General features: G+C 35.7%; 32 protein-coding genes, 3 non-coding genes and 1 pseudogene across 75 annotated transcripts; 13 read left to right on the plus strand and 23 right to left on the minus strand.

Annotated features, from left to right (window-relative positions):
* Positions 1–30,065: 30,065 nt before the first annotated feature.
* Positions 30,066–30,139, minus strand: TRNAV-CAC. Its single transcript has one exon. It is a non-coding gene; the product is annotated as a tRNA-Val (tRNA).
* Positions 30,140–31,300: 1,161 nt separating this feature from the next.
* Positions 31,301–36,046, minus strand: LOC110615632 (FT-interacting protein 3). Of its 2 annotated transcripts, XM_021757627.2 has the most exons (3): positions 35,983–36,041; positions 35,724–35,879; positions 31,301–34,755 (listed from the first exon to the last, which is right to left on the minus strand). In XM_021757627.2, the coding sequence occupies exon 3, from the start codon at positions 34,668–34,670 to the stop codon at positions 31,608–31,610; it is 3,063 nt and encodes a 1,020-aa protein (XP_021613319.1). In that variant the 5' UTR covers positions 34,671–34,755; positions 35,724–35,879; positions 35,983–36,041; the 3' UTR covers positions 31,301–31,607. The 2 variants fall into 2 exon arrangements, with proteins under 2 accessions (XP_021613319.1, XP_021613311.1); XM_021757619.2 differs by having other exon boundaries at positions 35,724–36,046.
* Positions 36,047–38,574: 2,528 nt separating this feature from the next.
* Positions 38,575–39,390, plus strand: LOC110615645 (actin-depolymerizing factor). Its single transcript, XM_021757640.2, has 2 exons — positions 38,575–38,974; positions 39,072–39,390. The coding sequence occupies exons 1-2, from the start codon at positions 38,727–38,729 to the stop codon at positions 39,220–39,222; spliced, it is 399 nt and encodes a 132-aa protein (XP_021613332.2). The 5' UTR covers positions 38,575–38,726; the 3' UTR covers positions 39,223–39,390.
* A 115-nt stretch (positions 39,391–39,505) lies between these two features.
* On the minus strand, positions 39,506–41,619 carry LOC110611064 (annotated as a pseudogene).
* Positions 41,620–42,978: 1,359 nt separating this feature from the next.
* Positions 42,979–46,116, minus strand: LOC110621768 (O-glucosyltransferase rumi). The gene is made up of 6 exons (XM_021766065.2): positions 45,803–46,116; positions 44,340–44,857; positions 44,045–44,237; positions 43,892–43,956; positions 43,595–43,805; positions 42,979–43,499 (listed from the first exon to the last, which is right to left on the minus strand). The coding sequence occupies exons 1-6, from the start codon at positions 46,085–46,087 to the stop codon at positions 43,116–43,118; spliced, it is 1,656 nt and encodes a 551-aa protein (XP_021621757.1). The 5' UTR covers positions 46,088–46,116; the 3' UTR covers positions 42,979–43,115.
* Positions 46,117–51,525: 5,409 nt separating this feature from the next.
* Positions 51,526–55,165, minus strand: LOC110618772 (tRNA-specific adenosine deaminase TAD1). 12 transcript variants are annotated; one of them, XM_043949477.1, is made up of 11 exons: positions 54,852–55,165; positions 54,573–54,693; positions 54,145–54,335; positions 53,876–54,010; positions 53,644–53,757; positions 53,188–53,357; positions 53,032–53,108; positions 52,829–52,948; positions 52,629–52,716; positions 52,048–52,156; positions 51,526–51,768 (listed from the first exon to the last, which is right to left on the minus strand). In XM_043949477.1, the coding sequence occupies exons 1-10, from the start codon at positions 55,000–55,002 to the stop codon at positions 52,049–52,051; spliced, it is 1,275 nt and encodes a 424-aa protein (XP_043805412.1). In that variant the 5' UTR covers positions 55,003–55,165; the 3' UTR covers positions 51,526–51,768; position 52,048. The 12 variants fall into 12 exon arrangements, 7 of the variants coding, with proteins under 7 accessions (XP_043805412.1, XP_043805405.1, XP_043805410.1 ...); XM_043949470.1 differs by having other exon boundaries at positions 51,526–51,823; XM_043949475.1 differs by having other exon boundaries at positions 52,040–52,156.
* Positions 55,166–56,883: 1,718 nt separating this feature from the next.
* LOC110615662 (remorin) lies at positions 56,884–60,574 on the plus strand. Its single transcript, XM_021757663.2, has 5 exons — positions 56,884–57,151; positions 59,009–59,059; positions 59,353–59,440; positions 59,909–59,990; positions 60,197–60,574. The coding sequence occupies exons 1-5, from the start codon at positions 56,983–56,985 to the stop codon at positions 60,389–60,391; spliced, it is 585 nt and encodes a 194-aa protein (XP_021613355.1). The 5' UTR covers positions 56,884–56,982; the 3' UTR covers positions 60,392–60,574.
* Positions 60,575–60,707: 133 nt separating this feature from the next.
* Positions 60,708–64,611, minus strand: LOC110615653 (transcription factor MYB17-like). Of its 2 annotated transcripts, none has more exons than XM_021757652.2 (3): positions 62,415–64,611; positions 61,964–62,093; positions 60,708–61,760 (listed from the first exon to the last, which is right to left on the minus strand). In XM_021757652.2, exons 1-3 carry the CDS (start codon positions 62,545–62,547, stop codon positions 61,106–61,108), a joined length of 918 nt encoding a protein of 305 aa, XP_021613344.1. In that variant the 5' UTR covers positions 62,548–64,611; the 3' UTR covers positions 60,708–61,105. The 2 variants fall into 2 exon arrangements, with proteins under 2 accessions (XP_021613344.1, XP_043805424.1); XM_043949489.1 differs by having other exon boundaries at positions 62,405–62,558.
* A 154-nt stretch (positions 64,612–64,765) lies between these two features.
* On the minus strand, positions 64,766–70,067 carry LOC110615673 (DEAD-box ATP-dependent RNA helicase 8). Of its 2 annotated transcripts, XM_021757676.2 has the most exons (10): positions 69,222–70,066; positions 68,616–68,676; positions 68,279–68,513; positions 67,710–67,948; positions 67,214–67,465; positions 66,951–67,131; positions 66,372–66,460; positions 66,215–66,288; positions 65,975–66,113; positions 64,766–65,143 (listed from the first exon to the last, which is right to left on the minus strand). In XM_021757676.2, exons 1-9 carry the CDS (start codon positions 69,470–69,472, stop codon positions 66,035–66,037), a joined length of 1,461 nt encoding a protein of 486 aa, XP_021613368.1. In that variant the 5' UTR covers positions 69,473–70,066; the 3' UTR covers positions 64,766–65,143; positions 65,975–66,034. The 2 variants fall into 2 exon arrangements, with proteins under 2 accessions (XP_021613368.1, XP_043805423.1); XM_043949488.1 differs by lacking the exons at positions 64,766–65,143; positions 65,975–66,113; positions 66,215–66,288; positions 66,372–66,460 and adding an exon at positions 66,467–66,507 and having other exon boundaries at positions 69,222–70,067.
* Positions 70,068–73,074: 3,007 nt separating this feature from the next.
* Positions 73,075–80,899, plus strand: LOC110615680. Of its 3 annotated transcripts, none has more exons than XM_021757697.2 (14): positions 73,075–73,433; positions 73,588–73,650; positions 73,740–73,941; positions 74,432–74,506; positions 74,626–74,727; positions 74,919–74,959; positions 75,162–75,275; positions 78,342–78,456; positions 78,555–78,745; positions 78,831–78,947; positions 79,180–79,265; positions 79,443–79,676; positions 79,757–79,796; positions 80,138–80,899. In XM_021757697.2, the coding sequence occupies exons 2-14, from the start codon at positions 73,597–73,599 to the stop codon at positions 80,696–80,698; spliced, it is 1,932 nt and encodes a 643-aa protein (XP_021613389.1). In that variant the 5' UTR covers positions 73,075–73,433; positions 73,588–73,596; the 3' UTR covers positions 80,699–80,899. The 3 variants fall into 3 exon arrangements, with proteins under 3 accessions (XP_021613389.1, XP_021613381.1, XP_021613397.1); XM_021757689.2 differs by having other exon boundaries at positions 73,075–73,426; XM_021757705.2 differs by lacking the exons at positions 73,075–73,433; positions 73,588–73,650 and having other exon boundaries at positions 73,765–73,904.
* Positions 80,900–85,389: 4,490 nt separating this feature from the next.
* LOC110611075 (LIM domain-containing protein PLIM2b) lies at positions 85,390–86,957 on the plus strand. The gene is given in 4 exon segments (XM_043950603.1): positions 85,390–85,892; positions 86,007–86,132; positions 86,353–86,445; positions 86,525–86,957. Coding segments are annotated over 4 exon segments (630 nt in total). The 5' UTR covers positions 85,390–85,757; the 3' UTR covers positions 86,801–86,957.
* Positions 86,958–90,671: 3,714 nt separating this feature from the next.
* On the minus strand, positions 90,672–94,056 carry LOC110619427 (phosphomannomutase). 3 transcript variants are annotated; one of them, XM_021762869.2, is made up of 12 exons: positions 93,920–94,055; positions 93,437–93,531; positions 93,195–93,239; positions 93,022–93,088; positions 92,867–92,943; positions 92,696–92,731; positions 92,360–92,415; positions 92,171–92,270; positions 91,963–92,058; positions 91,780–91,869; positions 91,376–91,427; positions 90,672–90,863 (listed from the first exon to the last, which is right to left on the minus strand). In XM_021762869.2, the coding sequence occupies exons 2-12, from the start codon at positions 93,503–93,505 to the stop codon at positions 90,805–90,807; spliced, it is 747 nt and encodes a 248-aa protein (XP_021618561.1). In that variant the 5' UTR covers positions 93,506–93,531; positions 93,920–94,055; the 3' UTR covers positions 90,672–90,804. The 3 variants fall into 3 exon arrangements, with proteins under 3 accessions (XP_021618561.1, XP_021618570.1, XP_043805437.1); XM_021762878.2 differs by lacking the exon at positions 93,920–94,055 and adding an exon at positions 93,761–93,896; XM_043949502.1 differs by lacking the exon at positions 92,696–92,731 and having other exon boundaries at positions 93,920–94,056.
* A 919-nt stretch (positions 94,057–94,975) lies between these two features.
* Positions 94,976–97,332, minus strand: LOC110617266 ((+)-neomenthol dehydrogenase). The gene is made up of 5 exons (XM_021759945.2): positions 97,182–97,332; positions 96,825–97,071; positions 96,442–96,507; positions 95,873–96,049; positions 94,976–95,552 (listed from the first exon to the last, which is right to left on the minus strand). Exons 1-5 carry the CDS (start codon positions 97,199–97,201, stop codon positions 95,175–95,177), a joined length of 888 nt encoding a protein of 295 aa, XP_021615637.1. The 5' UTR covers positions 97,202–97,332; the 3' UTR covers positions 94,976–95,174.
* Positions 97,333–99,809: 2,477 nt separating this feature from the next.
* On the minus strand, positions 99,810–107,277 carry LOC110615698 (NAD-dependent malic enzyme 2, mitochondrial). Of its 2 annotated transcripts, XM_021757735.2 has the most exons (19): positions 106,848–107,277; positions 106,210–106,306; positions 105,977–106,095; positions 105,723–105,890; positions 104,872–105,000; positions 104,399–104,459; positions 104,161–104,264; positions 103,989–104,072; positions 103,790–103,896; positions 103,589–103,691; positions 103,143–103,250; positions 102,912–102,977; positions 102,332–102,404; positions 102,156–102,242; positions 101,759–101,813; positions 101,600–101,671; positions 100,936–100,998; positions 100,296–100,410; positions 99,810–100,198 (listed from the first exon to the last, which is right to left on the minus strand). In XM_021757735.2, the coding sequence occupies exons 1-19, from the start codon at positions 106,974–106,976 to the stop codon at positions 100,127–100,129; spliced, it is 1,812 nt and encodes a 603-aa protein (XP_021613427.1). In that variant the 5' UTR covers positions 106,977–107,277; the 3' UTR covers positions 99,810–100,126. The 2 variants fall into 2 exon arrangements, with proteins under 2 accessions (XP_021613427.1, XP_043805457.1); XM_043949522.1 differs by lacking the exon at positions 105,977–106,095.
* Positions 107,278–109,421: 2,144 nt separating this feature from the next.
* On the minus strand, positions 109,422–112,007 carry LOC110615711. 2 transcript variants are annotated; one of them, XM_021757755.2, is made up of 3 exons: positions 111,849–112,007; positions 111,428–111,666; positions 109,422–109,649 (listed from the first exon to the last, which is right to left on the minus strand). In XM_021757755.2, the coding sequence occupies exons 2-3, from the start codon at positions 111,611–111,613 to the stop codon at positions 109,563–109,565; spliced, it is 273 nt and encodes a 90-aa protein (XP_021613447.1). In that variant the 5' UTR covers positions 111,614–111,666; positions 111,849–112,007; the 3' UTR covers positions 109,422–109,562. The 2 variants fall into 2 exon arrangements, with proteins under 2 accessions (XP_021613447.1, XP_021613456.1); XM_021757764.2 differs by having other exon boundaries at positions 111,839–111,972.
* A 468-nt stretch (positions 112,008–112,475) lies between these two features.
* Positions 112,476–115,287, minus strand: LOC110615704 (methionine adenosyltransferase 2 subunit beta). Its single transcript, XM_021757742.2, has 6 exons — positions 114,922–115,287; positions 114,575–114,734; positions 113,841–114,028; positions 113,588–113,711; positions 113,165–113,295; positions 112,476–112,729 (listed from the first exon to the last, which is right to left on the minus strand). The coding sequence occupies exons 1-6, from the start codon at positions 115,150–115,152 to the stop codon at positions 112,607–112,609; spliced, it is 957 nt and encodes a 318-aa protein (XP_021613434.1). The 5' UTR covers positions 115,153–115,287; the 3' UTR covers positions 112,476–112,606.
* Positions 115,288–115,563: 276 nt separating this feature from the next.
* LOC110615725 (pentatricopeptide repeat-containing protein At3g42630) lies at positions 115,564–117,891 on the plus strand. Of its 3 annotated transcripts, XM_021757784.2 has the most exons (3): positions 115,564–115,658; positions 115,886–116,164; positions 116,351–117,891. In XM_021757784.2, exons 2-3 carry the CDS (start codon positions 116,033–116,035, stop codon positions 117,506–117,508), a joined length of 1,290 nt encoding a protein of 429 aa, XP_021613476.1. In that variant the 5' UTR covers positions 115,564–115,658; positions 115,886–116,032; the 3' UTR covers positions 117,509–117,891. The 3 variants fall into 3 exon arrangements, with proteins under 3 accessions (XP_021613476.1, XP_021613485.1, XP_021613467.1); XM_021757793.2 differs by having other exon boundaries at positions 115,572–116,164; positions 116,346–117,891; XM_021757775.2 differs by having other exon boundaries at positions 115,573–116,164.
* A 132-nt stretch (positions 117,892–118,023) lies between these two features.
* Positions 118,024–125,370, minus strand: LOC110615740. 4 transcript variants are annotated; one of them, XM_043949541.1, is made up of 8 exons: positions 125,129–125,370; positions 124,913–124,989; positions 124,272–124,607; positions 123,967–124,060; positions 123,384–123,505; positions 123,124–123,273; positions 122,277–122,375; positions 118,024–118,414 (listed from the first exon to the last, which is right to left on the minus strand). In XM_043949541.1, exons 3-8 carry the CDS (start codon positions 124,590–124,592, stop codon positions 118,358–118,360), a joined length of 843 nt encoding a protein of 280 aa, XP_043805476.1. In that variant the 5' UTR covers positions 124,593–124,607; positions 124,913–124,989; positions 125,129–125,370; the 3' UTR covers positions 118,024–118,357. The 4 variants fall into 4 exon arrangements, with proteins under 4 accessions (XP_043805476.1, XP_043805480.1, XP_043805472.1 ...); XM_043949545.1 differs by having other exon boundaries at positions 124,913–125,018; XM_043949537.1 differs by lacking the exon at positions 124,913–124,989 and having other exon boundaries at positions 125,129–125,367.
* Positions 125,371–126,124: 754 nt separating this feature from the next.
* LOC110618506 (cell division protein FtsY homolog, chloroplastic) lies at positions 126,125–129,435 on the minus strand. 7 transcript variants are annotated; one of them, XM_043949563.1, is made up of 12 exons: positions 129,054–129,434; positions 128,838–128,942; positions 128,637–128,710; positions 128,494–128,551; positions 128,248–128,286; positions 127,792–127,912; positions 127,604–127,680; positions 127,436–127,518; positions 127,006–127,074; positions 126,736–126,798; positions 126,513–126,656; positions 126,125–126,348 (listed from the first exon to the last, which is right to left on the minus strand). In XM_043949563.1, the coding sequence occupies exons 1-8, from the start codon at positions 129,345–129,347 to the stop codon at positions 127,495–127,497; spliced, it is 792 nt and encodes a 263-aa protein (XP_043805498.1). In that variant the 5' UTR covers positions 129,348–129,434; the 3' UTR covers positions 126,125–126,348; positions 126,513–126,656; positions 126,736–126,798; positions 127,006–127,074; positions 127,436–127,494. The 7 variants fall into 7 exon arrangements, with proteins under 7 accessions (XP_043805498.1, XP_043805491.1, XP_043805489.1 ...); XM_043949556.1 differs by lacking the exon at positions 127,604–127,680 and having other exon boundaries at positions 126,736–126,803; positions 129,054–129,435; XM_043949554.1 differs by lacking the exon at positions 127,604–127,680 and having other exon boundaries at positions 126,513–126,648.
* Positions 129,436–134,387: 4,952 nt separating this feature from the next.
* On the plus strand, positions 134,388–135,331 carry LOC110622676 (BON1-associated protein 2). Its single transcript, XM_021767273.2, has one exon. The coding sequence runs from the start codon at positions 134,461–134,463 to the stop codon at positions 135,013–135,015; it is 555 nt and encodes a 184-aa protein (XP_021622965.1). The 5' UTR covers positions 134,388–134,460; the 3' UTR covers positions 135,016–135,331.
* A 6,017-nt stretch (positions 135,332–141,348) lies between these two features.
* Positions 141,349–142,120, plus strand: LOC110628695 (BON1-associated protein 2). Its single transcript, XM_021775492.2, has one exon. The coding sequence runs from the start codon at positions 141,530–141,532 to the stop codon at positions 142,082–142,084; it is 555 nt and encodes a 184-aa protein (XP_021631184.1). The 5' UTR covers positions 141,349–141,529; the 3' UTR covers positions 142,085–142,120.
* An 867-nt stretch (positions 142,121–142,987) lies between these two features.
* On the plus strand, positions 142,988–143,058 carry TRNAG-GCC. Its single transcript has one exon. It is a non-coding gene; the product is annotated as a tRNA-Gly (tRNA).
* Positions 143,059–143,066: 8 nt separating this feature from the next.
* On the plus strand, positions 143,067–143,152 carry LOC122721878. The gene has a single exon (XR_006348659.1). It is a non-coding gene; the product is annotated as a small nucleolar RNA snoR114 (small nucleolar RNA).
* Positions 143,153–143,999: 847 nt separating this feature from the next.
* On the minus strand, positions 144,000–147,941 carry LOC110615746 (E3 ubiquitin-protein ligase At1g63170). Its single transcript, XM_021757819.2, has 5 exons — positions 146,842–147,941; positions 146,263–146,382; positions 146,039–146,171; positions 144,983–145,147; positions 144,000–144,583 (listed from the first exon to the last, which is right to left on the minus strand). The coding sequence occupies exons 1-5, from the start codon at positions 147,408–147,410 to the stop codon at positions 144,407–144,409; spliced, it is 1,164 nt and encodes a 387-aa protein (XP_021613511.1). The 5' UTR covers positions 147,411–147,941; the 3' UTR covers positions 144,000–144,406.
* A 5,362-nt stretch (positions 147,942–153,303) lies between these two features.
* On the minus strand, positions 153,304–159,062 carry LOC110615749 (shaggy-related protein kinase epsilon). The gene is made up of 13 exons (XM_021757833.2): positions 158,602–159,062; positions 156,992–157,246; positions 156,718–156,810; positions 156,077–156,136; positions 155,695–155,970; positions 155,484–155,558; positions 155,165–155,221; positions 154,929–155,069; positions 154,507–154,557; positions 154,316–154,411; positions 154,147–154,230; positions 153,913–154,015; positions 153,304–153,838 (listed from the first exon to the last, which is right to left on the minus strand). The coding sequence occupies exons 1-13, from the start codon at positions 158,662–158,664 to the stop codon at positions 153,768–153,770; spliced, it is 1,425 nt and encodes a 474-aa protein (XP_021613525.1). The 5' UTR covers positions 158,665–159,062; the 3' UTR covers positions 153,304–153,767.
* A 3,914-nt stretch (positions 159,063–162,976) lies between these two features.
* On the plus strand, positions 162,977–171,252 carry LOC110622436 (RNA cytidine acetyltransferase 1). 3 transcript variants are annotated; one of them, XM_043949583.1, is made up of 28 exons: positions 162,977–163,213; positions 163,332–163,443; positions 163,547–163,638; positions 164,134–164,305; positions 164,398–164,520; positions 165,003–165,170; positions 165,358–165,462; positions 165,555–165,688; positions 165,772–165,865; positions 166,131–166,229; positions 166,380–166,516; positions 166,658–166,755; positions 167,176–167,299; positions 167,390–167,477; positions 167,575–167,674; positions 167,750–167,802; positions 167,994–168,170; positions 168,250–168,287; positions 168,400–168,493; positions 168,819–168,998; positions 169,109–169,205; positions 169,294–169,363; positions 169,440–169,578; positions 169,935–170,063; positions 170,236–170,361; positions 170,477–170,542; positions 170,615–170,945; positions 171,054–171,252. In XM_043949583.1, exons 2-27 carry the CDS (start codon positions 163,339–163,341, stop codon positions 170,882–170,884), a joined length of 3,078 nt encoding a protein of 1,025 aa, XP_043805518.1. In that variant the 5' UTR covers positions 162,977–163,213; positions 163,332–163,338; the 3' UTR covers positions 170,885–170,945; positions 171,054–171,252. The 3 variants fall into 3 exon arrangements, with proteins under 3 accessions (XP_043805518.1, XP_021622625.1, XP_043805522.1); XM_043949587.1 differs by having other exon boundaries at positions 162,978–163,213; positions 170,618–170,945; XM_021766933.2 differs by lacking the exon at positions 171,054–171,252 and having other exon boundaries at positions 170,615–171,047.
* A 3,519-nt stretch (positions 171,253–174,771) lies between these two features.
* Positions 174,772–180,729, minus strand: LOC110615756 (homeobox-leucine zipper protein ANTHOCYANINLESS 2). The gene is made up of 9 exons (XM_021757846.2): positions 179,704–180,729; positions 179,381–179,598; positions 179,184–179,301; positions 178,408–179,088; positions 178,155–178,256; positions 177,816–178,028; positions 176,505–176,679; positions 176,052–176,419; positions 174,772–175,574 (listed from the first exon to the last, which is right to left on the minus strand). The coding sequence occupies exons 1-9, from the start codon at positions 179,878–179,880 to the stop codon at positions 175,170–175,172; spliced, it is 2,457 nt and encodes an 818-aa protein (XP_021613538.1). The 5' UTR covers positions 179,881–180,729; the 3' UTR covers positions 174,772–175,169.
* Positions 180,730–184,034: 3,305 nt separating this feature from the next.
* LOC110615765 (probable pectin methyltransferase QUA3) lies at positions 184,035–188,281 on the minus strand. Its single transcript, XM_021757855.2, has 7 exons — positions 187,558–188,281; positions 187,076–187,279; positions 186,787–186,997; positions 186,440–186,701; positions 185,862–186,236; positions 185,233–185,328; positions 184,035–184,507 (listed from the first exon to the last, which is right to left on the minus strand). The coding sequence occupies exons 1-7, from the start codon at positions 187,981–187,983 to the stop codon at positions 184,297–184,299; spliced, it is 1,785 nt and encodes a 594-aa protein (XP_021613547.1). The 5' UTR covers positions 187,984–188,281; the 3' UTR covers positions 184,035–184,296.
* A 5,128-nt stretch (positions 188,282–193,409) lies between these two features.
* On the plus strand, positions 193,410–197,354 carry LOC110617903 (plant UBX domain-containing protein 9). Of its 2 annotated transcripts, XM_021760908.2 has the most exons (11): positions 193,410–193,647; positions 194,403–194,464; positions 194,634–195,039; positions 195,142–195,219; positions 195,297–195,407; positions 195,633–195,686; positions 195,802–196,005; positions 196,089–196,205; positions 196,593–196,736; positions 196,821–196,877; positions 196,984–197,354. In XM_021760908.2, exons 1-11 carry the CDS (start codon positions 193,564–193,566, stop codon positions 197,089–197,091), a joined length of 1,425 nt encoding a protein of 474 aa, XP_021616600.1. In that variant the 5' UTR covers positions 193,410–193,563; the 3' UTR covers positions 197,092–197,354. The 2 variants fall into 2 exon arrangements, with proteins under 2 accessions (XP_021616600.1, XP_021616606.1); XM_021760914.2 differs by lacking the exon at positions 194,403–194,464 and having other exon boundaries at positions 193,433–193,647.
* Positions 197,355–197,902: 548 nt separating this feature from the next.
* Positions 197,903–202,509, minus strand: LOC110617302 (probable methyltransferase PMT15). The gene is made up of 6 exons (XM_021760018.2): positions 201,640–202,509; positions 200,323–200,533; positions 199,939–200,236; positions 199,108–199,500; positions 198,654–198,731; positions 197,903–198,453 (listed from the first exon to the last, which is right to left on the minus strand). The coding sequence occupies exons 1-6, from the start codon at positions 202,294–202,296 to the stop codon at positions 198,204–198,206; spliced, it is 1,887 nt and encodes a 628-aa protein (XP_021615710.1). The 5' UTR covers positions 202,297–202,509; the 3' UTR covers positions 197,903–198,203.
* Positions 202,510–206,813: 4,304 nt separating this feature from the next.
* On the plus strand, positions 206,814–208,311 carry LOC110615822 (F-box protein PP2-A13). The gene is made up of 3 exons (XM_021757973.2): positions 206,814–207,405; positions 207,491–207,609; positions 207,733–208,311. Exons 1-3 carry the CDS (start codon positions 207,082–207,084, stop codon positions 208,160–208,162), a joined length of 873 nt encoding a protein of 290 aa, XP_021613665.1. The 5' UTR covers positions 206,814–207,081; the 3' UTR covers positions 208,163–208,311.
* Positions 208,312–209,335: 1,024 nt separating this feature from the next.
* Positions 209,336–212,933, plus strand: LOC110615809 (F-box protein At4g00755). Of its 3 annotated transcripts, none has more exons than XM_021757959.2 (6): positions 209,336–209,489; positions 210,153–210,403; positions 211,046–211,446; positions 211,594–211,746; positions 212,181–212,299; positions 212,430–212,933. In XM_021757959.2, the coding sequence occupies exons 2-6, from the start codon at positions 210,277–210,279 to the stop codon at positions 212,695–212,697; spliced, it is 1,068 nt and encodes a 355-aa protein (XP_021613651.1). In that variant the 5' UTR covers positions 209,336–209,489; positions 210,153–210,276; the 3' UTR covers positions 212,698–212,933. The 3 variants fall into 3 exon arrangements, with proteins under 3 accessions (XP_021613651.1, XP_021613632.1, XP_021613642.1); XM_021757940.2 differs by having other exon boundaries at positions 209,337–209,489; positions 211,046–211,462; positions 211,583–211,746; XM_021757950.2 differs by having other exon boundaries at positions 209,349–209,489; positions 210,257–210,403; positions 211,046–211,462; positions 211,583–211,746.
* Positions 212,934–213,587: 654 nt separating this feature from the next.
* On the minus strand, positions 213,588–216,758 carry LOC110615828 (peroxisomal membrane protein 11C). The gene is made up of 8 exons (XM_021757985.2): positions 216,475–216,758; positions 215,362–215,572; positions 214,927–215,001; positions 214,761–214,835; positions 214,601–214,681; positions 214,261–214,335; positions 213,972–214,145; positions 213,588–213,833 (listed from the first exon to the last, which is right to left on the minus strand). The coding sequence occupies exons 2-8, from the start codon at positions 215,551–215,553 to the stop codon at positions 213,798–213,800; spliced, it is 708 nt and encodes a 235-aa protein (XP_021613677.1). The 5' UTR covers positions 215,554–215,572; positions 216,475–216,758; the 3' UTR covers positions 213,588–213,797.
* On the minus strand, positions 216,560–221,350 carry LOC110615781 (vacuolar protein 8). Of its 5 annotated transcripts, none has more exons than XM_021757906.2 (5): positions 221,169–221,350; positions 220,710–220,983; positions 220,387–220,510; positions 217,537–219,487; positions 216,560–216,907 (listed from the first exon to the last, which is right to left on the minus strand). In XM_021757906.2, exon 4 carries the CDS (start codon positions 219,480–219,482, stop codon positions 217,800–217,802), a length of 1,683 nt encoding a protein of 560 aa, XP_021613598.1. In that variant the 5' UTR covers positions 219,483–219,487; positions 220,387–220,510; positions 220,710–220,983; positions 221,169–221,350; the 3' UTR covers positions 216,560–216,907; positions 217,537–217,799. The 5 variants fall into 5 exon arrangements, with proteins under 5 accessions (XP_021613598.1, XP_021613580.1, XP_021613571.1 ...); XM_021757888.2 differs by having other exon boundaries at positions 217,537–219,528; positions 220,710–220,979; positions 221,169–221,340; XM_021757879.2 differs by having other exon boundaries at positions 217,537–219,528; positions 221,169–221,340.
* Positions 221,351–230,437: 9,087 nt separating this feature from the next.
* LOC122721766 (60S ribosomal protein L11-like) lies at positions 230,438–231,195 on the minus strand. Its single transcript, XM_043950575.1, has 4 exons — positions 231,142–231,195; positions 230,932–231,039; positions 230,772–230,814; positions 230,438–230,674 (listed from the first exon to the last, which is right to left on the minus strand). The coding sequence occupies exons 1-4, from the start codon at positions 231,142–231,144 to the stop codon at positions 230,475–230,477; spliced, it is 354 nt and encodes a 117-aa protein (XP_043806510.1). The 5' UTR covers positions 231,145–231,195; the 3' UTR covers positions 230,438–230,474.
* Positions 231,196–242,147: 10,952 nt separating this feature from the next.
* On the minus strand, positions 242,148–244,289 carry LOC110617439 (RING-H2 finger protein ATL7). The gene is made up of 3 exons (XM_021760201.2): positions 243,727–244,289; positions 243,136–243,233; positions 242,148–242,666 (listed from the first exon to the last, which is right to left on the minus strand). Exons 1-3 carry the CDS (start codon positions 243,883–243,885, stop codon positions 242,318–242,320), a joined length of 606 nt encoding a protein of 201 aa, XP_021615893.1. The 5' UTR covers positions 243,886–244,289; the 3' UTR covers positions 242,148–242,317.
* Positions 244,290–245,645: the final 1,356 nt, after the last annotated feature.

The following is a 245,645-nucleotide window of genomic DNA, read 5'->3' on the forward strand; positions in this document are numbered from 1 at the left end:
ACCCTACCATTCTGCATCAACACACAACCCAAGCCTACTCTGGATGCATCACAGAACACTGTGAAGTCCTCATTGCTGGTTGGCAGAGCTAACACTGGTGCTGAAGTCAACCTCTCCTTGAGCTCCTCAAAGCTTTCTTCACACCGATCGGTCCACTCGAACCTCTGATTCTTTCTGGTCAATCTGGTTAAAGGAGCTGCAATCTTAGAGAAGTCCTGTACGAACCTCCTGTAATAACCAGCCAAACCCAAGAAACTTCTGATCTCTGTCACTGTAGTGGGTCTAGGCCAGTTAGTCACAGCCTCTACCTTCTTGGGGTCTACCTCTATTCCATTCTCTGACACTACATGCCCCAAGAAAGAGATGCTCCTCAACCAGAACTCACACTTGGAGAACTTGGCATACAAGCCATGTTCTCTCAAGGTCTGCAGAATTATCCTCAGATGATGGGCATGCTCCTCTGCATTCCTGGAATACACTAGGATATCATCTATGAAGACAATAACGAAGTGATCCAGGTATGGTCTGAATACTCTGTTCATGAGGTCCATGAATGCTGCAGGGGCGTTAGTTAACCCAAACGGCATTACAAGGAACTCATAGTGCCCATATCTGGTCCTGAATGCTGTCTTTGGTACGTCCTCTTCCCTTATCCTCAGCTGATGGTACCCTGATCTCAGATCTATCTTGGAGAAACAACCCGCTCCTGCTAGTTGGTCGAATAGATCGTCGATCCTTGGCAATGGGTACTTATTCTTGATGGTGACTTTGTTCAACTGCCTGTAGTCGATACAAAGCCTGAGGGATCCATCCTTTTTCTTCACAAAGAGTACTGGAGCACCCCAAGGTGAGGTACTTGGTCGGATGAAACCCTTGTCTACCAGTTCCTGCAACTGTTCTTTCAACTCTTTCATCTCAGCTGGTGCCATCCTGTAGGGAGGGATAGAGATAGGCCTAGTTCCAGGCATCAGCTCTATTTCAAACTCTATCTCCCTTGCAGGTGGTAGTCCTGGAAGCTCGTCTGGGAAAACATCTAAAAACTCATTGACCACTGGCACTGAGGCGGGCTCTCTAACCTGACTGTCCAACTCCCTCACATGAGCTAGAAACCCCTGACATCCCCTCCTAAGCAACCTACGAGCCTGAAGAGCTGAGATTAGACCTCTAGGTGTACCCCTCTTGTCTCCTCTGAAGACGACCTCTGACCCATCCCGATCTCTGAATCTGACTACCTTGTCTCTACAGTCCAAGGTAGCACCATGGGTCGATAACCAATCCATCCCTAGAATGACGTCAAAATCTGTCAAATCTAGAACCACAAGGTCGGCGGAAAGGCATCTTCCCTCTATGAAAACTGGACTACATTGGCAGACTGCCTCTGCCACTGACGGGTCACACTTGGGTCCACTGACCCATAGGGGACACTCTAACCCAGAGACCATCAATCCTAACCTCTGAACGGCTCTCGGTGCAATAAAAGAGTGAGATGCACCCGGGTCCATTAATGCATACACATCAGAACACCCAATGATGAGATTACCTGACACCACGGTGTTGGACGTGTTAGCCTCCTGCTGCGTCATGGTGAAGATCCTGGCTGGAGCTGATGGACCTTCACCTCTGAACCCTGCTGAAGAAGAGGCTGACCCTCTCCCTCTGCCTCTGCCACTGGCCTGGGTAGCAGTTGGAGCTACTGGTTGTGCCACACTTCCTGAAGCTGTCTGCTGTGTCTGTGCCATAGGAACTGTTTTAGGGCATTGCCATGACATATGCCCCTCTTGCCCGCATCTGTAGCAGGTCGTCGTCCCATACCGGCATAAACCCTTGTGTGGCCTACCACACTTCGCACAAGCTGCATTATCTGCCCCAGAACTAGAACCACTGCCAAATCCCAGACTAGACTTGACCTTGTTCCAGAACTTATTCTTCTTACCCTTGGGCTTACCCCATCTCTTACTGCCTGAAGCTGCTGCACTCAAGGTAGAGGGATCTAACCTTCCCCCACCCGGAGTTTTAGAATCAGAAGCTTGTGCCACTGTCTGTTTGACTGTCCCCTGAACGATGGCACTGGCCTCCATTCTCCTAGCCATGTCTACTATGGCGTGAAAACTCTCTCTATCTGCTGACTGTACCAAGGAGGAATACCTGGGATGGAGCTTCATGATATACCTCCTCGACTTCTTCTGGTCTGTGCTAAGGTCTTGCCCAGCAAATGGCAGCAACTCCATAAACCTGTCAGTATATTCGTCTACACTCATGTCATCAGTTTGCCTCAACTGCTCGAATTCTATCATCTTCAATTCCCTTGAACTATCAGGAAAAGCCCATCCTGCAAATTCATTAGCGAACTCCTCCCATGATAGGCTATCCACCCTCGGCTTCACATAGTTTTTGAACCACTCACGGGCCTTTTTGCATTTCAAGGTGAAACCAGCCATCTGAATGGCTCTACTATCATCAGCCCCAATCTCCTCTGTGATCATCTTGACCTTCTCCAAATATACAAACGGGTCATCACCTGACTCAAACTGGGGAGTACCCAACTTCATGTAATCTGTCATTTTAGCCTTACTTCCCCCAGATGAGCTAGGCTGAGGTATCTGGGTATCTGGGCATGTAGGTGCTGGTGGTGGTGGAGGTACAGCATCCCCAGGGGTAGGGTTTGCTGGATTTGGATAGTATGGTGGAGGTGGGTACATTGGGTACTGTGGATATGGTGGGTAGTATGGTGGGTATGGCATCTGCGTGGGGTAAGGGTTAAAACTAGGGTAATCCGATGTACCTCCCATCGAATACCCGGGATTTTGGGTGTAGGGCGGATAGTGAGGTGGCTGAACAAATCCCGAGGCCTGTGTGCCTCCTTGGGATTCTCCCATACCCTCTTCTGACATACTGACGCCCAAACTGCCATCCCTCCTTTGATCAACATCCATCTGATCCCCCATATCCTCTGACATACCTCCCTGTACTGTTCCTCTGACTGATCTGCTTCTTCCCAGATCTAAAGACCTTCTAGGGTCTCTCACTGCTCGGTCCCTGTTGGACCTACTTGACATTGCCCTAGGCAATGTTGAAGGACGGGCATCAGTGCCCTCGTCCTGAGGTGGCATTCCAGTCAATCGCGCAGATCGACGGGTTCCTCTCATCCTGTTTTCTGAAAACAGCACATATAGCGCAAACATTAGCATCATATGGTTCATGTGAGCACACATGAACCCGCATCACATATCATAGCATATCATTAATGCACATGCATATTATCATGGCATTTCACATCATCATGCAAGACAGGACTCTACATCCTATCCTAGAGGACATGACTTTTTCCTATTGTGCTTGACCTTCTATAACCTCTATGAGCCCGACACTCTAGGTCCGACCATATGAACCTAGGGCTCTGATACCACTCTGTAACGCCCCGGAAATCCGGACCGCTACCGGCGCTAGGATTCAGGTCGGCTTAAGGCCGCCGGAACCCGTAGCAAGCCTACATACATCCTGTTTACCTGTTTAATCCCATACATGATCAACAAACATACATAAGAATTAAAAACTTTTCTTTTTCTTCGTACACCAAACTCAACCTGTGCATGCACTGTGTTCATCATATACATAAACATTAATCCCTCTGTGGGATTTCATCAAAGCCTCAATGGCAATATATATACTGTGTTGAGTTGGTTCACACATACATCATAAAATAAGATCATGTACATACCAAGGGATTTACATATACTATGGTCAAGCACAACTCTATCCTCAATAACATAGTTACATAAACATAACTGTTTCAAACTTTACATTACATTCTTATCATTTGTCATGTCCACATACTCTAGCTATTACATACATATGACTTTTCTCTTCTTTTCTTCTCTATCAATCCCGTACCTGCAAACCTGGGGGTTAGGGGAGAGGGGTGAGCTAAAAGCCCAGTGAGCAGAAACTAAAAACATTTTATTAAAGTTCATGCTTTCATGAAATGCATCATATCACAGACAATTCACATCAAGGGTGAATCTGTCACCAATTAGTCTCAACATAGTCTCGTGCCAGGCCGTAGCATGGGGTCCTGGTCTTCCTGTCATATCATATATTAAGTCTCGTGCCAGGCCGTAGCATGGGGTCCTGGTCTTCCTGTCATATCATATATTAAGTCTCGTGCCAGGCCGTAGCATGGGGTCCTGGTCTTCCTGTCATATCATATATTAAGTCTCGTGCCAGGCCGTAGCATGGGGTCCTGGTCTTCCTGTCATAACATATATTAAGTCTCGTGCCAGGCCGTAGCATGGGGTCCTGGTCTTCCTGTCATAACATATATTAAGTCTCGTGGACTAATTGGATCATACAGCATTCACCCACAACCACAAAATAAAATGCAATGCGACATATTCGTGAACTAATGCAATCTGCCTATTACATGTCATCATGATGCATGAAACATGCTCAAAACATTTAATTGCTTGATTTAAAACATTAAGCTTGTTTCCACTCACCTCTGGCTAGCTCTGACCAGACACTGAAGCAGCTCACTCACTGCTGGGGTCCTCGGTTCCTCGGGTCCGAACCTACACAGGTGGACTCCAATGAGGGACCAAACATATACAAACATAACACTAATATATCCCCCAAAAACCCCCTAAAACATCATGAAAACATCACAGAAAATATGCATGAAATGGCTGAACAGGGCACCTTCGGCGGCACCTTCGGCGGCCGAAAGTCCTGGACAGAGACGAAACTCAGCTAGGTTCGGCGGCACCTTCGGCGGCCGAAAGTGCCAGACAGAGACGAAAGTCTCTTTTCGGGGGCACCTTCGGCAGCCGAAAGCTGCCTCCACAAGAGGGGTTCGGCGGCCGAAACTCCCTTCGGCTGCCGAACCTGGTTTCTGCCAAACGGCAGAAACTTGGTTCAAATGAACCTCCTGCCTCCCAAAACCATAAATCATGCATATTTCTCAACCAAAACACACATACAAGTTCCTAGGGGTCTCAAACATGCATATACCCCATCTACAACACTTCATTCATACACAATCAAGCTACATTGCTCAAAATCACAACATAAACCCATAAACCTACACATGAACTAAACATGCCTTTAATCCCATGAATCTTGCATGAAACTTATTTAAAACATTACAAGAGTTCAAGATCGACTCTTACCTCTTGAAGATCGAGAGTAGAGGCGATCTAACTTGGAGTTGGGAGAAATCTAGCTCCTTGGGCCTCCAAGCTCAAAACTTGCTCAAAACTCGATTCAAAAGCTCAAAAACTTCAAAGCAAGATGAAACCTTGTTAAAACCATGAAAGATCTAGAGGAAACACTCAAGATCGAGGGAGGAACGGTGGAGACTCACCTTGGCCGACAATGGGAGAGAAAAAGCTCGCCCGTGCGGACCAAGGGGACCCTTTTATATGTGGCTGGCCAGGCCACGTTCGGGGGCCGAATGTGCCTCCGTATCCATGCAATGTTCGGCGGCCGAACATGAGGTTCGGCGGCCGAACCTTGACTTCCCTCACTCATGCTTTCGGGGGCCTAACGTGCCTCCAAAACGCATGCATGTTCGGCGGCCGAACTTGACTTTCGGCGGCCGAACCTGGGTTTTCCTCCAAAGCTATTTTCATGTAAAAACTCATTTAATTCACACTTAAAATCATTTAAAACATAAAAACACTTCATAAAAACATGACTTTACCCTTCTAGAGGTCTCCGACATCCGAGATTCCACCGGACGGTAGGAATTCCGATACCGGAGTCTAGCCGGGTATTACAGCTGGTTTTTTGTCTGCTTACTGTCTGATTTGAGCTGTGATTTGAGCAGATTTTCTGGTATTCTGGGCAAATCGCTGGGCAAATCACTCACTTCCAGCAAGTTACAGCAGTCTGCTGTTTTCTTTGTTTCAGTGATGTTGCTGTCCACTTCTTCTCTCCTGCAAAGACCTTCATAGAGTAAGTTTTCTTGATCAAAATCAAAAATTTCTTGACTTAAATCATCAATTATATCAAGGCCATAAACAGGAGAAACATCATTGGGGAATTTCATGGCATCATAAACATTAAATTTTATAATTTCCCCTTCAAACTCCATGGTCAATGTGCCATCATGCACATCAATTTTTGTTCTTGCTGTGCTCAAGAATGGTCTCCCAAGTAAGATATCAGAGGTGATGTTGCCCTTGTCCTCCTCCATGTCAATCACATAAAAATCAGCTGGGAAGACTAGTTGGTCCACTTGCACCAACACATCTTCAAGCACTCCTTTGGGGTAGACAATGGATCGATCAGCCAATTGGATCATAATGCTGGTGCCCTTGAGTGTACCTGCATTCAACAAGTTAAAAATAGAAAGAGGCATGACATTTATTGAAGCTCCAAGGTCACACATGGCCTTCTTTATTCCCACATTGCCTATTTTGCATGAAACCGCAAACATTCCTCTATCTTTGCATTTGACTGGTAGTTTTCTTTGGATGACAGCTGAAACACACTCCCCCACACTTACCTTTTCATGTTTAGCAAGTTTCCTCCTATTGGTGCATAGCTCTTTGAGAAATTTAGCATACCTTGGTATTTGTTTGATAGCATCAAGTAGAGGTATGTTGATTTCTACCTTGCGAAGTGTCTCCAATATCTCTTTTTCCTCTTTCTCCTTTTGGGACCTTGCAAATCTCTTTGGGAAGGGAGGAGGTACCTTGAATTTCTCCATAGGTTGCTGTTTCTGCCTTTGACTTGATTCTGCCTGGTCTGTTGATTTGGGCAAATCACTTTCTGCCTTCTCTGGAGAATTGGTCAAATCACTGCTGGACAGCTTAGTTTGCCCAGCGATCGGGTCAGTTCCTATGAGTGAACTGGGCAAATCACTGCCCTGATCACTTTCTGGCAGGATTTCTTTCATGCCCTGTTTTTGCAATTTTTCAGCCCTATTGTCTTGCAACTCCTTTCCACTCCTCAATGTGATGGCACTAGCATTTTGCCTTGGATTTATCTCAGTTTGGGAGAGTAGACAACAACTTACCTGTGCTAGCAATCTAGTTGTGCTGGATTCTCCAGGGGGCTGGTTTGTTTCAGAAATTTCAGCAGATTTTGGTTCAGTTGGGGCACTTCCAGCAGTTGCTGGTTTATGGACAGCAGCAGGGGATGTACCAGGAACTTCGGCTGGTGCTGATTTGCGGGCAGCAGTGGTTGTGGCAGTTTGACAGCAGTTGCTGTCTCTATTTTCAGCAACTTGGACAGCAGCAAATTCTGTAATTTCTGGTGTAATTTTGGCAGTTTCAGCAAGTGCAGCAACTTCTGGTTCAGTGGGGGCAATTTCTGAGGTTGCTGATTCTTGGACAGCAGGTGCTGTTTTTGCAGCAGGAGCTTCGGTTGGTGCTGATTTTTGGACAGCAGCAGGTTCTGCAGTGGTGATTTGTGCCGCAGATTCAGCAGCTTGGTCTGTTTCTTCGTCATCGTCCCATAGATCTTGAAGCTCTTCCTCTCTTCTTAATATGTATGCGTCCACTGAGCTGACCGCTTGATCCACTTGCTGTTGGAGAATTTTCCCAGAAATTTTCAATTTTCTCACCATCTCTTCAAGTTCCATATGGGAGTTTTGAGGTGTTGCTTGGGCTTGATAGTTTTGGTAGTAGTCAGCCCTTGCATAGCCATAATTTGGATCGTCCCCCCAACATGGATTGTATTGCAGATCTCTTTGGTAGTCATGGTAGTGGTCTGTCCTTGTATAGCCATAGCTCATATTGTCTCCCCAACTTGTATTGTATGTGTCAAGGTAGGGATTATGTCTTGGCTGTCCATAAAATCCTGTATGTGCTTGTTGAAGTTGTTGGGCTTGTCAAGCTTGACCATAATTTCTCACCATAGAGGTTAGTTCAGAAATTTGAGAAGAGAGAAAAGACATACTTACCGTAGCCATGCTTGTAAATCAGCCCTGGTCATAAAAGAAAAATACGTTAGTTAGATCAATTCCCCGGCAGCGGCGCCAATTTTTGATAAGCGGTTGTCGAAACCGTCAAAAATAAACCTATTAAACAATCAACAATAAACTTGTAGATAGTGGCAATAGGGTCGAACCACAGGGAATTGACACTAAAGATCTTCCTAATAATAACCAAGATGAGTAAATAACAAATAGTTAAAAGAGGGGGGGTTTGAGTTGATGAATTAAAACTAAATAGCAAAAGAAAGCAATAATTTAAAGATGAGTAAATCAATAAGAGAAAAGCTTCTAGTTGAAGTATGGATCTTATTTCAGATTGTTTAGAATTGATCATTGATTCTTTAACACTCCTATTTATTCCAATAAATTAGTTTTGGATGTGGAAGACGCTTCTCACAATCCAAATTCCTCCTTAGTTCTAGTTTGATTAGGAAACGTTCGCTAATCAAACACTAGTTAACAAGTTGCCAAGAAACGTCCTTGGGGCATTATAGCATCGAACAACTGTTAACTGCATTAAGACTTAGAGAAACCTAATTCTAACCTTGCCAACCGCGTGGTCAAGTTTAGATCATGCAACTTGATTAAATGTGAGTTTAAACAATTTAAGCAATTACGGACCTAAATCATTCAAACAATTTATCACTTTAGCAATTTAAAAGCAATGGGCCCTTATTGATTCTAAAAGCAAAGTAATAATTATGGAAAAGATCAGATTGCATAAATATTGAAATAAACAAGAGTTCAACAATGGAGTATTAAATCTCCCAATTCATCACAAAATCTGAAATTCACCAACTTCAACTAGAAAGGAAAGTGTTTTAGCCACTCATGGTGGACTAAATACACAAAAAGATGAAAAGAAAAGAAAAAGGAAGATGCTGGAGAGTTTCTGGCGAGTTGAGTTGCTGATCAGAAGATAAGATTGCTGGCTTGGAGGCTCTCCTTTTATAGTTGCAGAATTTTATTCATCTAGGGTTTCAAAATCCCTTTTTGATTTGATCTTGGACTCCTCTTTTGATGTTGAATTTGATTGTAATTGGAATTCCTTGGGTGAGAGACTCTTTTGTGGCTCTTGGTCTTGTGTTGGAAGTGATTGGATTGGATTTGGACTTCTGAAAAATCGAATTTCTGTTTTCTGTCCATTTTCCCGCTCTGCTGTAAGTTTCTGCTGTCAAAGTGATTTGCCATGTGATTTGGGCGAGCAGTGGGCAAATCACTGGGCAAATCACTGCCTCTGTGAGTCAGTCCTCTATGTCTCTGCGAGTGATTTGGCCAGTGATCTTCGAGTGTCTGGGGCAAATCACTGGGCAAATCACTGCTGCTTGTTGCCTCCGGGTTTCTGCTTTAGCTTGATCGGGGCAGTGATTGGAGCAGATTCTTGGGCAAATCACTGGGCAAATCATCCTTTTGTGAATTTTCTGCACTTTTTCTTCCATTTTCCAGTTTCTTCCTTTTCTGTAAAAACAAGATAAAAACCATAAATTAAACTGAAAAATATGTAAATAAGCAATAATAATTATGATACAAATGTGGCTAAATTATGCTTGATCAAACCCTATCACTCTGCATCAAAACACAGCCCAATCCCACTCGAGATGCATCACAGAACACTGTGAAATCCTCGTCACGAACAGGCAGAGCTAACACTGGTGCTGATGTCAATCTCCTCTTGAGCTCCTCAAAGCTCTCTTCACACTGGTCTGACCAGACAAACGTCTGGTTTTTCTGAGTCAGTTTGGTCATAGGAGCAGCTATCTTCGAGAAGTCCTGAACGAACCTCCTGTAGTAACCTGCCAGTCCCAAAAAGCTTTTAATCTCAGGCACTGTAGTGGGTCTGGGCCAGTTAGCTACAACCTCTATCTTCTTGGGGTCTACCTCAATCCCTTCTGTTGATACCACGTGTCCCAAGAAGGAAATGCTCCTCAACCAAAACTCACACTTAGAGAACTTGGCATACAAACCATGCTCTCTCAGTGTCTGCAGAACTATCCTCAGATGTTGGGCATGCTCCTCTGCATCTCTGGAATACACTAAGATATCGTCAATGAACACAATAACAAAGTGATCCAGATACTCGCTGAAAACTCTGTTCATGAGATCCATGAATGCTGCAGGGGCGTTAGTCAACCCGAACGGCATCACTAAGAACTCATAATGCCCATATCTGGTCCTGAAAGCTGTATTTGGCACATCTGCCTCTCTAACTCTCAACTGATGATACCCAGATCTCAGATCTATTTTAGAGAAACAACCTGCTCTAGCTAGCTGGTCGAATAGATCATCAATCCGAGGTAAATGATACCTATTCTTGGTAGTGACCTTGTTCAACTGTCTGTAGTCGATACAAAGTCTGAGGGATCCATCCTTCTTTCTGACAAAGAGCATTGGAGCACCCCAAGGTGAGGTACTAGGGCGGATGAAACCCTTATCTACCAGATCCTGCAACTGTTCTTTCAACTCCTTTAACTCTGCTGGCGCCATCCTGTAGGGAGGAATAGAGATAGGTCTAGTACCAGGCAGCAATTCAATTTCAAACTCTATCTCCCTACCAGGTGGTAGTCCTGGTAAGTCGTCTGGGAACACATCTGGAAAGTCTCGAACTACTGGTACTGCGGCTGGTTCCCTAACTTGACTATCTAGCTCCCTCACATGAGCTAGAAACCCCTGACAACCCCTCCTAAGCAAACGACGAGCCTGAAGGGCTGAAATCAAACCTCTGGGTGTACTCCTCCTGTCTCCTCTGAAGACACACTCTGACCCATCCTGGTCTCTGAGACTCACTACCTTCTCTCTACAGTCCAAGGTCGCACCATATGCAGATAACCAATCCATCCCTAGAATGACATCAAAATCTGTCAAGTCTAGAACCACAAGGTCAGCTGGAAGGCATCTACCCTCTATGAACACTGGACTGAAACGACAGACTGACACTGCCACTGATGGGTCTGATAGAGCATAAATTAGTCCATTTTATATTAATATTATTGATAAATATTTACATGATTTCTGCCTAATTTATTGCTTTTAATATTATTTTGCAGAAAATAATGTAAAAGGACAATTTGGAGAAAATCCCCCTAAAACTGCCTTATTGGAGCAAAGAATGAGGAAAGGATTTTGAAGCTTAAATATTCAAGTTTCTGGGCTCACTTATGGATCAGCCCATTCCCGCACTTGGGCCCGCTCCGTTCTTACACATAGAACACAGCCCACTTCGCATGGACCGCGCATGACCCGCCTCAACGCCTCAGCCCATTCCCGCTTGCACGTGGACCAGCGCGCTTCACCAAACAGTGTACGTGGGCCCCGCCAAAGTGCAACGCTTCAATCTTCATTCAACGCCAATTCCACCTTTCGCATGGCCCACACACAGCACGTGGACCTGCCCGCGCACAAGACCCGCGCTTCACAATTCGCCCCGCACGCCCCGCCTTCAACCCGCGCTCCACACTCCAGCGCACTTTGGACGACCCACACACAGCACGTGGATCCAGCCCACGTTCCTTCTCCAGCACATGGGCACACTTCCGCTTATGGCCAGCCACTCCTCCAGCATGGGCCCGCCACTACTAGCTCCCTCAAATCTCTCTTCACAAGGACCGCATCACTTCCTCATCCTCACGCGCCCATACTCCAGCTTCACGTGGATACTCGCACACTCGATCCACTCCCAGGCCAGCAATTTTCCTAAACAGAGCTCCCCTCTGCACTTATAAATAAGAGACTTCAGAGACTTGAAAAACCACAATTCAAATTCCAATTTGCAATTCGGCGAGTTCGGCGCAGAAGGCAGAAATCGTCCTCTTCGGTTCTTTTCTTTTCCTTTTAATTTTCTGTTTTTAATTTAGCCAATGAGTGGCTAATTTTCTTCATCTAGTTGAATATTGGTTGAAACTTTAGTTGGTTAATGGGTTGTGAGACTTGATCAAATATTATTCAATTTTTGGGAATTCAATATTCATGCAATTTAATATTTAATTTTCTTATTATTTTGTTATTGAGATCTACGTTGATTTTTATTGCAAAATAATTATTTGTTAATTTGAATAATTTAAGTCCGTAATTGCTTGGGTTATTCTTACATGAGAACACTTGGGATAAAACCCAAGGAAATTGCATGATCTAGCATTATCTCCATACGTTTGGGTAGCTAGGATTGGGTCTCTCTATTTCTTAATGCAATTGACAATTGTTTTGATGCCTAAGGTCCAAGGACGTTCCTTGGCAATTTGTTAATTAGTAATTAATTAGAGGACGTTCCCTAATTAACTTAATAATAAGGAGAGATAATGGTGGTGAGAAGCGTCTTCCATCTCCATAACTAATCTATTGGGTCAACCCAAAAGAGCAAAATGTCTGTGATCAACCCCAACAACTAAAGTGGATCCAATATTTCAACTAGAGCTTTCTCATTATTAATTACTTTTTATTTAATTATTTGCTTTCTATTATTATTCTCATTATTAGTTACTACAATCAATCTCAAAACCCCCCAATTTACTTTTACTGCAATTTATTTTTATTCAGCTTTCAGTTTATCTCATTTGATCCCACTTTCAGTCTTTTATCTCATCTTTAATTTATTATTGTTTCAGTTAATTTTATTGGTCTTGTTGAGAAAAATAAATAGGTAATCAATTCTCTGTGGATTCGATCCTTTCACCACTATCTGCAGTTGTAAAATTGTTGATAACCAGAAAGGTTATTTTTGACTGGCCTCGACAACCGCTCTGTCAGGGTCACACTTGGGTCCACTGACCCAGAGAGGATACTCTAACTCAGATATGATCAAACCCAATCTCTCTATGGCTCTCGCAGCAATAAAGGAATGAGAAGCACCGGGGTCCATCAAAGCATACACATCTGAACACCCAATGATGAGATTACTTGATACCACTGTGTTCAACGTGTTAGCCTCCTCCTGTGTCACAGTGAAAATCCGTGCTGGGGCTACCGGATTTCCCCCTCGGGAACCTACTGCTGAAGTAGAGGCTACCCCTCTCCCTCTACCTCTGCCACTACTCTGAGGCATGACTGGAGCTGCAGGCTGTACTACTGGCTGTACCACACTACCTGAACTCATCTGCTGGGATGGTGCAAAAGTCACCTGAGGACATTCCCGAGCAAAATGCCCTTCCTGTCCACATCTATAGCAAGCTGAAGATCCCAACTGACAAGCTCCCTTGTGTGGTCTCCCACATCTCCTACATACTGGACTGCTTGCGCCCGAGCTTGAGCCACTACCTATTCTCAGACCAGACTTGACTTTATTCCAGAACTTATTCTTTGTTCCTTTTGCTTTTTCCCATCTTTTGCTACCTGAAATTGCTGCATTGGGGGCCTTAGAACCCGAAGCCTGTGCCTTTGACTGTCTCTGAATATTGGCACTTGCTTCCATTTTCCTGGCTGCGTCCACTATAGTGTGGAAACTCTCCTTTTCTACTGGAAGAATCAAGGAAGAATACCTGGGATGCAATCTCATAGTATATCTCTTTGCCTTCTTTTGATCAGTATCATAGGCTTGACCCACATACTGAAGCAAATCCAGGAACTTATCTGTAAACTCATCAACACTCATCTCGTCTGTCTGTCTCAACTACTCAAATTCGATTACTTTCATCTCCCTGGAGCTATCAGGAAAAGCCCACCTTGCAAACTCATTGGCGAACTCTCCCCATGACATACTGTCCATCCTGGGCTCCATATAGTTCTTGAACCATTCTCGAGCTTTCTTACACTTTAGTGTAAACCCCGCCATTTCTATGGCTCTGCTATCATCTGCTCCCAACTCATTAGTGATCATCTTCACAGTTCTAAGGTACTCAAATGGATCATCTCCTGGATTGAATTTAGGAGCATCCAATTTCAAGTACTCTGTCATTTGCACCTTACCTCCCCCAGATGAACTAGGCTGATGTCTTTGGACAACAGGAGCTACTGGTTCTGGTTGTGGTGGTGGAGGTACTGGTTCATGTAGCTCTGGGTGTGCTGCACTTGGATGGGTAGGGGAAGGTGGATACATAGGATATGGTGGGTAATAATGAGGATAAGGCATATATGGCATGTAAGTAGGATATGGGGCAAAACTAGAGTACTCCGACATACCTCCCATCGGATACCCTGGGTCCTGAGAAAAGGATGGATAGTCAAAACCTGAGGCCTGAGCGCCTCCCTGCGACTCTCCCTTACCTTCTTCAGATCTGCCCACACTCATGCTTTCATCTATCGACTGGTCAATCTCCATAGCCTCCCTCACTTCCTCTGATCTTCCTCCTCTAACTGTACCTCTTCTGCTCTCGTCTACAGACCTTCTAGGGTCTATTGACGTACCTTCCCTGCAAGATCTCTGAGACCTTGCCCTTGGCAATGCAGGAGGACGAGCAGCTGTTCTCTCACTCTCTGGTGGGACTCCAGTCAATCGAGCTGATCGACGAGTTCCTCGCATTTTAACTCTGAAAAACACTAGAAAACAACACATAACATAGCATATCAGCATATATTTAACTCATATATCTCAATCATGCACATGCATATCATGGCATTTCATAGCATCAAATAGACAGGACTCAACATCCTATCCTAGTGGACATGATTCCCTATTGTGCTTGACTTCCTCTAACCTTTATGAGCCCGACACTCTCTCTATAGGTCCGATCATGTGAACCTAGGGCTCTGATACCAAATCTGTAACGACCCCAAAATGGACCATCACCGGCGCTAGGATTCAGATCGGCTTAAGGCCGCCAGAACCCGTAGCAAGCCTGCTATACTCTCTGTACACCTGTAAACTCTCATACATGGTCATACATTTTCTGTGAAAATAAAAACTTTTCTCTGGACCAAGACTTAACCTGTGCATGCACTATCTCTGTACTCTGTTCCCCTGACTAGAGCTTGCTCTAGATGGGTTCATTCATACCTGTTAAGCCTGGTTTTTCACATATGCTGTAAAACAGTTATATAAACAGACCATGTATACAAAAGATTTACAACACAAAAATAACTAAGTCAAGCACAAGTCTAACTTTATACACAACTGTTACATCTCTTTAATATTACATGTCCACAATATTCTAGTACAAAACTCTTCTCTCTTTCTGTACTCTGCTGGACTTCCCCTGTATACTGTACACTGAACCTGCAAGACTGGGGTTAAGGGAGTGGGATGAGCTCTATAGCCCAGTGAGTAGAACAGTAAAACAAGTCGTAAACACATGATCTTATGGAATGCATCATATCACAGACAATCCACATCAAGGGTCAACCTGTCACCACATAATCCCAGTAACTGTGCCGTGCCAGGCCATAGAATGGGGTCCTGGTCTTCCTGTCCTGTATATGTATACGTGTATATAACACCTGTACTTACCATTTGCCAGGGCGTCGACTGGGCACCTAGTCTTTCCTATACCTGCCAGGCCGTAGAATGGGGTCCTGGACTTTCCTATACCTGCCAGGCCGTAGAATGGGGTCCTGGACTTTCCTATACCTGCCAGGCCGTAGAATGGGGTCCTGGACTTCCTGTCTGGAACTATTGGATCATTCAGCATTCACCCACATCAACAAATAAATATGCAATGCAACAGCTTTGTGGATTCTAATGCACTCACCCTAATGCATAAGCATGATGCATGAAATATGCTAAAAGCATTCAATGTCTCAATTAAAATGAGTATTAAGTTTAGTTCCACTCACATCTGGCTATCTGGACTGACTCTGCAGGCTCTGCACACTCTGGAGCAGTACTCACTGCTGCTCTCTCTGGTTCCTCTGGTCTGTGCCTACATAGATGGACTCAAATGAGGGACCAAACAAGCTTATGAACAACTCTATTAAACTCCCCAAGAATCCCCTTAAACTCACTCACACATCCATGCAAAGCATGCAAAGGAAGGCTGGACAGGACACTTTCAGCGGCAGGTTCGGCGGCCAAAAGTCCTCTCCAAAGCCGAAACTCAAGCACCTTCGGCGGCCGAATCTCTACTTTCGGCAGCCGAACCCTTTCGGGGGCAAGTTTCGGGGGCTGAAAGGCACTCCAGAGATGAAAGTCTGTAACCTTCGGGGGCATCTTCGGCGGCCGAAACTCCCCTCCAGAGCCGAAAATCCAAAGGCTCGGGGGCAAGCTTAGGCATCCGAAGCCACCTCCTCAGCACCTTCGGCGGCCGAACCATTCTTCGGCGGCCGAAGCTAGGTTCATCAGCAAGGCAGAAACTTGATCTGCCTCTCGCCAAAATGCACCAATCTTCCTCAAACTCAACCACCTCAATTCCTCAACATGCATACACCCAAAGTATATGCTCAAAGGGGTCAAAAACTACCTAAAAACCCCAACAAACAGCAAAGCATAACACATAAACAAGCTTTTCTCACAAAATCATCAAAAACTCTCTTTTTACCCTAAGCATGCAACTCTCTCCCAAAACCTCATAAAACCTTCATAAATCATAAAAACAAGTTCAGGATCTTCACTTACCTCTTGAAACCAAGAAGATGAACGATCCCAACATGGAGTTTTGAAGCAACTCTCCTTCAAACTCTCCAAACTTCAAAACTTTGTGTTTTTAGCTCAAAACCTTCAAAATAACATAAAACTCAATCAAACCTGTGCAAGATTTGATGAAAATATGAAAGAGACTGAAGAAAGACAGGGTCTCACCTCTGGAAATGAAAAGATAAGCTCATTCTTATCCGTTCAACCGACTGAGGGCCTTTTATAGGTGGCTGGCCAGACCACCTTCGGCGGCCACACGTGAAACCGAAAGCCATGCATGTTCGGCGGCCGAATGTCACCTTCGGCGGCCGAACCTGGCTTTTCTGCCTTGGTTCTTTTCTTTCAAACACTTAGTTCCATTTAACTTGAAAACATGAAAACATACTTCATGACGTTTGTAATACCCGGCTAGACTCCGGTATCGGAATTCCTATCGTCCGGTGGAATCCCGGATGTCGAAAACCTCTAGAAGGGTAAAAGTATGTTTTTATGATATGTTTTCATATTTTTAATAATTTTAAGTATGTTTTTAAATGAGTTTTTGCATGAAAAGTCTTTAGAGGAAAACCCAGGTTCGGCCGCCGAAAGTCAAGTTCGGCCGCCGAACATGGCATGCATGCGGAGGCACATTCGGCCCCCGAACGTGGCCTGGCCAGCCACCTATAAAAGGGTCCCTTAGGTCCGCACGGGCGAGCTTTTTCTCCCCCGTTGTCGGCCAAGGTGAGTCTCCGCCACCTCTCCCTCGATCTTGAGTGTTTTCCTTAGATCTTCTATGGTTTTCACGGGTTTTAACTTCTGTTTTGAAGATCTGTGAGTAAAGAGCAAGTTTTGGGTACTTGGAGGTTCAAAGAGCTCAATCTCTCCATCTCCAAGCTAGGATCGCCTTTCCTCTCGTTTCTTCAAGAGGTAAGCTCGGATCCACCCTTGTTATGTGTTTGAAACAAGCATTAAGTTGTTTTATGGGTAGAGATGCATGTTTAAGCCTGTTGATGAATTTATGGGTTTTAATGTTTTGATGAACAATGTATGTTGGTTTGTGTTGTCCTTGTGTGTTGTAGTTGGGGTTTAAGTTAGTTTGAGGCCCCTAGGAACCATTGTATGTATTTTTGCATGTTTTGGTTGAGTTTATGCATGATTTGAGAGTTGGGAGGCAAATGTGCATAGAGGAGCCAAAGTTTCTGCCCTTTGGCAGAAACCAGGTTCGGCAGCCGAAGGAGCTTTCGGCCGCCGAACATGGCTGGTGAGGCAGGCCTTTCGGCTGCCGAAGTTGCCCCCGAAAAGAGACTTTCGTCTCTGTCTGGGACTTTCGGCCGCCGAAGGTGCCGCCGAACATGCATGAGTTTCGCCTCTGTCTGGGAGTTCGGCCGCCGAAGGTGCCGCCGAACCTGCCTGACTTTCGGCTCTGGAGGGACTTTCGGCCGCCGAACCTGCCGCCGAAAGTGCCCTGTTCAGCCATTTCTTGCATGTTTTTATGTGTTGATTTCATGATGTTATAGGGGGTTTTTGGGGAGTATATTAGAGTTATGTTTATGTATGTTTGGTCCCTCATTGGAGTCCACCTGTGTAGGTTCGGACCCGAGGAACCGAGGACCCCAGCAGTGAGCCAGCTGCTACAGAGTTTGTCAGAGCTAGCCAGAGGTGAGTGGAATAAACCTTAAGTTTTAAAATAAATGAATTATGAAATTTGAGCATGATCCATGCATCATGAATGCCATGAGATATAGTAGGTTGTTTGCATTAGTATTTCACGAATATGTTGCATTGCATTTATGATGTTGATGTGGATTGGTCATTGGATGATCCTTAGTCCTCATATGATATGATGATGCTACGGCATGAGATATGGTATGGAAGTCCAGGTTGTACCCATTCTACGTCCCTGGCACGATGTAAGAGGAAGTCCAGGTTGTACCCATTCTACGTCCCTGGCACAGTTGGACTGCATGATATGTTATGTTAAGGGAAAGACCGGTTGTACCCATTCTACGTCCCGGCACAGTTGGACTATGTAGAGGACTATTGGTGACAATACCATCCGAGATGTGATTTGTTGTGATGTGTTGCATTACATAATGGCATGAAATTTTAATATATGTTTTCTCTATTCTGCTCACTGGGCTTTGTAGCTCACCCCTCTCCCCTAACCTCAGATGTGCAGGTACAGGGTAGACCAGGAGGTTAGCCAGAGATATGAAGTGTTTATGTAATAGTTAGTTGTGGACATGACAGTTGTATTATTATTTAATGTAAGAGATTTCAGTATGTTATAGTTATGTTATGTGTATTGATATTGAGGATTAGATATTGTGCTTGACATTATGTATTGAGGTATCCCTTTTATTACGTGATCAAAATGTTTTATAATGTTATGGAAGCCAACTCATCTTATGATGTATTTGCCCTTTGAGGCATTGTTGAGGTCCCACAGAGGGATCCTAATTATGATTATGACTGTGTACAGTATATGTTCAGGTTGAGTTGGATGTTTGAAAGAAAAGTTTTAAATTTTATGTATTTTCTTGATCATGTATGGGATTAAACAGGTTTCCAGGATGTATGTTTGGCTTGCTACGGGTCCCGGCGGCCTTAAGTCGACCCGGATCCTAGCGCCGGTAGCGGTCCGATTTTCGGGTCGTTACAGAATGGTATCAGAGCCCTAGGTTCATAGGATCGGACCTAGAGTGTCGGGCTCATAGAGGTTATAGAAGGTCAAGCACAATAGGAAAGGTCATGTCCACTAGGATAGGATGTGGAGTCCTGTTTTACATGATGATGTGAAATGCCATGATTATATACATGTGCATTGATGCTATGATATGCTATGATATGTTTATGTGATGAGGATTCATGTGTGCCCACATGAACCATATGATGCTAATGTTTGCTTGTTCTGAGCTGTTTTTCAGAGAATAGGATGAGAGGAACTCGTCGATCTGCACGATTGACTGGAGTGCCACCAGAGGATGAGGGCACGAGCGCCCGTCCCCCTACATTGCCTAGGGCAATGTCTTGTAGAGCCAACAGAGAAAGAGTGTCAAGGGACCCTAGAAGGTCTTTTGATGCTAGCAGAAGGGGGACAGATAGAGGAGGAAGCTCTTCAGATGTGAGGGAGGTTATGGAAGAGGATCAGAGGAGGGATGGGAACCTGGATGTGAGCATGCAGGAAGAAGGGACAGGGGAGTCTCAGGGAGGCATTCAGGCCTCGGGGTATGGTTTTCCACCCCACTATCCACCCTTCCCACAGGGTTCAGGGTATCCGATGGGGGGTACATCGGATTACTCCAGCTTTAACCCCTACCCTACCTACATGCCCTATCCACCTTTCTATCCACCTTACACACAGTACCCAGCTTATCCACCCTCACCTTTCTATCCAAATCCGGCAAACCCCACCTCGGGGAATGCTGCACCTCCACCTCCACCACCTACAGAACCAACAGCCCCAGTTACTCAACCTCCTAGACCTAGCTCGGTCGATGGGAGCAAGGTAAAGATGACAGATTACCTCAAGCTAGATGCTCCCAAATATAAGTCAGGGGATGACCCCTTTGAGTATCTGAGAGTAGTGAAGACAATAATTGATGAGCTAGGGGCAAGTGACAGCAGGGCCATTCAGATGGCAGGGTTCACTTTAAAGTGCAAGAAGGCACGGGAATGGTTTAAATGTTATGTGGACCCGAGACTAGACGGTATGACATGGGAAGAATTTGCGAATGAGTTCGCTGGATGGGCTTTTCCAGACAGTTCTAGAGAACTGAAAATGATTGAGTTTGAGCAACTGAGGCAGTTAGAGCACATGAGTGTAGAGGAGTTCACGGATAAATTCTTGGAGCTATTGCCTTTTTCAGGGCAAGCTCTAGATTCAGATACGAAGAAAGCCAAGAAATATGTTATGAAGCTGCATTCCAGGTACTCCTCGTTAGTTCAGTCAGCTGAGAGAGAAAGTTTCCACACTGTGGTGGATATGGCTCGAAGAATGGAGGCAAGTGCTATAGTTGAGGGGTCAGTGAGGCAGTCAGTGACCCAGTCTTCAGGGGTTAAGACCCCAAGCAGAGGAGGACCAGGTTTCTCTTCTCAGAGCTCAGGAAAGAAGAGGTGGGATAACACCACCAGGAAGCCGAAGAAGAATAAGTTTTGGAACAAGTTGAAATCCGGTCTGGGATTTGGCGGTGGCTCGAGCTCAGGCTCAGATGGTACAGAATGCCAGAGATGTGGAAGACCACACAGGGGAGTGTGTCGAGCTGGGACTAACACATGTTTCAGATGTGGACAGGAGGGACACATGGCTCGGGATTGTCCTAGAGCGCCTTTCATGGGCCAGCCCCAGCAGACAGCTTCTGGTAGTGTGGCACAGCCAGCAGTTCCAGCCACGACTCAGGGCAGTGGCAGAGGTAGAGGGAGAGGGGCAGCCTCTTCTTCTGGTTCCCGAGGTGAAGGTCCGTCAGCTCCAGCCAGGATCTTCACCATGACTCAGCAGGAGGCTAACACATCCAACACCGTGGTGTCAGGTAATCTCGTCATTGGGTGTTCTGATGTGTATGCATTAATGGACCCAGGTGCATCTCATTCATTTATTGCTCCGAGAGCCGTTGAGAGGTTGGGTCTGATAGTCTCTGGGTTAGAGTGTCCCCTATGGGTCAGTGGACCCAAGTGTGACCCGTCAGTGGCAGTGTCAGTCTGCCAGTACAGTCCAGTTTTTGTTGAGGGAAGATGCCTCTCCGCCGACCTTGTGGTTCTAGATTTGACAGACTTTGACGTCATTCTAGGGATGGATTGGCTATCTACCCATGGTGCTACCTTGGACTGCAGGGACAAGGTAGTCAGGTTCAGAGATCAGAACGGGTCAGAGGTCGTCTTCAGAGGAGACAAGAGGGGCACGCCTAGAGGTTTGATATCAGCTCTTCAGGCTCGTAGGTTGCTTAGGAAGGGATGTCAGGGGTACTTAGCTCATGTGAGAGAACTAGACAGTCAGGTCAGGGAGCCGGGCTCGGTGCCAGTTGTCAGAGAGTTTCAGGATGTCTTTCCTAATGAGCTTCCAGGATTACCACCTGCTAGGGAGATAGAGTTCGAGATAGAGTTGGTGCCTGGAACTAGGCCGATCTCTATCCCTCCCTACAGGATGGCCCCAGCCGAGTTAAAGGAGTTGAAGGAACAGTTGCAAAAGCTGGTAGAAAAGGGTTTCATCCGACAGAGTACCTCACCTTGGGGTGCTCCGGTCTTGTTTGTGAGGAAGAAGGATGGATCCCTTAGACTTTGTATCGACTACAGGCAGTTGAACAAAGTCACTACCAAGAATAGGTACCCATTGCCTAGGATCGACGATCTATTCGACCAGTTAGCCGGAGCAGGTTGTTTCTCTAAGATAGATCTGAGATCGGGGTACCATCAGCTAAGGATAAGGGATGAAGATGTGCCAAAGACGGCTTTCAGGACCAGATATGGGCATTTTGAGTTCCTTGTGATGCCGTTCGGGTTAACTAACGCCCCTGCAGCATTCATGGATCTCATGAACAGAGTGTTTAGCCAATACCTGGATCACTTTGTTATTGTCTTCATAGATGATATCTTAGTGTATTCTAGGAACGCAGAGGAGCATGCCCATCATCTGAGGTTGGTTCTGCAGACTTTGAGGGAACATGGCTTGTATGCCAAGTTCTCTAAATGTGAGTTCTGGCTGAGGAGCATTTCGTTCTTGGGGCATGTAGTGTCAGAGAATGGTATTGAGGTAGATCCCAAGAAGACAGAAACTGTAGCTAACTGGCCTAGACCCACTTCAGTGACAGAGATCAGGAGTTTCTTGGGTTTGGCAGGTTACTACAGGAGGTTCGTTCAGGACTTCTCAAAGATAGCGGCTCCTCTGACCAGACTAACCAGGAAGAATCAGAAGTTTCTGTGGACCGACCAGTGCGAAGAGAGTTTTGAAGAGCTTAAGAAGAGGTTGACTTCAGCACCAGTTTTAGCTCTGCCATCTAGTGAGGAGGACTTTACAGTCTTTTGTGATGCGTCCCGTGTGGGACTGGGTTGTGTACTGATGCAGAATGAGAGGGTAATCGCTTATGCTTCTAGGCAGCTGAAGAAGCATGAGTTGAATTACCCCACACATGACCTAGAGATGGCAGCAGTAATCTTTGCACTCAAGATGTGGAGGCACTACCTCTATGGGGTAAAATGTGAGATCTTTACAGATCATAAGAGCCTGCAGTACATCTTGAGTCAAAGAGATTTGAATTTGAGACAGAGAAGATGGGTAGAACTGCTGAGTGACTACGATTGTAAAATTCAGTACCATCCGGGTAAGGCGAATGTTGTGGCAGACGCCTTAAGCCGGAAGTCACTAGGCAGTTTATCCCACATATCGGCAGAGAGGAGGCCAGTGGTGAAGGAGTTTTACAAGCTTATTGAGGAAGGTCTACAGATGGAGTTGTCTGGTACAGGTGCCTTGGTGGCCCAGATGAGAGTGGCACCCGTGTTTCTGGAGCAGGTGGCTCAGAAACAGCATGAGGACCCGGAGTTAGTAGAGATTGCCAGGACTGTTCAGTCAGGCAATAATAGTGAGTTCAGATTCGACAGTAAGGGGATCCTCCGCTATGGGAGCCGACTATGTGTACCAGATGACATAGGGCTAAAAGGAGACATTATGAGAGAGGCACATAATGCAAGATACAGCATTCACCCCGGAGCCACCAAGATGTATCAAGATCTAAAGAAGGTTTATTGGTGGCCAGCTATGAAGAAGGAAGTGGCACAGTTCGTGTCAGCCTGCGAAGTGTGTCAGAGGGTGAAGCTGGAACATCAGAAGCCGGCTGGAATGCTTAACCCGCTACCTATTCCAGAATGGAAATGGGAAAATATAGCTATGGACTTCGTAGTGGGGTTACCGGCGACGTCCAACAGATTAGACTCCATATGGGTGATTGTGGACAGACTCACCAAATCTGCTCACTTCATTCCTGTCAGGAGTGGCTACTCTGTGGACAAGTTGGCGCAGGTGTATGTGGACGAGATCGTCAGGTTGCATGGGGTTCCTGTTTCGATAGTGTCAGATAGAGGGCCCCAGTTCACCTCCAGGTTTTGGCGGAGTCTGCAGAATGCCATGGGTACTAGATTAGATTTCAGTACTGCCTTCCACCCCCAGACTGATGGACAGTCAGAAAGGACCATCCAGACTATTGAAGATATGCTCAGAATGTGTGTGCTGGACTTTGGCGGTTCTTGGAGGCAGCATCTACCTTTGGTGGAGTTTGCCTACAACAACAGCCATCATGCTAGCATCGGGATGGCTCCATATGAAGCTTTGTATGGGAGGAAGTGCAGATCACCTGTTTGCTGGGAGGAAGTTGGAGAAAAGGCCTTGGCAGGGCCTGAGTTAGTAGAGATCACCAGCAGGGTGGTACCCATAATCAGAGAGAGAATCAAGACTGCTCAGAGCAGACAGAAGAGCTATGCAGACGTCCGCAGAAGACAGTTAGAGTTTCAGGACGGGGATCTGGTATTGCTTAAGGTGTCTCCAATGAAGGGAGTGGTTCGCTTCGGGAAGAAAGGTAAGCTGGCTCCACGGTACATCGGACCCTTTGCAGTCCTGCAAAGGATTGGGAATGTATCGTACAAGCTGGATTTACCTGCTTCAATGGAAAGAATCCATCCGGTTTTCCATGTTTCTATGTTGAGGAAGTTTGTGTCGGATCCGAGTAAAGTTCTTAGTGAGCCTGATGTGGAGGTCCAAGAGGATCTCACCTATGTTGAACAGCCAGTACGGATCATAGACACCCAGATCAGAAAGCTAAGAAACAAGGAAATCCCGATGGTGAAAGTCCTATGGAACCACCACAATATGGAAGAGTGCACTTGGGAGACACGGGAGTCCATGCTCCAGCAATATCCCCATCTCTTTTAAGGTTAGATCTCTATGTGTTTATGTGCTATGTATGTATGTTATGTCTTATGCCATGCTATGTGTGCTAGTTGAGGTACATTCGGGGACGAATGTTCTTAAGGGGGGGAGAATGTAATACCCGGCTAGACTCCGGTATCGGAATTCCTACCGTCCGGTGGAATCCCGGATGTCGGAAACCTCTAGAAGGGTAAAAGTATGTTTTTATGATATGTTTTCATATTTTTAATAATTTTAAGTATGTTTTTAAATGAGTTTTTGCATGAAAAGTCTTTAGAGGAAAACCCAGGTTCGGCCGCCGAAAGTCAAGTTCGGCCGCCGAACATGGCATGCATGCGGAGGCACATTCGGCCCCCGAACGTGGCCTGGCCAGCCACCTATAAAAGGGTCCCTTAGGTCCGCACGGGCGAGCTTTTTCTCCCCCGTTGTCGGCCAAGGTGAGTCTCCGCCACCTCTCCCTCGATCTTGAGTGTTTTCCTTAGATCTTCTATGGTTTTCACGGGTTTTAACTTCTGTTTTGAAGATCTGTGAGTAAAGAGCAAGTTTTGGGTACTTGGAGGTTCAAAGAGCTCAATCTCTCCATCTCCAAGCTAGGATCGCCTTTCCTCTCGTTTCTTCAAGAGGTAAGCTCGGATCCACCCTTGTTATGTGTTTGAAACAAGCATTAAGTTGTTTTATGGGTAGAGATGCATGTTTAAGCCTGTTGATGAATTTATGGGTTTTAATGTTTTGATGAACAATGTATGTTGGTTTGTGTTGTCCTTATGTGTTGTAGTTGGGGTTTAAGTTAGTTTGAGGCCCCTAGGAACCATTGTATGTATTTTTGCATGTTTTGGTTGAGTTTATGCATGATTTGAGAGTTGGGAGGCAAATGTGCATACAGGAGCCAAAGTTTCTGCCCTTTGGCAGAAACCAGGTTCGGCAGCCGAAGGAGCTTTCGGCCGCCGAACATGGCTGGTGAGGCAGGCCTTTCGGCTGCCGAAGTTGCCCCCGAAAAGAGACTTTCGTCTCTGTCTGGGACTTTCGGCCGCCGAAGGTGCCGCCGAACATGCATGAGTTTCGCCTCTGTCTGGGAGTTCGGCCGCCGAAGGTGCCGCCGAACCTGCCTGACTTTCGGCTCTGGAGGGACTTTCGGCCGCCGAACCTGCCGCCGAAAGTGCCCTGTTCAGCCATTTCTTGCATGTTTTTATGTGTTGATTTCATGATGTTATAGGGGGTTTTTGGGGAGTATATTAGAGTTATGTTTATGTATGTTTGGTCCCTTATTGGAGTCCACCTGTGTAGGTTCGGACCCGAGGAACCGAGGACCCCAGCAGTGAGCCAGCTGCTACAGAGTTTGTCAGAGCTAGCCAGAGGTGAGTGGAATAAACCTTAAGTTTTAAAATAAATGAATTATGAAATTTGAGCATGATCCATGCATCATGAATGCCATGAGATATAGTAGGTTGTTTGCATTAGTATTTCACGAATATGTTGCATTGCATTTATGATGTTGATGTGGATTGGTCATTGGATGATCCTTAGTCCTCATATGATATGATGATGCTACGGCATGAGATATGGTATGGAAGTCCAGGTTGTACCCATTCTACGTCCCTGGCACGATGTAAGAGGAAGTCCAGGTTGTACCCATTCTACGTCCCTGGCACAGTTGGACTGCATGATATGTTATGTTAAGGGAAAGACCGGTTGTACCCATTCTACGTCCCGGCACAGTTGGACTATGTAGAGGACTATTGGTGACAATACCATCCGAGATGTGATTTGTTGTGATGTGTTGCATTACATAATGGCATGAAATTTTAATATATGTTTTCTCTATTCTGCTCACTGGGCTTTGTAGCTCACCCCTCTCCCCTAACCTCAGATGTGCAGGTACAGGGTAGACCAGGAGGTTAGCCAGAGATATGAAGTGTTTATGTAATAGTTAGTTGTGGACATGACAGTTGTATTATTATTTAATGTAAGAGATTTCAGTATGTTATAGTTATGTTATGTGTATTGATATTGAGGATTAGATATTGTGCTTGACATTATGTATTGAGGTATCCCTTTTATTACGTGATCAAAATGTTTTATAATGTTATGGAAGCCAACTCATCTTATGATGTATTTGCCCTTTGAGGCATTGTTGAGGTCCCACAGAGGGATCCTAATTATGATTATGACTGTGTACAGTATATGTTCAGGTTGAGTTGGATGTTTGAAAGAAAAGTTTTAAATTTTATGTATTTTCTTGATCATGTATGGGATTAAACAGGTTTCCAGGATGTATGTTTGGCTTGCTACGGGTCCCGGCGGCCTTAAGTCGACCCGGATCCTAGCGCCGGTAGCGGTCCGATTTTCAGGTCGTTACAACGTTAGAAAAACATAAATCCTACCCGTCTAGCGAATTCCGACATCCTGGATTCCACCGGACGACAAGAATTCCGATGCCGGACTTGAGCCGGGTATTACAACTCTCTTATTAATTATTCCAGCATTTATAAGGGGGTCAATTTTGAGATCCCAATTATTACCACGCGGCTCTAAGAAAGTTCTATCAAAACATCATTTTCTTGCCTTTTCCCATTTTAAACTTGTGCTTTTGCTTTCATTCGTTGCTCTACCTCTTGCGCTGCTTCTACTATCTTGCTCTTTCTCTTCTCCATAATCTTCGATTTTCTGATTCGGGTGCGTCTTACTCTTCTCATGGCTTCTACTAGGATTTCTGAGGTAGTCGATCTGGTGTTTTCTGTCACTCCTTCTTTCTCGCATTAGTTTTCTCGTGACCTTGTTGGCACCATAATCTTTAAAATTAGGGCTCTCTTGTCTAATTGGTACATAGTTCTCCCTAACCCACCGTCGGAAGGTCTGATAAATACCCAGCAAGGGTGTAATTTAGTCTTTTTTGCAAAACAGCATGAGTTTGGACTTACTTTTTCGTTTACCCCTTTTTTCATTGAGGTCTTCCAGCACTTTAGAGTGACCCCTCGAATGTTATCCTCCAACTCTATCTTGTTTATGTGCTGTTTTGAGTCTATTTGCTTATGTTGAGATTTTGCCCCTTCCCTCAAGTTGTTCTACACCTTCTTCCGTTTGGTTAGATCTAACTATGGGTTTTATTATTTTGGTCCCTGAACTGGATTACCAATATTTACGGGGTATAAGGATTTTATTAAAGGTTGGGCAGAATAGTTTGTTGTCATCGAGCTGAAGGAGAGCTTGAGAATTAACTAAGACATTGACTTCTCCTGGGGGGAGATTCTTTAGGGCTATAACGAATTCCCTAGGTTAACCCTAGTAGATCAAATATGTCTTCTTCGACTGACCTCTATAAGGAATAAATATGACGTCGATAAGTGCATATACATGTATAACTTACGGGACTGCCAAGAAGCTGGTACCTTTTGATTTTTTCCCATTTATATTCTTCTTTTGTTATTTTGAGCTCTGATCAAATTGATTTTTTCTTTTCAGCTTCCAACATGCCAATGGTACCATTAAGCTATCTAAGAACTTCACCTTATCCAGGGAGAGTATAAAAGAGACTTTGGCCGCTTTGAAGGGTAACAAGTCTGCCGCCGATATAACCCAAGAGGTTTTCTAGGCCGCAACTCCCGCATTGTCAGCTCGTCCGTTTGCTCGTACCCTCACACCTTCTTTGGCTTTGGTGCTAGTATCGGGGGGTTCTCGTTCTGTGGTCTCCAAGATGTCAGTCCCACCAAGTCGCCAGCCTCTTCTAAGGCTCCCCTACTCCAAAGAAAATCCCCAAGGAGCCCATCATAGTTAGTGAGTCAACGGATAGTAGTTTGGAGGAGGGCACCAAGTCTCCTCTTTGGACGTTTCCCCCATCAGGGCTGTGGAGCCTATCGCCATGGAGGGCCGGGTTGCTAAGCGCACTAGGATTTCAGAGCCTACGGAGACAGTTCCTTCCTCTCCTATTGATAAGGGAAAGAAGGTGATGGAGAACCTATCTTCTACCCCAGATAACGACCTGCTAAATGTTGTCGAGGTCAATACTAAATCGATATTGGCCTCTGTGGCTGAGATGCTGTGCAGCAAAATGTTCGGGAGGAACTCCAAATGCTTCTGACCCCATTTTCTAGCTCTTGTCAGCCACCTAGTCTGTGCTACTGATCGAATGTAATTTCAATATATTTTTCATACTGTTCTTAGCATTGATTTGAGTATTTTTCTAACTAGTTTTATATTTTTTAGTTATATTTTATAGAAAAGCAAAAGAGAAGTAGATTTGATAAAAAAAATTTATTAAAAAGTGTTGAAATTGACTTGACCAGTGACTTGGGCAAACCTACCAGATGATCATACTTCACAGAAGTCAGGAATTACTTAGACACGCGAGCTGAGTTAACTATATTTAGATGGTGGATTTGACTAGCGATTTGCCCAAACCACTGGACAAATCAACAGTCTACATAGAACCTGACAGTGAGCAAAAAAAATTCAAATTTAAAAATAAAAAGACTAGGTCTCCTTAATAAAAGTCGCGATGCCCACTCAATTTTTCCTCCTTTTAAGTGGTACGATATCCTCCTCAAATTAAAGAGTTCTCTCTTTGTAAGAAACATATTAAAACAAGAATTCCTAATTTAAAACAAAAAATAATTTCTATTCTCAAAAGAATTTTATTAGAGTTGAGAACCTATTTAAACCCATCTCATTGGACAGCCGCATCATCCATTCTTCATCTTCAATTCTCTTTTCTTTTATTTTTTTGTATTTTCTTTCAAGCTATGAGTGACTAAAATCTTTATTTTTAGTTGGAGTTAGATTAAAATTTCAGTTTATATATGAATAATGAGATTTAAACATAATTGAGGAGTTTCAAAACACTACTACACATATTTACTGGTCTGATGAGGTCGGAAAAATAGATATTTACTGGTCTGATACTTGAGATCGGAGAAATGAATATCTACTGGTATGATATTTGAGGAGTCTCAATACACTACTACACATATCTATAATATAAAATTTTCACATGTTTTACAATTTAATGATTGATACATGTATCATATATTTATAACATATGTTATCCTACGTTATAACATAGGTATATTACCTATTGTGCTCCTATCTATTTGTATATATATATATATAACATAATATACATGCAATTAACTTTAATTTATTGATACTAAATCTTCGTACTTGTAAAATCTCATTTAATTAAAACTAATTTTATTTAAAATAAAAGTATTATATAAATACATACAATTTTTTTATTAGATAAGCGAAAATTAAGCAAAGTAAATAATCACAAGAAATTTAAAGTCACATATATAAAGTTTCAAATAGTATTTTTTTTTCAATTATTTTTATAAATAAAGTGTTTCAGTAAAATAATTCAATTGGATTAAGTCATGAAAAAATATGGATCTAAGTTGGGGCTACTGCAATATCAAACTTTTTTTTTCGGATACTGTAATGTTTTTTCTTTGGTCAAAACGATACTGCAATGTCAAAATAGGCTTATAATAACTTGAAAAAGAATACATATTTGTATTTATTAAGAATATTTAATTTAATATATTTTTATTTTATTTAAATTAATTTAAAATATTTCACTTTTGACTAATTTGATTCAATGAAATGGCTATTTCCATTGTGTAAGCAAGGTTGGTTTATAATTGAAACTTAATTTAGTTAAAAAAAAATCATCACAATTTAAGCTCAACCTAGGGCAAATTTAAAAGGAAATATATATCTGAGGAAGCATAGATTTAAGAAAAAGAGGATGTCTGAGCCCGGGTTCGAACCGGGGACCTCTAGTGTGTGAGACTAGCGTGATAACCAACTACACCACCCAGACAATTGCGCTGTGATAGACATTTTAAAATATATTGCAGAAATAATAACTTTGTTGACAACCGCATTCTTACCGACATTCCAAAATTTTTGTTGTATATAATACTTAAATTTTTTATTCAAAGAAAAAACTTAAATTTTAACTCGTAACACCCTTCTAATTAACTTAAAAAATAATAAAATCCTATTTTTTTTAATAAAAAGTTTTCTTTTATAATGTTTCCATTCATTCTTTCTCCTATAATTTATTATTTCTTTAATTGCATCTAACTTTATTTCTTTTATAATATTTCCATTCATTCGGATTGCTGTGCAGATGGCAAGCTTTACATCACTTACAAATGTTCACCACCAGTGAGTAGCCACACAAAAGCAAAACTAACGGTAAACAGTTTTGTACCAGGTGGTAACGGCGGTGCTCCATCGGAGTCCATTCAGACAATGAGCTGGTGGTAGCACTTTCCACAGGATGGTTTAACAAAAAGAGCAGGTGCTTGAAACATACAATTATCCATGGAAATGAAAAGAGCGTAAAGGCAAAAGTGGTAGATGAATGTGACTCGAGCATGGGATGTGATTCAGGATATGATTACCAACCTCCTTGTCCTAACAACATTGTCGATGCTTCTAAAGCTGTGTGGAATGCCTTGGGAGTGTCTGATCCTGTCAGAGAAATGGATATTTACTGATATGATGCTTGAGGGGTCTCTATACACTACCATACACATCTATAATATAAAATAAACATGTGAAAATTTGTTTTTTTATTGTCAAAAAATCAGTCATGATGTTCATCTTTCTCAATCATTTATTATTTCTTCAGTTTTTAATTATATTTTTTTACCTTTAAACATATTTAACTTTTGAACTCTTTTCGATCTGTCAAACCAAATTCTTTAAATCCAGCGATTCTTATTATCAACCTTTAAACTAAATCATTTTAAACCCAACATTGGTGCAGGAATTTTCCCTTCAACATCAATTTCACATATATAAGAAGCAGCTGATGAAATTTCCCTCCAGATGGATGATGGAATTTCAGATGATCAATAAGAAGCAGCTAATTCCACAAAGACAAGCAGAAGGTCATGCTAGCCTGAAGAACTGCGAAATTGATACACAGCATACAAATATCAAGTTTTAAGTCCAACCTGCTAATTGAACATGGTAAAAAACTACAGAGAATTTAGTATGAAAATTAAGTTCAGTCAAGTGTCAACATAATACCATGCTTCTGCAGACTGCAGAGGACCATGAAAGCAACTCATCTAGCAATGACACGACACTGGCTTGTCTATTATACGCCTTGTTGTGATACCAAATTTCTATTACTAACTTCTCATGTACATATTTCCATGAAAGAAGACATCAAACAAAATAAGAAGACACAAAGCTTTACAAACATCACCAAACAAAACCAGAATCTGACTCACAGGTGACATAAGCTTTGCCAGAGAACTCTGATTACCGATTCACAACATACTATCTGTCCTCGATGGCAGACGACGAAAGAAATTAATTGGTGCTGATGGTGTCCTATGCCTAAACCTGGGATGCCTCATAAAGTAAAACCCAGCCACAAGAGCAAGCACCTGAAATGGTGTTGAATACAAGACAACGGCAGCCACTAGACATAATGTCACAAATATTGTTGTAGCACGAGGATCCCGCCAACTTAATAGTGATTGAATTCTCTCACCTTGGGTAGCCACATCACCCACCACAGTCTGGATCCTCCCAGCCACACTCCTTAGCCGATCATACCTCATCCGGACTATCTCTGCGCTCCTTGTTGTTGGAAATGTATCAAATTCCTCATCAAGCTCATCAGGATGTACTGCATCAGCACAAGAAATTCTCGTATTCATGTGTGGGGGGTATCTTGGTCGGAAACGATAATTCCAGAGGCCTATTAAAAACATATAGAGAAATACTGTTGGCAGAATCAGTTCTGGAAAACACACAAGCATCACAAAGAGGAGGTGTACTAAAACGGCGGTGATTGGATTTTTCCACATGCAAACTTCTCCAAACCATTTTCCAACAGCAAATAATCCAGAGAACACAGACATCAGCCTGAAAAAGTTTGCCTTGCTCCTCCTCATGCTCCAGAGATGAGAGTCTACATCGGACATGTATTCAACAACTTCTTTCCTAAGAGGAGGTTCTGCTCGACTAAGCCGAGCTGCCACTATGTTGACAGCTTGGTGCCGTAGCATGTCCTGCTGCATCACAGTCAATGGCCTTACATAATGCATCTTTGGCAAAAGGGGCCGTGTGTACTGAAACATCATGTCCACCATTGATGTGTATGAAAATCGTATGGCCAGATGTAATTCACCCATCTTCTTGACTCCGGAAGGATGAAGCACTAGTAGCGGATAAGAGTGTGTATAAACACAGCCAGTTTCAAGAGTAGAGAGTCGTATCCGAACCTTACCAATTTTTGTATCCCTATAACCATTTGAACCACCAACATGGTTGTTATCGAAAACTCCCACAGTAAGGACTGTTGCAGTATCATACACCTCCCAGGTGTATTGTTCATTGTACTTAGGGCTGAGGCTGTTGATTATGGTTCGAGTCCTAATCCACTTGTGGCCATACTTCGCTACACAATATGTATCTGACGTACCTTTTCCATCCCTTGTTTTCATCGGGTGAAGTCCATCAGCACTTAGAACACCAAGCTCCAACACACCTATTGATGGCTTCCACAACTGCTTTGCTGTTGGTCGAAGATCACTACTGTAATGAGTTGACTCATCAAGCACATGGTACCCTCCATCAAGGACAACTCGAAGATGGATTCTGCTGGAGTACTTATCTTTCTTAGCCTGCTTCTCATCCATGGCAGCTGAAATGGACTTTTCCAGGTTGAACCATCGGCTACGAATAATTCGATCATCAGCACGCTTCTCAACAGAGATTAATGGTATAACAACCTTGCCAATAGTCTCATCTTTGTTGGGGCCAATGCGATCTTCAACCGAAAGGACCAAATGATCTTCAAAGGGTTCAGCAGCAACAAACATTAAATCCTCATTCCATACTAGGTTCATTGTCCGTGTTTGGACCATCTTTGTCTTTAAGACCTGGTTACCTATCTGTACCTTAACATAAGCATCTGGAAACCGATTCTTCTCAGAAATAACCAGGTCTTGAGCCTCAATTACATTGACACGAACATACCATAATCTTGGAGAATGATAAACTTTGGAGCGTATATGTGCAGAGATAGCGGAGGAACTATCAGTTGGAGTTACTGCATCAGAGTGCCAAGCATCAGGAAATGCCTCATCAGCTTGAGTACCATACCAGACAGCGAGCATCAACTCCCCTTTTACTTTATCTCCTTTCTTGTCTTCAAGCCTATACCATTCGGGTGCCAATGGACTATCAGGCGGTACCCGTGTTGGAATCTCATTCATATCAAATCTTACGATCCCAACGAAGTCATCTTTCACTAGATCCTTATCCTTGACCACAACTTCCAGCACTGATGATTGAATTGTGTCCCTTGCGAAGGCAAACACTTCATTCCATTCGGGGTTTTGCTTCTTTTCGAAGTGTTTTGTTATTCCTTTGTAATTCCCAACTTTTATTTCAACATATGGATCAAGGCTCCCTGTCACATCCTTTGTGGGAAGATCACGAGCTTTGACAACTCGTACAAAAAGGCACCTCATCTGTTCAACAAGATCATAAGTGCTGGCCGTCCTATCCCCGCGTATAACTCGACCTCCAACAATTTGCCCGCCTCCGAGGAAAGGATTAGTCTCTTTTAGTGCATAATCAGCAGGCTGTGATGACGAATCAGAGAACATGCGAACAATTCTTGGAGCCTGAGGTGATCTCATCTCATGAATCCCATAATTCATTGTTTGCTGGGGGCCTGATGCTGGGACAGATTGCTGCACCGGTGGCTGTGGCTGTGGTTGTGACTGAGTTTGAGGCTGAGGCTGGCTAGAGTTTGGAAGATGATGAAATGTATGCCTTGTCTCAGACCTTTCACTGGAGAACAGTTGTGGGACTGGATTTGGTATCTGCTGTTCCGGTGCTTGAGCCTGGGTTGAACGTGTCTCTGTAAACAAAGAGGAGTCCATCGCAGGAAGTGGGTTTGATGATCTTATTGAAGGATTATCAGTAACAAATACTTTCAAGCCAAGCTCTCCTTTGACACGAGAAAAAATACTTCGTTTTTCCACAGGGTAATGCAAAACAACAGCATCAGAGTAGGGGACAAACGACGTCCCAGTGAGGCGAACCTTTCCAAGAAAAGATTTGGAGTTGTTTTCTTTATTATGGTTGTATATGTAGGCTTCAAGAGTGAGGTTGGATAGCTTGTTTGGATCAGATATGTTGAAGTAGAAATGCTCATTCCAAACAGGACTCAGATCTTTTTCTTTAGTAGTGGTGCGAAATTTCTGATGATCAAAATGAAGCTCCACAAAGGCATTGGCTGAGCCCTGCCCATCTTTGGGCATAAGGTCGTGTGCACTCACAACCTCCACTCCTAGCTTCAGATTACTCATCGAAAATTTTTATCCAGATACACGAAGGAGCGTTGAAGGACAATGATAATTAGCTTGCAGAAATTGGCAGGACAGAAATAAATACCTGAAATGGAAGAAATTAAAAGATCAACGATGATAAATGACACCACAAACTAGAACTTGCAGGTAAATTCCAACACTGCAATGTTTCCAACTACTTGACAATAGAGAGCTTTGAATTACAACTAATACATTAAATTTATTTCAGCAGAAACTAAAAAGAAACATGATATAGCATCAACGACAGCCAAAAGAAAATCAATCACAATTTCGAGCACATTTAAAGAACAAGCAGATGCTTAGCAGTTCCACAGAGAACTTCTGAAGTTACAATCTAGATAAAACTACAAAATAGTAGCAAGACAGTAATGGAATATTTGATGTGTGCTATAAATTCTTCATTTTTGTTATTATCACTTAAACCCTGTAAGAGTGAATTCCCATAAATTTAATTTGAAGAAGTTTTGATAAGTTCAACGAAAAAAAAGGACTTCCCCAATTCCCAGCATATAAAAAAGTAAAAATAGAAAGAAAGAAAAGGCAAAACAAAGGCATATTCTTTTTGCTCTACTAGATTCCACAGATGATGCAGCAGTTCAGTTTGATTTTCTTTCTCATATTCTCAATAGCAAAAAGGGAGGACATGAATATTTTGGAATCAACCCATTGCTTTTGAAGATTTTCACAGCCACCAAACAGATTTATCACAAGAAAAAATAAATAAATAATAAAGAGCCTTCATTTAAAAGGGCAGCTGATCTCATCTTAAATTTACGTCAGAGGCAACATAAGCTACTACTTGTTCCCCTTTTTTTCCCAGGTAACGAAATTAAAAAGAAAAAAAAAAATTCTTTCCAAACAAACAGAAACAATCACGAGGCATGCAGCCTTAGTACCAAAACCAGAATTTCTCAAATCCATCCAAGATCAGGGGGATGATCACCTCTCCCCCAAACGGCCTCAAAAAAATTTAAAGAAAAATAAAATTCCAGTATTAAACATGAAACAACCCATGAACAGAATCAAACTCACCAGTATATAGACTTGGAAGAGTTGAGGTGAGGAGGTGTAGTAGATGGTGTTAAGGTCGTAAAAATAGAGTCTTAAAAGAAGAGGGAGAGAAAGATGAAAGAGGGGAAAATGAAAGTTGAGAATTGTGGATGGTTTCTGCGATGATTCCCAGTAAAACTGCAAAGAAAAAGACAGAGACGTCTGAGACGAGCTAAAATGAATTGCTGTTCATTGACGAAGAAAGGAAACAAAAAAGCAGAGGGATATAAAGAGAGTCTACCCTCTCTGAAGTCTCCCCTGTGCCAGACCTGCCATTCATTTCTGTTTTGTTTTCTTGCTCCACCAGCACCACCCTCATTCGCTAGACAAATATAAATATTATTATTATTATTAAAAAAAAAAAACACGGTGTGTTCGTGTTCATTGATGATTGGTCACCAAGCTTACTCAGTTTTAACTGCTCCACGCGCTTACTGCTGGTTGTTGCGGTCGTCTCAGTCAATTACGAATTGTCAATTACGAATTTATTTTTCATTGAACGCTACTGTTTTTTTTTTTTAATATTTACTATATTTTAAATTTTTTTAAATTTATTTTTCTATATTTTAATTATCAACTGATAAATAGTAAATACCACTTGCTCTAACAGTAACGTCTCTTTTGCAAGGTTGTTACCAGTTTGAAAGTTCAAAATTTATGATTATCACTTTGATTTTTCAAAATGGGTTTAGTTTTGAAATTGCTAATTTTTCAAAAAATAATTTTTGGATTTAGATGTTAAATTTATAATTTTTTTTTTGTTTAATACTAATTATACTTTGAATTTTTAATTTCAAAAAATTTAAAAATCAAAACTCATCTATTAATAGTTTTATATACTGTATTTGAAATTCAAATCAAATTTATGTAATTCATAATTGAAATAAATTAGAATTCAACTAAGCAAATTTTATTTTTTTTTCATAAATTGTGAAAAATAAAAAAAATCTCAATAATCAAATTTAAGATCAACTGTGTTAAATATTTAATTGAGCGATGTTTAATTATTTTTTATTTTTAAGTTTTTAATTGAATGTAATTATTTGACAGAGGAGGAAGTTGGAAAGCTCCGTTCCGCGAAGGAGAAGAGTAAAGACAAAAGTGGGCCCCGGGCCACGTAGGTATTTAGGTTTGGAGCCAATCCCTACCACCATATATGGGATTGTGCTTTCAAACTTGAAACGTCGAAGTCCCAACCAATATTAATTAAAAAAAAAATTAAAAACGTGTTTTATTTATTTATTTTTAACTCATACAAATTTAATCAATCAGTTATAAAATTTTAATATTATTTATTTTAAATAAAATAAAAAAATTATTATTTAATTTCTATAACATGCTAAATTTTATTAATCAATCTTTTAATTTTAAGAATTATGTTAAAACATTTTTTATTTTTTAAAAAGTTTATTAATTAATATTTTCATTAATTTTTTATTAAATATTTTATTATTTAATCACTAAAATTTTAAAAAATTTATTAATTAATTTTTTAAATTTTTAAAAAATTTATTAATTAATCTTTTATTTTAAATTTTTTAATAATATTTAATTGTTAAAATAAAAAAATTAATTAATAAATTTTTTAAAATATTAAAAAAATATTTTAATATATTTTTTAAAATTAAAAGAATAATTAATATGTTTGATCATATTATAAAAATCGAAAATAGTTTTTTTTTTTTTTTGAACTGGACCGAAAATAGTTGAATGTATGTGTTAGAATCGTTTTGAAAATAATATTTAATAAAATGAAAAATTAAGTCCAAGTAATGGTAATTGGTGTGTTGAATGTGTAGGATCAGCATTTTCCACTTCAAGGAATATATACTTTACTACTCTCATGCCCCACAGGCACCACCATCACACCAAATTGAAAATGCCAAATCCTTTTTTTTTTTTTTTTTGTCTTTTTGTAATTTAAATATCTTCATCATAAACCCATCTCAATACTTATGTGGAAATTAATGATGTATGCTTTATTTTATTTAATTCGCATATTCTTTATCAAGGTGGTAGAGTAGAAGAAGACATTAGAATAGTTTAGTCACTATTTTTAAAAAAATGGAAAAAAATTAAAAAATTATTTAAGGGTCCATCAAAATCCATCATATATGCAATGATAAAGCTAATAGACAACTAATATTTTGGTATTATATATGAAGGTGAGATTTGGAGATCAGGTTAATTATCTGTGTTAACATCACACAATAATTTGACAATTTTTTTGTTAGATTAACTAATTACATATGATTTTCTGACTTGATTTGATGATTAAACTCATATTATTCACATGGATTTGTATATTTAAAATCTTAAATTAGAAAAAAAAAATGTTAATTTTAAGCGCAAAAATTTCAACAGCCAAATTAAGGAAACTTTTAATTACCATTAAAAATTGGAGATAATGAATATTTATCTATATACTGCCATATAACGTGGCAACTTTAAAGTATGTTGTGGACGTGATCAGCTCAAGGAAGCAGAAGCCAATGCCAACCCTTATTTTTCCCCCACAAAAATCTCACTATCTTTGCCTTTCTTTTTTTTTTTTTTCTCATGCTTTATCAAAACCAGGGAAGATCTCTTTTTCTCTCCTCTTTCTTTCTCTCATCTTTTCTATTCTCTTTGTTCTTTTCCTTCTACCTAATTTCAGGACAACATGGTATGTTCTCTCTCTCAGTTCTTTCCTTTTTTTCCCAATAAATTATGTTATGTCAAATGAACAACACATTAACAAAGTTTCAGATCTAATGGAATTTTATGTATTACATTCATGAAACCCATGTTTATTTCCCTGTCTAATTTTCCTCTGATTACATGCAATTGAATTTTGAATATAAATCTTTATTCATTTGATTCTTATTTTATTGTTCATTTAAATACAATTCAATAAATCATGAATGTATAAAATGTTATTTAGATCCAACAGATGAAAGTTATATAAAATTTGGGATATGGTGATAGGCAAATTCGGCATCTGGCATGGCAGTGAGTGACGAGTGCAAGCTTAAGTTCTTGGAACTTAAAGCAAAGAGGAACCATCGATTCATTGTCTTCAAGATCAATGAGGAAAACCAACAGGTGAAGGTAGAAACGCTTGGGAGCCCCCAAGCATCTTATGATGATTTCACTAAGTCCTTGCCTCCTAATGAGTGTCGTTATGCTGTTTTTGATTTTGAGTTCACAACTGATGAGAATTGCCAGAAAAGCAAGATTTTCTTCTTTGCATGGTAAGCGATTCTACATATATTAATCTTTCTTTTTTTTTTTCCTAATGAATTTGAATATAATGACAATCACGTTAATTTTAATTCGTCATGCATGCAGGGCTCCTGACACATCCAAGGTGAGGAACAAGATGCTGTATGCAAGCTCCAAGGACAGATTCAAGAGGGAATTGGATGGTATTCAAGTCGAGCTGCAAGCAACTGATCCTAGTGAGATGAGCTTGGATATTGTCAAAGGTCGAGCTCTCTGAATTCAGAAAAATCACACCCATTATCTCTTCGCTTCATTTTTTAACTGTTGCTTATGATTGTTTCATCTTTTTGAGTTTGAATTATTACCGGAACGTACGTAATTACTGTATTTCATCCTTTTTCTTTCATTTCCTCTATGAATTTTTGTATGCATGTTTTATGTTTGTAGCCTCATCAATAGCGTCATGCTCAAACTAAATTATTATTCTTACTATTATTATTAATCAGATTCTGTTGGAAACGTTTATGAGAAGAACTATAAGATAAGCCTAATGTTATCCGCTACTTCAGGATAAAGGATTTCTTGTTCAGATTTTCCTCATATTCATTCTGCCACATGGCTACTTGTCTCATGATATTTTCATTCCTCTCAAAGAGGACTTCAAGAGCTGCAGGTTCGAAAAGGGGAGGCATGGTGCATGGAAGTCTTTCGCTAGGAAACTTTACCATTGACTCCACCATGAACTTTCTCTGTAAACCTTTCTCTAAACATGCCAGTGATTCTGAGCAAATCTCAACACCTCCTGCAGGTATTTCAGGTTTGAATTTCAAGAGATTTGCATATTCTCTCAACAAATGGAACATGTATGCATACACGTGTTCCATTTTCACATTCTCCTTAACATATCTGCTTCCTGCCTTTCCAATAGCTTTTGCCTGCAATTCAAAGATCAATATTGGAAAACCTTATCCTGGACTCAAGAAACATACAGGTGGATCCCGAAACATTTAACTGGTTTTAATCCCTGTGGTTGTAGTATACCTTGTGAGGGTGAGTATTGCACCATTCCACCGCAAACTTGATATCTCTGCACTTGTTTTCTTTTCTAATGGGCCAAAAGTGCTGCATGGGCACCAAATTAACTTCTCATGAAGAAATCGAAGTAATCAGGTTTCATCAGCAGGGTCATGGAATCGCATGATAGTATATACTTGAAACTCACAGACCATGCCTTTCCTTCTACATAGATTTTGTATCTTCACCAACCAATAACTTAAGAGTTAAATCCCATCAGCAAGCAAAAACCAATATACGTAAGAGAAAAATCGTTACTTTATACCTATGGGTGCATTGATCTTCTAAATTTGAATGTTGAAATCCTTGCAGCATTTCTTTATCCCAGTTCTGCAAAAACACAATACATGGAATTGATCCAGACTCACAAGTGTTGTCCAAATTAATATACAAGAGAAGACGTATGACTCAGAAAATAAACTAGCCTGTGAATATATGTGAGCATTCCAATCTTGCTTGTTTGAGACATTGCATCTCAAAAGATCGTTCCTGTTTGGTGTTATATAAGCGTTCCCTTTCCAGTAGGCATAGGGTTCTCTATCCTTCCACTTCTTCCTCTTGCTGCCTTCAATCAGTAGCCCTGCCATATCTTCCCATGGTTTTATGTTGATCTCAGCCCTACCACCGCAACATATATTTGAATTTTTATTTTACTAAAGTTTACGCATACCGACCGCAATCAATGAATTAAGTAAAAATTATAACAATTTTGATAAAACTTCTCATAATGAATGAGTACACATCAGTTCATAATTAATGTGGAGACTAAAGAGATAAGAATACTCTTTCAAAAAAAGAGAAAGACATTACCAACCCCAGAAGGACCAATCACGGGAGGTGTCGTGGCATTGGGTCCCTGATTGTCACGTTTTGCAAATGCTGGTATGTCGTCACAGTTCTAGGTCAGGTATCCTTCCAGGGTACAACCTCAGAAGCTGCAAAAAACTCCATAGTGTAAACAAGTCTCTTGTTTGATAAGATTTTTTTATCTCTCTCCACATATGCCTTGCCCTTGACAATAACTAGTCTAAATTGTGCAAATTCTTTAGCTCTTTCTATCATGTCCCTCGAGATTCCTGTACTCTTCCATGGCCGGAGATCTTCGTGGATCCACCGGAAGTACTCCGGACATGTAGCTTCTGAAGTTTCATGAGATTTAAATGCCGCCGGATAATTGCCCTTGCATGTTTTCGCTAAGGTTTCATTGGAGCAATTCAAAGGAAATCCAATTGAATTTTTCGTGCCTTTTGTGACAAGGAACTGAAATTGAAACATACAAGGAGATTAAAGACAAATTTAAAATTTTTTAAAACTAAAATAACTAAAATCATAATAAAATTAGAATAATTAAATTTTTAAAAAATTTACTAGTTCACCTCTATTTTGAAATTTTTTTAATTAAAATGTCTTTATATTTTATAAAATCAAAATTATTTTAATTTTTATCAGAAAGATTAAATAGTATAAATTTTTAATTTGCTATATAGAGAGATCTTACAACATTAATCCTGAAAATGAAGGCACCAAAGCGGAGAACGAAGAAGAAAAAGTTGAAGCCCATCTCTGAGGGCTCCATAAGCTGTTTAGAGATGATCTCCATGGTTGGAGGAAGAGTTGATAAGATTTAGGTATGCCTTTGCCATTCATGTTTACAGAAATAATAACAGAAAATATAGGGTTTGTTTCTCAAGTATCACAATTCTTGCACCTTTCCTTTATATTATTGCTAAATAGTTATGGTAGGTTACAGCTATAAAGTTTCATTCCTTATTATGTCTTAAAGAAATTATGAGAGGTAAAAATTCTATAATTATAACATTTTAATAAATGTTATTTATTTAATTTATAATGATATTATTAACTTTTTATAAATTATTGCAAATTAATACTTATTATTTAAATTAATTATAAAAAATATAGCATCATTTTTTAAATAAAAAATATTGCGTTATGTTTAAATCGAATAAATCTGAGAGGTTTCAAATTGTATTCCACCGATCCATTTCAAAAGAAAATTATAACATAATTTTTCGATAATAATCATTATTTTGTATTTAAAAAATCTAACCCATATAAATACAAAACTTAAACTTTTTGATTTTTGCAGAAATAAAAAATCATAATTAAACAAATGGTTAATATTTTAAATTAAATTTAATAATGAAAATTAATTTGGAATCAATTGAAACGAAATTATTAAAATTTGAAAGTTACACAACTAAAATTCAGTTGTAAACTTTTTTTAGTTTTAATCAAACGTCTCAATTTTATTAATTTAATTCTTAAATCTTCACATTAATTTTAATATAACAATTTACTTGGATGCACACCATGGAATTCTCAATAATGACTGGGAGATAATGAATGAAAATTAAAAAAAAAAGTCCAAACATTTATTATAAATTACATTTATAGTTAAATTTTAAATCTTCAATAATAAAACCATATATTTTTTATTTGTTACAATTATAATTAAAATATTAAACTGAATTTGAAATAGTTAATAATAAGTTATAATTAATATGATATAATCTTTAAATTAATCTTTTATTAGTTAAATATATTAGCAGTCCGTCAAGTCTGGAACTTTGCGCCATTTGTCGGAGAATTGTACATTGAAAAAATTTATACTTTTCTCCCCAAGTTTGCACCATGTAATCCTTGATTTTTATCTCCACAAGATCTCATTTCTATGATTCCACATTCTCAACTCAGATTTGAGATGCTGCACCAGTTGATTTTCTGAGTTGTGAAGAGATCTAACCTCATCCACACTTTCCCAATTAACAAAAGAAGAATTTAGGAGGATAAGATGCTGTCTAGCTACATGTCCAAAGATCTCCTTGTCCATATCTTTAATTTCTGCCTCAAAATTTCAAGCACTTCACAGGAAATATTTAAAATTTTACATAGTTGAAAAAAAAAATAGTTGTAATCAAATAAATTAAATAAGTGCCTCACTCAAAACCAAATCATTATTATTATTATTTGAAATTTTTAAATCTTTTACTTTTTAATGTACAAGAAGTTTACATACTTCAAAAGTTTAGGATAAAAAACTATAAGATGAGCCTAATATCATCAGCCTCTTCAAGCTTAATGATTACGAGATCCTGATGATTCCGTCTTGTTCGAACTTTCCCAGTATTCATTTTGCCACCTTACTACTTGTCTTGTGATATTTTCATTCCTCTCAAAGAGGGCTTCAATGGCTGCAGGTTCCAAAGGAGGAGGCATGTTACATGGAAGTGTATCACTTGGAAAATTTACCATTGAGTCCACCATGAACTTTCTTCGTAAACCTTCCTCTGGACATGCCATTGATTCCGAGCAAATCTCAACACCACCTGCCGGAATTTCAGGTTTGAACTTCAAGAGCTTTGCATACTCTCTCAACAAATGAAACATGTATGCATACACGTATTCCACTTTCAGATTTTTCTCAATAAATCTGCTTCCTGCCTTTCCAATGGCTTGTGCCTGTAATCAAATATACAATATAATGCCTAGCTAGATGAAATATATATATATATGAAAATAACAATTGGGTTCAGTCCTTGTGAGTTGTAGCATACCTTATGAGGATGACTATTGCCCCATTCCACAGCAAACTTGATATCTCTGCACTTGTTTTCTTGACTAATGGGCCAATAGTGCTGCATTGGCACCAAGCTTCTCATGAAGAAATCATAGTAATCAGGTTTTATAAGCAGGGTCATGGAATCGCATGAGAGTATATACTTGCCACTCACTGACCATGCCCTTCCTTCTACATAAATTTTGTATCTTCACAAATAAAAAACTTCAATATATTAAATCTCATCGGCAAGCAAAAATAAAAAATAAAAATTGAGAAAAATCATTATGAATACCTATGGATGCATTGGTCTTCTAATCTTGAATGTTTAAATCCTTGCTCTATTTCTTTATCCCAGTTCTGGAGATGCACAATATATGGAGCTTACATGCATGTTTAACATATTCAGATTTATTACAAGGAAAGACAGAGAGACAAGGGAAGTAACCTGTGCATAGATTCGAGCATTCCAGTCATGCTTGTCTGAGACATTGCAAGTCATAAGGTCTTCTCTGTTTGGTGATACATCTGGGTTCCCTTTCCAGTAAGCGTAGGGTACCCTATCCTTCCACTTCTTTTTCTTCGTCCCTTCTACAAGTAACTTTAACATATCTTCCCATGGTTTTATACTGAGCTCAGCCCTACAACAACAGCGTGTACGTGAATCGAGTAAGGCTAAAGAAGATGATGCTCATATTTCCTTTGAAAAAAAGAAAGAAAAAGGAAGAAAAGCAAGACATTACCAACCCCAAAAGGACCAATCAGGGAAGATGATACTCAAGTGGTCTGCATGTCCACAGTACTGAAATAATGGAGGAGGCGACGTCGCATTAGGTCCCTGGTAGTCATTTTTTACAACCCTAGGCATGTCACCGCACCCAAACATGAGTTCTAGGTCAGGAATCCTACCAGGGTACAACCTCAGAAGCTGCAAAAAACCCCATAAAGTAAACATGTCTCTTGTTTGAAACGATTTAAAATATGTCTCCACATATGCCTTGCCCTTCACAATAACTAGTCTAAAATTTGCCATGTCTTTAGCTCTTTCTATCATGTCCCTTGAGATTCCTGCACTCCTCCATGGTTGGAGATCTTCGTGGATCCATTGGAAGTAATCCGGACATGTGGAGTTTGAAGATTCATGAGCTTCAAATGTCATCGGATAGTTGACATTGCATGTTTTTGTTAAGCTTTCATTGGTGCAAGTCAGAGGGAACCCAGTTGAATGTTTGAGACTTTTTGTAGTGAGGATGTTAAAATACTGAAAATGAGACAAATAAAGAGATTAAACTGAAATTTAATTTGAAAAAGTAGAATTAAAATGGTGTCAGATAGAAGAAAATTGTGTAAATTATGACAACCTGTTGAATAATATGAACAAATGAGTTGCTTGGTTTTGAAAGTGAATTCATTTTATTAAATATTTGTGTATCATAATCTATTTTACTGAAAAGTATTTTAATATTTATTTATTCTCAACGTTAAAAATCACCTTACAAATTGATTTAAATTATTTTTAATAGTCTCATAATTTTCCTTTTTATTTATTATAATTAATATATAAATTGAATATTGTAATCTCTATTTAATTTTATATTATTTTTAATATAATTTCTCAATTGTTATTTTTTTAATAAATATTTAAAATATCTCTTAATATTTAATAAAATTTAATGTGAATATAATTAAAAAATATTTTAATAAAGTGGACAAATATTATTTATGTAATATGATAAATAGTCAAAATTGATAATGATGTTTAAGGAAATGGGATAAGAATTGAAAGAAGCAAAAGGCTTTAGAATTCTACATATCCTATTAAATATTTGTGTTTGAAATAGTCTAAAGCTGATCTTATTATGTGGCTATGCAATAAGTGTGATGACATTTTGAAAAAGAAAATGAAGAAAAAGAGGTTGGCAAAGGACACATGACGCAACTTCCAATTGCAACTAGAACTAGGAGAAAATATTCTACTCTTTCAAAATTCTTTGCATTAAAATATTTTTTTTTTTTGAAAAAAAAAAAAGAAGAAGAAGAACATATCCTTGGCGAATCTCTATATATCCATTTTCCGATGTAAACAGAAATTGGGATTGAAAGGAAACTCTCGTGAGATCGATCTTTATTCTTTAACACGACAACAAGAGCCTCGTATTTGTTTACGAGACGTGGAAATTATATTCATATAGAAAAGAAAACTTACAGGATCAATCCTGAAAATAAAGGCACCAACAACGAGGACGATGAAGAAAACCAAGGCAGAAGCCCATTTCTTGGCAGCACGATACGCAGTAGAGAAGTAGTCAGTTTGAAGTTGATCACCATGCAAAGAGGAGGAGTTGGCTTTATCTGCCATTGACATGTAATTTAGGAAATAGCAAGAGAAAATAAAAGTTGGTTTTTCAGGTTTTTGGACAAACGGGGTTTGTGGAGAATCACAAATCTTGCACCTTATATTATTAAATACAGTGATTCTCCGGAGAGTCATCTCATGGTGGGTTAGTGTAAATCACTACGCTGGTTGGTAGGTAGGCAGGTTCACATAAAATACCTTTTATTTATTTATTAATTAGAAGAAAGAATTCTATTATTATTAAAATTCTTTTATTGGAAAAATATTTTATGGTATAAATATCTTCACATATCAATTTCATTTAATTTCATTCCACGTATATAGATTTTTTTAAGTCAATTCTGAGGTGTAAATTTTAATTTTATTTGTATGCTTTAATTATTTACTATATATACCAATTTATTCAAATATATTAAATATTATTTTAAAAAACCGTTATTTTAAATTGAATTTCAATTATATATATATATATATATATATATATATATATATATATATATATATATATATATATATATATATATAATTGTTATTAATATTTTAAAGAGTAAATTATATTTTAGTCCCTTAATTTTAAAATAATTAACAGATTGATTCTTATATTTTTAAAATCGAACACTTAAGTTTTTGTATAATCAGTCCGTCTAGATGTTTCTCCATTTATTTTTACTGTTAAAAGTGTAGAAATGTTTTTATTATTCTTTTTAAATTGATAAACTACACTTAAATACTTAATATAATTAATAGATAGTTCATGTATTTTAAAAATTATACACTTAAATCTCTAATGGTTAGTTTATTCTCATCTATTATAATTTAAATATTTTGATTCTTTATTTTTTATTTTAAAAAAAATCTAAATTTTTATTAATTTTTATTTATAATATCTCATTTAACTAATTTTTAATACTTTTTATTTTTCAAATTCCATTCATTAAAATATTTCAATATTTATAATTTCAAAAATTTTTAAAAATACTTAAAATTTCAGCTATTTTTAAGTGTTGCCAAATAATTTTTAAATAAACTGTAAACTTTTATAACGAATATTTTAGAAATATATTGTACTTTAAAAAAATTGATCATCCATTAGTTTTAAACAAATATCTATAACTGTAATTTTAGATGAATTAAATATAAAATAATTTAAAGATTTAGTTTTAAAAATATAAGGGTTGATCCATCAATTATGTTAAAATTTAGAAATTAAAATATAATTTATACAATATAAAATTTTCACCTTTATTGAAAATAATTTAAGTGTTTATAAAAATATTTTAAGTATTTAAAATATTTATTCTCTTTTTAATTGGTTAACTAATGAAATTAGGGATGAAAGTAATTCAATTCAGACGAATTAATTATATAAAAATCTAAATGTTTAATTTTAAAAATATAGTAATCGATTTATTAATTATATATCTTAAAATTTAAGAATTAAGATGTAATTTACTTTATTTTTTGAAAGATATATATGAATCTTGATATATTTAATTACTTGAATAACCAAATAAATAATTAAATACATAGATTAAATTGTGTCTCACTCAAAACTAATTATTATTAAATTTGGAAAACTTTAGTTCTTCATGTGTAAGGTATTGTTCAAGAAAAACAAGCAATAACAATAGAAACAGAAAAAACCCAATCAAATTGAAATCAGACCTCTTGATCAGACAATGAATTCCAATCCCTCTTTCCACGGCAATGGATTTTAGTTATTGTGATCTCTAATACATAATTCAAATTACAGTTGAAACCTATCTTTATATTTAAAAGGTATCGAATTTATAAGGGATGTTCATACTTTTTACTATTCTCACTCCAACTAAATAAATAATAAGAATTAAAATTGAAAACATGCTATTTTTAAACTTTCAAGAAATATATCCAACATATCTAAATATAAAATAAATAAATAAAATTAAAGTTTTTATAGTTTCTAAAAATATTATATAAATAAAATAAAATTACTACTTAATTTAAAATTAATTAGTTAATTTATTGATTTTAAAAAATATTTTAAAACATCTATAATATTTTAAAAAATCTATTAATTAGTCCATTAGTTATTTTTACTTTTAAGTATTTTATTATTTAATTTTTATAATTTTAAAAAATTTATTAATTAGTCTCTCAAATTTATAAAAAAAATAACTAATTAATCCTTCGGTTTTAAAAATATTTTAAAATTTTTTATAATACTGAACGGCTAAAATTAATAAAATAACTAGTAGATTTTTTAAAATATAAAAAATATTTTAATATATCTTTTAAAATCGTTAATTTTTTTTATATTATAAAAATTAGATAATATTTTTTTCTATTTATATTCAATTAAACAGGTAGCATATAGTGGATTAATATATATATATTAATTCGATAATTCAATTTAAAAATGAAATTAATAAATTAATTTTTGATAAAATTGGTAAATTTATTATAAGTTAATAATAAAATTTACTATAAATGAACAAAATTTCATTCTTATTAAATTAGTTTTTATGAGTATTTATGGGCATCAGTTTCATTTGATATCATTCCATATATATATATATTTCCTTTTACGTATTTTAAATTTGAATAGTAATCAAAGTAAGTAAATAAATATATATATATTGATTATATCAAATTAAATATAATTTCTAGTATTAAATTTGTCTCCTCTCTCTCTCTCTCATACTTAAATAATGGTGGATTTCATTTTTGTATTAATTAAAAAGAAAATATTAAATTTTTATTCGACCATGTTAATAAAAATGAATTTACTATAATATTTAAATTTAAATCTTATCTAAAAAAATAAGAAAATATTTATTTATTTTTGGTAACTTGTTAAGATAAATTAAGAATTACTTTATTAATCAAATAAAATATAATTTTATTAATTTCTCCCATATAGTAACTCTTCTTGACAAGAAAGTTACCAAAAATAAATAAATATATTGAGATTAATTTTTTTTTAATATATTATTGATGCTTAATTTGCATATTTTATTATTATTATTAAATACAGGAGAGGGTGACATAGAGTGGGGCTAAATCACCACTATGGTAGTGTATATCTTATTTAATTAATTATAATAGTCCATAACAATACAAGTCAAAGTAGAAATAATTAAGGTCAAATACAATATTATTTATTTATTTTTGGAGTTAGATTCTATTAAACTCTAATGGATTTAGCTTTTTTTACCAAGAAACTGTTCTGTGGGAGATCATATGGATCATCAACTTCCTGTGGATGCCACTTGGTTGTGCCTCTTAAGGATCACAGAGGTGGTGGGCCGATGGAATTTCGGCCCTGAAAATCCTTTGACTTGACCAAAGGCCTGTCATCACAGTCAAACATGAGCTCTAAGTTCAGCAATCTCCCAGGCTACCACCTGAGAAGCTGCAATACATAGTATCCCACAAAGTAAACGCATAAGCTATACAAATTTGGATGTAGCAAGTAAATTTATCTAATATTTTTAATCTATGATTAAATTACTCCATTTTAATATAAAAATTAATTATAAATTATAAATTTTTTATTATTTTAATTATAATATAAACAATTATGAGGGCATGCAATGACGGAGTCATGAGCTTCCCTTTGATAGGGCACCGGCTGTGCCGCTGCGGCACCTTCATTTCCTCACAGTATTTTCCGGTCGCCGGTACGGCACGTATCCCTTGCCGTACTTTCCTTCCGCTCCGAGGGCATGGAATCACATGCTCATATAGCCCATCCTTCTGCATAAATCCCAGTATCCGTGAACTTTTTTTAATACCACTGAAATTTCTCCTTATCAATTTGAAAAATAATTTAAAAAAAAAAACGTATTTAGATTGTCAGCAGTGTATTTGAGATCTTTAATCAGTTACTCCCAACTTCTTCTTGTTTCATAATTTTTATTTATTTATTTTATTTTATTGTATATATTGAAAAATATAATTTTTATTAAATTTTTAATTATATTTATTTTAAATATATTAAATTTTATTAAATATTAAAAAATATTTTAAAAATAAAATAAAATAAAATTATAATAATCAATTTATATATTATTATAATTGAGAAAAAAAATATAAAAAAATTATAAAATGAAGAGAATTTTACTCAGTGCCATGGAGGATTCGTCTCTGATGAGTATTGTTAGAATCCACTAAGGAGACGTTTGGCTGCGCATTTCTAAATGGAAAAAGCTAGTTTAATGTGTAAAAGAGTATTTAAACACTAATCAAAATCAACAGAACGAAATCAAATTTAGTATCTAAAATCGAATGGGCTAAATTGATTGAAAGTAGGTTTTGTCTTGTTCGGCAGCTGATTTATAAAGCACCACTCGTGTCCTCTGCTGCTTGAAGATATTTTATTATTATTTTTTTAATAAAACAATTTATTTTGCAATGTATGGATGTTTCTTCCTCAATATCCCTCATGAATAAGATCTTATCTATTGCATTAAAAAATATTATTAACGTTTTTTTTCCTCCAATCAGTCGTTTTAGACCTTCACAAGAAACTTAGATCCAAGCCATAGTACTTTTCAAAAGTAGTAACAATGTTATAATTAAAAAGAATACTCTCGAATATGAGAAAAATAAAATAGAGAATCAAAAGAAAAAATTATAAAGAATACTATATAAAAAGAGAAAAAAAATAGAGAATTAAAAAAATAAAAAGCAGTATAGTAGAAAACTTCGTCCGAGTTTATCATTATTTTTGTTTGAATCTTTTATTATTTTTTTAAATGTTTTTATTTTTTTTCTACTCGTTTTCAAACGAGAGTAGTTTAATTTTTTTTGTTTGTTACTAACATTCTTTTCGAAATTCCTCGCTATGAACAGTTGCATTAGTGATTTTTTTTTTTCTTTTGTTTGTTGTTTGTTTTGTGTATTTTTATATTCTCAAACTTGATCTTGTGAGAAATTTAATGTTTGTTGGATCTTATTAAAATTTCGACTGATACTTCTAGTTTGAAGAATAGCTGTTTGCGTGATATTGGTGTTTCCAGTATCACATCGATACGTTCAACGGTCACACTCCCGTCGATCATTATTAGCTGAACTCTGTGATGTTTCCTCCCTCGATCGCCGCTGTCGATGAATAACTCCTAATATTGAAAGTCTGTAGCTTACTTGTGTGTGTTGCATATTCATTGCTTCTATTCTTGTTGCTTCTGCTCTTGCGTGTTTGCGATGATGTTTTATGCGATCGGTGCCACTTTGGTAGCGTTAATGCATGTCGCCCACTGTTGTTTTTTTGTGTGGTTCTTTTTTGTGAGTTTGCTTGCTTGTTCCGGTCTCAGTTCCGGTGTAGAGAATTGTGCCAACGAGTAAATGCTTATCGGTGGACTCGCGGTGCTGTTGGTAGCTGACGCATGTGGTTGAATCGTTCGGTTTTGTTTTTGGTTTGTGTGTTTGGATTTTAATTTTTTTATTTGATTTTCCTTTTAGTTTAAATTTTTATTTTCTGTAGCCCTCTATGGGCCTTGCATAAATGCAACCTATTTAGCATTGATAAAAAAAAAAAAAAAAAAAAAAAAAAAAAAAAAAAAAAAAAAAAAAAAAAAAAAACACACAACTTGGATCCATCATTTTTTTATTAAAGTAATATAAAGTTCTTGACATTTTGTCATTATACCCTAAAAACAATTTAAATTAAACACACAACAAATAGCTTATTTACACTTTCTATTTTGTTATCAAAGTTTTGTCATCAAGGCTTTTCAAATCAGCAATAACAGAATTTAACAGTGATCTATGCCGCCGCAGCAGCTCCAAAAACAGCCTTACACTTCACGGAGTATATAGTGATCGTTATTCGTCTGCCCATACAAGCAGAAGCATTGATGTAAATCCTTCTGGATCTCAAAGATAAACCTGAAGATTTTCAGTTAGCAACAATTTATTGCCAGTGAATGCTTGCCGCATCAAGGCAATGATAACCACGTGTTTTAATTGTTAAAGACACGATAATAAGTCTGTTAGGACCATACTAAGTTCATACTTCAATGTAATCAGCCGATGACTAAAATACAAATGGGTGATACATGGTGATGTTGCATAGAAAACACCAAAATTCCAAGAATCACATACCTTCCTACCTCAAAATGGAGAGAAGGCCTCCAAGTTCAATGGTTTCACTGGCCAATTGTTAAAAGGTTGCTTTCCTTTAAAAGTTTTTGAAGTTAAACTGTAGGCTTCAACACCATTCTGCAGGAAATTTACCAAATTATATCAGTAAAAAAACTTTATAAGCACCTATAATTAGCACCATGGTTAGTAAAGAAAAAGCTAGCAAATCAAAATTTTCCAACATGCATGCATCACCTAAAAAGATGCTTCCCAAACAGTTCCAGAAGGGAGCTGCTGAAGTATCATTATATCCCAGATTGCACTAGCAACATTAACTAAAATTTTGTATCATTGTTTTGCCCCAGAAAATAAATTCAGCATTTCCAACTCAATTCTAAATAAAACCAGAAGACTACATTATGCTGCCTGATTCTGTAAAACAATTAGAAGATATTCTCCATAGTCATCACATGTGAATGAAGAATTAGTGCATATCAAACCAAATGTTTATCAAATTAAATAATAACATCAAAATGATAGGTAAATAAGTATTTCACTTTCTTAATTTATATTCTCATTCAGATCATAAAAGAATCCATCAGTACATAACCTTGAGTCCTCGATAAGAAATCCCTTTAGTTGGGCTCTTATGTTCTAAGTCCTGCCTTAGTGTCAAGAAAATCAGTAATAATCGTTTTCTGAAACCAGAAAGACAGATTTTATTATGGTAATAATGATCAAAGGAAAAAAAAAGGCATTTAGTTGCAAGTGCTACAGATGAAATTTCTTGGAGCATACTTGTCAGCTTACTTGCACAGAGATGACTCAGAAGAGGGAGAAAGTGCTCCTTTAGCAGAGGTCCCTTGTTTTCTTCCTGTGGTCCCAAGAACAACTTCATGCAAGCCAGACTTATTCCAACATATGGAATACCTATGGATAAAATCATACAGAATGCTATGACAAGAGAACAGGAACAAAATGATTGTGCAATGTGAACAGCACAAAAAATTCACCCGCATGTTAAAGTGGCCAGAGCAGTATCAGCATGCTGAAATTCTTTGGGTGGTACAGATGCTGGACAAAATAGTGGCTGCAAGAGGCATTAAAGAAAAACATATCAGGATTCCGCTCCTTTCCCTACTATTGAAGATACTATGCACTTCACAGACCTTGTTTATTTGAAAGGGGGCAATCAAATTATTTGATAATGGTAAGATTCGATCATACAAAGATCTTTGCAAGTGGCGCTCCAAAGGAATATGTTGAAAACTGCTAGGCAATTTTCCAACAGTGATGGAAGAAAGATAAACAGGATGAACAAAGTAGGAAAGTAGAGCTCCTGAAATAACAGAATGGAAACCTCTTATTAAATTAAGGCAAACATAGTTCCTACTAATTTCCATAGTATATTTACTGAAGACAAAATGACAGCCAAACTGCCACATTGTAGTGCATGTCTATGCAAGCTTAGCACGAGTAAAAAAAAAAGTACAGCAAATGCCACGCACATGATGATTGAATATGCTCTTCATTTCAGTAACATAACTATGCCATTATATTACAAGCACATATATCTTAGAATAAATTAGAATATATTACTTATATAAGAACAAAGAAAAACCTACCTTGAACTCCAAGAACATTCCAACGAGCGATCTTGTCAGAGCAGCTAACTGACACTGTAGTGTCACCTCGACCAGGCTTCCTCTGAACCATGCCACTGAGTTGAGAATCATTAGCTGAAAATGTACAGACTAACAGTAAAAAAGTTCTGAATATTGCTGATGTTAAGACTTCTTAAGTAATGAATGATAAGAAAAGTGTAGTAGGTCTATATTCCAGTTAAAACCCTTTTACCATTATTCTCCTCCAGAGCCCCTAAAAGCTCACTTATGGAACCATTAAGCTTGGCCATTGGCAATGGTGAAGCCTCTTCTCTTTGGAAGGTGTTTCTCGATGACAATAAGGGTGAATTTACAGAAGCATCTCCACCTATAAAAACCAATCAAAAGATAATAAAGTCACAAACATTGTCCATATGAAGATATAAAGTAAAATCTAATTATGGAAGACAGGATTCATTTACTTCTAAATAAAACAAAACAATATTAAAAAAAAAAAATTACATGGCAACTGCGAGATGTACAGATGCAATTGCCAACCCGCTCTCAGTTTGAATTTTCCTTGATTAGAACCATCTTGATCCAAGTGGAAAAGGCAGTTTCTGAAGTCATCACTTTGCAATTGTCTGCTCCCATTATCATTTCCAAGCTTATTTAAAATATTGGAGAGACGTTGAAGCTCTGAATAGAAGAACCTAGTTTAATTTCAAAACAAATGCACATACAGGAACTTAGAGAGGAGGCAATAATAACTTCATCTAAAATCTTGAAAGGCCATATCAGCTCAGTTCCAACAATGAAACACAATGCTCAATTCCAAATATAACTTTAATTCCAGAATTAAATATACTAACAAGCAAAACAGAGTATCACTTTATCTAACACAATGCTCTTAAACAACAAAGATAAACAAAAAATAGAAGATTTTTAACCTCAGTAAAGCTCTTCTCGCAATAATCTCAGCGTGTGAATCATTAACAATGTCACCCTGCGTGCTCAATTGCGAGCGTCCAATGCATTTTGTTCCCGTTCCTAAGGAAACAACTTCTAAATCTGAAACGGAAGCAACAGTAATCAAAATTACACCTTTACAACACTTTTCATTGAGCATTTGGATCAAATCCATGAGTAAACACCAACTTTCGAATTATGCGAAAGCAAAAGCTCCAAAGAAGTAAGGAAAAAAGAGGAATTAGTTTAGGTATAGAGACCTTGAGAAGGAGAGGAAATGAGAAACGAGGCCAAGACAGTGACTTCGCGTCCCTGAGGCTTTCCTTTCTTGGGAAGAGAATTGTACAGCGAGATCACCTTCTCCGAAACCTTCTCCCCCCAATCTTTCTCTGCGGAGCAACCTGAATCCATTGCTTCAGTTCAAGAAATTCTCTGGGAAACGGCACTTCGGACTCCACCACTCTTCCATCCTCCCTTCGGCGTGCCGGCGCCCTCGTTTTTCTTTCGTCATTTGCAAACGACGTCGCTTCACTCAAGCGTCATCATTCTAATTTTTTTTTTTCTCTTTTTCTTTTTTTCCTCTGAAGAATGTAATTGAAACATCAATCATCGTTAATAAATAATGATGACTGGTTTACTACATGAAAAAAAAGAAAGATTAAACCTACTCTACACGAATTTAAAATGTAAATTTATCATAAAATCTATATAAAAATTATTAATTTTTATTTTTTACTAAATTGAGTTTAATGGTTTATTTGATTAACAGTTTAATGTAACTTATTGCTGTATTTGTTGATATTATCTAATAATTGTTAATAGTATTGGATTCGTATTGAGCGCTTAACTAAATTTTATTTAACTACTGGTGCAGAATAATGAATAAAAGTATATGTTATATAATTTATTTTACTATTAAAATAAATATATAATAATTAATTTATTATATTATTTAAATAAAAATATAAATTGTATACCATATATAAATTTTATTATTGACATAAATAAATAAAGCTTAAAGTGTGTATGCATACAAACGATTTTAATTTCATAATATTTTGTAAAATACAATAATTCAGAAAAATATGAAGCAGTCCTTAGAAATGAAATGTGCATCTGTTACTTCAAACGTCTAATCCAAAAACCCTTTAAGCAAAACCGGCCCATGATCATAATAGAAGGAAGCTGGTGAAATAAGCAACAAAAAGAAGGTACTGAAAGAAATCATTTGTGTATTGTTAAAGCGTAATCAGCGTCCGAGGTCATTAGCTTTGCCATGACTTTTCTCATTAATTAGAATCAATGCCGTTAAATAATATTTAAAATTATTTCTTTTAAATATATTAACCAAATAAAAATACACAATTTTAAAATACTAAAAAAAATCTACATAACAGCTATTATCAATAAAAGAAGCTTTATTATGATTTGCCAGTGGGGCAGCAATTTGCTTAACCGAAGAATCCTCCAAATGACAGCCAAAAACTGTCCAATAATGTGGCTCCACAACTCCGATGCTTACCGGCCCACGTATCACTTAATTCCAGCTCTGCAACGCTTTAAATAATATCATAAATGACACTTGTACTCCATCTCTCACCCATATTTTCAAATTATAGAATAATAATATTTATTAATTTTAAAATGAATATTTATTATTTTAATTATAATAGTTGTATTTTTAATTCATATAAAAAGTGTTAACTTTATCTTTACTATTAGTTTTAATAATGAAGTTTCATTACGTAGTATTATCTGTATTATTTTATTTTGATGGTAAATACGAATATTTTATAAACAAAGGCATTACACCACCAAATGTTTTAATTCAAACAAATTTATTTTAGGAGTTTAACAGAAAAAAAAATTAAAACTAAAATTATCAATTCTATAATTCGTGTAAATTTCATTCCATATGATGGATATCGCTGGGATTGATGAGCAGTGGTTTTAGCAAAGACCACGACAAAAGTGACTGTCCCTACCGGAGCTTCACAGTTAGTCAAGTTAATCTTTAGTGGACCCATACATACAGCAGTCGTTTTGTCTTGGCCACTTCTACAACGTCGTTTCAAAGGCCAACAGTACTTCTTTAGGAAGTGCTCATACGTGGGCATTATTTATCCGTTTTACCTGTCGGCATTAACACAATTATACCACGCATCGTACGCGCATCCTTCTCCAAATCACCGCTCACATTCACCGCTAGATCAACCCTTCTCTGACCACTAATTAAACTAACGGAGATCTATTGGTCCTTATAAAGCAACCCCATGCCGTTACGATACACGTTACCTGACGCTTATTAAATATCCCCTCACCTCATTTGCAACGTTGCCATATTACACTACGAGATTTCTACTGAGCTGTGTGTGTCTAGAGAGAGCAGACATGGCAGAACAGGAAGCGAAGAAGCTAGAAGCCGAATCGCCAGTCACACCAACTCCACCACCTGCACCGGAACCGGTGGAATTTAAACAAGACGCGGTACAGGAGAAACCTATTGTTGCACCTCCTGAACAGAAGCCTGAGGAATCCAAAGCTCTCGCTGTAATTGATAGTAAGCTGGCTCGCACTCTCTCTCTCTCTCTCTCTCTGAAACTATCTGTGCTTATTGGAATTAGTTTTTTATTTTTAATGTTTTGGAGACAAATAAACGAGAATATCTTGGCTACAATCATGCGATCTTCATTTTCCTCTGTTTTTCTTTTGACAAATCGAAATTCACGATGAAGAAATTTAATTTGCTTCCCTTTCTTTCATTTTCCCCTTTTTCTGACTTTGGATCATCATCTGATCATGGTTCTTAATGGATTTAGAACGGATGGCCTTTTCTTTCAACGGTTTCTGATTTCTTGATTATAGATGAATGTGTTAGAATCTCACATAAAACATGAAAATTAGCATGATTTTTTTACGTCGTTTCATTTTCGATCAACTTTTACATTGAATTAAATAAACTCCAATATCTTCGCTCTATTGTTTCATTTTTAAAGGAGAATTTTCGTTCTGATAATAATTTGGCTGTGGAGTTTCCTTAATTCACTTTTAAGACGTTTACGAGCTACAGATTATATAGCCTTGCAGGAAGTACGCTCCTTTTGTTAAATATTTTTTTTTTTTCACAAATGAAAGTTGTTTACCGTATTCGTCTCTGTTTCTTTATATTTTTTTAAAAATTTTTTTGAGAATCTGTTTATATGTATAGAATTTTTTTTTTCTTTATATTTAATCTAGGAGGACAGGATTATAAACTTTATTAAAGCAGAAAAGCTTGATAAACACTTGCAATTAAAGAAATATGTATATACAATAATTCCCATCATAATTTTAAAGGATGATAGCTCATCTTTCTTTTTCTGTGGAAATATTGCCCCCCTTTAATAATGGCAACCGATATAAGGATTTTTATATCTTAGTGAAATATGTCCCTACTAAGCACAACGGCATCCAAAGCAGGAGTATTGGCCCCTCCGTCATTCATATCTCAAGTTTTTTTTTTTTTTTAAATTTTATTTAATTTTATTTTTTTTCGAACATATCCCAAGCCGAGTAAAGCTTGATAGTGACATGCAACATTTTTGTTTTCTTTTTGGGTTCTATAAAGACACGTATCATGATAGCTTTATTTTATTTATTTATTTTGGTGCGAAATTGCGAATTTGGTGGGGCAAAATAATTTATTTCAATGCAAAGGAAAAGGGAAAAGAAAAAAGAAAAAAGAAATAGCAATAAAGAGCCTACACCAGCAGATTCAGATAGAAGTTACTGTAACATATCTGAGGGGAAATTATCAAAGTGAAAGGTTGAAATTAGCAAAATATTAGCTTACGCTATGTTCGGCTATACTGATGTAATGATTGTTAATTATTTTAATAGTGTATACCTGCTCTACTCAGATAGTGGTTAATCAAACATTACAATCCACTCCTTCAACCACTAATTATTGCCGAATAGAGTTTTAAAAAGTTCACCTTTCATGCATATGTATATACATTTCTTCAAATCTATATGCTTTTAAGTTTACTTTTTGTACACCTTTTTCAATGAAAACACAAGAAAAATCTTATTTTCCATGAGGCGATGATGATCAAGGAAACGCAAGGCCGCTGTATACTGTAGCTGTTTGTTAACCTAAAATATATAAATTAATGAGGAAAAACTTTTTCATATGACTTGGATGTCTTGTTTAATCCTTTTTGAGGCATAATTGGGGTGTTAAAAGTTTTAACGAGTTCATGGATCAGCAGATCTAAAATGCTGTCCTTTTATTAGTGTTTTTATACACCTGATTATCCTTTATAATATATGCTTAGATTAGATTGGAATTGAAAAAAAACTTGGCGCTAACGTACCACATTGTTGATAAGGGACATCATTAATTTATAAGCTGCTTCAATTATCTTTTGTCTTCCAGAGGTCCCAGAATCGGCTCCAAAGAAGCTCTCAGGGGGATCACATGACAGAGGTAAATTTTGTAAATTGGTAATTGTTTTCCCATTTAAATAAGATGGTATTTATGAAGAATGAAGTATTCTATTTATTTTTATTTTGTTGGCTAAGCAGGTATATGTATACCCAGTTTTACTCTTTTTTGCTGGCATTTTAATTTTGTAAATTGACTGAACGCTTGTCACATTAGGGCTAACATTTTATTGAGATTCAGTGTAGAGCATGCATGATGAAGTTGTTCATTTTCCATCGCATGCCAAAATAATGTGTTCCTTAAGGAGTAACGTATGATCATCTTGTATTTTCCAGACGTTGCTCTTGCAGAGGTTGAAAAGGAAAAGAGAAATTCCTTTATCAAGGCATGGGAAGATAGCGAGAAAACTAAAGCAGAGAATAAGTAAGTAGCTATCTGATCCATCCCTTTTTCCCCCTCTGTCCAGCAACTGATATGTGGCTAAATTACACTATAAGTCAAACTATTATCTTAAACATCTGAACATTAATGTTGTGATTGCAAAACTAATTGGCAATTAACACCACATATAAAACTGGACTTTTCTCTTCGTAACCTGTTATGTTCACTGGTTAACATGGTATCATTCCTTCTACAATAGCCAAGGCTATAACTAATTCATTCTTTGGTAATCAGCAGTGAAATGGAAGGAATCAGTACGTGCTTATATAAAACTTGTCTAATCTTGATAGATATAGGCTTTCATATCTTGATTATTACATCAATTGTAGCAGTGATAATTAGATGCATGTTGACTAGCATGATTATTTGTTTTTATATATTATTTTGGCTTGAATTTGCATGATAATCTGATCATCGAGAACTTAGCTTATGCTTAATACTGCTGAACAGGGCGCAGAAAAAGCTCTCTGCTGTTGCTGCTTGGGAGAACAGCAAGAAGGCATCATTGGAAGCTCAACTGAGAAAGATTGAGGTAATCCCCTGTAATTAATGTTCTATGGCAATGATTTATCTCCGTATTACTGCAGCTATTTTTATGCTTAGTTTATCAAGGAATCAACAATTTATATGCCATTTCTCTTTCCACCCCTATATATTCTTTGCAAAAATTAATGGAACATGCAAACTTTTTATTTCAACACTTTAGATTCAATACTAAAAAGTTGAGGAAATTGGCAGGAAAAATTAGAGAAACAAAAGGCAGAATATGCTGAGAAAATGAAAAACAAAGTAGCTTTGGTTCACAAACAGGCTGAAGAAAAGAGGGCAATGGTTGAAGCCCAACGAGGAGAAGAAATCCTAAAGGCAGAGGAAATGGCTGCGAAATACCGTGCAACAGGGCAAACTCCAAAGAAATTTCTTGGTTGCTTCTAAGGTTGCACATTTTGAGCTTTGTCCGAAAGGAGTAAATGGAACGAATGGGTGATCTTTTTCTCCATTTTTTTTTGCTTTTTAAATATTATCATATGTAACTCTATGTTTTCATTTTTCTATGCCGAGTGTGTATGTATATAAGTTTCACTTTATTTCATAATTTTGTTACAATTTGCGTGGAAATTCAATTTTCTTGAGTATTAAAAGAAAGTTTATATAGCAATAGCATAATTGTGCAAGATAATGACTGAACTTAAAAAGAAAGCATTCTTAATCTCTAATTAACAAAGCAACACAACATCATGAACAACTGGTATGGTTAAATACTGAGAAAGCATTAGAAATTCACTTGAAGTTCATGCTCTACAGATAACATTCAGACAAGCCTTTAATGAACAGGTAGCATAGTCCCATGTTTACCCTTTGACGATTGTAGTATTACATAGCATATTTGGATAACTAAGTCTGAAAATGTTAGGTCCAAATAATATATTTCTATAAATAATTAGCAGGGCTCCAATAAATAAAAATAGGAAATGTTAACATCATTACACCCTCTAACCCTAATCGGCCGAAGAATCATGACTATATTAACTGACCACTTAGCTTTATAAGCTCCTTTTTCTTTTACAGTAGCTTCATAGCTTTTAGTACTCAAAAGATTTTGTAGCTCAAAATTCAAGCAAAAGAGGCTTCTAACTACACAGCAAGATCTCATAACTGCATTGCCGAATAAGTGGTGAAGCTATCAACATTTTCTTCCAAGAAACTCATGTCATTGTTAATGGGGAAATCCAACAGAAGTTGTAGTGTTGAGTCCGAAGAATCTTCCAACTCAATAGAGCTTGATGAATCAGACCCAGCATTGTAAGATTTGCAGCTCTTGCACTCCATGTCTTCATTTTGATTGCTTGCCGTAGTAGAGTAACCTGCTAAGTTGGGGCTAATATCAGCAGTGACAGCTGAAAATGAACAACATTTGGTGGAAGAAGATGCCTGAGAAGCTGATGCAGGGCTTTGGCAGGTAGTTTTGTCTTCTTGATTGAACTTTCTAAATGATTCTCCAACTTCAGAGTTCCACATCCGCAGAAAATAATCACTATCAGTTTTCCCCGGTGTTGGTCGATTGAAGAGTGAGGACTCTCTCGAAAGCCGAGCCTCAGCTTCAAGTCTAGCACTCTCCCACTGTGCCATATGCCGAGTAGCAGGGGATGCGGGTGCTTTTATGGTTGGTCCACAGGAAGTAAAGGGCTCATGAGTTTGGGGGTCAAGTCCCATGCAAAGAAGACGTTTCTTCAGATGGGTGTTCCACAAGTTCTTTATCTCATTATCTGTTCTGCCTGGTAGTTGAGAGGCAATGGCAGCCCACCTGAATGCATTTAAATTTTCAAAAGCAAGAACATTTGATAGTTGATTTTGTTGTCATAAAAGATTGACAAACTGCGGAAACATGAACTAAACAGAGCAACAAAACCAAAGATGATGAATTAATCAATCAAGAGACTATACATAATCCAACAAGATGATGAATTACACTGTAGTTATGCAACTCATCTCACAGCAAGCTCTTACCTGTTTCCAAGAATACCATGAAGCTGAATGACAAGTTTCTCTTCTTCCAGAGTAAAGGGACCTCGTTTTATATCTGGCCTAAGATAATTGGTCCATCTGAGCCGGCAACTCTTACCACAGCGAAGAAGACCTGTTAAAAAGATTTACATGTACAGTTCTGTCTGTGCAAGCAAAGCAACAGAAACACCATTTTGGCTTACATTATGCTAACCCACTAAACAGAAAGTTGAAATCTCTTTGAGAAAGCATAACCCAGTGAAGAAATATAATTGGCACATGATTTTACCATCAAAATCCAATCCCCTGAACCTCACACATCACTACTCAAATAAGTGAACAATATACTCTGTCAAAGCAAGTAAAGTTGCAGCTTCTCTAATCTCTAAGCAACAAACAAATGGATACGCACTTTTGCTTCCAAAATCTAAAGCAGTGACTAACCACTAAATACCTGCGAGCTTGGGGAGAGATCGCCAGCTTCCATAGCCATTTTTCTTGATATAACTGACAAGAGTCTCATCCTCTTCAGGCGTCCATGGTCCCTTCTTCAATCCTTTCTTGTCACAACATGGTGTCCTTCCCATCTTTTCCTTTATTTGAAGCTTAGAAAACAGAGCAAATGTTAAAATGTATCACTCTGGTCGCCAAAGGGCGGAAAAAAAGATGATGAGAAGTAAACAACTCGTTTAAAGAGTAAAGAAGCGGCAGCTGTGAATGAAAGAGCTGTGAAGTGAATCAACAGCCCTGAGAGAGAAAGAGAGAGAGAGAGAGAGAGAGAGCTTTAAATGCTTGTTTGATCTTATCTAGGGTAATCGAAAGTGGGAATTTATTGAGGGTGTAAGAAAGGACGACGAGCGAGTTTCAAGCTGGCAATGCAATAAATATAGGGTTTATTATGCAAGTGTATGTATTTACATATGTGCATGAAAACTACAGGCATCGAAGAGGGTTTAATCATCATTGAGCGAAGAAACCTGTACAAATAGTAAAGTAGGATTAATGGGGTTTCTTTTTTTTGACGTTTTTCATCTTACAGAACTTGCAAGAGAGAGAGAGAAAGAGAGAATAAATGCATTAAAGATGAAAGCGAGAGCATTAATGGCGGATTCTTGTACGGACGCACCATTATATATATACATATATATATGAAACACTCCTGTTTCTAATGTAATACTCCATCAAATATAGGTATATGTTTCACCGTTGTTTGGTCAATGAGAAAATTGGAAGAAAGGAAAGGAAAGGAAAGGACAAGAAGACCAAATGATCGATGCTCGGGTTTGGCTGGTCGATTTGTCTAAGTTTGAAGTTTCTATGTTGTACGTACACAAAATTTACGGGTAGTAAGTAAGTTCTGACAATCACTTAGTTACACGTTAGTGCCTGTTGTAATCCACAAAATAGTAAATACAATAAAATCGAACAAGATTTCCAGCAATAATTGCCCCTTTTTTTTCCTTGTATTTTTCAGAAAACATATGGATAAAAAAAGGGATTTGATCTTTCAAAAAAAAAAAAAAAAAGAGAAGGAAAGAAAAAAAGTCTTTTCTAATGTGTGTGTGTGCATGAACATATGCTCGCTTTGTCAATTATAGCTTCAACATAAGAAGCATTTTAAAAATTCAAACCCTTAACTATGTTTGGGGAGTATAAGTCAATAATTATATAATGGAACAAAATTTGTAAATTTAAGTGTATAATAAATTATAATTTTAGTTTAAATATTTAATAAATTAATATGAAATAGTAAAGGTATAAAATATATACTATTTAATATCTAAATTATTAATGTTAAAATAAAATATGTAGGGCTGAATCCGCACGGCAGGACTGAGATCTGTGAAAAATTATAAAAAGAAAGGAAGAAAAGAGGAGCACGAAGATGATGGGTGAAGCCGTGAAGGATTTAGTTATGGGGTCCGAGATTTTTTTTTATTATTACTATTTATTTTGTGGAAGGGGTCCTAGTCCTAGACGGGACCCTTGTTCTTCTCATTTATGATTTGGTCGACCAGTAAGAAGCAGATAGGAAGTTACATGCAGACTCAGGGTTACAGGTTCCAGCTCCACATGTCCTTTTGCATTCAATTAATAGCTCGCGTTTCGCTTTTTTTTTTTTTTCCCTCAACTTAAATAAAATTTAAGTACTTGTTTGGACTCATCAGCTATGCACGTAAGCTCAAAGGAGTATTTATCGAAAAAATTAAAAATTAATTACATAGATATCTAAGTTAGGTGATCCAATTGAAATCGGGGTAGAATAGCGAGGAAGGAAATCGACTGGAAAAACATAAAACTCCTATATAATTTAACAAGGATCTGTGATGCTGTTACTGACGTAGTCAGGGGAATAGTCGAAGTGATATACTGCCTATTGCTTTCGTTCTTATAAGCTCTTATTAGCTCCCTTCCCACGTAAGGAAAAGTCTTAAATAAGCCCTCATGACAACTAATACTATAAATGAAAGCCCATATTCACTTTCAAGAAGTCTGTCAACATTGCCTCTTCGTAGCGGTCAATTTACATTACAGAAATGAAAGTTGCACAAATCAGCTTACTGCGTGTATAAACATATAAAATTTAAAATTGAATAATATGTTAATATATTTAAAATCAGTTGCCACAAAAGCATACAGGAATCAGTTAACGCATCATCATAGCTCTGAGCTCACCATGAACATTGAAACAAAAAAATTCTTTTCTCAGAAAAACACATGGATAAGAAAACTGTCCTACCTGAGAAGAAATATATCATCGGACACCAGGAAAAATCACATGACAAGCAAGCAACAGAATCAACGAGGATTAAGTACTTTTCAGTCACGACTTTATTAATGGATTGGTAGGAAGAGAAAGGGGGATGACCATCTTTTCCCACAAAGTACAGCCTTGGATTCAAGGGTGATAACACTAAGCTCATAGTACCAAACCAGTCCGTTATGGAAAGATCAAACACAACACAGAACTGGACCCAGCATATCTATCTGGGATTTATAAAACATTAAAACTCTAAACCTATATTCCTGTTAACGTTTCAGGCTATTAAAATCCAGAAACCAACACAAGCATTCCAGGGTTAAAAGCATACACCAATCCAAGTCTTCACTAACAATACTTAAATTCTTACAAGTCGCCATCAATTGAGAGCTAGGTACCATCTCCAGCTGACAGCTTGGACCCTATTCAACAAGTAAAGAACATACCATTATAAGCCGCACCATATCATAATCCAAATTTATCATGCATCAAGCCAACATTTACTAACATAACACACCAATATGAAATTGGCTTACAATTAAGAATGCCATGTTTATTTCATGATCTAGCATGAAATACCATGATACTTGAGCAATACAATCACTAGTTGCCGTAGACAATGTCATTTAACGTTGTTTTTCAATTCAAAACAGAAAATATTAAGATGTAAATAACATTTTAAATTAATGTGAAAAGGAAAACGAAAACATCCAAATGCCGTAGACAATGTCATTTAACGTTGTGTTTCAATTCAAAACAGAATATTAACATGTTGGGAGTGCTTGGCAAGTCCTACAAACCAAAATTTATTTGACCAATTCCCATATTTGGAAAGTTAAAATTTACTAACCTTCATATATTTATTTGAATTCTCTCATCTCAACTCATATGAGCAAAATTTTTTGAATAGAATCAAGTTGAATTCAGACCTGTGAGTCGTTCCAAATAAGGCGATTTTGATTGACATCCATCCAGAATCTATGTGACGGTTACTGAGATTAACAGAAAGGCGAGGGAGGGAAAATAGAGAGAAAGAAGGAGGGGAGGGAGGGAGAGAGAGAGAGAGGGAGGGAAAGTAGTAGATTGTATTGATTTTCTTGGATGCCTCAATTGGCTAATACTGCCACATACAGAAAGACATTTAGGAATAACTGTTCCCGCAGAAAACAATCTACAACTACTTTTTCTTACATCTAGTTCTCTTATATGTAACAATACCAATCTGCAATGTGCATCCTGTTGCAATTACTCACCATTTCTAGCCCTTGTTGCTACTACCACTGTTGAATAACGGGCAAGATATCTACCACTGGTTACCGACAATATATTGCCTGATCAATATGTGGAGGAATTTGCTTAATTTCAGTCCCAAGCTCTTGCTCAATCCTGTACCTATTAGAAAATAATTAGGCATTATAAGGGACAATCAGAACCATATTATCAGCAAAAAATTACACAGATGGCTGAGAGAATGGACAGGGAAAATAACCCACAAGTTAAAGCGATCCTCATAGGTGATCAAATTCACAGCCAAACCAAGGTGTCCAAACCTCCCTGATCGACCAACCTGCAAGTGAAACAAACATCAATAAGAATGCAAGATGTGTTTTCATAAAAAAAAATGATCAGAAGATACTGTATTCAACATACCCTGTGAAGATACGTTTCAGAATTCTTGGGGAAATCAAAATTAATAACTACGTTCACTGCTTGGATGTCTATACCCCTGGTAAACAAATCTGCAGCAAGCAGTAGTAACATTAGGATATTATATCCCATGCATCTTCTACTACCATTTCACAGAAATATAATTACAACACTTCATCTTGGACGTTGAAGTAACTACTCTACAAATTAGTTAAATGTCAACCAATAATATAATAAAAAAACCAAACAGCATAAGATGAAGATATGCGGCAATCACTGACAGTGTGTACATGTCAAAGCATCCTCAATATACTATTCTGAACCTGCACAGTATTTGATTCTTCACCACCTCCCTTACTCACTCACCTTCCTCCTCACCTAGCAATACAACTATAATAACCCACAGAACCTCAATTTGCCTATTATTTCTATTCCTCACTTTCTGGCAAAAACTTGACAAAATAGGTACTAAATTATTAGGGACAATTATGATCTTTACCTGAAAATTTGTTGTATATAAGTACATAGTGAAGCATTAAAATGATGTACCATAAGTTAAAAAAAAAAAAAGCAGTAACATACCAGTACAAACAAGATTCCTGCATGCACCATTGCGGAAGTCATGAAACACTCTGTTGCGGTGATCTTGCAACATCTTTGCATGGATATAAAAACAAGAATATCCAAGCTCTGTGATCTTCTTGGCCAAAAGTTCCACCCGATTCACAGAGTTGCAGAATATGATTGATTGGTTTATTTGAAGCTGCATGAATCACACACGTATCATATCCAGAAATGGGGGGAAAAAAGAAAAGCATACATTGGTAGCATAGTTGAGACCAAACCTTAGAGAAAAGAGTGTTTAGACAGTGAACTTTCTGTCGTTCTTCAACAAAGGCATAATATTGTGTAATACCCTTGAGAGTAAGCTCATCCATAAGATTGATAATATAAGGCTTTTGTAAATATCTATCCTTGAAATCCTTAACAGTAACAGGAAATGTGGCAGAAAACATCAAAATCTGACGATTTGGAGGAAGAAAGCGGATCAGCTGCTCTATTGAGGGTTGAAATTCCGGAGACAAAAGCTTGTCAGCCTGAAAAACAAATACATACAAGATCAACTGCTTGCAACTAGAAAAATAAATTCAAGGATATATTAGTTACAATAAGAAAAAAATTAATCACCACAGACAAAAATTATGTAAAAAAAAAAAAAAAAAAAAAAAAAGATAAAAGGAAAAAAAAGGATGGAAGCAAAAGATTAAATAGCTAACCATCCTATACATCGCTCTCTGAGAAATTAAAAAAATAAAGAACTGTAGTCAAGTTGGTACCTACCTCATCCATAACAAGCATTGAACAATCTTTCAAAACACAAACACCCTTCTTTGCGAGATCTAGTATCCTTCCAGGAGTCCCAACAAGCAAATGCACCGGTTGGTATAGACGCATGATGTCATCTTTTAGACTTGTACCTCCTGTGGTGACCATTACTTGAATTTTCAAGTGCTTCCCAAGCTCCTTGCAAACTTGTGATGTCTGAAGAGCCAACTCTCTAGTGGGAACAAGTATAACAACTGCATGCAAATGAATAGTCCAAGTCAGAAAAAACTAGCAGTAGGCATTAGTCTGATTTAATCCCTGAAAGACTTCTTTAGTAATTATCCCATTCTCATGCAGCAAAGAGATTCATATATTCATCTACTGGAACCAAAGCAATAAAAACAACTCAAGGCATCCCATGAAATCCCTAAATATACCCAATCAAGAAAGGAAGTAATCTAATTTGGATAGTTTAAAAAGTTACTCTAGACTGATTGCACAACTAAAGCACCATAATAGCAATGAATGCAGTATGTTCAAAGGTATATAATATGTGTGATCATAGAGAAGGTGAATGATCTAACCTTGAATAAAATTGTTATCTTGGTCAATTTTTTCTAAAGCAGGAATACAAAAGGCTGCTGTTTTCCCAGTTCCATTTTTAGCTCTAGCAAGAATATCACTGCCTGTAAGAGCAATTGGTATGCTTTCTTCCTGTATAGGGGAGGGTCTTTCAAACCCCTTCTCATAGATTCCCATAAGCAATTCACGTTTCAGAAAGTAGTCCTCAAATTCATTTCCTTTTGTGGCTGTCACATCCTAAACAATGGAGATAAAAAGGCACATTACAACTCATAAGCATTTAGAAAAGGACAACAGTACCATTACCAGTAGAACCAGAAATATAATCAAGAACCATACTTCTGTTTTGTAGCGTGTATCAGGTGGAGGTATCTTCAGCCTGGCCTTCCAATCTTGTGAACTAATGGAAAAAAAAAAAAAAAAGAAGATTAAAGCTATGACACTAGCGTAAGGATGTCGTGAATACACGTCTAGAAGGTTAAATTGAGCATGGAAGATTTGCTTTTATATACAAATCAAAACACCTTGAAGAACTTGTAAACAAGAAACCCAATCTAAGATCCCTACAACCACAAACACACATTAAAGTCTCAACCGCATTCTTCAGCATGCAATTCACCCTTTTTCCCTTACATTTCCCAATGTTGAATAGCCCCATAAAATTCAACTACCATAAGTTCCTTTCAGTTTCCAGCACAAATAACACCAACCGCGCAATTACTAGATCACCAAACATTACCCGAAACAAAAAATATACAAAGAGACAGACACGCGTTTAGGTTCATGCCGCTTAAGCAGTTCAGAAAAATATCCGCAACACATCAAAAGACACCCACCAAGTACAAGTTCAAAGAAACACGCAATGCATAGAAGGACACTCACGAATACAAAGACGAATATTTGAAATGAGATACATAATATATTTGAGTTAATGGGTAAGCGGACCTAGAGTCAACGGCCTCAGACTGAACGGTCTTTTCAACCTCGTCAACGCTGGAATCTGCAGGAGGTAACTGGGTCCTCCTCAACCACTGCTGCTGCTGTTGTTGTTGAAACTGCTGGTGATTCTGCATCGAATTCCTCTGCACATACTGCTGCTGCGGAACCCTCGACTGAAAACTGGGGTTCGCGTTCATACCTGCGCCTCTACCGGCACCGATCCCTGGCGTATACCGCCCTCTATTATAATTGTTCATCAACAACAACCCTAGCTATAACTACCTAGCCGATTCAAACCTAAAATCTGCGCAAAAATCTACCGAAAGATAAACAAGAAAAGAACTATGACCGTGAATAGTTACAAAATCAATGGGACTAAAAAGCTTTAGGGTTTGATAAAGAATGAAAACAAAAATTTATCAAAAGGTCAAGTCTATCGAAGGAAAATTTATACAAACAGGAGGACGAAAATTGAAATCTAGGGTTTCTCAACGGGTAGAACCGCAAATAAAAAGAAAGCAGAAGCGCTGAGAAAGATGAGCGTCACGGATAGGGTTTTGATGCTTTGGGAGGGAGAAGGAGGTGAGATCGTGAATTAGGAGCAAAATCGAGAAGAAAAATTCAGCGGATCTGAAGTGAAAGCGAGAAATGGAGCGATTTCCGGTGGAAAAGATAGCAAAATGGAAGAGTTTGGTGGTGCTTTATGAAGCTAGAAGAAGAGAGAAGAGGACGTTCGTTGATTCATGGCGTTTGGGTTGGATGAGTTAGCAGTGAGCGGGTCAGGATTTGTTTGTGGAAACGCCAAAAGTGACGAAGTAACCGTCCCTAGGGCATCAATCGATATGTTTGTTATTTGCATTTGGATACCGTTTCTTCTTTTATATTGCGTATCTTGCCGTCTCTCTTTTGTAATATTTATTTATTTACCATAAGTAGGGGTTGAGCACTATTCGGTTATAATCGATCGAACCGAATCGAATTAAAAATTTAGTTTGATTTTATTTTTAATTTGGTTTGATTCAGATTTAATTTTTTGAAAAATCGGTGATTTCGGTTTGGTTCGATTTTAAATTCAAAAATTTCGATTAGACCGAACCGAACCGAAATCACTAAACTACGTCGTTTTGAAATGTACCCTTATATTTGCCCTAAATCTAAAAGCCTGAGTCACGCTACCAATCTCCATTCCACGCCGCCTCACATCACAGATCACACATGCCTGTGCCTTTCTCTGAGCATTGAGCTCCACCACTTTCAGCAGTTCCACAGTCCACCGTCCGACCTCCACTCTCCTCCCGACATCGACGATTAACTGTCGCGGCTAACTTGGGTCATCGATCTTCACTACGTTGCGGATGCGCGAATTAGCAACGTTGACGACTCCTCACCTCACTGTCGCTCTCTGGTCTCTCTCTCCACGGAATCGTCGGCGTCGGTCGTCACTCTCCACGGAATCGTCGGCCATCGCTCTCCAGTCTATCGGCTCTCTGCACCGTCAACAACTTGGTTGCCCTCGGTCTTCCTCGGTCCTCCTCGGTCCTCGGTCCTCCTCCGTCTTCCTCCATCCTCCGTCCTCTGTCCCCGTCCTCGTCCTCAGTCCTCAGTATTGATTTTTTATTTGTAAAAATTAAAATTAAAATATTTTAATTGGATTTTAGAATGAATGTGAAAAAAAAAAGGTTTAAAAATCGAATTGAACTGACCGAACCGAACTGAATCAAATCGATTCGGTTATTCCTCTTATTCGGTTCGGTTCAATTTGTATAAAATTCTGCAATTCGGTTTTCGGTTATTTCGGTTCGGTTCGATTTTGAATCGAACCGACCGAATGCTCACCTTTAACCATAAGGGAGTTTTCTATTATTATTTCAAAAAAAAAAAAAACCTTATTTTAAATAATTAAACTAACTTTTGTTTAAAAAATAAAAATTAAAACAATTATAGATATATTTATAAGCAGGTGTGAGAATTATTTGATTTAAATTAAAAAAATTAATTAAATTAAATTATTTAAAAATTTAATTTAATTTAATTTTTTATTTATTTTAATTTAATTTAATTTTTATTTTTTAAAAATTTTAATTATTTCTATTCATTTGATTTTAGTAAAATAAATTAAATCGATTAATAATAATAATATATTATTTTTATAATATAAAGAGAGTATATTATAATTAAAATTAAAATATTTTAATAAAATTTTAAAATATTAAAATTAAAATGTAAAAGTAAAAAAAATATTAAAAATTTAATACATTAAACTGAATTTAACGAAATTAAATTAAACTAATTTAATTTAAATTAATTTTTATTAAAATTGATTCAATTTAATTTTTATAAATATTAAATTTTAATTTTTAATTTTTAATTTATTCAATTTAATACAATTTTAAATGAAATATACTATTTTTACATAATATCTTCTCATTTTGAAAATAAATAAATAATAAGGATATGGCCTTCCATGATCGTACATATACACACGTGGGGTTTTTTCATAAATTTTAAACACTAAATTTATATTTATTATGATGCAATTTTCTTTTGTATTTTATTATTTTTTATTTTCTATCCGTTCGGCCCCTCAAATTTTTGGTATTCATCAAGATTGCCCCCAAGATAACCGGATTCGAACATGCATCGACATTTTTCGTTCATAATCAAGAACTGTGTACTGAGTAGTTGCCTGCCAAGCAAGTTGCCTATTTAATGTTACTCTGCAGGATTTTGTCAGGGAGAAATGTTCTGATAATACATAAACTCAATAGAGGAAAACAATACATGATATCCCATCAGGTGAGTGATGCCAAAGCATCTATGATACAAATCGCAGTGTCTTAAGAGTTCTTTGTAACAAAAAAATTTAAACTTCCCAGCTCTCTACAGAGGAAAGAGGTATGTTACAAGCTGCCGTCTTCAGCACCAACATAATCTTTGTATGTTTCTGAGGATGACGCCAACTCCACTCTTAGATTCTCAAACTTCTCCTTCAATTTCATGGCATCTAAAGCAGAAAGAATCTGCTCCTTGATCTCAGCTTCTATTTTTTCTACGTTCCGAGAACTTGAACCTTTGGTTATCTCTGACTTCAGCTCCTCAACTTTGTTACTAAGGCCTGCTGCATTCACCGATCTTTCAATTTCCTCTGGTATTTCTTTATTAACGATTTCTATTTTCTCTCGTAGAGCAGGTGGTGGAGTTGCCACATTTCTCTTAGCTACTCCAACAATCTCCAAGCCAGATGACTTCAGAACTTCAAGGAGCTCTTTCTTAGCCTTTTCTGCTTCCTCCACCAACTCCTTATCTAATGGTTCCCCTTTAGACAACTTTGCTTCAGCATTCTTCAAAAATTCCATCTTTGCTTTTACCTCCTCTGGAACTTTCTGGTTAATGTTGGGATCAATATCATCTGGCCACGGATAATCATGCTTCTTTCCCTTCTTAACTTTTGCAATGACACGACATCTGCTTCCAGTTCCCGTCCTGTAACCACGTACCGTTCTGAGAAAACTGCTAGCGAAAAGGGCCTTGCTGTAATATGCATTTGACCCCAATTCAAATGAGAACCCATCTTCGCTTCCTTTGCCTCTTCCACAGTTCCCAGCAACAAGTGATAAGGTAGCCATCTCAGCTATTTACCTCGAAATCTACAAATTCAGGTACGGAATTTCTTTATCCAACCAGATCTTTCTTCCTGTTTCCTGCTTTCTACTCAGGTATGAAATTGAGCTTACCCCAAGAAAATTTATAGCAGAGATCTCTCCCTCTCTTAATTGCCTTGACTACTTGGCCGTACAAAAACGCGCTGCGGTTCGATTGGATGAGACTTCTAGCAAGTTGGGGGAGCCGTCGCGAATAGAAATCACTTTATCTGCGTGTGCTCTCTTCGAATGCCAGTTGTATGAAAGTATTGGCATGTATCTCTCACGCGCTGAATGAGCAGATTGGATAGACACTACTACCATCTAGAAGATGGACAAGTCATCACACAAGCTATTAACAAGGATAACCGCCAACTTAATCGGGACCCACCACCATCCTTCCATCTGTTGGGTTCGGTTCGGTCTGGGTATACGAAGCGGCCCGAATCTTTAGCGAGGCTCGAGTCCAGCCCAGAACATAAATTCAGCGACATAGTATTTTTGACCTTTTGCAACCTTGCATAGACGCGAGCAGCAGCAGCAGCAGCAGCAGCAACAGTGAGAGGAAAGGTGAGAGGTGAAAATTTGAGATCAACCTTCGTCTTCTGCAATTTTTCTCGACACTTCTTCTTTCGGAGTCCAGAGCAGGATGTTGTTTTATAGTACTTCTTGATTCATAATATCAATCTTCATGCAATTTCTTTTATCACTTCAAGATACTGTTTCTCCAGGGATTAAAGATGTCAACGGAATATAAAGATTGGAATGAAGTTCACAATTGTGTGATCAAATTGGTTAGCTTATGGGCCTTATCAATGTTTTGTTGTTATTATAATTGTAGATAAGAAAACAGCAAGCTGAGTATTTAGATTTTGAATTGCAGAGAGAGAATCCTCGAAGACGAAAGGAGAAGGTTTACATTGGCTGTGGGGCTGGTTTTGGAGGTGACAGACCATTGGCGGCACTTAAGTTGCTTCAAAGAGTTAAGGAGCTTAACTATCTTGTGCTTGAATGCTTGGCTGAGCGCACCCTTGCTGATCGTTATCAGGTTATGTTGTCCGGTGGTGATGGCTATGATTCTCGCAGTATGTTTTCTTTGATTGCTTACGATTCTTTGCTACAACTCTCTGCTCTTCCTAGGTTTTGATAGGGGCATTCTAATTAGAATTTAGTGGGCAATTGATTAGTAGTTGCAAATTAGTCCAACCTCTTTATTGAAATGTGTTCGAAATTGCGCAGGCTTATTGCTGCATTGTAAGGCCTTGTTTGCATTGAGTGTTGCTTCTTCCATTATTAGTGTAGATAGTTTATCTATCTATTTACTATTTTGTCATGCTTTCTTTCTAAAAAGTTGTTGTCTCTATCTATTTACTCATAGTTTCTTTCTGAAAGGGCTCTTTCTTCACTCTTGAATTTTGATTTTTAAAACAGACCATGGCATTATACATGTGATTGTTATACTATTTTCATTATCTTTTCCTCTTTGTGTTTTGAAGATTATATTTTAATACTTATCTTCTAATTTCTCTCTCTCTCTCTCTCTCTCCCTCTCTCTCTCGTTCTTTTAAATAACAGTCGCAGATTGGATGAGACTGCTTCTCCCTTTGGCTGTAGAGAAGGGAACTTGCATAATAACTAACATGGGTGCAAGTAAGCTCCTAAAATTTGAATCATGATGTAATATTCAATTTGCAAGTTCTTTTGTTGTTGATCTTTTCATTGTGGGTGTTTTCATATTATCTAAATATTTTCTTCTCAATTCTGGCAAGTGGATGCACTTGGCGCTCAAGAGAGCGTTCTAGAAGTTGCCAGAAATCTGGGGCTTAGTGTTTCTGTCGCTGTGGCTCATGAGATCTTTTCCAACAAATCAGGTATCTTTGCTACCATAAAAATGAATCATGTAAATTAATAGGGGATTGTGGATGCCAATCTTTATTATTAACTTTGAAAAGGTCATTAATATATTTGAATCAAGTATTTTGTACATATTTTTGGTCTTCATGCTCTGCATTTGTGTTATAAGTCAATCCTGCAACTTAAAGCCAAAATTTTTCACATCCAGGTTCGGGATCTCCACGTGTGAAATCAAATTTTGCAGAAGGTGTATGAATCTGGTTCTCTTGCTTGTGCTTCCTGTTTGTATTCAGACTGCAATTTTTTTTTTAAAAAAAAAGAATTGCTAATTATAAAATTTCAATTTGTTACTCTAGCAGACATTAAATTTAATCCAGAACATGTTATTTTTACTCTATTTTCTTGCTTGTGGGTGTAAGGTTAACACATTCTTTTGTTCTAATTTCTGAAGGGTGCTAGTACATATCTGGGAGCAGCACCTATTGTTGAATGTCTGGAAAAGTATCAACCTAATGTTATAATTACTTCACGAATTGCTGATGCTGCCTTGTTCTTAGCACCAATGGTATGCAATCACTTTCTTTCTTTTCACATCCCCTTGAAACCTTAACTTTTGATTTTTTTTTTTTCATTAATGCAGTATATAACTGTTACATATTCTATAGATCTAAGCTTGCAATCTGTGCAACAGCCTTCGTAACCTTGCTTTGATACCAAATTGTTAGAAGTCTGATGTATTAGCTCAGAATAATGGAAGAGAATGAGTTGAGAAGTAGTAGAAGAAGAAGAATAGGGATGAGAAATAAGATCAGAATTGGAAGAGAGAGCGAGAGAGAGAGGGAGAGAAATGAGAGGGAAAAGTAGTTATTTAGTAATTTGATACCAACCAGCTTAACAATGCAGTCCTATATACCCAAGTCTCGAGCTGTCACTTAACAGAATGCATATTTACAATTTCCCCCCAAAACCCTGTAACAGACTCTAACAAATTCTTTCCCAATTACTTCTTATTTCTTCTAGAATATGTAACAACTAGTCGTTTGCCTGCACGTTGTGCGGATATTAAAATTTTTTATATTATTATTTTATAAAATAATACTTTTTTCGTATAAATTCACTCTGCCTACTAAGAAAAACAAAACATTTTCTCTAAATTTTTAAACTTAAAATAGTAATCAAGCACAAATCCATGCACATATCAAATTCAATTGCTACAAAAAAAATGAAAATTTTAATAGTAATTATCATATATTATATTATTAATATTCAATAATAAATTCTATTTAAGGAACTATATTCTTAGGAAAATAAAGTTTACTAATCTCCAATGGCGGTGGATGACAGTGGCAGTAGTGGTGGTAGCGGAGGAAGAGAATCATTTGTTTTATCACAATACTCTTCAAGTATGTCAATTTCTTTAGTGGTAGATTCTAGTATATCAATTATGTTAGGCGAACATTACTTTGTAATAGGACGAATGGCTTCACAATAGCCATGATATAAATATATTTCACTATTGAGAAAGAATAGGATGATTTCTTCAAAACATTTAGATGCCTCATCATCCAGGTTCAATCTAGCCAACAGGATTGAGTTGGCTATTGAAAATTGTGCAACCATGCGTTCTATGCTAGATGCTAAGGAAATAATAAGAAAGAAAAGTTTTAAAATATGAGCTATTTGAAAATGAAAGAGAGAGAGCTGTGTGAAGGCATAAATGGAATAGAGATTGTGTTGATGGGTTTTATATAGAATGGATACTAAAAGTTACATTTTTATAGAAAGCGAAGAGACTAAAATTATTACAATCATTAATATAATAAATTGTAGTAATTTAGATTTAATAACTTAGTTGTTTAATATTTGTAACACTTTATTTAGAGTATTAGAATCACAATTTTACTTTTTATTATAATTTAACTATTTAGATTTATTAACTTTTTATAGTTATTTGAATTGAATAAAATTTTAGTTTGATAATATTTTATACAATTAGTTTTAATAATTCTTTAATTATTTTATATTTTTATCACAATTAATAATTTTTTATAATAATTTTTATCGATTGTATGTATTTATTCTATATAATTATTCACATCATATAGAGCATTTGTAATTAAATTATATTAGTTATGATTTTATAAAATTGTCAAATATATAAACAACAATATTGTGAGATAGTAAAAACTTTTTATATGGTTTTTTGTTATAGAATTATTGTTATATGGTAAAAATACTTTTTTCTATTGTCCAAACAATTTTTTATATGATGTTTATTCAATTTTTATAAATATATTTTTAACATTCTATTTATTATTAAAATAAAAAATACAATAAAGTTTTTTAATAATAAAAATATAATAAAATTTTTATTGCAATATTAATAATATAATATATTAAAAATAGTAGGACATCAAAAGATCATATAATAGTGAGAGTAAATATAATAAAAATTCTATTTATTATATTAGAAAGTAGGAAATTAAAAGGTCATACATTAATAGTCATTAAAAAATAATAAATTACATTTATTATATATACATTAATTTTTATTTTATATAGAAATAAAATTAAAAATGTATAAAAAATTATAAATATATTTGCGTCACATGTCTTAAGTATGTAGGATTAATTGTATCAATTGTCAATCTCTCGTATCTAAGTTTAATAGTGATATTTGTCAATCTCTCGTCGATTTATTTTAGAGTCTAATTATATATATATATATATATATATTTACTAATAATAAAAATATAATTAAAAAGACATATTACAAGTTTAAATATATCATTTCTCACATTTTATAGTTAAGAAGATAGATATGTATTATTTTTATTGATTATTTTAAAGATATAGTTGGTTTTTAGTTTTAAATTTTTTTAATTATAAATTAATATAAAAAGTTATAAAAAATTTAAAAGTCACATACTAATAATAATGGTAGGAAATTTAAAAGTCATATATAAATTATAATAATAAAAATAATAAATTGCATTTATTATGGACATATTAATTTGTAACATTATTAAATATAAAATTATAACTTAAAAATAAAAATAAAATATATTAAGTGTGCCACTTGACACAAATACATAAGTTTAGATGCATCACTTGGTACAAGTGCATGAATTTAAGTATGTCACTTGTCAATCTCTTCATAGCCTATTTTAGACTCCAGCTATATATATATATATATAACACCTCTTTTGTTGGGCTTTGGCATTGTTTTACTCATTTCTTATGGATTCTCATACCATATTGGATTCAGCACATACTAATTATACTGTTTGAAAAATTAATAGTCATTTTATCTGTTAGATACTTGGATAACAGGATATGATCATTTGTAAGTCCATATGTTGGATTATGGCTGAAGTGTTGCTGGAAATAGGAAAGCCATTAGTATAATTGGGCAGACAGCTCTTTCACTAGAAATAAGATTTGTGCAGATACCTATGAAGGCTACATGATTGAACTACCAGGCAGCTTATGCTTGCCTAGTTGTGTACATGAGCCAATAACTTATTCTTTAGAATGTAGACTAGCAACATTTTAAAGTATGTACCCTTGTTTTGCTAATTGGACTTTTTATTAACTTACTTTAAGAAGCAATTTGATTGATCGAAAATAGGTTTTTGAATTGGGTTGGAATTGGGATGACTTAAAGGAGCTAGCCCAGGGATCCTTAGCCGGGCACCTCCTAGAGTGTGGTTGTCAACTCACAGGTGGATTCTTCATGCATCCAGGTGAGCTTGCTCTATTTTTATCCCACAATAACTGCTAAAAGGCCATAAAGATAGAACCACATTAATGATTAGAATATTCAATATTTCCTCTATCATAGGTGACAAATATCGAGACATGTCTTTCTCGTCTCTGCTGGATTTGTCGCTTCCCTATGCAGAAATAAGTTTTGATGGACAAGTTTGTGTAGCAAAGGCAGAGGGAAGCGGTGGGGTATTAAATTTCAGTACTTGTTCCCAACAACTTCTTTATGAGGTTGGAGATCCAGGTGCTTATATCACGCCTGATGTGGTGAGCTTTATGTGTATATTCAATAACTCATGATAAATGACAATATTGAAGTGATAAATAATTTAAAATATTTTCTTGAATGCAGGTCATTGATTTTCAGGATGTTTCATTTCATCCATTGTCAAGTTCTTGTGTTCTCTGTGCTGGAGCAAAACCATCTTTAGGATCCAGACCTGAAAAACTCTTGCGTTTGGTACCAAAGGTAATTTATGTATGCATCATTTAGATCTAACTTATGCACATTATAACAAAAACTGAATGCTCATTGAGTCTATAACAACAATTTCATCTAGACCTAGCTACTATGACTGGTATAATTTTTAAAGAAGTGCAGTGCAATAACATATATCTGCATTTGGCAACCCCTCAATTGGAAGTCACTGTAAGGCATTCCCTGGGTCCTGGAATGTTTGAGTTTGATTCCTTGTTTCCAGGATTGCGGTTGGAAAGGATGGGGAGAGATATCCTATGGAGGGCATGAATGTGTATCTCGTGCTAAAGCTGCTGAATATCTAGTAAGGTCAGTATTTGCTACTGTGATGAACTGAATTAGTGCAACTCTTTTCAGGGAGTCATTGACTCAGTGCTGTTTTTTAATTTCTGAAGAAACAAAGTTTTTTAACATTTCCTCTTATATTTTATTTTATTTCAAAAAATATGTGAAGTAATAAATTACTCCCTAATTTTATTAGGTCAGGTCATGGATGGAAGAAGTATGTTCCGGTGTTAGCTGTAATGTAGTTTCATGTATTATTGGACTTGATAGCCTGAAGGCCACTAGGATTAATGATGACTCTTCATCATGGACCACTAATCAAGACGTAAGGTTACGAATGGATGGATTATTTGAGTTGAAGGAACATGCAGTCCTATTTACAAGAGAGTTTACAGCTTTGTATACAAATGGACCAGCTGGTGGTGGTGGTATCAGGTCAATTTCTCATCTGCTTGTTGCATTCTACTTCATTTTCAATAATTTGAACATGTTATTCTCTTTGTTTACTGATGCAGCACTGGATATAAGAAAGAGATAATTCTCGAAAAAAAGTTGGTAGGATCCCAATCTCTCTCTTTTTCCATGTTTGTGGATTTTATCTGTAACTAAGGGGGCAGACTTAGAATCATTACTTGGTAGAATGCGTTACAACAAATCATCAATGCAGTTGTCTGACCATACTAAGCTGTAATTACAAATTCAGCATCATAACTATTTGCTATTCTCATTCCCTCCTATATCTCTTCTTTTTCTTTTTTTGAACCTTGGAAATGACTCATTCTGCCATGAAAAGTGGAAGTTTTTCTTTCTTTAGTCAAATGTTTTTTGTGAAGTTGAGTGGTCGGTCAAACATTTTTATTACATGTCAGGTCTTTCTTTCTTTCTTTCGTTTTTAGGTTGGGCGCGAATGCATTTTCTGGCAGACTGGAGTGAAGTACACCACAGGAATGAATTTGGAGAAGGAAGAAATTGGCCATGAGAATGTGGAGAAGATGCATGAAGCTTTGTTACCACCATTTACAAAAGATAATGGGGATTATTCGTTGCCTGTGATTGAGACTTCCCCTGCTTCATCTGGCCAGGAGATCCCACTTTATACTGTAGCTCATAGCAGGGCTGGGGACAAAGGAAATGACTTGAATTTTTCAGTCATCCCACACTTCCCTCCAGACATTGAGAGACTGAAGATGGTTGTGACACCTGAATGGGTAAATGGAGTTGTCGCTGCGCTTCTGAATACCTCTTCATTTCCTGACTCAGAAGCTATCAAGAAGAGAGACAAATGGATCAATGAACATGTAAAAGTGGAAATTTATGAAGTAAGGGGAATACATTCTTTGAATGTAGTGGTCCGAAACATTCTAGATGGTGGTGTCAATTGCTCTCGGAGGATTGACCGGCATGGAAAGACCATTTCAGACGTTATACTAAATCAGCAAGTTGTTTTGCCCCCATGACGAGCGAGTCTTCACCCTCATCAGCTTTTCGCATGTTTATCCTCATGGAGTTGAGTTCCATATAACAAATTTGTAATGCTGATGTTTACCTTTTTTTTTTATTCCTTCGGCATGTTTAAAAGTATATTCATTTTTCGAAGACAACAAAAGTGTTACACTTTAGACTAATTTATGGAAAGGGGTAACATTAGTGTTTCGATCTGTTCCTTGGCAAATTGACATTTCCAATAGAGCAATGGCAAAAATAGCAGATAAAGAAAATCTCTCGAGGACTTCTATTCTCGCTAAAAGTTACTTAAATTGATTTTTTTTTAATGATTCTTTTATTTAAAATAAAAAATTTAATTTATATTTACTTATAATTTTTTTTATTGAGAATAAAAGAATTCAATTTATATTTACTTATAATTTTTTTTATCACATATAATAATAAAATCATAAATAATTTTACAGAATTTATTAAAATTAATTTCTTACCATATCATTCTTTTCAACGCAGAGGGTTAAAGTTATATCTGCGAATCTTCTGCCTGTACGCCCAAAATCTGAACTGCATTTTAATTCTGGCAGCAGCGCACCCTACTTATTGTATTTTACTTGTGCCTTTAAAAATGAAAATAACGCAACATTCTGCTGATTAAAATATTGTAGGGAAAAAATATTATGCTAAAATATTAATTAAATTGTGTTTAAAATTAATTTTTAATATATTTTATTTATAAAAATGTTAAAAATAAATTTTCAGTATCATTTGAATGATAATCTCTAAAAACGCAACATTCTGCTGTTTAAAATATTTTAAGGAAAAAATATTATGCTAAAATATTAATTAAATTGTGTTTAAAATTAATTTTTAATATATTTTATTTATAAAAATGTTAAAAATAAATTTTCAGTATCATTTGAATGATAATCTCTAAAAAGTAAATTTAAACCATAATATTCGCTATGCACTTAGTTCAGTAATGTCAAATCGCAATTAAGGAATAATAATAATTTATATATCTATTTACCATTAAGTAAAGTTGAGCTTTCCGATAAGCAAAGTTGAGCTTTCCGAGAAAGAAGTACATGAACTTTGATAACATAATAATAATCCCCTTTTAGATCGTGACACAATTATATGACCTTTGATAATATAATAATAATCCACTCTCTTAGATCGTATGCGTATAAAAAAAAGAAAAAGTTCACACCAGCGTATTCAGTCCAACCCTTTTACAGAAGGACCGTCCGTCGTAGAATGCATATCAAACTTTCTATCTGATCCATGTTGGGAGCAAGCATGTCAACTTCTTTAACACATGCAGATTCTCAATTAGATCATAATTGTGCGAACAGGACTCACAAACAAGATATAAATGATGGATTGAATATAGGTGAAGCGACTCAGCATGTATTAGCCAACTGCTTGTTATAAATAAGCTGCATGACACTTCTACTACAACACTCTACCGTCACATTTGATAGGACAATCTGTCAGAACACCCCAAAACGGTAAAAATATTAATACTCCTGATTTAATTATGTGGAGGCAGAGAAAGAGAAAAAAAAAACAAGACCCTAAAAGTGCTCAATCTCCCTAAAGCCAGAAAAACTAGTCTGATCCACGATCGATTTTCAACTATCCAATCAAATCCATTAACTTCTCCGTAGATTAAACCCTTTAATCACGTGTCATCATCTTCTAACTTCACCTGATCTCAAATATATCAATCGGTACTGTCTGTGAAAAACTAGGGAAGATATCCAATCAATCGGAGTTTTCCAAATATAAACCCAATGAGATCCACCATGGAAAATCAAGAAAACAATCTGTTGACACCTATCGAAAATGAAAATCCAACCCCCAAAACTCCAAATTCTCAAAACTTTCCTATGACATTGTTTCCATTTTTCCTCACTCAAACATTACTATATACACCTTCCACCAGCAACCCCACTCTAGCAAACACCACTCCACAAACACATATATCTAACCAGGATCTGCAAACAATGTCTGTGTAGCTGCAACAAATGATGATGTGGATGAACAAAATAATGCAGCAAAGGGGTCTCACTTCGCCCACGCCCACAAATCTAACACCCATCATAACTCCTAATCAAGCACCTATGCCAACCTTTGTTCTAGAAATCAAAAATCATGACCAAACCGCCACGATACACTTAACTCTAAAGAGAAGAGAAGGTGAGTCTGCCACAGAACCTCCAACCAAGTTCAGAAGTCATATGGTAAGAAATCAGATAGAGGAAGATACTGACAGGCTGGAGAGGTACGAAGTAGAAAGTGAGAACGAGGGCACCAGTTCGAAAGCTCCCACGTTTAATGAAAAAACCATCACAAAAAAAGGGGAGTAATGGAGAAGCTGAAAAAACTGAAAGAATCATTGTTGGCGGAGTTAAAGAGCCAAACAGGAGCCCCCATAAGCCTAAGAATGACTTTCCCGTTTGTGGCCCGTATTCGAGAAGAGACTATTCCTAAGAAGTTTCAAATGCCAACCATGGTGCGTATGATGGCACGAGCAATCCCAGGGACCATGTAATCAACTATAAAACTTTCATTGAGTTACAGACTACGCCTTGCTTTACAAAGTATTCCCTATTACCCTCACCGGTGCAGCTTTAACCTAGTTCAATAACCTAGAAGCAGAAAGTATCAAGATTTTCCATAAACTGGCCAGCTCATTTATAGGGAGATTCATAGCCAGCGTCCCAGCTTAGAGGAAAACCAGTTATTTGAAGATGGTTAGACAAAAGAAAGATGAGACTCTACAGGAATATGTTACCCGTTCCAATACAGAAGCCCTCTAGATCCTAACCTAGACGATCCTCAAGCAGTGGAGGCCATGCAGAAGGGACTACCTCAGTGGAGTTATTTGGGTCCCTAAGCAGAAAACCACCATCCATATTAGTCGAACTCATGCAAAGAGTGGAAAAGTATATCAGGCAGGATGATGCCTTCAAGATTAGTCGATTTGCTAGAGAATGCCAAGAGAAGGACCAGATGAAAGGCCGGCCGGAAGATCGAAGGAAGGAGCATGTACATCGGAGGCCTGATCGAAGCGTCGAAGCCTTAAATAGATATCAAGACAATAGGGAAGTTGATTGCTGACCTAGGCTCCCTCTCTATCGAGACATTACTCCTTTTAAATAAAAAACATGACTCCTCTCTGATTGGGCATCCACTAGGTCAGGAGGAGGAGGCCAGAAAAATAGGACAATTCGTTCGTTTAGATTTGGAGCCCAAATGTAATGGGTCTCTGTGAAAAGAAATGATCGATGGAAAGTTTTCCAGAGAGAAGTATGAGTTACCCTAAAAATAATTCATTCGACCCGAGGGAATGGTAGAGGGACCATTAAAAAAGAAGCGCGTACCTGAGATTCGAAAAACTTGAAAGTACAAGGAAAAAAGCAAGAGGAACTCTAAGAAATAGTGAATAGAGGTAGCAAGAATAATAAGAATGTCAAAAGTGAGAAAATGAAGATGGAGACTTCATTTTATACCCCAAGCCAAGCATTTATGAGCTTTCAAAAAATCAAGTTTCGAAAATCCAAACAACGACGATAATTAAAAAGCCTTTGGAAGGATGTGCATGCGTGTCACGCATACTTATGACAATGCCTCGTAAATCAAAAGGAATTAATGGATGTACATTTGGCAATGAAAGCGTCGATTTCGAATCGTTCCCCAACTGTCATAAATAACTCTCAGAAAAAAGAAAGGGCATCTAATAACATAATAATTATGGACCCCTTGAGATCGAGACGTGTGTACAAGAAAGGAAAAGGGTCCACACTAGCGTATCTGGTCCAACTACCTTGCAGAAGGACTACCCATCATAGAATGTAGCTCAAACCTCCTACCTCTTCGACCTCACCCATGCTCGGAGCAAGCAGGGTGACCTCTTTAAGGCACACAGATTCCCATTAGAGTCATAATTGCGCGCACAACAAGACTGACAAACAAAACATAAGTGATGGACGGGATATGGATGAAGAGGTTCAACATTTATTAATCGATTGTCTGTCATAAATAAGTCACTTGATACTTTTACTACGACACTCCACCGTTGCATCTGATAAGACAGTCTGTCAAAATGCCCCAAAACGATAAAAATATTAATACCTTTGAACTAATAATGTGGATGCAGAGAGAGAAAAAGAAAAACAAAACTCTAAAAGCGTTCAACCTCTCTAAAGCCAGAAAAACCAATCTGATCCACTATCGATTCTCAATTATTCAATTAGACCTATTAACTTTCCTGTAAATCAAACCCTTTAGCCACGTGCCATCGTCTCCTAACCTCATCGAATCCCATATATATTAACCTTATTATTTTGCAAGCCATTTCATCTTTTTTCTTTTTATATTTATTAATTAATATGCGTTAATTGCATGTAATATTATTTTCTACATATGTACAAAATTACTAGTTTTTTTTTAAAATTAAGTACAAAATCAATAGTTAATTAATTAGTACAATTAACAAATTAATTAAAGTTAAATAAAAAGCTAGAATTAAGTTTTAAGTAGTTGTGTCGGCAGCTAAAAAGCTTAATCTGAACTCCTGGAGGACACAGTTTATCATTAGTAATCATATCGTATGGTTGATATTTACCTAACTTAACAACCACCAAATGAGTAAATAGGTTGGTTTCTCATTTTCCATTTTAACCTGAATCAAATTTTCTCGAGAAAAAGTCAGAGCACCAACATTTCCTTCTTTTACTCCAATCCCATCGGACAATACCCAGAATTAGAGCATTAACATTCCAATTTTACATTCATAATATTGGGATCTCCAATCACGTGTCAACTTCCTACTCCATCAGCATTGCAATTCAATCTAAACCATCACAACGAGAAAAAAGCCAAAATTAATCTGTTATATTTTGGTATAAATCAGTTTTGTTTTGAAACAACGAAGACTTTGTGTAATATTTCCATGTGTCTACATTTTTCTTGTCCTTGTTCCACCCCAAGTTATATACTTCATTTCTCTGCATCTTCTGAGAAAGCTTTCGTAGCTTTCAGTTTCGGACAGGAAGAAACAAAAGCATGTCGTTCACTGGAACTCTTGACAAGTGCAAGGCTTGTGACAAGACTGTTTATGTTGTTGATATGTTGTCCCTTGAAGGAGTGCCTTATCATAAATACTGCTTCAAATGCAGCCACTGCAAAGGAACTCTTGTGGTATTGTCCCCCTCCCCTGCCCCCCCCCCCCCCCCCCCCCCCTCTTTTTTTGTTGATTCTCTAGCGCTGTTTCCTGTGATTCAATTTGAGGTTTCTTCTCATGGTCCATGGCAGATGAGCAACTACTCCTCCATGGATGGAGTCCTCTACTGCAAGACCCATTTTGAGCAACTTTTCAAGGAGTCTGGAAATTTCAGCAAGAATTTTCAAGCAGGCAACATCTTTTTTCTTCCCTAGCCTGTCTTAATTAGGTTCCAGCTTTTGTTCTTTCACTAACATGTGTTGTTTTATGGCACGTTATTGCAGGCAAGACTGAGAAATATGACTCGGTAATATATTCATGGTTCCAATCTGACTTGCATTATAGAATTTGAAAACCATTCTGATGAATGAGATTTTCTAGGATTCTCTCATTTTTATCCATCTGTACTGTTTTTATTAATGATAATATCTGTTGCAGTCTAGGGCTCCACCCAGCAAAGTCTCTTCCTTGTTCAGTGGAACCCAAGACAAGTGTTCTGCATGTGGCAAAACAGTGTACCCGCTGGAGAAGGTTCAGTCTGCAACTCAAAATCTTAACAAGCTGTGTTTTTTTAAGAATGTTTGTTGAGAATTATGGTGATGTGATGCAGGTGACAATGGAAGGAGAATGTTTTCACAAGTCATGCTTCAGGTGTGCACATGGAGGATGTCCTCTGACACACTCATCATATGCTGCTCTTGATGGAGTCCTCTACTGCAAGCACCATTTTGCTCAGCTGTTCATGGAGAAAGGAAGCTACAGCCATGTTCTCCAGGCTGCTTCTCACAAGAGAACTGCTTCCGCCAGCACCCCACCTCCAGAGCCGGCAGACCAGGAACCACAACCAGAAGCAGAAGCAGCTGCTGCTGAAGAAGATCACTCTTAAACAACCAACTTACACACACCATATTGTTTTCTTTCTTGCTTCATTACTTTCTCATATAATGTTTGATTTTGTTTTGGCAGATGGCCTCATCATGCTCAAGATTGTTGTCTGATTAATTGTTCTCAATTTTGTTGTTGGATTTGTTTATTTATGTTATTTATACAAATCAATTATATTGAATTCTTTTTTGCAATTCTTTGGTGTGTTATTTTCATTTCTGTTTTCATCAATAAAAAAAATTAATACAAATGATTTTGAAGCTATATATAACCAAATTATTTCAGCAAAATCATTTACCCTCATTTTGGTCCGTTGATTTTATAAAAAAATAAAAAATAAAAAATAAAAATAAATTCTTATAATATTTATAAATTTTTTAAAATAAAAATTTTTTTAATTAAAAAAATTAAATTCGTTATTTTATAAAAAATTAATTAAATTAAATTCTTATAAAAACACTTTGATTCCAAACAATGGATTAATAGGCACAACAATCATGAAAAATCGCTAATGGGCCACTTCCCGTGCGGTAAGCGAACTCAGCAACCGAAGTTACCAAACTGCAAAACACCGACAAGAGACGAGTTTTGAGCCGTATGATTGGAGCGTATCTGTCACGTCCCAAACAAGCCCAGCCTGCCCAACTAATAAATTTCATTTTCTCGCATTCCAAACAGAGACGGAGAAGGAAAAACGAACATACTCCCTCTTTTTCCGCTTGGCTCTCTGTTTCACTTTCATCTCTGAAACAAAAGATATTATTATAAAAAACAAGCGCATATTGATCGTTGATTTGTTATCAGTTGTCATTTTCTGCCTATCTACTCTCTTCTCAAACTCTGCCATTGGTGTTTTCTCTAAGTTCTGTCTGCAACTTTGCACATCTTGATCGGTCAGTCCATTCTCTCCTCGTTTCACTCGAAATAGATTATGTTCATGTATTTAGACAAATATGTCAGCTTCTGTGTATTTTTGAGCTTTTTTTACCAGGTATTTGATTGAATGCGATGAGCGTGCGCTGATTGTTTGCTTCACTGTTTCTATATGTACTCCTTTTTCATTGATTGGATTGTAGGTAAGGATTTCGCTTGTGCTCCTTTTTCTCTAATGTGCTTCATGGGATGAAGGCACAGGTTACAGGTTTTCGAAACGGTTACGCTCGAGGTTGAGATATGGCCATTTATCAAGTGCACGTTTGGGTAACTCACTTTTTTGTACTTCTGATGTTTCTAAGGTATCAAAGGGATTTAGCTGAGTGAGTTAACGTAATGATTCCTTAGCATACATTGACGGGAATGATTGAAATGTAGAATTAGTTGTAGTGCTGACAGCTCAAGAGTGGGGTCTGATGATGGTGCAGAGTTGAGTGGTTATGGAGAGAAAGTAGGAGAACAGAAAGAAGAAGGGGAGGTAGAGGCATATACTTCAGATGAATTGCGGGAATTGTTAGAGACGGCAAAGACAGAACTGGAAGTTGCACGGCTTAACAGTTTAATGTATGAGGACAAGGCTCAAAGAATTTCAGAAGCTGCAATTGCTTTGAAGGATGAGGCTGGAATGATGTTAACTCAACTCTTGATATGGTTCGAGGGATTGTTAATGAGGAGTCTCTGTTGCCAAAGAAGCTGTTCAAAATGCAACGGTTGCTATTTGATGCCAGGCTAAAGGTGGCAGTAGAATCTATTGAAGTTGCAAAAGGAGATGCTGGTCCAACCTTCAGCAGGTTCTGAAGAGAGTGGAGTGGAGAGGGAAGAGGGCGAAGAACTTTGGCTGCTCAGAGTGATGTTAGGGAATGCAAAATGAATTTGGCAAATAGTGAGACAGAGTTGAGGATACCAAGTAGAAAAGAAGAATCGCAGAATGAAGCGGACAGGTTGAAAGAGATTGCACAGAAAGCACTGATGACTTCTTTCAAGGTTGAAGATGTTGCAAATGTTATGCTTTTAGCAGAGTAAGCTGTGGCTTTCGAACTTGAGGTTGCTTAACGGGTGAATGATGCAGAGATTTCATTAGAGAGTGCAGATAATTTTCTCGTAGTCCTTTTGTTGACACCTTGGGAAAAAACCAAGGGCATGTATCTGGTGATGAGGCCAATGTTGCGGGGGATAAGGTGAGTGAAGGTAGGACTGCTCATGGTGAAAAAGAAAGAGACGTCCCAATTGCTGTAGATGCTTTAGTTGGTGGGCCGACCATCTGATAAATCCATGTCACTGAAGGAACATTAGCAATATGAATTTGGCAAATACCGTTAAACAAAAGGAGAACAAGGGAAATAGGAGACCAAACATAGTGCAAATGAACATGTCCAGTTGGCATAATTGTACAGAAACATAATAAAAGAAGAATCGACAACACATGCACCGCTATTGCAATATTTTTGTCAACAAAATTTTGGGACCTTACATGAGAAAAATGATATTTATGTTTATTTTTTTGCGTTTGAGATTTACTTTTTAATTTGGGACCTTGATGATGTAGATTATAAATGAACAGAGTGGAAGTAGAGGAGTTCAAATTTGATTTATTTAAGCTATATTTTATTAATTTCAATTTTTAAATTTTTATAAAATTTAATTGAATTTATTTAGTTTGAATAAAAATTAAAATTCAATTTCATTGAATTGATTATAACTAAAACCAATTTCTATTAAATTTGATAAAATTTAAAATGAAATCCATAAAATTTATATAACATTTTTTTATTAAAATGCCCTTCCTAAATAATTTTCTCTAAATAATTTATCTGATCATAAAAGTGATAATTATAAAATCAGTTTTCTATTTATCTATTATTATTATATATAAATAACATATAATATTTTTTTTATTTTTCTAAATTTATAATATTTAAGTTTATTTTCTCTTACTAATAAAACTGACCTTCCAGTCATGAAAATTTATTACCACATTTTTAATGAATTTATATTTTTATTAGTTGTTATAAATTTATTAAATATAAAATCTTTTGATAAAGTAAAACCCTTTTGTTTTACGAGTAGTTTTGAAAAGATGAATCGCAATTCAATTGAATTCTTCATTTAAATTGTGTCATGCCAAATAATGAATGAAACAAATTCTATTTAAAATTCAATTGGATTCCATATAATTTTATAAGATAAAATTGAACTATATTCGGTATTTAATTTTTTTTAAACTTGAACTATTTAAATTTTATTAATTTTAAATTTAAGTCGAATATTAATAAATTTATTTCATAAACAATTTAAAATAAATTTTAAAATAAATCGAATTTTTATTGAATTTAATTTTAAATAATTTATAAATAATTTAATTTATTTTTAATTTTTAATTTAAAATTAAATAATTTTAATTAAATATATATATATATATATATATATATATATATATCAATTAATTTATAAATTTTTAAAAAAGTTTTTAAATATTAAAAATTTAAATATTTATAAATTTTAAGAGAATAATTAAATTATAATTTTAAAAAATTTAAATATTTATAAGTTTTAATATAATAATCAAATTATACATAACTGAATTTTAAAAAATTCAAATATGTCCCATAAAAATTTATACATATTTTCAATTTAATATTCAATTCTTTTTAGTCGATTTATAAATCTGCTCATAAATTTAAAAATTAACTCAAAATTTAAATTCGACTCTTTTACTAAACGAGACTAAAATTTAAATTCAATCATAACTCGTTTAAAAATTAAATCAATCTCGATTAAATTTTTATTGAATCGATCTCTATTGAATTTTTATTGAATCCACCATTAAATAGCTGACGAATAGCATTTACACCCCTACGAGAACGCATAGATTTCTGTAAATCTATGCTATGGATGAAATATAGCAAACATGCTAGGCACCACCACATCACTGCTAAGAATTAGGGTCCATATGTTTTCATCACGTTTAAATTAATAATAAATATTACACAGGCGGGGATTCTACTTGGTGTTTTTTCTCAAATGTTTAGTATACAAATGTGGTACAATAGAAAGTCAAAGTAGCCTATAAGCTTAGGAATTTGCTAGGAACAGAGCTTTACACTGCTTCACTGTATCTTCAGGACTGGTAACTGGAAAAAGGAAAAACGCAGGACCCAAATCATTTGATATACAATACAAACAAGGAAAACTAATTGTATATTTTAATTACATGAAAGTTGAGTTTATTGTAGTAATGCCATCACGTATGGCAATTTCGATGCAGCACTGGATGGTAAGCAAAATAACATGGGATCTAAAACCTAAAACTCCATGAAAATTATGAGGACAAATTGAAGAATGCGTGGAGCATCAAGTCATCAACTACTAAATTCTAATGGGAAAAAAAGAAAAAAAGAAATTTCTAATATTCCAACATAAAGTTTTCGATGAGAAAGCCCCAAATGAGACCCTTCTGATAGTCTGTTCTTGATGTCTTTTCTCAATAAGAATAGAATTAACCTTTAGTCTTGTTAGCAGTCTTATATATTTTATTTGTTTCTTTTGGAATCAATCATATGGGAAAAAAAAAATGAGATGATTCTATTTTCTTATTGTATTCAATCTGCCAATATATAGGTCGAAGATGAAATCTTTTGCTGACCTGTGTGACCCACAGTTCGTTCTGATTCATAAATTTCATTATCATTTCCTCCCTGATAAGGAAAAAGGTAAATCCATTGTCATTCAATAATGAGTATAAAACGTAGATGAGTCATTTCAAAATAATACTGACAATAGAAAGGAATTGAAACAGAGATGATAACGTAACTAAAACACATGCAAGACCGAGGAGACTGACTCAAAAAAGTGAATTTGACTCAGATCAGGGGTTTCTTTCACATACATTTGGCTTAAGAATAGAACTAATGATGAGAGATATAAAGAACCAACTCCAATGTTGATCAGAATCCTATACATCCATTTCTCTTCTAGCAGTGTTATAAGTAACTGATGGAAAACACAAGGTGAGAAAGTGACGGAATAGTTAAGGAAATAGAGTACAACCTTGTAAGTTTTGTCACCAAAGAAGTGAATTTCATCAAACTCATCAAGGTACCTCAAGCAATATGTCTTGTCCCAACCTTGAGGAAAAACCTGTTACAAAAATTAATTAATATGATTGCATTCTTCCAAATTGACTTCTATTGGACCAGTTCAAGATGATCATAAACTAGATAGTTCACCCACATCAAAGCTTATCTGTCCGCCTATTGAGAATGTCAGGTTAAGGTGAGCAAACTTCTCACGCAGCAGAGACACCATTTTTGGGCGTATGTTATGGACCTGAAATCAATTCAATTACATGCACAGTATTTTAGGCACATACATCAACCAGATTCTAAGTGATAAATTCCAATATAATATGTTAATAAAGCTGAATCAGAGTCTTTCTAACCTTGTCATACTTTTCAAATTCATCCCTTTCTTCTTGGCTGCAATTCCGTCCAATTGGTGATACATTAATCATCCCACTTCGGAATTCTATAAAGGTGCCCCTATATGAGAAAAAGGTTTAATTCAATCCAATTTCTGTAGCAGCTAGATATGCTTGAAATTTTGACTTTCAGACTTGCAATAAATTCACCTTTTTATAGGAATATCCAAGTCAGCAATATAGTGAAGTGTAAAATTTATAAATTCCTGCACAATCCAATCACAGTGTATCAGAATTACATATTGGCATAAATCCTATGCCACTAATCTATATATTTTATGCATCTAGTGATTGAGCTCTATTTGATCACCATTTCTTTTCTACAACCAAGTCCAAATCTTCTTTTCTTTGTCTAGATATTTATTTTAAATCAAGATCTGGTACTTCTAAAATGATTATTGTTACTCCTATCTGTGGGCAGTCTCACAGGTACAAATATGATGGCCACAAGTTGAGACAAGAAGTGCATGCTGCATGTTATCTTACCTTGAGCTTTTCTTCCCCAAGAAATGTCTTCAAGCTCTAGAAAACAGAAAATTTTTTTATCAAACTAGAGGAAAAAGTTAAATTAACAAAACTCATGCACACCAGGAATTTTGAGGAAAACAAATCCAATTTTGATATTAAGTTTTATTGGCTCTTGATTGTGAGCAATACCTGAGTGCCAATAAGTTTTCCATCTTTATGAGCCACTAGTCCATTCTCAGAAAATACGTAATCATAGTCCTCAGTAACTACATAGCCAAAACCAGAGTTAATAGTTCCTCACTGCCTTGTTCTACAAGCATAAACTTAACTGCTACTTAACAAACCTGTCTTGCCAAGCTGCTCTGATATCTTAGAGAGGTCAGATCCACCCACCACTCCCACAGCAACAACCTTCAGATGAACAAAGCTATTGTCACTTGATGAAGGGTGGAGAAGAAAACAGAGACAAATGACAAAAATTGGATAAAATTTCTAATTATGCCAAAACAATGCATACTTTCCGGAGTTTCTGCATGAACTCTAACATCTCAGGAGTGGCCACCTGGAATTCAAGTTTAAAAAAATGAACAAGGAGTTGATTTCACATGTAGATAAGGAACCACACAATTTTGTTTTGTTTTTGTTTTTTTCCCTACTAACACCATGAAACAAATAGTGGTAATTTGCTCAAGTCACACAATAACTCTAAAATAAATAATTAAATCCAACAGAAAACAAAGGATAGAAGAAATTTGATACCTTTCTTGGTGCTGTAAGAGTCCCATCAACATCAAATAAAGCAATCAAACCAGGCCTTCTCACAGCCATTGGAACAAAAATGTATATTTATTTCCCTGTCATAATGGAAAGCATTCAGCTTATGAAAAAAGGGGAGGAAAGAAAAAGAGTCCAGACCCTCCCAGTTCTCAATAAACAAGGGGTTAATACAATATCATATCTAATTGATCAAAATAATTTTCAAATGCGCATTATAAAGAACGAAAATATTATTGATTCATGCAAAATTTCCGGTGTAAGATCTAAATAAACCAACAAAATTGCAAACAAATTCAACTCGCGAACCCTGTTTGGGTTGGCACTATCAAATTGGAAATAGGGACAACAGTAGAAATGAAGTCTTAGCAACCAAAGGCGGGACAAGAACTACAAGAAGCAATATAAGACAACAACGCAAACCAAGGAATTGTTGGTTTAGATAAAAAAAAGATTTATTCATCTTACTAGTGAGTGGTGTGAAGCTTGGTTGTATCAGAGTCCAAACCGCGGAATCCAAACCAGATCTTAAATGGCAGATCCCAACTATTCCTTTCTTGGTATTAAATAAATTGATGAGAGGTAGAGTGAGTCTGATAAAAGTTTGGATCTGGACTACAAGGACAGGGACCCCAAGTTCGTAGTGGGCCCATAAGTTGGTCAAGATGGGCCCTACAGCAGCTTCCTCCCTAGCTTTTGTTTTTTTTTAATAAGAAAAAACTGCTTAAATCCATAATTAGGTATTTAGATCGATTGGTAATGGATGATATATTTTTAGCTATTTGATTCGATTAAATTTTAATAGGAAGAATTTAATTAATTATAATTAAATTTAAAATAAATTTAATTTTAAAAAGTAATATTAAATTTAAATTCTATTTATAAATATTTAGTACACGATTTCGTTTAAATAAATAATTAAATTAATATATAAAAATATATATTTTATAATAATATTTATAAATTTTTTATATATTTTATTTAAAAATAAAAATTTGAATACTTTTTAAAAATATTGAATTTTTTAAATAAAAAGATATTTTTTATATAAATTATTAATTAAAATATATAAAACTAAACATATTCAAACGAATTCGAATTTGTACCTACCAGCTACTAACTAGACTACAGAATACAATACCCATTTCCTTGCTTTTTCCCTAGATTATATGGTTGATTCTTGACCGCCTGAGCTTGCAAATTCCGTCCTTAATATAAGTTTTGATGGTTATTATTATTAATGAAATAATTAATTAATCCAAAAACAACTAATAAATGTTGAGGATTATTATTTATAAATTTTGTGGTTGACTCTTGAGATCACTCTCCAAACATACACACACACACATTCAGAATGTGTGAAATCCAGAATCTGGTTTCTCTTATGCATGTGTGAAAAAGCACAATTAATTGTGTGCAGCTTGGTTAAGAGGTTTTTGGGGTTAAATTACACAAGTAGAGTTTGAACAAAGCCCATCCACGTACGGTTAAAGGAAGAAAAACCCTTTCAATGAGAAGTAAGAGTTGATAAATAGTTCCTTTAATGACAATGGATAGAGATCAGTAGATAAGCTTTCTACTCAACACACATTCTGAAAAATAGCTAGAGACTCGTTCTCCCTAGACTTTATGATACAGATTGAGATTATTGTCCAAGTATACTAGTGAAATGCACAAAAACTCTGACAACGCATACTTGTCTCTAGAAATGTATCATGTCCAATTAAAAAGGTGACTCCTCTTTCCGATCGAAGAAGCAACCTGAAGGCCCATCATTAGGCAACAGTGCTAACCTCACAGGACTTTCAGCCCCTTCTTCAACGGATAATATTCCCCTATTTAAGTTGATATCTGTTTTGACATAGCCAGGGCAGACACAATTGACATGAAAAGTTGGCAACTTCTTGGCTACTATCCTTGTGTAGGCATTCATAGCTGCTTTTGAGAGTATGTAGACAGACATAAAAGTAGGCCAACCTTCGCTTTCGAGAGAACCCTCTTTAAAATCTTTTAGATACTTGCTCAACACCTCATCAATTCTCTCTTCAGAAAGGTTGTCAGCATCACCTAGTACACTTTTAGCCCATTCATTTGATACATTCTGGAACAAATTACAATGGAGCATTTTTAACAGTCACAATAATCAAAATCACAATTTATTGGGAAAACAAAACCGCCCCTTCAGCAAATATTTACCAATATTATCAGGAAAACTAAGCATCAGTGGCTCAGCTGTGAATTTCTCATTGTTGTATTCTAGAATTCAACAAGTATATGCTATAAATAGATATTTTCAATAGCTTGACCAAAAGATTTGTTTCTGTTCAGCTTAGCTGAACTATTGCCAAAGTCAGCCACTTGATTGAGACAATTTGATTATGAAAATAAATTACCTGTGGCAAATTGTGATAAAGTTTTTACCTTCAACTTCCCCATGGAAGATGAGACATTAACTATCCTTGGGGAATCAGACAATTGGAGTAGGGGAACAAATGCCTGGACCATTCTTTTGGCACCATAGTAGTTTATTGTCAGGCATTCTTCAGCTAACTCATATGATTGAGTTGATATTTTGTGCCAATTGACACTTCCACTGCCCTGCAACAAATGAAAGAAACTTATCATCATGCTTGCCAAATGTATACTAGAAAAGTTTACAGTTTGTCCTGGCCATTTAGCAACCCAAACAGCATCCAAATGACAGAAAAGTGCTTTGTCGGATAACATAAGTTTCATATAAAGGCATTCTCATAATCAATAACTTAGATACTTAGTAAGACATAAGTTATACCTTCATATTGAAAATGACAAAGTGGAATGCACTAGCAATTAACTGAAAAATGTTTTCCAACTAGGGGCACGATAACTCTCTGCCTTGACACATTCATTCAGCCAAACAAATGGGCATGGGCGGGGCATAACTTTTTCAGAGACTGTATTAGAATTTATCACCATGCAAATAGTAACTAAGTTCAGTTATAGAAGCTTACCTTATCAGATTCAGCTTTTAAAGCATCAACATCAACTTTAATTCCACCAACACCAGCATTGTTCACCTGTTTAATGGTACAACTTTTTTAATCACTTATTAAAGCTCAATATTAAGAAATTAAAAACCAAAATTTCATACCCTTATGCTCAGTTCTCCTGAGTAATAGAGAGATCGGGAGAATCAACGGAGGTGACTGCAAGTGTGATTTTTTTTTTTTTTCTTTTTAAATTCTTCTGGAAGTAACTTTTCAGTACCACACGATGACAATAAAGGGATTTATTGTTTCAAATTATTTATTTAATAATTATAAATCAAATTCCTGGATAAGAAGGATACTAGATTCTGTGTTGAATAAATAGTAAGTAGGGTTTTAGTTGGTACCAGGATATCAAGCTTTCCAAACTGAGTTTTGATGAAATTTGCAAGAGTAGCAATACTGGCAGTATCAGCCACATCGAGCTGATGAAACACAATAAGATCAGAGAAACCAGAGTCTTTGAGTTTTTGAAAAGCTTCAAGGCCTCTCTTCTCATCTCTGGCTGTTAAAACCACTACAATCCCAATTGAAGCTAACTGCCGGCAAATTTCAAAACCAATCCCTTTGTTTGCTCCCGTAACAACTGCATGCCTGAACAAAACAAATAAAACAGAAAGAATAATTCGATGAAGAATCGAAGCAGCAACAGAAATAGATAAAATAGGATCCTATTTATGCATGTGGTCAAGGAAATAATTTACCTTTTGGTTGCTTCAGCCATTGATAATAATGTGAAGGTCTGAAGATAAGACTGAAACGGGCTAATGCTCAGATTCTCTTAACCCTTCTAACATAGGCTTTATCGGGAAAATTCAGAATAATTGTTAATAAATTTTTATGTAATTATATATAAATATAATCGAATAGAATATTTATAAAAGTTAAACTAGCAGCTTCTTACATAGGTTTTATTGGAAAAATTCAGAATAATGGTAAATAAATTTTTATGTAATTATATAATGAAGGTAAACGGATAAAATATTTATAAAAATTAAATTAGTCACTTTTTACATAGGTTTTATCGAAAAAATTTAAAATAAATATAAATAACTTTTTTATATAATTATATATAGAAGGTAAATGAATAAAATATTTATAAAAATTAAACTATTAAAACTCATTTATATTTACGTTACTAATATCTGAATTTTGAATTCGATTATAGATTAATTTATATTATTTAAATTTAGCTATTATTATTTAAATAAATTTAAATTTATTTAGTATTATATATTTTAATTAATAATTTATATAAAAAAATTTTCTATTAATAATATTTATTTAAAAAAATTAATATTTTTAAAAAATATTTATATTCTAATTTTTAAATGACAAAATATAAAAAATTTATAAATATTATTATAAAATATATTTTTATATTAAATTAATTATTTATATAAGAGAGTGAATATTTTATAAATAAAAATTGAATTTCATTCGAATTTATAATTAATATTATTTTTTAAATTGAATCTTTCTTAAATTTAATTATAATTATTCAAATCTATTTTATTAGAATTCAATAAAATGAAATATTTAATTATAACTATTCAAATTTATTTTATTAGAATTCAATAAAATTAAATATTCAAAATATGCTATTCGTTACTATTTTTAATTATATATTATTATTATTATTATTATTATTATTTATTTTAAATTAAAATTAATAAAAAATAACTAAATTAAATTTTTGTAAAAAATTGTTCTTTTTAACCATAGTGCTATAGAAATGTAACTTAAAATCTTATCTATGCCACATTTAATTAATAAAAAAATAATATATCACTTTCGAATGAATATTAAAATTTATTTAATGTACTTTTTCATTGTAGAAAAAATATTTCTATATACCTTGGTCGCTCATGGATGTGACCACCCGGGCGGGTAACTATGAATGAATTTAAATGGTGCAACGTCGCCTTAGAAAGCGATGGGTCAGCTTGATCTCAAATTCCACCAAAGAAAATATAGCTTATTTGGAAATTAATCATAAATTATTATAAAAATACAGTATATATATTTAATTTTTTTATTTTTATATAAAATATTTAAAAATATAAATTTATATTTTCTTTTTTTATCTTTCGATTTTTATTATATCTAATTCAATTGTGTTTTTATTTATATTACATTCTTATATTATATTTCATAATTAAATTTATTTTAATGTGTATTTTCACTATTCCTTACATGAACAATTTATTTTGCAATGTTTCACTTTTAATTTTTAATTTTATTATTTTAATTGCAAAATGATTAGATTTTTTTTATTATTGTGGAATTGTGAACAACCACAAATTTAATTATGTGTATATATTATTTATAATAAAGTTCACTAACACAACTAACTTACATTAAGATGTTTATCCTATTTTATAGTACTTCTACTTACAATGAAATTTTAATTTTATTTTATAATTATAAAAACCTAATAATCCTACAATTAACAAGTACATATTTAATTTTACATTTATAAAAATAGTTGAATTATAAAATTTAATTTTTACCTTTTCATTTTCCTTTTTATTATATTTAATTAATTAAATCTTTATAATTGCTTTTTCAATCATATTTTATATTTACATTGCATTTTTTGTCATATTTATTATCATTATTAGAACTTTAATTAAAATATCAATATTTAAATTAAATGATCAATCTCAATATTTGACAAATAATAATAAGTAGTAGTCATTGCTATGTAACTTTGTAAAAGAAAGTTATATCCAAAAAGCATGGCTAACAGAATAAAAGTATAAAACCATGACATGAAGATTCTTGTTTCCCTTTCCAGTTTCCAATAGGCTTTTGTGACCTGACGTGTTTCCCTTTCCAGTTTCCAACAAGCTTTTCGTCTTGGTTGATCACGAGGAGTTGGTGGTTTGAAACAAAAAAAAGAAAGGAATTTTGCTAAGACATCAACATTGACATGAATAAAGCATAGGGTTGAGAAATTTTATGATTTGCTTAGCTTATCAGATCATAAGTTTTATCCATGTCAATTTCAATGGCTTCCCCATCTATGTTTAAAACCTTGAAAAGCTTCAAGGGCAATTACCATATCATGTAGAGCTTTTGTTTTATGCCTTGCATTTCCAAAAGGAAATTTTCTCCAGGCTGATAACACTTCACTGCAATAGTTGAGCTTTGTACTGATAAAGAGTCTGAATCAGTTGTTCAGCATTGCTCGATAATTCCTTTACCTTCTTCACTCTTTTTGACCGTCCCAGTAGATAAAGCACCACAGGGCGATGACAGAGACCATGAATTGTCCACAAACTACATGAGTGTATGGGCACTGATGTCCAGAGTATAAAAACAACAAATGAAAGAGAGAGATAGCCTTCATGTAGATCTACATAAAATTTGAAGAAACAATTAATTTTGACAATATCTTTAGAAAATGACAAAAAAATAAATATACATGAATTGATGTTGCCAACGTATCATTCATTCAAGCATGATGGATTTGTGGGTTTGGTTGCATTTGTTCCCGTATTCATCGCGTGCCAGTCTGCTCTAAATTAGCAAAATTACAAATTCAGGATAGCATCAACAGCATTGTATCTGGCTGCTGAGTTTCACACCCAGGTTGCAGAAACATTACCCTCCATAGGAAAGAAGATGAAAGGTTGAACCATATTTATTTCTCATGAACAAGGGGGCTGTAAACTGGGAACCACATATTGCGCGTGATATATTCCACCGTCTCCTCCTGCATCCAGAATCACCATGAAAAATTACACATTTGCAAAATTGATTTCACACCAGTGCTACACAAGCAAGGCTTCCTTTGAAAGAGAGCAACTTACTTTAGACATGTGCCTGAGCTCTCTGGGGCCGACATCACCATATCCTTCTGCCAAGCCTTCTGCAACAGCTGCTCGAAGAACAGCAGCACCAACCTCAGCTGTAATGTGCCGAATACTGCATTATGCACAAATATGGTATCAATCTACGAGGCAAAAACATCAGAGAGAGAGAGGTTGGAAGCCACAATCCACCTTTTGCGACAATGACAACTTACTATGACAAAATATACAAGTACAAGTTGCACATTTTCACTGAATTAGAACTATATGCAAAAACCATTCTCCTTCTGCCGACCAAATGTTTTTTTATCCAAATTGTTAAACGAAAATAATCTCTTTCAGACATGAAATGAAGAATTAAATGATCAGTATTACATAAGGTTGACAACAAATTGCTCAAAATTAATAACCAGAAGCTGGTTTTCATGCAATTTTGCAGTTTCCTGTTTTATCTTTTCTCCATATTTGGTACAACCAATGGTACCAATGTCAGTGGTGAAGAATATATGCATTCTTTTTAATTGAATTTTGAGAAGCTAATGAAGTTCTATAATAAGAACAGAAGACCAATATTCATCGTCCACGTCCAAAGAAAATGTCAGGAAAATAAATTGTAATCACCAAGAGCTGGAAGTATTACTTATTAACAGATGGATACAATATGCCCTTCTGGATTTCCTCATCTGTCATGTAAGATGCAAGGCTGCAAAAAATAATAACACGTGAGCATTTCATGGCTTAAAAGAGGCTTCAGGACTTGCGATCTCATAAAAAATATAGGGAACACCTATCAGATTATCCTTCACTTCAGAGTTTCATACAATAATGGCACTTGAAAAACTTCCACAGGCGTTTTAAATATCTAGGTGACATATTCACCATAATACATGTTTGACATGATAGAAAGCAAAATCCTACATCCCACCTATGTTGCCATGAATGCCAACAATGCAATTAGCTAAATTGATCAAGGTACAAATATCAAAATGCACAAGGATACCGGAACTAAACCATAGTATTCATAACTAACAACTAGAAGACTGGCACAACACCAAACATGTATGAAGTGCATTAATACATAAAAGAAAACCATAGTCTTCATAACAACTAGAACCCAACCCTCATGATGTAGTTTCATGAATTATGCCAAATTCCAAGGCAGGAAGCTTATGGGACAACGAACTAGTTTTTGTCAAGACAAATTAGAAGCCACTAAATCCAACAATTTCCTAAGAATTGTCTGGAATCAATTATAGTTCTCTCAAGTCTCAATTAAAAATTTAATAAATCCATAAATCCTATACCATTCAGAAGCTGCTTGCAACATTTCATCTGTTATAATTCGTGCACCTGAAAGAAGAGTTCCCAAACCAATCCTGACAAGCAACAGAATATGCATAAAATGTTAGTTTTAATCATAAATGACAAACATTTAAAAATAAATAAACATAGGGAACACAAACCCTGGAAACAGGTACATATTGTTTGCTTGGTTTACATGCCCTACTTTCCCATTCCCTGCAATACATGCATGACAGTTAAGGCAACAAAAACTAGGACATCAAAGTAAAAAACTTTAAAAAATAATAAAGAAAAACAATTAAGATTAGAAGGAAACAATTAACCCCACTCCCCCGGCAATCCCCAAGGTTGCAATTCACACTTCAGCCATCCTTCATGTTAAAAATACCACATGTTCTGGACCATTTTTATACAATGGACCAAAGTTTAAAAAAGCGCAAGGACTCTATAGCAAATTTTGGGGACCATTGGTAATTTACTCAATAAAGAGTCCTGATAATTGCTTCAGCATGTGATATCAAAATATTTCCAAACAATATCAACATCACTAGGATATACCTAGATCAACATTTTCAAACGGGCTTCCACTAGCAAAAACTATATTTTCTCCCGCATATTTGAAAGCATCAGCAGCAGTGCATTCAGCTGTTCCAGGGGACAAAAAGATAATGTCAGCAGAAAAAATCAGTTGCTGTCGTAAATTGTGAAAGCTTGTGGAATTCACCAAAACCAACCATTCATTGTGGGGTTTGACATAGCAAAAATGGCAGGTTTAGTTGATTCAGATTCTCGCATGGCCTTGAGCACCTGATTCATATTACAAACAAAACTTATAAGGAACAGAATCAGGAAGTATAAAAATACTAACTGATTTTATATATATATATATATATATATATATGTTCTAAGAATTAATCTGAGTAATGTATTTGCACTTGTCTTAGCAACAAATTTATTACTTTTCCAATGCACATGCAGTTGCACTGTCTCAACAAGAGATTATTCCACTTCCAAAGCAAAAATTTTGACGAATACAAAAATGCTAGTGCCACAGAACAAAAGAAAAAGAAAAGGACTAATGAAAACCATTATAAAAGTGTTATACAAAAAGGACCTGAATAAAAACAAATTTTTCATCAGATGGAGTGGTAAACCATCTTACACAAAGATGATAAAAAATTAGACACAAGGAACTCATGAAACAGAGCAGAACCGCAACACCTGTTTTTTGCCGCTTTTACCTGTTTATCAGTTCCCTGCTAATAACTACTAATGAAGAAGAATGAAATTATAAAGCATGAATTAGGGTTTTACCTCCTCATTAAAGATGCCACCAACTCCAGACAAACCAAGAAGAACATGGGGCTTTAACTTTTTAACCTGAATAACATTTAACTCTCAGCAAGCAGTATTCTTACAATGGCAAAACATATGCTCACAATTAAAGTAAGACTCTAAAATTGCAGTTGAAGCCTAATGTTTTTCATGCCATAATACCAGCCTTGTACTCATTAAGGCTGTATGCAGGAGCAGTAGAAGTTTTACCACTTCAATAAGACTAGCTCCCTCCCTAAGCCCCTCAACATCTTTTAAGTCTTTAGCAAATGGTGCTGCTGCTGGATCAATATTTGTCCTCTCTTTTGTGATGAGACCCTTCATCAAAGAAAACAATGATAATAATAACAAAAACAATTTAAAAAAAAAAAAATTAGAAGTTGCAAACAACAGGAAATGAATGCTATCAAAGACAATCTAGTGACATGTACATAAAATGAGGAAGAAGTTGTAACCCCTTAACCAAAACTTAATATTACTATAATGACACTAGGTTAAAAGAAATTTACTGGTTAGGAGATCATCTAGCACCATTAGGTATACTATCGAGGATAAGGAAAAAAAAAGATGTAGAATCATGTATAATTATATAAAACAGATGTAGTTATGTATAATTACAGACTGCTGTAAAGGAAGCCCAAAGCATAGAACCTTACATCTTTATCAAGTAGGAAAAATTGGTTCTTTACAGCTGCTTCATTTTTCCCAGCCATTCTTGAAACAGCCTGTATAGCCATATTCAGGACACCAAGCCCGGCACTGTGGGCATTAACAAATGTAGAAATTAGCACATGCAAGTGACAGAAGTTATATGCAACCCTATTGTTTACATCATCAAAATTGATCTTTCCAAATACCTCCCAGCACCCACTACAACTATCTTTTGGTTCACAAAGTCAGATAAAGGTCGACCTTGGGCTCTCACAGTTCCCAGCAATCCCGCAAGTGCAACACCAGCAGTTCCCTGTAAGTGACAATATAAGCACAACTGTCAAACTGCAGATATTTTCAAGAAAGTTTGTGGCCCACTGCATCATGTAACATAGCTGTGCTCACCTGTACATCATCATTAAACATGCAAAACCTTTTACGATATCTTTGCAGAGTTTCAAATGCCCACTTCATTTGAAAATCCTCAAACTGATAAGATTATCCAAACTACCGAGTTATGGCATGACCAAGGCCTTACACAAACATAAAAGGAAATACTTCTTTTAAAGAAACAAACCTGTACAATGGCCTTAGGCCAACGTGTAAAAACAGCTTCCATGAACTCGTCAACAATTGATAGATATTCTTCTCCTTCCAGCCTAGGTTGTCGAAGTCCTAAATCTATCCAACATAGTCATGCGAAACAATAACTTCATAATATGGCAAGAAAGAAAAGCTTGCAAGTTTTCTTAGCATAAATCTACTTATTCTCCAAGAAAACAAGAAAGATTTTTAACATGCAAAATTTTACTCACAAAGACGATCCTCAAGTAGCTTTTCATTGTTTGTGCCTACATCCAGCATAACTGGTAGTATCTGTTATACATAGATATAGGTTGAATAATAGAAGCGATAACATAAGCAGCAGGTAAATTAAGAATATTTTAAAGGAGAGAAGAGTTGAATAAATAATCTCCAAAGTTAGAACAGACTCCAAATCTTCAGAGCTTTATGGCAAAGTTGTCAGGGACCTCACTTGCAATACATATTTACGAAAGTATGATAAATATATGGAAGTAATGGAAAATTCAGCTTGCACAGTTTTAGATTTGGCTGATAAGAAATGCTGGGAAACTATCCTTATGTATCATAGCTATTGGCACATTAATGCATAAAGCATAGTAATCCTTTGTGTCAATTATATAACAAAAGCATATACGCTCATACATATGAGAGGCAACTGGCATGTATGTTGCACACCAAGGTGAGGAAAGAATGAGATACATACTCTCTGTGGATTGATCCCAGCAGCAGCAACATACATATCAAGCTTTCCAATGGGTATGCCTATTCCTTGAACACCAAGGTCACCTAGACCAAGAATACGACTTCCATCCGTTAGGACTATCATGTCCACCTGCAACCAAAAAGAAAAATTCAACAAATTGAATTGGAAAAATCAAAATCCCTGCAATTGCCAATGAAATAGAATTTAGTTTTCTCAAAACATAGATAAGTTAAAACCTGTCCTTTGACCTAACATTCAAGGATAGTAATATAATATAGGAATCTAGGAAAAGTTATCCATAGATTACTTCCAAGGACTCATTTGTAGAAGAGTTTAAAAAAAAATGTCTTTCTCAGAGACCATACTTGTTTTCATTTGCATGACAGTAATAAAGTCTATTTAGGCCATCTCTTGTACGGCAAAACAGCATCCTCCAGTGCCTTAACCAAACTGAAGTAAAATTAACCTGGACCTTTATGATAATATATTTAGCATTTTGGGCCATAATGAATAGAAATTTAAAAAAAAAAAATACTGGGGTGGGAGTAATCTAAATTAAATTCTTAGTTCTTTTCGCGCAGGGGGGGATTAATAGATAATAGATTCTGGAATTTGTTGCTCCTCTGACATATTTTACATGCTAAGGGAAATGTGCCAACTTCTGTAACAGAAAGTTATTTCTATGACTCAAAATATGTTCATTTTGTCCACATCAAGATTTCTACTACTTCATATAAAAAGTAAAATAAATAAGAAACAAAGGTAGTAATAGAGATCTCAAGATGCTTGTAAATTTCATCGAGATAAACAAAAGGGAAATGACATGCTCTCAGTATAGATTCATAACATACCTGTTGAGCTGGCCAATTATAGATCATTGACATCATCTCTCCTTTGTCCTTCGCACTAAAATACATTCCACGGGGACGTCTAAATAGACCTGAATAATTTTGGCACACCAACCCTACAGTTGGAGTGTATATTATTGGAGCAAAATCCTTGATGTTGTCAATAAGGACCTGGAGAGGAAAGGAACAGAGTCACTTTAGAGTACAATAAATTGCACTAATGCATTAATATATTCAGGCTTATCCCAGAAATGTACTCGATAGTATAATGTCTCGTTCCTATCATGAAGCCTATTCAAGATCCTCCATTTTGCTAATGATACAACACTATTTGGCTGTCCCTGAGTATTTTTCTCCAGCGATCGATATGACTCCACTAAAAATTCAAGTTGAAGAGCAATAATATATCATTTGATACCAAATTACTAAACACACATATAATAACAATAAAAAGCATAAATTTATTCAACAAGGCAGGAATCTGACTTACTAAAACGAGCATATTGCTGCTCAAATGATATAACACGAGGAGGAAGGAGGCCACGCAGCCCTAGTCGATCTCGTTCAGTCAAAGGAAACCCAGTGTCCTGAGAGAGAAAAGAGCAGAGAGAAGGCCTTACATAATCAGCAAATATAAACGTAGATCTTCCTACATGTTGGGCATATTTTGCTGGGTAAAAATTATATACAATCCAAAAAATTTAGGTAGCAACAACAACTAGTCCAAACGAGCTCTATACAATCCTTAAAATTAGGCTAATACATAAAATTGAAGCATAAATGATACAAGGTAAATATTGCGCGTAGATTACCTCTACGGATAAAATATTGTGGGCGGACCACATAAAACTTTTAAAAATCAACAATATGAAATATACGCTACCACTTAAGCACAGCTGCAAGCAAGATTTCACATCAGTTGCCGTCTAACTTCCAGTCTCTTTAGAGATGACATATAACACATTATAAAACAACTTCCTAGTCTTCTACAACAATTCTCTTATTCCATGTAATGCACACAAACGAATCTCTAATTCACAGAACTTCTAAACGAACTGGCAATATTAATTTGTTGAAACAACAGTTATAAGCTAGAAACCAAAAAGAATTGACGTAATAATAGATAACCTTATTGAACCAGGGGTCATGGAGAATATCAGCGCCACGCTTGTGAACAATACAAGGACCAGGTATCGCCGTCGAGAACCTCCGTGATCGGCGCAAACTGGAAGTCGCAAATCGCGCCACGTTCCACATTTTGTGCCCTAAAATCGAAGATCTAACCAAACGAATAACTCCAAAAAAAATTACAAATCGATACAAAACTCAAAAATCCACTTCACAACATCTTAAATCACAGTGAATGTTCTTGAAAACGGAGATCAGGGAGTGAAGAGTACAACTGCGTAAAACCAAGTCCACGCATGGATTTTATAAGGGGTATTGGAGATTTTCCTGTTCTACTTTCTTGTCTGTGAGAGTAGATACAGCTGAAGCTGTTGAGACTTTGACTGGAAGAGAATTAACGGCTGCCCGAAGTTCACGGGCAATTGCAAGAACGATTACGGGCAGTGAGGGTACTTATGGGAATTTGACTGGGAAGCATATGGCTTGGTTAATTGGACCAGTAGTGAGTCGCCATGTGGATTGTAGTTGTTCCCATTAAGGGTAAAATTAATGAATGAAGAAGAAAGAATTGAATGTTGGGAAATTATTCAAAGTTGATATCTATTATCTTTTTTGTGAATTAATACACCAATTGATTAAAAATATATTGTATATGTTAAAATTATAATAAATCTCATTTATAGATAAATATTAATGGATAAAAATTTTCTTTATAGAAATATGTAATTGAAACTCATCTATTAAAAACAATTTTATCATTCTTCAAAAAATAAACAATTTTCTTATTTTTAAATATTTTTAATATATGAATTATTTAAAAGTTTTTAAATATTTATGAACATAAAACTATTTTTTTAATATATCACGCGTCTCATGTTAACATAAAATTATTTATAATGAAAACAATTTTCAAATTTTTTAACTTTAAAGAACACTGCAATTATTAATTCAACCATATATAAGATTATGAGTATAAAAAGTATAACATCAAATATTTATTGAAATTCAATTTCCGTTGAAAAATATAAAAAAAATATTAAAAAAAAAGCTTTTTCCTATTATTTTATTATAATTTAGAAAATAAAAAATATTAATAAATTTATATAATAGTGTAATTAACATTCCCAAAATTTGGAAAATCATTTAATCCTCTTGAATAGAATAATATTTATGTTAACTGATTGTTTTAAATATTCTTAAACATCATAAAATGTTAAAAAAAATCAAAATTCATAAAACAATAAAAATGCTTATATACTCATCATTTTATTTTATACATCTTAATTGATTTTACACGAATTAAGAAACTAATATAAGCTATTTGATCCGCTTTTATAATGTCAACTTCATATTAAATATAATACTCTCAAGATTAAAATATGAAGAAAACTACTTTTAATAATTAAAGTTTAAAACCAAAAGATTTGACCATAAATTATATATAAATATATAGTAAATTTGATATATATATTTTTATGATGGGAATGAATTCTTCCAAAAGCTACAAATATAGTAATAAGTTAACTATTTTTTTTTCTTTCGGAGGAGAATCTGACAATAAAAGAAATAAATATGCTGGTTGGAGTGGGGAGGTTTGTAAAAAATACTCAAGCCAACAACCAAAATTTAATATGAGGTCCTAATCCTTGATATAGCCATATTGAGTACAAAACAATTTAAAGTTCAAAAGAGGAGTAGATATCTTTTGAATTTTCAAGGTTCAACTTCGAAGAATATAAATCACAAGTTCACGGACGCGCTTGGGTGGATTATCGCGTGGATCCTTCCCTCCCCATGCAAATTTTTTTATGAGGTTTTAATTGTAGATCAAACTAGGAATGTCATCGCCTACGATTGTTTTAATATTTTCTGAGATGTGAAGCGCTTAAAAAAAATGGTAATAAAAAATGTTTTCTAGTCAAGTGAAAAATTAGGTCAGTTTTTGAAGTTTTGAGAATCATATTATAACCGCACATATAAATTTATGAATATCTTTTTTCTAATAGTACACTCCAATAATAAAAATAAATGCTTTTTTAAAACACATTTCCCTAAAAAATGTTTCTCATACAAATTACTTCTTCCGCACAAAGAGGATCTAAAATTAAATCATGGTGCTGCGATTAAACTTGAGCTCACCATTATTACTTTTCTGTTCTCCGTCCGAGCTCCCAGAGCAGTGTCGATTAAATTTTGAGCTAAATGGGACTTGATACGAATGAAAAGCGCAGCAACAAAAGCTCCAATGATCAGAACTGGATAAGGTTTTGCTTTCCAACCATTTTCTAGTTGCGGGAAACCGAAGTTGTTCCCTCAATCTCTATTGTTTTCCTTTTCGTCCACTTCACGTATCATCTCTCCCCCCTCCCTCACACACAGTACTTTTTTCCACAGTAGAGCGTGGCCGCATAATCTAAGCAGGTTAATACTCTTTACATGTACAGCTACTCATTTAATTGATCCCTGCTGACGTGCTTATTCTTTACTTCCAGTAAAAAACTTCAAGCTAAACAGCATCAAAAGCCAAATTTGAAAATTACTTCAGCAATTTGTTGATGATATGTAACCAGAACAAACAGCAACTTGAAAATATGATAAAAAACGGTTATTTAGATTCAAGGCTTATTCAGCACATAATTAAACAAAGTCTTGCTCAAATCCTGCAATCAAAAGAAACGAAGTCTTGCTTTTGACACTGATATTCAACTTCCATTGTCACTTCACTTCATTGTAATCTTTAGTACCAAAGTTCTTGCACCAGAGCTGTGATGGAATTGGGCGAACAGGATGGTGTGGCCGTTGCTGCAAGAATAATATTTGTTGAGCTGTTTACTGTCACCTCACAAGCACAGTAATGAGGCATGCACATACAAAGAGAAGCAAGGTAAGGGGGAAAGCGAGATCGGAGGTGTCAAACCTAGGACCTCCCAAATTCAACTCAATGCAGTTACTGCCGGATTAAATCTGTGACTTCATTCCAGAATTGAACTCGTCATAAAGAGTTGTCTGATATTTACATGGTCATGATATTGGCCTTTAAAATAAAGCACGTCAATCTAAAGCATGCACCTCGCGAGATGCCCTCAGAACTCATGACATATATATATATATATATCCACCCCGCACTAAATGGTCACTGCATTTTGAAACCAATTATACATCTTTATTCATGTCTCTCTGATGGCAAGAGATCATTTTAATTCTCATGACACCTCTCAGGAAAATCCAGAAAGGAACCTATCATTCATATTAAACCAAATGACCTCTGTAATCAAGAAGTTGTGTGCCCCTTGGGAGGAAGGTCAAGGGTACAGCTCATCAGGTATATGTATAGACATTTATATCCAATCAGTGATCAATCTATCCTCAAAATTACAAAGACAAACAAAACATACCCTGATATTATCAAGCTACCCTCTAACCAGGTTGTAGTTTGAAGAAAGGGAGTGGAAGTCCAACAATTGGAAAGGAAGAAAAAACTGGCCATTCAATAACTACCAATTCAGAATCAAGCACATAACCTGTAGAAATGGCTTAAAACACGATCTATAAATTAGCCTACCTTGAAAAGCAACTTTACTAAGACTCCAGATTCATACCATTTCAGCTAAACCAGGAACAAAGAAGATCCTAGCACTGACAATTTATGCTATCTTGGCTTGAGACATTGAGAAGGAGACAGAGAAAGGTTAAGCTGGAATCTTATCAGCCCAATATGACAACCGATACATCCCTTACAATTAAGTAAATAGTATCTCATATGTGTTATCACATAAGAATCTCCCAACCAAATAACTGATATCATAACTTAAATTGTTCAAGCGAGAAATCAGTGAGATTCTGTAAAATAAGGCATTCGTCACTGGCAAGAAACACCCAAAGATTTGTGCTAATGAAGTTGGAAGAAACACTGAAACAGCACCTGATGACAGATGTCACCAATCCGGCAAACTGGCACTCAAAAGTCAAAACACAAGAAAATGGACAGAGAAAATGCAGGCAATGGTTATTACAGTCAGCAATCAGGTATACCATATCAACAGATAAAGAAGGTAAACATAAACTGGTTATTTGGATGTTAGAGGCAGTCCTGGTGGAGGTTGAGAACCCCATGTTGGTTCAGGCGGTAATACAGTGGCAAACAAGAACATAGAAAAAAAATACCTATTTAGCTAAAGAATTGTCTTTATTGCAACATTCATGAAAGAAGTGAGGTTTCATTATTCATAATAGCCAGATTGCAATTAACCCAAACACCAATAACTCAATTGTAAGAGTACAGCACAAGCAACTGAACTAAATATCGTAGAAAAGAAATGTATAACTGGACTTATATGGCGCTGAACTCAAGTAAGTCATGCTGGATGTAATAATCTAATTCCTCCCAATATCCTAAACTTTCCATCGATGAGAATAACTAATGTCATAGTCTAACTAAAATAGTTACCCCTCAAAGACCTCGGGCTTCCATCAAAGTGAAAGATAAAAAATCAACTTTCAACGCAACACTAGTCTCCTCTTTTATCGGCAACTAGTCAGAAAATGAAAATAACGAGCAGTGAAAAAAAACAAGGAAATACCTCCAGCTCGGCCGATTTCATGGCGATAGGGATGCAAATGAGAACAACGCCAAACATGGCGATGGCGGTGTTGCGACGCCAATGCTTGGGCCTGCAGTATGGGCCACCACTCATGCTCCACACCTTCGCCCTGAAATCCCCATGGGCACCCTCAGCTCCATGACCATGTTCTGCTCCTCCTCCCATGTTCAATCAATTTTATTAATTCACTCTTCGTTCTCTCGCTCCACGTCCTTCGACTGCTCCAAATGTATCACAAAATTTATAAAAATAAAATAAAAATAGGAAAAAAAACCCTAAATCAGCTTAGTAGGATAGTCTGGTAGAGCTATAATTTTTCTCATCTTCTAAAAGGCAAACGAAAATACAGGGAGAGTCAGACTACAGAGAAAGAGAAGGAGAGAAATTAACCGGTGAGCACCTCAAAGATGGCTGAACAGAGCGGGATCAGTCGTCAACCAGTGGCAGTTTGGGGTTCATTGCTTTGCGTTGTCCGCTTATGGAGAGAGAGCGATAGGATAGTTTTGTCTTTCCAAATCCCGGCACGTGGCAAGGGAAGGAATGAATGGGTTTACTTTCTCTTTCTGGGCCCAATTCTTCAAATTTAAATGGGTTCCAAAGAAAGCCCGTGTTCTGTCTGGATTTTAACTAATAAGCTACCTTCAAGGGGTGGTTTTTTCTATTTTATTTGTTTAAAAAAATATATTTACATTATTTTTTAAAAAAATAATTCAAATAAATTTTTATAAAATTATGTATAATTTTAAATATTTTTAAAATAAAAATTTTGTAAATTAAAAAGAATTGAATTCATGTAAATCGGCTTTGAATAAGCTTTTTCAGTTGATTATAGGTCATTCCAAATTAAAGAAACTAGCACTGAATCATTGCTATTAATTCTGATTTTACTTTGATTTTTTAAAGTGAATAATTAAAAATTTCTTTAGAAAACTAATTTTTAATTCAGAATCAGATTACACTAATATATGTGTCCAAAATTTGAATTTGCACAGGTCTATAAATGAAGAAGAAGTATACAACTTGAATATGTATCAAAAGTTATTCTCATTCTCAAATCTTCTATTCCTCCATGAAGAAAATTAATATTAATGTTATAACCTTCGCAATACAACACTTGCACAAGAATGAAATGCATGCAATTCAGACATCATCATGCATTCAAGCGTTTTCAAGTGTCAATTTGACACCATCCTTGAATGAAGTAGGCACAATGTTTAGTGTTTGAACCAGTTTTGAAATATCCATGGATATGTCTGCTGGGGATATTACGCCTCGATCGACCTGGAAAATTAGCATAACACATATAACGACCAAGCTCATAGAAGAAATTATCAACATGGATAGGACATCTGTAAACATTTCAAATAAGTGACTTTAACCAACACAATAAACATCTGAAGATAATATGACTGAACAACAGAAAGAGGAGCATCTAATAGATTGAAGGCAAGATGAGGTGAAACTATATAATAAGAGACTTTAACCCTAAGGCCAACCATATAATCTTAAAGTAAGATAAACTTCTACGCTTAACATGATTGATGGGTACTATCATCGATCCAAATCTCACTCTCCCTAATCTAGCTCTCACTCATCCAAATTCACAAAAAGAAATAGAAAAAAGGGAATACAGTATGATATAAGCATGACCCTAAACACCAGGACGTGATGGTGGTTATACATTGGCATCTCAGAAATAGCTAACAGTCTACTTACCGATGATGAAGATACTGGCTTAATCAACGCAGCGTTGTGTCCTCTAATATCCGCCACAGCCTCAGCCATTTGAACACGAGACACCCTGTCTGGCCCACCAACATTTAGAAGCAGCTGCATTTGCTTGTGCTCTAGGACAAGCATCATCAAATCAACATCACCATTACAAAATGGAAAGAATTATTACTTTTTTCTTGTAATCACAGAATGTATAACTACAATATATCATTAATAAAACAAGTAAATGGAGGTCAATAATTTAACACTTTCGTTTAGCAAGGATGACCGACCTTAAATTTCCATAAGGGATGTTGAATTTGAATTACAGTGACAAAAGAGATGGTGTTTATGACAAAAGTAAAGGGTTTCCAAGGGCCTTTCACCCATAATATATAATTTATTCTTTCAAAGACCAGTAATTACCAGATATCCATATGTTTGTCAAAGACAGTATGATGGCAACGACATCCTTGACATACACAGGGCATCGGAACTCATCATGGAAAAACTCTACCTGTTCTCCTTTGGAGAGGACAGCATCAATCCACTGCATCATTAGACATTATTTGTTAGACATCAGGTAATAAGGGGTTGAATTTATTAAGTTTGACCTTTTCAAGGAAATGGAAAAAGAGCAGTCAGAAGTAGGAAATCAGAGTAAATTCTTTCTTTACACCTGAATTGGAAGAGATTTTGGAACAGGTGAGATAGTCTGTGGCCCGAAGATGATACTGCTTCTCAGAATTGCAAAGTTTGAGCATTTCTTATAAATAAATTGCTCTGCTGCTACTTTTGATTTTCCATATACATTCACAGGAACAGTTTCATCTTCTTCCTTGTAGAAGGATTTCACCCCTTCATAAACTAATGGGGAAAAAGTAATAACAAAAGAACAAGAGCCAATAAGCACAAATATTTGGAAAAAAAAGATTGATTATCACTATTCAATATACAATACCAAAGCTCAGACACATAATTTAATATGCAACAAAAATGCTAGTATTACATATGGACTGAAGAACTAGAACAAGGTGATTAATCAATAGTATCTCTTTTACAAGCATAATAGCTTATTCAAATAAAATTTTGCTAGTAGATTCATCATTTATATTTAGCCAATCCTGGAACCTATATCCTAGAATACAAATGCACCAAGAGTCTCAGAGATAAAATGACCCATTCTCCATCATCTAGAGCAAATATTTCTTTCTATTTCAAGCACATGCAGTCCCATTCAACGAAGATTCCCACCACAATTAACCCTAAACCCTTCTATATCAATTTATTCTTGTGACTTAATCTAATGCCAGCAGGCAATCTCAGAATCTGATCCCAGCAATTTTTCCTCTAGCAGATAGCAGCTTTGAATTATATTATAAGATTAGCACAAGAAAAGGATTAAGCACCGACCTTGATCAGTTGATAAATGGATAAGAAGTGTATATCTTTCTTGAAAGCTCGATAGCCAGTTAATAAGGGAGCGAGGTACATTTATAGACATAGCAGTAGCAGGATCCTTTTCACACGCACGAGGTACTGAGATTGCAGCACAATTCACAACAACATGAGGCTGCCATTTCAAAAACAAGGAGACAATAAGTAGAATACTAAAGAAAAAAAAAACAGGGAAAAGAACTATTTTTCATGGGATTTCCGGAAAACCCACAAATGTCATGTAAGTGAATGAGTAGAATCAATGGATTTTAGTATAAAAATGAGTAAAAGTAAAGAAATTTTGTCGTAATAGGGATGCGGACCTGGCCAAATTGACGTGAGATGGCTTGAAATCCTTCTCCAGATTGCAAATCGACGTGGAAAGCGAGGGAATGAGGGATGGCGTCGAGCAAGGGCTGAGGAGGAGTGGAAGTAGAGTAGTGGGTGAAGGCAAGATCAAAAGGGGTGTCTTTGATCTGTGAAAGGCGTTGCAATAGATGTTGGCCCAAGTAGCCAGTTCCTCCTATTATCAGCACTTTGTTCTTCCTCTCCATCTATCCCTCTCGACTCTCCAGAAGGAAATGTCGCTGAATTGCACTCCAAGATTTGTGTAAGAAAATCTCGGCCCTGGGAGCGGCCGAGGGGCGAGTGCAAGTGAATAAATATCAACATGGCAACTCTTGCGACTCAATGTACAGACTACAAAGCCCAAACTACAAATATATATATTATATTTTAAATTTAAGTATGTATTAGTTAATTTTGAAATTGAACTAATAATTTATTTAATTTTTAAAAATTAAGTGGTTATTTTATAGAAGTATCAGTTTAAATTACAATATGAATCAACGATAAATTAATGGTAACTAATATTTTATTCAAAGATAATAGATTAAATTATTTAATTTTAGAAAATAGAAATTAAGTTTTATATAGGTTATTTTAATAAATTACTGCTACTAAAAAGTCCCTCGCTTTTACTCCATATCAATCCACTTTCTCGAGTCATGGCCATGGAAGCTCTGTTTACCCTGTCCTTTCATTCCAGGATAAGTTAGAGGTAGATGCTGCTTATCCTTTCTGATTTTCACATTACGTTTACGTAGTGTCGGAGAAGAGTAATCATTTATGCATCTTCTTTTTGCGTTTTTAGTTCTCGATGATTTATCTATCCTTTAATTCAATTATGCTGGTACTCGAGGATTCTTAAAGCTTTTGATAATCTTGATTTCTTCGGTGGAGTTGCCTATTGATGTGAAATTTAGCTTCAAATGCTGTGTTAAACAGGGTGGATGAGAATAAATTTGGGTAACTGCGAATCAACTTGGACTGTTGTTCGAAGTTGCATAGAACTGACATTCTCCACTTGTTATAGATGAGTTTGTAAATTTATGTATCCCAAAATTAAGAAATGACATAAGGAAGAGGATAGAAATGGAGGCGCAATCAGTCATAGCAAGAAGCACAATTTTATTATGTTTTGTTGGGTCACTGAGAAGGAAAAGGGTGGGTTTCGTTGTTTTCTCTCGCCAAAGAGACCCAACAGAGCGAGCTTTAGCACGCAAGGTATTACTTTTCTCAACATCCTAGATTTAATGTCTATTTGATGTTATTTTATATCCTCTTTGTTTTTGCTCTAGAATTTTCAGGCTTTCTCGCTTTCTTGAAATATTCTTATTATGCTTACTGGATGTGATGTAATTACTTTGTGCTTGTGGAGTGAGTAAATTTTCATGCTTATGCTCAGTACAGATAATATGGGAGTGGAAGCAGGATCAAAGCGTCTGCAGCAAGGAAATCTCTGTAGATTGTGCATCATTAATACAAACTTTACATAGGAAAAGTTTGCCTCATCTAGCTCATGAACTTATGCTAGAGATGAAATCCCAAGATCTTCTACCCAGCAACTCTACCCTTTCAGCTATGATGCTTTGTTATGCCGATAATGGCCTTTTCCCTCAAGCTCAAGTGATATGGGAGGAATTGTTGAATTCTTCTTTTATGCCTAGTATTCAACTAGTTTCTCAAATAATTGACGCTTATGGGAAGTGGGGACTTTTTAATGAAGTAATGAAAATTCTGGACCAATTAAGTTACAGTAATTTCAGCATGTTAAATGAGGCTTACTCACTGGCTATATCTTGCTTTGGAAAAGGAGGACAGCTGCAGTTGATGGAGCAAACTTTGAAGGAGATGGTTTCAAGGGGTTTCCCAGTAGACTTCGCCACTGGTAATGCCTTTATCAGATATTCAAGTATCCATGGTTCTTTGACTGAGATGGAAGCTGCTTATAATCGCTTGAAGAGCTCTAGACATCTCATAGACAGAGAAGGAATAAGAGCAATGTCATTTAAATATATAAAGGAAAAGAAATTTTACAAGCTAGGTGAGTTCCTGAGAAATGTTGGTCTTGGTAGGAAAGATGTGGGAAACCTTATATGGAACTTGCTGCTGCTATCTTATGCAGCCAATTTCAAAATGAAAAGTTTGCAGAGGGAATTTCTGAGAATGTTGGAAGCTGGTTTCAAACCTGATGTCACTACATTTAACATTCGAGCTTTGGCATTTTCAAGAATGGCTTTGTTGTGGGATCTCCATCTTAGCCTTGAACACATGAAGCAGGAAAAGGTTTCTCCTGATCTAGTGACTTGTGGTTGTGTGGTAGATGCTTACTTGGATAGACGACTAGGCAAAAACTTGGACTTTGCCCTCAACAAAATGAATTTGGAGGGTTCTCCGGTAATATCAACAGATCCATTTGTGTTCGAGGTTTTGGGTAAAGGGGATTTTCATTCAAGCGCAGAAGCATTTTTAGAGTCCAAGAGGTACAGAAATTGGACTTACAGGGAACTTGTTTTACTATATCTCAGGAAACAGTACCGAAGTAACCAGATCTTCTGGAACTACTGAGCAGTGACGGTACCAAGGACCTATTGGAAGATCACAGGGCAGCTAAGCACCAAATGGGAATTATTCGGGCTGATGGTGGTGGATCTCAACCGTGATTCGATGGGGTTAACGTGCTTTTGTAGATAATTGGATCATCATCGTCTTTATCCCTACCCATGAGAGAGAGATTCGTTCTTGTTACCTTCGTCGCTTTCATAAATTCCCGAAATGCAACTATGTACACCTAAAAGGAGGCATGATGGTTCTTGCCATAATTTTCTTTCGGGTGATATTTTGAGGGGATCACTTTTGATTCCTAGAAATTTATCCTTCAACTATTCTGTTATTGTGCTTAACATGTAAAAAAAGAACCGAGTCTTGTGAATCGAAATACCTTAAACGTACAAAATTGGCCACCCTTTGAGCTTATCCCCTGAATGCTAACGGGGCTGAACCAGCTCAAAACTGAAGTTTTGTGCTAGGTTGATGAACATTAAATAGAGTTCGCAACAAGAAGGTTGCATGTAAGGCACTAATAACAAAAAAATGAGCACTCAACTTTATACAAACAAATGTATGAAATCCATATGGTGGAAGTCTCTACAATATCAAACCTGTAAGAAGAATACATATGAGAAACTGTCCCAACAATGAAAAGCCAATCAACACCGGAAGTTCCAATTTTATACGAAACCAAAATCCGAGCTGTATTCTATACGAGAACCCATGAAGCAGCCCTTCAAATTGCTAGCTGGCTCATGCAATTTTCCCCACAGGGTTCCACAAAACTTCTTCTCTGGCTACTTCGGTACCCAGAGAGACTGACTTCTACCTTGGCGATTGGAGTCTGGAAAAACCTTGCATATTGACTTAATTCTGGCTGCTTTCTGGGGCAGTCTGGGACTTCTCAATGAGCGACTCAATTTTCTGCTCATGAAAATCATAAATGCACATCAAGTATAACTAAAAAGCAAATGAAAACACACAACCATTTTCCTGTCAACAAGAAACTAATGTGAAAATAAGTACGATTTTTTTTTATATTGAAGGACAACTGACAGAAAAGAAAGAAAGGACAACCTTTTCCTGCTTTATGGAATCAGGACTTCTGCAAAAGTTTAATTCAATCGACTTACTTTTTGTCAATTCTTATATTTGGAATGAATTTAATGATTTTCAATTTTGGAAAAAAAAATTCTGCTTTAAACAAATAGAAATCATGCATGATTATATAAAAATTTATTTGATTTACTTTCTTACAAATGAATTTTTTCAAAACGAAACTGTTATGGTCCCGGGTTGTGGATCTAGTTATGGGTCGGTGGGTTAAGGATATGGCAGGAGTTTGAGTGTTTGGGTTAAGAGTTTTTTTACGACTTCTGGTCATTAACAATTCAGGCTCTAAACGAGGGAGCCTGGAACCTCTGAGACTTAAAAGCGCTCAAGACTTAATTGATTTTGGAAGTTTGTACTCTTCATTAATGTTATTGCTTAAATACAGAAAGGAAGTATAACTGCTTCCTACATTAAAGGAGCACTACTTCAACATGGAGGAACACCCTCCTCAACTAACAACATGAAATAGAAAGTGCTTTCTATATTAAAGGAGCACTACTTCAACATGGAGAAACACCCTCCTCAACTAACAACATGAAATAGAAAGTGGAGGAATACCTTTCTACAAACAGGGAACAATTTAACTAAAAGATAGCTGAAAAAATAATTGAAATATTTGACTAATTTAGAGGCTCAATATGTGGCTGCTTTGACTTGGGTCCATGACTGAATTGGGTATAGACTTGCAGTGGTTTGGTAACATTACTTCCCGCCCCCAAAGGAAGCTTGTCCTCAAGCTGAAACTCTGGATATTTGGCGGAGAATGCCTGCACCTTCTCCCATGAAGCATCGGCAGGAGAAGAATGACTCCAGTGGATGAGAACCTCCTGACTTCCTCTTTTAATACGGTGGTCTAGAATGGCCCAAGACAGGAATTCAAAGTGGCTGTAATGCGCCCGAAAAGCTGTTTTCTCAACATCAAAAGGATGCATACCCATTTGAAAATAACCAGAATGCAAATTCAATTTTGTGAAGTATCTAGCACCACCTAGTTCTTCTAATAACTCATCTATCACAGGAATTGGAAATTTGTCTTTAATGGTTTTGGCGTTTAATTCTCTGTAATCAACACATAAACACCAAGAACCGTCTACCTTTGGTACTAGGATCACCGGAGAAGAGAATGGTGATCGGCTTGGGCGGATTATGCCTTGTTGCAACATGGCCGCACACTGCTTTTCAATTTCATCCTCCTGCCCATGTGGATAGCGGTATAGTCGAACAACCACCGGTTTTGCTCCTGATTCCAAAGGAATACGGTGGTCACAGGCCCTGCTAGGAGGTAATCCGGTTGGTGCACTGAATAAAGAGGCAAATTCTGCCAACAATTTATGTAGTTGAATTTCGGAATATGGGGAAAGCAGCAAACTGTAGAGATCAGACTGCTTTGTATAGGGAATTGAAGTCATGCCCTGCAATTCGATCAAGGTTCCCTGTTGAAAGAAATACATTCTCATGACAGCAAAATCCCACAGAATGGGTCCCAAAGTTCGAAGCCAGTTAACTCCCAAAACCACATCAAAACCGGTTAGTGGCAGAACAAATAAGTCCACGGAAAAAGAGTGGGAATCCAATAGAATTGGGATTCCCTTGCATATACCTGGGCTGTCCAGCTGCTCACCATTGGCTACATTAACTTTCAAGCCATCCTGCCCGTTTACTTCAGCACCAAGTTCCTCGACTTTTGTTGCAGACACAAAACTGTGAGTGTTGCCAGAATCAATTAGAATTAAGACTTGTCCCCCCTTCCAATATCCCTGTAGTCGCATGGACTGAGGATTTCGAATTCCAGTGATGGCATTAAATGAAATCTTCGGTTGTTCTAGCTCCGGATCAGAATTTGTGTCCTCTATTTCTTTGGTCTCCACCAAGTCTATCCAGAAAAGCTTTTTACATTGGTGGTCGCGAACAAATTGTTCATCACAGTTTAAAAATAGTCCCTTTTTCCGTCTTTCTTCCATCTCCTCACGGTTCAGTCGCTTCACCAATCGGTTGGCACGAGGCGCAGATGTGAAGGCAGCGCGAAGAGTGTCTCTCGCAACTGAAGAACTTGGGAAAAGTTTCCGTTCATACAGCCGGGAGATGCTCATTGCATTCACCAAATCTTTTGGATGATGTAGCTCGACCTCAACAGCAATGGAGTCCTGCAATCCACTGAGGTACAACTGGACCTTTTGATCCTGGGTGAGGGTGCCAGTGCGTGACACCAAGGCTTCGAAACGGTTTTGATATTCTGCAACAGAACCAGTTTGCTTTAGCTTCGCCAATTCGCCTAATTTGTTGTTGCGGATTGGAGGTCCAAAACGAAGATTGCATTGATATGTGAACACATCCCAATTGGGATATGGAATGTCATCCAGCAGCTGCATATACCACAGCTGAGCAATCCCCTCCAAATGGTATGAAGCTAAACTCACCTTCTCCTCTTCGGGTGTTTGTTGGTGCCTAAAAAAATGTTGGCATCGGGCAAGCCACCCCAAAGGGTCTTCCAGCCCATCATAACGAGGAAAATCAAGCTTTGTGAATTTCGATACTATCGAACTTCCTACCGAACTTTCGAAAACCGAAGCACCCGAAATTCCCTTATCTCTCCTTGATTTTGCTTGACTGTCAGTGCTGCTAGATTGCAACCCTTTCTTAGTCGATTCCAATTCTTTAGACATTGCATCCAATTTGGCGTGCAATTGCTCAACTTTTTCATTTTGGTCTTTGTTTGCTTGCTGCTCGGCCAACAACAATTCAAAGAGCTTGGCGAGTTGATCTTGAACAGAGTTCCCCATAACTGCAGGCTCTGATACCAAACTGTTATGGTCCCGGGTTGTGGATCTAGTTATGGGTCGGTGGGTTAAGGGTATGGCAGGAGTTTGAGTGTTTGGGTTAAGAGTTTTTTTACGACTTCTGGTCATTAACAATTCAGGCTCTAAACGAGGGAGCCTGGAACCTCTGAGACTTAAAGCGCTCAAGACTTAATTGATTTTGGAAGTTTGTACTCTTCATTAATGTTATTGCTTAAATACAGAAAGGAAGTATAACTGCTTCCTACATGAAAGGAGCACTACTTCAACATGGAGGAACACCCTCCTCAACTAACAACATGAAATAGAAAGTGCTTCCTATATTAAAGGAGCACTACTTCAACATGGAGAAACACCCTCCTCAACTAACAACATGAAATAGAAAGTGGAGGAATACCTTCCTACAAACAGGGAACAATTTAACTAAAAGATAACTGAAAAAATAACTGAAATATTTGACTAATTTAGAGGCTCAATATGTGGCTGCTTTGACTTGGGTCCATAACTGAATTGGGTATAGACTTGCAGTGGTTTGGTAATAGAAGCCTTTATGTCAATTTTCAAAGTTAGCCAATTCTTTTAATTTTATCAAATATATCCACGACTTTCAACCAATATATCTACACTAGTACACTTAAACACAGTATTGTGAAAGCATTTGGATTAAAATTGAAAAGAGCTGAAAATAAATGTGAAGAAATGTTCACCACTATATTCAAGTAAAACAAGAAAATAAATTCAAAAGGAATGTTAAAAAGACTGGTTCCCACTATTTTGTGAAGTGACCACATGAAAACATTTTTAAAAATATGCTCTGAACTCCCTTATTCCTTTGTATCTGCCACACATCACAATGAAAAAACATTATAATTCCGCACCTTTACTGATTTACTGAGTTCTTCAAGCTTATTTAGCACCACTTCACTAGGTACTGCAGTCCTAGGCTCCATAAATGCATAGCGTGGAGAAGCTGTCATCTGCATAACAAAACTTATCATAACAGTAGTGGCTAAAAAACAGGCCATCTACTTAGAAAGAGCACACACTAACAAATAGAAAAGAAGCAGCTGTTTCTGTGAACTAAATAATTGCATTCCAGGAAACTTTCTTTCTCAAGCTTTAAGTTGCCCGCTCAACCATTGATATTTAATATAAAACGATACTAGATCCTGGATAAATGAGACTGCATTATTTTTATGGACAATTAGTGCAACTTACACTAAAATTCTTGCGATCAAGCATCAGCATGTTTTACTTACCTCAACAAACTTCTGTGAATATTGCTCAATATCAGGTTCATCCTAACTAGTACCATACTAGACTGTTTCCTCAACCAACTTCATTACCTAACTACTTATTCTAAAATGGAGTTAACCCTTTTCCATAAGATAGCATCAAGGCACGAACTTGAATACTGGACCAATTTTAAGGCACACCCTCGGAGATGCATAAGAAAGCAGACCAAACTGATTGAAAACATAGAAGTCAATCATATCCTACAATAAATACTAGGGATAAAGTGTCAAAGATGTAACAAGGTAGAAAAACTAAATTCACAATTACATCAGCAAATAAATAAAAACACTAACTTATGGCAAAAACGTGAATATTTTTAAAATGTTTCAGAAAGATTTAGAAATCTCTATTTGAATGTGAAGGAGCATTGCCATTTCTTTATCTGGTTTACGAGTAACTTCCAAAGAATAGGAAAATGTTTAAAATTACCTTCCAACTTTTGGTTGGTGATTTAAAAGCAGTTGGTCCCTCACTCGATGATACTGTTCTAGACATACTCTCCCCTTCCCCTGCATAAGTACCAGATTTGCAGCCTTTTCCAACATCTTGCATATTCTTTGCAGCTTCGGTTATTATGACCTGCAACAAATGCCAAAACTTATTTGGTGTATCCGCTGCTCATCTTGTTTCAATAATAATCACATTAAGAAAAAGAAGATAAATTGAACAAAGGATCAATTCCACACTACCTTCCTTAGAAGTGCAGGGTTAACAACACCTTGAACTTGTAGTTCATCTACTGGTGCAGCTTTTCCACTTGCTATACTTTCAACTCTAAATGTATGAATCCCATAAACTGACTGTAAGCAACCTATAAGCATCAGCAACTTATCAGTATATTACTAGTGTAAAATAGCATTATTCAGGACAGTCTTTGCACTCAAAGAATATTAAATAAACCCCTCATGTTAGTTTATCCAATTAAGAAGCTAACATAGTCCAAAATATTTGACCCAAAAAAAAAGGAGCAATTACTGTCCAAAAAAATTTTTAGAAGAAAATCATACCAACTGATATATTTTATCTCCAGTGAAGGGGTTCAATTGTAGTGTTTAGTTTACTAATTAAACACTATAACATACTGTAGGATGAAAGAGAAAAATAGAGGGGGAAATGTCTTCTACTTTGGAACATACGCCTGGGCAACAAGGAACAGAAAGAAAGATATGCATCCAGTCGCCAACCCATTAAATCTAGAATATGTACGGGTTAAATGAATTTAGCCAATGGAAACTGATTATAAAACAATCAAGTTGCTTCAATAGTCAGTACCTTGTTCAATGATGATATCAATCACCATGGACAGTGGAACACGCCTCTCAATTGCTGTTACTCCCCAAAAGGGTACGAATGAAGGCCTTGCAACCTTCATAAGGAAAATAATGGAAATGGTATCTAAATTGTTAGTTATCTGAATTGCTTTTCTTTCTTATGAAAAATGAATATGATTTCAATGTGCCAACCCCATTTGTTTTTCTTTTCTCTTTTTTTTTTCTTCCTTTTTTCTTTTTTTGTTTTTTTTTTTTTTTTTTTGGGGGGGGGGGGGGGGGGGGGCAAATTATCATACACGTATGTACCTTGTAAACTATTTCATTGGGTGTAACATGGAGTTTGCGAGAAGAAATCTCCTTCTGAAGCACATAGCGTCTAACGGGCAAATATAGCAACATAAGGATACCGACCCCCCAAGCCAAAACCAGCAACAATGATATGGAAACCCATATAACAGTGTCATACTTCAAAGTATTGTCACCAAGTTCGTCGAAGGAAGCTGTGTATAATATCTCTTCAGAAATAAATCCATCATCACCATCATCAAACTCGGGTTCAGGATCACAAAGTAGGTAATCCTTTGATGATCCAGGCTCTGATAGACCCTCTGCGTGCCCCAACAACATTGTGCAAGTCTAGAACTGAAACAAAATGCGTGAAACGTGAATATAGAATCTGTATTTTAAAGATGTGCTAGCTTCACAATTAATTCTTTTTCTTTGACACCACAACATAACTATTTATCTGTAGATCAATTGCTTCACGTACAAAATTCAAGCGTGCAATAAAAATTATCTTAACAAGTTAGTATTGCTTACTCATTGAAATGGATTAGGCCGCACACCAAAATTAAATGCGGGCAATGAAACAAGATTCTTGACGCACTCTCAAGAAGGAAAGAAAGAAAGAAAGAACAAAACAACATTTTAAAAAGAGAAAGCTCTACCCGTTGCTAGAAAAACACTGATCTTTCAGTAAATAATCAGCACAGCTTTTTATTCGCCTTTTGGTTCCCGAAGAATCCTAGGGACGGAAACTCAAGAATCTCATTTCTAAACAATTAGCTCAGCAATATATTCTCGGGAACCAAACAGTGAAAATAGAAAAGAAAAGAAAAGAAACAGAGGAAAGAATATGAAATAGAATTTTGTTGTTTACTTACCTTTCAAATCTTCGATGTCTTAATTGGAAAAAACTTCAGATTAAATTATGGACGTTGATGTTAGGGTTTCGATGTGAAATTTTGGGGGTTCAGTTTCAATTGATCGCCAAAACTACCAGTCCATGCTACTGATGATCTTTACTAGGTTCGCGGTGGCAACTAGCCATACATGAAAAACCAAACCGAACAAGGAAGAGAACTTCTAAGATACGCTCATTTAGACGCTACGGATTAATACAATCTAATGCTCAAGGCCGTTGGATTAATTTCCCCGCAATAGATGGGCCCACTTATAATTGCCACTCAGCTGGGAAAAGAAAGGGAGGGACACCGTTTAATGGTTTTTTTTTTTTTTTTTTCATCACCTTGTTCAAAATTAGGGAGGGTCCATTCCCTCCTACCGCCCTACGCCTTCCCTAGCTTTCACTTTCACGTCCATTTTTTGCGTATTTAATTTACTTTTCTTTATTCTAACGTAATTTTCTACTTTATACTTAATTATGGTTTAATATAATTTATTTTTCAGAAAGAAAAATAACGGTTTAATTTATTTTAAAAAAATATTAATATCGTAATTACATCAAATCAATTATAAAATTATTGACAAAAAAACTATAAAATTAAATAAATTTATTTAAAGATAAATTTCACTCATTAATATAATACAGTTTAAAATATATAATTTAATTAAATATCACATAATTTATATTTAATGTAATTGCGTAATTATAGTTCATTCATCCTTATATCAATAATAATATTTTTTTAAGCCTAGTACACCGTATTAATGATAAATTATAAATATAACGCCTCACCAAATAAGGGAGAATTATTTAGTGAGGGAGAATTACAGATAAAACTTAAAATACTAGTCCATACCATAATAATTATTAAGCCATTTTAATTAAAGAATTTAAATCTAATATAAGTTTATAATAATTAACAAGCATTTAAATAAGGTAACAATTTCGGCCCAAAAAAAAAGTAACAATAATATGAATATGAAATAAATTAACATTCCTTGTATTATATATATTGGAAGCACTTAGATACATAAATAAACAAATAAAGGTAGAGATCTAAACACCATCTAACATGCAACTGAAAGATCTGCAACCCTAGTTGCCAACCTAATGGAAAAGTCTTAAGCTTCCGCATCTCATTGTCATGTCTGGTTGTTAGGCCCAGAACTTTCAGCAAATTGCAAGACTCTAATTGCTCTGCAAAACAGAAAGCAAAAGAAATTTTGTTTTAGAAATGATTGAGAACAGGGAGGGGAAAGAGAGGAGAAAAAGAACAGAAGCACTTCAATACAAACAAACCCTGCTACTTCTTAACAAAAGGATCAGCACCAAATAAACAACATGCGCCCATATGATCATACCTAGTTTCGTCATGCACACTGCCAGATTTGAGACCTCATGAAAATATAGCATTGACAAAGGCCTCCGCATCAAAAGGTTGTAGTTCTTCAACACCTTCTCCAACACCCACAAACTTTATTGGGATGCCAAGCTCATCTACAACGCTGACTTGCAAGAGCAAATTAGAATCTCACTAATTGACAAATCATGAAACAAGAAAACATCACTGAAACTGGAGCATACCACACAGCCACGTCTAGCAGAACCGTCAAGTTTTGTCAAAATCAAACCAGTTATTCCAACCACCTGCACTGAAAGGTTCAAGTCAAAAGACTGCAGGATTTTTTACACTTATGGAAAGAATAATGCATCAAACCCAAGCTAAGCAGCTATGCATACATTCACAAGTCTTACTGGCTTATACAACAGATATTTATAACTGGGAAAATAAAATGTTCTTCAGAAAAAATGCATAGCAAACCATCTATTATATACAAGGGATAGAGATATTACTTCGTTAAAATCTCTCGTTTGGGGAAGCATATTCAAACCAGTGTTCCCATCTAGCACTAGAAGGATCTCCTGCAAACCAAATCAGATATTCAGGAAACTAAATAGAGAACCACATATTCAAATTATTCAAATGCATCTCCTAATCAAAGATCAAAGCTATATTTCCTGTCTCTACAATCAAGATGGTGTAAGAATTGCTAGATGTCAGAAGATCACTAGGAATATATACACCTAAAATTTAATCATATTAGCAACTTGCACAGTGCCTGCAAAAGATAGAATTGGAGATAGAAGCCAACAATACAGAAGCAGAAGAAAACTTGAAATATAACATTTTACAATCTGCTCAACCGTATTGAATTCTATTCTATAGATGTTTTAATGCTTCAAGAATCATAAAGATGTGGAGGCTTCAAATAGTTGAGCTTACATTAGGTGTACCAGGAACAACCTTGCCTACAGCTTTCTTACATGCTATCAACTCTTCCATCAAGCTGTAGTTAGTGTGAAGACCTGACAAAATTTAAAACAAAAAAGATCATGGAGTAAAGAATAGAAAGCTCATAAAACTAACAATGGCTGGTCATAAAAGCTTCACATGTGTACGTCCTGATGTATCACACAGTACAACATCAAAGCCTTGCTCTTTCCCTTTTTCCACAGCCCATGAAAGCACTATCCAAAAAGCACTTTAACATTATATGTTAGTATTATACAAAAATAGCTAAACTATCACAGATTGATAAAAAATAGAGAATCATTTCACTAGCTATCTTAGCCATCTACCTGATGATGCTTTGGCCTTGTCCTCTTCAGCCACAACAATCTCACATCCTGTTCTTTCAGCCCATATCTTCAGCTGATCACTGGCAGCTGCCCTAAATGTATCACCGGCTGCCATCAATATCTGGAAAGTATTATAACAAGAAGGAAATGAATATGGGTTACTTGCAAATAAGGTATACAATTTTGGCCACAATCAAGAACACAATAGGTAAAAGATCTTAGTAAAATAAATTAAGTTTGCATTTATATAGATAGTCAATTGTAATAATGTATTTGCGTTTGATACATTAACTTCAGTGTTTACAAAATAATGAAATATATAGATTTTCTTGGATTAGGTAGGTTAATTGAATGGTGATCAAATTCATAAATGAAACTATAGCTTTTGTTATGCAATTTTCTGCATGGCATTTATATTGTTGCAGACAAATCCAGGAAAAGAAGAAATACATTCACCTTTGTCCCCTCATTCTTTAATCTATATGCCAGTTTTCCGGCAAATACAGATAAGAGCTCATCGTTTTTCTTTCTCATCTTTACATTTGAAAAGCTAAGGACCTCCATTTTCCAACATTAATATGTATCACCGCCGTTAACATCAACTTTTAGAAGAATGTAAAAGTAGCATGCCTTTATGCCGATAATCTTTGAAAATTTTTTCTGAATATCGAAATAAGGAACCTAAATCTCTCTTTACTTACCAAGAGAGGTTGTCTTCCCACCTCCATTCACGCCAACTATCATAATCACAGCCGGGTTCCTGCATAACATGTACCCATTTACCAACTACAGATCAAAATCTACCTTTGATTAATAATATAATAAGAGCAATTTAACCGACAAACCTGAATCCAAGCTGAAGATCAGCCTTACTCCCTTTCTTAGTTAACAATACGAGTACACTCCTTTTCAAAGCATCCTACAAAAAGTACAATCCAAGCGCATAAGACAAATTATTAAAAAATATGCAGCTCTTAATTGAGGAAAATATCACTTTCTCAGTGCTAAATTCCTCTGTACTCCTCAAGCATTATTGTTCTGATTACCTTTATTTCGCTGCCCGATTTGAGCTTCCCAGCTAGTATATCCTCTCTCAAGCTCTCCACAATCTTAATTGTGATTCTTGGCCCAAAATCAGGTACTAAAAGAGCCTACAATTACAAAAAAAAAAAAAAAAAGAGGACCCAATTTTACATAATAATTTCAACTTTTCCTGAAAATAATTTAGAATTCACAGCAAGTAAAAGTGAATAAAGTGAAACCTCTTCGAGTTCATCGAGGACTCGGTCTCTGTCGGCGAGGTTCCAGTAAAGGAAAAGTTCGTCGATTACGGCTAAGTTGTCTCTGGTCTTGGAGAATCCCGAGAAGATTTTCTCGACGTCACTCTTGGCCCTCTCTTTTATCAATCTACCAAGTCGTGTGAAGAATCCGCTCTGGCTGGCCAGGCATTTGAACCGGGCAGTTTTGTGTGAAATGGACCCGGTTCCTGGAAATGCAAGGACGTAGTGTGAAGGTGCAGGTTTGGAGAAGAGTGAGAGATGAGCTGGAGTAGCCATCCCCGTTTCTCAGCTCCGAGAAGTGAAAACACACAGACGATACTCGATACTTACTCCTGGAGGCTTGGAGCTCCAATTCTGGATATATTGCCTTTCCCCGACGTCGTTTTATTCCAAACGGGTTGGGCCCTGTTTCCTTTCAACTAAATGGCATGCCCGTGTTTCTATTTCTTGCAATGTGTTCATAATTTCCTTATTTCTTTGTTTAGTATAATTTATTTTTTAAAAAATAATTTAAATATTTTTTATAAAATTATATAAAAATTTAATTTTTTTAATTAATTTTTTTAAATAAAAATAAAATATTTGATTTCAAATAATAAAATTATTTAAAAAATTATTTCAATTAAATTTTTATACAATTTTTAATTCTGATTAAAAATATAAGGAGGCACTATGGCAATGCATACTAATGTGCTACACAATAGAACGTAGCTTTTTTTTTTAACATCTCATAATAAATGAGTGAGGAACTTGAACATTCTATTTATTTTTAATATTTTAAAAATTTTTAAAAATACTAAATAAACTATCCTAATGGGTATTTGGAATTTAGAGAAATTGATGGTCTGGTTGTCATTATTATTTAAATAGCAAAACAAAATTCCAATATTGTTAAAAATTAATGTAAAACGGTTGTTTTATTATTTTAATATTTTTATGAAAATTAATTTTAAATAATATTTTAATATCATCAGACCAATATATTTGAAAAAAAATCAATTTCAATAGTAATGTCAAATAAATAGTTTGTATGAATAATGTATAGTCTCTTTCTAGTTTCTTCTTAAAAAGGGATTCTCTCTTTTCTCTGTTTGTATTTTACTTCTTTGAGGCTAGGTCTCTGTTTCTGCCATGTTCGTCGGCTCTCCCTGCCCCTTCCGAGTAGGAAGAGCTCCCCTTCCTCAGCCCGGTGTGTGGATTTTATTCTTCCCATCTCCGGGTTGAGATTGTTTTTCTTTCAATTTTTTGGTTTTTTTGCTTTAACTTCCCTTTGGACTTGATTTTTTGTTTTGTGCTTTTGGGAGATAATGGAGTTTCAACTCGCTCTGGGGTCAAAATCCTTTTTTTTTTTTCCAGCGTCAGGTGGTTCGTATAGCTTGGCTCTGAAAGTGCTTAGTCATTGAAGATCGCACCTCACCACACTCTTCATGCTTTCTTGAGTGGTTGGCTCTCCAGATCCAGCGAGGGATGTCTTCATAGCTGTGGTTATTATAATCTTATTTTTCTTTGCGGCGGCGACTTGTCATCGATCCTTGGTTGCATGTCGGAACCCTTCTTTGGCAATGATGGTTAGCTTGAGTTTTGTTGGCTGTCCGCTCCTTTCTGTTTATGGTCCTTCGGCTACATTTGGCAGAAGATGTGTTCATCACCGGTGATGTTGTTAGTGCTTAGGAGGCTGATTCTAGTCAAAGGAGTGGCTGGACTGAAAGGGTGAAGCTTTCGGGTTGGATCCGAGTTATTCTTTATTATGGGTCTTTAGAGTTTTTTGTTTCTGGGCTTTTTAAAATTTTTATCTTTATTGGGCCCTTAAGACTATGTATCTTGAACCTTATGCTTGCAGATTTGGGTCTGCCCTTCTTCAATGAAACATCGAAGTAAGTTGTATGGTTTTGGAAGTTTGGTAATGATGAGGGAAACCGAATAAGAAGTTTCTGCTGCAAAATAGGTTCAAGGACGAGGAAATCAGCAAACATGGAAACTGGCAAAAGCGAGGACAAAGTTAAAACTAATATAATAGTCATAGTTTTTTCCAGTTTGACCGCTGACGGAGTCAACGTAGTTGCCCCCTGTTTTCCTTTTTGGCGTCTCCTTTATCACGTTACACGAGTCCGTTCCATTTAAGTAAAAATATATTGCCCTGTCAAATAATCTACCTTAAAATGGATATTTTTAACTTATAAAATAAATAATATATTAATTAATTGAAATTATATTATCTTTCACATTTATATTTAAATTAATGAAATTTTATTTAAAAAATTTATCTTATATTTGAATCAAATATATTACTTTATAAGTTTATAATTATATATATATATATATTTAAAAAGTTAAAATCTAATATTTTCAACAATAACTTACTAATACTTTATTCATTTTATAATTTTTATATTTTTATGTATTTTTTAAGTATTAAAATTATTAATTATTTTTCTTTTATACATTATAATAATATATAAATTTACTATTATAAATCTACATTATTTTATTTTATTTTTAATAAATTTTTTAAATTAATAAAAATTTATTTTTTAAGTAGAATAAAAAGTCAATCAATAAATTATTATCTAAAAATGAAAAATATTTTAAATTTAATAAAAGTAATCATATTTTTATGGGATAAAAAAACTAAGAGTTAAAAATATATAAATGTAAAATTTGAATAAATCTAAAATAATAATAGTATTAAAAAATAAAATTTTAAATAATAATACTAAAGTGTTTTTTTAATTTAAAATTAATACAATAAAACTTATGATATATTTAAGTTCATATAAAATTTAAATTTTGATTTTTTATTATGAGTAATTTACAGGATTTAACAAAATTCATAGAGTAATCATTTATTAAATTTTCAGTAATAAATTAAATTTTAAATTTAATTTTCATCTAATAAAATTATCATTTTATTAATAACAAACATAAATTTCAGTTAGTTAATAATTGATTATAGGTTTTATATTTCTTAATAATCAAAATATCTTTTTAGGTTAATTTTTTTAAAAAATTATTTTTATTTATTATTTTAATAATAAAAATTAAAAAAAATATTATTTTAATTTTTAAAAATTGATGAATTTATGAGTTTTATCTTTTTTTTTTTACTTATCATTATAGTGAATAATTTTAATTTTTAAAGTATAAAATTAATATTTTGTATAAAAATTAATAATGCATAAATTCAATTTTTCTTAAAAATTATTTTTTATATTATTTAAGTATAAAAATGACAGATTTAAAATTTAAATATTAATTTGTATACTTAATTAATAATTAATTTTTATACTTAGAAGTCCTTTAAATTGATTTTTATATGCATACAAATTTTTATATTTAATTAAAATTAAAAATTAATTTTTATACTTATTGAAATCCGCTTAAATTGATTTTTATAAATATAAAAACTTTTATACTTATAGAATATTAATTTTTATTTTTTAAAAGTTAAAATTATTTATAATGATAATAAATAAAAATCATAAATTCATCAATTTTTAAAAAAAAATTAAAATAGTAATCTCTCAGTTTTTTATTATTAAAATAATAAATAAAAATAAACTTCAATTAAAAAAATATTAGCAACTGAAAAAGATATTTTAATTATCAAAAGCATAAAAACTGTAGTATTAATTAACAGCAATTTTTTAATTAATAAAAAAATATTTTATTGAATGAACATTAAATTTAGAGGTTAATTTATTATTAAAAATTTAATAATTTTATCAAAACTTAAAGAGGTTTATATAAGTTACCCTTTTATTATTAACAAAAAAAACTATATTTTAAATTTTTTGAATTTAATATTGACACCAGTATTTCAAATCAAAATTTAGAAGTCTAAGCACAACTTTTAAGTTATTTATAATAATAAGATGATCAGATGGTCGGAAAGAACGAATTAAATATGGGTATAAAGTGGAAAAAAAAAAAGAGAAAAATATTAATAAATAATTAATCATAAAGATCAATTAAGCTAAATAATCTAAATGTTGTGGTCACATTCACAATTTATATTATAAACTTTTAATTTTGAAGAATTAAATCAAATGATTTGTCATAATTTGATTTATAGATCCAAATTAATTTTGACCAAAATGTAACGAGGTATTTTTATTTTTTATTTTTTTATTTATCTACGTATTTTTATAATCCATATTATATCTAATTTTTTTAGTTTATTGAATAAAAGAATATAAATTTTTTATAAAATTTATAATTATATTTTAATATTTTAATATTAAATAATTACAAAAAAATTATCAAAATATTCAAAAAAATTAATTATCGTATCTTTAACTAAAGTATTAGCTGAAAAGAAAAGGTGAAATTGATCGGTGATCTTTTTGTAATTTTAACAGTAGAAAATAAAATTTAAATGAATCACAATGAAAATAAAAATAATAAAGGAGATTAGTTTCGAGAAAAATACTATAAATAATATTTTTTTTTCAAATTAATCGCATTTACTTATTAATTTTTTTTTTATTTTCATTCAATTTATTTAGATTTTATTATTTTTCAAAATATATAAAGCTGCCAAAAAAATCAGACCAATTTAATTTTTTTATCTTTACTGATATTTTAGTTAACAATGCCTTCGTTTATTTTTTGGATAGTTTAATAATTATATTAACCCTTTTTAATATTTGAATATTAGAATATAAATATAAATTTATAAAAAAAATTAATTTAATTTATTTAATAAATAAAAAATTAAAATATAAATATAAAATTATAAAAAAAATTGAATCATTTTATTTAAAAATAAAAATATAATTAATTAAAAAATAAAAAAATACATAAAATAACATGTAACATTTTTAAATTTTAGTAAAAAATTATTTGAGATTTTTTTAAAATTGTAATAAATTTAAAATTTTAATTTAACTATCTAAAATAAAAATATAAATGATCAAAACGTTTGTATTATTTAAATTAATAAACCAATTATAAAATATAGGCTAAGCATATCCACGAATTTACGTTTTTTTAGGGAAAAAAAAAAAAGTCTGCCGTGACAAAGGATCATTCGTTTTGAAATGGTACTCCAAGAATCACAAAGAATCTTCCTTTAAAAAAATAATAATAATATTAACAACACAAATAAATTGGTCAACACATTATCTGATTGTCTCTAAACCTCCAAAAGCCAAAAGACTGTTATTGGCCGTAACGCCGTCAACATATAACTTTCCCCTACACGTTCAGTGAAGCTGAACACGAATCAACCTGAGACGGAAACCTCCACTCTCTTTCTATCTCCCTTCTCCTACTCTTCGTTTTCTGCGCTGATCCTGGCGCTATATAATCCAACTCTAATTTCTACCAATTTATCACAAATTACACCTTCAATTTCCCAATCAGTCTTAAATTTTTCCTGCACATCGCCATGGATTCTGCATCTTGCTCTTTAGAAATCACAGTTTTATCCGCAGAAGACCTACGTCTAGATGGAAAATCCATCAAAAAGGACGCATTCGTTGTCGTAAAATTTGATTCTCTCAGCTCTAAATCAACCAAGGCTGATCACCAAGGAGGAAGCAATCCTTCTTGGAATCAAAAACTCGAAATGGACATGCCAATGCATTCTCACTTTATTACCCTAGAAGTTCAATGCAAGATTGGCTCAGTGAACAGAGTTATAGGCACAGCTGGGGTTCCTGTTTCCGATTTCTTGGGAGGCTATACACCATTGAATTATTTGCACTTTTTGAGTTACAGATTGAGGGATGTGAGGGGTGAAAAGAATGGAATTGTTAACGTTTCTGTAAAAGTGAAGGGGGTAGCAGATTACCGGAGAAAATATTTGCCTGGTTATCAACCGTGTTCCTCCTCGTCATTGTCGTCGCAGCCAACCTGGGGAATTCCAATTCCAAAGGAAGAGAAGAATTGCCATGGAGGTGTAGTGACTGGAGTTCCTGTATGGTGTGCATCTCGTGCTTAATTAATTATCACTCAGCATTAGAACAACAATTCATTATTTTTGTTAGAGGGCAATTCATTATTACAAAATTATTGATTGTAAAAAAAATAATAAAATACTAATTATACTAAATTTAACAGAAAATTTCATTATACTATTAATGCATTATACCAAACATAACCTTACCAAACAGAACAGAGCTAGCCTCCTACTGGGCACCTGCATGGTCAGATACTTGAAATTTCCACCAGATCTTTATACAACAGCTTTCCTGTAGGGTTGCATTCATACAATTTCTCTTTTTCATAATAAATTAAGGAGTCCAGCTTCTTGTCAATTTTATTATGGATCCAAACCTGAAGCAAAATCAATCCTAATTAAATATAGAACTAAATCACACTGTTTTGGTTTATGAACAGAATTGTTGCTACCAAATATGGGGTCTATTATGGAACTAAACCAACTCAAAACTGACTAGTCTAAATTGCCGCTTGCAAATCAAAGTCGAATAAAAAATTGATGTGTGACATGATGTATCCTTTGCTTTGAGACGTAAGGGTGGGTTATTTTATCAAATCTATAATTTTAATATCTGTTCAGTTTTGTCTTTGAGCTTTTGTGCGTATGTTTTAATGACCGCTGAGCTAATGACACTCGAGCTGTAGTTGAACCCTTACATGAGAGTTAGACCCAAAACTCATCAAAGTCCACTATGCAAACTGACCCATTAGCGCGCAATCCAGTCCACAATCGGACAGGTCGAATTGATCAGGGTCCGGACTCATCAAAGAGAGATCCAACTCATCTAACATGATGGGGAGTAGGGGAGTAGGCCTAGCTATACCGCAACCCTATCAGCACGAGCGCTGGAAGGGAATTAAATGGCCACCTGACAATTATGAAAAGCAGGTACCCCGATACGTACAGCTCTGAAGGACAGGTTCCTCGCGTCAATCTCGAGGAAGATCCCGAAAACCTAAAGTAAAACAGAGTTAGAGAAAGCAAAATTATTAAAAATACTCTTAAGGAACAGTGACTTACCATAAGGAACATCTCCCTTAGGTTGTCTCTGAGGTTGTCTAGAGAGCGAGTATTAAATGCGGCCTGCTGATTGGTGGAGCGAATGAGGTGACTAATGAGAGAGAGGAAGCGAGGATCCGAGACATCTAGAGTCTCCCTAAACATCCGGATACAGAGCATCTCGGCCACAGAAATTGGCAAAGAGTCTGGAGTCACCTCGGCGGTGTTGAGGAGCTCATTGTCAGGAGCCAAGGATAGCTGCTCTACGACTTGTTTTCATTTGTCTGCAGAAGAAGGGGGAGTAGTCTCTGAAGGTCCTGTCGTACGTGCCTTCTTGGCAGTCCGGCCCTCAGGGGAGACCTCAGAAGTCTAGGCCCGCTTGCCAGTAGCCCCACCTATCACGACAACAACAGCAGATTGGCGAGATTGGATCACCAGAGGAGCGACTTCGGTCCCCCCTTAGAGCCACTCTCGGCGGACTCGTTAATAGTGATGGGCTCCTGGGAGGCTGGGCTGGAGGCTGGCTTGGGCTTCAAAGCCGCCAAAGACTTGGATGAGGCTAGAGCCTTGCCATAAGTGGAGGCCCTTGAAGCCGCGGACTGAGAGCCCTTATGTAACGATCCAAAATTCGGACCGCTACCGGCGCTAGGATCTAGATCGGCTTAAGGCCGTCGGGACCCGTAGCAAGCCTCCTATACTTGTCAAACCTGATAAATCCCATACATGATCATACATTTTTCATAAAACTTTAAACTTTTTTATTCACCAAGCTCAACTTGTACATACACTATACATTAAACATACAAACTCCAGACTAGAGCCCTCATCAAATGCTCTAGTTGGGTCATCATTACTATAATCAAGCTTGGTTTTCATAAAACATCATTAAAACATTTCATTAAAAAGATCATGTACCAAAAGGGATTTACATACACTAGGGCCAAGCACAATTCTATCCTCAATACAATTCTTTACATTACATCACATTATAACATTTTACAATACATGTCCATATCTACCTATTACATAAACACAACTTCAACCTGGAAGACTCCCCGCCGTTCTAACTTGAACCTGCAAACCTGGGGGTTAAGGGAAAGGGGTGAGCTACTAGAGCCTAGTGAGCAGATTAGTATCATATTAAATTTAAAACATATGCTTTCATGAAATGCATCACATTACAAACAAATCACATCAAGGATGGACTTATCACCAATAGCCCTCTACATAATCCAATCATGCCAGGGGCGTAGTGCAGGCCACATCTGGTCTTTCTCTTACACATAACATATCATACATATCCAATCGTGACGGGGGCGCAGTGCAGGCCACATCTGGACTTCTACATCATATCATATCATATCTCATCATATCGAGGACTAATGGGTCATCCAACATCCATCCACATCAACATCATAATATGCAATGCAACATATTCGTGAATTCTATTGCAAACAACCTAGTAAATAACATGATATTCATGATGCATGAACATGCTCAAAACTGATTTAATTTGATACATAAAGATCCATTCTACTCACCTTAGGCTGACTCTGAAGCAGCTAGCTCACTGCTGGGGTCCTCGGGTCCGAACCTACACAGGTGGACTCAAAATGAGGGACCAAACATACATCAATATGACTCTAAACATCTCCCCAAAAACCCCCTAAAACACCATAAAACAATCATAGAAATCATGCAAAGGAAGGCTGGACAGGGCACTTTCGGTGGCCGAAAATCCCTCCAGAGCCGAAACTCAGCCACCTTCGGCGGCCGAAAGTCCCTTCCAGAGACGAAACTCATGCACCTTCGGCAGCCGAAACTCCCCTCCAGAGTCGAAAGTCCAACTTTTGGGGGCAGGATTCGGCAGCCAAAAGATTGCCTCCACAGGCAGGTTCGGTGGCCGAAAGGGCCTTCGGCTGCCGAACCTGAGTTCTTCCAGAAGTGGCAGACTCAGCCCTTATGCACATTTTGCCTCCCAAACCTTCCAAACTCAAACACAACACTCCTAAACACGCATAAACACATTCATAAGAATATAGGGATCTCAAACTATCCTATACCCCAACAAACATCAACATGGCAACTCAATAATCATGCATTTCATACTTAACCCATAAAAACCCTAACATTTTAACCACTAGTCTAAACATGCATTTCTACCCCATAAACCTTCATAAAACTTGTTCAAATCATCGAAGGAGGCGAGGATCGACGCTTATATGCTCTAAAACTTGACCCAACTTGGAGATTTGGGGAAAATGGGTTCCGGAGGTCTCTAAGCTTCTAAACTTCGATCTTTGCTCTAAAACTTCAAAATCAAGTTAAAACTTGTTAAAAACTTGTAGGATTTGAAGTAAAACCTCAAAACCAGCCATGGAAGGGCATGAACTCACCTTTGCCCAAAAATCGAGGAGAAAGCTTGCCCATTTTCGGACATGGGGCCTTTTATAGGTGGCTGGCCAGACCACATTCGGAAGCCAAAGGTGACTCCAAAACTCCACCAAGTTCGGCGGCCGAACATGAGGTTCGGCGGCCGAACCTGGATTTTCCTCCATGGTGTTTTTCTTTCAAAACTCAATTTCTTTCATACTTAAAACCTTGAAAACATGTAAAAACATTTTAGAAAAATATATTCTTACCATTCTAGAGAGTTCCGACATCCGAGATTCCGCCGGACGGTAGGAATTCCGATGCCGAAGTCTAGCCGGGTATTACACCTTAGCTACAAGCACCAACGCCCAAGAAGAAGCAGGAGCGGCAGCCTGACTTGCCACAGCCGGAATGACCGCATGGAAAACTTCGCGGGTCACATCTGCAACTGTCTTACCAACCTTGAAGCCCTCCAAAGTGGCCTTCATACTCTCCGTGGACATAGTGAAATTCTTCAGCAGCCTGATCTTGTCCATTAGTACGATGGAGGCTGAAAAGATGAAAACAACACGAGTTAAAGCCAAGAACAATAAAAAGAAAATACAAAAAAAATAGAGATAAAAAAGAAAAAGATAAGAAAATAATTATTAACGAGTACCAGCATCACGGCAGTCCCGAAGGTTAGACACGAACATGCACTTCTCTACATCATACTTTCTTTGAATAGAGGTCAGTCGAAGAATGCAGATTTAGTCCACCAGGGGCAGCCGAGGAAGGTCGTTACAGCCCTGGAGGACCTCCTCCGGGAGAGATCAACATCCTAATCGATCCCTAAGCCCTCCTTCAACTCTACTATCATGAAGGCCTCAGCCCAGCCTTTTATTGAATCTCTGTACCCCGCGAAGATAGATAACTCTCCCCAAGGAACAAAGTAATAAAACCCATAATTGGCCCAGACTAAACGGAAGAAGGTGGAAAACAGAGTGACAGAAGGGGCAAAACCCCAACACAAACTGATTGACTCACAAGAACACAAGAAGAGAATGGAATTCGGGAATAACATGCGAGGGGTCATCCCGAAATGATGGAAGACCTCGATAAAGAAGGGGTGAAAGGAAAGGTTAACCCGAAGTCACGTTGCTTAACATAGAAAATCAAGTTACGATCATGTTGGGGTCTATCAAACCCACTGACGGAGGAACAGGGAGGACAATCCTCTCACTGCGAAGAGGAGCCCTAATTCTATAAATGGAGGTGTCTATGTATTCATCGAAGAAAAAATTGAAAAGAGTGTAAGGAGTAACCGTGGACATTAGACCCACAACATCGGGGATTCTAACGGTGGCCATAAAGAGAATGGAAATGTACCTTAGGAAAAAATTTACAGAGAGGAGGAAAGACGGATTAAGGGATGCAGAGCAAGAGAAAGAGTTTAGAGCAAAACTGAATACGAATTTGAAATGGGTAAAGGGGGAGAAAAAACCGTTTTGATAGGAGCCTCCCTAATGTCGCGCGGTCATAATTAAGGTTTCAAGATTTACCCTCTCATTAATTATGGAATAACTAATGCGCACTTGATGACCGCTGGGCTAATGACACTCGGGCAGTAACCAAGCCCTTGCAGGAGAGCCAGACCCAAAACCCATCAATGCCCACTACGCAAGCTGGCCCATTAGCGCACAACTCAGTCCACAATCGGACAAACCGGGTTGACCGGGACTTGGACTCATAAAAAAGGGATACAGCTCATCTGACGTGATGGGGAGTAAGGGAGCAGGCACAACTATGTTACGACCCTATTAGTATGAGTGCTGAAAGGGAATTAAATGGCTGCCTGACGATGATGAAAAGGCAGGTACGCCCGTACATACAGTTCTGTATGATAGCGACAGGGTGCCGGTTATGTATCACTAGAGAATAAAAAAAAAAAATAAAAAAGAAAGGCGTGAACTATTGAAGCTAAATTTACTCACTCATATCAAAACCCACCATTCAGGCTAAACTAACTCACTCGTACTAAAACCTTAAATCTTATTAGATGTCAGATCATCATTATATCTAAAAAGAACAGTTATTTTATTCTCATTATTTTTATTATACAAATAATTGATAAAATTTCATCTATATTCATTTGTAATTATGAATCTTTTTATCTATAGAAGTATAGCTTAAAATTTAAAGGAAATTTTTGTGAATATTAAAATTTAATATAACTTGTATTATTTTAGTAAATAAATCATAATTTTTAATCTGAGTCTAGTAAGTCAGTTTGATTTTATGGTTGAATTTTAAATTTTCATACATGTGCTTTTAATTGTCACCATTTTAATAATCAAACTGAATATACTAGGCACGCAGAGTAGTTAGAGGGATTGGCCACCCACCGGGAATTTTCCTCCCTATAACTTTTGGTAACCTCAACTGACATGTATAACATAAATAAATAAATGTAGTACAACTTTGACTATTTCTGTATATGAAAAATGGAAATTAGAGGAAAAATATTAGAGTACACGTATGATACGTGTCTGGATAAGGCAGAATTCTTAAAATTCTCGGATTCCCCTCTGCTTACGAACTTAGGGATTACGAAATCGCGTTACGTAACTAGAGAACCCAGTGAATTACTAATTAATATAAAATTAATAAAATATAAATTAAAAGGTAGATACGTGGCAATTATATAGACTAATTAATCTGCAATTAAAAAATGCTTTTACTTACTCTCCCACTTTCCATTTAATTATTTAATTTTCTTGTTTACCGTTACTTTGTAAATACTACCACCATCACACAACGTCTCTCTTTTAAAATTTATTCATCCAAATTAATAGTCTCAATTTTTAAAAAGTTTATACTCAAATTGTATCTGGTTTGAATTTCCATCAAATTCAAATACGTTTCCATGCATTTTCCTAAAAGGAAAACACAAACTTTTCCATTATGTATAAATAGAAATCTTGTTTTGAAACTTTCAGATTGGAACAAAGTTTCCAACGTATACAAGAAATATCCCTCTTGCTTCTTCTTCCTCATTTACTCCTTCACTTGCTTTGCAATTTCAAAATCTTTCTTTAATCTCTCCGTCTCTCTCTATATAAATCTATACACAGCAGCCTCTCTCTCGACATCTCCATCCACCATGAGAAGCACGTGCCGCACTCTAGAAATTACACTCTTGTCATGTGAAGACTTGCGTATTCATCGAAAATGGGTGAAGAAGAACACGTACGTCATGGTTCGAACAGACCATCTAAATTATTGCACCTCAAAGTTGGATACTGAAGGAGGAGCCTACCCTTCTTGGAACCAAAAGCTCACCCTCGACATGCCCGTGCATGAACCCTTTATTACGTTAGAGGTTCACTGCAAGACGGCTTCTGGGGACAGAACAATCGGCACGGCCAGAATGTCATCCACTGATTTCATGGGAGGATATTTACCGTTGAATTATTTGAACTTCTTGAGTTATAGATTAAGAGATGCGAAAGGGGAAAGAAATGGAATTATTAACGTCTCTGTGAAGGTGATCAAACTGCCGGAATATATGTCTTCTGATTATGAAAATAAGATGTCTGAAAATAACGTTTGTTCTATGATGTCAAAGTCGAAGCTGATACCAGCGGTTTCCGTTGACGGCGGCAAGAATTTAGGCTTTGTGACTGGTATTCCTGTTTGGGGTGGCAATCATGAATAATTCAGTTTCAAATAAATTTGTGGAGGTTGATGTTTATGCGTTTTTTTTTTACCTCTTATTTACACTCTATTCGGTAAAATTAATAGCCAATAATTATTTGATAAAAGTTAATAAAAAGTTAATAAAAAGTTAATTTCTCATAATAAATTATGTGATCATTTAATTATTTTTTAAAAAACTTACTTTAATCAAAAGTTAAACTCAAACTCTTTGTAACTTTGAAAATTAATAAATAATCTCAATGCCTTTTTATTTATTTTCTTCTGGAAAAAGAAAACTTGAGGTTTTTCACTTTGTTGAACTTAAATAACTTTATTATTCTTAAAATTTAAACGCTTTTTTAAAGTAAATTCAATTCAATAACTTACAATTTTTTCTTTCCATAAATTAAGTCATAACTCTCAACTTCCGTGTTGGTATTTGATTATTGCATATTCAAGGAATCGAGGAGTGTATTTAATATTGTCGTTGAGATATCACCCTTTTTTTTTATATAAAATGTTTGTAAAAATAATTATATTTGATTTAAAATTAAATTTAATATTTCTTTAGTTTTATAACTCTAGAATAATAAAATAAAAAAAAAATTCTCTAATGGCAGCTTAGCCTTATTTAACATTGAGTTTCAGGATTAAAAAATAGAATTTTAATTTTTTAAAAAGATTTATAAAAAATATTTTATAACTTTAATTGTCTCCGGAGTAAGATACATCAAACTTTTTTAACTTAATATATATATATATATAAATTGTACTTTTCAATAATAGTAGTATATATATGTTACAAGAGAAAAGAGATTTAAATCTCATAAATTCATTTAAATGCATCTAGCATCATGTTAAATTTGCTTTTTTTTGTGTTGAAAGTTATTTATAATTTGAAAGTGTACAAGAAGTTCAAAGGGCACCAGTGGTCTAGTGGTAGAATAGTACCCTGCCACGGTACAGACCCGGGTTCGATTCCCGGCTGGTGCAATACAGTGGAGCCATGAGGATAACTGTGCTCTTGTGATGGATGGGTCTGTCACTATCATTTGATTTCGGATGATTAAACAGCACAACTGAGTTTCACTACTTAAACAAACCCTTTTTCCATATTTTTTTAGTTACTTCCCTCTTTTAATCAAAATCTAAATTTGATTTTAAATTGCTATGGTTATTAAGTATAAAATATGCACTGAATTGGTGCACTACTTGCTATCAAATTTATTTACATATCAAGAAAAATATTAAATAAACTTTTATAATATCATACAAAATTTCAATTTATTTTACAATAATTTCTTGTAAAGTTAAAAGACCGACTAATTCAAAACGTTTTCTCCTAGGCGTAGAATTGAAGCTTTCACCACTCATTACTTGATCTCTTCAAAAGGTTTTACTTGCAGCATTGGTCCAAACAAAAGGACCTCATTTTATAAACTTAGTTACCAGTGCCGTGATGTATGGTATGTAAATATGTAACCAATTCATGAAAGCTGCAAACTTTAATTAACATTATGTTAGGAAGATGAGGCATAATGCAGTCCCTATATTTGAACTAAAGACTATTCTAAATAAGCTTTTAACAAAGTCAAAAAAGAATAAATTGGATTGTTTGAAAAATCTTATAACCTTCTAAGGAAGGTCATTTAGGTCGCCCAAGAAACACATGAAACCGTTCCAAGCCACTCAAGCAGTTTATATTACAAAGAGGAGACTCCTGAAAAGTAAAGTTCCAAGAAAAGCAAGAATTCTTTCATTCCAAATAAAAAATTATTATTGAAAAGAAAATCAATTGAGTTCAATTAAACTATTGCAAGTTTTGTTATTCCACTGGGAGTTTATCAACACAAGGAGAGCCACTCGCTATGTGAAGGGAAGGCATTCTTTTTAGTAACTACCCTACTTGCAGTAGTAATGGAACCCAAAAGCCATACATAAAGACCCAGCCTCTATTCCAGCAGGTGAATCCTGTTGGGGCAATGAAGATAAAATGCAGCCCCGTGCCAAAGAGCTTTGCTTGCAATTACAACATTATCATCCGAGTTTATGATGAGACAAGGTGCAGCTGACCCCTAATTTTTTCAACTGTGGGCTAATTTACAAAACAAGTACCAACAACCCACTACTCATTCTTTAATGAGTAACAGTTAAAATATCATATTATATTAGGCAGAAGACTCAGAATAGTTACGAACAATCAGATGATTACTTTGTTACTGGCACAGGCTAGATTCAGTCTCCAGCTAAAACGGCCCACTGCTAGCAAGATGGTCATGTGCACACAACAACACAGACAAGTAAAGAAGTTATAGCCAGAACACTTGTCTGCACCTAGTTTTTATACTTCTTCACTATCAATTTGGTTGCTTGCCTTTAGAATGTTGAACTTGCAGAGAGGGCAGGTTGCGTTGATGTAAAGCCACTTTTCAATGCACATGCTGTGGAAATGGTGATGACAAGGAAGTTCACGCAGCTCATTCCCATCTTCATATGCAGAAATGCAAATGCAGCATTCCTGAAAGTTGTAATAACAAAGACACATTAGAAATGACTGAGATATAGAACAAATATACAAGCTCCAAAGCCCCATACTATGTATCGATTCAGGGTCAAATCCACAATTTAGCATATCATTTGGAAATGTAAAAACTACTGGGATGCAAATATGATCCAATACCAGGTTAGTTTTTGGTAAAAGATACCTAAAAAAAGAAAAAAGAGGAGAAACCTCAGCAGTAATTATGAACCAACTGTTTTTTCTTTTTCTGTTCAATTTGGTTTTTAGGCCTAACAGCCCACCCGACACTTGGCCATTTGAGCTAAAAACTCCATGGACCCATCACAAACCACTCACAATTAAGCGCAATACATTTGTTTTGAAGTGATTACAACTTTCTGCTTCTGGAATACTTACAGCATCCTCATGAGAGAGGAGACGCTCAGTGGGCGTATCAATTTCACATTCAGTCATCGTCCCTCCAAAACATGCTTGAATGTCACCATTGATTTTTTCAGGATCTCCTTTCCTGCAGAACTTGTACTTGGGCAATCGATCAATTTCTTCCTTTGTTGCTCCTTCCTGTTTTTAAATTATGAGGCATATGAAATCAGGCACATTGTACAAAGAACAAGGAGTAAATAATATTAATAACGGCACTAAAGCACTTAAAACAAGCCACTAAAGCATTATCACCGTGCATAAACAAAATTACATACAATAATGCCAAGGGCTTTCCAAGATCTAGCCCTTAAGCTTGTAAATAACAGGTGAAATTTACAACTGACGTATCCAGATGACTGCAATTAAAAAAGGCAAATAGTTCCACCAATTCAAGATAACAGTAATGTTCACTCATCGTATTCCTGACAGTGAGGTATCTACTGTAAATTGATCTTCAAACTCATCCAAGAAAATTTGAATAAAAATAATTTCTCAATTCAAAATTTCCAATAGTTCCAGAGCAAAAAAAAGGAGACAACAGAATTTGTATCGCCTCCTAAGTAGGGGCAACAATGTAATTTAGCCCAAGACATTTCATGATGAAAATCTCAATGTTAAATCATCCAATCATAATTTTTGAGCTAAGTGACTGCAGCTTGTTAGTTTGGTTTGGAAAATATATGCAGAAGCACCTGGGTCTCTTTCTAAAATCTTCCTCATCAAATATGAATATATTGTACTGACAAAGACAAATATCCTTGGTCCCAGACTGCTTGATCATAAATAAACAGTTATTAAAAAAATATTTCCATCATAATGTGCCTTGAGCTGAGAGATTTACCTACTATCTTTTCATTTGCTATCTAAAATGTTGTCAGTTGTCACTTGAATTAGCTTATCCCTAAAGAGAAGTTGTAATATAAGCTTAGTTTCACATATATCCATGCATGCACATACACGTTGAAAATGTGGGGGAAAAAAAAAAAGCACTCCATGAACTGTGAGGAAGATATGACAAAAGTGAATTACCCTATCGGTCATGGCATATAAGATTCCGATTATACATGGAAGGCAGCAGCAAATAGCAATACCAATAAGAGATGCAACAGCAACACAGATAATTACAAAGATCACATCGAAAGCAAGAAATGTGATACAAAGCCTGCAAAACAAACCAGTAAACAAGTCAATACACATGCAAACATCTTGATGTGACCTATAGCAGATTGAAGGAAAATTTTGTTGAAACAAACCAGTATAGCTGAGGTGAATCTTGTGGCACATTTTGTCCACCAGCGGTAACCCAGTAGAATCCGGCAATCCACCAGACAAATGAAAACATGGTATTTGCAGATTCCAGGTTCTTTACAACACTGCAGAAATGAGTGCGAGGATTTAAAGTACAGGCCAGAACCTTCGTCAATCTTAACCAAGCGAAGATCATTGAATTCAAAACAATTAGGCAACACCCACCAATTTCCCAATGCTCACAACAGATCCTAAATTATTTTTCAGATAATAGGGATATCTAAATAATGAGAGAAGAATGCTCAAAGATTACACATTGAACGCAAATACATTAACAACTAAGTCAAAAATCAGAAAACGAATAATGGCCCCCCGCTCCTCCCACATTCGTAAATGAGGAGTTCAATATCACTTATTTCGAAGAGAGAAGAAATCCAGAGATGATCACAGGATGCTACAAAATCTATCTAATTTATCATCTTCTTTAAGGGGGAAAAAAAATATTTGTCCTATTCTCCATAGAAACAAACATATAATCGAGCCAAAAAAAAGGGGGGGGGGGGGGGGGGGAAAGAAAAAGATACCTAGTTTCATCATCATTGGCCCGCTCTTCAGCCCCATAGTCCACAGAGATATCTCCATCGCTCCCCGATCCCGAAGTGGAATCGCCACTTGGCCAAGCCCCAGTCACTCCCAATCCCAGATTTCTTCTAGTACGCCGTCTGTACTCGAATATAACACAGGCAATATGCAACACGCACTGCATACCGTACCCAATAATCCACAGCCTCAACGGCACCTCAGCTTGCTCCTTGACGCTAAGCCCCAAAACCACAACAGCAATCCCCACTAACACCAAATTCCACAACACATCGAGCACAATAATAGGCTTGGAGTAGGCCCAGTCGCTCTGGCGCTCCTCGAGCTGCTCGGCCGCATTTTCACGCACCCGGACAGAGGGTTCCCGTAGCATCATGCGGCGGCTGCTGGCTCGCCTGAGAAGCCGAGCAGCCGCACCACGAAGAGGCTGCGGTGGGCGCCGTAGGAGACGTCGGCTTCGTAGGAGGTGATCGGCAATTGAGTGGGTGAGGAGAGGAGAGGTGTCGACAGAGTCCGACGTCGGAGACGAGGCGGAAGGATTTGTATTGTGCATTTTTTGAAAGATAGATTCCAATAACAAGGAGGCGATTTTGAAAAGCTTGATTTTTCAAATACCCATCTGGGTAGCTTTATTTGAAATTATTGAAATTTGAAATTTGAAATTCCGAGGAAGGAATTGAGAAATCGAAATTTGGAAATGGAATTGAAATCGAAAAGGAGCGTTTGCATGTACAAGGGAATATTTTGGTACAAACAAATAATTTAGAAGAGTTTCTGGTTTTGTAGGGATCTGATTTGGGGACTTTCTACTGTTTAAGAAGATTTAAAATCCAATCCAGAAAGCCAAAAGCTGACAACCCCTGGTATTCTCGTATTAAATTGGTACCCGCGACTTAAGAGGACCACGTGTCATTGGAAATCAATCTGCTGCCGTTTCGGTTGAAAGCGTAGTGACAGTAGAAAAATGTCGTTTTCGGTGCAAACGCGAGTGGGAGTAGGAAAATCAAAAGCAACGTACGATATTGGGCACCGGGAGTCGCCGGGGCTCGCCAGGCTATCTCGCGCTGGATTTTCTAATTTTACTCGTCAAGTGATGAACATTTCTTTGCTAAGATAAGGATTTTTTTGGACAATGCAGTTGTAGGGCATGAAACGAGACTCAACAGAACATTGTAAAGGAAATGGGCCCATAAGAGTCCAAAGAAATCTACATTCTGACACCGACTTACAGATCGTATCCTAACTCCAACTAGCCCAACTTAGTTTATAGGATCTCTGATTTTCTATCGAAGAACCATCGCCTCCAGAGGTCCACTTTCATTGCCGACGCTCCAAACCCAGCAACTCATATCAAGAGAAGCTACCAAATACAAGAACCCCATCATAACTCTTTCAAGTCTCAAATGAAACAAGTTGAGAGGATCCAAAGCGATTAAGCAGAAACATATTCTCCAAGCTCTTTCTAAACTAAGAATAGCTCCAACATCTCACTTTTTTATAGCCTTGAGGGAACCAAACTTCGAATTGCTTGGGCATCTACCCCATGGAGGTTCTATCACCCGTGTCATGCATGAACATCTCTTGAACGAAGAAACTTTTCCCACTCTTAACTCTATTCTATCACTTATGATCTGGAGAACATAACCAAGAAATATCAATAAACAAAAGAGCTAAACTCAAAGCCTCTTTCGAACTAGACGAGGAGAATCATAGCTAGAAGACTTCAAAACTATACAATCAAAAGAGAAGACCATCTCCTGTCCTGAGAGCATGGGAGATCCACAAACAATTGCTCAGTTGGACCGAGAAAACAAGATCAGGGAACTAAAAAAAGAAATAATCTCTCTCTCTCTCTAAATATGCTAGATACGACCAAATTATGATTTATTAAGGTTATATTAGATCTATATACATTCCACATATATAAATTTATAATTAAATTTACATAACATTATAAAAATATATATTTGTATTTTTTGGCATATACACACAATGGTTGAATTTTCCTATGATATGATAATATATACAAATCACATTCATTAGGATCATGACACTGTATTAGAGAATCAAATCAAAGCCTTTAATCGCACTACTAATCGATACGAAATTGAGTTGTATTCCTCCTTGCTATTCTCACCTTATTTTAGTGCGTATAAAAAATAAATCTATTGAAAAGTCTTAACTAAATTGTAACAGCCCGGCCCCGTACGACCGGCCCTGTTACCGCTCACAGCCCGTTACACCTCCTGGGGGCGGCCACTGTGAGCAGCTCTTAACATCCCTTCACCCTCACGGGTTCCAGGCAGGATTTGTCCCTCGGGGGAGCCAGTACGGCCCGCCCTAGCCCGAGTGGATTTGGCCCAATTCCTTCCTCTGGGAATTAGGTCGCCTCCCCCACTGCTCGAACCCTTGACCTCCCACTTTAAGGGAATAGTCTGGTGAGAGTGAGTACCAATTCTTCTACTAGAAGAATTGGTACTCACTCTCACCAGACTATTCCCTTAAAGTGGGAGGTCAAGGGTTCGAGCAGTGGGGGAGGCGACCTAATTCCCAGAGGAAGGAATTGGGCCAAATCCACTCGGGCTAGGGCGGGCCGTACTGGCTCCCCCGAGGGACAAATCCTGCCTGGAACCCGTGAGGGTGAAGGGATGTTAAGAGCTGCTCACAGTGGCCGCCCCCAGGAGGTGTAACGGGCTGTGAGCGGTAACAGGGCCGGTCGTACGGGGCCGGGCTGTTACATAAAAAGGAGTAGAAGAATTGGTACTCACTCTCACCAGACTATTCCCTTAAAGTGGGAGGTCAAGGGTTCGAGCAGTGGGGGAGGCGACCTAATTCCCAGAGGAAGGAATTGGGCCAAATCCACTCGGGCTAGGGCGGGCCGTACTGGCTCCCCCGAGGGACAAATCCTGCCTGGAACCCGTGAGGGTGAAGGGATGTTAAGAGCTGCTCACAGTGGCCGCCCCCAGGAGGTGTAACGGGCTGTGAGCGGTAACAGGGCCGGTCGTACGGGGCCGGGCTGTTACATAACTGTAACAGCCCGGAAACCGGTACCCTCTTTGTAACGGCCCAAACTGCTCGGCACTAGGATCCAGATCGGCTTAAGGCCGCCGGGACCCGTAGTAAGCCTGCTATGAACTCTGTGTACCTGTTAAAATCCCATACATGATCCGACTGGACTATTACTTTTTAAAACTTGTCTTTAAAACTACCAGACTTAACCTTTAAAACACTGTCCTATAGGTCCAACCATATGAACCAAATGCTCAGATATACTAATCTGAACTAGCCCTCTGGCTATCTATAATACACCAGTGACACGTTACCAAGTAACCTCCATGCATTATGCGCACAGCAGCACAGAACCCACTCTGTAAGGGTCAGCATATCATAAGTTAACTTGGCTACCATAGAGTCACAGGAATCAAACCTGGTCTTCTCTAGTGGTCTACTCTGTGGATCACAGGAATCAAACCTGGTCTTTCCTATTGCACTGGTCTTGGGTCAAAGGAAGTAATCCCTGTCTTCCCTCACAGTTATAATTCACTGGGTTTTCGATACACAACATGTATTAAGCCTGGTTTGACTCATTGCTCATCATTAAACTGAAAACAGGATACATGCATATACAAGGGATGAAACATACTATAGACAATAGGCAAAAGCACATTCTAATACATTTATACCTTAACTGACTAACTATTACATCACTTTACATATATCCTTTTACATACATCATGTCCACACTATGCTATACACAAACATACTGAAGCCAACACTCTGATGCTTCTGACTTCCCAGCTAACCCTGTACCTGCAAAACTGGGATTAAGGGAAAGGGATGAGCTTCTAAAGCCCAGTGAGTAGAAACATTGAAAACAGTTCATTCATACGCACTATATATGAAAAATGCATCACAACACAAGCATCTCAATATATCTTGGATTAGACATGACCCCAAAACTCCCTCGACGGGCTATTGAAGTCGCCTTGGTCCAATCCCCACTAAGGTAGACATGACCCCAAAAATACCCTCTGTCAACACTGGCCCCCCAAAGGAGCTACACAGGGCATTCCAACAAGTAATTGCCCAACTGACCTGACACAATGACAGGAGCCGAAGCTTAGGCTATTGGAGTCGCCTGGGTCCACCTAATCTCTGATCACATAATATGCAATGCTTCACATTCGTGATTCTAATGCAATCACCCTAATACATATCATAGCATTCATGATGCATGAACTATGCTAAAGCATTATGTTTCTTTAATAAAAGATTAAGTTTAGTTCTACTCACCTCTAGCCAATGCTTGGCTAACCCTGGGCTAACTCTGCAAACTCTGAAGCAACACTCACTGCTGCTCTCTCTGGTTCCTCTGTTCTGTGCCTACACAGATGGACTCAAGTGAGGGACCAACATACTCTAACATACCTCTAAACATCTCCCCTTAAGACCCCTTAAAACACCTCAAAACATGCATGCAAAACAAGCAAAGGAAAGCTGGACAAGGCACCTTCGGCAGCACCTTCGGCGGCCGAATGTTTCCTCCAGAGACGAAAGTCAGGCATGTTCGGCGGCCTAACTTGGACTTTCGGGGGCCGAACCTGGGTTCATCCAGAACTCAGTTTCGTGCACAAGAACGCCTGCCATCCGAACTTCAACCCTCCAAACATGCATCCAACCTCTCCAAACATACTCTAAACACTTAATCATGCATATAGGAGTCTTAAACACATTAAAACTCCAACAAATAACACACAACAACCACAAACAAAGCATAGGATCCATACACCCTAATATGCACAACTCATGCATACACATGCACAACTCCCCTTTCCCCTCATCAAACTCATTTAAAACATAATTAAAACCAAGGATTCACACTTACCTATTGAAGAACAAAGGCTGGCGTGACTCCTAACTTGAAGAGATGGAGATTCAAGCTTCACAAGCTCCTAAACTCCACAACTTCTCAAAACTCCCTTTAACTCACTTAAAACCTACTTTTCTTTGAAAGATTTTATGTAAAACGATGGAAGATCATTGAGAGAAAGCATGAGCAAGTTCCTGAACCAAAGGAGAGCCTAAGCACCTCCTTAGTCGGCCAAAAGCACTTTTAAAAGTGCACCACCGCTTCACGTTGGGTGGCCAAAGCTCCATGCAACACCTCACCACTTTAGGGGGCCGAACCTTAAGTTTAGGGGGCCGAACGTGGGGTACTTTCGGCAGCCGAACTTTAACTTTAGGGGGCCGAAAGTGGGAAAATCTTCCTTAGCCTTTTCTCTTAAAAACTCATTTCCTTTTCAAATCAAAAACTTAAAACATATCAAAACATTTTAGAAAACCTTCACTCTACCCTTCAGGGAAACTCTGACATTCAAAATTCCACCGGACGGTAGGAACTCCGATGTCTGAACTAGCCGGGTATTACATAAATACAATGGTATAATTTGGTAAGATGCAGAGTTAATCGTACTCTCTACGGATAAAAAAATATAAGAGTCGTGATGTCCTCAGAAAATTGAGTTGTATTCCTTCTTGCTATTCTCACCTTATTTTAGTGCGTATAAAAAATAAATCTATTGAAAAGTCTTAACTAAATACAATGGTATAATTTGGTAAGATGCAGAGTTAATCGTACTCTGTACGGATAAAAAATATAAGAGCCGTGATGTCCTCAGAAAACTTAATTTAACCTTTGTTTTCAATGTGGTTTACTCTCCATTACAAAACTTTCAAACTTATGTCTCATTCAATATTCCTCACTCTTATATGCCAAACTGAGTATTTCGATACACTGAATATTTAAATCTCAAACCTCGATAGATCTTACAATTATCATGATATGTATTGATTGAATTATTTATTATTACTATTATTATTATCATTATTATAATATTAAGGCTCTATTTTTTAGCAGAAGATAACTTATAATTGAAAAATGTTTTATGCAGAAACTATTTTGTCACAAAAATAGTTTAAGAAAATAACTTTATATTTTTTAAATACTGCAAGGGCGAGAATTGAAGATGATGAGCCAATTATTGTAATCAATATAATAGCCGTCGGCCGAATTTATTGAAAACCAAAAATAAAAGGTAAAGGGCAACCTAGAATAAGGAATTATATTCACATCCCATTACATTTAAATCTGAAGATGATAAAACCAACTCACAAACACTCGCCTTCTAGCCGTCAATATGCACAAACAAATATACGGTAAAGCAAGTGCTAGTAGACGCAGTTAGTTCGGCCAACTTAAACGTCTATAAGAAGCTGGGATTAGACACACAAATTTATATCGCTTGATTGGCTTAAGTAATAAATCGATTCCAATCATAAGCATAAGAATCCTCAATAATTTTGAGTGATAACAGTACCAGAGAAATAATAATAATAATAAATCACAAACAGCATCAATAGTTAAAAGGGTTTTTAAAAAAAAAAAAAAACACAAAACCCGACAATTAGAATTTTGCTATAACACATGAAGGAACAAGGTAAGATGTACAGAGACATCCTAATTCATCTAATGATCCATTAAGTTGATATTTCAACGAATGCTCATACACTACATGAGAAACAGAATAACATGATTATAACAACCCAATTTACATTCACTCAGCCATGTACACCCACATCTAAATAAATTAAATCTTGGAACTTGGAACCTCATTGCCAACTATCTTCCTCATTGACTGAATCCGGAATCTGCACCTCCGCCACAAAGTCTCCCAGGCAGGATATCCACCAGCCACTGACTTTGTCAAAACTCTCCTATTGTCTACTAACCACATTTATGCGGGTTAAAAGATGACGGTTCATGGTTGAGCCTCAACTAATGGCGCAGGCAGGATTGGTTGCATTGGTGTCTAAGCATCCAAAAAATTTAAAAGTTCTCAACATCCAGGGTTCAGCAATCTTCTTTTCTCGCATGTTCCGGAATTAGACGCTGCCGCAGTTCAGCAGATGCACCAGCCAACTCTGCAGGGATGCTTGGAATGAGCAAGGTGACGAGAAAATTCTTGGTGAAAATGATGTTTATTAAGCAAGCATACCTTGAGCCGTAAAATTGAACAAAGGAGGTAGTGCTCGTCCGTTAGGCAAGCATGCATTGGGGTTTCTCAAATCATCGAAGAAAGGGTGAGCACATGCCTCCAACTACGAGCCAGGAAATATAAATTAAGATTGCCAAATTGCACACCATATGCAAATTTCAAAAAACAAAAACAATTGCAAGTATCCAGAAGTTCATGAAACTGGTAGATTCTAAGGTGATAAAATTTTCTTACAGCGCTGCACCGTAGATTTGGTGAATATTGCAGCAGCCTGGATACAAGATCCACTGCTTCAAGGGGCAATTGCTTGTGAAATACCTGCATATTGTAATATTAATAAGACATCTATCACCACAGAAACAACAAAGGAGAAGATCCTTTCCCCTCAAAATTGGCAACAAACCTTGTGCCATGGGTGAGCTTTAATCTGAGGGAACTTAAATTCAGTGTAATTTGGATTCATGCACTTAATTTCTTCTCTTGTTGGTGTTCCCAAAACCTGATTTCAGACAGCAAACAAGGGGGAAATTTAAAAATTGTGCCTAAAAAGTATAATTAAGTACAACAAGAACACAAGAAGATACTACATTATACCTTGATAATTTCCACCAGCTGATCAACACCACTTTCCCCAGGAAACAGTGGCTGCAAAAGTAGGGTAAAGGAAAGGCAAAAACCAATGGACATCAGAAAGTTGTCATAAATTGGATATCTTAGAGTGACGGATAAAGAAAATAATAAATTACAAGCAAAAATTGGTTGAGAACTATAAGACGGTGGCTAATTTACAAACTGTACCTCAGGACCACCAAAAAATAAAGGGTGAATTGCAAAGTTCCAAACAAGAGGATGATTTGAAAGAATAATCCATGGAGAAACATGCACCTAACTAATTATGCACACCAGATGACAGTGAAATGGAAAAGCAGAAATCACAAATAACATGCCAAAAAAAATTTAGTCAAACTTCTAGCAAAGTGAAGGAGAGGGAGAGAGAAAGAAAGAAAGAGACCCACCTGACCAAGCAGAAGTTCAGCCAAGACACAGCCAGCAGACCACATATCAATAGCAGTTGTATATGCTGTAGCCCCAAATATAAGCTCTGGTGCCCTATAATATCGCGAGCAAATATAAGATATGTTGGGTTCACCTGGCACCTAAAGACGGAATGGTAAATTGAATTAGCTCTCTAAAAATCAATGGCATAGTTTTACTGCAACTAGAAAAAAGAAGAAAATAAAAACAAACTTACCAGCATCTTTGCGCTTCCAAAATCACATATCTTTACCTGGTGAGAATGGGGATTGACCTGCAGAATACATTACAACTTCAAGCCAATAATGTTCTGCGATAATATGATCAAAATTCATTCAGGCAAGCTACTGTGGCTACAGGTATCATCGAAACTTCCTTGAGGTATCTAAACTAAATTTTTAAAAATACCAAGCTACCAAATGTAACCTCCCAGCCACAATTAAATTAATCAAGAAAAGTTCTAAACAAGTGTTTGTGCACAAAGGCAATTCTTTAAGGTATCAAAATAATGAAAGAGACTATTAAGTAGATCTTACCAGTAAATTTTGCGGCTTAATATCACGGTGACAAACACCAACAACGTGATGCAAGTAACTTAGGCCGCGACAAATCTACAAAAACAAAGAGCAAAATACTTAATTTGCACAAAAACTACATCCATATTAGCAAAATCAGTTCTATCATGCATCACAAGAATCTCACAACCACCAAAAACTGGAGAAACCAAGGAACTCTTAAATAGTTTACCTGGTAAGTATACAGTTGCACATATAAAATAGGCATGTGTTGGTGGTTCATCTTGTTAAAGTGCCTAGACACTCGGTAGACAGTCTCAGGTATATACTCCAGGACAAGGTTAAGATAGAGTTCATCTTTATTAGTAGTTGAAAAGAAACAATGCTTTAGCTCAACGATATTAGGATGGTTGAGTATTCGCATGATCTGAAGTTCTCTATTCTTGTATCTCCTATCCTGCAGCACCTTCTTTATTGCAACTGCTTCACCAGTTTCCAAGCACTTAGCCTATAGCATAGGTATGAAATGTGAAGAATGAGGGAGAAGGCATCATAAAACCAAAGATATATCTAATGTGACTTGAGCATGGTGATTAATTACACATACGGCATACCTGATAGACAACACCAAATGAACCTGTGCCAACCACACGCTCTGCCATAAATGAGATTACCTGGGACAAGAAATAATAAAATCATTAGTGATACTGTCTCTAAAACACATACAATATATAAAAGAAAACACAGGCCTAAGGGCATTCAGGGTATCTTATCATCTAAATTTGGAGCATAATAAAAATGATATCGCCTGACATGTCATTGAATAACTCAACCTAAAACATCAAGGTTGTATTAAATCTCTAAATTACTTTTAATAAATAATATGAGAGCTACTAGGATTCAAGCCTGTAAATTTTGATAAACATATTCTAATATCATGTTAGATGAAGCTTAAGCTGTGTGTGTTTGTGTGTGTGTGTGTAGAGAAAGAGAGAGACACACAGAAGTTTATAATACCAAATATTTGATTGAAGTGCAAAATAAATCATGAAAGGAATCAAAGCATTTTTTTTCAAACAAGTAAAAAAATCTAAAACGCAATGCATCTGCTTCTGCTCACAGCCATGCAAATGAAGTTCAAGAACAAAAACATGTGCAAGGAGAAAATAGTAATTTACGAACAACAAAGCATGCGATTAGCAGAAAGTCAGCAACTCAGAAAATACAACAGAGTTAAACAGAATAATAAAATAACCTGTTTTGGTTTTCCATTCCGACCACCCACTGTTGTAGCAATTACATGACCAGTTTCTGTTCCATTACCACTCACCATGGTAGCCTCCACATCCTTCATAGAGCACAATTGGACAAGTCATGACAAATGAATATTAGTTCCAGCTATTTTCACAGCTCAACATTGCCATAACAAATCTACAGAATACAAAAATCCATGCAGGTACCTCCCAATCTTGTAGAGTTGAGGGGTTACCGCATCCAGACTTTTTTCCTTTTTAAAAAAAAGAAGGTACCTTTTCCTTATGGTTGGTCGGTTTTTCATCCCTCATACTCATCTCATTCATCTCTTTGGGAAGCTTATCATAAACAGATTTTTCTATTCTGGCCATAGAAGATGTGTTGGATGTGCTCGCAGCATTTTCCAGTGATGTAGAAGCAATATGCTGCTCCATACCAGTGGCACTTCTCTCATCTAAGTATAATTCCCCATCAATTTTCTGCTCCGTTTCTTGATCAACCTTCACCCTCTTTGTCAAAGAGTCACCATCCTAAAGAAAAACAGAGGGAAAAGCAAACTTCTCACTATGCAGTTTGTCTCATGTTCTTTCATCTTGTTACAATCTTATAAAAATGGCGTCTCAAATATCGGGAAGATGCCCGAAAAAGAAAAGCACAAACATCTAGCAAATCACTTAGTCTACAGGCTCAGGCATGCAATTCGATTATTTAAACGTGAATCTGAAGTAACTATTTTGAATCTTCTTCAGTATAAGACCAATAATAATGGAGCAAAAAAAGCTGACTTGTATGCTGATTCCAAAAACCCGCAATCACAAATATGGAAATTGAGTTGCACTGTCATTCACACTTCACTAAGCATTTAAGACCAGCAGATGATTTAGATTATGAGATTTTGTTTTCCTATTTAAAAACATGGCTGATTTATAAGATAAAAGGAGATTCCTTTTCTGCAGTTTTCGCACATAATTATACCCTTAGGTGCAAATCAACCATAAGATCCCATAGTCAATGTCATACAATGACCCAACACCTTATATGAATGAGTTATCCAGCGCTTTTCTACATTCTGAAGGTAACATCACTTTCTCTATCTCACACCTTCAGCTTCATTTTTTTTTTTTCTTAATGAGAGAGAGAGAGAGAGATAATATAATAAAGATACATTTAACCATTCTCAGGGGGGGAAAAACCCCAATAATTGTGATTTGACTTATCACCAACCACAACAACAATACCCTTCAGAAAAGACAACCACTAATCCAGAGTTTCCAATCAATTACCCTGAGCTACAAACTTGCATACTAAAATTGCTCGACCAACCAATAAAACGTCTTCAAAGGTTGAAAGAAACACACGTCGGAGAGTGCCCAAAAGCCATAGCAAGTAATCACACAAATCAAAACCCAATAGAAAGGCTAAATCCAATAAATAATTATTATGTTTTCACCAAACAATAGTAACGTGAAAATAATACTCATGAGAGACGCTCATTGCTTTCCACAATAAGCCACAAAATGTGGAAAACAAAGAAACAAAAACTTGATCCCTTGTCCATCAAAATTCGCTAAAAAGTGAGGATCAAATTCACAAATATCGTTGATGATCCATTACAAATCAGAAAATAAATGAAAATAACAAAATCACACGAATGTACAAACCCAATAATCATACGGTCATGAAACCTATCATCCCCAACAAAGAATAAACAAAATTACACAAGTAAATAGACTATGCTCATCCGCGATTCGCTCAACCATAATACTACTAAACATCGACCTCCCATTTTCCTTCCCACCATTTTTCAGCTACCACACAAACATTGCAAGAAAAAAACATAAAAGAAAAAGAAACAAACAAATCATAGGAAAAGATTTGAGCTTACGGGATCAGAAGATATAGAAGTACGACCAGAAGCAATGCTTTTTAATCGACGCATCACATTCATGGTTTCTGTCTCCGGAAAAGCCAAACCCTAATCACCCTTTCAATCCCCCAAAACTAACAAAAATAAATTAAAAAAAAAAACTCAAAATCCCAAAAAAACTAAAAAAAAAAAAGAAGAAAAGAACGGGAAAGAGAAACGTTTCGCTATACAAGCAGAGATGAGAAAATGAGAAAAACTCGATCAATCACTATACACGCAAAGATGAGATAATCAGAAAAAACTGAACCTTCTCTCTCTCTCTCTCTCCTCCGCGTTCAACAGAGAGAGAGAAGGAATTTTGAAAAGAAAAACTAATGGGAGAAGAAAATAATTATTATAAGCAAACACGAGCTCACAAACAAAATCCCTCCGTTTTATGTTCTCTCTCTCACTCCAGAAATTATCTTTCCTCTGTGAAGCTCCATGTGTCTCCTAACCAATGTTTTTCTTCTATTTCCGTGGTCAAAGCTCCACCAAAGGCCAACAGCCAATCATTTCGAATTTCGATTTTTTATTTGAACTTCAGTCAAACGGAAAATGTTGACCGTTGATTTGTAATTATAGTGATCGGGCGGTTAGTGGTTGAGATTATTTTAGCAGTGAGGGTGTGTTTGTTACAGAAATGCCCATGAATTTTGACGGTATTAACAGAAAGGGATTTTAAGACAGACGATGGGAGAGGAATATTCGGGTATATTGACGGTTGTTTTGGCGGTTACATTAATAGGTCATTATATGTAGAGATATGTTGTTCCTATTCCAGACGCTTTTTATAAGAATTAAAATTAAAATTGAAAATTAATTTCTTTAATTTTTTAAAATTAAAATTAATTTTTAGTACGATTCTATATATTTCAATTTCAATTTCATTCTAACATCGATTTTATTTCAATTTTAATTTTAATATAATTTTATTTTTATAATAAAATTTAAATTTTAATAAAATAATTAAATACTTTTAATATTATATTAATATTATTTATATAAAATTATTAAATCTCATATTTTAATTTTAAAATAATATTAAATATATATAATATTATATAATATTTTCATATAAAATATACAAAAATATTAAATAATTAAATATAATATCATTTTTCTATTATAATTTTTAAATTATTAAAAAATAATAATAATAATTTCAATAAATTTTTTTAAAATTTTGTTAAAATATTTTTATAATAAATAAACTCTAGCTGAATTTTTATTATTCCTATAATATATCATAAATATATTTAATTTTTTTATAGCAAAACTACTGCATAATATCTAAAATTATTTAGTTGACTTAATAGTATTTTTTTTTAAAATAGTCACAATTATTTTAATTTAATTTATTTTTAATTTAATTAAATTATATATTATTATTATATAATCTAATTAATATATATATAAATAAATAATATATATATATATATATTTATTTATAATTAATTTTAATAATTTATATTCTGTTAGTATAAATTATATTAATATATGTGAGTATAATTTATTTAAATAAAATAAAATATAATTAACGAATTAAATTAATTGAATTATACTCTTATAAATTTTTAATAATTAAATAGTGATTAAAATATATAATAATTATATATATAACTATTAATACTAATTATAAATATATATACATACATATTAATTTTTATATATAATTATTTTAATAATTTATATTTTATTAATATTATTTTATTTAAGTATATATATAATTATTTTAATAATTTATATTTTATTAATACTGAAATAGTGTGTATATATATATAATTTATAGGGATTTATATTTTAGTATCTGGATATTATCATTATTGATAAGTTAGTTCTTACATTTTCAGAAACCTATTAAAACGTCACTAACTTTTCTCTCCGCCAACGAAATAGTTCTTCTGTCATCTTTTTCATTAAAAATAGATAAAATATGAGAGATAAAATTTTTAAAATCCAATTTTATCCTCAAATAAAACCCCTTATTTAGTCATTGAATATTGATATTATTAACAAGTCAGTTTCGATATTTTCAAATATTTATTAAAACGTTTTTATCTTTTCTCATATTTATTAAAATGTCATTATCATTTCTTTCCGTCAACGAAATAGTTCATCCTCTTCCTTTTCTTCCTTTTCCTCCTTCTTAAAAAAAAAAAAAAAAAAAGAAGATGACGACAAAGAAAAAGAAAAAAATAAAAAAAAGAAAGAGAAGTATAAGATGATGATAAAGAAAAAGAAAAAGAAGGATAAGACTAAAAAAAAATTTCTCCTCCTTAAAGAATAATAATAAAAAGAAAAATTGAAGAAGAAGAAAATGAAAAATTGAAGAAGAAAAAAAAGAAGAATCAAAGAAGAAGAGGAGAAATAATCAGTGAAAAAGAAGGAGGATGAGGAAGACAAAAAGAATAGATAATTTGATATTTTGCTATATTTTTAATGGTAAAAATAGATGGAATAATTATTTTATTGACGGAGAGAAAAAATAAGAATATTTTAAAAGATTTTTAAAAATGTAGGGACTGACTTGTTAGTAATGACAATACTCGGAAACTAAATTGTAAATCTCTCTATAATTTATTTAAATAGAATGAATTTTAATTAATTAATTAAATTAGTTAAACTATACTACTATAAATATTTAATAATTAATTAATAATTAAAAAATATAATAATTTTATATTATTATTGTATATAAATAATAATAATAATTATAAGTATGTATATATATAATTATTTTAGTAATTTATATTTTAATAGTATAATTTTATTAATAAATATATTATATATATAATATATTTAAATAAAATAAATTATAATTATTTATTTAAATTGATTAAATAAAATAATAAAAATATTTAAAAATTAAATAATATTGTAATTACATGTATATTTTTATTAAAATTATATGATATATAAAATATATTATTATAGCTATATATTAGAATTATAATGTAATTATAAATTATTTTAAAAAATATATATAAAACGGTTTCATTTTTGATAAAAAAAATTAAATAATAAAATAAATTCAGTTGGATATTTTTATATTATTGGTTCTTTTGCAGTTGCATCTCAATGCAAGGCCCTAATTACATGGAATAAGTAGGGCGAGGCCGGTCCTTAGAGTGGTTTTGCCCCGTCAATCAATTTGTTCGACTGGGGCGGGCCATTGGTTCGATCAACTGGCAAGTCATGAGCCACGTCAATCCTATTTTTACTTACAATATATATATATATATATATTATGATCTTACAAATATATATATATACAAAAATTTATAAAATTAAAATATAAATGGAGTTATAACTATAAATTTTTTATTTATGAAAATATACGCTAAATTTACATTTGATCAAGTTGTAAAAATACAAAATTATTATAAATTTAATAATTATGTTATATTTATATATAGAAGTGGAAACAATGACATTTCAAAAAATTCCCAGTATAACAATTTTACAGTAGAAAGAAAAGTTTTAATTGGTTGTTAAAATTAAATTAGTTTTAATTTTATGTTAATGATATAAATTATGTACATTTAAACTTCTTAATCATATTTCTATTAAAATACTTTTTATTAATTTTTTATGATAAATTAATAAATATTACTTCAATAATTCCTCTAATCATGTTTTGTAAAAAAATAAAAATGAAAACAAATATAGTTTTCTTTCAAATTAATTGACTATTATAATAATAAATATTCATAATATTAATAAATTTAGTACATTTATTGAGAATTAAATATCATAATGTAAAAAATTTCAATATGAAATAGAAATTATTTAATTAAATATTAATTTAATAGAATTCAAATTTATATTACTAATCCATTCATACTATTTTATTCAATAACATCATTTTTATTATTAGATATAATTTTGTTAAATTTAAGATTTTTGATGTTATACATAAATAAGGATAAATAAAATAATTTAGATTTAATTAAATTATTTGTAGTGAAATATAATAATTTGGTTAATCTATTTAATTATTTTGTAATCATAATAATTATTTTAATTATTTTTTAATATTAATGGTTTTAAAATTTGTTAAAAGCTTCAAGAATTATAATTATAATTAAATGCAAGACATTAATTTGATAATATTAAAAGATTTTAATTTTTATAATTTTAATAATAATTTTATTTTTAAAAAATTTATAAAATAATAAATTGATGATGTAGTTTATTAGAATAATTTTTTAAACAATTTAAATTTAAATATAACAGTATAATTAATTAATCAAATTTAAAAAACTTAAATAAAAATAAAATAAAAACAAATTTATAATTATAAGGAAATATTAGGTTTTCCCTCTTCAGTTCGGATTTAAATAGCCTGAATTTTGCGGGTACCTACATGGTACCGTTCCTAATTCTCACGTCTATATCGCTGCGTGCTTGACTGCTTTCTCTCTCGCACACACGCATGAGCTCTGCGGAAGTTCTCGCCCATTGCATGGAGTCGGTGCTTAAATTGCTCTCCACTTCCGAGTTTTGATCCTCCAGTTCAAAGCTACAACATCGTCATATATTAATTTTCGTGTTAATACTACAGTTTTGAGAAGCAGACAATTTTCAGGTTTTAGTATTAGCGGCCCTTGCCTAATAGCTTACTTTTTCGTGACAGTTGGGGATTCTAATCATAGGTGGGTTTGCATGTGTTTAACATATATATATTTTTTATATTATTTGTTTAGGTGAAAAATGAGGAAGAAGGTTGATGATCGCATTAGGACCATGATTGAGAATGGAGTAAAGGCTAGGCATCGCTCTATGTTCGTTATTATTGGAGACAAATCTCGTGATCAGGTTTAAATTTTACACCATTTTTTTTATTTGCTTCAGAGTAATATTTTATCAACTTGCTTCCAATTCTGCATTTTAATTCGATTTTTTTTATTAATCGGGGCAGATAGTCAATCTCCACTACATGTTGAGCAAAGCTGTCATCAAAGCAAGGCCAAACGTTTTATGGTGCTACAAGGAAAAATTGGAACTTAGTAGGTAATTAACATTTTTTTATATATAAAAAAAAATCTGACAGCCCATTACTTATAAAAGATGAAAAAATAACTGCAAATGGAAAATAGTATTTTTCAGACCATGTGTAAGAACTTGAGAATATAAAAAGAAAGCAATAGATGGGGGCTTATGTAAAAAGAAAGAAAATATATACTTGAGTTCTAGGAAATATTTGGGAAGTATCATGATAGCATTTATTACCAGAACTTAAGTAGAATACACTTCATTGCATCATACCAGATTACTGTAGCCTGGGGATACCACTCCATTGGTTGAATTTTTTGTGTTTGTTTAAGATTATGGAAGTATTACTAAATATGGATGTGAAGCAATAACAATGACAATTTGATTATACTACCACTGCACCGGTTGAATATTTTGCATTTGTTTACGAGTTGGAAGTATTACTAAGTATAGATGTGAGTGATTCCTGGGCTTTCATGTGTGGGTCTTGATTATGGTGCTTGTATGAATCAGCCACAAGAAAAAACGCACAAGGCAGGTTAAGAAGCTAATGCAAAGGGGACTTCTTGATCCTGAAAAGGCCGACCCTTTTTCTTTGTTTGTTGAAAGTGGAGCAGTTTCTTATTGCTTATATAGGGATTCAGAGAGAATACTTGGGAATACATATGCCATGTGCATTTTACAGGTTTAGTTTTGTTCTCTTTTCTTATAGTAAAAGTTTTCCACTGTCATCTCTTTGCTTACCTGTTCTTGCTTTATCTGCTTGCCATTGTCTAGGATTTTGAAGCATTGACACCAAATATTCTTGCAAGAACTATTGAAACTGTGGAAGGTGGTGGTTTGGTGGTTCTGCTTCTTAGTACACTCTCCTCGCTTACGAGCTTGTGCACAATGGTCATGGTTTGTTTGATTTCCACTCTCTTAAATCTAGTTATGCTAGTTGGAAAATAAGTAGCAGCAATTAACTGTGAATGTGCAAATACTTTCTTGTCTTTTTGTGACAAGCTAGACAGTAGTACTCCCAAAAAAAAAAGCTGTATAGGTACGTATCTCTCAGTTAGCACTGGATTCAATCAAAGTAGAAATCATGGGGTGGTACATATCTTAAAAGAAAGATCATTCTTGATTAATCTTGCCTTTTTTAGTTTATTTTGTTGGAGACAGAGAGAGAGGGAGAGGGGAACAATATAGGGGTAGTAACTGTATTGTCATTCTTATCGTTTGCAACTATTTTGTGGAGTGTCTTTATTGTACATGGACTTTCTTTTGTACCTAGGTTGGCACACGACTTTGCTCTCTTATTTCATTAAACATTAAGATAGAAATCTCTATCAATATCACTGTACAGAAATAAAGTGCATTTTATTTGATGATCCCTTCAGGATGTTCATGAAAGGTATAGAACGGAATCACATTCTGAAATAGTCTCTCGGTTCAATGAACGGTTTCTATTATCACTGACGTCATGCAAGGCATGCTTGGTCATGGATGATGAACTTAACATTTTGCCAATCTCATCACATGTGAGGTCCACAATTAGGCCATCTGAGGTAACGTCTTTAGTAATTTTCCTAATTGCCATCAAAAACAGAAAATAGCCATGGAGTTTTCTCCTAATTGCCATCTATTGATAATTATAAATGTACTGGAGTAAAATGAAAATTTCATATGCAAGTTGATGTGTGATGCTTTGATGCGCCTAATTTCATTCCACACATCTTTTAATTCCTCTGGAAGGATCCTGATTCTGTGGGAACAAAAGAATTGAAGAATTTGAAGGAACAACTTAATGATGTCCTACCAGCTGGTCCTTTGGTTGGAATGTGTAAAACATTGGATCAGGTTAGCATGATATCTCTGTATGCTTAAAGTTTAAAGCCATTCTGGTCATAAGTTTCTTGCTTTACTGTACTATATTCATGTCCGACATTTAGGGAAGAGCTGTTTCAACTTTTCTAAATGCGATTTTGGACAAGGCTTTTGAAAGCAATATTGTGCTGATTTCTTCACGTGGCCGAGGTAAATCTGCAGCGTTAGGATTGGCAATTGCAGGAGCTTTAGCTGCGGGGTGGGTCAGGCACTGTACGCTAGTTTGCTTCATTCATTTGTTTTTTTTTTCAATTTTTATAAACAAAGCATAGTGGTATGTAGGTACTCGCGCATTTTTGTTACTGCTCCTTCCCCAGAAAACTTGAAATCGCTGTTTGACTTTGCTTGCAAGGGGCTGCAATCATTGGATTACGAGGTCTGTACTTCTCAGTCATCAGCTTATACTGCTTGGCCATGACAATATTTTTCCATTTCCCATGGACTTGCTAAATATACGTGAACCTGGTTTTCATCTGTAATTGGATAATTTTCATTCTACGCCTTTTTTTAGTGCATCAATTCTATAAGCTTTGTTAACTTTTATTTTTATACTAATTCAGTAATATATGTTGCTTTTTTATTTTTTACTACTCAATAAATTAGGGTAGGGAAGGGGGCTAATGATTTGTGTTACTTTTCAGGAGCATTCGCATTATGATATAGTCAGAAATGCAAATTCAGAGTTTCGGAAGACGATTACAAAAATAAATGTTTATAAGGGTCACAACCAAGTGGTTCAGGTATGTTAAAACTTCTCTTTTCTTCAAAAGTATTCAGAATAACCTCTTAATATGATGCAAAGTGGAGAAGAGGCGATTCTCTCTTTCAACCTTTATTTTGTCAAATTTTTGTGAGGTGTTGTTTTGCATTCTAATAGATTTATAATTCAGTATATCAAGCCTCATGACCATGTAAAGCTATCCCAAGCTGAGCTTCTGGTTATTGATGAAGCAGCAGCTATTCCATTGCCAGTTGTCAAGTCATTGCTGGGACAATATCTGGTCTTTATATCATCTACAGTAAACGGGTATATATGCATCCATCCCATTTTTCCCATAGTACTATAGCTTCATAAATTTTCAAGCACGAACCTCCTTGAGCTTTTCCATGGAAAATGCATTTCTACAAATATGTAGCAGTCTCGGTAATGTTTTTTTTTTTGTTTCAGGTATGAAGGCACAGGACGCTCTTTGTCACTGAAGCTTCTTGGTCATTTAGAAATGAAAAGTCAGAATCCTGCTTTTGCTGCTAATTCTAGTCACTCTGGTAAAATTTAGCTTCTGTTCATCTAAAATTTTCAGTCTTTCAAGTTTAATCCAAGGCATATTTAGCAGAAAATAGATGCCTACTTTATTTAACAGCTGATGACATTTATTTTCCTAGAAGCTTATTTAGTGAAAGAAGTTTTTTAGATGATTCAATTTGTATGACTTCTTCGTACATGTGGAGGTTGGATGAAGTTAGTGTGCCTTTGGCTTTTGATAGTTACATAGTGCATTTTTGTTAACCTGATATGTGTAGAAGCAGAAATAGCTTGTGTACTCTTTTCTTTGAAGGAGTTCACTTGAATAATGACGTGGAATTTTGCATTACTTCTTCTTTTTGTGGATCTCTGCTCTTGATTTTCAGTGTGAAACTTAGGAAATGGGGAACTGATAAGTTCATTAAACTACTAATTAATTGCAGGTAACCAATTCCAGAAGATAGAATTGAAGGAGCCTATCAGATATTCATCCGGGGATCCAATAGAGTCTTGGCTTAATAGTTTACTGTGCTTGGATGTTATGAATTCCACCCCTGCTATAAGCAGGTTAGCATAAACTTGTTTGAAGCCTAAAGTCTTGATTTCTTCTCTTTTTCATTCTGTTGTCAATGTCATTTCTTTCTGTTGAAATCATAGGTTCCCTCATCCTAAAGAATGTGATTTGTATTATGTAAATCGAGACACCTTGTTCTCCTTCCACAAAGAAAGTGAAATATTTCTACAGGTATTTGGAAATCTGCAAGGCTTTCTTAGGTACAAGTGAGGCTTCCTACTTTCTTCAGTATCATTTTGCATTTTTTCTAATTTTTTTTTAAATACAGAGAATGATGGCTCTTTATGTTTCATCTCACTACAAGAACTCTCCTAATGATCTGCAACTAATGGCTGATGCTCCAGCACACCACCTATTTGTACTGCTTGGTACATTCTTTAAGCCTTAAATGTTTAGTTGTGTATTCGTCCTGGTTGGATGTTCACTGAAGCCACTCTTTGCAGGACCTGTTGATGAGACCAGAAATATTCTTCCAGACATTTTGTGTGTTATCCAAGTCAGTATAAACCAAACCAAAGAGATTCCTTTCGCTGGTTGACTGTTAATATTATGTGTGCACTTTTGTTCTCCCTCATTCTGAGTCTTCATTTGACACTGATGTTCTGCATGTTGATGAAGATAATTCCTTCTTTATCATAATAGGTATACATCATGTTTAATGCCAGAATTTCTTTTCTATTTACACAGGTGTGCCTTGAAGGAGAGATTTCACATAAATCTGCATTGCAGAGCTTGCAAATGGGGCGCCTGCCTTCTGGTGATCAAATTCCATGGAAGTTCTGTGAAGAGTTTGAGAATACAGATTTTCCGAACTTCTCAGGGGTTCGCATTGTCAGAATAGCAGTTCATCCCAGCACTCTAGGGGTACTGTTCAGACCTCCCATCTTTATTTCTTGCTGATTGCAACCCTTCTAATCTTTATGCCTGTTTGGTTGGTTGACAGCAAGGATACGGTTCAGCAGCCCTGGATCTTCTAACAAGGTCCCATTGTATTCATGCTACTCATAGTTGTAAAGAAAGCAATAGGGAAATTCTGATCATTTTACTGTTGATCATGCATCTAACAAAAATTATTGCTGTTGATCAACTTCAGATACTATGAGGGAAAGTTGACTGCTACTGCTGAGATAAATGTTGAAAAGAATGTAACAACACTTTATGACAACGTCGTTCAGGCTGCAAAGAAGGTCTGGTTGCTTACTGTATTTTGTTCAGTTACCATTTAGAAAGATTGTAATTAGATGATCAATTAAAAAGAATCTTCTCTTTTCCCCTTCATACACAAAGTTGAATAATTTCTTGTTGATGCCCATAAATCAGCTGCCATTCCTTATCTTTGTCAGGCATAGTGATGCTACAATTTTTTGTTTTTCTCACATTTTATCCCTTTTATTAATTTAATTATTGTTTTTGGTGGATCAGATATGAGTTTTATTTGCTACAAATTATTTCCTAGTCTGGCTCTACTGGGATGACCACTAGTGGACATAATGCTTGCAATTATACTTACAGATCTCCCTGTTAGAAGAAACTTTTGCTCCTAGAGAAAACCTTCCACCTTTGCTGATACATCCTCGTGAAAGATTGCCTGAGAGAGTTGATTATATCGGTGCTTCTTTTGGGCTTACAAGGGATCTATTTCATTTCTGGAAGAAACACAAATTTACCCCCTTCTACATATGTGATAATCCAGTTAAGAATTAATGGATTTTTAGATTGTCTTTTCTTATCAAATCTACAAATGTCATCGTGAGGACTTTTAATGTAATTCCGTTGAGGAACTTTATCTTTTAATGTATCAGAATAACACAACTGGTGAGCATAGTTGCATGGTGATTAAGCCATTGGAGATTGATGATACTGAACAACTTTACAAGTTTCTTTACCCTTTCTATCAGTGTGAGTTTCTCTGTTGCAAATTATTTCCTGGTAAATGTCATTCTTCCACCTTGTTGGTCTTTTCATAAGCCATCACGACCTTCCACAGGTTTCAAAAGGAAGTTTGTGAAACGTCTACCATCATGCTTTCGAGAGTTGGATTACAAGCTTGCTATGAGGTAAAATAGTGCACAATCAACTCTATTAGGAGCAAATAAGTTTGCATGTATGACTTATTTTTTAATTTCTCTGTAGTATTTTGGATCCAAAGGTCAACTTCTCGGAGGCTACATTATGCTCAGAAAAGGATTCTATTTTGGTAAAATTGATTTGCTCTCCAGATGAAATGATATTGCTGGAGTCTTATGCTAACAATCGTAAAGACTATGGGAAGGTGAGATAATTGAATGGCTGCTATCAGAAATAGGTGCCTCGCCATCCACTCTCAGCTGCTTTTTTTATTTTTATTTTTCACTGTTTCATTTATGGTGCTGATCGTTATCAGCATTCATATGGGTTATGAATTCCAATAGATTAAAGTTCTCGAACTATTTTTTTTCTCCACAACTGTAGAACATCAGGAGAATAAAATAATTGGAATTGGATTAAGGTATAGAAGTCCAGAATCGCTATTAGTTTATTTTTCTTCATGATATTTGTACTTGGAAATTATATAATGTTGATCGTGTCTTGTACTCTGGGACAATCTGCAGCTGTGATTTTTCCATATTTGCTGTTATTGTCATTCAGGTCAAGCATCTTGTGCCACTATTAGCCTATTACTACTTTCAAGAGAAGCTTCCAATTGCATTATCACATCTCCAAGCATCACTTTTATTATGCATGGGCTTGCAGCTTCATGATATAACTTACATTGAGGTTTGATATCAATTTTTTGAGCCTTTTTTCTCCTTCCGACAGTTTATTTGATTATTGATATATTTCTGCTGGTTGAATGAATTACATTGCATATGCTTTAAAATTTTCATTTTGGGCTCATATCTACCTCACTCATTTATACATGTGTCTGAAAATGTTTGTTGAAAATCAGGAGAAAATGAGGATAGAAAGGCAGCAAGTCCTGCATCTGTTCCGCAAGGTTATGGTAAAATTTTACAAGTATTTTTATGATGTTCTAACCAAAGAATTGGATATGAGATTCCCTCAGGATAACAAGGTAAGCTGGAGGTATCTTGCTACCCGTGTCTTCCGAAATGACATTAAGTTAAAGAAAAGCATTAATTTCTGTTTACTTCTACACAAATCTGTCTCTCAATCTGTTATGGAATTAGGTTGCATTGAAGCCTCATAGTGTGTCAGTTGAAGAAGATTTAAACGATGGTGCACAGCGAGTTGTGGTAAGTGCTTGAGCTGTATTAGATAATCTCTTCGTACCATGTTCATTAGACTCAAAATTTTTATTGTAAAAGCAGGAAAGGATGAGAATGGACAATGTGGATCTGCTGAACCCAGAATCAATACAGCAATATTCCATTGAGGATAGAGAAGATGAATTTAAGCAAGTCCTTAAAAAATGTAGTAGAATATCTGCCAGTGGCAGTGGCCTTCTAAGTGTGAAGTCCAACAGAACTGCATCTGAGAAGCGCAAAAGGCCTGAAAGAACTCTTAAAAGTCGAAAGAAGAAAAAAGTGAAGGGATCAGACAATGTCATCCAGAAAATGTCCAGGAAAACCATTTGAGCTTGAGGAGGGCAGCCGCATTTCTCATTGCCTCTTGTAACAGGCAGTCCCGGTATTTTACATGCATTGTTTTTTTTTTTTTTTTGTCGAAAATTTTCATGCAGAGTTAGGAGAGGTTTAGACTTAAAACTCTCAAGTCCATTGCTGGAAATCGTTACCATGTTATCCGACGATGAGCTCATTTTAACTTATTTTATATTATAAAAGATCACTATCTAAGTTTATATGGATTAGTTTTAAGTTGATGGAAGTGTGTCCATCCAATTGTTTAATTAACAAGAATACACTTTATATTACATTGGACAAGACAAGAGAACAAATCAATGATGTAACTTTTTGGCATCATATTAATGCTGTGATTTGTGCGGAAGATCTGATGCATAAAGATTGAAGGACAGCAACTCCTTCAATTATAATACATCCATCAAAGATAAAATTTTATTTTTTTTTTAAAGAAAAAGAAAAGAGTAGCCTTTCTTTCAGCCCTCATCACATCCATGTAATGGACAAATTGAAAAGAGCCCACCACTCACATGTTCTGTCGCTTTGCTTTTCAATTCTCTGTCTCTCTCTTTCCCTTGCTTCTGCCTCCAATATTACATTTCCACCCAATTGTTTCGGAAAAGTTTCAATTCAAATAACCACTCAGTGCAGGTTTATATACTTTTTTTCAACTTTAATTTCATAATTGTTTTTCAAAAAATTTGATATCCTCACCAGCTTAGTTTAATGCATCTATTTGAATTTTGAGAGGTGGTTAGTTCAATACTGTAATCTCTTATTCTTTTACAAAAACAAAAGAGTTAATGATTTTTAAAAAAAAATTATATTTTTTATTGTAATTACACCAAATATTTTTTTTTATCAATTAAAATCTGATTTTTTAAAATTTTTTTAAATGTATTCTACACACCATTAAAAAATTAATGAAATTACCTCATTTACCATGTCAATCTCGTACCATCATGCCGTAACATCATGCCGTGTCAGCAAAACAGTCAAATTTAGAATTAATTGTCAAAAAAAAATATTATAATTTACTTTTATTATAATTCAACTCTATATTTTTATTTTTTTTGCCAATTATACTCTATTTTTTTAATATCCCACCAAATAAACTTATCATTACTTGTATAGTTAGGAAACTTATCAAATTATCAAATTATTTTTTTTTATTATTAAATATATTTAAAAAATTAGTATCATGATTATTTAATTTAATTTTAATTTTTTTTAATAATTTTATAATAATAATAATTTATCTCGATCTTATTTTGATTAAAATTATTATTAATTAATTTTTTTTAATCTATCTAATATACTTTACTATTTAGCATTACTTTTAAAATTATCATTAAAAAAATAATTTTATTAAATACCTTAGTTATAAAATATTAAAAAATAATTTAAAATAATACTTAACATGATTTAATTTAAAAATATTAAAAATAATAAAATATTTTTTAAAATTATTCTTTTTAACTTTCAAGTATAATACTAATTCATCATTTTTAAATTTAACTTTCAAGTATAATACTAATTCACTATGTTTTTAGAGTGAATTTTAAAAATAATAATAAACTCAATAATTATTAAAAAAAATTATATTTTTAATTTTATGGCAATTTTATTATTAATTTTATTATAAAATTTACTAACTTATATGATAATGTAATAATTTTAATAGTATAAATAATATCATATTACAATTGAAACAATTTTAAAAAATTAAATTTTAATTAATAAAAAAATACAGAGCATAATTATATAATAAAATTAAAATTAAATATTTTTTTTAGCTATTAACTCAAAAGGAAAATAGGAATTGTAGTGAATATATATATATATTTTTCGAAATTCTAATATTAAATAAATAAAATTATTAACGAATATGCACAACAGATACACTAGATCAGTTGATACACGAGACCAATGAAATGATAACACAATATATGAGGTAATAAATTGAAAATTGAAAAAGAAAAAGAAAAAGAAAAAGTAGTGTAATTTTATTGATAGTGAAATGGCGCACCACAACTGTACAATAATATTTCCATATACAGATATTGGAGGGAGGGTGGAGCCCATCTTACTTTTCCATGCATTTCATTTTGAGCTCAACTGCTTGCCTTCTTCCTTCTCTCATCACTTTATTACTTTTCATTGTTTATTGTTTATTTATTTCATCATGATTCATGAAAGCATATGATTCATATCAAAATATTTAGACTGCTCCCCGAAATTAACCATCTTTTTATTTTATAAACTAAAAATGATTAAAATAAATATAATAATTTATTTACACCTGAATTGTTATGTCAAAATAATGAATGAATACAAGTCAATCATTTTTCAATTTCAAAATATTTAGTGTGGTTTTTTCAACTCAGAGTCTAATCATAGAAAATAGATAGATTGGATTTTAAAATAATAATAATAAAAGAAAAAGATTGTCAAACCAGAACATGACAGCTACCTAACTTGCCAAATTATTATTTATCCTGCAAAAGAAAATTAAATAAGTTTGCCGTAAATTATTAAAAAAATAAAAAGAAAAGAATTGATATTTCTCGTAACCCTACTTTACTTTATGTTGGTCCAAAAATAGAAAATTATTAAATTCATTAAGACTTGTGAGTGGTTTAATTAAGAGTGTGTTTTTTATATGAAATTAATTTTTACTACTTTAAAATATTTCTAACTTTTAAGTGATAAATAATTTAACTTTTTCTTAACCAATGTTTAAAACAAAATTTTACCCTACATTAATTTATGTCTATATATCCTATTAAAATAAGTAATTTTCAAGAACATATCTAAACACAGGTCTATGAGAATTAATTTGAACAGATGGGAAAAACCAACCTTATTTATATCAAAATCATATATATTTATATTTCAGGTCAGCAAAGAACTAGCCTAGCCTAGGGGAAGGATCAAAGGACAAAGAAGGGAAGGGATGAGAACCCACACTCCACATGCACCCAATGGGTAACTGTAGAAGGGACGTGTGATGTGTCTGTCGGAGGAGGACATTTTCGGACCTAATTAAAGATTGAAGGAAATTAGCCCATATGTCATAGGCCATAGGCTTAGGATCTCAACCATAAAATAAAATAAAATAAAGCCTTTGAAGGGACCACCTCCCCTTTGCGGGTAGCCTTTCACTTTCTTCACTTTATTGCCTTTCTTCTTCGTCCTCCCCTAACTTCTTCGCCATCTGATTATTCTCACGTGCGTCTCCATGCATTTTCTCAATCTTATCCATGCATTATCCTTCACTGGTTGCGTAATGCATGGTGGTGGACACGTAGAGCCCCACTCATCTTCTCTCTCCTCTTTATTTTATTTTGACATCCCCCCACTCTTTTTTCTTACCTTGAATTTAGACAAACACTATTTTTATATATAAAAGATAAATCATATTTTTTGAAAAATAATTACCGTTAGAGGTTAAACACAAGGTTAGTATAGACCCAAATCATCTCCTTTCTCCATCACATTTCGCAACCACTGCCCATACAACCGAATGCCCACTCAACAACAAACGCCGTTACTATCCCATGGAACACTCTTTTCACCTGTCAGCTAAAACAACCTCTAACGTATACATGTCCACCTTTCATTGGTTTGTACACGTTAGCTTTAGACACAGCCAAACCCTCAGCATTAAATGACAGCAACGCCTTCTCTCAACAACTTCTGCCCCCTCATTTATTGCTGGCAGCTGCAAACTGTCCCTCCCCTTCCCCTTCCCCTTCGCCTCCTCCCACCACCTTCTCTACCTTGTCACCTGCACTGTTGCGCGTGACTCACAGGCAACAATACCCAAAGTGCAATGTAGTTATCAAAAAGGTTAGCTAAACCTTTGCGAACAACAACATAAATACATGAAGGCCCTCAGTAATCATTGATCAACCCAATAACAAAATCCATAAAAAGAGGGTCTGATTTAATAAACAGTTCCTGTTTTAGAAATAATCTTGTTTACTCATAGAGCCAAACTCAGGGGTCGACCTGAGTCAATACCCGAACCACCACCCTTGCGCTTTCATACTGTGTTTGCACCCCAGTATCCTACACACTTTTTTCAACCTCCATGCAAGGAGTTTCCACGCGCGGTTCGTTCTTGACTCAAACACCCACAAAAACTCGAATTTCTTTTGTCACACTTGGGCCACCATTACCGCCAATCAGACACGAATGACTAAACAATACATAAAGAGACGCTCATGTTAAAAAAAGTAAAAATAAAAATAAAAATTGAGACGACACTATTCATGGATCAGCTTTCACATTGAAGCGCTGCTTTGATTTTTTGGACAGTGCAGGAGATGAGATTGTTCACCGTCTCCACCGACTCAACAGTAAGCTTGGCCGTAGGGAGACTATTCACCAAAATTTGGAATGCCACCGTCAGAAGGGACCCACTCACTCTGTGTTGGCCGCCTGGACCACCTCCGTTATTACTAGTTGGGTCATTAGCGGTGCCAGGGGACCCACGGGAGCCAGGACCGTCAGGGACAATAGCGAATCCCGATGGAAGGAGAGCTACATAGGCAGAATCTCCACCGTTCATCACCACGTGCATGGCTGGAATGTCAACGGGAGCGTACACTACAAGCGACCCCGCTGCGTCTATGCATGTCTCCTGCAGGATCAGCATGCTGCTCTGGTTCGCGTTCATGGCCTGGCGCACACAAAATTACAAAAAAAGGGCAAAAAAGAGATCTGTAAGTACTGAAAGAGCCCCTAGATTTGGGTATAAATTACTACAAGTGCCATTACATTACCAAATCTACGTGTTGTCAGAGGAGAGGGTCAAACTCTGTGACGCACAGCTTTTTTTGATAGATAATAATGCAAAAAAGAAAAGAGATGAGAAGAGAAAGGTGACAGGTGTGTGTACATTTTGACTTTTTTCATGCTTACAAGACAAACAACTGTCCATTTAGATACTTCCAAATTCCCAACCCCTAACTATCAAATTTCACCTTTTTACAACCCGGGATAAATTAGACACTTTCTTTTTAACCCATGTGAACATTTATTTATTTTTTTTATATATTTAAAAAAAAAAAACACTAAGGTGGTCGATAGCATATAGAAGAGTCTACAGAATTTAGGGGAAACGAAAAGAAACACAAGAGAGGAGACGATTACATACACTTGCACGTAGGAGAGAGACGCAGTTGCCTTGATCCTGGCCCTTGGCAATGTGGGCCATCTCCTGCATGGGTCCACCGTTGGATAAAATGTCCCACTCACTTCTCAACCGTTCATCGCGCAGAAAATCGAACAACCTCTGAGGAGAAACAGGCAGCCAAACTGAAGTCGCAGCACTCAATACAATACCCGGAGGCTCGCCAGGATCATCCACGCTCTTTCTAGTCATCACCCTGACATCTTCATCCACATTTCCTGCGTTCAGCTTGTTCCATTTGTGGACCGTCGACGCGCATACCCCAGCACAGAAGTTATCCGTCATTCTCTGAGCCAGCTTCAGCATGCTTCGTCTCCCACTTGAGGTAATCGCTGCATCAACTTTTTGTCAAAAATTTTTTTCAAAAAAAGATTACGCATTCAGTCAGCTCTCTTTAATGGGATTTTGTATGCTAACCTGTGTGGTCCCTGGTGGGAACAGTAGAGGACATGAGAATAGCTAGACACTCGCATTGACGTTGAAGGGTGGCGACCCACCGCTGGGCGCCGAAGCCCATACCGGAACTAATCAACGGCCGGTAGAGTTGGTGAATTTGAGTCTCGTCATATTCTGCATGCTCAACCCATGTAACCTGCATTTAGTAGGTATGCTAACCCAGTCAAAATGTTGTGAAGTAGAAGAAGTCGTCATTATCATTATTATTTGCTGCAGGTGAAGGAAATCTTCTTTTATTTTATTTTATTTTAAGGTCAATCATTATGTTGCTAATTTAAGTTAGCTAATGATTAGAAATTGAAGATGGTGATATAATGATGAAAACACGGCTTCCATGGAATGGAAGCTACAAGTTATCTCGTTATATCGTTTTAAGACGTCAGTGTCATTGTATTATATTACGTCCTATTTCTCTCTAGAAAAATGAAGGCAAATCTCGGAAATGGCTCTGAGGTTGGGCTCAATGAGGATTGGAATCAAAGCAGCAAGATTTGAAGAAACAAGGTGTAACATAGAGGGTGCATCGAGATGTGTAATGTTGTCTATAGTCTAAATAAAATACTAGGACATTCATGTGGATACAAATTAAGCTAGTCTTGGAGTTTGACCATAAGGTTGTATCGAGTAAAAGATATACATGGGGGATAGCCAAGACAGCATCAAAGATCGGAATAGAAACATCAAACATATTGTTTATTCAACCAATGTTAAAGATGATTAATTAGGCATGTACATGCAAAAGGGTATGAAATCAATGTATTCAAGGGCACTAAAATATGGGTCATGGAGGCTTCTATGCATAAAAATAATGTGCTATTCTCGATTTGCTCAGGTACTTTTCAAAATAATTTAATTAATTAACTAATCCCAGTTGTTGAAAATTGCAAATTATTCAATTTACTTTTGAGACCATAGGAAGCATCCAAGTCAATATAATAAGCCCCTAGCCCCTAGCCCCTAGGAAGCTCAGATTCATTGAGACACTAAACAATTGGCTAGTGACAGTGTGGGGATTCAGTGAGTAATCACTAGACAAAACAAAAAACTCTTAGATGAATGAGCCCTATAGTCGCTTGGGAATGCAAATGTTCATGATTCCTTTTGAGTTCAATAGGATTCTCAATGAAACCTCAAAAGTTGCGATTAATTCTACGTATTCATTACCCGCTAGAGGAAGAACACCCCCCTGGAGAAATGCAATAAATGGTAAGGGACATGCCTAAACTGGTTTTTTTAAGTTAGTGACCAATAATCATAAAAATGAATAGTTACCTTGGAGTACCCGTTAGGCATATCCTGAACCACACAACCAGAAGGAAGCCTCCTGCAGTTCACAAATGTTGGCGCACCGGAAGTTTCTCTGATGGTGTCAATGGATACGTCAACAACAGCCCACACCCCCTCCGCGTGCTGCTTGCAAAACCGGAGGAAATTGACCTCTCGAACGGGGACCAAAGGAGATAGAGCTTGGAGCTCAGCATGCATCTGAAATAGATCAGTGTACATTAAAATGCAATTAGCTTTAAATAATATTGGCTCAATTATGACTTACGCAAAGCTATCAAACACCACCAAAGAAAAAAAAAAGGCAACAAATGATCAGTCGCTTACCAACTGAAGTGAACCATTTCTAGTTCCCCCCATTCCAGTGGATATCACATCAGTGGTAGATGTCCTGGCAATCATACAAGGAAACATTTCTGCCCATCGATTCTAGAGAAGAGATGCAAACCAAAAATTAATTTCCATGAAATAAAACAAAGAAAGGAAGCAAATTAAATAAAAAAATTATTAGGATGAAAAACAAGTCACAAACACTATTTCAAAAGAATAAAGAGAACAAACAAGGGGATTAGCAGCTCACCGAGTCCATCAAAGTCTCTACAAGAGCCAAACCATTGATGATTACCATGCCAGTCTCCCTGGAAGCCTCAGAAACAAACCCACTAGGTTTCATGCCAATGCAAGGAGTGAAAATTCTCATATATTCTTCATGGTTCAATACTTCCCTACCCCCCTCCAAGCTCCTGAACCAAAGAGGCTCATCAGTCTGCGCCAACTTAACCAACTCATCCATGGCAGCCAACGCCAGTTCCAGGAACATAGATCTCTCAAGTGATCTATCAAAGCCTGTCATGCTAGCTGTTGGTGGTCTAGTTTGGGTCACCACAGGCAAAGCATTGGAAAAATCAGGCCCCAAAGGTACTGTTGCAGCAGCGTTGCTTAAACAACCAAAACCATTATTACCAACACCAAGCTCCAAGCTCGAATTTGGCATCGGAGGGCCAATAGAATTAGCCAACAAAGAAATGGGGCGACCCAAGAACTTTCCAGCAAGGGCACAAACACGATCTAGTTCTTCTTTTAAGCGGGCATTCTCAATCGTCAAATGCTGCTCTTCAAGCGAAATATCACCAATAATTGCAGGACCACCGCAGTTGGAACAAATTGGGTTTCTCATAGCATCCCTAATGGACATGTTCTCTGCCCGAAGTTTGTCGTTCTCTTGCCTGAGTAATGTGTTCTCGTGGCGTTCCAATTGGGTCTGGTGCAAAATCAATAGACATGTTTCGGCGTGAAGCCAAAAATCTAAAGCCGAAATAGGGAAAATAAACAGTGGTGGTCATTTGGCATCGTTACCTTCATTTGGGTTCGGCGATTTTGAAACCAGAACTTGACTTGCCTGGTCTCCAAGCAAAGCCTTCTGCTAAGCTCCAATCTTTGTTTCTCGTCAGGATGAGGACACTCCTTGAACAGACTGAAAAAGAAAAGCAATAAATCATGGTAAGAAAAATCACTGAAATCCCGTGCAATAATTTACAGGATCGAAATCGTACGCTTCCAGTTCTTGAATTTGCTGTGGAGTGTGTCGGTGATATCTCTTCTTCCTTGGACGATTGTCAGCTGCGTCTTGATCATCACCAGAAGCTCCGTCCAGATTATCACTCCCAGATCTGCTCTCATGTTCTTCTTCTCTGCTCCTCCTAGCACCGTTTGGCTCAAAGTTTTCGACCATCCTAGGTACGTCACCTTGACCATCTATGTTGGGTTGTTGCTAAACAAAAACGAACAAAAAGAAAAAGACGAACAAATAATCCTCAAACAGGATGCTGATAAACAAATAAAAAGAAGAGAAAAAGAGAATGAACGGAGGCCATACAAGAGCTAGAGACAGTCCAGGGGAGTTGAACATGGATTTAGTGAGCGAATGAGAGATAAGGCGTGGCTGAGCTATTGCACCAGCGGGCATGCTGCTGCTGCTGTATGCTATGTCCGCCACGATTCTTGCACCTCCACCACCAGGACTACCGTTTTCAAGGAAACCCCCAAAACTCATGAACTTGATTGAAAGCCTGTTTTTTATCCTATATCTTCTCCCAGTATATCACTTATCCCCCTTCTAGATTTGCCTCTTATTCTCTAAAAATTTACAAGCACTTCTCTCACGCGGCAATCTTTAACAGCTATTCTTCATTTATCAACCAGACCCATGAAATTTAAGACCCAAACAAGCCAACCCAAAAATTGAAAATCAATAAATAATAGTATAAAACTTGAGAAAAAGCATTTGAGAATACAAAGCTTGAAAGATTGGGAGAAGGAAAGCAAAAGAAAGGCAAAGAGGTAGAGGAGACACAAGGAAAATGTCCAAATGTCTCCAACTTGCTCTCCACAGAAACTTTTTATTATTTTCAGAGAGAAAGAAAGAGAAAGAAGGCAAGCAAAACCACTTTAAACTCCTGCTTAGCACTTCGTTCTCTATCCCTCTCTCTCTCCTTAAAAGTTTATCACGCTATAGCCCAAAAAAAGAGCAGAAAACGGAGAGAAAGATCCAAAAGAAAAAACAAAATCACAGAGGCGATGCGTCGAAAAAGAAGAGAAGAGAAGAGAAAAAGGGAAGAAAAATGAAGAACCCTAGTTGTGGGGAAAAGTACTATTGTATCTGGTTAGCTGCATGAAAGAAAAAGGGTCGAGCGTACTGAGGTTGGAAGGAGCAGAAGCAGACTAGCGAGCAAAGGTGAAAGAAAAAGAGGGGATGAAACGAATCGAAGAAGAGAATGAAGATAAAAACGAAAGGCGAGAGTGGAGTGTTGGAAGCCTTACAAATACAAAGCTCCAAAAAGGATGAGTTGACTCTGTTTGGTTTCTCAAACTCTGTGAATTCAATAATGCAAAGAAAATCAAATGGCCATTTTTCACCCTTTCCTTTCCTCACATAAAACCAGTTTTGGCACTTTTAATATTAAATAAAAAATAATAATTAAATCATATCATAAATTTAAATAAAAAGTTATTTTAACATTATTAAAATAATTATTATTATTATATGAAATTTATGATGATGACGTCCTTCTTTATCTCCTCTACGCTCTGCATACGGCAAACGCGTTGGATCTCTCTCTAATTACAACTGCACTTCTATTTTTAGGGTTTTGTCGAACACTAAAAGAATTTATTATTATTTTCCTAAATTATCTCATCCCTTCTCATGTATTGGGAAATAAATACTTGCCTAACCTGGAAATTAATATGTTCAATTAAATAATTTTTTGCTTCATAATTTTAATACTGTTTTTTCTTTTCAAATTATTTTTAACGACTGCAAAGTCTATTTTATTCTCATCTAAATTAAAATAATAAATTTTATATTATCGTTTTTAAAATTTAAATTGCCACTTTTAATGATTAAGCAACTTTTCTTTCCTATTTATATTTTGCACCATTCACAATTTCAAAATATATAAAAATTGATATTATGCGATTTAGAGAGAGTGAGATTTAGAGCAAGTAAAATTGTAGGGTGTATATAATTTTAGTTTGGAAGAATTATGTATTTATTTTTTATTTTTATTTTTATTATTTAGTGACGTACAATACTATCTATTTTTGTGCGAACTAGATATATTCTCTCACTCTCCATTACATCAAATGAGTTAAGCTCTCATCTGATTGATTTAAGCTATCGATCAATCCGACCTGCTTTAATCCTAAATTTGGTGATGTGCCATCCTATTTAATAGATTCTAGTGAATTTTGAATTTATTTCTTTGATCTATAGCTCGACTTTAATTTGAATGTCCAAAATTTAGTAATCATTAAAAATATATGTATATATACATAAAAAAATATAAATAAATGTACACAGAATTATTAAATATTATTATTGAAATTACTATTTATGACGTATTTTAATATTTCAAATTTTTATATAATTTTACAACATATTTCTATATAATTCATCACATCTTTCATTTACAATTATATACGATCACTTTTCTTTCACAATGTTTAATAACAGAATAAAAAACAAATTTAATAAATATATAATTATATATAGTGTTTTTTCATATTAAATATTATTTTAAAAAATTATTGACGAATCGATAATATTATTATGATATGGTGTTGAGTTATTGTAGAAGAATGCATGTTTAAATTAAATGAATTACCAAGCTCAAAACTATGTTGTAATTACTCCCTTTATTTTCTAATTAATTAATTTATAATTTTTTTTACTTAACCATAAATGACTCATGGTTTTATAATAATTATTTATTAATCCATGAAAATAATGATACTCCCACTTATATCTTTCAATTAAATTAATTTTTTGCTGTTGGAATTTTGTTTTTCATTTTTTTTTTTGCAAAAAAATAAATTAATATCATAACAATATATTAAAAAATTCGAGAAAATACAAAAATTTTTGTGATTAAAATATAACATGTCGTTAATTAAGACGTAAAATGCATAATATGGAATATAAGTGAATTTCACTTATTTATATTTAAAATTCACCAAGAACCGAGTCCAAATAACACGTTTTATTATTATTAAAAAACAAAAAAAGCTGTATCTTACTGAAATTAATAAACTAAGATAAATGTTTCTTCCTCTGTTCCATGAAGTTTGACAAGCAGAAGCTAGAGAACAGAGACCATTTATGAGAAAAAAATAGAATAGCTAGCTGTGTAACAATACTACTAAATATGTGAAGTGTCATCATAATCGAACAGAAACCATCTTGCTTCAGAAACACAAATTCTATCTCTGCCACTGCCATGGACTTTTATGAGAGGTTTTATCTTATACTAAATCAAGTAATTTTTATGCATATTAATTTCAATTCAAATCAGTAATAAATTCTACCAATTTGCCTCTCAGGCACCCAACTGGTGTGATGCGGTTGCAGACATAAATCAGCATTATAGAAAATGGCCTCAGATGGGTGAGACCTTATAGTCTTGGAGACGACTTCTTCTTTTTATTTGTTTGGTTTCCATGATAAGCCAAAGACTTGTGACTTTTAAAGGACGGTGGACAAGCCAGGAAACGGGATGTTTCAGAATTTGAGAAAACACCAAGAAAATGGTATATAGTAGATATGTAGAGAAAGACAAATCTGTGGTAGGAACAGGCATTTCTTGTTTACGAAGGTTGAAAATGGGAGCTAAAAAACAAGACCCAAATGGTCAGGTTAGAGTGTGAAAATGCAGGAGAGATTCAGTGAAGGTAGATAAGGGTTGTGTTCTCATCTAAAGGCCCACAACCCACATGACCTTTCACTCTCATTTAGGTTGTAATATGAACAAGACCCCCTTAGTTCCTTTAATTTTGCAGTCGTGCATTGTATGCCATGCCAATGCTTAATTTATTCCATTAATCCAGGCAGAGGGAGAGAATTAAATGGAGCCATTTTTATCAACGGGTAGAAATAGGCCCACTACTTACCTTTACTTCTGCTGTTGCATTTATACCATCATTGCCAATTTTTCCCAGCAGATGCAGATCCCAACTTTCTCCTCCATTTACATTTAAAGTTTCACTCTCTTTCCTCCTTTAGGACCTATCTTATTCAAGACTGCTTCCTAATCTCTCTCTCTCTCTCTCTCTTGACCAACATCATATTCTTGTTTCTACCAACTTCAACTGGTGCTGGTAGAGACCGACTCCTTTTGAAATTTTTATGACATGCCCTTTTCGGGTCAGAGATGGAATTAGTCCCCCACCCACCCTTTACTCTTCAAATTCCACAAATTTCTCTCCTCTCAGTCCGCTGTTCTAGTCAGTTTGAACTTTTACTTGTGCATTTTTTTTTTCTTAAAATTAGGACTGAGAAATATCTAATAATAAAATTTAAAAAAAATTGGGAAGGAGGAGATGCATGAGTTAATACGGTCACCCCTGAACGTTCCTTCGCTCCGTTCGCGGTGCATATCAACTGCTAAGGCTTGTTTCGATTTTGGTGAATTAGAAAAAACAACCAAAAGCTTACATGCCCACATCACATCACATCTCATCTCCAGTAGTAAGCAACACTCAGAAATTGTCAAACACGGAAGCCTCCTGTTCAAACAGTGTTTCAACTGTGAAGATCAAAACACCCAATGTGTCTGGTAAATGCATTTATGCCCAACTAGTTACCATTCTCATGTGTTCCTCTCTCTCTCAAATCAAAACCACAACCAAAAAATGGGAAGGTATGGATGCGCCACAAACTGATGCTCATATATAGAATCAAATCACAATCTGAAATTGTCATTGCTTTCAGTATACCTATTCTAAACATTTAAAAAAAGGTCTTTCCATATTTATACTTCCTACCTGTCTTTTGATATAAATAAACCAGATGAAGGGGAAAGAAGGAATCTGCATCCATTTTATGCATGCAAATTATATATCTGAATAATATAAGAATTAACAAGCGGGAAAATTGCTACATTACAAAAGAACAAAGATGCAAGTGAGATGCTCAAGGAAGCTTCCAAAAGCTTTTTGTTGCAACCAGAATTATCTCTCTCCCGTGTGATTCAGGTTCTTTCTCATGTATAATAGCTGTCCATCTTACAGCATGAGCGATATGAACCACTTTGTCAATAACTTCAGGAGTATCACGAATTATAGCAGTTCCTTCTGGTCGCAAAATCCGATCCATCTCCACTATCAAATCCACAAGATTGCACCTGCAGCAAAATCAGTGATCAACGAATTAGTCCACTTTACCATAACTTTCTTTGCAGGAAGAGCGAAACCACAATGTCAAAAGAGTGTGTCAACTTCAGAGGGGTTTAGTGTTTTAATCTTAGTAACAAAACCTAGACCTACAGGATAAGACAAAAAAACATTTCACAGCATTCACAGGCTAGAGTTCCAGGCTCAAACCAAAACTATATCAAACAGTTATATTCTCTAAGGGAATTCTAAAACCTATCAAATATGTAGCATCAAAACTGAGAACACAGTTTAAGTACCCAGGTAACCACAGACCAATAGTCCTATTCTATTATTCCGATTGCTTTCCTGTCTCTATCCTTGAGATAATCTTTTGCACAAATTAATCTCAGGTAACTAATGCTTCAATCAGCTATATAAAGCATAAATATATAATATTACCAAGACAGATTGCAACAGAATATACTTTTGAAACTATTTTTCTTTCCATGGATGTATGGGAATATAAACATTTCCGATTGCAACTTCAACAATTTTCTCAAGTGATTAGAGAAAGGAAAAGCAATATTGGTCCCAAAGCAAAAAATTTCAATCAATTACACAAAACATGTATAATAAAATATAAATATAAATCTTAAGAGAAATAGAAAATTTTCTCCATTGAATTAAAACAAATAACAAGATAAAAAAAATAGTAATTAAAACAGAAACTGCAGCACATGCAGATTCACATTACCTGTTCTTGCTAGAATCTGGATTTTTTATGAGTGATTCAATGCCTGCTACATGGATGAGATCATAAGTTCGAGGATATGTTGAGAAAGGCTCACACCTATTATCACCAATAAAAATCTAATCAACAGTGTTGCCCACGAAGTCACAGTAATTAAAAAGGAATAAGATTGAGTGCATTAACTAACTAGGCCCAAGGAAAATTTCACTTAAACAGATTCTACAGGTGGATGCATAACTAAGTATGATTTTGACCAGACTAATTAAAATGTTTGTTTATATCAAAGCTGATGTAAATTTTTCAGGCATGACACAGTTTAGTTATTATTGATGAGTTCTTATTTCTGGTGCACAATTTTGTTTGTAAGTAGCAATTACAATAAATTTGATAGATACATAACAAAATCCAGTTTAACAAACTAAAAAGATTGCGCGTATTAGGAAGACACTGCATCAGTAGCCTAGCTAACAGCTCAGATAAGCAACCCCTTTAACTGACAAAATGCAACCACAGTCTCTCCGCACAAATTTTATTCACTTCTTAAGTGTGAAGTATACAAACATTGGATCATTAATAACGTTTTTCCTCTTCAATGCTTTTTTATTTTCAAATTAAAAGCAATTCTAACTCACCAGTCATGGTAGACTCCAATAAGGCCTCGGTCAAAAATTACACCAAGGGTAGAAAGCTTGTCAGCAGGAACAACATTCATCACCCATACAGGATCAGAAGCAAGTGCTGCAGCAAAACCCCCAAAAAATGCATTCATGTCCATGACATTGCGTATGGCTTGAGTTCCTAGCTTCACATTCAATGAGTTCCTGTAGTACACCAACCTCCTCGACCAACGTCGTGTGTCAGCTTCAAACAAATCAATCCCATTTTTCACAAGCATGGCTCTTGAAGGAGCTCTTGTAACCCTATCCGGCCACTTAGGAATTGTCCCAACAGCATATTCTCCATTGACTGAAGAAATCCTACTCACACATTTCTTTAATTTGAAGTACCTGTAATACAGATGAGCTTAGCTTTAAAAATCATGCAGGTTTCTTGAAAATAAATACATCTTGAATGTTATCAAGACAAATTTATTAACATAACATAAAGCAAGTTCATCATACAACAATATGGACAATGTATAGTTGTCCATGTTTCCAAAAATCTCTTTAAAAAATTACCAGAAACTGAGGATGCAATTTTGCAATATTACCATGCATAACTTGGGTCATCTGTTTCATCACACAGTTCAAGCCCATATTCATTTTGGTTGGGCAGGCATGAATCTCCAGCAGGCTTTTTCCATATGACTGTGTTTCCATCTACAGCAATCAGCTCATAACATAATGCTCTTGCCACACCTTGGAGATCTGCCCATTCCTTATCTTGTTTAGCCCACTGAACAGGAGGACCAGAGATGACTAGATATCCTCCAGGGCGAAGTAGTCTATCCACTTCAATGAAATAAGTTGCATCTGCAAACAGAGACTTCAAAGTAAGAGCTAGCAGCAAGAGGTAGCAGAAGAGAACGCACACAAAGATACAGGAGAGAGAACTAACTATAGGCTGTAAAAGGGATCAAACATCGAGAGCAATGCACCAAGTCAAATGAGAAAGCAGGAAATGGGAGTCTGCGAGTCCCAAGCATGGCAACAAATGCTGGAATTCCTCTTTCTAGTGCAAATTGTATTTGTGCTTTGTGTGAATCTCTAGGTGCAAATGAGAGGGCTAAGATTCCTTCTTTTAGCAGATATCCTCCAAAACTAGCAACCTGGAAAAGAATCAGATTGTGAAAATCTGAATGCGTCAATTTCGGAGGTAAAGAGCAACAAAGAAACAGATTTCCTACCCCACATCCCATGTCAAGAGCAGTCCTTAGAACTCCACCACTTATAGGGATATACTGCCCAAGTTTTTCAATGTACGGTATGGCTCCCTCAGGAAACATTGTTCCACCGCCAGGGAAAACGAAGTATTCACCTTCCTCCTTCATCCATCCTTGGTGACCTTTCCTGTCTGCAATTTTGTTGTGTGGCATGTTGGCGTGCCATATCTGCATATTGGGCAATGAACAGAACAAACACGATTGATTCCATCAACAGAAGTGGACAATATGATTATTATCCGAGAAACCTAGCTATAAGTTGCCTAAGAAGATCAGTAGTCCAAGTACAGATTGTCATGGATAGAATAAAAGCAAATATGATACAAATTTAAGTTCCCAAGCGGATCAGTGATTTATCGTTCGCTCTCCTAGTTGAAAATCAAAGAGAACCTTTCTTTCCCTTTTTTTTTCTCTCAACTAATAAACATCAAATTAAACATACATACCTTATGCAAACTCTGGGGCCATTGGACAGGAACCTTGTACCCATTTGGGGGTGGGATCAAGCAGAGAGGGGTCTCATCTGGAAGCGGACAGTGACGCTCTCGATAGAAATTCATTTCTCTACTGAGCTGGCTATTGCGCCTGGGATCTTCACACGGCATATGATCAACAGAGTCTGCAGAGCAGGCCTCGATCTGCTGAGGATGTCGACCGGCCTCGATTAGCTCGATGAGGCGGAGACGCTGACGCGGATCCGAAGTGGAGAGGAGAAGAGCCTGGCGGCCAGAGGCGGCGAGAGAATCACCGAGAGGAGTAAAAACGAGAAGGAAGAAAAGAAAGACTAAACCGAAGAATGCAGCAGAAACGAGGTCGAGCAGCTTCCACTGTCTAGGGTTTCGCTTTGATGCAGGTAGATTAAGGTGTCCCATTATGGATCTGATCAAATTATCACTAGAAATGAAGCATTAGTTGAAAGCAAATACGGGAAATCTGAGAGTTTCTATTTCTTTCTCCTTCTCTTCTTCGTCTTACGATGTTGGCGAGTCTGCAGCTTGGACGGGGACGAAGACGAAGACGGAGATTTTCAGTTGAAGATGGGACTTTGCACTTGCGAGTTACAAGTGGGGCGTTTGCTTGATAGCTTACTAACCTTTGGAAGAGGAAGTGGAGGGAGTGAGTGAGACAACAGAGATTGAAGTGGAGAGCTAGATATACGCGTCGGTGATTGATCTGAGGCTGAATGTATGATAGTTGTCGCAACTTAACACACGCACGCGGTCATGCCCGGGCATCATCACAGCCAAACAAAAATACTTTCACAATTTAGTTACGGTATTTATAATTTAGTGCTCGTGTATACATATATCACCCAACTCGCCATTACTTGCGTATAAAAATAATTGAAATGTCCTTCATCTTTAATATGAAATAATTTAATTTTCCTAATTTTTTTTTGCTTTATTAATATATTTTATATTTATTTATATATAATATACTAATATAGTAAATATAAGAAAGACGAATACTATATTTTTAAACCACAGCTTGGCTTTTTATTATTTAAAAAATGTTTTTTCCATTTCCAATATTTTTAAACAATTAATATTCATTCTAAAATTTACATATATAAAAAATGTTTTTTCCATTTCCAATATTTTTAAACAATTAATATTCATTCTAAAATTTACATATATTTATATGATAAAATAAATTATATTATAACATTCAAATACAATATATAAATAAATCTCATATTTAATTATTTTAAAAAGAGATTATAACAAAAAGCATTTAGTTATTTTCATTAAAATTAACAGCCATTTAAATGTGATTTTAATTAAGGGTTATTCAAAAAAGTGATTTTAATGGCAGGAATTAATTTATTTAATTTTTTAATAAAAATAACTGAATCAAGTAATATCTAATTAAATTGCTTTTTCTTTTGAAAAATAATTGTTAATTGCCCAAAATATAAACATAAACCTTTGGACATCAATGGCCACGTTCCCATCATATTAAGGAACCGTTCACGTGTTTCAATAGTTTTTTTCTATAAAAAAAAGTTAAAAACACAAGAAATTGGGATGTTAAAGTTAAAAACTTCTAATTTTTTATTTTAAAAAAATATTTGAGATTTACTTGCTTCAATTGACTAATACACGAAAAAAGGTTTAGTTGCGTTGAAAAAGAACAATCATAAAACAAAATATCTGAAATTTGGGAGGAACAAGGGTCAGTTTAATCGAAAGAAAGGTTTTGAATGTAATTAATCTTGCATGGTAAAAAGAAATAGCATAGCACCACCAAACAACAAATGCAAAAGGCTATACAAGAGATAATGTGACCAAACCAAAAAATATGGTAACCGCAACTTGCGCAATAAATCCAGATATTAATTTAACCATAGAACAAACATGATTTGAATTAGCTATGAGCCATCTCTATTTCTCTCTCTTTAGAGTGAGATAAAATTTCACAAGTTTTTAATACATGACATAATGTGCTCAGCAAATTGACAAGAAAGATATAATCTGTAAAACCAAGAAGGTCACCTTGAGTAGAAATTATGGATAAGTTCTCTCAGATACCAACGCTAAGAAATTGTGGAGGTTGAGATTGCCTACAACTGTGTCCTTCCAATATAAAATATCAGATCAAAAGTTACATGTATCTAACTTTCTAGATATCATAGAGTAGAGATGATGACAACAATGATAATGAAAAAAAAAAATCAATTTGTTTGCTCATAACTTGCAAGTGCACAAACTCCATACACTGCAACATCTTAAGGGGCAATAACTTCAGTGTAAGAAGTTCCCAGTTCAGAAGCCACTTCCAGGAACTGCACACACACAATGGTAATGCATGTGATAACAGCAGATCTGACACTATAACAACAATTACATGTAACAGAATGCAAACAGTCAATTAAATCAGGGGGAAAACCATATCTAGATCCCTCTTGCTGATCAACAACAGAGGTCCTCAATGCACTTAATCATAAAAGTCATCCATCTTTTGTTAGATGTTTACAAATTATGAATCATGGCATGGTGAATAATTATAATGAAGCAGTTCTGAGCTTAAGGAAGTTGAGCACAAAGCAGAGCTAGAAATAAGCACTAATACGAGCAGTAAGCTAGTCTTTTTTGGCCTCCAAATGAAATCCAGCAGCACAACGTAGTTTTGGTATTGTAATAGAGTCAAAAGCCTCAGGCATTTGCTCAGCTTTGCTGACATGAATAGATTGACCCATTTTCAATTTTGACAAGAATTGCACTCATGCATATATGCATAATGTGCTTTGATGTAGTACAATAATCATGGGTACAAAAATACTTTTAAAAGCATCACCAGTAGCACCATAGGCTAACAGAAATCTCCCAAAAATAATCTCCTATCACAATCTGGAATCAACAATTTTACATAGAAATAACGAGTTCTACTTTTCCATTCGTAACGCCAGAAGCTGCATAGAAGGGTTGTTACATTGGTGGGCCATGGAGAGGATGCGCGTTATTTTAAAGCTGAATATGCCTCAATGTGAAGCTGCTAGCCACTAATAATCGGCCTGTTACGGCTGGTATTATAACCGCCGTCCGCTTAAATCTCGTAATCGGCTTCCATCTTAATAACTAAGAATTTGGGATAGGGTTTTGAGTTGGAGCAGTCTGCTACTCTGCTCACTTGCTTCTGAGTTCTGTTGTTGGGCTTTTTGGCTTTTTATGGTAAAAAAAATAATATTTGATTTTTTAGGTTTCATTCTAATTTATTTACTAAAACCTACCGTATTGGTGAAACGCACAAAAATCTTCACGAATATATTTTTTTTTTATTTATTTTAAAAAGCTTGCGCGCAGACTGCGTGCAGGCTTTTTTTTTTTTATTAAAATTATTTTATTATTTTATTTTTAATTAATATATTATAATAATATATTTATATTATATTAATTTAATAATATTATTTATAATATAATTTTTTATAATAATAAATATTTTAATATATTAAAATAATAACATTATAATTAAAAATAATATCAATTATAAATTTATTAATACATAATTATTATATTTAATATATTTTATTATTTTTATTATATAAAATATTATAAAAATCAATAATAAAAGAAACTGCTTTAAAAATATTTATAATTATGAAATAATATTATTCGATCACATTATATAAACTACCGATATTATTTAATTATAGTATTAATGTATTAAAAATAATAAAATATTTTATAATAAATAATTTTAAAAAATTTATCAATAATAAATATATACGATATTATTAAATTATTTTTATAAAATATATTATCCTGCTAATTAAACAGATCAATTAGCTGCTTATAATTTATAAATAAATAAATTAATATATATGAATATTTATAATTATAAAAGTTATATGTATATATTTAAGTATGGGTGAATTTTTTTTCTCATTGTTTTAAATTAATATAAATGTATAAATTTTTTTATTTTAAATTAATGTAAAAATTAAGATGGGAGTATTAAAAAAATAAATTATTTTTTATAAAAAATTGTAGTTTGAACATATTTTATAAATTTTTAAATTAAAAATAATATTCAAGATGACATTAAATGATAGCATTTTTTAAAATTTTGCATAGAGAATAAAATAAAAAAAATGAAAAATAAAATTAAAGATAAAAAATAAAATTATTTTTTATAACTAAACTCCCTAGCATTTGAAATGAAAAAAAAAAAAAATGAAATGTGATTTTTTACGTTGATTGAGAGGAAAAATCAAGTTTCTCTTTAAAACTTAATAATCTATTTGTTAAAAATAATTTTGAGTAAAATATTACAAATGACAATTTTATTAATTAATTATGAAAAATGCATACAATTAATACTCTAGTACCAACAAATTATTTACTTTACAAATGGATAGTTAGGTTTGCTCGCCAATAATACAAACGCTATCACTCTCTCAATTTTTTTTTCACTTATTATTATAATTATTATTATTTTTTATGGCACAGAACGAAAAAAAAAAAAATACAGAAGTACTTTCTTTATGAAGGCGTTTGGTCTAAAAACCAATTTATAAACTAAATACAAAAATAATTAGTTTCTTAACTTTTTATTTTAATATTTATAAATACATGGTTTGACCAATTAAATTATTATGAGGAAAAATTATTATTTAATTTTTATATTAAAAAATTTATTAATTAATTTTTTGATTTTAAAAAATATATTAAAATATTTATTAGTTAATTTTTTTTTGTTAGTTTTAATAGTTAAATATTATAAAAATATTTTAAATACTTTATATACGAAATAATTAATTAATAAATTTTTTAAAAAATTTAAAAATTAACTAATAAATTTTTTAAAATTATAGAAATTAAATAATAAAATATTTAATAATAAAATTAATTAATAAATTTTTTAAAATATTATAAATATTTTAATATAATTTTTAAAATTGAAAGATTAATTACTAAATAATAATTTTTTTACTATAATTTTATTATTAAAAATTTAAATTATAATACATATCCTCATTTAATTAAAAACAAACTTATTTTTTAATATTTTCATAGTATAAATGCTTATAAATTACCTTTAACAAACAAATATAGACTTTATCGATAATTTAAAAATATTTATACAAAACACCTAACAATTTAAAATTTAAAAATATTTAGAAAGTTAAATTAACTTATAAATATACTTATAACTTAAAATTTATAAATTAAATTAAATATTCAATATTTGATGGCGGTTTGTTTGTTGTTTTAGCTTTGCGCTTCTCTTTCTAATATATATTAGCTAAAGCGTGGCTTTGATTTATTATTTTTTTTAATTTAAACATTTAAATTAATTGACACCTATATATTAGCTAAAGCGTGGCTTTGATTTATTATTTTTTTTTAATTTAAACATTTAAATTAATTGACACCATATTTATATTTCCTGATGTTTTAATCAATTTTCACAATAAAGTTTAACATGTATTATAATATTCAAGATCAAAGAAGCAGAGTTGAAGTCATTATTCTTATTGCAAGACATTTTAAAATTTGACTGTGAAAATTACAAGACATATTAATTTTTTAAATTCAAAATTTAAATTACAATATTATCCAAATGCAAAAGATTAGTCTAATTAATTTAAGATTTAAACATCTAATTAAAAAGTAAATCAATGCACACACAGGCTTTTTGCCAATTTACCAAACGAAGATCTTGGAACTGTCTTTTTTTAAAATAAAGGGATAATCAAGAAAATTAGGTCGAAAGAAGAAAAAGCGGCGAATTAAATTTAAAAAAATAAAAAAGTGGCGATGCCGATAAATAAAGTTAAATAAAGGCGCGCAGGAAAGCAAACGTGTCACTGGTTCTTCACCCACAAAATACGTACTTACGGGTACCATCCCCCTCCTACCTCAACAGATCATCATCTCAACTTCTCTTTCCAAAGCCTAACCAAGCACAGCGACCCCTTATCTTCTTCTTTTCTCTCAATATCGAGGGCAATGGCTAGACCAAGCCCAGATGCCATTGACAATTTCATGAGAATCACCGGCGCGTCCCACCCACATGCGCTGCGAAAACTAGAGGTGCGTTTTCTTGTCTTCCCTTTTTCATCCTGTGTATTTGATGATTTCTTCCTCTAGTTTTTTACGACATTTATGCATTATGTCTGTGGAACTTGTCTGATTTCAGACTATTCTTTTCTTTCTTTCTTTTTCCAAGATCTGAGAACACTGTGCTAATTTGTTTTCTAGGGATTTTATTGATTCTTTGTTCCGATTTAGGTCTCATAATGTGTGCAAACTAAAAATTTATTTGCATATATGATACTCAATGTAAATTTTGCATAGTGTTGGGTTGGGTTCTCTTTTTGTATTGTCTTGCAAGAATGCGGAAGCTTCGCATTCTCTTCTCACAAATCACAAGATCTTGATATACGGATATTTAAGTTAATTATTGTCTTGCAAGAGACTTGATTTTCTTGTTGTTTAAGTTAATTATTGTCATCAAGGAAAATGAAAGAATTCTAACAACTAACAACTGAATGTAAATTTTAGAGGTTAACTGGACAAGGTGCAACCTATGGAGTTTATCTTCTTGAAAGTTACAGATTCTTTTTAGAGCATATCTTCATTCAAGGTTGCCAGTTGCCACCTTATTTGCTTAATATGCAAAAAAACATTATTATTAGTTAAAAAAAATTGTGCAGCTAGAATCAAGATTTTTCTTAGGATCTGTGGCCAAACTTAAACCAAGTTTTTCTTTGTGGGGTCATTTTTACTTGTCTTTCTATGTTCATTGACATCACCAAGGTATATGGTTTGTTTTGGTTGGTAACCAGGAATATGGAGGCAATCTTGATGCTGCTGTGAATGCACATTTTAATGAAGTGGAAAGACAGATGTATGGCATTTTATCATGGAAGTACTTTTTTCTTTCATTAAAAAATTTTATATTTTCATACAATATTGTCATGGTTTCAGTTTATTCTGCAAATCTAATGTGAAAACTACTACGCTTTTTGTGGTAATGTGATAATTACTATTATTAATATCTGTGCTTTCTTATGCAGTGCAAATCCAGCGTCCTCTGTTTCTCCTCAATCTAATTATGCTGACACAAGCAATCAAATGCAACCTGGTTCACGTGGGATTCTGCCGCTACTGTCTGCTGCTAGAAGTTTCAAGCCTTCATTGCTTCTTGATCCCAATTATAGGAGAAATCTATTGAACCAATTTGGTGCTTCTGTTTTCACTAGTAATGAACCATTACATTCCCGCAGAGGAGAATTCGACAATGGCTATGACCAGCCTTATCATTATGGAGCAAGGCCAACATTTGGGGATGAAGATCGAACTTCATCAACTCATGGTCATCAATTTCATGGAAATGTCTCAAGAGATCAAGAAGCACATTTGCATGGTGATGATGTAGAAGAACAAATGATTAAATATGCTATTGAGGCTTCAAAGCAGGAGGTAAATAAGGGCCCACCAAATAAGCTGTGTCATAGCGAGTTTCATATCCTTGGCCTATCTCCTGGGTATGCTCTTTTAATATTCCTGCCCATATTGATGCAGGATTCCTCAGGTGCTATGCAAAGTCAGCTTCATCTGGAAGATGATGAACTTGCTCATGCAATATCACTTTCCCTGAAGGTTTTGCATTTGTTACAAAAATTATGTTTTCCTATCTTAGATTTTGTCGGTTCATTGTAACATGAACTGTGCTTCAGACAGCAGAACGTGAAAAGGCAATACGTGCACAAACAGCAGAGAACCAAAAACAATTGGTAGTTAATAATTCAACTGGAAGAGCTGAGAAAACTAATGATGGCAGATCGCAGGTGAGCTCAGACAATCTAAGTTGTACTTACAAAGACCTCACACTTTTAGATTTTATAAGGTAGTTTTACAGGAGTTTAAACTTTGAAGTTAAAACATGTCCCTTCAAGTTTCCTTTTCTCAGCTCTTATGACACATTATAGGAGTTTCTGTTTTTTCCCTTCAAAAGTAAACAATTTATTTTTCTTCTAAAAATAGGTCTTTATGATCATCTCTTACATTTTTAGCCAGGATGCTCATCTTTTCAAGGGGGCGCAGAGGATTTGCAAGAACAGTCATTGGTGAGTCAACATCTGTAGAACTACTTTAGTTGGCTCATGGTAAAAAAGAAAAATAAATAAATACAGACTATTACTTCTGTGCTGACTACTTGGGTTCCATCCTTTGGCAATGAAGTGGGGTGGCATTTCTTCGAAGGAGCTTGATGAAGCAATGCTTCTTGAGGCAGCAATGTTTGGTGAAAATTCTGAAGGTACTTCTTCCCAACACACACCTCATCCACACGCTGCTGTAGATAAAAGTAAAGGTCTCCATCCACCGCAAGTACCGCATCAACCATCACAGTCACTTATGGATTGGCAGTTAATTCGAGAACAGCAGGTATTACCTTTTCTGCTAGCAATCGCATTTTAATAGAAGTATTGTCTCTCTCTAATGCAATTGCTCAAATATACTTGTTGCAGGATAATGAGTATCTTGCATCTCTTTTGGCTGATAGAGAAAAAGAAACAAGTGCCTTAAAGAAACCTGAGACTTACTTGAAAAAAGGAGAATCTCAAAAGTCAGTTGATGGAGAGTTAGTGAGTATACGTATTGAGTTCTGGCATTGCTGGGCATTTAGTTTAGTATTTATGAGTTTTTGACATTTATTTATCTTGAATTCCATTTCCTCAAGTATTCCTGTACAATTTTATCGGAGTCAGTGGCAATATGATCTCTCTTTTGCAGTTGAGACATTGCTTGTGGCCACAGTCAGAATTCTCAAAGTCCTTTGTCCTCATGTCTCTATGGGTTTTTAAAAAACTAGATTTACTCTATGACCTAAGGAAATGGATGGAAAGCGACTGAAATTATATCTTTTCTTAATCGATGGATTATGATCCTGCCAACTTAATGATACAAAATTATACCCGTTTGGCATTGATTGTATCTGCATTAAAATGACATATAAATCTCACTAATAATAGGAAACTAAGAGATTGATAGCCGCAAAAGAAGCTTCACTTCCTCAGGAGCCAGCAGTTGATGATACAAATGCAGTGACTCTTCTTGTTCGTATGCCAGATGGCAGCCGCCATGGTCGTCGGTTTCTCAAGTCAGACAAGCTTCAGGTAATTTGTTCACAAATCTTTTGCAAGCTCACATTTTTTTCTCTCCCTTGGCTAGACTGATTCTCTTTGCCTTTTCCCCTGTAGTATCTTTTTGATTTTATCGATGTTGGTGGAACAGTGAAACCTGGAACTTACAGGGTGGTGAGTGTTATCTGATTTCTTGACTGCGTCCTTGGATTAAGACCCCCCTCCAAGCAAGTTAGGATCTATACACTCTGACTTGTTGGTTCATTTCATTCTTGAACAGGTGAGGCCATACCCCAGACGTACCTTCTGCACTGGTGACAGCTCATTAAGTTTGAATGAACTTGGTCTGAACAATAAACAAGAAGCCTTGTTTCTGGAGTTGATATAGCGTTCTCAAACTGTTGAAAATACAGAACACCTTAGTTTAGATTTGGCGTGGGTTTAGTTTGTTTGTCGTTTTGGTTGGAGCAAAGGTAATCTGCTGAGGTTTAAACTAAACTAATGGCAATGACTGAACAGGAAACCAAAACTTTAGATCTGTTTGAAAGATGTAATTGTTGTTTGACAAAGATCCTTTTATGTGTTGATCAGGATCAGGCTATTTGGAAATCGGCGAGATAATCAAGATAATTAATGATTTCTACATGTTCATATTATTGAGCTTTTGATTGGTAAGCTGATTATTGGGGCAGTTTTGGTTCACAATGAGCAATTAGCTGCTCAAGAAAACTGAAGGAGTCGGTAAAACGCTTTTTTTCAGAAGTATAATTCTAGATGCTAATGAGAAAAATAGAGTAAAAAGTAACCTTTTTTATTAATACATTTAAGAAATTGTTTTTCTCAAACATTAACTCCATAACTATGTCAAACAGAGCGCCAGTGAATCAGTAAAAGGACAAATTGGATTATTATTTTTAGTTAAATGTGGTTAGTTGATTTTGATTAACTGGATTATGTAATTTGGTATTATCCTTTGTCCCAAAAAGATGGTAATTTGGAATGATCAAAATACGGAGATGGGTGGCTATCCAAAGACTGATCAATAATTTGAATAATATCACTCGCTACCTAACCAATCCAAAACCTTTTGATTCAAGTGAAATCTTCAACCCAAATGTCAACGAATCGAAATTTTCCCTGATAGGCAAGTGTACATCACAAACGCAATTATTTGAAGCAGTAATTGAAGAATGTTGATAGTAAACAACGACATAGCCCCATAATTATTAAGACATTAATGCATGCCTGTCTTTAATTGCAATAATTTACAAAAGAAAAATTCAGAATCAACAATGGTCGAACTGGAAAATTTTATCATTCAGATGCAATTTATCCGAATACTTGCGGATCCAGAAACCAATGGAGGCCCACTTTCTAAGCATGCATCGGCCCTTCATTGATGTGTAAGAACCTCAGTATATGACACCCACTAACCAAAAAATATATATATGATCAAGAATCATCAATACCGAAAAATAATGATACTGAGACAGACCATTGCTATGAAGCAGTTTCAGATTCTTGGTGAATTTGGTTAGGGTCAGGTGCTGTCCAATACTGCTTCACTGCAAAAAGGATCTTCTCCCTCTCATGGGCACTACTTTCATGGTCTGCAATTCTGGCATCCCATTGCATCACATCTACGATTCTCTTGACTTTTAGCAAGATATCTACATCATCTCTAATTATTACACTACCTTCTGGCCTTAAAATCCTATCCATTTCTAACAGAATATCCTCCATTTCACATCTGCAAAGTCATTTGGTCATCAGATGCAGATAATATGACAAATCCATCAAGATATGAAGAATTTGACAAAAAAAAAAAAAAAAATTGAAGAACAGGAAAACTCCCCACAAGAGTCGAGACCTAACTAAAACCCATTTTAAGGCGAGACGCTTAAAAACTTTCAGATGGCTTTTAGTTATAAACTATGCCACTAGCTTTACCTGTCCTTATAGAGGCTGAAAATTGAATCTGCGTGAATTAAGTCATAGGTTCTTGGATATGTAGACATGGCTTCACACCTATACAAATCAAGAGACTTATCAGTATGGATTAGCTAAATGCCTTAAACCTATGAGCATGATTGAATAAGCTAAAAGACAAAACTATGACAAATAAATTAATAAAACATTATTAGTACATGGAATTTTGGATAGGAAAAATTATCTGTGAAGACTCATGAAAAAGAAGCCAAACTGGGCTGTTTAGGAAGTTACTAAAAAAGCCACCTAAAAAAATGGAGAAAACACAAGTAGTGGGTTGTCCACCTGTTGCTTTTCAAAAGTTATATACGCAAGCAACCTAAAAATTGGGTATGCTTCATGATTGAATTACAAGGCAAACCCTTAACACATGGAAAGTTTTAGTTAAACACAAGGAGGGAGATTAACAGCATACCAATTTTGATAGGTTCCAATCAACCCACGTTCATAGATAACCCCTAAGGAATTGACGTCAGCCTCCACTGGGACAACGTTCATAACCCACACAGGGTCATCCACTAGAGCTGCTGCGAAGCCTCCCAAGTAAGCATTCATATCAAGCAAGTTTCGATACCGCCCCTGCTCAGCTAGCTGACGATCAACTTCCTTGTAATGTGCTACTCTTCCCTTCCATAACTCTGTATTTTCAGTGAAAATTTCTGCAGTAATTCCTTCCACACTTCCACTGCTAATCCTTGGAGGGATTGCAGTTAATCGCTCCGGCCATTTTGCTAGTTGCCCACCTGCTACCTCTCTTATGTCTGATACCTCAGGCAGTGGTGTTAAACAGGTCTCCATTTTGGTGTACCTAAAAGAAGAAAAGTTCTCAACTTTTAACTAACATTACTGTAAAGACAGACCATGTGAAGAATGAAGCAGAAATGGATACAAGTCAAGCAAGAGTTTAGGTGGTTGGACAGGTTAACCAACTTGAAAAAATTCAACTGGCCAGTTAGACACAGCCTTTATAATTAAATTGGTTTAGGTAATCACAGCTACTACAGAAAAGTTTGAAGAATTTGATTAGGGTCAACAACAATATCAGAAAAGTAAACCCTGAAAGGGAAAGTTGATTTGCTGAAGCAATTCAGCTGCACAGACTTTAATTGTGGCATGACGTATGATATGTGCCCAAATCATTCATGGAAAATGACATATGCCTAATTCCCATTCGGTTATTTCAGACGATAGAAACACAAAACCATAAAGTGTCAATTCAAAATGGAGAATTTCAGAAACTCATTACCAAGCCTTGTCAGGATCTTGTGGCTCGCAAAAGACAGGCTTCTTGTACACCTTCCTGTTGGCTATACAATGGATGTGATTAGTGGGTTTTTGCCAAATAGAAAGATCATCTTTTTGTACCAATTTTTTCCAGCATAGACTTTTGGCTACTGTTTCAATAGTAGACTCCTCTGCTTTTAGATCTTCAGGTGATCTATTCCAACCTTTCCAATGGTTTTCCCAATTTACTGGTGGCCCAGACAGAACCCAGTACCCACCCGGACGAAGAACTCGATCAACTTCAATCAAATACAGCCCATCTGCTCAAGAAAAAGATAAAAATACCCAAAACATGAAAAGTGAAAACCATGAGATTTATAGTAAAGCAAAGTGATTAGAGACATACCATATTGACCCCAGGGAATGAGACAGCGCGAGCAATGAGCCATGTCAAAGGCTCTTGAAGGGTAAGGGAGCCTTATGGAAGCTAAAACTCCAATCAATGCAGGAACTCCACGTTCAAGTGCAAATTGGACCTGAGCTTCATGGGTGTCTCTTGGTGCAAACGACACTGTCAAAATGTTTCTTGAGAGAAGGTAAGCTCCAAAGCTTGCCACCTACAAAATTATAAACTTTTTCTCATCACATGTATTTTTAAAGATATTCCCATATATATTATCTCCAAAAAAATTATTCCATATAGTTGAATTTGATCTGATAAGAAATAAAAATTAAAACTTTATTAGAATCTTTAAAAAAAACTCAAAAATTAAAAACCTGAATAATTCTTGTTTCTTTAGAATGTATAAAATATCAATAAAAATTATAACATAAAATTGACTTTTTAAAAATAATATACAACTTGCTTGCATGTGTGGTAGTGGTCCTATAGAAAGTCCAGCATCTAATAATTGCATGATAATTCAGAATTTGTTAAGTTTGTTGAAATAGTAGGAATCGATAACTTTACTTTTAGATCAAGAAAACCGCTCCATTGATTATATTTAAATCATAATTAGTAACACAGAAATCAAGAAAAAGTTTTTTCTTTTTTCTTTTTGTCAAACAAGAAAAGGTTATATCAAATCCTGAGAAAGTGAAATTAAGAACCAGAGAGGTTGTTACCAAAGGGTGAATAATAATAATGAGAAAAAAAAATGATGGGTAGGTCTTGGATTGTTGTCTTTGTTATTTACAATTAATGACAATTCCAAAGCCTATTTAAAAAAAAAAATTATGAGAAAGCAAGTTGCGAATGGAATTTTGGACCCTTCTCGATGATAGTTTACGGATGAGCTGACTATTTCACAAAGTAGATATGTTGAAATGTTTTGCATCCTTTTATTTTTTGAAAAAAATAAGAAATATCTTACTATGAAGAGAAATAAATATAATCTATAAATCTAATTATTATTAATTTCAAATTGGCAACACAAATAATATGATCATCCTAATTTATTTTTATAAAAATATTATATTCTCTTAAATTGGAATAAATATGAATACTCCATCAAAACAAGTATAAATCAATTTTTAAAATCTAGTCCAGCTCACATGCCTTATTTGAAAAACTTCCTAAGAAACAAAATTCAACGCCCCCCAACGTTGCCGTTTGAGGACAATACCGGCGAAAACGCAGACGGTTCCATATATGAACCGGGCGTTTTTAACCGAAAAGGACGGAATTTAATAGAACTCATTAGACGGAAAGCAGTCTACGTACCCCGCAACCAGTATCAATGGCGGTCCTTATTGAGCCGTCTTTGAGATTGATCAACTTGCCAATATCGTCAATATACGCGTCAGCCCCTCGCGGAAACATGGTTCCACCACCAGGGAACCTAAACCGGTCCCCCTCGAACCGAACCCAGTTCTGATTCTTCTTCTCCACCGTCAATTCCTTATGGGGAACGTTCGCATACCACCCAAAGTCCCTACTCACCGGCCATCTAAAAGGCACCCTGTAGCCAAACGGTGCCGGCACACGACACTTTAAAAGCTCGTTCTTCTCAGGGCAGTGTCTCTCTCTATATATGAGTCTATCTCGGTCGAATTTGAGGGAACGCTGAACATCCTCGCATGGGGTGTACTCGGAGAACTGAGGGTCGCAAGGAGGGAGGTGAGATACACGCGCCACCACAGGTGGTGGGTCAGGGATGTAGTGGTGAGGTGAGAAGTCGAGGGTGGTGTTCCGGATTGGTGGGGCGCAGGAGAAGATGGCATAGGCTGCTGAAGATTGGTTGACGAGAGGGATACTGCCACGAGAATTTTGGTAGAAACCTATGAGATAAAAGAGAGTGCATAAGATTATGGTGAGTGTGAGTTTATAGAGGTTGGCTTTCTTGGATTTGAACGTCAAAAACGACGTCGGAACAGCCATTGAATTGAACGCCAGTTCTTCTTTTGTCTTCTAGAGAGAGAAAATGAGGGGAATGATATGTGTTTGTGTTGCGGATGTTATATATATATATATATGGGTGTGGGAGAGGTGACGAGTGAAGTTTTCAAGGTGAAGCTGTGAAGAAGGTGAAGAAAGGAATAAGGGGAAGGTGACAGTGGAGACACGCGCGTAGGCTGTGTCCTCGTGAATTGGTTTAAGTCGGGTGAGTCTCTTCGTAAACGTGTCTGAATTTATTAATGGAATGTGTGTGGTTTTAAGGTAAGTAAATCGGAGCCCCGATTCCCTTCCACCTTGCCGGTTTAATATTTTTATTACTATATTCTTTTAATTATTATTATTATAAAAATTAATTACTAGTTTTTATTCCTTCTCTAATTTAAAAAATAAAATAAGTGACCAATTCAACAGATGAATGGGTTTGTGGATCCACAGAAGATGGGCTCATTGGTTTAGTGGTTTGCACGTAGCTTTTTTATTCATAACATAAATAAATAAGTTGTATTGGTTAAGACTTAGCAAATTAATTAATAATACGTATATATGATTATATAATTATCATTAATATTTTTTAAATAAGTTTGTTAAAAATCAAAATAATAATATTTTATACCAACTACCTAATTAAATGAAATTGCAGGGGTATATTATAATTTCCCTCATTTATAAGGGTAGACTCGCAAAATGAATGTTGTATATTCCTTTTTAGCATTATAAAGTTGTTTATTGCCACTCAATTACTTTTATTTGCTCCCCCCAGTTTAGTGATTTATCATGTATTATTAGTTGTATTTATACACGTATTTATGTACTTTTATTTATATAAACAATTATTTATTTCTCCATATATATAATTATTTTGATTATATAAACAAATAAATAAATATTATTAATTTTATAATTAACGCACTTATTAAACTTTTTTTATAATTTAAATACATATGATTTAATGGTTGTTGGCAGAAAGAAAACTCACTTTTCTTGCATTTTCAACCTTATGATGTTATTGTTGATTGTTAGGTAGGTTATGATAGTCTGAAAATCAATTTAATTTAATTTTTAATTTTTAAATTGAACTCAATATTGAACTACAATAAATTTAATTAATTTTTTAATTTTAAAAATAAATAAATAAATAAAGTCAGTCGTAGATAAACAGGGCTGAGGGAAAGGTTGATTAAAGGAGCTATGGCTCCTCAATAATTTTTTATTCTAAAATTTGGATACAAACTTTTTTAGTAATAATACCCCAATTGATGATTTAAATTCAATTTTTATTAATTTAATTTTAGTCTCACACCATATTAACATTAATATAAATTATTTAAAAATATAATAAAATAATAACTAATTTCCACGTATATAATAGAAATATCCTTTTAATTATTTTAATAAAATTTATATTACTAGTAATTTCTAACATATTCCTGAAATCATACTATAAAAATATTAAGAAAAACTCAAGTAAATTGTGAGGATGTATAAAAATTGGATGTCATTTCACCAGATAAACAAAAACAAGGAATTTATCAGAAAATGAATGAACCTAATGCGTAGGAAAACAGATTCAATTTATCTATTGGAAAGTGAGATGCAATGAATTTATTAGATTAATAATAATAATAATAATAATAATAATAATAAAAATAGTAGAAATTTGGTGCGAGGGCTTTCGAATGATGAGACACTTGGTGCAGCTGAATTGGTGGAAAGTCAGAAGAGATTATTATTATTGCATGAGGTGCAGCTGTACGGCTTGATGCACTGCTGTTTAAGGTGATTATACTAATTAACACTATAATAATTTATCTACACGCGCTAATGGGAGAGTGGCGTTTTTAAGCTTTAAGAAATTTATTTTATTTTTTTAAAGCAAGAAACTTATTTTTTAATAATAAAATATTATTTTTAAATTTCAAATATCAAAATTTTAATATTTTAAAAGAATATATAAAATAAAAAATTTTAAAATAAGAAAAATGAAATTTTATAATAAAAAATAATATTTAATAAAGGATAAATTATTTCACCTTTACCAAATCTAGATTAAACTTATTTAGTCATTAAAAAGATAGGGAGATTTATTATTATTTTTTTTTTTAAAAAAATGTTTTTTTCAATGATTTAATTAAACCTTATTTTCCGTAGAATCAATGATTGGTTGTTACTACGCCACCTACATGCAAGTCATGAAAACATCATATGCTGCCTTATTAATAAAACTATATAAAGAACGTGGAAGCTTATTGATATCATTTTTATTTTTTTTTTGTTAAAAAAACATTACATTTTTAAAAATTCTTGAAATGTATATCGCTCATACTTTGCATTTAGATATGTTTAGCATGCCAGTCAAAATAAGAAATAAATTTTAATTTCTTCGTTATTTCCATTTTAAATAGCAATTATGAAATACATATGATATCATTTTATTTAATTAATAATAAAAAATACAGATAAATAATTTATGGATAAATTTTATAATAATGTTTAAATTATATTTATTATTTTAAATAAGTAAAATTGCTAATAGCTGCTATGGCTTATATAAATAAAAGTAAAAGAGCAAAAATCCCTTTTTGGAAAAGCGCAAGTATGCTTTCCTTGATGAAGAGTTTAGGATATGTTCCAGTGGAAATTGGTTTGGGGGATGGATGGTGGTTACAAGTGTGGGGTCCAAAAGCCCTTTATGGCCTTCATATGGCCCACCAAATCACACCTCTGTTCCTTCCACTTGTTAGATTTCTGTTTACCTCACTACACCTGTACTATTTATCAAATTGATTTTTCAGTTTAATACATTTGAAAATAAAAAATTATAAAAACTTTTTTTTTTTATTTTTGAAGTTAAGTTTTTAACAAAAAAAAAAATACTTTATTATTATTATTATTAAACTAAACTAAACTAAACTTAATTAAAAATTAATTTATAGAAAATTTTAAAATAAACTTAATTTAGCATATATAATAATATACACAGAATGAAAATGGACATCAACCCATTTACCAAACATTCCTTGGACTTCCCAAAAGGAAGAAGACAACAATGGCAGCGGCCCATAAATTGATCCAACAGGCTTAGCTCCAGCCTTTATGAGCTACAAGGCCACCATAGTCAGTGTCTTTTGTTCTGTCTTTATGTATACAACTAAACTTTGAATTTGATTATTTTTTTAAGATAATTCAATATTAAATTTTATTAATTATGTGAAGGCAAATAATATATATATATCATTTCCCCAAATCTTATGGGTTATGGGATATCTTTGGGTCTTCCTGATTTCATCATCTATGGGCAATGACCTCAACTGTTGGCGGACCACATTGAAGAAGTAGTTCTAACTTGGTCCATTCGGGTTTGCGGTTGAAAATTTTGAAAATATATTTACTTTTAAAACGCCATTATTTAATAGTATCAAAATTAATGTTAAAAAGTAATATAATTACTTAAAATTTTTTTATTACCATCATGTATTTAAGTTTAATTGTAAATGTAAATTATTTCTTTTTACTTTTAATTAGTGAGATCTTTTATAGCAATTTTCATAACAATATAAAATAAACATACTTAATTAAATGATATGCATAACTACCTGTGCATTTTAATTTAGAAGATCTAATTAAATCAGGTTTATATATATATATATATATATTTAGACTTTAGGTTGTATAAATTCCGTTTAAATAAGAATTAGCTTTAATTTTATATTTTTAAATAGTTTTTTTTTTTTTTTTTTAATAATTGAGGCCCTGGCTGCTGCGAGATTGGTCCATGTGTTGGGTTATGACGCTGAGTCAGCTCTCACGAGGACCAGATTGGACCTTTTCCAATTATGATGACTCTAATTAATTATCAACTTGAACACGCACAACTCTACAATTATTTATTTCATCCCATGAAAACTTGAAAATGAGAGTGTCTGATTTTGATTTTGGCATTTTTTTTATTCGATTCGTTAAAGAAAATATTTTTTGTTTTCTTTTAAGAAAAAATATTTTAAGTGATATAATTCAAAAAATTGAAAAGAACAAAAAAATCATTGTTATATAAATTATCATATGCAAAGAATTCAAACGCAAGACAAACATGGATGCAGGAACCACGTATTATCCGGAATGGCGCAAGCTTTATCCAAATCTCTTCCTTTATGAAAATAATAAAATAAAATAAATTGAGACATTGCCACGTACCAATATTTATCCATAAAAAATTTTACACGCGCTTTCCCCCTGTGTTGACCGCGATTCCACGCATCTAAAAAACCTTAAAACATCGGACTTTCTGTTTATCTTTATTTATATTATATATTATATTATATTATACTATTATGGATAAGCTAAGATTTGACACCATACGTGCTTTAACAATATTGCACCAAATAAATTAATATTTTTAATATTAATATTTCATTAACAATCAATTATCTATAATATATACTCATCTCTTCCTAAAAAAATTATTTTTAAGAATAATTCTTTAAATTCTTGACAATATTTTTAAATGAAGATCTAAATTCATCTAACAATAGTTTAATGTATTTTAATTTAAATAAGCTTTTTAAGCCCCCCCCGGAAAAAAAAAAAAACGCTCATAAAGCCAGCTTTTTAACCATATAAATGCAGTTTTACTCGGAAAAAAAAAAGGGCCATATAAATGCTGATGCCATTCCGGTTTCCTTTGTCACAAGTTCAGATTTTGATAATAGAATAAGAATCGTTTCTGCAAATTCAGGGTTTTGGGTTTAAGGGGATTTTGATATTTTTTTCATGGGTGCCAATGAATCACATACGACGTCTCACGCAGATGGTGAGGGTCCTTCATCCAAGCCAAGGCTCGACGATATACCAGAGAGCTGCGTGGCGTTGGTTCTAATGCACTTGGACCCGCTTGAGATCTGTAATTTAGCTCGGCTAAATCGAGCCTTTCACGGTGCTTCTTCCGCTGATTTTATCTGGGAAACAAAGCTGCCTTCGAACTATCGGTTTGTACTGGACAAAGTGTTGGATGATGACAAAACTATGGCAGGCTTAGGGAAGAAAGATCTTTATGCCCGGATGTGCAGGCCAATCCCTTTTGATGGTGGCACAAAAGTACATATATTCATCTCCTATCTATCTGTTTTTGTTGTTGACGCTTCAGCTTTGCTGATAGAATAGAGATTTTGGCTGTGTTCAGGAAATATGGCTGGATAAGAATACAGCTGGAGTTTGCTTATCGATTTCTTCCAAGGCTTTAACTATTACTGGGATTGACGACAGGAGATACTGGAACTGTATTTCTACTGATGAATCAAGGTGAGATCAGCGTTCGTTGTTCATCCCATCGTTTCTAATCTTCTTTTTATGCTTTCATTTGAATTAATTACGTTTTAAATATTTTTTTCATTGATAAATTGCTCTGTTTTTGGATATATTTAGATTTCAGAAAGTAGCATATCTTCATCACATTTGGTGGCTTGAAGTGGATGGAGAGTTAGAGTTTCAGTTTCCAGCAGGAAAATATAGCTTATTTTTCAGAGTGCAGCTGGGCAAGCCCACGAAGAAAATGGGTCGCAGAGTTTGTAACACAGAGCACATCCATGGTTGGGATATAAAACCTGTAAAGTTTGAGCTAACAACTTCAGATGGTCAACATGCTGCGTCTGAATGTTTCCTGGAAAATCCTGGAAACTGGGTTAACTACCATGTGGGAGATTTTGTTGTATTGCATCCGAATGAATTGACAAATATTAAATTTTCGTTGACACAAATTGATTGCACTCACACCAAAGGAGGGCTTTGTTTAGATGCTGTTTTTATATACCCAAGTAGCTTAGGCACTGAGATTAGCACAACATTGAAGATGTGACGAACCATTTGATTTCTGTCCATCTTATTATTTTTCATCATGGTTGCTCAATGCCGTGCAATTGTACATGTGTAAAACGAGTTGATGAATCATGTAAATATCCAAAGCAAGAAATTCAACATTTTCCCCCTATTTCTTAAATACATAAATATGATTTTGTTTTTTTTTTAACTTTTTAACCATTATTTATTGAGATAATTTATTATTTATTGATTAATTTTAATTTAAAAATAAAATTTATTAATAAATTTAAATATATAATTGTTAGTAAATAAAATATTATTATTTTTTAAAATTAATTCATTTTTTTATTAAAAAATATTTTTTATTAATTAAATTTTTAAATATTTTAAATGTTAAAAAATAAAAAAATATTTTTCATAAAATAGAGTTTTAATTAATAAATTTTATAATATATAAAATAAGCCAAACTTAAGAAAAATGAATAATTGTATGAAGTTAACAAAAATATTTAATTTACTTAAAAATTATAGATAATTGAAAGTAGAGTGGGGTTATGTTATAGTGGAAGCAACATCCAGATCTTTATTTTGAGCTCTGTCTGCTGTCATCCTCATCAGATCAGATCACACACGTCATCCCTAAAATTGTAGAGTGTTTATTTGTTTTTATTAAAAAACTCTATGGATCAGATAACGACTGTTTGATTGGGGAATTATTAATTATATGTGTTTTATTTTAATATTTGATTTATTTATCTTTTATTATTGGTTTACACAATTAGTATTCAACTGAAATTCATATAAAAAATTAGAAAAAGGATCAATTTATTTCTTAAATATTATATAGTTAATGAAATTTATAATATTTTGAATAATAATACTTTAAAATTTTAAAAATTTTAATTAATGAAATGTTTTAAACTAATAAAATTTAATTAACTTAATTTAGCGATTAACACGACCTTTTTTTTTATTTTAGTTTGATTTACTCTGAATTAATAATTAAATAAAAGAAAACTAATTATCATTTTTAAGATTAAATTTTAAATAAGAAAGCAATGGGCGCCCCGCCGCTGGACTGATCACGATATTTATAGATTTTCTTTTTTTTCTTTTTTAGAAAAAAAGTAAGTAAAGTGCAATTATTAGTTTATATTATAAATAAAAAAAATAGGAATTATTGATTTTAATATTATAGATACAACTTACAAGGCTAGAGACCCATTGTCCAGCCTCGTTCTCTGCCTTTCTTTTGTACGCCATCTTTCTGTGTTTCAATAATCACCACCAACTTCTCTCTCTCTCTCTCTCTCTCTCTAGGGTTTGGATTTTTGGGCGATGGATACTTGTTTTCGTCAACAAAGGTAGGAATTTGATTCTCTCTTCTTAGCTACAGCTCTCTTATTCTCCAATACTTTTATCTCTGTGAATACCTCTTTTACTTTTTCCTTTTTTTTTAGCATTTTGCTCGGTTCCCTTCGGTCATAACATCTTATCCATTTTCTGAATTTGTCGCCTTTTGTTACTTTAAATAACAGATTATATTTCTGAATGTTTGATGTTGAATTCAGTGAGGGGTTTGATAAAGCCCTTATAATTGTTTTTCTGGGTATTTTGAAAATTTCGTTCTTGACGTGTTTGGTATGTGTTTGAATTTGTTGATTGTGTCTAGCTATTTAGTTGGACTCATTGATCAATGATCATGTGCTTGCTTATGTGAAATTATTTTTGTCAATAGGGTTTGGTGGAATAAGGACCAGTTCCTTGTTGGAAAATTTTGAGCTTCTCTTCTTCATTCATGTCTTTCCTTCAGAATGTTGCTACTGCTTTTTTTTTAACTTCTCTTATCATATCATTAGACATTATTTTGAACAGTAGATATCATGAGATAATTGTCATTTCGATGGATCTATGAATTCTCTCTATTTGTGCAAGCATTTACATTTCACAGGGCTGGAAGTGTCTTTCAACTTTTATTTATCTTATTTATTTAAGCTCTTGATATGTTATGGTCTGTTTCAAAATAGGTCTTGAGGTTCAAGAGGACAGCAAGCTTTGCCTTTTAAGTTATTTCCTTCAGTTGGCTTATTTGCAGAGAAGCAAAATTTGCTTATTCTAATAACATCCATAGGTATTTATAAGCTGCTTGAAATGGAGACATGTGTCGACTTCTTTAGTTGGCTTGATTACGACATGTTGATGAGGATTCTCATGTGTTTGGAGGATCCATCAGATCTCGTGCGTGTTAGTTCTGTTTCACGTTCTTGGCGAGAGTTTGGTGAGTGGTTATACTGCTCCTGCACTTCTGCTTTACATTCATTATATCCCTACAGATTCTTAATGTGTTGCATTTTTATTTGTTGTTTGATTGTAATTAGCAGGATTCAATTTCATGTTTTTAATCTTTTGGCCGGCCAAACTTTTTTTTTTTTTTTTCCCTTGCGTGTTGTCTATGTGCAAAACTAAGTGCTAGTAGTGATATTTAATGTTTTCTGGCATTGATAACACGTTTACTGATTCGTCATGTCAAACAATACCCCTTTTGGGAACTTTCATTTTTGTTTTGATCTTTTTGATATTGAGCTTTTGTCATACTTGTGCATTGTGTGATAATCCCAGTTGATTTCTATTATCCTCCAATTTACGCCACTTTCTACATGTTCAATTTCGTAAAAGTCTTCTGTACTCTTTTGTTGTTAGTATCACTGTAGGTTTTCATTATTTTCTCTTGTTTAGTTTTCTGTCATGCTCATGAGAAAAACTGTAACTGAACTTTTGGAGTAATGGACTTCACTTGCTCAATACTTTCTTTAATTGAAATATTGGTGACTGATGGAGGTTTCAGATAGAGTAAACCTTGGGAAATTTTAAAGTTTAGATTTCGTCTCTATAGGTATTAATTGGATTTAACTTTTTTCAGTGATTGCGAATGGTCTTTGTAAGCAGCTGTGCTTGAGAATGTTTCCTTCCTTGCATATAGTAGACCGCATCATTGAACCAAACAGTTGTGTGAAAAGTTCTTCAGAAGTTGGATGCAGCAAATCTGTAGAATGGGAAACTTTGGAGAGAGAACACAGAGTGTATGCATTTTTAGCTCGAGGCTGTACATTATTTGCTCTAAGAGGATGCATTGCTGATGCAATAAGTGCTTCTAGCACTGATAATTATCCAGAAGAAAGCATTCGCAATACTCTTGAACCGCGAGACAGAGTTTCAAGGAGAGCTTCATACTGGTCAAGTAAAGGGCAAAGTAATCCAGCAGTGGCTGAGACACTTACATATAAGCTAGTTGCTGATATTTGTGTCATCACGGAAATCAGTGTACGACCTTTTCAAGGTTATTACTCTGAATTTTCATAGAGTTTGTGAATTCTTCAGATATCTTTTTACCTTTATTCTGTTGTTCCTTGATGTTCAGTCTGGTGTTTAGTGATGTAAGTTATGCTGTTATGGTCAGCCTTTTTTCAGTTGGGTTCCCCAATATATTCCGCCAAATCAGTGCGCTTCCGTATGGGTCATCCCAAAGCCGCAGTGGATGATCCCATGGGTGAGCCAAGCGATAATTGTGCGGATGACAATTTCATATGGACTTACACTTCACCAGAGTTTGCGATGGTTCAGGTATGTTGTACTTGTTTCTTTCCAAACATCATTATACTCGTAAAATGAGACTACCGTATCTCTCAACTAAAAGTAACTCACTCTTGCCAGTCAACTTGCAAGAAAGAATGGTGATCACGGATGATCAAGTTGGGATTTCTTTGCATTTGTGATAATAGAACAACAAAAATAATCAGAATTGCTATTTCTTCTGGAGCACCATTTTATTACATTACTCCATAGAGTTTGGCATTATTTATTGAAATGTTTTAAAACCACACCATTTCTGGTGAAGAGAATAGTTTTGGTGACTTTGTCTAAAAATATGATTTTGTTGACATTGGACCTTTACTTTTGTTTGGGGTTTGTAACCTATTGATGAATAATTACAATCCCCATCCCCAAATGCTTAAATTATCGATTGACTATTTGCTTAATGACTTTTACATGAACAGGAGAATCGCTTGCAGAAGTTTGAGCTTCCTGAGCCTGTTCTTTGCATAGGTGGAATTTTGCAAGTTGAGCTGTTGGGTAGGGTTCAGAGACAAGATATGGATGGCTTATTCTATATATGGTTTGTTCCGCACACTCTCTTTCATTGGTCTGGTTTGGTTTTCTGATATTCCTGGGCTCCTTAATTGGATCCTTGATTATTAGCAATGATAGTCTTTGTTTTCTGACTTATTTGTTTGGTCATGTTGCAGCGTCTCTCACGTTCAAGTTATTGGCCGACCTTTATCACCTGCATTTAGCGTTGATATTATAGAACCCTCTGGTAAATTTGCCTTAAAAGCGCTGAGTTACACACAACCAAGCTTACCTGAAAACGGATCCCGTCCACTTCCTGATGAGCTTTTGGAGGGACGTGTGAGAGATCTGGAGCAGATTGTGAATTTGCTGCGGGGACAAGGTGTAGTTGTTGAGTATGATTGGAATGAAGAGGATGAATTAGATGAAGGGATGGCTCTCTGAGCCTATTTACTATAATAAGTTAAAACTTTCCTGGTCCATGCTTTTGGGATGAATAACAAATTCAAAATGTTGACACAAGTGAAAGTGAATCTGGGTAGCCTTTTTCTGATCAAGATGTGCATTTCCTCCGTTGCGGATAAATATCACTTCTATATGTTTTCTTTGAATTTATTACCATCACGTTATTGTCTTTGTTTCTATTTTATCTGTTAGTGAATGTGGTAATTTTTTTTTTTTCTAAGGAGGGTAAAAGCAAATTCATAGATTAGCCAATAAATAGACAGTCGGAAGAATATCGCAAATTGGACTAGTGAAAGGGTATCCATTTCAAGCTAAATTTTAAGTGACCATACTGGCTTTGTCTATTTATTGAAGTAAATCGATAAAAAATAACTGAACCTGTTTCAGAGTGGTCCGCCATAGAAGGGGTTTATCGCATTGGAACATATTAACATGATAATGGGGCGGCCAGGTTAGAGTTTCCTGTTGCAACAAACCTATGCTATATATAGGAAGTTCTTCATATGCAGCGTAGTCTATCATAATCAGGCAAGGCAGCTTATGCTAATCTAATGCGACTCAAAAGAGGGCACTGGTTCGTAATTTCGATTTTATTCTGACCTAGCTTTTTCGTGACATCGACATTACTATATTAGATCTTGGAAAAGACTGCAGTTGTTATTTTTTTTTTCTTGATAAACTTCAAATTCATCTCTAACTGTTACAAATATGTTGCGTGGTGATAAAAACCTCTAAATAAGGTTTTTCATATAACATTTTGATGATGCAATTGTTGAGCTATATGATCATTATTGTTCAATTAAATAGGAATTAGTTCCATTTTAGTTTTAGTTAATTAAAATTCAAATAATCAACCGCGCGGATAGAAATACGAAAGAGAAATAACATCAATATATTATTACCATTGCAAATAAGCAGATGACACGCTTAATAGTTGGCTTCAAAAAGCGAGAAGCCTTTCAAGGTCAGCTGGAATGAAGCATATTGCTCAAAAGCTTACACCAAGAGGGGCTTTATATCACAAGTTCAAACAATTATTTTCAATGACCCCACCTCCTAAACAGTACACATTTGTATCTTTATGTCGTCTTGGCTTTTGGTCGTGATGGAAGCAACTGCAAAACAGAAATGTGGAAATCCATCAGTAGACAGACTATACCCACATCCCAAATTTTGGATAGCTCAAATCAATGAAATCTTTCATGTCCAACCCATGTACAATATATTACACGCATATACATATATCTAGGTACCTGATAGCAAGAAATTAAAGAGGTAGTAAATCCAAAGGCTCCTGTTACACGAGGGGTAACTTTCTTGGGTGCCAGTTGAAGTAGACCAACTGCAACTACAATATCCATGGCTGCCTTGATCAAAGCCAGTGATCTCTCATTTGAATTTTGAAGTTTAGCACGATATTGTTCGTTCTGCATTAAGTGATTGTACAGTAATGAAGCGATAACAACGGTTCAATGGGATGCTATATATGAGCAACTGTACTTGTGAGCCCACAGCCCCACAGTGATAACACAGTATACATACCTGATATTTATCACTGTTCTTGAGCTCCTTCTCTAGCTTCCTCATTGATGCAGAAAGCCTTCCAAGCTCTCCAATCTGATGTAAAAAGAATGGAGCACATCATACAGATAATCAAAAGGCCTTCCTTTTTCTATCCTCTCTTATCTCTTCATTCACTCTCTTCTCTCTCTTTCTCTCTCTCCCTTCCTCTCCCTGTTTCTAATTTTTCTTTATGAAAGGGCGAGCGTATGGGAGGGTCTGAGGTGAATATAGCCAATTGAAGTCAGTTTCCAGGGGAAAAAATTAAAAAGAGAAAAATGAGAGAGGGGGTGGGAGGGAGAGAGAGAGAGGGGTTACAAACCTCTGCCAAGGTAGTGCAGACTGAGGATCCCATCCAACAGTAAAGAGATATCCGGCCAATTAGCTCAGTGCGTTCTTTATTCTATCAAAATGGAAACAATAACTGTCACGGAATCCAACAACGAATATCCAAAATGTATGTACGGATGAGCGGTTCATACCTTGTAGATTCCAGATCTGCCAAGCCAGACGATTTGATCAAGGAATAAGAAAGTTGACAATAATGCATTTTTTGACTGAAATATGCAGCAAGTGATGAAGTCACTAAGAGAGGAAGAGGAAGATAAAATTGATTTTACAAAACAAATATTAACTATCCGTTCATACCTTTCCCAACAAAACAAGAGGCAGAGGAGTTCCTTGGGGGACAGGGCTAATAAGAGCATGCAGATCATTGACAAACTGCAATTCAACAACACAAAAAGCATAAAGCATGCTAGAAAGCAAATATAAAAGCAAGTAATATTGTATCAGATTCTACGGGCAGCATGAAGAATATAATGGTATCAAATGTTGAAAAAGGCAAAAAGTTTTCGTTCACTAACAGCTCATTCACACCAACCATTCTTGCCAAGATACAAACGCATAACCAATATAAAGCAATTTCAACCTCCACCAAGTATGTCATATGCTTTTGTTTTCCCATAAAAATAGACAAGAAACAAGTTTCTTACAGCAGTGAATCACAACAGGCACTTGCCTGACAAACAGAACCAGATGTAATGCAACTTAACTAAAGTTAGTTGTAATTTGAAACCTAACCTTAAGAAGTCGGAAAACTTTCCGGGCCAAGCTGGTTGATTTGTCAACATTCTGAGCTGTACCGGGCTGTCCATCACTCAAGAATTTTGAACCATATTGAATTGCCCTGCAGATCTTGTCTCTGGCTTCAGCTTTGTTCAGATACAAGACTAATAAACCAAGTTCGGCTCTAGTTGCCTCCAAAGAACTCATTTTTTAGTCCAGAAAACAACTGCAGATTTACATAGTACTTGTTAACTCAAAAAAGAAATAGAGGAACAACAAGGACATGTGAAAACATACATTCGAAAATCAAAAAAAGAAATTGCGGGGCCTCCTTTCCCTCTTGGTTTCTGGAGGGGGAGAGCTGTAACACTCCAAACAGAACTTCTCAGTTGAGCATTTGCATGACACAAAAGAGGTGAAATCATAAAAATTTTAGAATCAAATACGAATAATGTAAAAGTAATTATGGTTGTACCACTTGGCATAGCTAGTCATACTAGTTAATCATTAGCGACCGAAGCTAAACCCTCCCCTATAAGAAATGAAATGTTTACTCTTAAAATCAGTAAAATTAAGTCAGATAAAAGGTAGAAAATCAGCAGATATAAGAAAAAGTAAAAGTTTTCTTCAACTGTAAACAAAAAGGCATATCTTATGTAAACAAAAAGTTTTCTTCAAATGTTTTACGTAAAATTAAGGATTCCGCGTTGGGCTGCTAATAAGAAATAAATTACGAAGAAAAAAATTGAAGGGAAAAAAAAAAAAATCCTCCTTTGCGATTCGTTTAATACCACCGCCATAAAAAGGCAAGATAGAAACAAAGAAATCCTAATCATGCTAAATTCAAATTTACAATCAACCATCAGCGAGAAAAAGTAGAAAGATTATAAAACTAATAAAGAAATAGAGAAACTTCTGAGTGGAAAGAAACTCAGTAAAACCAGATTAGCAAACATATTAATCACGTACTTGAATTGCGCGAGAACAAAAGATAAAACGCAGCAAAAAGCATCAAATAGACACCAACATATCACATATATACCTCAAAAAGAAAAGATCAGCAATAAAAATGGTGAGGGTTTGCAATTTCAATACACGAGAACTGAGAAGGCTGGAGAGAGAGTATACCAGTACCGAATTGAGTGCCCGATGGATTTAGTCTCGAAAACCACAATCTCCTTTATTTTCTTCACTTTCTATCTCTGTCTAAGAGAAAAAAAAAAAAAAAAAGAGAAGGAAAATCTACATCACCCAAAAGAGATAAAGGAAAAAGGCAGCGTCAGCAATCTGTGTCTGCTTTTGCTTCTCTGATCTCCGTTGAGCTAATATTAATGATAGACCTCTGATAATGGCGTGTTTGGCTCTCTCTTTTCGCTAGCAACAAAACAAAACAGATTTATTTCTTTACACCACCACCACCACCACCTGCGTCTGCGCTTCTGTTTTGTTGACCTTTGGTCTTGGTCACTCGCATCATCGATCTCAACCGTTGGTTCCGATTCACTAATATCAAATCTAATGGCTGTGGCTTCCGCTGGTCACCGTCTTTACGTAAGCATATCTGTAGTTAATAATGTAGAAGACGGTTACACTTGCATTGTCATTCCCATACTTCGCACGTTATTTTTATTTTTTTATTTAAATTATTTTTTAATTATTAATGCATGCATATTTAAATGTTATGATTAAGATTACAATGAAAAAAAAAAGAGTATAATGTACGTAGCTTTAAACATATGGTTTGCATTTTTAATATGAATTCCAAGGCAACACCAATGTTAATATTGGAATATTAACATTTTGACTTTTTTTTTCTTCTTATTTAATTGGTCGTTCAACATTCTATTATTAGCCGCCACCCCTAAAGAAAATTCGATTAAATATTTGAAACTCGTGTAGTCATGGGTTTAATTCAGTGATATTTATATTAAAATTGAATAAATAGACATGTATTTGGGTATGCAGACCCTTGGCACCCAAAATATTTGCTATAGTTTTAAACAACTCGAGGAAAAAAACTCAATATTATAAGTAAAGGAGTGTTGAAGCAATGTTTTGGACATGATATAGATTGGCATACCATAAAAGACATAAAGTAACAAAATGTTTAAAACATGAAGAGAAATGTGAAACAAGAGCTAAATAGTAACGAAAACTAGCATCGAATTGGACATGTAGATGAAAACTTACCCTGCAAACAAGTGGATGGGACCAGATATGTCATCTTCAGCAAGGTTGCCTCTGTAGAAAAGAGGAGAGGTGAAGCAAAGAAGATAAATTTGGGAATCTTATATATTTATATAAATATAATATTTGATTGCTTAGATTAGCACACTTGATTGCTTCAGTTCATCACTCAGTTACATTGTTTCATACAGATAATGAAACAGAGACTACATGGGGAAAAATTACAAACTTTATCATACAAAAGATGGATACAGATAATGTTTTTTCTATTTTCTGCTGAGCAAACTTCTTAATTTCCCTCTTTCCAACCGCTCAAGCAGCTTCTTAGCCCCCGGGATGTCCATCTCAGTAAGCTTCTTGAGGTACCCAATTGCTCCATAGGAAATCATTAGCTTTTTACATTTCTTGCTTGAAGAAAGTGAGGCTAAGCAGGACACAGCATACTTCTTTGCTGTGTTTTGTGGACTTGGATCAAGCAATTGGACCAGATTTGGCACACTTTTCTCATTCTTTTTAACTTCTCTGCAATTCTGTGAAAGGGTCACCAAACTTGAAATTGCTTGCGCTGAAACTTCCCTAACACCATTTGATTTAGCCTCGAGCAATTTGACAAGTAGAGGAATGCATCCAGCTTCACCCACCCATTTTTTCATCTCAGTTGAGCTGCAAACCCGGCAAATTGCAGACGCAGCAGCTTGTTGTGCCCCTGATGATCCAGATTTAAGGACATGAACCAATCGAGGTAGGAAACCAAGAGATGCCAACATTTCTATAGAAACTGAGGTAACCAAATTCCTTAATGCAGCAACTGCAGATTCTTGAGGCAGTGGACCGTCTAGATACGTCAACAGGCTTCGGATTCCACCTTCTGAAATAACAATCCTCCTTAGGTTGTCATTGCTGGCAGTGAGATTCTGCAAGCATTCTGCAGCATATTCTTTGGATCCTAGTAGAATTCCACAATCTAGGAGATTGATCATGACTTTCACAACACCTTCTTCGGCTAAGTTTTGTCTAACCTCAGGTACAACCGATATGTTCTTTAAAGCACAAGCAGCTGCAGCCTGTGATACTGAATCACCGGTTCGACAGATTTCAATCAGTGGCCGAACCCCACCATGTCCAACAATTGCCCTGGCTGTTTCTGTCGTCATTGACAATCTCTGGAGTGAGATGGTGGCCTTCTCTCTGCCTAGTGTGCTACCTGACTCAACCAGCCTTATTAGAGGTGGTAAAACACCTTCAGAAACAAGCCAATTCTCGCATCTTCCAGATTCTGCAAGCGAGCAGATTACACTAACAGTTTTTTCCCGGATACGAGGAGAGGTTGCAGTTAATAGCTGGACAAGAGCAGCAATATTGCATCTGCCAAGAACAGCCAAAACGGTTTTCTCATCCTCTTTCATGACCTCAACGAGGCTGTCAAGAGCTTTGTGCTTCGCCTCCAAGTGCCCAATCTGAAGCCGAGCAAGCAATTCCCTTGTATTGCCATGAATGGAAGCCTCAAGTTCTGTTGATGAACCAGCTGCAGCCAAAGGCAAAGTTGCTTCACCAAGCATCCCAGTCTTGATCAAAAGCTCGCAATCTCGTAAATTCAAATCCAATTTCCCAGATAAACGATCAAGATCACTCTGCATCCTAAGTTTACCCTCATATTTCTCACTGTTACATAAATCTGACAATTCAATCGCTTCTTTCAGTGTATTTGACACAGCCTGCAATTGCTCTTTGCAAAGCGCATTCTTGGAGAAGCAAGGGTGGCTTGACAAGTCAGATAAATGTGAGGGGATCTGCTCCAACTTGGAAATTATCATCTTCCATCTACCAGGAAACCCCTTCACAGCTTTGGCCGCATCAAGTGCCAAGGGAACAAGTCCTTGAGCATGTGATAGACACTCCTCAACTGATTGAATCTCTGTTATGACTTCTTCTCCAGTATCTTCCACCATGATTTCTATACGGTAAGGATCAGATTGGTCAAGAAAGCTGCACCAACTGAATTATAGGAAAAAAACAACTCTCAGAAGTGATGACTCAACTAAGGAGAGAAGAGAAAGATACAATATTTGCATAGAAAATTGAAAAGCAGAGAAGAAGTTGCAATCATCAGGTATAACTCATAAACAGAGGGGTACTGGTTTTAAATTAAACTGAAACAAAAAAACAAATAGGCCAACATCAAGAGCTTCGAGAATCTGGTATGATCACACAAAGCTTTGTTTCATTGAAAACAAGAAGCGACCAACAAAATCAAAAGGGCCTTATAAAGGTGCCCACACGAGTCATGCCCATTGCTTCTTTTTAAGTGATCATTAAATGCCAACCAAAATTAAATCTACTATAATGACAATACTAAACAACTTTCACAAAGAAAATAAAAAAATCATGGATCCAATCATGTAAATAGAACAAGTTACTTTTTTAACTCGGCTGCTCAATTAACAAAACTGTCGGCTAATGCTTTTCTTCCAAATACCCAAAATACCCTTTTGAATATCACTGCAGGTATTTTGCCGGCTAATAAGGGTATGATGGGAAGTGAAAGAGGAAATTCTGCAACTTTACTCTTCAACAGTGAAGAAGGTAGAGCTAGAGCATGGCAACAGGTTTGTTTTCTGGACAGTATTGGGGTGAAGACAAGACAGGATTCTTAGCCGTATTCCCAATTTTATCCTCGTAAATATAGGTAAAGCCAGGTTGTGAGAGAGAAAGAGAGACTTCCCTTCGAAGAGACGACAGAAGTCTCTATCAACAGTTGTATACATGTCGAGTGCATTTAAATTTATCAAGATGGAATCAATGGACCAACCCCACTAACTATCGTAAGACAAATCAAAACACTAAAAAAAATACCTCAAATTGATTTGACTCTCCTCAACATTCGAAGCCCTTCACCATTTACAGCAACCGGAACCAGATGAAGCCTCCATCTCTCTCTCTCTCTCTCTCTCCCCCCCTACAGTATCGGCTTCTGTTTCTATAAGGAAAAAAAAAACACAGAGACTATGAGACAACCAATAAAAAAAAAAGAATCAATCACCACAAAACAATATAAGGTTATTTGAAGAGAAGAAACGAAGGCCAAATAAAAAAGTATATAAGAACAAAAAATAAAGTTTCTTTTTCCAATGAGTAGGGATCATAAAAAGCAAGAAAAATACACATCAAGAACCAACCTTTAAGCCTCAGGAACTAGAATTTGTCCTTTTCTTCAGAAAGCAATCCACATAGCTTGATCTTCAAACCTCTACAACTCCGCTCAATCGCGATCACAAGATGCTTCAAGGAATCAGCAACCCACTACAGCGTTATCTTCAAACTTCAGTCTCTCTCTCTAAATCAGACTGCAGTAATACCTCAAAAGTCAGCAACCAACCTCAATTTGATCTCCAAACTAAACGACCCAGCACACCCTTTTAAGAAGTACCCAGGAGCTGCTATTGTTGCTGCCTAACATAGAAGCATAACTAAACGGTCGAAATCAGTTTGAAAAATAGCAAATAAACAAGATAGTACTGCTGAGGACCCATCTAGCTGAAGTTTGAAAAAAAAGACAGCAAATAACTGAGCTTTAACGCTAACAGACACAGAGAGCATAATTTAGTGACCATCACAAGCACGTTCAAAAATCAAACCTTCTTCCTATCCTCGCCTAGAAGGAAATGTGTCAGAGCCCGCTGTCTGCTAAGATTCTGTAAAGCGTGAAAGAAAACGCATTATTTTAACTCTGCTGCGTTTCTGGAGAAAGGGCTCTCATGTTTTCTGGCAGACAGAGGAGATTAAATATCGAACATTATTGATGATTGTAGGGCTATGATTGTGGGTAGTACAGAGGATCCAACCGTTGCGATGGGGTGAAATTTGAATGTGCTTTTCGAACTTTTACGTTCCGAGGAGCTGATGTGGCTAGCTGGTTCCACGTGTGATGTGGGGACAGGGTTACAATTTACAAGTGATAGGTCAATGGGACGACTACAATTGCAAAAACTGCAACTGGAGAGTAATTTTTCGAACCAATAAATGAAGCATAGTGTTTTCTAATAGTATTTTTAATTTATTTCATTTGTGTTTGTATTTTTATTATTAGATTAAATTTTATCAATTAGTCTAAGAATAGTTATCAACAGAATTTAATTTCGTGAAGCATTATAATCTAATAGTGTTATATTTTTAATTAATAATATCTGGTTTACAATGATTAGTGTTTAAATAATATTAAAATAACAATTTTATTAAAGTTTGACAAGCAATGATTTTTATTTTGTTTATTTATGTTGTTGGTACAAAGATAAATGTAATGGTCCTTGTAAAAGAAAATGTAATGATTAACAATCATTAACTTCTAATTATAGCCTACACTACATTTATACCCTATTTTAGCAAAACATATTCATCTTTAAAAACGGAAAATAAATTAATTTCCAAATATATATATATATATATATATATATATATATGTGTGTGTGTGTGTTACTGCTTTCTCTGGATTTTTAATGAACGATTTATAAAAAAAATTAAAAAATATTGCAATGCAATGTTATAGAAAATACAAATAAATAAATAATATTATATTACTTAATGTTCAAATATTTTATAGTATACAGATATTTATTTTAAACATTTTTGAAGTTCTTAATATGTTTTATTAAATGTTATAAATTAGTTATATGATTGATGAATAAAACTAATAAATTGAAGTTATAATATGTGATCAAGTTTTATAATTATAAGATTTTTAGCTACTACCAAACGAAGTGAAGTGGCAAGGCATTGCGGGAGAAAAGCAAGGAAGAGAGACGACTTCGTTGTTGTTTTTACACGAGTAAATGCTCAGTAAATGAGGTAAAAACGAGAAGGAACTCTTTTTGAAAAAAAGAAAAATTATTCTAGCTGGAGGGCGATAGAGCGAGGATATCAAGACGCGACGCGTGTATGCTCTGCGACTTGCATAACTGAAACGTGACGCTGTTTTTGTGTCGGCTTTAAACATATTTTGGGGTTTTGCCCTTATTCATGTCTTCGCCCTTTTGCCCTTTTCATGAAATTAAGTGGAGATAGAAATTGTAATGAGGGTCTATCATTTCTCATGTTAGCATTGTCACTGGGCCAGTTTTGCAACTTATTTTGGTGGGCTTCGTATGGAGCCTATTAGTCGAGGGTTACATATCTCTGATGGACCTCTCAGCCCATAAATGCATGGCCATCATATATATATTGTTAAGAAATTACTCAAACATATCAGTATTCTAGTTTGGAGAAAATTACAAACTTTGATCTCACACGATTCATATTCTAAACTTCTAAAATGAAACAGAATAGTTGATTAGTACAGCTTGAAGTACAGTACATGTAGTTGAAAATAAGTAGTACTCCTGGCTGGCTGGCTAGCTCCAAATCCACAAAGAAGGAAATTAACTTGTTGACAAACGAAAGGTGCAGAAGCAACCCGCAAGCTTTATTTTGCTGTTGTTGTCAACAGATTCTTATGGCTCAATTAGCCATCATTGATCTTAATCAATTATCATATTCCCAAGGCTTCTATCTCCCGTAATGTACATGAACTGTATCTTCAAAATTATTAAAGCCACTGCATGCTTATGCTTATATAGATTTACCACACGCAATAATAGAGTTTATCATGCCTTCAGTTATTACCGCGAAATGGAGACCCGCTAAAAGTTGGTGGGACCACCACAGAAGAGGAAACCTTGAACCTCTTACTCCTTGAATCGTCACCTCTACAACCACTAATCTCCGGCCTGTCTATCCAACCCATCATTTGGTCCGTAAGCCGTTGATCATCAATACTAGCTTCCCCAGTATCTGATCCATCTGAATCGAGCCCCTGTTCCTTCAATCTGATCCATTCATTGCTACATTCTGAAAGTCTGGAGGTTTCCCATGAAGAGGGTTCATGCTGATCATCTGTCACACGAGGGACAATGATGCTTGGTTGCACCACTTTCTCAATTTTGTTCATGTCCACTGGCTTTTGGTATTGTTGGCTCCTAAACTGGAATATACTAGCAAAAGTGAAGTGATCGCTTACTCTATTTTTTGTGGACTTACTCTCTGTTGTTCTGGCCATGATGCTTTGTATGTTCTTGCTCAATTTAGCCTTCAACAAAGAAAAGCTAAGACTGTGCCTCACATCAGATTCTGACAGGAACCCACCATTTATCGGGGACGAACCATACTGTGTGGTGTTGGAGTTTGTATTATTATTAACCGAGGTAAAGTTGGTTCGGGCATTTTCTCCGCGAAGTGCACGAGCAGCTTCATCGTAGGCTCTTGCTGCCTCTTCAGGCGTATCATACGTTCCAAGCCATAGCCTAACACGTTGCGACGAATCTTTAATTTCTGCTACCCATCTTCCTGATGGCCTTTGCCTGACTCCAACAAATCTGCTGTTAATGATCAGTTCTGTTAAGATAGTATTAGCTGTAAATATCTTTTTTAAGTGTGTTTGTATTTTGTATTCCCTTAGTTATAGGAACAGAACCGTATATATAAGCTACTGTATACTCTTGAATTAAGGGTGAGAAATACATTCTTTATCTCATTTCTTATGGTATCAGAGCATTCTATCCTATAATGACAACATCTCCCCAATCCACTGATTCCAGTGCTCCTGTACTTTCTTCTTCACCGTCTCCTTCTATTTCCCTTCAAACCTCAAGCCTATTCTCCACACCACCACATGCTCAGCTTTCATTTTCTTTAAAATTGAAGGAAACCAATTACCTAGCTTGGAAAACCCAATTTCTCCCAATTATCAAGTGTTATAATCTTAATCGGCACATTGATGGATCATCTGTACCAGCTCCTATCACAACAAATCAAACAACTAATCAAGCTGAGCCAAATCCCGATTATCTCAAGTGGATGCAAGAAGACCATCTACTATTAAGTTGGATCTGTTCTTCTTTGACAGAGGAAGTCATGCCTTATGTTACGGGAATTGAAACAGCTTATGAAGCCTGGCTTTCGCTCTCAGAGGCGTTTGGGACCAGCAACAGCGCTAAGCGCGTTCAGTTACATATTGCATTGCAAAATCTGCAATTTGGTGATAAATCAATTTCTCAATTTCTGCGAGAGGCTAAGGTGATTGCTGATGAACTTTCTGCCGCCGGAACCCCTATATCCACTGATGAGTTCAATGCTACAATCTTTCGACTCTTACCTTCTGAGTATCATCCGGTAATTGCTACGCTTTCCGCCAGCAAAATGAAGGTCACTTTCTCTGAACTTTCTGGCCAGTTAATGGCCCATGAAATTCTTATACAGGGTTCCAGCCGATCTGTTTCTATTCAGGCGAATCTTGCTAGGCAAACCAACAATGGGTCACGTCAATCTCAGTCACAACGTGGTTCTAATCGTAACTTTGGCAACTCTGGTTCTAATAGATCTTCTGGTGGTTCTAAACGCTGGTATCCTAATCCGTGTCAAATTTGCGGATTAAATAATCATCAAGCAAAATGGTGTAGGAAACGATATGACCAGGATACAGAAAAGATTACTGCAAATACTGCCACTACTCATGTTTCTCAAGACTCTAACACCTGGTTTGCAGATACAGCTGCGTCTCATCATATGACACCAGACTTGGCCGCGCTTGATATTTCAGATGAGTATACGGGACCGGACAAGGTTACTGTAGGTAATGGTTCTGGTTTGTCTATTAAGCATATTGGGAATCGTTTTGTTTCTACTCCTCATGCTCAGCTTAAATTGAATAACATTCTACATGTTCCTTCTATGCAAAATCAGTTGCTGTCTGTTAATCAGTTTGCTATTGATAATCATTGTTCTTTTAAATTTGACTCTGATGGGTTTGTTGTGAAGCACAAGCCAAGTAAACACGTATTGTTTAGAGGGCCAGCTGAAGATGGGGTATACAAGTTTTCGTTACCACTAGTTTCACAGAGAAGGGCTTTCAATTCCATTCGTAGTACTCCACCAGATTGGCACTCACGTTTGGGTCATCCTCAGCACTCAACTGTTTCTTTTATTATTTCTCAATTTAGTTTGTCTAGTCCTTCAATAAAGCAAACATCTCAACTTTGTGAGGCTTGTTGCTTAGGAAAACATACACAATTGTCTTTATCACCCACTGGTTCTGTTGCAACTAAGCCTTTGGAACTTGTACATGGGGATGTCTGGGGCCCAGCTCCTGAGTTATCATTTAATGGAGATCGCTATTTTGCATTATTTGTTGATGAATTTTCCCGCTTTTGTTGGCTGTTTCCAGTTAAAAGGAAGAGTGATGTCTATTCTGTGTTTGTTCAGTTTCACACACTGGTAGAGCGCCAATTTGATACTAAAATGCAAAGCTTCCAATCTGATTGGGGTGGGGAGTTCCGTTCTATTAATAAGTATCTTACTGATCATGGTATCCATCATCGGATTACCTGTCCACATACTCATCAGCAAAATGGCACTGTTGAACGGAAGATACGTCATGTTGTTGATACCTGTTTGGCTTTACTTGCCCACTCTTCAGTTCCATTTCGGTTTTGGAATTTTGCAATGACTACCGCTGCTTATTTGGTTAATCGATTGCCTTCTCCAGTACTTGACAAGAATTCTCCGTTTCAGAAATTATTTGGTAAACCACCAGATTATAATTTTCTACGAGTCTTTGGGTGCACTATGTATCCTTTACTCCGGCCTTTCAACCAACACAAATTTTCTTTTCGGACAGCAGCTAGTGTTTTTCTTGGGTATTCTAGTGATCATTATGGCTATATATGTTTTACTCCATCTGATCAAAGAATTTATCTTAGCAGGCATGTTCGGGTTGATGAGCATCGTTTTTTGTACAAAGAAGCTAATGTTGCTAAATCTTCCATACTTGGCAAACCTGGTTGTCATTTTGATCCTTCACCATGGCTTACTGTGACTGCTTCACTTACTTCTCCGGTACCAAGTTCTGGTGATGTTAGCTCACAGCCTTTGCCTGTTCGTAATACTGAACTTGTGGTTCCAAATACACCAATGCCAGCAGCCTTAGTTTGTGAATCTCCCACCACTTCTGCTGCTAATAGTCATTCTGTTAGTAAGGATACTCCTGCTGCTGTTGCAATTATTACCACCCCAGCTTCAACTCCGCCTCCACCTCCACCTCCACCTCGCAGAACTCATACAATGATGCTTCGGGTAAATCCCAAGAAACGCAATTTTGCTTTTCACACTGCTGTGGAGCAGAATCAATGTGAGTTGACTGAACCTACTTGTTATTCTAAAGCTATCAAACTTCCAGTTTGGCGTGATGCGATGAGTAAGGAGATTTCGGCATTAATTCAGCATAAGACATGGGAACTTGTTCCAAAACCACCTCATACCAACATTGTGGGTTGCAAATGGGTGTTTAAAGTTAAGAAGAATCCTGATGGTTCTGTTGAGCGATGCAAAGCTCGTTTGGTGGCGAAGGGTTATAATCAGGTTGAAGGTATTGACTATGCTGCTACTTTCAGTCCTGTTATTAAACCTACAACAATTCGCATTGTTCTTTCTCTGGCCGTTTCACTTGGTTGGTCTATTCGTCAATTAGACATATCCAATGCCTTTCTTAATGGCTATTTGGAGGAAACTGTTTACATGTCACAGCCTCCTGGGTTTTCTGATTCTCGTTGCCCTCAATTTGTGTGTAAACTGAATAAATCAATTTATGGACTCAAGCAGGCCCCACGAGCATGGTTTCAACGTTTGAGTTCATTTTTGTTTACTATTGGATTTACAGGTTCTCATACAGATTCTTCTCTGTTTATCCGGGAACAAGGGGGTAACGTTCTTTATATTCTACTTTATGTAGATGATATTATCATCACTGGGAGCACTGATTTGGTAGTGCAGGAGTGTATTTCTTTAATTGCTGCAGAATTCCAGCTTCGTGATCTTGGAAAACTTCATTATTTTCTGGGAATTGAAGTTCACCATCTTCCCAACGGGATACTTCTTTCCCAACATAAGTATCTTCACGATCTTCTTCTAACCACAAAAATGGACAAAGCTACTTCAGTCAAATCTCCTATGGCTACTACTTGTCAATTGCAGATAAATGATGGAGAACCAATGGCAGATTCTAATCTTTATCGGCGAACGGTTGGTGCGTTGCAATACGCTTGTCTTACACGACCTGATCTTGCTTTTGCTGTGAACAAGCTTTGTCAATTTCTTTCCGCACCAACGACTACTCATTGGGCAGCCTGTAAACGAGTGCTCCGTTATGTCAAAGATACTATTCATCATGGCTTATATATAACTCCATCCAGTGATACACGATTACAAGCCTTTTGTGATGCCGATTGGGCTGGCAGTGCACATGATCGTCGTTCTACTGGAGGATTTGCTCTTTATTTGGGACCGAATCTTATTTCTTGGTCAGCCAAGAAACAACCGACTGTGGCTCGTTCTTCCACTGAAGCTGAGTACCGAGCTGTTGCCAATACAACTGCTGAAATTATTTGGATTCGGTCTTTACTCAAAGAATTGAAGCAACCCACTCCAAATCCCACTATTATTTGGTGTGATAATATAGGGGCTTCTTATTTAGCTGTGAATCCTTGTTTCAAAGCACGAACAAAGCACATTGAGGTTGACTTTCACTTTGTGAGAGAGCAAGTAAAGGCTGGTAACATTGCTGTTCGATATATTTCTTCTCTTGATCAGCTTGCTGATATTTTTACAAAACCATTATCAACTTCTCGGTTTCTTCAGCATAAAAACAAGCTTCGAATTCTACAACGGAATTCATAGCTTGCGAGGGGGTGTTAATGATCAGTTCTGTTAAGATAGTATTAGCTGTAAATATCTTTTTTAAGTGTGTTTGTATTTTGTATTCCCTTAGTTATAGGAACAGAACCGTATATATAAGCTACTGTATACTCTTGAATTAAGGGTGAGAAATACATTCTTTATCTCATTTCTTATCTGCGAACGGCTGCAGCTGCTTTGGTGGGTTGCCCCATGTTGGTAGATTTACTGGCAGCAGCAGAGTTCTCGAGTGTTTCAACTCCCGCCATTAACTAGTAGCAAACAAAGATTTAATATTAAAGAGATGTACTAATTAACTCGGAAGGAATAGTTTTGTATTTGCATGTGGAAAGTGGAAACTAACCACATGGGAGGAATTAGGGTTAGGTCTAGCTCCTTTATAAGGTGGCTTCAACAAGTGATGACGATGATAATGAATTAATGTAGGTTGATAACCGTCTCAATTATTTCTTTTGTTTTTTCCTCCATGTATAGATTGGATTTTATCTTCAAATTTGGGTGTATTCGTGCATGCATGATCAGTGATCAGCTAGAGCTTAATAATTGGCTTAGTTAGAATTAATGTGTTATTAGGCCATGATTCAATGCTGAATGAAAAGGCCTGAGAGCAGATACAGAGGGAAGCTGACAGAAAAAAAGGCGGTCAAGTTTGTCAACTAGTAAATGAAGAGCGGATTTGGAACGTTGGATCCGTCTGATATTTTAAAAATCCGGCGCCAAAGTTAGATCGGACTCTTGCTCTTGGAGATAGAATGATTGTGGGCTCCATATGCCCGTCTCTTCCGCTGGTTTTATTTTCCCCGACAAATTGCCCCTTTCCGCCTTTCGTCTTTTTTTTATTTATTTAATTAATACTAATTATTTACATAAATTAAATCAAATATAAACATGCCTAGCCAAATCTTATACTCCCCCGGCACCCAACAATCAATGATCCATTTGAATTAGCTTAAATTTTATCCTCATAATTGCATAATACAATTATGATGACCACTAGGTTTCACCATCCCGATACGAGGCCGGACCCATGATGACATCTCTAGTCCAAGGTTCATGAAATCTCTTAAATGGGCCGGTCCTGACCATTCGGCCTTGAAGTTAGGTCTCCCTTGGGCTTCAGTCTCTTCACCCCCAGCTCTATAACAACCCGGAAACCGATACCCCTCTGTAACGGCCCGAACCGCCACTGGCGCTAGGATCCAGATCGGCTTAAGGCCGCCGGGACCCGTAGCAAGCCAAACATACATACTATTACCTGGTCAAATCCCATACATGATTAAAACTTAACCATAAAAACATGAAAACTGAACATCTGTTGAACCCAAACCTGACCTGTGCATGTATCCTGACATGAAACATACATCATAAAATCATAAAACCATAAAACCCCCATTGGAGCATTGGAACAATTGGTACTCACTCTCACCAGACTATTCCCTTAAAGTGGGAGGTCAAGGGTTCGAGTAGTGGGGGAGGCGACCTAATTTCCAAAGGGAAATTTGGGCCAAATCCACTTGGGGAAGGATGCGTTTGACGAGAACCCAAGGGGACAAATCCTGCCTGGAACCCGTGAGGGTGAAGGGATGTTAAGAGCTGCTCACGACGCCAGTGGAAAGCCCGAGGTGGCAAGAGGCCAGGCGAGGGATAGCCCTGGGCCGTGAGCGGTAACAGTGCCGGACCCAGAGGAAGGCCGGGCTGTTACATAAAAAGGCGCCTTTTTATGTAACAGCCCGGCCCCTTTCGACCGGATCCCTTCACCCTCACGGGTTCCAGGCAGGATTTGTCCCCTTGGGTTCTCGTCAAACGCATCCTTCCCCAAGTGGATTTGGCCCAAATTTCCCTTAGGAAATTAGGTCGCCTCCCCCACTGCTCGAACCCTTGACCTCCCACTTTAAGGGAATAGTCTGGTGAGAGTGAGTACCAATTGTGCCATTGGAAGCTCAAGCATCCGGAAAAACAAATTTAGCCCTTCTATACACTCTCCATTCTCAAAATACCCCGATATCATTGCATTCCAGGAAATTATATCTCTCTGGGGCATTTTATCAAATAACAAGCGTGCTGAATTAACATGGCTACATTTTACATACATTGTGATTAATGCATTAACCGCACGTAATCCGTCTCAAACCCAGATACTTGTAACATAATTAACCATATAAAACTCACTTGATGCCAAGATCAATGTGCTCCTGGATACCAAATCCAAAACAACCAGTGTCACTGAAGTTCCTTCTTAAAAGCTCGTATTCCTTCACCTTCAGCCCGCTCTCAAGCAACTGCATAGCCTTGTCTCCTCTCACAGTCACATAACAAGCAATCTTTTCATTACGCCTGATTCCAAAAGATCTAACGGTATACCTAGCTGCTCAATGTCATTATCAACAAGATACAAATCAAATTAACATTTACAAAAATAAAATGTAAAGGAAATTAAGAAAAAGAAGTCATTAATAGCATACCCTTAGAGAAGACTGGGGTCTGACCGCTAAGTTGCTCAAGCACCTAAAACCAAATAAATAATTTTAGATCAGCAGCGAGGAGGCAAGCAATTTCATTTTTCTATGTTACAAAAGGCAAAAAGCAAAGAGAAACGTAAGAAATGGAAAATAAAAGGAAAACCTTGGCGGCACGGGTGAGACGATCACCGCTTTCGCCAACGGAGATGTTGAGTACGAGCTTCTGAACCTTTATCTCGCGCATAGGATTTGAGAGCTTCTTCTCCGAAGCCTAATTTAACAACCGAATACACAGTCAGTAAAACACACAGACAAACAGATACATTACATACACTAAACAAGAGATTAGAAGCAGAAGAAGAAGGAAGATGACCATTGTGGAAGGCGAGGTTCGACACGGAGCGGAAGAGAGGCTGTGAAAACGTCTTACAATATCGAGGGATTTGCTTTATAAGCGAATTAGCGAGGAAGAGAGGACTAGGGTTTTTCAAATTGCTGAAATGACAGTAATACCCTTATAGAAGCGAGCAAAAACAAAATGTAATACCCTGCTTTCTCAGGCATCGGAATTCCTACCGTCCGGTGGAATTCGAGGATGTCGGAGTTGGCTAGAAGGGTAAAGCAAGGGTGTTTAAGTGAGTTCAAGTTAGTATTAGTTCGTCGTGAGACGAGAGGAGCAGCTAGTTTAGTACAGATGAAGAGAGAAGGGCAAGGATCAGAGTGTGCAGCGAAAGCTGTTGCTGTGTAAGAGACGTTGTGGTAGTACTGGAGGTGTCTCCTAGAGAGGGGGAGATCGCCGGAGATCTCACCTGCTTAGCTCAGTTGTGTTTACTGTGCTAGGAAGACCGAGAGTTTTCACGCCAGTAATACCGAGTCTCTTTTTTGTATGCATGTTTTAGAGCAAGAACATTCGGGGACGAATGTTTTTGTAAGGGGGGTAGATTGTAATACCCTGCGTTCTCAGGCATCGGAATTCCTACCGTCCGGTGGAATTCGAGGATGTCGGAGTTGGCTAGAAGGGTAAAGCAAGGGTGTTTAAGAGAAGTTTTAAAGTGTTTTTAATGGTTTTAAGTTAAAAGGATATGAGGTTTGAAGAGAAAAGACTAAGGAGGCAAAATGCAGGTTCGGCCGCCGAAGGTAATGTTCGGCCGCCGAAAGTGCTATAGGTTCGGCTTCCGAAACTCCAAGTTAGGCCGCCGAACGTTGCATGGTTTTGCATGCAGGTTAGGCTGCCGAAGGAGGGGCGGTTGACCACCTATAAAGGGCTCCTTGCTCTGGAAAAAGAGGAGGTTTCTCTCTCTTTTGGGCTAAGGTGAGTTCATGTTTTCCTTGGGTTGATTTCATGGTTTCTCTTCAAATCTTTCAAGGTTTTCATGAGTTTTCTCCTTGAATTCAAGAGTTGTGAGCTTGGAACAAGGAGGTGGAGCTTGGAGACTTTTGGAGCTTGGATCTCCATATCTTCAAGTTTGGGATCACACCAGCCTTTGTTCTTCACGAGGTATGTGTTGATCCTTATGTTTTATGATGTTTTAAGCAAGTTTTATGGAGGGAGAAGGGAGTTATGCATGAGTTTTTGCATGAGTTGTGCATGTGAGGGTTTAGGGACCCTTTGTGCCTTTGTATGTTGTTTGAGTTGTTTTTGGGGTTTTGAGCTTGGGCTAAGCCCCTTTGTGCATATCTTTGAGTATATGCTTGATATGTGTGTTGAGATGCATGTTGAGTGAGTTTTGGGGGAAGTTGAGTATGAGGTGAGCGAGGTTCTGCCTAACTGGAGAACCCAGCTTCGGCCGCCGAAGGAGGGTTCGGCCGCCGAACGTGTTGAGGAGGTGGTTTCGGCTGCCTAAACCTGCCCCCGAAGGATTAGACTTTCGTCTCTGGAGGGAAGGTTCGGCCGCCGAAGGTGCCGCCGAAGGTTGGAGACTTTCGTCTCTGGAGTATGGTTTGGCCCCGAACCTTACCCCCGAAAGGGTTCGGCCGCCGAAAGTTGAGATTCGGCCGCCGAAGGTGCATGAGTTTCGTCTCTGGAGAGGACATTCGGCCGCCGAACCTGCCGCCGAACGTGTCCTGCCCAGCCTTCTTTTGCATGCTTTGCATGACTGTTTTATGAGCTTTTAGAGGGGTTTTGGGGAATTGTTTAAGAGTTAGTAAGAGTATGTTTGACACCTCATTCGAGTCCATTTGATTCAGGATTGGACCCGAGAGATCGAGGAGGTCATCAGTGTTAGAGATTACAGAGTCAGTTCAGTTTCTGCCAGAGGAGCAGAGGTGAGTAGAACGAAACTTAATCTTTTTTACTACAGACACAGACTGTATGAGCATAGTTCATGCATCATGGATGCTATGATTTATATTAGGGTGATTTGCATTAGAATCACGAAGTTGTTGCATTGCATATTATGTGATCAGAGATTAGGTGGACCCAGGCGACTCCAATAGCCTAAGCTTCGGCTCCTGTCATTGTGTCAGGTCAGTGTTGACAGAGGGTATTTTTGGGGTCATGTCTACCTTAGTGGGGATTGGACCAAGGCGACTTCAATAGCCCGTCAAGGGAGTTTTGGGGTCATGTCTAATCCAAGATATATTGAGATGTTTGAGTTGTGATGCATTTTCATATTAAATGCGTATGAATGAACTGTTTTCAGTGTTTCTACTCACTGGGCTTTAGTAGCTCATCCCTTTCCCCTAACCCCAGTGTTGCAGGTACAGAGTAGCTGGGAAGTGAGAAGCAGCAGAGTGTCGATTGCAGTATTGCATGTGTAATAGCATAGTGTGGACATGATGTAAATATAAAGAAAGATTTGTCAAGTGATGTAATAAGTCAGTGTGCTTATGAGCTAAGAATGTGCTTTTGCCTATAGTAGTGTATGTTGATCCCTTGAGTATATGCATGTATCCTGTTTTAAGTTTCTTGATGAGAAATGAGTCAACCAGGCTTAATAGATGTTGTGGTTCAAAAACCCAGTGAAGTATAACTGTGAGGGAAGACAGGGTTTAATTCCTTTGACCCAAAAGACCAGTGCAGAGGAAAGACCAGGTTTGATTCCTGTGATCCATAGAAAGGCCAATAGAGAAGACCAGGTTTGATTCCTGTGACTCTATGGTAGCCAAGTTAACTGATGATATGCTGACCCTACAGGGTGGGTTCTATGTTTCAGAGCATAGTGCATGGAGGTTACTTGGTAAAGTATCACTGGTTTATTACAGATAGCCCTGAGGGCTAGTTCAGATTAGTAGGTCTGAGCATTTGGTTCATATGATTGGACCTATAGTACAGTGTTTTAAAGGTTAAGTCTGGTAGTTTTAAAGAAAAGTTTTAAAAAGTAATAGTCCAGTCGGATCATGTATGGGATTTTAACAGGTACACAGAGTTCATAGCAGGCTTACTACGGGTCCCGGCGGCCTTAAGCCGATCTGGATCCTAGTGCCGAGCAGTTTGGGCCGTTACAAAGAGGGTACCGGTTTCCGGGCTGTTACACAAAATGTTGCAAAAATTATTTTTCGTTGCCCGGAATCGAACCCGGGTCTTTCGGGTGAGAGCCGAATATCCTAAATGACTAGACTACAACGGAATAATGAATAATTCTCAACTTAGATTAACTTCATGATTGTGTGTTTTAAATTTTTAACTTTTTTAGTAAGACGCACGGGTTCTAACTTGTACCGCAGCCAATTTTTCATGTTCAAACCAGTATTAACGCACCAGATTCCATGTCAACTCGTCAAACGTGCATGGACTAAAACAGTACTAAAATTTTAAATAAAATAAAATCTAATTAAAAATTAAATTAAAATTTTAAAAATAAAATAGTCGCTGATTGGTCGCTATTTAGCAACTAATTATTTTAGTCGCTAAATATGGTCGCAAATAACTCGCGCCATTAATTCCCGCTAAATTTAGCGACCATTTTATTTTTGGTCGCTAAATAGCGACCAATTAACGACCAAAAATTGGTCGCTAAGCTTTTTGTTAAATAAATATATTATTTCATTCATTTAGTCGTAGAATGGTCGCTGATTGGTAGCTATATAGCGACCAAAAAATATGGTCGCTAATTTTGGTCGCAATTTCACAGTTTTTTTGTAGTGCGAGTTTCCTCCAGGGAGGACAGCTGCTCCAAGACTTCGTCACGACGGACCTCTGCCGCAGCTACCCTCTCATCAGCCCTCCTGAGAGCATCTTGGGTATAAGATAGTTCCCCCTGTAAGCTCTTCAGATGCTCTTGGACTGCGGCAAGATAGCCCCAGGCATCACTGGTCGTGATAAGGTTCTCGTGTCACGCCTCCTCAATCCGGCGGTCCACCGTGTCCCGAAGAGACTGGTCACGGGAGTCAACCTCCATAAAGAGGCCCATCACCTAGCGAGAAGAGAAAACTGTTAGAATAAAAGACAATGGAAATTAAATGCAAACCCAAAATCAAAGAAGACAACTTACCATGAGGAGCATTTCCCCGATTGTGTCCCCGAGCTCCCCTCGAGTCCGGGACCGAAACGCTACTTACTCTCGAGTAGAGCTGGCCAAAAGACCAGTGAGAGCAAGCAAACGAGGGTCCGAAGCCTCAGTGACCCCGCCAAACATACGCTCCCGTAGTACCTCCGCAGCAACGCTCGCCGAAGATTGATGGGTAATATCTTCTGCGTTCAAAATCTCATTGTCGGGGGAAGAAAGCAAGGGCACCACGGGAGTTTTCTCTTTCTTAAGAGGAGGCAGAGCTGGGGCTAGCTGTTTAGAAGCCCGAGACTTCTTGGGGACAGGAGCCGAAGTAGGAGCATCAGAAGGAAGAGCTCGCTTGCCAGCTGTAACGACCCGGGGACCGATACCCCTCTGTAACGGCCCGAACCGCCACCGGCGCTAGGATCCAGATCGGCTTAAGGCCGCCGGGACCCGTAGCAAGCCAACATACCTCCTATCACCTGGTCAAATCCCAAACATGATCAAAACTTTAACATAAAAACTTAAACATCTTATGTAAACACCAAGCTTGACCTGTATGCGACATAACTGAAAACATAAAAGGACCCCTTAATAGAGCCCTCATCAAAACTCTAGCTGGGTCAACATAACATACATCAAGCTGGGATTACATCCAAAGAACTAGAACCTAACCTGTGCATGCCTCAAACCACAAACATAAGACCTCCTCTAGGGTCCTCATCCATTACCATAGTGTGGTAAACAACACATGCCACAAGATTAGTTCAAACATAACTCAACATCTAGCATAACATACATCATGTATTAAACAGGGACTAACCAAGTCTCAGGGCCAAGCACAGTACTAATCCAATGAACATAACTCTACTATACTTTACATTACATTTCTCTTACAAATCCATATATCAATTTCAATACATGTCCACACTAAAAGTACTAATCTAATACTATTACAAACACACGTCACTTTATCTTTACCCTGCTGACTTCTGAGCTCTGACTTAAACCTGCAACACTGGGGTTAGGGGGAAGGGGTGAGCTAAAAAGCCCAGTGAGTAGAAACATAGAAAACAGTTCATTAATTACATGCTTTCATGAAATGCATCATAACACAGAGAAATCACATAATCCTGTCCGCCTCGGGGCTTTATGCAGTATTTATTCCCCACGGACCCTGGTTTCTGAGAGTCTGTCTTTTTGCATGCATCTTTCCTCTCAGAGGATGGACATGACATCAAAAATCCCTCTGTCGGTGCCCGGCTCCCCCATAGGAGCTCACAAAGGCCTGTAACATACATGACATGGTGTCTGGTCCACAGAGAGCTCACATGGACTTTCCTACATGTACTTGTCCGACTCTCAAAGGACTAAGACAAGACTCGTGACAGATATGGGCTATTGAAGTCGCCTCGGTCCACCCTTCCTCCATCAACATCAAATAATGCAATGCGTCATATTCGTGAAACTAGTGCAATCAACCTACTACATATAATCGTGATGCATGAACATGCTTTAGGCATTAGATTTTGTGCATAAAAGATTAAGTTTAGTTCTACTCACCTCCTAGCAGACGCCGACTGACTCTGCACCTGCTAGCACTAATGGCCTCCTCGGTCTCTCGGGTCCGATCCTACACAGGTGGACTCGAATGAGGTGTCAAATACATTCTAACAACTCATAAAAAACTCCCCAAAAACCCCTCTAAACATCACTTAAACATGCATGGAAAACACCCAAGAAACGGCTGGACAGGGCACTTTCGGCGGCACCTTCGGCGGCCGAAAGTCCCTTCCAGAGACGAAACTCGGGTAGGTTCGGCGGCAGGTTCGGCGGCCAAAACCCTAGGACAGAAACGAAAGTCCCTCCTTCGGGGGCACATTCGGCAGCCTAAAGACTGCCTCCCATGCAGGTTCGGCGGCCGAAACTCCTTTCGGCGGCCGAACCTGGTCCCCTCTGGACGACAGGTCCGATTCTGCCAAGCCAAAACCAAACTCAAAACACCCACATCCTTACATACTCTCTCCCAAACATGCATACTCACTCCCACATGCATAAAGGGGCATAAACTAATTTAAAACCCCAACAAAACATCATGTAATCATACATTGGGCACAAAACTCACATAAACCCTATCATGCATATCTACCCAAACACATACATCAAATCTCCTTAAAACTTACTTAAAACTCATTAAAACATAAAGAAAAGCAGAGATCTACACTAACCTCTTGGAGATCGAGGGTTGGTGTGACCCGAACCTTGGAGATGTGGAGGAAACTAGCTCCGGGGTCTCCAAGCTCCAAATCCTTGATCCAAACTTTAAAACTCTTCAAAATAACCATGGAACTCATGAAAACATGAAGGAGATGAAGAAAGAACATGAAAACGGCCAAGGGAGGACAAAAACTCACCTGAGCTCGAGAATGGGGAGAAAACTCTCCCATTTCCGATCTGAGGGCCCTTTATAGGTGGCCTGGTCGAAGACCTTCGGCAGCCTAACGTGCCCCCTAAACTCATGCATGTTCGGCGGCCGAACTTGACTTTCGGCAGCCGAACCTTGGCTCATTTAAACAAGACTTTCGGAGGCCAAAGGCGCTCCCGAAGCCTTCCCATGTTCGGCGGCCGAACTTCACTTTCGGCGGCCGAACCTGGCAATTGCCTCCTTGGTCTTTTTCCTTTCAAAACTAAATTTATTTCCTTTTAAAACCATGAAATCATGTGAAAAACATTTTAGAAAACACATTTTACCCCTTCTAGAGAGATCCAACACCCTAGATTCCGCCGGAAGGCAGGAATCCCGATGCCAGATTCTAGCCGGGTATTACACCAGCGGCCTCCTTAGCAACAACCTCACTGGCAGCTGAGGTCTTCTTCCGGTGAGGAACAACATCAACTAACCCGGACTTAGCCCTCTCCTTAGGGATTCCCTTATTGACAAGTGCGACCTCGGCACTAGCTTCTTAGACACCCTCACCAGCCGGGACTACCTCCATCTCACCCTCGGGAGCCCCCCTTCTATTGGAAAGACCTCGAACCTCTCCTCAGGGGCATCCCCAAAAGATGGAGCAGCATTCGCCCTCGCAAGCCCCAGGTCCTCAACTGGCTTGTCAGTCACCTTGGGCATAGCTTCCGTCCTCGCAATAGAGGCTTGTTGGGATCCGGAGGCCTAGGAAGATCGAAGAAGAGAGCTAGACTTGCTGCGGCTGGAAGGGTTGGAGGCCCTAACACCCCTGGAGCTCGGCTTAGGAGCTCGAGATGGAATTGGAGCTGGGGCAACAGATCGGCCCGCCGACCTGGAGAAAATGACCTGGGCCACCTCCTGAGTAGCTTTAGACATGGACCGCCCAGCTCGAAAAGCGTCGAGGGCGGCTTTCATGCTCTCCCGAGACAGAGTAAAATTCTTGGGAGGCTTGATCTTGTCCATAGGTACTTGAGAAGCTGCAGAGACCCAAAACCGAACAAGTTAAAAAAGCATTCAAGGAAAATCAAGAAGAGAGAAACAAAGCAATTAAAGGAAGTGAAATACCTGCATCCCTGCAGTCCTGAAGACTGGACACAAACATGCATTTTTCGACATCATACTTCTTCTCAATAAAAGTCAGTCAAAGGTACCCGTCTTGTTCAGAAAGGCTTAGCTGGGGCAGATCGTTGCAGCCTAGAGGGACATCCTCCCAGGAGAGCTCCACCTTCCAAGACAACCCAGAGTCCTTTTTTAGCTCTACCACTGCGAACCCCTCTACCCAGTCTTTTATTAAGTCCTTGTGAATCGAAAATATGGACAGCCCTCCGCGGGGGGCAAAATAGTAAAAGCCCTGACTCGCCTTAACTAGCCGAAAGAAGGTAACAAACAGACGCGCTGTGGGCGTGAACCCCAGCTCAGACAAATAGACTCGAATGAGTACATGAATAGAATGAAATTAGGAGCCAGCATCCGAGGGGTTATCCCGAAATACCGGAAGACCTCAATAAAAAAAGGGGAGAAGGGAAAGGTTAAATCATACTCTCGTTGTTTGACAAAGAAGACCAAACTGTGGTCCCTCTGAGGGTCGATTAGACCAGAGGGAGGAGGATCGGGAAGGACGATCCTCTCATTCCGATAGGGAGCCCGGATATAAAAAAGAGGGGTATCCAGATACTCTCGAGAAAATAAATATTTTAGGGTGGACGGAGTAATACTAGACTCTTGATTAATGATATCAGGAAGCTTCGGGCTATCCATGGTGAAGTGAAAAGCGTACCTTGAAAATGATGGGGCAGAAGGATAGAGCAAGCGGAACGCGCAGAGAACAGAGAAGAATAAGAGTTTTGTGAAGGCTAAGAAAATTCGAATTTTGAAACAGTAAAGAGAAGAAGAGACGTTTTAAGGGGGACAGTCCTCGGGCCACGCGATCATAATGGTTCTCGATATTTACCCCCTCATCATTCATGTAATAACTGATGAGAAGGTAAAGGGGTAATTGATGACCGCTGGGTTTCACCACCCCGATACGATGCCGGGCCCATGATGACAGCTCTAGTTCAAGGTTCATGAAGCCTCTTAAATGGGCTAACCCAGACCATTTGGCCTTGAAGTCAGGCCTCCCTTGGGCCTCAGTCTCTTCACCCCCAGCTCAGTCATGAGGCCTAGCAGGAGAGAGGATAACCGGCCCATCCACCTAATAGATCTGTTTACACGCGTGCAAGGGAGAAAATTAAATAGCCGTTCAGCATGGAGCAGACGTCTGACGCTTTTGTATGTATGTATTAGTATGATAGAGACAGGTGACCCAGTAGCAGTAAGGCCATTGGACGTCATTAGCAGATAAAAGAAAAGAATAAAAGGAGAGGAGCACCTCCTCTCAGACCAAGTTTATTCAATCATTGTAAACTTTATTTTCTCTGGATCTCAGAGTATCAAATTCAAATATCGCCACATTGATAACTTAATGTAATCATATTAAATTTTAGCATAAATAAATATTTTTCATGAAAGATAGCATTCTCCAAGTTGATTTTTTTAAAAAAAATCAAAATAAAAAAGAACTAGTAAATAATCCATACGAGCTTCTGTTGAAAAAGAAATTCAAAAGGCAGCCGTACAAACTAAATTGACCTTTGCCAACTCTACTCATTATAATCATATGATCCAACTGTTGTCTAAATGGTTACACATATAAACGGCTGTATTAGAGTAAAACTAAAAACGGGGTTTTGTGTTGACAGGGAAATGGGTGACCCTTGGAATGGGAGTATAGTCATCTAAGGGATGGCTTAGATTCCCTAAACCATCATTCCTCTTGGTACGGATGTAAGAGATTTGTCAACTAGTAGGTGGATGTTCCACTTAAAGACACATGGCGAATGACACGTGTCAACTTCCAAAATTACATAATTAACGGTGGAAAAATCCTTAATATTGATCTTAATGCAGTTAATTAATTTATGGTTTAATCTTGGACGATAATATCAACTAATTAAACAATAATGAGTGCGGTGATTGCATGATTAAGTTGAAGTGAGTGTATAGAAAGTTGAACCAATATTGGTCAGACTTCAATTACTTGACATGTTAATTTGGCATTTATTTAAATAAATGATAATTAATGTAAAGATTATTGTTTCTTAAATCTTTCATTGGCCTTCCCTACCAACTCAGTCCCAAACGTCCAATCACAAAGCAACAAGGAGGATTAATACAAGAAATCAAATTATTTTATGAATCATAATTTTTATTCATATTTTTTTAATTATATCAAAATTATTATTTATTTTTTTAAATAATAATAATATATAAATTAACTATTTTTATTTTATTTTATTTTATTTTTAATAAATTTTTTAAATTTTTTAATATTTAATAAATTTTAATATATTTTAAAATAAATTAATAAAAAATTATATTTCGATAAAAAAGTTAAGTGAAAAAAATTATAAAATTGAGGGAGTATATTGGTATAATAAGCGGCTATATTTAATGAATCTTAATTAATATAATATTCTACTCATTAGAAAATATAGGATAATTTAAGTAGTATTAATTTTTTTTAATTTTTTATTTGGAATGTTTAATTTTGAAGAAATTTTAAAATTTTTTATGTTTGATAAAATTAATATGGAATTTTATAAAAATATGGAATTCTCTTTATTGTTCCTTTTTAAAATTTAAAATTATTAAAGAGTTAAAATTTCATCTATTTTTATTTATTTAATAAAATTTAAATATTTTTATTTTTTATTTAAAAAAATTCTTAAATCTCCATTTATTTCTGTTTACTTTATCTTATTAACTAATTTTTAATATTTTTATCTTTCAATTTTCATTTATTAAAATATTTCATAACCTTATAATTTTAAAACTTCTAAAAAAGACTTATACTTAAATCTTTTTAAATAATAATAAGTAATATTTAATTAGATTGTACATTTTCACAAGAATATTTGAAAAAGAAAACTATACTTTTAGAAATTTAACCACCCATTGACTTTGAATTAATAATTAGAAAATTTATAATTTTGAATCGACCGAATATAAAAAGATTTAAATGTGTAATTTTAAATAAATAAAAATTAATTTATTAATTACTTTAAAAATTAAAAATTAAATTATAGTTTATGCAATATTAAATATTTCATCTATATTGATAAAAATTTAAATATTTATAAAAACATTTTAAATATTTTAAATATTTTTTTTTAATTTGTTGACTCATAAAATTATAAATAAAAAAATCTATTATTATAACTGATTATATACAATTTTAAGTGTTTAATTTAAAAATATAGAAAGTAAACTATTGATTATACTAAAATCTAAATATTAAAGTATAATTTATTAAAAAATCTTTAATTATTTAATGTGCTCTTTTAATAACGGATATTTTTTGCGCGGAGTTCTTTTGGTGGGTTTGACTCTTGCTTGTATTTTCACATTTCACTTGTGTAATCCTTGCCCTTGATGGGTTTTACATAGTAAAGAAAAAACCTTTCCTTCTATTAAAAAGAATCTTCAACAAGGAAATTCAAGGCTCCAAAAGTGTACAAGTTAGCTTGAAACACATCTAATTAAGATAGCTTGCAAAGAGAATCAAACAAAGAGAATATATTGCTATCTTAACTAAACCCGATTTCTTTTCTTTATCAATGCCTCGTTTGTTGTTCTCCAGAAGCAATTTCTGGGTTTCCAGGAACCGTGTCCGGATGCCGTTGGTGACTAGCATTCCCCACTGATCGGTCAGAACCAGGCAGTAGCCATTGGCGAGAGTGTTCAGTTGAGGTCTCAGGACTATCAATAGATCGAACCATACTTATTGCAGACTGTCTCAAACGTTTGGTTTCCAAAGAGTCTTGTATAGGGAACCGACAAACTGGACATGTAGATTGTTTTCTTAGCCATACATCAATGCAAGATAGATGAAAGTTATGACCACATTTGGGCATGATACGCAATACTTCCTTTTCTTGGTATTCTCCCAGACATATTGAGCACCTGTTCAAGTTAACCATTCTCAGTCTCATCCACTTTCAACAAGGAAAAATAAATCAATCAGTATGTTTAAGTTAAAAGCAGAGGACTTCCTTTACTCTCTTCATACATTGGAATAAAAGCAATAAAGCTTATAGAACAACCATTAATGACAAGAGCATACCTAATTTTGAACTTCAGACCAACAAGGAAGAAATATCAATGCAAAATATACGATAGAATATCATTTGAAGCAGCAGGGGAGGAGGAAAACACAGGTAAATAAATCCTCTATGTATAGGATATGCATGCCTGGTTAAACACCATGTTTTACGAAGTTTGGAGCTTTTACAAATATAACTGGAAATTAACACTCGTACACCCATTTGGTTAATAAGGACTCGAAATCTCCTTTAAAAAGCACATATGCTCAAGCAACAAAACTGTAGCGCTTCAAAAATAGAAAAAAGAACAAATAAAAGGCAAAACTTACTGTGCATCTTCCACAGAACTAAATGCCTCACGGCTGAACTTCATGGTGGGAATAGCCGAAACCAGCACTGGTTCAAGGCCACTAATCCGATGTTCTGGCTGTCAGATAAGCAAGTTTTGATACAAGCAACTTAGCAAAGAGAAACCATATACTACGGAATAGTGGTTGAATTTCCTAATGTCTATGCAAATGCCATTCAGTAATTGGAGTCCTTTCTTCATATGGGAATGCAGAGCAAATATAAATGAATACCAAATGAGGATTACACAATTTGTTATCATTCTCGATTGTTTCTCCTCTTAAACCAATCGATTCAAAACCAGAGCAGAGTTAATAAATATGCACAGCTGCTTACCAATATCTATGGACAAACCAAGCCAAGTACAATCTGCTATTACTAATAAGCATAAAGGTTAAAGCTTTTCACCCCAGCCCCCAGTCCCACGTGAACAAGACACTAATGGAGTGCAATTCGAGACTCACAATTAGTCACATGAAAGTTAGTCTGCGGAAATCATAGGATTTCATCAGCAAGCATAACCAAGTCGAAGACAACTTCACATGCAGCAAATAGCAAAGAAAGAAATATACCTGTTCAAGGTCAATCCTGGACTCAATCTCGAACATTTGCCGGGATTCAGACGCTCGAATCCTCCCACATATTATTCTTGTGCAAACAAATACAATAAAAGTGGCACTCATACCAAACCCAATAATTGTAGTGATCAAATTCATCCCTGAACCTAACATTTGCTAAATATAAAAATCAACAAGTACCCACAAGTGTTGCAAAAAATAACCCCAAGTTCTTCAACAAGACCAAGACAAGCAAAAATAAGGGGAACCTGAAAGACCCACGACCTCGAAGCAATTAAGATGACACAAGACAAAGAGAACCAGGGGAGTGACAAACACCCATATCAGAAACTTGAAGGAATGACTATTCTCAATAGTTCAATGCCATGATGGATAAAACTAAATCACAAAAGAGGAGGAGGAAGAAGAAAATTGAAAACCCACATGGAATCCTAATCGCTTTGGGTGGACTCAAAGTTAATTCAAAGGAAAGAGGGCAATTGAACGGATGGTAGGGATGAGAGGAGAGTTGTGGAAAGGAAAGAAGAGGAGGGTTCGTTTTCTTTCCCTTTGGAATTGCATTGGAATGGGGTCCACAAAGTAAAGGATTGGAACCCACCAAAATTAAAGAAGGTTTATATCAGACGGTTGTGATTGAGGCGGGTAGTCCCGTTATGGCGGCAAAAAGTCTTAAAAGGGTAAGAAGTAGGTGTAGTAAATGTAAATTTTATTTTATTAATAATTATCATTAAACAAAATTGATAAATTTTAATAATAGAATAAGTAAATTAAAAATAAAATAACTATAGAAGTTATTGTCTACCTGACATTCTTCTGCGAGCTTTTTACTCATTTTTTAAAAGAAAAAGAAAAAAGAAATATTAGATAGAGAATAGAATCTCCAGGACATGTTAGTTTGCTTCTTTCCTTTTTGTTCTTTCTTAACATTTATTACTTATTCTGGATAGGATCGTCTTTTCTTCCAATGATTGGACTTTTTCTTGTCCACTTCACCTTTTCCATACGAGAAAACGATGTCGTTTCATGTCCCCAGCCTTTTCTTACTTATCTATATCTTATTATTATTATTTAACGCTCTGTACAGCAACCGAGAAGAAGAATACTTGAAAACTCTGATAACGGATATGTTCCAATATCCAGATAATCACATCGACCTTTCTTTGTAATAAAATTTATTAACCGGCGTGAAAAAAGAATTCTATATCCATCCCATCAAACAAATCCCCACCAAAAAGTTAGGTTCTTTTTATCACAAACACATCTATCAAAAATCAAGTGGATCTTGTCAAGTTAAGCTCCATCTATGCAGACAGTATCACACAACAGGAACCCAATTGGGGAACCAACAATGATGAGCATGAGAATGAGAATACAGATTCCTTTCACAGAGGCAATTGATGAATTGAATGATTGCCGTCTTCTAACAAGAAAACTGTGCCTTGAGTTTTTTTTATCGGCTCATTGACCTTTTCTTTCCCAGATGTTGACATATTACCATCGTCATCCGTGGCACTGTGTCCATCTTTGCTTCACTCATTCTCCAAACAAATACAACACCATCCATTTTACATCTTCCTGATTTCTCACTCAATCACAACAACTTTAATCTCTAAAAAGAAACAAAGCATCTGTCAAGCTGATTACCACAGGCCTTCTTCTGTCTTGGGAATAAAAAAAAAAAAAGGAGAAAAGAAGAAAAATCCAGAGTCCTTTGGCAATACCAGAAATGTCTAAAACACAAATACAAAGTGATTGGGTTTGGCATGAGTGCCAGACACTATTTAATCCACTTAAGATATACTTTTGTTTCATATACAGTTATTGTACAGTCAAACAAGTGCTATATTCTTCCCAAGAAATAACAAAAGATTCTTAACCGATTGGCTAAATACATCATTGATCCCTAACCTTTA

Source organism: Manihot esculenta, chromosome 1 (genome assembly GCF_001659605.2).
Source record: "Manihot esculenta cultivar AM560-2 chromosome 1, M.esculenta_v8, whole genome shotgun sequence".
NCBI lineage: Eukaryota > Viridiplantae > Streptophyta > Magnoliopsida > Malpighiales > Euphorbiaceae > Manihot > Manihot esculenta.

Excerpts from the sequence above, each read along its gene's own strand:
- LOC110615632 (XM_021757619.2), bottom strand. The coding sequence starts at position 34,670 with ATGAGTAATCTGAAGCTAGGAGTGGAGGTTGTGAGTGCACACGACCTT.
- LOC110615645 (XM_021757640.2), top strand. The coding sequence starts at position 38,727 with ATGGCAGTGAGTGACGAGTGCAAGCTTAAGTTCTTGGAACTTAAAGCA. Across the intron at positions 38,975-39,071 it reads AAGATTTTCTTCTTTGCATG|GGCTCCTGACACATCCAAGG; the intron begins GTAAGCGATTCT and ends TCATGCATGCAG.
- LOC110621768 (XM_021766065.2), bottom strand. The coding sequence starts at position 46,087 with ATGACTCTCCGGAGAATCACTGTATTTAATAATATAAGGTGCAAGATT. Across the intron at positions 44,238-44,339 it reads GATTGGTCCTTTTGGGGTTG|GGCTGAGCTCAGTATAAAAC; the intron begins GTAATGTCTTGC and ends CTGTTGTTGTAG. Across the intron at positions 43,806-43,891 it reads GAAGACCAATGCATCCATAG|ATACAAAATTTATGTAGAAG; the intron begins GTATTCATAATG and ends TTATTTGTGAAG.
- LOC110618772 (XM_043949477.1), bottom strand. The coding sequence starts at position 55,002 with ATGGATTCAGGTTGCTCCGCAGAGAAAGATTGGGGGGAGAAGGTTTCG. Across the intron at positions 53,758-53,875 it reads GGCTCTGGAGGAGAATAATG|CTAATGATTCTCAACTCAGT; the intron begins GTAAAAGGGTTT and ends GTACATTTTCAG. Across the intron at positions 53,358-53,643 it reads GAATGTTCTTGGAGTTCAAG|GAGCTCTACTTTCCTACTTT; the intron begins GTAGGTTTTTCT and ends CTGTTATTTCAG.
- LOC110615662 (XM_021757663.2), top strand. The coding sequence starts at position 56,983 with ATGGCAGAACAGGAAGCGAAGAAGCTAGAAGCCGAATCGCCAGTCACA. Across the intron at positions 57,152-59,008 it reads AGCTCTCGCTGTAATTGATA|AGGTCCCAGAATCGGCTCCA; the intron begins GTAAGCTGGCTC and ends TTTGTCTTCCAG. Across the intron at positions 59,441-59,908 it reads AAAACTAAAGCAGAGAATAA|GGCGCAGAAAAAGCTCTCTG; the intron begins GTAAGTAGCTAT and ends ACTGCTGAACAG.
- LOC110615653 (XM_021757652.2), bottom strand. The coding sequence starts at position 62,547 with ATGGGAAGGACACCATGTTGTGACAAGAAAGGATTGAAGAAGGGACCA. Across the intron at positions 62,094-62,414 it reads ATCTCTCCCCAAGCTCGCAG|GTCTTCTTCGCTGTGGTAAG; the intron begins GTATTTAGTGGT and ends TCTTTTTAACAG. Across the intron at positions 61,761-61,963 it reads CATGGTATTCTTGGAAACAG|GTGGGCTGCCATTGCCTCTC; the intron begins GTAAGAGCTTGC and ends AAATGCATTCAG.
- LOC110615673 (XM_021757676.2), bottom strand. The coding sequence starts at position 69,472 with ATGAACAATTATAATAGAGGGCGGTATACGCCAGGGATCGGTGCCGGT. Across the intron at positions 68,677-69,221 it reads TCTGAGGCCGTTGACTCTAG|TTCACAAGATTGGAAGGCCA; the intron begins GTCCGCTTACCC and ends TTTTTCCATTAG. Across the intron at positions 67,132-67,213 it reads TAAACACTCTTTTCTCTAAG|CTTCAAATAAACCAATCAAT; the intron begins GTTTGGTCTCAA and ends TGATTCATGCAG.
- LOC110615680 (XM_021757697.2), top strand. The coding sequence starts at position 73,597 with ATGTCAACGGAATATAAAGATTGGAATGAAGTTCACAATTGTGTGATC. Across the intron at positions 74,960-75,161 it reads AATCAAATTTTGCAGAAGGT|GGTGCTAGTACATATCTGGG; the intron begins GTATGAATCTGG and ends TAATTTCTGAAG. Across the intron at positions 78,948-79,179 it reads TCTTGCGTTTGGTACCAAAG|GATTGCGGTTGGAAAGGATG; the intron begins GTAATTTATGTA and ends CCTTGTTTCCAG.
- LOC110619427 (XM_021762869.2), bottom strand. The coding sequence starts at position 93,505 with ATGGCTGTGAGAAGGCCTGGTTTGATTGCTTTATTTGATGTTGATGGG. Across the intron at positions 93,240-93,436 it reads CTCTTACAGCACCAAGAAAG|GTGGCCACTCCTGAGATGTT; the intron begins GTATCAAATTTC and ends CTTGAATTCCAG. Across the intron at positions 92,271-92,359 it reads TTGGATATTCCTATAAAAAG|GGGCACCTTTATAGAATTCC; the intron begins GTGAATTTATTG and ends TTTCTCATATAG.
- LOC110617266 (XM_021759945.2), bottom strand. The coding sequence starts at position 97,201 with ATGGCTGAAGCAACCAAAAG. Across the intron at positions 97,072-97,181 it reads ATGGCTGAAGCAACCAAAAG|GCATGCAGTTGTTACGGGAG; the intron begins GTAAATTATTTC and ends TGTTTTGTTCAG. Across the intron at positions 96,050-96,441 it reads TAAAAGCTGAATCTGATAAG|GGCAGTGGAAGTGTCAATTG; the intron begins GTAAGCTTCTAT and ends CATTTGTTGCAG.
- LOC110615698 (XM_021757735.2), bottom strand. The coding sequence starts at position 106,976 with ATGTGGAACGTGGCGCGATTTGCGACTTCCAGTTTGCGCCGATCACGG. Across the intron at positions 103,692-103,789 it reads GTTGTAGTGGGTGCTGGGAG|TGCCGGGCTTGGTGTCCTGA; the intron begins GTATTTGGAAAG and ends TAATGCCCACAG. Across the intron at positions 100,199-100,295 it reads AGCTCAGGCACATGTCTAAA|GAGGAGACGGTGGAATATAT; the intron begins GTAAGTTGCTCT and ends TTCTGGATGCAG.
- LOC110615711 (XM_021757755.2), bottom strand. The coding sequence starts at position 111,613 with ATGGGAGGAGGAGCAGAACATGGTCATGGAGCTGAGGGTGCCCATGGG. Across the intron at positions 109,650-111,427 it reads TGAAATCGGCCGAGCTGGAG|CAACGGCCACACCATCCTGT; the intron begins GTATTTCCTTGT and ends TTATTCTTGCAG.
- LOC110615704 (XM_021757742.2), bottom strand. The coding sequence starts at position 115,152 with ATGGAGAGGAAGAACAAAGTGCTGATAATAGGAGGAACTGGCTACTTG. Across the intron at positions 114,735-114,921 it reads TCTCACGTCAATTTGGCCAG|CCTCATGTTGTTGTGAATTG; the intron begins GTCCGCATCCCT and ends TTGAAATGGCAG. Across the intron at positions 112,730-113,164 it reads AGCCAGTATCTTCATCATCG|GTCGATCGAGGCGTAATATC; the intron begins GTAAGTAGACTG and ends CTAATTTTCCAG.
- LOC110615725 (XM_021757784.2), top strand. The coding sequence starts at position 116,033 with ATGGAGGCGCAATCAGTCATAGCAAGAAGCACAATTTTATTATGTTTT. Across the intron at positions 116,165-116,350 it reads AGCGAGCTTTAGCACGCAAG|ATAATATGGGAGTGGAAGCA; the intron begins GTATTACTTTTC and ends TGCTCAGTACAG.
- LOC110615740 (XM_043949541.1), bottom strand. The coding sequence starts at position 124,592 with ATGTTGTTGGGGCACGCAGAGGGTCTATCAGAGCCTGGATCATCAAAG. Across the intron at positions 124,061-124,271 it reads CCAATGAAATAGTTTACAAG|GTTGCAAGGCCTTCATTCGT; the intron begins GTACATACGTGT and ends TTCCTTATGAAG. Across the intron at positions 118,415-122,276 it reads AACTCAGTAAATCAGTAAAG|AAAATTGAGTCGCTCATTGA; the intron begins GTGCGGAATTAT and ends TTTCATGAGCAG.
- LOC110618506 (XM_043949554.1), bottom strand. The coding sequence starts at position 129,347 with ATGGCTACTCCAGCTCATCTCTCACTCTTCTCCAAACCTGCACCTTCA. Across the intron at positions 128,711-128,837 it reads AATCGGGCAGCGAAATAAAG|GATGCTTTGAAAAGGAGTGT; the intron begins GTAATCAGAACA and ends TACTTTTTGTAG. Across the intron at positions 127,913-128,247 it reads TAAAGAATGAGGGGACAAAG|ATATTGATGGCAGCCGGTGA; the intron begins GTGAATGTATTT and ends AATACTTTCCAG.
- LOC110622676 (XM_021767273.2), top strand. The coding sequence starts at position 134,461 with ATGGATTCTGCATCTTGCTCTTTAGAAATCACAGTTTTATCCGCAGAA.
- LOC110628695 (XM_021775492.2), top strand. The coding sequence starts at position 141,530 with ATGAGAAGCACGTGCCGCACTCTAGAAATTACACTCTTGTCATGTGAA.
- LOC110615746 (XM_021757819.2), bottom strand. The coding sequence starts at position 147,410 with ATGCACAATACAAATCCTTCCGCCTCGTCTCCGACGTCGGACTCTGTC. Across the intron at positions 146,172-146,262 it reads GATTCACCTCAGCTATACTG|GCTTTGTATCACATTTCTTG; the intron begins GTTTGTTTCAAC and ends TTTGTTTTGCAG. Across the intron at positions 145,148-146,038 it reads TATATGCCATGACCGATAGG|GAAGGAGCAACAAAGGAAGA; the intron begins GTAATTCACTTT and ends ATTTAAAAACAG.
- LOC110615749 (XM_021757833.2), bottom strand. The coding sequence starts at position 158,664 with ATGAATGTGATGCGTCGATTAAAAAGCATTGCTTCTGGTCGTACTTCT. Across the intron at positions 156,137-156,717 it reads GGAATGGAAAACCAAAACAG|GTAATCTCATTTATGGCAGA; the intron begins GTTATTTTATTA and ends TTCTTGTCCCAG. Across the intron at positions 153,839-153,912 it reads GTTCAATTTTACGGCTCAAG|AGTTGGCTGGTGCATCTGCT; the intron begins GTATGCTTGCTT and ends GCATCCCTGCAG.
- LOC110622436 (XM_043949583.1), top strand. The coding sequence starts at position 163,339 with ATGAGGAAGAAGGTTGATGATCGCATTAGGACCATGATTGAGAATGGA. Across the intron at positions 168,171-168,249 it reads TTCATCCCAGCACTCTAGGG|CAAGGATACGGTTCAGCAGC; the intron begins GTACTGTTCAGA and ends GTTGGTTGACAG. Across the intron at positions 169,579-169,934 it reads ATCGTAAAGACTATGGGAAG|GTCAAGCATCTTGTGCCACT; the intron begins GTGAGATAATTG and ends ATTGTCATTCAG.
- LOC110615756 (XM_021757846.2), bottom strand. The coding sequence starts at position 179,880 with ATGAGTTTTGGGGGTTTCCTTGAAAACGGTAGTCCTGGTGGTGGAGGT. Across the intron at positions 178,257-178,407 it reads TAGAGACTTTGATGGACTCG|AATCGATGGGCAGAAATGTT; the intron begins GTGAGCTGCTAA and ends TCTCTTCTCTAG. Across the intron at positions 175,575-176,051 it reads TCTCTCTCCTACGTGCAAGT|GCCATGAACGCGAACCAGAG; the intron begins GTATGTAATCGT and ends TGTGTGCGCCAG.
- LOC110615765 (XM_021757855.2), bottom strand. The coding sequence starts at position 187,983 with ATGGGACACCTTAATCTACCTGCATCAAAGCGAAACCCTAGACAGTGG. Across the intron at positions 186,998-187,075 it reads CTCTTGACATGGGATGTGGG|GTTGCTAGTTTTGGAGGATA; the intron begins GTAGGAAATCTG and ends ATTCTTTTCCAG. Across the intron at positions 184,508-185,232 it reads CCAGATTCTAGCAAGAACAG|GTGCAATCTTGTGGATTTGA; the intron begins GTAATGTGAATC and ends ATTTTGCTGCAG.
- LOC110617903 (XM_021760908.2), top strand. The coding sequence starts at position 193,564 with ATGGCTAGACCAAGCCCAGATGCCATTGACAATTTCATGAGAATCACC. Across the intron at positions 195,687-195,801 it reads ATTTGCAAGAACAGTCATTG|TGGGGTGGCATTTCTTCGAA; the intron begins GTGAGTCAACAT and ends TTGGCAATGAAG. Across the intron at positions 196,737-196,820 it reads TCAAGTCAGACAAGCTTCAG|TATCTTTTTGATTTTATCGA; the intron begins GTAATTTGTTCA and ends TTTCCCCTGTAG.
- LOC110617302 (XM_021760018.2), bottom strand. The coding sequence starts at position 202,296 with ATGGCTGTTCCGACGTCGTTTTTGACGTTCAAATCCAAGAAAGCCAAC. Across the intron at positions 200,534-201,639 it reads CCATTGATACTGGTTGCGGG|GTGGCAAGCTTTGGAGCTTA; the intron begins GTACGTAGACTG and ends ATAATTTTGTAG. Across the intron at positions 198,454-198,653 it reads TTCAGCCTCTATAAGGACAG|ATGTGAAATGGAGGATATTC; the intron begins GTAAAGCTAGTG and ends ATGACTTTGCAG.
- LOC110615822 (XM_021757973.2), top strand. The coding sequence starts at position 207,082 with ATGGGTGCCAATGAATCACATACGACGTCTCACGCAGATGGTGAGGGT. Across the intron at positions 207,406-207,490 it reads CTTTTGATGGTGGCACAAAA|GAAATATGGCTGGATAAGAA; the intron begins GTACATATATTC and ends GGCTGTGTTCAG. Across the intron at positions 207,610-207,732 it reads ATTTCTACTGATGAATCAAG|ATTTCAGAAAGTAGCATATC; the intron begins GTGAGATCAGCG and ends GGATATATTTAG.
- LOC110615809 (XM_021757940.2), top strand. The coding sequence starts at position 210,277 with ATGGAGACATGTGTCGACTTCTTTAGTTGGCTTGATTACGACATGTTG. Across the intron at positions 211,463-211,582 it reads CAGTGTACGACCTTTTCAAG|CCTTTTTTCAGTTGGGTTCC; the intron begins GTTATTACTCTG and ends TGTTATGGTCAG. Across the intron at positions 212,300-212,429 it reads GATGGCTTATTCTATATATG|CGTCTCTCACGTTCAAGTTA; the intron begins GTTTGTTCCGCA and ends GTCATGTTGCAG.
- LOC110615828 (XM_021757985.2), bottom strand. The coding sequence starts at position 215,553 with ATGAGTTCTTTGGAGGCAACTAGAGCCGAACTTGGTTTATTAGTCTTG. Across the intron at positions 214,682-214,760 it reads GCAGATCTGGAATCTACAAG|AATAAAGAACGCACTGAGCT; the intron begins GTATGAACCGCT and ends CCATTTTGATAG. Across the intron at positions 214,146-214,260 it reads AGAACAGTGATAAATATCAG|AACGAACAATATCGTGCTAA; the intron begins GTATGTATACTG and ends CACTTAATGCAG.
- LOC110615781 (XM_021757906.2), bottom strand. The coding sequence starts at position 219,482 with ATGGTGGAAGATACTGGAGAAGAAGTCATAACAGAGATTCAATCAGTT.
- LOC122721766 (XM_043950575.1), bottom strand. Across the intron at positions 230,815-230,931 it reads GTCTCACCCGTGCCGCCAAG|GTGCTTGAGCAACTTAGCGG; the intron begins GTTTTCCTTTTA and ends ATTTGGTTTTAG. Across the intron at positions 230,675-230,771 it reads GACCCCAGTCTTCTCTAAGG|CTAGGTATACCGTTAGATCT; the intron begins GTATGCTATTAA and ends GACATTGAGCAG.
- LOC110617439 (XM_021760201.2), bottom strand. The coding sequence starts at position 243,885 with ATGTTAGGTTCAGGGATGAATTTGATCACTACAATTATTGGGTTTGGT. Across the intron at positions 243,234-243,726 it reads CCAGGATTGACCTTGAACAG|CCAGAACATCGGATTAGTGG; the intron begins GTATATTTCTTT and ends CTTATCTGACAG. Across the intron at positions 242,667-243,135 it reads AGTTCTGTGGAAGATGCACA|GTGCTCAATATGTCTGGGAG; the intron begins GTAAGTTTTGCC and ends TAACTTGAACAG.